Source organism: Blennius ocellaris (assembly GCF_963422515.1).
Source record: "Blennius ocellaris genome assembly, chromosome: 14".
Taxonomy (NCBI): domain Eukaryota; kingdom Metazoa; phylum Chordata; class Actinopteri; order Blenniiformes; family Blenniidae; genus Blennius; species Blennius ocellaris.
The window spans coordinates 3,451,771-3,740,128 of record NC_137663.1 but is presented as its reverse complement, the minus strand read 5'-3'; the positions used below and the strand labels follow the sequence as shown (position 1 = coordinate 3,740,128).

At 45.2% G+C, this 288,358-nt stretch overlaps 1 protein-coding gene across 1 annotated transcript; it reads right to left on the bottom strand.

The window, feature by feature from the left end:
- Positions 1–56,607: 56,607 nt before the first annotated feature.
- Positions 56,608–275,808, bottom strand: LOC308139131 (protein turtle homolog B-like; the record flags this gene model as incomplete). The annotated part of the gene is made up of 22 exons (XM_080508476.1): positions 56,608–56,790; positions 59,015–59,155; positions 62,541–62,682; positions 64,346–64,513; positions 85,780–87,405; positions 100,655–100,700; positions 108,395–108,559; positions 119,718–119,802; positions 120,745–120,971; positions 131,513–131,688; positions 133,001–133,124; positions 136,009–136,159; positions 137,925–138,041; positions 138,117–138,257; positions 138,500–138,642; positions 143,018–143,163; positions 150,496–150,637; positions 162,061–162,178; positions 174,728–174,879; positions 199,498–199,644; positions 222,515–222,706; positions 275,748–275,808. The coding sequence occupies 22 exons, from the start codon at positions 275,806–275,808 to the stop codon at positions 56,608–56,610; spliced, it is 4,593 nt and encodes a 1,530-aa protein (XP_080364602.1).
- Between the last annotated feature and the right edge of the window lie 12,550 nt (positions 275,809–288,358).

The window sequence follows — 288,358 nt, the reverse complement described above, 5'->3', positions numbered from 1 at the left end:
TTGAATGTGTTGAACGTGTAAACGTATTGGATGTGTGAACGTGTTGAACGTGAAGAACCTGGTCAACATATGAACGTGTGAACATGTTGAATGTGTTGAACGTGTAAATGTATTGAATGTGGGAACGTGTTGAACGTGTTGAACGTGATGAACCTGGTCACTTTATGAACGTGTGAACATGTTGAATGTGTTGAACGTGTAAACGTATTGAATGTGGGAACGTGTTGAACGTGTTGAACGTGATGAACCTGGTCAACATATGAACGTGTGAACATGTTGAACGTGTTGAACGTGATGAACCTGGTCAACATATGAACGTGTGAACATGTTGAATGTGTTGAACGTGTAAACGTATTGAATGTGTGAACGTGTTGAACGTGATGAACCTGGTCAACATATGAACGTGTGAACATGTTGAACGTGTTGAACGTGATGAACCTGGTCAACATATGAACGTGTGAACATGTTGAATGTGTGAATGTGATGAACCTGGTCAACATATGAACGTGTGAACATGTTGAATGTGTTGAACGTGTAAACGTATTGAATGTGTGAACGTGTTGAACGTGATGAACCTAGTCACCATATGAACGTGTGAACATGTTGAATGTGTTGAACGTGTAAACGTATTGAATGTGGGAACGTGTTGAACGTGTTGAACGTGATGAACCTGGTCAACATATGAACGTGTGAACATGTTGAACGTGTTGAACGTGATAAACCTGGTCAACATATGAACGTGTGAACATGTTGAATGTGTGAATATGATGAACCTGGTCAACATATGAACGTGTGAACATGTTGAATGTGTTGAACGTGTAAACGTATTGAATGTGTGAACGTGTTGAACGTGATTAACCTGGTCACCATATGAACGTGTGAACATGTTGAATGTGTTGAACGTGTAAACGTATTGAATGTGGGAACGTGTTGAACGTGATGAACCTGGTCACCATATCAACGTGTGAACATGTTGAATGTGTTGAACGTGTAAACGTATTGAATGTGTGAACGTGTTGAACGTGATGAACCTGGTCAACATATGAACGTGTGAACATGTTGAATGTGTTGAACGTGTAAACGTATTGAATGTGGGAACGTGTTGAACGTGTTGAACGTGATGAACCTGGTCAACATATGAACTTGTGAACATGTTGAATGTGTGAATGTGATGAACCTGGTCCACATATGAACGTGTGAACATGTTGAATGTGTTGAACGTGTAAACGTATTGAATGTGTGAACGTGTTGAACGTGTTGAACGTGATGAACCTGGTCAACATATGAACGTGTGAACATGTTGAATGTGTGAATGTGATGAACCTGGTCCACATATGAACGTGTGAACATGTTGAATGTGTTGAACGTGTAAACGTATTGAATGTGTGAACGTGTTGAACGTGTTGAACGTGATGAACCTGGTCAACATATGAACGTGTGAACATGTTGAATGTGTTGAACGTGATGAACCTGGTCAACATATGAACGTGTGAACATGTTGAACGTGTTGAACGTGATGAACCTGGTCAACATATGAACGTGTGAACATGTTGAATGTGTGAATGTGATGAACCTGGTCAACATATGAACGTGTGAACATGTTGAATGTGTTGAACGTGTAAACGTATTGAATGTGTGAACGTGTTGAACGTGATGAACCTGGTCACCATATGAACGTGTGAATATGTTGAATGTGTTGAACGTGTAAACGTATTGAATGTGGGAATGTGTTGAACGTGTTGAACGTGATGAACCTGGTCAACATATGAACGTTTGAACATGTTGAATGTGTTGAACGTGTAAACGTATTGAATGTGGGAACGTGTTGAACGTGTTGAACGTGATGAACCTGGTAAACATATGAACGTGTGAACATGTTGAACGTGTTGAACGTGTAAACGTATTGAATGTGGGAACGTGTTGAACGTGTTGAACGTGATGAACCTGGTCACTTTATGAACGTGTGAACATGTTGAATGTGTTGAACGTGTAAACGTATTGAATGTGTGAACGTGTTGAACGTGATGAACCTGGTCAACATATGAACGTGTGAACATGTTGAACGTGTTGAACGTGATGAACCTGGTCAACATATGAACGTGTGAACATGTTGAATGTGTGAATGTGATGAACCTGGTCAACATATGAACGTGTGAACATGTTGAATGTGTTGAACGTGTAAACGTATTGAATGTGTGAACGTGTTGAACGTGATGAACCTAGTCACCATATGAACGTGTGAACATGTTGAATGTGTTGAACGTGTAAACGTATTGAATGTGGGAACGTGTTGAACGTGTTGAACGTGATGAACCTGGTCAACATATGAACGTGTGAACATGTTGAACGTGTTGAACGTGATGAACCTGGTCAACATATGAACGTGTGAACATGTTGAATGTGTGAATATGATGAACCTGGTCAACATATGAACGTGTGAACATGTTGAATGTGTTGAACGTGTAAACGTATTGAATGTGTAAACGTGTTGAACGTGATTAACCTGGTCACCATATGAACGTGTGAACATGTTGAATGTGTTGAACGTGTAAACGTATTGAATGTGGGAACGTGTTGAACGTGTTGAACGTGATGAACCTGGTCAACATATGAACGTGTGAACGTGTTGAACGTGATGAACCTGGTCAACATATGAACGTGTGAACATGTTGAATGTGTGAATGTGATGAACCTGGTCAACATATGAACGTGTGAACATGTTGAATGTGTTGAACGTGTAAACGTATTGAATGTGTGAACGTGTTGAACGTGATGAACCTGGTCACCATATCAACGTGTGAACATGTTGAATGTGTTGAACGTGTAAACGTATTGAATGTGTGAACGTGTTGAACGTGATGAACCTGGTCAACATATGAACGTGTGAACATGTTGAATGTGTTGAACGTGTAAACGTATTGAATGTGGGAACGTGTTGAACGTGTTGAACGTGATGAACCTGGTCAACATATGAACTTGTGAACATGTTGAATGTGTGAATGTGATGAACCTGGTCCACATATGAACGTGTGAACATGTTGAATGTGTTGAACATGTAAACGTATTGAATGTGTGAACGTGTTGAACGTGTTGAACGTGATGAACCTGGTCAACATATGAACGTGTGAACATGTTGAATGTGTGAATGTGATGAACCTGGTCCACATATGAACGTGTGAACATGTTGAATGTGTTGAACGTGTAAACGTATTGAATGTGTGAACGTGTTGAACGTGTTGAACGTGATGAACCTGGTCAACATATGAACGTGTGAACATGTTGAACGTGTTGAACGTGATGAACCTGGTCAACATATGAACGTGTGAACATGTTGAATGTGTGAATGTGATGAACCTGGTCAACATATGAACGTGTGAACATGTTGAATGTGTTGAACGTGTAAACGTATTGAATGTGTGAACGTGTTGAACGTGATTAACCAGGTCACCATATGAACGTGTGAACATGTTGAATGTGTTGAACGTGTAAACGTATTGAATGTGGGAACGTGTTGAACGTGTTGAACGTGATGAACCTGGTCAACATATGAACGTGTGAACATGTTGAACGTGTTGAACGTGATGAACCTGGTCAACATATGAACGTGTGAACATGTTGAATGTGTGAATGTGATGAACCTGGTCAACATATGAACGTGTGAACATGTTGAATGTGTTGAACGTGTAAACGTATTGAATGTGTGAACGTGTTGAACGTGATGAACCTGGTCAACATATGAACGTGTGAACATGTTGAATGTGTTGAACGTGTAAACGTATTGAATGTGGGAACGTGTTGAACGTGTTGAACGTGATGAACCTGGTCAACATATGAACGTGTGAACATGTTGAATGTGTTGAACGTGATGAACCTGGTCAACATATGAACGTGTGAACATGTTGAATGTGTTGAACGTGTAAACGTATTGAATGTGGGAACGTGTTGAACGTGTTGAACGTGTTGAACGTGATGAACCTGGTCACTTTATGAACGTGTGAACATGTTGAATGTGTTGAACGTGTAAACGTATTGAATGTGGGAACGTGTTGAACGTGATGAACCTGGTCAACATATGAACGTGTGAACATGTTGAACGTGTTGAACGTGATGAACCTGGTCAACATATGAACGTGTGAACATGTTGAATGTGTGAATGTGATGAACCTGGTCAACATATGAACGTGTGAACATGTTGAATGTGTTGAACGTGTAAACGTATTGAATGTGTGAACGTGTTGAACGTGATGAACCTGGTCAACATATGAACGTGTGAACATGTTGAATGTGTTGAACGTGTAAACGTATTGAATGTGGGAACGTGTTGAACGTGTTGAACGTGATGAACCTGGTCACTTTATGAATGTGTGAACATGTTGAATGTGTTGAACGTGTAAACGTATTGAATGTGGGAACGTGTTGAACGTGTTGAACGTGATGAACCTGGTCAACATATGAACGTGTGAACATGTTGAACGTGTTGAACGTGATGAACCTGGTCAACATATGAACGTGTGAACATGTTGAATGTGTTGAACGTGTAAATGTATTGAATGTGTGAACGTGTTGAACGTGATGAACCTGGTCAACATATGAACATGTGAACATGTTGAATGTGTTGAACGTGTAAACGTATTGAATGTGGGAACGTGTTGAACGTGTTGAACGTGATGAACCTGGTCAACATATGAACGTGTGAACATGTTGAACGTGTTGAACGTGATGAACCTGGTCAACATATGAACGTGTGAACATGTTGAATGTGTGAATGTGATGAACCTGGTCAACATATGAACGTGTGAACATGTTGAATGTGTTGAACGTGTAAATGTATTGAATGTGTGAACGTGTTGAACGTGATGAACCTGGTCACCATATGAACGTGTGAACATGTTGAATGTGTTGAACGTGTAAACGTATTGAATGTGGGAACGTGTTGAACGTGTTGAACGTGATGAACCTGGTCAACATATGAACGTGTGAACATGTTGAACGTGTTGAACGTGATGAACCTGGTCAACATATGAACGTGTGAACATGTTGAATGTGTGAATATGATGAACCTGGTCAACATATGAACGTGTGAACATGTTGAATGTGTTGAACGTGTAAACGTATTGAATGTGTGAACGTGTTGAACGTGATTAACCTGGTCACCATATGAACGTGTGAACATGTTGAATGTGTTGAACGTGTAAACGTATTGAATGTGGGAACGTGTTGAACGTGATGAACCTGGTCAACATATGAACGTGTGAACATGTTGAATGTGTGAATGTGATGAACCTGGTCAACATATGAACGTGTGAACATGTTGAATGTGTTGAACGTGTAAACGTATTGAATGTGTGAACGTGTTGAACGTGATGAACCTGGTCACCATATCAACGTGTGAACATGTTGAATGTGTTGAACGTGTAAACGTATTGAATGTGTGAACGTGTTGAACGTGATGAACCTGGTCAACATATGAACGTGTGAACATGTTGAATGTGTTGAACGTGTAAACGTATTGAATGTGGGAACGTGTTGAACGTGTTGAACGTGATGAACCTGGTCAACATATGAACTTGTGAACATGTTGAATGTGTGAATGTGATGAACCTGGTCCACATATGAACGTGTGAACATGTTGAATGTGTTGAACATGTAAACGTATTGAATGTGTGAACGTGTTGAACGTGTTGAACGTGATGAACCTGGTCAACATATGAACGTGTGAACATGTTGAATGTGTGAATGTGATGAACCTGGTCCACATATGAACGTGTGAACATGTTGAATGTGTTGAACGTGTAAACGTATTGAATGTGTGAACGTGTTGAACGTGTTGAACGTGATGAACCTGGTCAACATATGAACGTGTGAACATGTTGAACGTGTTGAACGTGATGAACCTGGTCAACATATGAACGTGTGAACATGTTGAATGTGTGAATGTGATGAACCTGGTCAACATATGAACGTGTGAACATGTTGAATGTGTTGAACGTGTAAACGTATTGAATGTGTGAACGTGTTGAACGTGATTAACCAGGTCACCATATGAACGTGTGAACATGTTGAATGTGTTGAACGTGTAAACGTATTGAATGTGGGAACGTGTTGAACGTGTTGAACGTGATGAACCTGGTCAACATATGAACGTGTGAACATGTTGAACGTGTTGAACGTGATGAACCTGGTCAACATATGAACGTGTGAACATGTTGAATGTGTGAATGTGATGAACCTGGTCAACATATGAACGTGTGAACATGTTGAATGTGTTGAATGTGTAAACGTATTGAATGTGTGAACGTGTTGAACGTGATGAACCTGGTCAACATATGAACGTGTGAACATGTTGAATGTGTTGAACGTGTAAACGTATTGAATGTGGGAACGTGTTGAACGTGTTGAACGTGATGAACCTGGTCAACATATGAACGTGTGAACATGTTGAATGTGTTGAACGTGATGAACCTGGTCAACATATGAACGTGTGAACATGTTGAATGTGTTGAACGTGTAAACATATTGAATGTGGGAACGTGTTGAACGTGTTGAACGTGTTGAACGTGATGAACCTGGTCACTTTATGAACGTGTGAACATGTTGAATGTGTTGAACGTGTAAACGTATTGAATGTGGGAACGTGTTGAACGTGATGAACCTGGTCAACATATGAACGTGTGAACATGTTGAATGTGTGAATGTGATGAACCTGGTCAACATATGAACGTGTGAACATGTTGAATGTGTTGAACGTGTAAACGTATTGAATGTGTGAACGTGTTGAACGTGATGAACCTGGTCAACATATGAACGTGTGAACATGTTGAATGTGTTGAACGTGTAAACGTGTTGAATGTGGGAACGTGTTGAACGTGTTGAACGTGATGAACCTGGTCACTTTATGAACGTGTGAACATGTTGAATGTGTTGAACGTGTAAACGTATTGAATGTGGGAACGTGTTGAACGTGTTGAACGTGATGAACCTGGTCAACATATGAACGTGTGAACATGTTGAACGTGTTGAACGTGATGAACCTGGTCAACATATGAACGTGTGAACATGTTGAATGTGTTGAACGTGTAAATGTATTGAATGTGTGAACGTGTTGAACGTGATGAACCTGGTCAACATATGAACGTGTGAACATGTTGAATGTGTTGAACGTGTAAACGTATTGAATGTGGGAACGTGTTGAACGTGTTGAACGTGATGAACCTGGTCAACATATGAACGTGTGAACATGTTGAACGTGTTGAACGTGATGAACCTGGTCAACATATGAACGTGTGAACATGTTGAATGTGTGAATGTGATGAACCTGGTCAACATATGAACGTGTGAACATGTTGAATGTGTTGAACGTGTAAATGTATTGAATGTGTGAACGTGTTGAACGTGATGAACCTGGTCACCATATGAACGTGTGAACATGTTGAATGTGTTGAACGTGTAAACGTATTGAATGTGGGAACGTGTTGAATGTGTTGAACGTGATGAACCTGGTCAACATATGAACGTGTGAACATGTTGAATGTGTTGAACGTGTAAACATATTGAATGTGGGAACGTGTTGAACGTGTTGAACGTGTTGAACGTGATGAACCTGGTCACTTTATGAACGTGTGAACATGTTGAATGTGTTGAACGTGTAAACGTATTGAATGTGGGAACGTGTTGAACGTGATGAACCTGGTCAACATATGAACGTGTGAACATGTTGAACGTGTTGAACGTGATGAACCTGGTCAACATATGAACGTGTGAACATGTTGAATGTGTGAATGTGATGAACCTGGTCAACATATGAACGTGTGAACATGTTGAATGTGTTGAACGTGTAAACGTATTGAATGTGTGAACGTGTTGAACGTGATGAACCTGGTCAACATATGAACGTGTGAACATGTTGAATGTGTTGAACGTGTAAACGTATTGAATGTGGGAACGTGTTGAACGTGTTGAACGTGATGAACCTGGTCACTTTATGAACGTGTGAACATGTTGAATGTGTTGAACGTGTAAACGTATTGAATGTGGGAACGTGTTGAACGTGTTGAACGTGATGAACCTGGTCAACATATGAACGTGTGAACATGTTGAACGTGTTGAACGTGATGAACCTGGTCAACATATGAACGTGTGAACATGTTGAATGTGTTGAACGTGTAAAGGTATTGAATGTGTGAACGTGTTGAACGTGATGAACCTGGTCAACATATGAACGTGTGAACATGTTGAATGTGTTGAACGTGTAAACGTATTGAATGTGGGAACGTGTTGAACGTGTTGAACGTGATGAACCTGGTCAACATATGAACGTGTGAACATGTTGAACGTGTTGAACGTGATGAACCTGGTCAACATATGAACGTGTGAACATGTTGAATGTGTGAATGTGATGAACCTGGTCAACATATGAACGTGTGAACATGTTGAATGTGTTGAACGTGTAAATGTATTGAATGTGTGAACGTGTTGAACGTGATGAACCTGGTCACCATATGAACGTGTGGACATGTTGAATGTGTTGAACGTGTAAACGTATTGAATGTGGGAACGTGTTGAACGTGTTGAACGTGATGAACCTGGTCAACATATGAACGTGTGAACATGTTGAACGTGTTGAACGTGATGAACCTGGTCAACATATGAACGTGTGAACATGTTGAATGTGTGAATATGATGAACCTGGTCAACATATGAACGTGTGAACATGTTGAATGTGTTGAACGTGTAAACGTATTGAATGTGTGAACGTGTTGAACGTGATTAACCTGGTCACCATATGAACGTGTGAACATGTTGAATGTGTTGAACGTGTAAACGTATTGAATGTGGGAACGTGTTGAATGTGTTGAACGTGATGAACCTGGTCAACATATGAACGTGTGAACATGTTGAACGTGTTGAACGTGTAAACGTATTGAATGTGGGAACGTGTTGAACGTGTTGAACGTGATGAACCTGGTCAACATATGAACGTGTGAACATGTTGAACGTGTTGAACGTGTTGAACGTGATGAACCTGGTCAACATATGAACGTGTGAACATGTTGAATGTGTGAATGTGATGAACCTGGTCAACATGTGAACGTGTGAACATGTTGAATGTGTTGAACGTGTAAACGTATTGAATGTGTGAACGTGTTGAACGTGATGAACCTGGTCACCATATCAACGTGTGAACATGTTGAATGTGTTGAACGTGATGAACCTGGTCAACATATGAACGTGTGAACATGTTGAATGTGTTGAACGTGTAAACGTATTGAATGTGGGAACGTGTTGAACGTGTTGAACGTGATGAACCTGGTCAACATATGAACTTGTGAACATGTTGAATGTGTGAATGTGATGAACCTGGTCCACATATGAACGTGTGAACATGTTGAATGTGTGAATGTGATGAACCTGGTCCACATATGAACGTGTGAACATGTTGAATGTGTTGAACGTGTAAACGTATTGAATGTGTGAACGTGTTGAACGTGTTGAACGTGATGAACCTGGTCAACATATGAACGTGTGAACATGTTGAACGTGTTGAACGTGATGAACCTGGTCAACATATGAACGTGTGAACATGTTGAATGTGTGAATGTGATGAACCTGGTCAACATATGAACGTGTGAACATGTTGAATGTGTTGAACGTGTAAACGTATTGAATTTGTGAACGTGTTGAACGTGATTAACCAGGTCACCATATGAACGTGTGAACATGTTGAATGTGTGAATGTGATGAACCTGGTCAACATATGAACGTGTGAACATGTTGAATGTGTTGAACGTGTAAACGTATTGAATGTGTGAACGTGTTGAACGTGATTAACCTGGTCACCATATGAACGTGTGAACATGTTGAATGTGTTGAACGTGTAAACGTATTGAATGTGGGAACGTGTTGAACGTGTTGAACGTGATGAACCTGGTCAACATATGAACGTGTGAACATGTTGAACGTGTTGAACGTGATGAACCTGGTCAACATATGAACGTGTGAACATGTTGAATGTGTTGAACGTGTAAACGTATTGAATGTGGGAACGTGTTGAACGTGTTGAACGTGATGAACCTGGTCAACATATGAACGTGTGAACATGTTGAACGTGTTGAACGTGATGAACCTGGTCAACATATGAACGTGTGAACATGTTGAATGTGTGAATGTGATGAACCTGGTCAACATATGAACGTGTGAACATGTTGAATGTGTTGAACGTGTAAACGTATTGAATGTGTGAACGTGTTGAACGTGATTAACCTGGTCACCATATGAACGTGTGAACATGTTGAATGTGTTGAACGTGTAAACGTATTGAATGTGGGAACGTGTTGAACGTGTTGAACGTGATGAACCTGGTCAACATATGAACGTGTGAACATGTTGAACGTGTTGAACGTGATGAACCTGGTCAACATATGAACGTGTGAACATGTTGAATGTGTGAATGTGATGAACCTGGTCAACATATGAACGTGTGAACATGTTGAATGTGTTGAACGTGTAAACGTATTGAATGTGTGAACGTGTTGAACGTGATGAACCTGGTCAACATATGAACGTGTGAACATGTTGAATGTGTTGAACGTGTAAACGTATTGAATGTGGGAACGTGTTGAACGTGTTGAACGTGATGAACCTGGTCAACATATGAACTTGTGAACATGTTGAATGTGTGAATGTGATGAACCTGGTCCACATATGAACGTGTGAACATGTTGAATGTGTTGAACGTGTAAACGTATTGAATGTGGGAACGTGTTGAACGTGTTGAACGTGATGAACCTGGTCAACATATGAACTTGTGAACATGTTGAATGTGTGAATGTGATGAACCTGGTCCACATATGAACGTGTGAACATGTTGAATGTGTTGAACGTGTAAACGTATTGAATGTGTGAACGTGTTGAACGTGTTGAACGTGATGAACCTGGTCAACATATGAACGTGTGAACATGTTGAATGTGTGAATGTGATGAACCTGGTCCACATATGAACGTGTGAACATGTTGAATGTGTTGAATGTGTAAACGTATTGAATGTGTGAACGTGTTGAACGTGTTGAACGTGATGAACCTGGTCAACATATGAACGTGTGAACATGTTGAACGTGTTGAACGTGATGAACCTGGTCAACATATGAACGTGTGAACATGTTGAATGTGTGAATGTGATGAACCTGGTCAACATATGAACGTGTGAACATGTTGAATGTGTTGAACGTGTAAACGTATTGAATGTGTGAACATGTTGAACGTGATGAACCTGGTCACCATATGAACGTGTGAACATGTTGAATGTGTTGAACGTGTAAACGTATTGAATGTGGGAACGTGTTGAACGTGATGAACCTGGTCACCATATGAACGTGTGAACATGTTGAATGTGTTGAACGTGTAAACGTATTGAATGTGTGAACGTGTTGAACGTGTTGAACGTGATGAACCTGGTCAGCATATGAACGTGTGAACATGTTGAATGTGTTGAACGTGTAAACGTATTGAATGTGTGAACGTGTTGAACGTGTTGAACGTGATGAACCTGGTCAACATATGAACGTGTGAACATGTTGAATGTGTTGAACGTGTAAACGTATTGAATGTGTGAACATGTTGAATGTGTTGAACGTGATGAACCTGGTCAACATATGAACGTGTGAACATGTTGAATGTGTTGAACGTGTAAACGTGTTGAACGTGTTGAACGTGATGAACCTGGTCAACATATGAACTTGTGAACATGTTGAATGTGTGAATGTGATGAACCTGGTCCACATATGAACGTGTGAACATGTTGAATGTGTTGAACGTGTAAACGTATTGAATGTGTGAACGTGTTGAACGTGTTGAACGTGATGAACCTGGTCAACATATGAACGTGTGAACATGTTGAATGTGTGAATGTGATGAACCTGGTCCACATATGAACGTGTGAACATGTTGAATGTGATGAACGTGTAAACGTATTGAATGTGTGAACGTGTTGAACGTGTTGAACGTGATGAACCTGGTCACTTTATGAACGTGTGAACATGTTGAATGTGTTAAACGTGTAAACGTATTGAATGTGGGAACGTGTTGAACGTGATGAACCTGGTCAACATATGAACGTGTGAACATGTTGAACGTGTTGAACGTGATGAACCTGGTCAACATATGAACGTGTGAACATGTTGAATGTGTGAATGTGATGAACCTGGTCAACATATGAACGTGTGAACATGTTGAATGTGTTGAACGTGTAAACGTATTGAATGTGTGAACGTGTTGAACGTGATGAACCTGGTCAACATATGAACGTGTGAACATGTTGAATGTGTTGAACGTGTAAACGTATTGAATGTGGGAACGTGTTGAACGTGTTGAACGTGATGAACCTGGTCACTTTATGAACGTGTGAACATGTTGAATGTGTTGAACGTGTAAACGTATTGAATGTGGGAACGTGTTGAACGTGTTGAACGTGATGAACCTGGTCAACATATGAACGTGTGAACATGTTGAACGTGTTGAATGTGATGAACCTGGTCAACATATGAACGTGTGAACATGTTGAATGTGTTGAACGTGTAAATGTATTGAATGTGTGAACGTGTTGAACGTGATGAACCTGGTCAACATATGAACGTGTGAACATGTTGAATGTGTTGAACGTGTAAACGTATTGAATGTGGGAACGTGTTGAACGTGTTGAACGTGATGAACCTGGTCAACATATGAACGTGTGAACATGTTGAACGTGTTGAACGTGATGAACCTGGTCAACATATGAACGTGTGAACATGTTGAATGTGTGAATGTGATGAACCTGGTCAACATATGAACGTGTGAACATGTTGAATGTGTTGAACGTGTAAATGTATTGAATGTGTGAACGTGTTGAACGTGATGAACCTGGTCACCATATGAACGTGTGAACATGTTGAATGTGTTGAACGTGTAAACGTATTGAATGTGGGAACGTGTTGAACGTGTTGAACGTGATGAACCTGGTCAACATATGAACGTGTGAACATGTTGAACGTGTTGAACGTGATGAACCTGGTCAACATATGAACGTGTGAACATGTTGAATGTGTGAATATGATGAACCTGGTCAACATATGAACGTGTGAACATGTTGAATGTGTAAACGTATTGAATGTGTGAACGTGTTGAACGTGATTAACCTGGTCACCATATGAACGTGTGAACATGTTGAATGTGTTGAACGTGTAAACGTATTGAATGTGGGAACGTGTTGAATGTGTTGAACGTGATGAACCTGGTCAACATATGAACGTGTGAACATGTTGAACGTGTTGAACGTGATGAACCTGGTCAACATATATACGTGTGAACATGTTGAATGTGTGAATGTGATGAACCTGGTCAACATGTGAACGTGTGAACATGTTGAATGTGTTGAACGTGTAAACGTATTGAATGTGTGAACGTGTTGAACGTGATGAACCTGGTCACCATATCAACGTGTGAACATGTTGAATGTGTTGAACGTGATGAACCTGGTCAACATATGAACGTGTGAACATGTTGAATGTGTTGAACGTGTAAACGTATTGAATGTGGGAACGTGTTGAACGTGTTGAACGTGATGAACCTGGTCAACATATGAACTTGTGAACATGTTGAATGTGTGAATGTGATGAACCTGGTCCACATATGAACGTGTGAACATGTTGAATGTGTTGAACGTGTAAACGTATTGAATGTGTGAACGTGTTGAACGTGATTAACCAGGTCACCATATGAACGTGTGAACATGTTGAATGTGTTGAACGTGTAAACGAATTGAATGTGGGAACGTGTTGAACGTGTCTAACGTGATGAACCTGGTCAACATATGAACGTGTGAACATGTTGAACGTGTTGAACGTGATGAACCTGGTCAACATATGAACGTGTGAACATGTTGAATGTGTGAATGTGATGAACCTGGTCAACATATGAACGTGTGAACATGTTGAATGTGTTGAACGTGTAAACGTATTGAATGTGGGAACGTGTTGAACGTGTTGAACGTGATGAACCTGGTCAACATATGAACGTGTGAACATGTTGAACGTGTTGAACGTGATGAACCTGGTCAACATATGAACGTGTGAACATGTTGAATGTGTGAATGTGATGAACCTGGTCAACATATGAACGTGTGAACATGTTGAATGTGTTGAACGTGTAAACGTATTGAATGTGTGAACGTGTTGAACGTGATGAACCTGGTCAACATATGAACGTGTGAACATGTTGAATGTGTTGAACGTGTAAACGTATTGAATGTGGGAACGTGTTGAACGTGTTGAACGTGATGAACCTGGTCAACATATGAACTTGTGAACATGTTGAATGTGTGAATGTGATGAACCTGGTCCACATATGAACGTGTGAACATGTTGAATGTGTTGAACGTGTAAACGTATTGAATGTGGGAACGTGTTGAACGTGTTGAACGTGATGAACCTGGTCAACATATGAACTTGTGAACATGTTGAATGTGTGAATGTGATGAACCTGGTCCACATATGAACGTGTGAACATGTTGAATGTGTTGAACGTGTAAACGTATTGAATGTGTGAACGTGTTGAACGTGTTGAACGTAATGAACCTGGTCAACATATGAACGTGTGAACATGTTGAATGTGTGAATGTGATGAACCTGGTCCACATATGAACGTGTGAACATGTTGAATGTGTTGAATGTGTAAACGTATTGAATGTGTGAACGTGTTGAACGTGTTGAACGTGATGAACCTGGTCAACATATGAACGTGTGAACATGTTGAACGTGTTGAACGTGATGAACCTGGTCAACATATGAACGTGTGAACATGTTGAATGTGTGAATGTGATGAACCTGGTCAACATATGAACGTGTGAACATGTTGAATGTGTTGAACGTGTAAACGTATTGAATGTGGGAACGTGTTGAACGTGATGAACCTGGTCAACATATGAACGTGTGAACATGTTGAATGTGTTGAACGTGATGAACCTGGTCAACATATGAACGTGTGAACATGTTGAATGCGTTGAACGTGTAAACGTATTGAATGTGTGAACGTGTTGAACGTGATGAACCTGGTCACCATATGAACGTGTGAACATGTTGAATGTGTTGAACGTGTAAACGTATTGAATGTGTGAACGTGTTGAACGTGTTGAACGTGATGAACCTGGTCAACATATGAACGTGTGAACATGTTGAATGTGTTGAACGTGTAAACGTATTGAATGTGTGAACATGTTGAATGTGTTGAACGTGTAAACGTATTGAATGTGTGAACGTGTTGAACGTGATGAACCTGGTCAGCATATGAACGTGTGAACATGTTGAATGTGTTGAACGTGTAAACGTATTGAATGTGTGAACGTGTTGAACGTGTTGAACGTGATGAACCTGGTCAACATATGAACGTGTGAACATGTTGAATGTGTTGAACGTGTAAACGTATTGAATGTGTGAACATGTTGAATGTGTTGAACGTGATGAATCTGGTCAACATATGAACGTGTGAACATGTTGAATGTGTTGAACGTGTAAACGTATTGAATGTGGGAACGTGTTGAACGTGTTGAACGTGATGAACCTGGTCAACATATGAACTTGTGAACATGTTGAATGTGTGAATGTGATGAACCTGGTCCACATATGAACGTGTGAACATGTTGAATGTGTTGAACGTGATGAACCTGGTCAACATATGAACGTGTGAACATGTTGAATGCGTTGAACGTGTAAACGTATTGAATGTGTGAACGTGTTGAACGTGATGAACCTGGTCACCATATGAACGTGTGAACATGTTGAATGTGTTGAACGTGTAAACGTATTGAATGTGTGAACGTGTTGAACGTGTTGAACGTGATGAACCTGGTCAGCATATGAACGTGTGAACATGTTGAATGTGTTGAACGTGTAAACGTACTGAATGTGTGAACGTGTTGAACGTGTTGAACGTGATGAACCTGGTCAACATATGAACGTGTGAACATGTTGAATGTGTTGAACGTGTAAACGTATTGAATGTGTGAACGTGTTGAATGTGTTGAACGTGATGAATCTGGTCAACATATGAACGTGTGAACATGTTGAATGTGTTGAACGTGTAAACGTATTGAATGTGGGAACGTGTTGAACGTGTTGAACGTGATGAACCTGGTCAACATATGAACTTGTGAACATGTTGAATGTGTGAATGTGATGAACCTGGTCCACATATGAACGTGTGAACATGTTGAATGTGTTGAACGTGTAAACGTATTGAATGTGTGAACGTGTTGAACGTGTTGAACGTGATGAACCTGGTCAACATATGAACGTGTGAACATGTTGAATGTGTGAATGTGATGAACCTGGTCCACATATGAACGTGTGAACATGTTGAATGTGTTGAACGTGTAAACGTATTGAATGTGTGAACGTGTTGAACGTGTTGAACGTGATGAACCTGGTCAACATATGAACGTGTGAACATGTTGAATGTGTGAATGTGATGAACCTGGTCAACATATGAACGTGTGAACATGTTGAATGTGTTGAACGTGTAAACGTATTGAATGTGTGAACGTGTTGAACGTGATGAACCTGGTCAACATATGAACGTGTGAACATGTTGAATGTGTTGAACGTGTAAACGTATTGAATGTGGGAACGTGTTGAACGTGTTGAACGTGATGAACCTGGTCAACATATGAACGTGTGAACATGTTGAATGTGTTGAACGTGATGAACCTGGTCAACATATGAACGTGTGAACATGTTGAATGTGTTGAACGTGTAAACGTAATGAATGTGGGAACGTGTTGAACGTGTTGAACGTGATGAACCTGGTCACTTTATGAACGTGTGAACATGTTGAATGTGTTGAACGTGTAAACGTATTGAATGTGGGAACGTGTTGAACGTGATGAACCTGGTCAACATATGAACGTGTGAACATGTTGAACGTGTTGAACGTGATGAACCTGGTCACTTTATGAACGTGTGAACATGTTGAATGTGTTGAACGTGTAAACGTATTTAATGTGGGAACGTGTTGAACGTGATGAACCTGGTCAACATATGAACGTGTGAACATGTTGAACGTGTTGAACGTGATGAACCTGGTCAACATATGAACGTGTGAACATGTTGAATGTGTGAATGTGATGAACCTGGTCAACATATGAACGTGTGAACATGTTGAATGTGTTGAACGTGTAAATGTATTGAATGTGTGAACGTGTTGAACGTGATGAACCTGGTCACCATATGAACGTGTGAACATGTTGAATGTGTTGAACGTGTAAACGTATTGAATGTGGGAACGTGTTGAACGTGTTGAACGTGATGAACCTGGTCAACATATGAACGTGTGAACATGTTGAACGTGTTGAACGTGATGAACCTGGTCAACATATGAACGTGTGAACATGTTGAATGTGTGAATATGATGAACCTGGTCAACATATGAACGTGTGAACATGTTGAATGTGTTGAACGTGTAAACGTATTGAATGTGTGAACGTGTTGAACGTGATTAACCTGGTCACCATATGAACGTGTGAACATGTTGAATGTGTTGAACGTGTAAACGTATTGAATGTGGGAACGTGTTGAATGTGTTGAACGTGATGAACCTGGTCAACATATGAACGTGTGAACATGTTGAACGTGTTGAACGTGTAAACGTATTGAATGTGGGAACGTGTTGAACGTGTTGAACGTGATGAACCTGGTCAACATATGAACGTGTGAACATGTTGAATGTGTGAATGTGATGAACCTGGTCAACATGTGAACGTGTGAACATGTTGAATGTGTTGAACGTGTAAACGTATTGAATGTGTGAACGTGTTGAACGTGATGAACCTGGTCAACATATGAACGTGTGAACATGTTAAATGTGTGAATGTGATGAACCTGTTCAACATATGAACGTGTGAACATGTTGAATGTGTTGAACGTGTAAACGTATTGAATGTGTGAACGTGTTGAACGTGATGAACCTGGTCAACATATGAACGTGTGAACATGTTGAATGTGTTGAACGTGTAAACGTATTGAATGTGGGAACGTGTTGAACGTGTTGAACGTGATGAACCTGGTCAACATATGAACGTGTGAACATGTTGAATGTGTTGAACGTGATGAACCTGGTCAACATATGAACGTGTGAACATGTTGAATGTGTTGAACGTGTAAACGTAATGAATGTGGGAACGTGTTGAACGTGTTGAACGTGATGAACCTGGTCACTTTATGAACGTGTGAACATGTTGAATGTGTTGAACGTGTAAACGTATTGAATGTGGGAACGTGTTGAACGTGATGAACCTGGTCAACATATGAACGTGTGAACATGTTGAACGTGTTGAACGTGATGAACCTGGTCACTTTATGAACGTGTGAACATGTTGAATGTGTTGAACGTGTAAACGTATTGAATGTGGGAACGTGTTGAACGTGATGAACCTGGTCAACATATGAACGTGTGAACATGTTGAACGTGTTGAACGTGATGAACCTGGTCAACATATGAACGTGTGAACATGTTGAATGTGTGAATGTGATGAACCTGGTCAACATATGAACGTGTGAACATGTTGAATGTGTTGAACGTGTAAATGTATTGAATGTGTGAACGTGTTGAACGTGATGAACCTGGTCACCATATGAACGTGTGAACATGTTGAATGTGTTGAACGTGTAAACGTATTGAATGTGGGAACGTGTTGAACGTGTTGAACGTGATGAACCTGGTCAACATATGAACGTGTGAACATGTTGAACGTGTTGAACGTGATGAACCTGGTCAACATATGAACGTGTGAACATGTTGAATGTGTGAATATGATGAACCTGGTCAACATATGAACGTGTGAACATGTTGAATGTGTTGAACGTGTAAACGTATTGAATGTGTGAACGTGTTGAACGTGATTAACCTGGTCACCATATGAACGTGTGAACATGTTGAATGTGTTGAACGTGTAAACGTATTGAATGTGGGAACGTGTTGAATGTGTTGAACGTGATGAACCTGGTCAACATATGAACGTGTGAACATGTTGAACGTGTTGAACGTGTATACGTATTGAATGTGGGAACGTGTTGAACGTGTTGAACGTGATGAACCTGGTCAACATATGAACGTGTGAACATGTTGAATGTGTGAATGTGATGAACCTGGTCAACATGTGAACGTGTGAACATGTTGAATGTGTTGAACGTGTAAACGTATTGAATGTGTGAACGTGTTGAACGTGATGAACCTGGTCAACATATGAACGTGTGAACATGTTGAATGTGTGAATGTGATGAACCTGTTCAACATATGAACGTGTGAACATGTTGAATGTGTTGAACGTGTAAACGTATTGAATGTGTGAACGTGTTGAACGTGATGAACCTGGTCAACATATGAACGTGTGAACATGTTGAATGTGTTGAACGTGTAAACGTATTGAATGTGGGAACGTGTTGAACGTGTTGAACGTGATGAACCTGGTCAACATATGAACGTGTGAACATGTTGAATGTGTTGAACGTGATGAACCTGGTCAACATATGAACGTGTGAACATGTTGAATGTGTTGAACGTGTAAACGTAATGAATGTGGGAACGTGTTGAACGTGTTGAACGTGATGAACCTGGTCACTTTATGAACGTGTGAACATGTTGAATGTGTTGAACGTGTAAACGTATTGAATGTGGGAACGTGTTGAACGTGATGAACCTGGTCAACATATGAACGTGTGAACATGTTGAACGTGTTGAACGTGATGAACCTGGTCACTTTATGAACGTGTGAACATGTTGAATGTGTTGAACGTGTAAACGTATTGAATGTGGGAACGTGTTGAACGTGATGAACCTGGTCAACATATGACCGTGTGAACATGTTGAACGTGTTGAACGTGATGAACCTGGTCAACATATGAACGTGTGAACATGTTGAATGTGTGAATGTGATGAACCTGGTCAACATATGAACGTGTGAACATGTTGAATGTGTTGAACGTGTAAATGTATTGAATGTGTGAACGTGTTGAACGTGATGAACCTGGTCACCATATGAACGTGTGAACATGTTGAATGTGTTGAACGTGTAAACGTATTGAATGTGGGAACGTGTTGAACGTGTTGAACGTGATGAACCTGGTCAACATATGAACGTGTGAACATGTTGAACGTGTTGAACGTGATGAACCTGGTCAACATATGAATGTGTGAACATGTTGAATGTGTGAATATGATGAACCTGGTCAACATATGAACGTGTGAACATGTTGAACGTGTAAACGTATTGAATGTGTGAACGTGTTGAACGTGATTAACCTGGTCACCATATGAACGTGTGAACATGTTGAATGTGTTGAACGTGTAAACGTATTGAATGTGGGAACGTGTTGAATGTGTTGAACGTGATGAACCTGGTCAACATATGAACGTGTGAACATGTTGAACGTGTTGAACGTGTAAACGTATTGAATGTGGGAACGTGTTGAACGTGTTGAACGTGATGAACCTGGTCAACATATGAATGTGTGAACGTGTTGAACGTGATGAACCTGGTCAACATATGAACGTGTGAACATGTTGAACGTGTTGAACGTGATGAACCTGGTCAACATATGAACGTGTGAACATGTTGAATGTGTGAATGTGATGAACCTGGTCAACATGTGAACGTGTGAACATGTTGAATGTGTTGAACGTGTAAACGTATTGAATGTGTGAACGTGTTGAACGTGTTGAACGTGATGAACCTGGTCACCATATCAACGTGTGAACATGTTGAATGTGTTGAACGTGATGAACCTGGTCAACATATGAACTTGTGAACATGTTGAACGTGTTGAACGTGATGAACCTGGTCAACATATGAACTTGTGAACATGTTGAATGTGTGAATGTGATGAACCTGGTCCACATATGAACGTGTGAACATGTTGAATGTGTTGAACGTGTAAACGTATTGAATGTGTGAACGTGTTGAACGTGTTGAACGTGATGAACCTGGTCAACATATGAACGTGTGAACATGTTGAATGTGTGAATGTGATGAACCTGGTCCACATATGAACGTGTGAACATGTTGAATGTGTTGAACGTGTAAACGTATTGAATGTGTGAACGTGTTGAACGTGTTGAACGTGATGAACCTGATCAACATATGAACGTGTGAACATGTTGAACGTGTTGAACGTGATGAACCTGGTCTACATATGAACGTGTGAACATGTTGAATGTGTGAATGTGATGAACCTGGTCAACATATGAACGTGTGAACATGTTGAATGTGTTGAACGTGTAAACGTATTGAATGTGTGAACGTGTTGAACGTGATTAACCAGGTCACCATATGAACGTGTGAACATGTTGAATGTGTTGAACGTGTAAACGTATTGAATGTGGGAACGTGTTGAACGTGTTGAACGTGATGAACCTGGTCAACATATGAACGTGTGAACATGTTGAACGCGTTGAACGCGTTGAACGTGATGAACCTGGTCAACATATGAACGTGTGAACATGTTGAATGTGTGAATGTGATGAACCTGGTCAACATATGAACGTGTGAACATGTTGAATGTGTTGAACGTGTAAACGTATTGAATGTGTGAACGTGTTGAACGTGATTAACCTGGTCACCATATGAACGTGTGAACATGTTGAATGTGTTGAACGTGTAAACGTATTGAATGTGGGAACGTGTTGAACGTGTTGAACGTGATGAACCTGGTCAACATATGAACGTGTGAACATGTTGAACGTGTTGAACGTGATGAACCTGGTCAACATATGAACGTGTGAACATGTTGAATGTGTAAATGTGATGAACCTGGTCAACATATGAACGTGTGAACATGTTGAATGTGTTGAACGTGTAAACGTATTGAATGTGTGAACGTGTTGAACGTGATGAACCTGGTCAACATATGAACGTGTGAACATGTTGAATGTGTTGAACGTGTAAACGTATTGAATGTGGGAATGTGTTGAACGTGTTGAACGTGATGAACCTGGTCAACATATGAACTTGTGAACATGTTGAATGTGTGAATGTGATGAACCTGGTCCACATATGAACGTGTGAACATGTTGAATGTGTTGAACGTGTAAACGTATTGAATGTGGGAACGTGTTGAACGTGATGAACCTGGTCAACATATGAACTTGTGAACATGTTGAATGTGTGAATGTGATGAACCTGGTCCACATATGAACGTGTGAACATGTTGAATGTGTTGAACGTGTAAACGTATTGAATGTGGGAACGTGTTGAACGTGTTGAACGTGATGAACCTGGTCAACATATGAACTTGTGAACATGTTGAATGTGTTAATGTGATGAACCTGGTCCACATATGAACGTGTGAACATGTTGACTGTGTTGAACGTGTAAACGTATTGAATGTGTGAACGTGTTGAACGTGTTGAACGTGTTGAACGTGATGAACCTGGTCAACATATGAACGTGTGAACATGTTGAATGTGTGAATGTGATGAACCTGGTCACCATATGAACGTGTGAACATGTTGAATGTGTTGAACGTGTAAACGTATTGAATGTGGGAACGTGTTGAACGTGTTGAACGTGATGAACCTGGTCAACATATGAACGTGTGAACATGTTGAACGTGTTGAACGTGATGAACCTGGTCAACATATGAACGTGTGAACATGTTGAATGTGTGAATGTGATGAACCTGGTCAACATATGAATGTGTGAACATGTTGAATGTGTTGAACGTGTAAACGTATTGAATGTGTGAACGTGTTGAACGTGATGAACCTGGTCAACATATGAACGTGTGAACATGTTGAATGTGTTGAACGTGTAAACGTATTGAATGTGGGAACGTGTTGAACGTGTTGAACGTGATTAACCTGGTCAACATATGAACTTGTGAACATGTTGAATGTGTGAATGTGATGAACCTGGTCCACATATGAACGTGTGAACATGTTGAATGTGTTGAACGTGTAAACGTATTGAATGTGGGAACGTGTTGAACGTGTTGAACGTGATGAACCTGGTCAACATATGAACTTGTGAACATGTTGAATGTGTGAATGTGATGAACCTGGTCCACATATGAACGTGTGAACATGTTGAATGTGTTGAACGTGTAAACGTATTGAATGTGGGAACGTGTTGAACGTGTTGAACGTGATGAACCTGGTCAACATATGAACGTGTGAACATGTTGAATGTGTGAATATGATGAACCTGGTCAACATATGAACGTGTGAACATGTTGAACGTGTAAACGTATTGAATGTGTGAACGTGTTGAACGTGATTAACCTGGTCACCATATGAACGTGTGAACATGTTGAATGTGTTGAACGTGTAAACGTATTGAATGTGGGAACGTGTTGAATGTGTTGAACGTGATGAACCTGGTCAACATATGAACGTGTAAACATGTTGAACGTGTTGAACGTGTAAACGTATTGAATGTGGGAACGTGTTGAACGTGTTGAACGTGATGAACCTGGTCAACATATGAACGTGTGAACATGTTGAACGTGTTGAACGTGATGAACCTGGTCAACATATGAACGTGTGAACATGTTGAATGTGTGAATGTGATGAACCTGGTCAACATGTGAACGTGTGAACATGTTGAATGTGTTGAACGTGTAAACGTATTGAATGTGTGAACGTGTTGAACGTGTTGAACGTGATGAACCTGGTCACCATATCAACGTGTGAACATGTTGAATGTGTTGAACGTGATGAACCTGGTCAACATATGAACGTGTGAACATGTTGAATGTGTTGAACGTGTAAACGTATTGAATGTGGGAACGTGTTGAACGTGTTGAACGTGATGAACCTGGTCAACATATGAACTTGTGAACATGTTGAATGTGTGAATGTGATGAACCTGGTCCACATATGAACGTGTGAACATGTTGAATGTGTTGAACGTGTAAACGTATTGAATGTGTGAACGTGTTGAACGTGTTGAACGTGATGAACCTGGTCAACATATGAACGTGTGAACATGTTGAATGTGTGAATGTGATGAACCTGGTCCACATATGAACGTGTGAACATGTTGAATGTGTTGAACGTGTAAACGTATTGAATGTGTGAACGTGTTGAACGTGTTGAACGTGATGAACCTGGTCAACATATGAACGTGTGAACATGTTGAACGTGTTGAACGTGATGAACCTGGTCAACATATGAACGTGTGAACATGTTGAATGTGTGAATGTGATGAACCTGGTCAACATATGAACGTGTGAACATGTTGAATGTGTTGAACGTGTAAACGTATTGAATGTGTGAACGTGTTGAACGTGATTAACCAGGTCACCATATGAACGTGTGAACATGTTGAATGTGTTGAACGTGTAAACGTATTGAATGTGGGAACGTGTTGAACGTGTTGAACGTGATGAACCTGGTCAACATATGAACGTGTGAACATGTTGAACGCGTTGAACGCGTTGAACGTGATGAACCTGGTCAACATATGAACGTGTGAACATGTTGAATGTGTGAATGTGATGAACCTGGTCAACATATGAACGTGTGAACATGTTGAATGTGTTGAACGTGTAAACGTATTGAATGTGTGAACGTGTTGAACGTGATTAACCTGGTCACCATATGAACGTGTGAACATGTTGAATGTGTTGAACGTGTAAACGTATTGAATGTGGGAACGTGTTGAACGTGTTGAACGTGATGAACCTGGTCAACATATGAACGTGTGAACATGTTGAACGTGTTGAACGTGATGAACCTGGTCAACATATGAACGTGTGAACATGTTGAATGTGTGAATGTGATGAACCTGGTCAACATATGAACGTGTGAACATGTTGAATGTGTTGAACGTGTAAACGTATTGAATGTGTGAACGTGTTGAACGTGATGAACCTGGTCAACATATGAACGTGTGAACATGTTGAATGTGTTGAACGTGTAAACGTATTGAATGTGGGAACGTGTTGAACGTGTTGAACGTGATGAACCTGGTCAACATATGAACTTGTGAACATGTTGAATGTGTGAATGTGATGAACCTGGTCCACATATGAACGTGTGAACATGTTGAATGTGTTGAACGTGTAAACGTATTGAATGTGGGAACGTGTTGAACGTGATGAACCTGGTCAACATATGAACTTGTGAACATGTTGAATGTGTGAATGTGATGAACCTGGTCCACATATGAACGTGTGAACATGTTGAATGTGTTGAACGTGTAAACGTATTGAATGTGGGAACGTGTTGAACGTGTTGAACGTGATGAACCTGGTCAACATATGAACTTGTGAACATGTTGAATGTGTTAATGTGATGAACCTGGTCCACATATGAACGTGTGAACATGTTGACTGTGTTGAACGTGTAAACGTATTGAATGTGTGAACGTGTTGAACGTGTTGAACGTGTTGAACGTGATGAACCTGGTCAACATATGAACGTGTGAACATGTTGAATGTGTGAATGTGATGAACCTGGTCACCATATGAACGTGTGAACATGTTGAATGTGTTGAACGTGTAAACGTATTGAATGTGGGAACGTGTTGAACGTGTTGAACGTGATGAACCTGGTCAACATATGAACGTGTGAACATGTTGAACGTGTTGAACGTGATGAACCTGGTCAACATATGAACGTGTGAACATGTTGAATGTGTGAATGTGATGAACCTGGTCAACATATGAATGTGTGAACATGTTGAATGTGTTGAACGTGTAAACGTATTGAATGTGTGAACGTGTTGAACGTGATGAACCTGGTCAACATATGAACGTGTGAACATGTTGAATGTGTTGAACGTGTAAACGTATTGAATGTGGGAACGTGTTGAACGTGTTGAACGTGATTAACCTGGTCAACATATGAACTTGTGAACATGTTGAATGTGTGAATGTGATGAACCTGGTCCACATATGAACGTGTGAACATGTTGAATGTGTTGAACGTGTAAACGTATTGAATGTGGGAACGTGTTGAACGTGTTGAACGTGATGAACCTGGTCAACATATGAACTTGTGAACATGTTGAATGTGTGAATGTGATGAACCTGGTCCACATATGAACGTGTGAACATGTTGAATGTGTTGAACGTGTAAACGTATTGAATGTGGGAACGTGTTGAACGTGTTGAACGTGATGAACCTGGTCAACATATGAACGTGTGAACATGTTGAATGTGTGAATGTGATGAACCTGGTCCACATATGAACGTGTGAACATGTTGAATGTGTTGAATGTGTAAACGTATTGAATGTGTGAACGTGTTGAACGTGTTGAACGTGATGAACCTGGTCAACATATGAACGTGTGAACATGTTGAACGTGTTGAACGTGATGAACCTGGTCAACATATGAACGTGTGAACATGTTGAATGTGTGAATGTGATGAACCTGGTCAACATATGAACGTGTGAACATGTTGAATGTGTTGAACGTGTAAACGTATTGAATGTGTGAACATGTTGAACGTGATGAACCTGGTCACCATATGAACGTGTGAACATGTTGAATGTGTTGAACGTGTAAACGTATTGAATGTGGGAACGTGTTGAACGTGATGAACCTGGTCAACATATGAACGTGTGAACATGTTGAATGTGTTGAACGTGATGAACCTGGTCAACATATGAACGTGTGAACATGTTGAATGCGTTGAACGTGTAAACGTATTGAATGTGTGAACGTGTTGAACGTGATGAACCTGGTCACCATATGAACGTGTGAACATGTTGAATGTGTTGAACGTGTAAACGTATTGAATGTGTGAACGTGTTGAACGTGTTGAACGTGATGAACCTGGTCAGCATATGAACGTGTGAACATGTTGAATGTGTTGAACGTGTAAACGTATTGAATGTGTGAACGTGTTGAACGTGTTGAACGTGATGAACCTGGTCAGCATATGAACGTGTGAACATGTTGAATGTGTTGAACGTGTAAACGTATTGAATGTGTGAACGTGTTGAACGTGTTGAACGTGATGAACCTGGTCAACATATGAACGTGTGAACATGTTGAATGTGTTGAACGTGTAAACGTATTGAATGTGTGAACATGTTGAATGTGTTGAACGTGATGAACCTGGTCAACATATGAACGTGTGAACATGTTGAATGTGTTGAACGTGTAAACGTATTGAATGTGGGAACGTGTTGAACGTGTTGAACGTGATGAACCTGGTCAACATATGAACTTGTGAACATGTTGAATGTGTGAATGTGATGAACCTGGTCCACATATGAACGTGTGAACATGTTGAATGTGTTGAACGTGTAAACGTATTGAATGTGTGAACGTGTTGAACGTGTTGAACGTGATGAACCTGGTCAACATATGAACGTGTGAACATGTTGAATGTGTTGAACGTGTAAACGTATTGAATGTGGGAACGTGTTGAACGTGTTGAACGTGATGAACCTGGTCACTTTATGAACGTGTGAACATGTTGAATGTGTTGAACGTGTAAACGTATTGAATGTGGGAACGTGTTGAACGTGATGAACCTGGTCAACATATGAACGTGTGAACATGTTGAACGTGTTGAACGTGATGAACCTGGTCAACATATGAACGTGTGAACATGTTGAATGTGTGAATGTGATGAACCTGGTCAACATATGAACGTGTGAACATGTTGAATGTGTTGAACGTGTAAACGTATTGAATGTGTGAACGTGTTGAACGTGATGAACCTGGTCAACATATGAACGTGTGAACATGTTGAATGTGTTGAACGTGTAAACGTATTGAATGTGGGAACGTGTTGAACGTGTTGAACGTGATGAACCTGGTCACTTTATAAACGTGTGAACATGTTGAATGTGTTGAACGTGTAAACGTATTGAATGTGGGAACGTGTTGAACGTGTTGAACGTGATGAACCTGGTCAACATATGAACGTGTGAACATGTTGAACGTGTTGAACGTGATGAACCTGGTCAACATATGAACGTGTGAACATGTTGAATGTGTTGAACGTGTAAATGTATTGAATGTGTGAACGTGTTGAACGTGATGAACCTGGTCAACATATGAACGTTTGAACATGTTGAATGTGTTGAACGTGTAAACGTATTGAATGTGGGAACGTGTTGAACGTGTTGAACGTGATGAACCTGGTCAACATATGAACGTGTGAACATGTTGAACGTGTTGAACGTGATGAACCTGGTCAACATATGAACGTGTGAACATGTTGAATGTGTGAATGTGATGAACCTGGTCAACATATGAACGTGTGAACATGTTGAATGTGTTGAACGTGTAAATGTATTGAATGTGTGAACGTGTTGAACGTGATGAACCTGGTCACCATATGAACGTGTGAACATGTTGAATGTGTTGAACGTGTAAACGTATTGAATGTGGGAACGTGTTGAACGTGTTGAACGTGATGAACCTGGTCAACATATGAACGTGTGAACATGTTGAACGTGTTGAACGTGATGAACCTGGTCAACATATGAACGTGTGAACATGTTGAATGTGTGAATATGATGAACCTGGTCAACATATGAACGTGTGAACATGTTGAATGTGTTGAACGTGTAAACGTATTGAATGTGTGAACGTGTTGAACGTGATTAACCTGGTCACCATATGAACGTGTGAACATGTTGAATGTGTTGAACGTGTAAACGTATTGAATGTGGGAACGTGTTGAATGTGTTGAACGTGATAAACCTGGTCAACATATGAACGTGTGAACATGTTGAACGTGTTGAACGTGTAAACGTATTGAATGTGGGAACGTGTTGAACGTGTTGAACGTGATGAACCTGGTCAACATATGAACGTGTGAACATGTTGAATGTGTTGAACGTGTAAACGTATTGAATGTGGGAACGTGTTGAACGTGTTGAACGTGATGAACCTGGTCAACATATGAACGTGTGAACATGTTGAATGTGTGAATGTGATGAACCTGGTCCACATATGAACGTGTGAACATGTTGAATGTGTTGAATGTGTAAACGTATTGAATGTGTGAACGTGTTGAACGTGTTGAACGTGATGAACCTGGTCAACATATGAACGTGTGAACATGTTGAACGTGTTGAACGTGATGAACCTGGTCAACATATGAACGTGTGAACATGTTGAATGTGTGAATGTGATGAACCTGGTCAACATATGAACGTGTGAACATGTTGAATGTGTTGAACGTGTAAACGTATTGAATGTGTGAACATGTTGAACGTGATGAACCTGGTCACCATATGAACGTGTGAACATGTTGAATGTGTTGAACGTGTAAACGTATTGAATGTGGGAACGTGTTGAACGTGATGAACCTGGTCAACATATGAACGTGTGAACATGTTGAATGTGTTGAACGTGATGAACCTGGTCAACATATGAACGTGTGAACATGTTGAATGCGTTGAACGTGTAAACGTATTGAATGTGTGAACGTGTTGAACGTGATGAACCTGGTCACCATATGAACGTGTGAACATGTTGAATGTGTTGAACGTGTAAACGTATTGAATGTGTGAACGTGTTGAACGTGTTGAACGTGATGAACCTGGTCAGCATATGAACGTGTGAACATGTTGAATGTGTTGAACGTGTAAACGTATTGAATGTGTGAACGTGTTGAACGTGTTGAACGTGATGAACCTGGTCAACATATGAACGTGTGAACATGTTGAATGTGTTGAACGTGTAAACGTATTGAATGTGTGAACATGTTGAATGTGTTGAACGTGATGAACCTGGTCAACATATGAACGTGTGAACATGTTGAATGTGTTGAACGTGTAAACGTATTGAATGTGGGAACGTGTTGAACGTGTTGAACGTGATGAACCTGGTCAACATATGAACTTGTGAACATGTTGAATGTGTGAATGTGATGAACCTGGTCCACATATGAACGTGTGAACATGTTGAATGTGTTGAACGTGTAAACGTATTGAATGTGTGAACGTGTTGAACGTGTTGAACGTGATGAACCTGGTCAACATATGAACGTGTGAACATGTTGAATGTGTTGAACGTGTAAACGTATTGAATGTGGGAACGTGTTGAACGTGTTGAACGTGATGAACCTGGTCACTTTATGAACGTGTGAACATGTTGAATGTGTTGAACGTGTAAACGTATTGAATGTGGGAACGTGTTGAACGTGATGAACCTGGTCAACATATGAACGTGTGAACATGTTGAACGTGTTGAACGTGATGAACCTGGTCAACATATGAACGTGTGAACATGTTGAATGTGTGAATGTGATGAACCTGGTCAACATATGAACGTGTGAACATGTTGAATGTGTTGAACGTGTAAACGTATTGAATGTGTGAACGTGTTGAACGTGATGAACCTGGTCAACATATGAACGTGTGAACATGTTGAATGTGTTGAACGTGTAAACGTATTGAATGTGGGAACGTGTTGAACGTGTTGAACGTGATGAACCTGGTCACTTTATAAACGTGTGAACATGTTGAATGTGTTGAACGTGTAAACGTATTGAATGTGGGAACGTGTTGAACGTGTTGAACGTGATGAACCTGGTCAACATATGAACGTGTGAACATGTTGAACGTGTTGAACGTGATGAACCTGGTCAACATATGAACGTGTGAACATGTTGAATGTGTTGAACGTGTAAATGTATTGAATGTGTGAACGTGTTGAACGTGATGAACCTGGTCAACATATGAACGTTTGAACATGTTGAATGTGTTGAACGTGTAAACGTATTGAATGTGGGAACGTGTTGAACGTGTTGAACGTGATGAACCTGGTCAACATATGAACGTGTGAACATGTTGAACGTGTTGAACGTGATGAACCTGGTCAACATATGAACGTGTGAACATGTTGAATGTGTGAATGTGATGAACCTGGTCAACATATGAACGTGTGAACATGTTGAATGTGTTGAACGTGTAAATGTATTGAATGTGTGAACGTGTTGAACGTGATGAACCTGGTCACCATATGAACGTGTGAACATGTTGAATGTGTTGAACGTGTAAACGTATTGAATGTGGGAACGTGTTGAACGTGTTGAACGTGATGAACCTGGTCAACATATGAACGTGTGAACATGTTGAACGTGTTGAACGTGATGAACCTGGTCAACATATGAACGTGTGAACATGTTGAATGTGTGAATATGATGAACCTGGTCAACATATGAACGTGTGAACATGTTGAATGTGTTGAACGTGTAAACGTATTGAATGTGTGAACGTGTTGAACGTGATTAACCTGGTCACCATATGAACGTGTGAACATGTTGAATGTGTTGAACGTGTAAACGTATTGAATGTGGGAACGTGTTGAATGTGTTGAACGTGATAAACCTGGTCAACATATGAACGTGTGAACATGTTGAACGTGTTGAACGTGTAAACGTATTGAATGTGGGAACGTGTTGAACGTGTTGAACGTGATGAACCTGGTCAACATATGAACGTGTGAACATGTTGAACGTGTTGAACGTGATGAACCTGGTCAACATATGAACGTGTGAACATGTTGAATGTGTGAATGTGATGAACCTGGTCAACATGTGAACGTGTGAACATGTTGAATGTGTTGAACGTGTAAACGTATTGAATGTGGGAACGTGTTGAACGTGTTGAACGTGATGAACCTGGTCAACATATGAACGTGTGAACGTGTTGAACGTGATGAACCTGGTCAACATATGAACGTGTGAACATGTTGAACGTGTTGAACGTGATGAACCTGGTCAACATATGAACGTGTGAACATGTTGAATGTGTGAATGTGATGAACCTGGTCAACATGTGAACGTGTGAACATGTTGAATGTGTTGAACGTGTAAACGTATTGAATGTGGGAACGTGTTGAACGTGTTGAACGTGATGAACCTGGTCAACATATGAACGTGTGAACATGTTGAACGTGATGAACGTGATGAACCTGGTCACCATATCAACGTGTGAACATGTTGAATGTGTTGAACGTGATGAACCTGGTCAACATATGAACGTGTTAACATGTTGAATGTGTTGAACGTGTAAACGTATTGAATGTGGGAACGTGTTGAACGTGTTGAACGTGATGAACCTGGTCAACATATGAACTTGTGAACATGTTGAATGTGTGAATGTGATGAACCTGGTCCACATATGAACGTGTGAACATGTTGAATGTGTTGAACGTGTAAACGTATTGAATGTGTGAACGTGTTGAACGTGTTGAACGTGATGAACCTGGTCAACATATGAACGTGTGAACATGTTGAATGTGTGAATGTGATGAACCTGGTCCACATATGAACGTGTGAACATGTTGAATGTGTTGAACGTGTAAACGTATTGAATGTGTGAACGTGTTGAACGTGTTGAACGTGATGAACCTGGTCAACATATGAACGTGTGAACATGTTGAACGTGTTGAACGTGATGAACCTGGTCAACATATGAACGTGTGAACATGTTGAATGTGTGAATGTGATGAACCTGGTCAACATATGAACGTGTGAACATGTTGAATGTGTTGAACGTGTAAACGTATTGAATGTGTGAACGTGTTGAACGTGATGAACCTGGTCAACATATGAACGTGTGAACATGTTGAATGTGTTGAACGTGTAAACGTATTGAATGTGGGAACGTGTTGAACGTGTTGAACGTGATGAACCTGGTCACTTTATGAACGTGTGAACATGTTGAATGTGTTGAACGTGTAAACGTATTGAATGTGGGAACGTGTTGAACGTGTTGAACGTGATGAACCTGGTCAACATATGAACGTGTGAACATGTTGAACGTGTTGAACGTGATGAACCTGGTCAACATATGAACGTGTGAACATGTTGAATGTGTGAATATGATGAACCTGGTCAACATATGAACGTGTGAACATGTTGAATGTGTTGAACGTGTAAACGTATTGAATGTGTGAACGTGTTGAACGTGATGAACCTGGTCACCATATGAACGTGTGAACATGTTGAATGTGTTGAACGTGTAAACGTATTGAATGTGGGAACGTGTTGAACGTGTTGAACGTGATGAACCTGGTCAACATATGAACGTGTGAACATGTTGAACGTGTTGAACGTGATGAACCTGGTCAACATATGAACGTGTGAACATGTTGAATGTGTGAATGTGATGAACCTGGTCAACATATGAACGTGTGAACATGTTGAATGTGTTGAACGTGTAAACGTATTGAATGTGTGAACGTGTTGAACGTGATGAACCTGGTCACCATATGAACGTGTGAACATGTTGAATGTGTTGAACGTGTAAACGTATTGAATGTGTGAACGTGTTGAACGTGTTGAACGTGATGAACCTGGTCAACATATGAATGTGTGAACATGTTGAACGTGTTGAACGTGATGAACCTGGTCAACATATGAACGTGTGAACATGTTGAATGTGTTGAACGTGTAAACGTATTGAATGTGTGAACGTGTTGAACGTGTTGAACGTGATGAACCTGGTCAACATATGAACTTGTGAACATGTTGAATGTGTGAATGTGATGAACCTGGTCCACATATGAACGTGTGAACATGTTGAATGTGTTGAACGTGTAAACGTATTGAATGTGTGAACGTGTTGAACGTGTTGAACGTGATGAACCTGGTCAACATATGAACGTGTGAACATGTTGAATGTGTGAACGTGTTGAACGTGATGAACCTGGTCACCATATGAACGTGTGAACATGTTGAATGTGTTGAACGTGTAAACGTATTGAATGTGTGAACGTGTTGAACGTGTTGAACGTGATGAACCTGGTCAACATATGAACTTGTGAACATGTTGAATGTGTGAATGTGATGAACCTGGTCCACATATGAACGTGTGAACATGTTGAATGTGTTGAACGTGTAAACGTATTGAATGTGGGAACGTGTTGAACGTGTTGAACGTGATGAACCTGGTCAACATATGAACGTGTGAACATGTTGAACGTGTTGAACGTGATGAACCTGGTCAACATATGAACGTGTGAACATGTTGAATGTGTGAATGTGATGAACCTGGTCAACATGTGAACGTGTGAACATGTTGAATGTGTTGAACGTGTAAATGTATTGAATGTGTGAACGTGTTGAACGTGATGAACCTGGTCACCATATGAACGTGTGAACATGTTGAATGTGTTGAACGTGTAAACGTATTGAATGTGGGAACGTGTTGAACGTGTTGAACGTGATGAACCTGGTCAACATATGAACGTGTGAACATGTTGAACGTGTTGAACGTGATGAACCTGGTCAACATATGAACGTGTGAACATGTTGAATGTGTGAATATGATGAACCTGGTCAACATATGAACGTGTGAACATGTTGAATGTGTTGAACGTGTAAACGTATTGAATGTGTGAACGTGTTGAACGTGATTAACCTGGTCACCATATGAACGTGTGAACATGTTGAATGTGTTGAACGTGTAAACGTATTGAATGTGGGAACGTGTTGAATGTGTTGAACGTGATAAACCTGGTCAACATATGAACGTGTGAACATGTTGAACGTGTTGAATGTGTAAACGTATTGAATGTGGGAACGTGTTGAACGTGTTGAACGTGATGAACCTGGTCAACATATGAACGTGTGAACGTGTTGAACGTGATGAACCTGGTCAACATATGAACGTGTGAACATGTTGAACGTGTTGAACGTGATGAACCTGGTCAACATATGAACGTGTGAACATGTTGAATGTGTGAATGTGATGAACCTGGTCAACATGTGAACGTGTGAACATGTTGAATGTGTTGAACGTGTAAACGTATTGAATGTGTGAACGTGTTGAACGTGATGAACCTGGTCACCATATCAACGTGTGAACATGTTGAATGTGTTGAACGTGATGAACCTGGTCAACATATGAACGTGTGAACATGTTGAATGTGTTGAACGTGTAAACGTATTGAATGTGGGAACGTGTTGAACGTGTTGAACGTGATGAACCTGGTCAACATATGAACTTGTGAACATGTTGAATGTGTGAATGTGATGAACCTGGTCCACATATGAACGTGTGAACATGTTGAATGTGTTGAACGTGTAAACGTATTGAATGTGTGAACGTGTTGAACGTGTTGAACGTGATGAACCTGGTCAACATATGAACGTGTGAACATGTTGAATGTGTGAATGTGATGAACCTGGTCCACATATGAACGTGTGAACATGTTGAATGTGTTGAACGTGTAAACGTATTGAATGTGTGAACGTGTTGAACGTGTTGAACGTGATGAACCTGGTCAACATATGAACGTGTGAACATGTTGAACGTGTTGAACGTGATGAACCTGGTCAACATATGAACGTGTGAACATGTTGAATGTGTGAATGTGATGAACCTGGTCAACATATGAACGTGTGAACATGTTGAATGTGTTGAACGTGTAAACGTATTGAATGTGTGAACGTGTTGAACGTGATTAACCTGGTCACCATATGAACGTGTGAACATGTTGAATGTGTTGAACGTGTAAACGTATTGAATGTGGGAACGTGTTGAACGTGTTGAACGTGATGAACCTGGTCAACATATGAACGTGTGAACATGTTGAACGTGTTGAACGTGATGAACCTGGTCAACATATGAACGTGTGAACATGTTGAATGTGTGAATGTGATGAACCTGGTCAACATATGAACGTGTGAACATGTTGAATGTGTTGAACGTGTAAACGTATTGAATGTGTGAACGTGTTGAACGTGATGAACCTGGTCAACATATGAACGTGTGAACATGTTGAATGTGTTGAACGTGTAAACGTATTGAATGTGGGAACGTGTTGAACGTGTTGAACGTGATGAACCTGGTCAACATATGAACTTGTGAACATGTTGAATGTGTGAATGTGATGAACCTGGTCCACATATGAACGTGTGAACATGTTGAATGTGTTGAACGTGTAAACGTATTGAATGTGGGAACGTGTTGAACGTGTTGAACGTGATGAACCTGGTCAACATATGAACTTGTGAACATGTTGAATGTGTGAATGTGATGAACCTGGTCCACATATGAACGTGTGAACATGTTGAATGTGTTGAACGTGTAAACGTATTGAATGTGGGAACGTGTTGAACGTGTTGAACGTGATGAACCTGGTCAACATATGAACTTGTGAACATTTTGAATGTGTGAATGTGATGAACCTGGTCCACATATGAACGTGTGAACATGTTGACTGTGTTGAACGTGTAAACGTATTGAATGTGTGAACGTGTTGAACGTGTTGAACGTGATGAACCTGGTCAACATATGAACGTGTGAACATGTTGAATGTGTGAATGTGATGAACCTGGTCACCATATGAACGTGTGAACATGTTGAATGTGTTGAATGTGTAAACGTATTGAATGTGGGAACGTGTTGAACGTGTTGAACGTGATGAACCTAGTCAACATATGAACGTGTGAACATGTTGAACGTGTTGAACGTGATGAACCTGGTCAACATATGAACGTGTGAACATGTTGAATGTGTGAATGTGATGAACCTGGTCAACATATGAACGTGTGAACATGTTAAATGTGTTGAACGTGTAAACGTATTGAATGTGTGAACGTGTTGAACGTGATGAACCTGGTCCACATATGAACGTGTGAACATGTTGAATGTGTTGAACGTGTAAACGTATTGAATGTGGGAACGTGTTGAACGTGTTGAACGTGATGAACCTGGTCAACATATGAACTTGTGAACATGTTGAATGTGTGAATGTGATGAACCTGGTCCACATATGAACGTGTGAACATGTTGAATGTGTTGAACGTGTAAACGTATTGAATGTGTGAACGTGTTGAACGTGTTGAACGTGATGAACCTGGTCAACATATGAACGTGTGAACATGTTGAATGTGTGAATGTGATGAACCTGGTCAACATATGAACGTGTGAACATGTTGAATGTGTTGAACGTGTAAACGTATTGAATGTGGGAACGTGTTGAACGTGATGAACCTGGTCAACATATGAATGTGTGAACATGTTGAATGTGTTGAACGTGATGAACCTGGTCAACATATGAACGTGTGAACATGTTGAATGCGTTGAACGTGTAAACGTATTGAATGTGTGAACGTGTTGAACGTGATGAACCTGGTCACCATATGAACGTGTGAACATGTTGAATGTGTTGAACGTGTAAACGTATTGAATGTGTGAACGTGTTGAACGTGTTGAACGTGATGAACCTGGTCAGCATATGAACGTGTGAACATGTTGAATGTGTTGAACGTGTAAACGTATTGAATGTGTGAACATGTTGAATGTGTTGAACGTGATGAACCTGGTCAACATATGAACGTGTGAACATGTTGAATGTGTTGAACGTGTAAACGTATTGAATGTGGGAACGTGTTGAACGTGTTGAACGTGATGAACCTGGTCAACATATGAACGTGTGAACATGTTGAATGTGTTGAACGTGATGAACCTGGTCAACATATGAACGTGTGAACATGTTGAACGTGTTGAACGTGATGAACCTGGTCAACATATGAACGTGTGAACATGTTGAATGTGTTGAACGTGTAAACGTATTGAATGTGTGAACGTGTTGAACGTGTTGAACGTGATGAACCTGGTCAACATATGAACGTGTGAACATGTTGAATGTGTTGAACGTGTAAACGTATTGAATGTGGGAACGTGTTGAACGTGTTGAACGTGATGAACCTGGTCACTTTATGAACGTGTGAACATGTTGAATGTGTTGAACGTGTAAACGTATTGAATGTGGGAACGTGTTGAACGTGTTGAACGTGATGAACCTGGTCAACATATGAACGTGTGAACATGTTGAACGTGTTGAACGTGATGAACCTGGTCAACATATGAACGTGTGAACATGTTGAATGTGTGAATATGATGAACCTGGTCAACATATGAACGTGTGAACATGTTGAATGTGTTGAACGTGTAAACGTATTGAATGTGTGAACGTGTTGAACGTGATGAACCTGGTCACCATATGAACGTGTGAACATGTTGAATGTGTTGAACGTGTAAACGTATTGAATGTGGGAACGTGTTGAACGTGTTGAACGTGATGAACCTGGTCAACATATGAACGTGTGAACATGTTGAACGTGTTGAACGTGATGAACCTGGTCAACATATGAACGTGTGAACATGTTGAATGTGTGAATGTGATGAACCTGGTCAACATATGAACGTGTGAACATGTTGAATGTGTTGAACGTGTAAACGTATTGAATGTGTGAACGTGTTGAACGTGATGAACCTGGTCACCATATGAACGTGTGAACATGTTGAATGTGTTGAACGTGTAAACGTATTGAATGTGTGAACGTGTTGAACGTGTTGAACGTGATGAACCTGGTCAACATATGAATGTGTGAACATGTTGAACGTGTTGAACGTGATGAACCTGGTCAACATATGAACGTGTGAACATGTTGAATGTGTGAATGTGTTGAACGTGTGAACATGTTGAATGTGTTGAACGTGTGAACATATTGAATGCGTGAATGTGTTGAACGTGTGAACAAGATTAACCTGGTCAATGTGTGAACGTGTGAACATGTTGAATGTGTGAACGTCGTGTTGAACGTGTGAACGTGTCGAACCCGGTCAACGTGTTGAACGTGTGAACGTGTTGAACGTGTTGAACGTGTTTAAATGTGATGAACGTGTAAACTGGTTGAACATGTGAACGTGGTGAACGTTTTGAACATGTCAAACGTGTGAACATGTTGAATGTGTTGAACGTGTAAACGTATTGAATGTGTGAACGTGTTGAACGTGATGAACCTGGTCACCATATGAACGTGTGAACATGTTGAATGTGTTGAACGTGTAAACGTATTGAATGTGTGAACGTGTTGAACGTGATGAACCTGGTTACCATATGAACGTGTGAACATGTTGAATGTGTTTAACGTGTAAACGTATTGAATGTGTGAACGTGTTGAACGTGTTGAACGTGATGAACCTGGTCAACATATGAACGTGTGAACATGTTGAATGTGTTGAACGTGTAAACGTATTGAATGTGTGAACGTGTTGAACGTGTTGAACGTGATGAACCTGGTCAACATATGAACGTGTGAACATGTTGAATGTGTTGAACGTGATGAACCTGGTCAACATATGAACGTGTGAACATGTTGAACGTGTTGAACGTGATGAACCTGGTCAACATATGAACGTGTGAACATGTTGAATGTGTGAATGTGATGAACCTGGTCAACATATGAACGTGTGAACATGTTGAATGTGTTGAACGTGTAAACGTATTGAATGTGTGAACGTGTTGAACGTGATGAACCTGGTCACCATATGAACGTGTGAACATGTTGAATGTGTTGAACGTGTAAACGTATTGAATGTGGGAACGTGTTGAACGTGTTGAACGTGATGAACCTGGTCAACATATGAACGTGTGAACATGTTGAACGTGTTGAACGTGATGAACCTGGTCGACATATGAACGTGTGAACATGTTGAATGTGTGAATGTGATGAACCTGGTCAACATATGAACGTGTGAACATGTTGAATGTGTTGAACGTGTAAACGTATTGAATGTGTGAACGTGTTGAACGTGATGAACCTGGTCACCATATGAACGTGTGAACATGTTGAATGTGTTGAACGTGTAAACGTATTGAATGTGGGAACGTGTTGAACGTGTTGAACGTGATGAACCTGGTCAACATATGAACGTGTGAACATGTTGAACGTGTTGAACGTGATGAACCTGGTCAACATATGAACGTGTGAACATGTTGAACGTGTTGAACGTGTAAACGTATAGAATGTGGGAACGTGTTGAACGTGTTGAACGTGTTGAACGTGATGAACCTGGTAAACATATAAACGTGTGAACATGTTGAACGTGTTGAACGTGTAAACGTATTGAATGTGGGAACGTGTTGAACGTGTTGAACGTGATGAACCTGGTCAACATATGAACGTGTGAACATGTTGAACGTGTTGAACGTGATGAACCTGGTCAACATATGAACGTGTGAACATGTTGAATGTGTGAATGTGATGAACCTGGTCAACATATGAACGTGTGAACATGGTGAATGTGTTGAACGTGTAAACGTATTGAATGTGTGAACGTGTTGAACGTGATGAACCTGGTCACCATATGAACGTGTGAACATGTTGAATGTGTTGAACGTGTAAACGTATTGAATGTGTGAACGTGTTGAACGTGTTGAACGTGATGAACCTGGTCAACATATGAACGTGTGAACATGTTGAATGTGTTGAACGTGTAAACGTATTGAATGTGTGAACGTGTTGAACGTGATGAACGTGATGAACCTGGTCAACATATGAACGTGTGAACATGTTGAATGTGTTGAACGTGATGAACCTGGTCAACATATGAACGTGTGAACATGTTGAATGTGTTGAACGTGATGAACCTGGTCAACATATGAACGTGTGAACATGTTGAACGTGTTGAACGTGATGAACCTGGTCAACATATGAATGTGTGAACATGTTGAATGTGTGAATGTGATGAACCTGGTCAACATATGAACGTGTGAACATGTTGAATGTGTTGAACATGTAAACGTATTGAATGTGGGAACGTGTTGAACGTGTTGAACGTGATGAACCTGGTCACTTTATGAACGTGTGAACATGTTGAATGTGGTGAACGTGTAAACGTATTGAATGTGGGAACGTGATGAACGTGATGAACGTGATGAACCTGGTAAACATATGAACGTGTGAACATGTTGAACGTGTTGAACGTGATGAACCTGGTCAACATATGAACTTGTGAACATGTTGAATGTGTTGAACGTGTAAACGTATTGAATGTGGGAACGTGTTGAACGTGTTGAACGTGATGAACCTGGTCACTTTATGAACGTGTGAACATGTTGAATGTGGTGAACGTGATGAACCTGGTAAACATATGAACGTGTGAACATGTTGAATGTGTTGAACGTGATGAACCTGGTCAACATATGAACGTGTGAACATGTTGAATGTGTTGAACGTGTAAACGTATTGAATGTGGGAACGTGTTGAACGTGTTGAACGTGATGAACCTGGTCACTTTATGAACGTGTGAACATGTTGAATGTGGTGAACGTGTAAACGTATTGAATGTGGGAACGTGATGAACGTGATGAACGTGATGAACCTGGTAAACATATGAACGTGTGAACATGTTGAACGTGATGAACGTGATGAACCTGGTCACCATATGAACGTGTGAACATGTTGAATGTGTTGAACGTGATGAACCTGGTCACCATATGAACGTGTGAACATGTTGAATGTGTTGAACGTGTAAACGTATTGAATGTGGGAACGTGTTGAACGTGTTGAACGTGATGAACCTGGTCACCATATGAACGTGTGAACATGTTGAATGTGTTGAACGTGATGAACCTGGTCAACATATGAACGTGTGAACATGTTGAATGTGTTGAACGTGTAAACGTATTGAATGTGTGAACGTGTTGAACGTGATGAACCTGGTCAACATATGAACGTGTGAACATGTTGAATGTGTTGAACGTGATGAACCTGGTCAACATATGAACGTGTGAACATGTTGAACGTGTTGAACGTGATGAACCTGGTCAACATATGAACGTGTGAACATGTTGAATGTGTTGAACGTGTAAACGTATTGAATGTGTGAACGTGTTGAACGTGATGAACCTGGTCACCATATGAACGTGTGAACATGTTGAATGTGTTGAACGTGTAAACGTATTGAATGTGTGAACGTGTTGAACGTGTTGAACGTGATGAACCTGGTCAACATATGAACGTGTGAACATGTTGAATGTGTTGAACGTGTAAACGTATTGAATGTGTGAACGTGTTGAACGTGATGAACCTGGTCAACATATGAACGTGTGAACATGTTGAACGTGTTGAACGTGATGAACCTGGTCACCATATGAACGTGTGAACATGTTGAACGTGTTGAACGTGATGAACCTGGTCAACATATGAACGTGTGAACATGTTGAACGTGTTGAACGTGATGAACCTGGTCAACATATGAACGTGTGAACATGTTGAATGTGTTGAACGTGTAAACGTATTGAATGTGTGAACGTGTTGAACGTGTTGAACGTGATGAACCTGGTCAACATATGAACGTGTGAACATGTTGAATGTGTTGAACGTGATGAACCTGGTCAACATATGAACGTGTGAACATGTTGAATGTGTTGAACGTGTAAACGTGTTGAATGTGTGAACGTGTTGAACGTGATGAACCTGGTCACCATATGAACGTGTGAACATGTTGAATGTGTTGAACGTGTAAACGTATTGAATGTGTGAACGTGTTGAACGTGATGAACCTGGTCACCATATGAACGTGTGAACATGTTGAATGTGTTGAACGTGTAAACGTATTGAATGTGGGAACGTGTTGAACGTGTTGAACGTGATGAACCTGGTCAACATATGAACGTGTGAACATGTTGAACGTGTTGAACGTGATGAACCTGGTCAACATATGAACGTGTGAACATGTTGAATGTGTTGAACGTGTAAACGTATTGAATGTGGGAATGTGTTGAACGTGTTGAACGTGATGAACCTGGTCAACATATGAACGTGTGAACATGTTGAATGTGTGAATGTGATGAACCTGGTCAACATATGAACGTGTGAACATGCTGAATGTGTTGAACGTGTAAACGTATTGAATGTGTTAACGCGTTGAACGTGATGAACCTGGTCAACATATGAACGTGTGAACATGTTGAATGTGTTGAACGTGATGAACCTGGTCAACATATGAACGTGTGAACATGTTGAACGTGTTGAACGTGATGAACCTGGTCAACATATGAACGTGTGAACATGTTGAATGTGTTGAACGTGTAAACGTATTGAATGTGTGAACGTGTTGAACGTGATGAACCTGGTCACCATATGAACGTGTGAACATGTTGAATGTGTTGAACGTGTAAACGTATTGAATGTGGGAATGTGTAGAACGTGTTGAACGTGATGAACCTGGTCAACATATGAACGTGTGAACATGTTGAACGTGTTGAACGTGATGAACCTGGTCAACATATGAACGTGTGAACATGTTGAATGTGTGAATATGATGAACCTGGTCAACATATGAACGTGTGAACATGTTGAATGTGTTGAACGTGTAAACGTATTGAATGTGGGAACGTGTTGAACGTGTTGAACGTGATGAACCTGGTCACCATATGAACGTGTGAAAATGTTGAACGTGTTGAATGCGATGAACCTGGTCAACATATGAACGTGTGAACATGTTGAATGTGTGAATGTGATGAACCTGGTCAACATATGAACGTGTGAACATGTTGAATGTGTTGAACGTGTAAACGTATTGAATGTGGGAACGTGTTGAACGTGTTGAACGTGATGAACCTGGTCACCATATGAACGTGTGAAAATGTTGAACGTGTTGAATGCGATGAACCTGGTCAACATATGAACGTGTGAACATGTTGAATGTGTGAATGTGATGAACCTGGTCACCATATGAACGTGTGAACATGTTGAATGTGTTGAACGTGTAAACGTATTGAATGTGTGAACGTGTTGAACGTGTTGAACGTGATGAACCTGGTCAACATATGAACGTGTGAACATGTTGAATGTGTTGAATGTGTTGGACATGTTGGACATGTTGAATGTGTTGAACGTGTTTGACGTGTTTAACGTGTGATCGTGTTGAACTTGTGAACATGTTGAATGTGTTGAACGTGATGAACCTGGTCAACATATGAACGTGTGAACATGTTGAATGTGTTGAACGTGTAAACGTATTGAATGTGTGAACGTGTTGAACGTGTTGAACGTGATGAACCTGGTAAACATATGAACGTGTGAACATGTTGAACGTGTTGAACGTGATGAACCTGGTCAACATATGAACGTGTGAACATGTTGAATGTGTTGAACGTGTAAACGTATTGAATGTGGGAACGTGTTGAACGTGTTGAACGTGATGAACCTGGTCACCATATGAACGTGTGAAAATGTTGAACGTGTTGAATGCGATGAACCTGGTCAACATATGAACGTGTGAACATGTTGAATGTGTGAATGTGATGAACCTGGTCACCATATGAACGTGTGAACATGTTGAATGTGTTGAACGTGTAAACGTATTGAATGTGTGAACGTGTTGAACGTGTTGAACGTGATGAACCTGGTCAACATATGAACGTGTGAACATGTTGAATGTGTTGAATGTGTTGGACATGTTGGACATGTTGAATGTGTTGAACGTGTTTGACGTGTTTAACGTGTGATCGTGTTGAACTTGTGAACATGTTGAATGTGTTGAACGTGATGAACCTGGTCAACATATGAACGTGTGAACATGTTGAATGTGTTGAACGTGTAAACGTATTGAATGTGTGAACGTGTTGAACGTGTTGAACGTGATGAACCTGGTAAACATATGAACGTGTGAACATGTTGAACGTGTTGAACGTGATGAACCTGGTCAACATATGAACGTGTGAACATGTTGAATGTGTGAATGTGATGAACCTGGTCAACATATGAACGTGTGAGCATGTTGAATGTGTTGAACGTGTAAACGTATTGAATGTGTGAACGTGTTGAACGTGATGAACCTGGTCACCATATGAACGTGTGAACATGTTGAATGTGTTGAACGTGTAAACGTATTGAATGTGGGAACGTGTTGAACGTGTTGAACGTGATGAACCTGGTCAACATATGAACGTGTGAACATGTTGAACGTGTTGAACGTGATGAACCTGGTCAACATATGAACGTGTGAACATGTTGAATGTGTGAATGTGATGAACCTGGTCAACATATGAACGTGTGAACATGTTGAATGTGTTGAACGTGTAAACGTATTGAATGTGTGAACGTGTTGAACGTGATGAACCTGGTCAACATATGAACGTGTGAACATGTTGAATGTGTTGAACGTGATGAACCTGGTCAACATATGAACGTGTGAACATGTTGAACGTGTTGAACGTGATGAACCTGGTCAACATATGAACGTGTGAACATGTTGAATGTGTTGAACGTGTAAACGTATTGAATGTGTGAACGTGTTGAACGTGATGAACCTGGTCAACATATGAACGTGTGAACATGTTGAATGTGTTGAACGTGATGAACCTGGTCAACATATGAACGTGTGAACATGTTGAATGTGTTGAACGTGTAAACGTATTGAATGTGGGAATGTGTTGAACGTGTTGAACGTGATGAACCTGGTCAACATATGAACGTGTGAACATGTTGAACGTGTTGAATGTGATGAACCTGGTCAACATATGAACGTGTGAACATGTTGAATGTGTTGAACGTGTAAACGTATTGAATGTGTGAACGTGTTGAACGTGTTGAACGTGATGAACCTGGTCAACATATGAACGTGTGAACATGTTGAATGTGTTGAACGTGATGAACCTGGTCAACATATGAACGTGTGAACATGTTGAACGTGTTGAACGTGATGAACCTGGTCAACATATGAACGTGTGAACATGTTGAATGTGTTGAACGTGTAAACGTGTTGAATGTGTGAACGTGTTGAACGTGATGAACCTGGTCACCATATGAACGTGTGAACATGTTGAATGTGTTGAACGTGTAAACGTATTGAATGTGTGAACGTGTTGAACGTGATGAACCTGGTCACCATATGAACGTGTGAACATGTTGAATGTGTTGAACGTGTAAACGTATTGAATGTGGGAACGTGTTGAACGTGTTGAACGTGATGAACCTGGTCAACATATGAACGTGTGAACATGTTGAACGTGTTGAACGTGATGAACCTGGTCAACATATGAACGTGTGAACATGTTGAATGTGTGAATGTGATGAACCTGGTCAACATATGAACGTGTGAACATGTTGAATGTGTTGAACGTGTAAACGTATTGAATGTGTGAACGTGTTGAACGTGATGAACCTGGTCAACATATGAACGTGTGAACATGTTGAATGTGTTGAACGTGATGAACCTGGTCAACATATGAACGTGTGAACATGTTGAACGTGTTGAACGTGATGAACCTGGTCAACATATGAACGTGTGAACATGTTGAATGTGTTGAACGTGCAAACGTATTGAATGTGTGAACGTGTTGAACGTGATGAACCTGGTCACCATATGAACGTGTGAACATGTTGAATGTGTTGAACGTGTAAACGTATTGAATGTGGGAATGTGTTGAACGTGTTGAACGTGATGAACCTGGTCAACATATGAACGTGTGAACATGTTGAACGTGTTGAACGTGATGAACCTGGTCAACATATGAACGTGTGAACATGTTGAATGTGTTGAACGTGTAAACGTATTGAATGTGGGAACGTGTTGAACGTGTTGAACGTGATGAACCTGGTCACCATATGAACGTGTGAACATGTTGAACGTGTTGAATGCGATGAACCTGGTCAACATATGAACGTGTGAACATGTTGAATGTGTGAATGTGATGAACCTGGTCACCATATGAACGTGTGAACATGTTGAATGTGTTGAACGTGTAAACGTATTGAATGTGTGAACGTGTTGAACGTGTTGAACGTGTTGAACGTGTTGAACGTGATGAACCTGGTCACCATATGAACGTGTGAACATGTTGAATGTGTTGAACGTGTAAACGTATTGAATGTGTGAACGTGTTGAACGTGTTGAACGTGATGAACCTGGTCAACATATGAACGTGTGAACATGTTGAATGTGTTGAATGTGTTGGACATGTTGGACATGTTGAATGAGTTGAACGTGTTTGACGTGTTTAACGTGTGATCGTGTTGAACTTGTGAACATGTTGAATGTGTTAATGGTTGAACATGTGAACATGTTGATCGTGTTCAACCTGTTTAACATGTGAACATGTTGAAAGTGTCAAACGTGTGAACATGTGAACATGTGAAAAACATTACAACCAGTCTTCAAATCAACACATTTAATTTACTTGCTTTTTCCAAATGTCAGTCCCATCGGGGTCTGCGTCAAGAAACCAGCAGGAACCTGGTGGCCCCCAGACACAGGACGACCCCCGGTAACAGAATGACCCCTTCAGTAGGAGGACAATCCCTGGTGGCAGGGTGATCCCTAGCGGCAGGACAACCCCCAGTGGTAGGAAAACCCGCCAGCAACAGGATGACCCCCAGCGGCAGGACGACCCCCAATGGCAGGACGACCCCCAGCGGCAGGACGACCCCCAATGGCAGGACGACCCCCAATGGCAGGACGACCCCCAGCGGCAGGACGACCCCCAATGGCAGGACGACCCCCAATGGCAGGATGACCCCCAATGGCAGGACGACCCCCAATGGCAGGACGACCCCCAGTGGTAGGAAAACCCGCCAGCAACAGGATGACCCCCAGCGGCAGGACGACCCCCAATGGCAGGACGACCCCCAATGGCAGGATGACCCCCAATGGCAGGACGACCCCCAATGGCAGGATGACCCCCAATGGCAGGACGACCCCCAATGGCAGGACGACCCCCAATGGCAGGATGACCCCCAATGGCAGGACGACCCCCAATGGCAGGACGACCCCCAATGGCAGGATGACCCCCAATGGCAGGACGACTCCCAATGGCAGGACGACCCCCAATGGCAGGACGACCCCCAATGGCAGGATGACCCCCAATGGCAGGATGACCCCCAATGGCAGGACGACCCCCAGCGGCCTCCGGCGGGAGGACGATCCCCAATGGCAGGGCGACCCCCAGTGGCAGGACAATCCCTGGCAGCTCCCAGCGGGAGGACGATCCCCAATGGCAGGGCGACCCCCAGTGTCCCCGGAGAACCATGGTGGCAGGACGATCCCCGCTGGGAAGACGACACCCGGTGGCAGGAGGACCCCGGGTGGCACGACCACTTCCGGTGGCAGTACGAATCCCGCCGGGAGGATGACACCCAGTTGCCGTGGACGGCAAGATGGCTCCTTACTGACAGTACACTGCAGTACACAGTACATTACAGTACAGTACAGAAGCTACATTTCTTCTGAAGTAAGGAAAAAACGTAGAAAATAAAAGCATCACATGTTTTTTCTTTAATAGCACCAGTTGTATGAATGGACAGTTAATGTGACGTTATATAGCTTTTTGGCAAAGTACAGCACTGAACTGAAGCTTTTATTTTGTCAATAAAAGTAAAAGAAGTGAGTGCAGTAGCTACAAAAGAAAGAAGCCAGAAGCAGCCCACACACCTTTCCACAGGTACATCTGCTATTCACACCGAATGTACATTTACTATCAAAACTAGTTTGCTGCAGGTTCTCTGAGATTCTGTGTGACAGACGGCGAGGACATACAGTACAGTTTGGTGCACCATTACTTTTTGTATTTTGCACACAAATCAAACACATGTTTCTGTTCTTCTGCATTGCTACAGTAGAAAGCAACATAGCTATAAAAATAATAGAATATAGACTTATACATTCTGGAAAACAAGTTACTGTCCCCAAATATAGATACCATTTTGGTTTTATGTGTGTGTGTGTATATATATATATAAAATATTAAATTCTTTAACTAAATTCTATCATTAGAAGATTTCCATCACTTTTGGAAGTATAGATGCAGGTCTGTATAATGGATGTTCGAAGTAGAACCTCCTCTACACGACTCAGATCTCACTCAGTATTTCACTGATGTACATCAGATTTTCTTGAAAAAACATTTACATGGTGACTTTTTAAATGATTATTTAAAGGGGACCTGTTATGCCTGTTTCCAGGCTTCACGAGAAGATTTCATACAGACATGCTTCTTATGCCACTTTCATTAAACCATCCAGCCTCTCTTCACACATTCACTTCCAGGTGCTTGTAATTTGACTCCAGCCTCATCATATAATGGCGTTGGTGATGAGCTGACATCAGCTGGCACTGGCAGCAGTGTGAAGCTGAAGGCTGTGATCAACAGCAGGAAGCCGTGGTGGGAGCAGAGCAGAGGCAGAAGAGGTCCCCTCTATTCTGGACCCTTGAATGGTTGAGAAGCAGCTTCAGCTCTGCAGGCTGCTCCTCCTGGAGAGACCTTATCATGCCCACTGAACTTCGCCTCCTCTTTTCCGCTCATGGAGTATTTTACTCTCATGTTAGTGTTGCTTTTCCTTACAAATGCCAGGATGGTATTGTGTGTACTTCAATTCAAAAACCTCAGTGATACCTTGAATTTCTACTGTCACAACAAGAGTGTGAATCATCAGACTCAAACTTGCTTTACTTCCAAACGATGTGGAGTCTGATGTGTTAGCACCAGAGATTCTCAACTCCAGGAAAAGGTTGATGTGTTGTACATACATGCTTCAGCTGGATGTATACAGTACTGAGATGTTCCTTGAAAAAGTCTCTTTAAGGTTCAAAAAACCTCACTTTGACTGATCAGCACCAATGGAGCCTGCTGCTCTGCCAGCCTGCCACGTGTGGACCAATAAAATCACTTCACCAAACGTCAACACAGAAACAACCGCATGAAAACATCTAAATATGGAATTTAACACTTCAAAAACAAAGGAACATTTACCTTCTATTTTGTTCTATTTTAAATTTCCTTTGTAATTTTTGGAGCTGAATTTGATGAAATATTTCAGAAATAGAATTCTCAAGCCTGAACTGAATAATTCATAAGCGTAAAACCAAACCTACAAATATACTGAGTGAATGTAAGAAAATATTAACTTTATGTTTAATCAACTGTTCTTCTTTTCTTCATTTATTCATCCAAGTGCTGAGTTTCTGCACCAGTTTCCAAAATGAAAAAGCAAATCTCAACTAGACATGCAAATCTACATGTAAGTGTGGTTGCCACGCTGCTTCCCTGCAGGAAACCCCCTGAAAGACAATGAATACTTCCTTCAATCAGAAGTGCTGGATGGTTCTGACTAGACTTAAAGAAATATAGAACAGTTTAAACTATTGAAAAAGATGGAAAAACAGCCACATTTGTGAATGTCATTTTTGCCATAAATGTAATTTTGAGTCCTCCAGAGGGTTAGCATTAGCATTAGCATTAACACCAACAATCAGCAACATATTCCAGTAAACCGATCACCTCCAAACTAAAATGATCTATTCACAGGCTTTTATTGTGTTTCAAACTGAGAGGAAGAAGGTAAGGAGCTGCTGAGCTTTTAACTTTAATGGTCTGCTGCAATCCAAGAGACTCCCAGCTTCCTGTTTTCTTCCCCAGGAGTGAAACAAGCAGCGCCGTCGCACTGTGACTTTTTAAATGTGGGTTGGTTTGTAAACTTTTGATCCCTTGCTGCTCTTAAGGGAGACTTTCATGGGAATTACTCAGGTTTTATTGAAAAACACACCTTGTCTTTTTGATAGTGTGAAACTGGATGAAACTGCATAAATGTGCAATAAGCGTAAATGGAATTAAGATTTAGAGTCAAGTGAACTCCACACCCTGGTTGTATTGATCTGGGTCATTGGCCAGTAATGACACCTGTGGTGAGTAAAATGACGAGCTTCCACTCTCACGTTCGGGGAGAATTAACAATGTGCAACAAACACAAGACATTTCTCATAAAAGGGTCAGTGGGGGCTTTTAAAGGCTTTATATCTGCATATATTGCTGGTTTGTCCAATTGTGGGCAGTTAAAATCCTATTTTTGTCAGTACTTGTCAGGTATTTGATGTTTTTCTGCCATACTTGGTCAAAAGGTTTAATGTCACCTAAGATAAAAGTAAACCATTTCTCTAACTACATACTTATATTTGAACAGTCAGGAAATTATAATCAATAGTAATTATTATGGTAAAAAGATTTTCTACATTGGTTGTTATTTGATACATTGCAAACATGATGATATGATGACATGCTGATTTCATTAGAATTTCCTTTATTAAACTCTTATATTAAAGCAGATTATCTTTGTGCTTTAAAGATGTGAATGCTGCAGTGACTCCGCCTCTGAGACTCAGGCTGGAACCTACAGTTAGAGAAGGTGTGGCTCATGTCCTATTGAAAGAAATGGTATTCATTTACGCACTAGCGTTTGCCGCTCCGCCCGATGATCTCTGAGTTTCTTTCCAGAGAGACGGAGGTGCTCTAACAGCCTCCATCATTATTACAAAGACCAGCTCAGTGTTTCATTTCAAAGCTGTCAACATCCTCTTCTGTCCACACAAACAACAGCAAAACCAGGTTGGGAGTGGAAATGGAAGAAACCTGGAGGAAAGGTGGCGTCAGTTTGACGGCACAGCTTCATTAAATAATTTCTTCCTTTCAATTCATCATACTCTTGGAGTTTCACTCTCACCAAATATTAGGCTAAGTCTGTAAAATCACCCTTATGGACATACACCAGAAGAGAGAAGTGATTGTGGATTGGGTGGCAGTCGACGACAGGGGCCTCGACGACCCGATCCCCAGACACAGAATCTGGCTTTTGGGACATGGAATGTGACCTCGCTGGGGGGGAAGGAGCCCGAGCTTGTGAGGGAGGCTGAGAGATACCGTCTAGATATAGTCGGGCTCACCTCCACTCACAGCTTGGACTCTGGAACCCAGCTCCTCCACAGGGGCTGGATACTCCACTTCTCTGGAGTTGCCCGCGGTGTAAGGCGGCGGGCTGGAGTGGGCTTGCTTATTGCCCCACAGCTCAGCCGCCATGTGTTGGAGTTCACCCCGGTGAGCGAGAGGGTTGCGTCCCTACGCCTACAAGTAGGAGACAGGTCTCTGACTGTTGTCTCGGCCTATGCACCGAACAGCAGCTCAGAGTACCCAACCTTCTTGGAGTCCCTGGGAGGGGTGCTGGATAGTGCCCCAACTGGGGACTCCATTGTTCTCCTGGGGGACTTCAACGCCCACGTGGGCAATGACAGCGACACTTGGAAGGGGGTGATTGGGAGGAAGGCCTCCCCGATCTGAACTGAGTGGTGTTCTGTTATTGGACTTCTGTGCCAGTCACAGTTTGTCCATAACGAACACCATGTTGGAGCACAGGGGGGTCCATAAGTGCACGTGGCACCAGGACACCCTAGGCCGGAGGTCAATGATAGACTTTGTGGTCGAGCCATCTCATCTCCGGCTGTGTCTTTGACACTCGGGTAAAGAGAGGGGCAGAGCTGTCAACTGATCATCACCTGGTGGTGAGTTGGATGCGCTGGACCGGGAGGAGGCCAGATAGACTCGGCAGGCCCAAACGTGTTATGAGGGTCTGCTGGGAACGCCTGGTGAGCCCTCTGTCCGGGCAGTTTTCAACTCCCACCTCCAGGAGAGCTTCTCACAGATCCCGAGGGAGGTTGGAGACATTGAGTCCGAGTGGACCATGTTCTCCACTTCCATTGTCGAAGCTGCTGCTCGGAGCTGTGGCCGCAGGGTCTCTGGCGCCTGTCGTGGCGGCAACCCCTGAACACGGTGGTGGAAACTGGAAGTAAGGGATGCCGTCAAGCTGAAGAAGGAGTCCTACCGGGCGTTGTTAGCTCATAGGACTCCCGAGGCAATCGACAGGTACCGGCAGGCCAAGTGAGCCTCAGCCCGGGCTGTGGTGGAGGCAAAAACTCTGGTCTGGGAGGAGTTTGGGGAGGCCATAGAGGAAGACTTTCGGTCGGCCTCGAGGAAATTCTGGCAAACCGTCCGGCGCCTCAGGCGGGGGAAGCAGTTCTCCACCAACACTGTTTACAGTGGAAGTGGGGAGCTGTTGACCTCAACTGGGGATATCGTCGAGCGGTGGAAGGAATACTTCAAGGACCTCCTCAACCCCACCATCATGTCTTCCATTGAGGAAGCAGAGGCTGGGTTCTCAGAGGTGGACTCGTCCATTTCCCAAGCTGAAGTCACCGAGGTTGTTGCAAAGCTCCTCGGTGGCAAGGCACCGGGAGTGGATGAGATTCGCCCAGAGTTCCTTAAGTCTCTGGATGTGCAGGGACTGTCGTGGCTGACTCGTCTCTGCAACATCACGTGGCGGGCGGGGACAGTACCTCTGGACTGGCAGACTGGGGTGGTGATCCCTCTCTTCAAGAAGGGGGATCGGAGGGTGTGTTCCAACTACAGAGGGATCACACTCCTCAGCCTCCCCAGGAAAGTCTATTCCAGGGTACTTGAGAAGAGGATCCGGCCGTTAGTCGAACCTCGGATCCAAGAGGAACAATGCAGTTTTCGTCCTGGTGGTGGAACACTGGACCAGCTCTATACCCTCCACCAGGTGCTCGAGGGCTCATGGGAGTTCACCCAATCAGTCCACATGTATTTTGTGGATCTGGAGAAGGCGTTCGACCACGTCCCCCGAGATGTCCTGTGGGGGGTGCTCCGGGAGTATGGAGTCCGGGGCCCTTTGTTAAGGGCTGTACGGTCCGGAGTATGCCCGGAGCAGGAGTTTGATTCGCAAGGCACAGCCAGGGGCCGGAGGGGGTCCAGTTTGGGGACCACAGGATCTCATCTCTGCTATTTGCAGATGATGTGGTTCTGATGGCCCCATCAAGCCTGGATCTCCAGCGTGCACTGACACGGTTTGCAGCCGAGTGAGAAGCAGCTGGGATGAGGATCAGCACCTCTAAATCCGAGGCCATGGTTCTCCACCAGAAAAAGGTGGCTTTCCCCCTTCAGGTCAGTGCAGTGCCCTTGTCACAGGTGGAGGAGTTCAAGTATCTCTGGGTCTTGTTCATGAGTGGGGGAAAGATGGAGCGTGAGATCGACAGGCGGATCGGTGCGGCGTCTGCAGTTATGCGGACGTTGTATCGGTCCGTCGTGGTGAAGAAGGAGCTGAGCCAAAAAGCGAAGCTCTCGATTTACCGGTCGATCTTCGTTCCTACCCTCACCTATGGTCATGAACTATGGGTCATGACTGAAAGAACGAGATCCCGGATACAAGCGGCTGAAATCAACTTCCTCCGTAGGGTGGCTGGGCGCACCCTTAGAGATAGGGGGAGGAGCTCAGTCACCCTTAGAGATAGGGTGAGGCGCTCAGTCACCCTTAGAGATAGGGTGAGGAGCTCAGTCACCCTTAGAGATAGGGTGAGGAGCTCAGTCACTCTTAGAGATAGGGTGAGGCGCTCAGTCACCCTTAGAGATAGGGGGAGGAGCTCAGTCACCCTTAGAGATAGGGGAGGAGCTCAGTCACCCTTAGAGATAGGGTGAGGAGCTCAGTCACCCTTAGAGATAGGGTGAGGAGCTCAGCCACCCTTAGAGATAGGGTGAGGCGCTCAGTCACCCTTAGAGATAGGGGGAGGAGCTCAGTCACCCTTAGAGATAGGGGAGGAGCTCAGTCACCCTTAGAGATAGGGTGAGGCGCTCAGTCACCCTTAGAGATAGGGTGAGGAGCTCAGCCACCCTTAGAGATAGGGTGAGGAGTTCAGTCACCCTTAGAGATAGGGTGAGGAGCTCAGTCACCCTTAGGGATAGGGTGAGGAGCTCAGTCACCAGGGAGGAGCTCGGAGTAGAGCCGCTGCTCCTCCATATTGAGAGGAGCCAGCTGAGGTGGCTTGGGCATCTGTTTTGGATGGCCCGTGGACGCGAGGGAAGTCTGGGCAACTCTGCTCGGACTGTTGTATCCGCGACCCGGACCCGGATAAATGGCAGAAAATGGATGGATGGATGTAAAATCACTCACTGATAGGTCACAATAAGGTTTTTCTCCACAATAAAAGCATTATTCAGGACTCTAACAAGGATCCACAAAGTAAAGCGGTTGCTTTCTGAGACACACAATATGTTATAATATTCCAGTCATAGGTATCAAGCTCACCCGCTTGTATGCAATACCACAGAAGGTGCAGTATGACATGATACTCACTTGCCTCAGACCCCTGGCTGGGAGGATTATGAACCAGAGGTACTCCTCACACTGGATTCCACTCCAAGACAAGATCTGCCATTTATTTCTTTGATTTCAAGATTTCAGAAAATTAAACTGAAACTTACCAATCCAAACTTTTGCTTTGACGCTTCTGAGGAGCTAACTGAATGTTAGAGCTTCAGCTGAGGCAGTTTGAAGAAGACTGTGTGACTTTCCTGAAGTGATGAACACACATCACTGCTCAAACACACCTGGCTCAGGTGGCCTGAGGAATCTTAGCACCTGAACGGGAAGTCTAACAAAATACAATCCTAACATATGACCTGTTTCTGTTGTTATGGCACTTTCTCATCCACTCCAGCTTGGACCGGTGGAGGAGAATTAGTTGGACCACTGGAGGAGGAGTGAGTTTTATCACTGGAGGAGGAGCGAGTTGGACCGGTGGAAGAGGAGTAGACGGGGAGCGAGTTGAACTGGTGGAGAAGGTGCAAGTTGGACCAGTGGAGGAGGAGGAGTGCTTGAGGAGGAGAGTTTGACATAAGTGAAGCAGGCCACTGTCCAGAAGTCTTTTCAGACCAAATAAAACTGGGTTCATTTTGGTTTAAAAAGACTCCTGCATGTACCATTGCACCATTCCTTCCCCTCCACTGCTCCTTCTATCAGGATGTTGACCCACTCAGGCTGGAAACTTGAACTTCTAATGACATGAAAAAAAACATTCAAGTGCAGCCTAACGCTGGCAGACAATCCAGACAGGAAGCTTCAAAATAAAAGCTTCCCCGCTCTTAAAACAATTTTCTTTGATATGTATGATTATAACATTCTCAGAGTAGAAGGTCTGGGCCTAAATGCTGACATTTCCCACCCTCACCACCTGGGGCTCTGGACCTAAATGCTGACACTTCTTACCCTCACCACCAGGGGCTCTGGGCCTAAATGCTGAGACTTCTTACCCTCACTACCAAGGGCTCTGGGCCTAAATGCTGACACTTTTCACCCTCACCACCACGGCCCTGGATCTAAACGCTGATACTCCTCACCCTCACCACCAGGGGCTCTGGGCCGAGAGACTAAGTTAAATTTTCTCATCGTGAGCAGCAGCATCCAGCTCCTGCTGAAGCTCCACCTCCTGTTCCTGAGAGGAGGAGCTCCTGGTGAAGCTACTCCTCCTGTTATGTTACTGAGAGGATCGTCTTCACCTCGTCTGAACACCAGGGGGTAGTGGAGCGACACATTTCAAACAACGAGTGAGCAAAGTGCATGTAAACAACGGGGAGGGGGGTGTCTACAACCGATGAAATATTTAAATATTGGGAGCAAGTCTAGAGTGGTGATCATCATGACCAATCAACAGACGGCTGCGTTGTAGGTCCACCTTATAAGACCCTTCCTCAGTGCGAGGTACCTCGACGGAGGGGAACTGGAAAATCGTAGCCGGTGGTCATGGTTTTTTCTTTACATCCACAACTTTTTCAGTGGGACCACACAAAAACCCGCCCAGTCTGGTGACGTCCTGGCACAGAAAGGTGGAACCAGTACCACAGCTGTGGTACTGGTACCGGGTTGAGAAGCAGTGGAGTACCACAGGGTGTGGTACTGGTACTGGGTTGAGGCTCAGGATCCAAATGAAAAAACAAAGCAAATGTTCCAATGAAAAGCAGCGACCAGTGTTTGTGTGAAACCAGGAGGCAGGAACTACATCATGGGCAGTTCTCCAGAAGAAAAGCTCCAGAAGCAGGACTACAGTCTGGGATCAGGTTCTGGTCTGCTACGAGATCACCATCAAGAACCCCTGGAAGAACCTCTGGCTGTTTCAGGAGAAAGTTCTGGGTTTGGACTGATGCTAGTAGAAGGGCTGGTTCTCCCTGGTTCCTTGCTGCACTGCACAGCCTCACAGGATGGTTGCGCTGTCCAGGTCCATGTGGTCCATGCTGGCCAGAATGGCCTTGTGGTCCTCGGGCAGCGGGCGACGGTACAGCAGGGGGAAGAAGCGAGTGTAGGGGTCGTAGAGGACGGGCCGCTTCCTCTTCCTGCGGAGGTAGAGAGCTTCCTGGGGCTGGACTACCTGAGAAGTCTGAGAGGTGGAGACACCTGGAGGGAAGATGGAAAAGTGCAGGTGGATCATGTCCTGCATGTTTACATGTTTCCTGCTTCCACTGCCTGAACCTCATGATGATGTCATCACTGAGCGCCAGACAACCGCCAATCAGCTCGCTGGCAGCAGACAGGATGAAGCAGGAGACAGATAAAACTCCAGTCCAGGATGAATTCAGGACAAGTCCAGGATGAGCCCAAGACCATCCCAGGACCATCCCAGGACCAGTCCAGGACCAGTCCAGCACCATTCGAGGACCAGTCCAGGACCAATTCAGGACAATCCCAGGACATTCCCAGGATAATCCCAGGACCAGTCCAGGGCCAGCCCAGGACCATTCCAGGACCATCCAAGGAACAGCCCAGGACAAGCCAAGGACTTTCCCAGGATAATCCCTGGATCACTTGAGAACCAGTTTGGGAGCAGTCCAGCACCATCACATGACCATTATAGGACCATCCCAGGTCCAGCCCAGTAGCATCCCAGGACCAGCCCAGGACCAGCCCAGGACCATCCTAGAACCATCTGAGGACCAGTGCAGGATCAGCCCAGCAACAGTCCAGAACCAGCCCAGGATGAATCCAGGACAAGTGCAGGACCAGCCCAAGATGCTTCCAGGACCAGTCCAGGATGAATCCAGGAATTTATGGAACTACTCATCCTGTCATAGTCATGAATTAATATTTGAACATAAAAAACTCACACAAGAGAAACTCAGCCTCAAAACAACTGGATGGAAAATCTAGAAGAGCAGTGAGGAAGTTCATCCCGACATGTTTCTGCTGTAATAAAGTAAAACTGTGTGATCACAGTGCCGTGCTGTCCACTGATGAATTAAAATCATATTATCTCATGAAGTCAGTATTAACAAGTCAGGAATGTTCTAGTTTTGGCTGCAGCTGCAGTGTTGCATTTAGCTGCTGGATGTGTTTGAATTCTCTATAATCTCAGAGATTAACTGCTCCTTCAGTAATCTGTAAACTGCTCTGCAGGATTTCTCCCTGTGTGATAGGTCAGATGCCGCAAACTCCGCCCCTTTCATGTGGACATGCACACATAGGTCTGGGTTGGACTCGTGAGTTGATAACTTGCTTTGTAGTAACGCTGATCAGGATCACATCTGGATCAGTTAAACCAGGAAACTGATCCTGGATCTGTTGATCAGGCTTCGTAGTCTAGGCCTCAGGTTTATAGCCTAGAGTTTTTTTGTTTTGATTGTGTTTCTTAAGGAGCCATGTATAATCTGCGTCTTCCTACATTATTCTAGTGGGGATGCTATTATTTTATGTTCATTCATTATTTATTGGAGCTTTGCAATGTCATTGAGGTACAATGTGACTTTTCTGTTTATACACTGGAATTATTTAATTTAATTTAAATATTTGCACCAAGTTGCACTTTTATTATTATGTCAAACATTTGAATGGTGCAGCTAGTCTGTTGTGTTAAAAAATGTTGTTAAAAGCCGTGTGAGCTTTAAGTGTTACTAAAGCCACAGCAGTTACATAACATATTTTCCTTCTTTCTTTAAGGAGCAGAATAGTTGTTCAGTGAACGTGATGTTTTTAGACATCAGTATCAAGCAAATTACAACCATGTATTATTAATAACTTTTAGAGTGACAAAAAGAGTCGGCTCTGTATCGGCCGATCCTCAAGCCTGCAGTACCGGTATCAGATGTGAAGAAGTGGTATTGAGCCATCCCTAAATATAATATATTAAAAGGTAAAAATATCCAGTGTAGACAGAAAAAAATAACAATACTTAATCAATGTAATAATCAGCATGTGAATCAGGGGATTTCAATCAGATGCTTGGTGAAGACAGGACCTGGAGTCCTTCATCCACACCTCACCGAAGCCAGTGGAACACAAAAGAATGTGTACTCTACCCGGACCAGAGTCACTGGGACCACTCTTTGGAGGCCGGAACGGGGTGGTGTTCACCCGTCAATACCTGGTGACTAGGTAGCCCATGTGTCCCGGTCAGGCACAGCCCAAACAAGAGACTTGGGGGAGGCTACGGGGGTCTGCAACAGAAACTGGAACATCACCTCTCTTGGAGGTAGGAGCCGGAGTTGGTCCGGGAGTTTGAGAGGTACTGGTGAGATATAGTCTCAAACTCCCGGATCAGCATTGCCTCTCGAACCAGACCCCTCCATAAGGGATGGACTCGCGATTCTCTGGCGCCTCTGGCGATTCACGTGGGGGGTGGGGATTCTGGCAGCCATCTGGTTGGAGTTTGTCGCGGAGGCCAGAGGGTCCGGAGAGGAAAACTCTGACTGCTGTTTGTGCTTCTGCACCAAATAGGAGTCCAGAGTATCGGGCCTTCCTTGATAGAGTGGCTGAGGTCCGAGAAAGGGAACCACCAACTGACTCCAGAGTCCTAATGAGCAACTTCAACACTCACTTTGCAATGACTAGGTGATCTGGAGGGGTGTGACTGGGAGGAACGGTCTGATCTGAACCCCAGAGGTTATGGGACTTTTGTGCTCATCATGGATCCAGGCCAAAGATCAGGATCAATACGTGGACTTAGCACCAGAGCTCCTCAGGTCTAAGGTCCATGACCAACCTTGTTGTCTTGTCACCTGACCTGAGATCATATGTTCTTGACACTGTGGTGAAGGAAGGAGCAACTGATCCTCCCTTAACCAGAGCAACTGAGCAATTGATCACCTGGTGGTGAGTTGATCGACTGATCACCGTCTGGTAGAGGAGAGGAGAGAAGAGAAGAGAAGAGAAGAGAAGAGAAGAGAAGAGAAGAGAAGAGAAGAGAAGAGAAGAGAAGAGAAGAGAAGAGAAGAGAAGAGAAGAGAAGAGAAGAGAAGAGAAGAGAAGAGAGGAGAGGAGAGGAGAGGAGAGGAGAGGAGAGGAGAGGAGAGGAGAGGATAATTGACCTCACACCTGTTTTATTTCTGGGTTTGGAGTTGTTGTTGTTCTTCATCATCTTCTCTCCATTCCATCTCAGTGCTTTGATCCTCTCAGACCCTGGACAGATTTGTTTCCTGGTGAAGAGGAGAGAAGCAGAGCAAAAACTCATGGTTCATCAACTAGAGGAGAGGAGGAATAACCCAGAAAACTGGAGGAGCAACTAGGGGACTGGAGGAGCAACCCAGAACCCAGAACTGAGAACCCACCTCCCTCAGTCCCCACAACATCCTCTGGATTTACTCAGCGCTGGGTTCTCTTCTCTCTTGGCAGTTTCTAACTGAATTAGAACTCGACACTAGTAGAAAATGTGAACCTTGAGATATTAGTTTTGCTCAATTGAAGTGAAAAATCTTCAACTCTTGAAGGCCTCAGTCCAGGTCCTGGGCAGTGAGGAAAGTTCTCAAGAGACATTCAAGGGACTTGCACTGCTGCAAGTTTTAGAGGAAGATTCTGCAACAATACTGTATTTTTCAAAATTTCTAATTGATGCATCAGCAGATTGAGGTGTTTGTTCCTCTCTGAAAATAACAGATGTTTCATTGGAGCATTGCTGAGGCTAGTGTCCACCCACCCCCCTCCATTCAGAGGTATACAAACAGTTGGGACATTAGAGAGCAGCCAGCGTTGCACCATGGCTGCAGAGAGAAACTGGAGGTGGTTAGTTGAACAACAAAGCATCATCAGTACATTGATACTGTCTACAATGGGCTTCACCATGCTGACAGGGGGAGGGGGTGGCAGGAGGAGGAATGGCTTTTCAGGAACAGTCACATCATGACAAATAAGCCAAAGAAAAGCGAAGTACCAGGACAACAAATGTAACAAGAATTTATCCATCAAAAAAGTTTGTTTTTTTTTCCAAATGGAAGAGCAATATTTAGCATGCATGGCAGTTTGCACATGGAACACGACTTTAAAGGGGAATACATATAAAAACACTGGCTTCCCACCACCTCCACTGATTAAAGGTTTGTTCCTGACTGAATCTAGGTGTGCAGCAGGACAAGTCAGAATGGTTCTGCAGTCCAGAGTGCAGGTGCATTATGGGGGATTCAGGCCATGTGTCCACCAGGAATCTAACCGCAGCACTTTATCCTGAGGAGACACTGATGGGAATGGCTGCTGCATTTTTTAAGGTGCTGAAGTAAGATAAGATAAGATAAGATAAGATAAGATAAGATAAGATAAGATAAGATAAGATAAGATAAGATAAGATAAGATAAGATAAGATAAGATAAGATAAGATAAGATAAGATAAGATAAGATCAGATCAGATCAGATCAGATCAGATCAGATCAGATCAGATCAGATATGATAAGATAAGCCTTTATTAATCTCACAAAGGAGAAATGTACTTGTTACATTCTGCTCTTGAGGACTCATGAGTAGGAAAGACAAGAAATGTGCAAAGTTAGATAAGAATAGAAGTATCTTATATACAATGACAGTCAAGAACTCTACGGGCCAAACGTATTTACAGGAGAAAGTAATAATAAGTAAAAATAAAATAAAATAGGACTAAATAAAAATAAGATAAAAATCACAAACTATAATAAAGTATAATAAGTTGTAAGGGGAGCAAAGTATACAGTAAGATGAAATACAAGGAAATTAAACTATGATGGGGGGGAGGGGCAAAGTGTAGAAAAAAGTACAATAAACATGTTATAGTAAAAAATAATACCAGTGTTGGCAGTGCAGGTTCAGTCCTAGTACAAGTGGTCAATTAAGTGACGTAGATAAGTAAGGAGGCCTTTAGCACAGCTATCAGCACTTGCCAGAGACATGCGTTCTATTTCATCCCTGCTGACTGCCAGAGGCGGTGCTTAAAGCACTGAATGTTCCCTTCGTGCATGTGCAGTTCGAGTATGCATTACAATGATGTCACCTGTGACCCCTGGATGACCCAAGAAAGGCAATAAGTTCCGGTGTCACCCAAGGTTCGTTCAGTTTAACTCGTAAGACGGTGATAGCAGTGTGCTTCCCGCAACCCTTTTTCTGTTTGTTTATGGCACCTTAGTGACCCGTAAACCCACTGTGGAGCGAGGGCCCGTTTAGCCTGGTGTTAGCGCCGCACTGCTCAACACTTACATGCATGTTTGTTGTTACACTCTGCTTGGTGAGACGTGTGTCGGTCCTCTTCCCCATTATTCATGATGGTGTTGCTATCTATATTTATTTCTCTTGACTGAAGGTTTAATGGTAGCCTTTGCTACAAAGGTAATGTTTGCGTCTCCTCTCTCACTTTACGGCGTTACTTATCAACGCTAACACTTGTGTTATTAATACACCTCTGCTTGGTCAGGCGGCTTAAGCGACCCCTTCCCCCTGCTTATTGGTGCTTCCATTTATATATTTTCTAGTTAACTGGATGTTTAACTGCAGACTTTGCTGGTGAAGGTAGCGTTTGCGTCCCCTCCCCCCCGCTTATGGTGGTGCGGCTTTCACAGAGCCATATATATAGAGCTCTCAGCTGACTGTTTTGCTGTGTTAGAGGTGTGTTTCCTCTTCCCTCAGCTTGCACGGTTTGCCTATTAACCGGGAAAGATAAATAGCCTTGTGTACTGACCACCGTAGATAGGGCTTACCTGGCAACCCGTGCATGAATTACAGTTACATGCCTCGAGCACTGAGGGTGTCTAGATTGCAGCAGTTAGCTCTTGTTGTAGAGCATGTCCCCTCCCTCCCCCCCAGACAGCTGCCCTCTTTCCAACCAAAGCGCTCGAGACGCCATCGCATGTCTGGCACTGGGACTGACCTCCCCAGGAAGAAGGCAAAAGCTGAGCGGCAGCTTGCCTCGGAAGTGGACTGCTTGCATGCAGAACTGGCGAGGATGAGGTCCCCCCTGCAAGAGTGGCATCCCGCCATGGCCACAGCCGTGACGGGGCCACCGACCCCACCTTTGCCGGTGCTTATCAGGGAGGATGATGTTATCTCTCTGGCAGGTTCGGCCTCACACTTCCGGGAGGATGAAGGTGATCGGTCCTCCATGGTTTTCTCAACCGTCTTTTCGGTCCCCACATCAGTGGACTACTTGAGGGAGCTAAATGCTTGTTGGAGGGATGCGAGTGCTCTTTCCCGGCTTTCGTCAGATGGCCGAACTCTGTCAGCCATGCACAATGCTGCGAGGGCCGGCTTGGAGCAGATGCCCAGTGTTGAGCTGGCCATAGCATCCCTCATTGTGTCACCAGAGGAAACTCTTCGACCATCTGTAAGGTGCCCTCGACCTCAATGTCAAGTAACTGACGACCTCCTTGTTAGGTCCTATAACCCTATGCACGGGCTGGATGTATTGGAAACTCCTTGGCTCACGATATGTTCGCCCTCTCAACTTCCTTGCCAGAGAGCGTGTTGACGCTTCTGCCATTAGCTTCAGTGACGCAGTGTTACAATCTTTTGCGGTCATGTCCCGAGAACTTGGGCGGATGATGTCTTTCCTGGTTCAGGCAGGCCGCCAGGTGTGGCTGGCACAGTCCCCCTTGACAGAGGAGGACTCTTCGGTGTGTTCCGGTGGAGCCGGGGGAGCTCTTTGGCTGTGCCGCGGTTGATGCATTGGAGAGAAACATCAGAGCGTGTGAAACAAGACAGCAGCTATCAAGCCTGAATAGGAGTGTGCCTCCTTCAAATAGACCTAGGGCCCCCTCCACTATTCCTCGTGTCCACCCTCCATCACAGGTTCACCACAGTAGGGGTGAAAGTAGCAACTTTCAGACCAACTGTGGACTTTTGCACCCCAGCTCCATTGCCATCCAGGCAAACCCAAGCTGAGGGTCCCCTCTGCCGTCCCTCTAGGGCCCCAAGGGGCCGGAGGGCCAGAGAATGAGGCCTTTGGGCGCTGGCCCCCTGCCTCCAGTCGGGTCAAAGCCACAGTCATCAGCGGCCCGGCAAAAGCCTGAAAAGGGCGGATACAGGCCAATACTGGACTGGAGGGGACTCAATCTCTATCTATAGTATTACCATTTCACATGCTAACAACAGTGGATGTCTTATGAACAGTAACCCGGGGTGAATGGTTCACAGCCATCGATCTAAAAGACACTTACTTTCATGTCCCTATTGCACCTCACCACAGGCGATTTATTCGCTTTGCCTACAGAGGCAGACACTGGCAGTTTCAAGGGCTTTACTTTGGGCTGTCCCTCTCCCCACGGGTCTTCACTCGTTTTGTGAAAGCTGCTCTTGCCCCCCTGCAGTCACGGGGCATGAAGGTGTTGCCATACCTTGACGATTGGCTAATCTGTGCACCATCACAAGCTCAAGTGGTCCAGGATACATCCAATCTCCTTGCCCATGTGGCCCAGTTGGGCATCAGTGTCAATTTCGAAAAGTCGTACCTCAAACCCTCTCAGAGGACGAACTTTATTGGGATGACCTTGGATACCATGACCACGAGGGCACAGCCAACCTCTCACCGGGTATGGGACATTCTTTGTCTCCTCACACACTTCCAGGTGAACAGGATATTGCCATATGTCACTTTCCTACAACTTTAGGGCAACCTGACATACGTGACAGCTGTGGTCCCGCTACGTCTGCTGTCATTGTGCCCCCTGCAGAGGTGGCTGAACGGCTTCCATCTGGATGCAAAGTGGCACCAGTACCGGAAGCTCAGGGTGTCACGCCAGTGCCTCGTTAGCCTGGCCCCTTGAAGAGACAGGGATTTGAGAGGCGCCTCGTTGGGCCAGGCCGCCACGAGACTGCCACTACTGATGCCAGCCTCTCCAGGTGGTGGGATGTCGGGCAGCACAGGACCGTTCAGGGTTGGTGGTCTGCGTGGGAGACACAGTTCCAGCACATCAATGTGCTGGAACTGCAAGCAGTGCAACTTGCTCTCGAGCACTTTTTGCCATACCTGAGGGGAAAACACATACTTGTGCGGTCAGACAATGAGTTAACGGTATTCCACATAAACCACCAAGGGGACACCAGGTCTGCCTGACTCTTGCAAGTCTCCCATTGCCTTCTAAGGTGGGTTGCCCCCCGTCTGGCCAGTCTGCGGACCATGTATCAACCGGGGGATCTGAACCAGCTTGCCAACTTTCTCTCCCGTCAAAATCCTTCACCAGGGGAGTGGCGCCTCCACCCAGAGGTGGTGCCCATTATTTGGAGTCTTTTCGGCAGAGCAGGGGTCAATTGCTTTGCTTTGAAGGAATCAACCCTCTGCCCCCTTTGGTTTTCCCTGAGAGAAACCACCAGTCCACTGGGCCAAGATGCGCTGGTGTACCCTTGACCAGAGGGCCTCCTTTAGGTCTTTCCACCACTACCTCTGATTCGACAGACACTTCGGAGAGTTCTCCAGGAGGGCCACATGTTGTTGCTAGTGGCCCCCTTCTGGCCAACTTGGACATGGTTCCCTTGCTGTGGAAACTCTGTTTCACCGATCCGCGTTGTCTCCCCATCAGGAAAGATCTGTTGTCCCAGCAGGGGGGTCAGGTTTGGCATCCCAGGTGGAAGTTGCTTGTAGAATGGTGCGAAGGACATGGGGAGGACCCGGTGATTTGCTCTGTACCCAAGGTTCTGGAGTTTCTCCTGCAGTCTCTCCTCGATAAGGGTCGTATTCCATCCACCTTAAAAGTCTATGTGGCTGCAATATCGGGCCAACATGCGAGAATCGACAATGGCACAGTGGGGGGCCACAACCTTGTGGCTTTGTTTCTCAAAGGGGCTCTGAGACTTCAGTCCCCAAGAACTCCACGAGCCCCTACATGGGACCTGCACTTAGTGCTGAATAGCTTGTGTCATCCTCCCCTTGAGCCCCTGGCAAGGGCAGAGCCACAGTGGGTGTCACGAAAAACTGCATTTTTACTCGCCATCGTCTCGGCAAAACACGTCGGTGAGTTGCATGCATTGTCGGTCAGCCCGTCGTGTCTGAAGTGGTACCCAGATGGTACAGGTATCACATTATGGCCGAACACTGCTTTTATTCCTAAGATGCTGTCCAGTTAAAATTTTTTATCAGCCTATAAGGCTTGCACGATATGATCCCCCGTCAGGAGAAAATGGGACCAGATCAAAGCTCTTGTGCCCGGTCAGGGCCCTGAAATTTTATATTGAAAGCACTGCAGCCACACGCACGTCTGCACAGCTTTTTGTGTGTTATGGGTGTCCCAACAAAGGCTCTGCTCTGTCCAAGCAGCACTTATCTAACTGGATTATAGATACTATTCACCATTCGTATTGGGTGTCAAGCCGCCCTACACCAACAGGTGTGCATTGTCATTCTACCAGGAGTGTGTCTATGTCTTGGGGTGCCCTTAAGGGAGTGCCCCTGGAGCAAATATGTGCTGCTGCCTCATAGATGATGCCATGCCCATTTTCCAGGTTCTACAATGTGGATGTTGCTACTCCTCATCCACTGGGTGTGGTCCTTGAATCTTTGGAGGCTTCACAGTAAGGTTGGTGGCTGGGATTCCTCGTGACTACGCTGGTATGAGTCATTCAGTGCTTTAAGCACCGCCTCTGGCGGTCAGCAGGGATGAAATAGAATGAACATTACGAATGTAACTGCGGTTCTATGAATCCCGAGTGACCGCCAGAGCATCGTGTCACTCAGAATCCTTGTGTTCCCGTGAGAAGATTCTGTAGGAAACGAACCTCGGCGTATGTGCAAAGGGAACATTCAGTGCTTTAAGCACAGCCTCTGGCGTTCATTCAGGATTCATAGAACCATAGTTACATTTGTAACGTTCGTTTCAGAAAAAGCGTTTCTGCTATTTAAACAGAAGACAAGCTGTGAGGGACCCCCCCCCCCCCCCCCCCCCCCCCCCAGTGGACACACAGGGTAAGGTCACATCACAGTGCTAACCTTTAAGTATTCCCTTGCATTCAAAACATTTTCAATTGTGTCAGATGATAGGAGCTTCTGTGGAAGAATCATGTCAGAGGATTGAGGAGCTTCGAGAGTATATCCTCATATATCTATGAAGAATATAGATACTATGTTTTCTCAATATGTTGAGAAAATGAAGAAATGTGGCCGTGGGGACGAGAGAAAGAAGTTTCTTTTTTTTTTGTAATCTGGCAGCTTCTCTAGCGAAAAACTCTCCACTCTAAGACTTTCCAATACACGCCAATGTTAAACTCGAAAAACGGGGGAAAACTTTATGACATTTGAAGGCTCACAGTTTAAAATTGGTGAAAGTTTGAAAAAAACCCATGAACATATATGAATAGAGGACAAGTGCGGCAACTTATTAAGACTAAAATGGACTCTAACTGGAAATATGGCAACATGATATGGCGTGGAAAATGGGGGTTAATGGGGAAGAGTTAACGCTTTGTCATGCAGGGTGGGACCACCTGTCAACAGGTAACAAGAACACCTGTCCAGTGAAAACGCACTGTCAACAGGTAACAGGAACACCTGGCCAGTGAAAACGCACTGTCAACAGGTAACAGGAACACCTGGCCAGTGAAAACGCACTGTCAACAGGTAACAGGAACACCTGGCCAGTGAAAACGCACTGTCAACAGGTAACAAGAACACCTGGCCAGTGAAAACGCACTGTCAACAGGTAACAAGAACACCTGGCCAGTGAAACTAGCTGTCAACAGGTAACAAGAACACCTGGCCAGTGAAACTAGCTGTCAGCAGGTAACAAGAACACCTGGCCAGTGAAACTAGCTGTCAACAGGTAACAAGAACACCTGGCCAGTGAAACTAGCTGTCCACAGGTAACAAGAACACCTGGCCAGTGAAACTAGCTGTCAACAGGTAACAAGAACACCTGGCCAGTGAAACTAGCTGTCAACAGGTAACAAGAACACCTGGCCAGTGAAACTAGCTGTCAACAGGTAACAAGAACACCTGGCCAGTGAAACTAGCTGTCAACAGGTAGCAGGAACACCTGGCCAGTGAAAACACACTGTCAACAGGTAACAGGAACACCTGGCCAGTGAAACTCGCTGTCAACAGGTAACAGGGAACACCTGGCCAGTGAAACTAGCTGTCAACAGGTAACAAGAACACCTGGCCAGTGAAACTAGCTGTCAACAGGTAACAAGAACACCTGGCCAGTGAAACTAGCTGTCAACAGGTAACAAGAACACCTGGCCAGTGAAACTAGCTGTCAACAGGTAGCAGGAACACCTGGCCAGTGAAAACACACTGTCAACAGGTGACAGGAACACCTGGCCAGTGAAACTAGCTGTCAAGAGGTAACAGGAACACCTGGCCAGTGAAACTCGCTGTCAACAGGTAACAGGGAACACCTGGCCAGTGAAACTAGCTGTCAACAGGTAACAGGAACACCTGGCCAGTGAAACTAGCTGTCAAAAGGTAATAGGAACACTTGGCCAGTGAAACCAGCTGTCAACAGGTAACAAGAACACCTGGTCAGTGAAACTAGCTGTCAACAGGTAGCAGGAACACCTGGCCAGTGAAACTAGCTGTCAACAGGTAACAAGAACACCTGGCCAGTGAAACTAGCTGTCACCAGGTAACAGGGAACACCTGGCCAGTGAAACTAGCTGTCAACAGGTAACAGGAACACCTGGCCAGTGAAAACACACTGCCAACAGGTAACAGGAACACCTGGCCAGTGAAACTAGCTGTCAACAGGTAACATGAACACCTGGCCAGTGAAACTCGCTGTCAACAGGTAACAGGGAACACCTGGCCAGTGAAACTAGCTGTCAACAGGTAACAGGAACACCTGGCCAGTGAAACTAGCTGTCAAAAGGTAATAGGAACACCTGGCCAGTGAAACTAGCTGTCAAAAGGTAATAGGAACACCTGGCCAGTGAAACTAGCTGTCAACAGGTAACAGGAACACCTGGTCAATGAAACCAGGTGTCAACAGGTAACAAGAACACCTGGCCAGTGAAACTAGCTGTCAACAGGTAGCAGGAACACCTGGCCAGTGAAACTAGCTGTCAACAGGTAACAAGAACACCTGGCCAGTGAAACTAGCTGTCACCAGGTAACAGGGAACACCTGGCCAGTGAAACTAGCTGTCAACAGGTAACAGGAACACCTGGCCAGTGAAACTAGCTGTCAAAAGGTAATAGGAACACCTGGCCAGTGAAACTAGCTGTCAAAAGGTAATAGGAACACCTGGCCAGTGAAACTAGCTGTCAACAGGTAACAGGAACACCTGGTCAATGAAACCAGGTGTCAACAGGTAACAAGAACACCTGGCCAGTGAAACTAGCTGTCAACAGGTAGCAGGAACACCTGGCCAGTGAAACTAGCTGTCAACAGGTAACAAGAACACCTGGCCAGTGAAACTAGCTGTCACCAGGTAACAGGGAACACCTGGCCAGTGAAACTAGCTGTCAACAGGTAACAGGAACACCTGGCCAGTGAAAACACACTGTCAACAGGTAACAGGAACACCTGGCCAGTGAAACTCGCTGTCAACAGGTAACAGGAACACCTGGCCAGTGAAACTATCTGTCACCAGGTAACAGGGAACACCTGGCCAGTGAAACTAGCTGTCACCAGGTAACAGGAACACCTGGCCAGTGAAACTAGCTGTCAAAGGGTAACAGGAACACCTGGCCAGTGAAACTAGCTGTCACCAGGTGACAGGAACACCTGGCCAGTGAAACCAGCTGTCAACAGGTAACAGGAACACCTGGCCAGTGAAACCAGCTGTCAACAGGTAACAAGAACACCTGGCCAGTGAAACTAGCTGTCAAAGGGTAATAGGAACCAGTGAAACTAGCTGTCAACAGGTCAACAGGAACACCTGGCCAGTGAAAATAGCTGTCAACAGGTAACAAGAACGCCTGGCCAGTGAAACTAGCTGTCAACAGGTAACAAGAACACCTGGCCAGTGAAACTAGCTGTCACCAGGTAACAGGGAACACCTGGCCAGTGAAACTAGCTGTCAACAGGTAACAGGAACACCTGGCCAGTGAAAACACACTGTCAACAGGTAACAGGAACACCTGGCCAGTGAAACTAGCTGTCAACAGGTAACAGGGAACACCTGGCCAGTGAAACTAGCTGTCAAAAGGTAATAGGAACACCTGGCCAGTGAAACTAGCTGTCAAAAGGTAATAGGAACACCTGGCCAGTGAAACCAGCTGTCAACAGGTAAGAAGAACACCTGGCCAGTGAAACTAGCTGTCAACAGGTAGCAGGAACACCTGTCCAGTGAAACTAGCTGTCAACAGGTAACAAGAACACCTGGCCAGTGAAACTAGCTGTCACCAGGTAACAGGGAGCACCTGGCCAGTGAAACTAGCTGTCAACAGGTAACAGGAACACCTGGCCAGTGAAAACACACTGTCAACAGGTAACAGGAACACCTGGCCAGTGAAACTAGCTGTCAACAGGTAACAGGAACACCTGGCCAGTGAAACTCGCTGTCAACAGGTAACAGGAACACCTGGCCAGTGAAACTAGCTGTCACCAGGTAACAGGAACACCTGGCCAGTGAAACTAGCTGTCACCAGGTAACAGGGAACACCTGGCCAGTGAAACTAGCTGTCACCAGGTAACAGGAACACCTGGCCAGTGAAACTAGCTGTCAAAGGGTAACAGGAACACCTGGCCAGTGAAACTAGCTGTCACCAGGTAACAGGAACACCTGGCCAGTGAAACCAGCTGTCAACAGGTAACAAGAACACCTGGTCAGTGAAACTAGCTGTCAACAGGTAGCAGGAACACCTGGCCAGTGAAACTAGCTGTCAACAGGTAACAAGAACACCTGGCCAGTGAAACTAGCTGTCACCAGGTAACAGGAACACCTGGCCAGTGAAACTAGCTGTCAACAGGTAACAGGAACACCTGGCCAGTGAAAACACACTGTCAACAGGTAACAGGAACACCTGGCCAGTGAAACTAGCTGTCAACAGGTAACAGGAACACCTGGCCAGTGAAACTCGCTGTCAACAGGTAACAGGGAACACCTGGCCAGTGAAACTAGCTGTCAACAGGTAACAGGAACACCTGGCCAGTGAAACTAGCCGTCAAAAGGTAATAGGAACACCTGGCCAGTGAAACTAGCTGTCAAAAGGTAATAGGAACACCTGGCCAGTGAAACTAGCTGTCAAAAAGTAATAGGAACACCTGGCCAGTGAAACTAGCTGTCAAAAGGTAATAGGAACACCTGGCCAGTGAAACTAGCTGTCAACAGGTAACAGGAACACCTGGTCAGTGAAACCAGGTGTCAACAGGTAACAAGAACACCTGGCCAGTGAAACTAGCTGTCAACAGGTAGCAGGAACACCTGGCCAGTGAAACTAGCTGTCAACAGGTAACAAGAACACCTGGCCAGTGAAACTAGCTGTCACCAGGTAACAGGGAACACCTGGCCAGTGAAACTAGCTGTCAACAGGTAACAGGAACACCTGGCCAGTGAAAACACACTGTCAACAGGTAACAGGAACACCTGGCCAGTGAAACTAGCTGTCAACAGGTAACAGGAACACCTGGCCAGTGAAACTCGCTGTCAACAGGTAACAGGAACACCTGGCCAGTGAAACTAGCTGTCACCAGGTAACAGGGAACACCTGGCCAGTGAAACTAGCTGTCACCAGGTAACAGCAACACCTGGCCAGTGAAACTAGCTGTCAAAGGGTAACAGGAACACCTGGCCAGTGAAACTAGCTGTCACCAGGTGACAGGAACACCTGGCCAGTGAAACCAGCTGTCAACAGGTAACAAGAACACCTGGCCAGTGAAACTAGCTGTCACCAGGTAACAGGAACACCTGGCCAGTGAAACCAGCTGTCAACAGGTAACAAGAACACCTGGCCAGTGAAACCAGCTGTCAACAGGTAACAAGAACACCTGGCCAGTGAAACTAGCTGTCAAAGGGTAATAGGAACCAGTGAAACTAGCTGTCAACAGGTCAACAGGAACACCTGGCCAGTGAAACTAGCTGTCAACAGGTAACAAGAACGCCTGGCCAGTGAAACTAGCTGTCAACAGGTAACAGGAAAACCTGGCCAGTGAAACCAGCTGTCAACAGGTATCAGGAAAACCTGGCCAGTGAAACCAGCTGTCAACAGGTAACAGGAACACCTGGCCAGTGAAACTAGCTGTCAACAGGTAACAAGAACACCTGGCCAGTGAAACTAGCTGTCACCAGGTAACAGGGAACACCTGGCCAGTGAAACTAGCTGTCAACAGGTAACAGGAACACCTGGCCAGTGAAACTCGCTGTCAACAGATAACAGGGAACACCTGGCCAGTGAAACTAGCTGTCAAAAGGTAATAGGAACACCTGGCCAGTGAAACTAGCTGTCAACAGGTAAGAAGAACACCTGGCCAGTGAAACTAGCTGTCAACAGGTAGCAGGAACACCTGGCCAGTGAAACTAGCTGTCAACAGGTAACAAGAACACCTGGCCAGTGAAACTAGCTGTCACCAGGTAACAGGGAACACCTGGCCAGTGAAACTAGCTGTCAACAGGTAACAGGAACACCTGGCCAGTGAAAACACACTGTCAACAGGTAACAGGAACACCTGGCCAGTGAAACTATCTGTCAACAGGTAACAGGAACACCTGGCCAGTGAAACTCGCTGTCAACAGGTAACAGGAACACCTGGCCAGTGAAACTAGCTGTCACCAGGTAACAGGAACACCTGGCCAGTGAAACTAGCTGTCACCAGGTAACAGGGAACACCTGGCCAGTGAAACTAGCTGTCACCAGGTAACAGGAACACCTGGCCAGTGAAACTAGCTGTCAAAGGGTAACAGGAACACCTGGCCAGTGAAACTAGCTGTCACCAGGTAACAGGAACACCTGGCCAGTGAAACCAGCTGTCAACAGGTAACAAGAACACCTGGCCAGTGAAACTAGCTGTCACCAGGTAACAGGAACACCTGGCCAGTGAAACCAGCTGTCAACAGGTAACAAGAACACCTGGCCAGTGAAACTAGCTGTCAAAGGGTAATAGGAACCAGTGAAACTAGCTGTCAACAGGTAACAAGAACGCCTGGCCAGTGAAACTAGCTGTCAAAGGGTAATAGGAACACCTGGCCAGTGAAACCAGCTGTCAACAGGTAACAAGAACACCTGGCCAGTGAAACTAGCTGTCAAAGGGTAACAGGAACACCTGGCCAGTGAAACCAGCTGTCAAAAGGTAATAGGAACACCTGGCCAGTGAAACTAGCTGTCAACAGGTAACAAGAGCACCTGGCCAGTGAAACTAGCTGTCAACAGGTAACAGGAACACCTGGCCAGTGAAACTAGCTGTCAACAGGTAACAGGAACACCTGGCCAGTGAAACTAGCTGTCAACAGGTAACAAGAACACCTGGCCAGTGAAACTAGCTGTCAACAAGTAACAGGAACACCTGGCCAGTGAAACTAGCTGTCAACAGGTAACAAGAGCACCTGGCCAGTGAAACTAGCTGTCAACAGGTAACAGGAACACATGGCCAGTGAAACTAGCTGTCAACAGGTAACAGGAACTCCTGGCCAGTGAAACTAGCTGTCACCAGGTAACAGGGAACACCTGGCCAGTGAAACTAGCTGTCAACAGGTAACAAGAGCACCTGGCCAGTGAAACTAGCTGTCAACAGGTAACAGGAACACATGGCCAGTGAAACTAGCTGTCAACAGGTAACAGGAACTCCTGGCCAGTGAAACTAGCTGTCACCAGGTAACAGGGAACACCTGGCCAGTGAAAATAGCTGTCAACAGGTAACAGGAACACCTGGCCAGTGAAACTAGCTGTCAACAGGTAACAAGAACGCCTGGCCAGTGAAACAAGCTGTCAACAGGTAACAAGAACACCTGGCCAGTGAAACTAGCTGTCAACAGGTAACAAGAACACCTAGCCAGTGAAACTAGCTGTCAACAGGTAACAGGAACACCTGGCCAGTGAAACTAGCTGTCACCATGTAACAGGAACACCTGGTCAGTGAAACTAGCTGTCACCAGGTAACAGGAACACCTGGTCAGTGAAACTAGCTGTCAACAGGTAACAGGAACACCTGGCCAGTGAAACTAGCTGTCAAACGGTAACAGGAACACCTGGCCAGTGAAACTAGCTGTCAACAGGTAACAAGAACACCTGGCCAGTGAAAACGCACTGTCAACAGGTAACAGGAACACCTGGCCAGTGAAAACGCACTGTCAACAGGTAACAAGAACACCTGGCCAGTGAAACTAGCTGTCAACAGGTAACAGGAACACCTGGCCAGTGAAAACGCACTGTCAACAGGAAACAAGAACACCTGGCCAGTGAAACTAGCCAGGTGAAAAATAATTCCCAGACAGTTTTCACTTTAATCAAAGTAACGTTCACAGCTGCCGCTGTGACTTTTCATTGGTTTTCACAAAGTGTTTCTATCTGCAGGATCATTCAGGCTGTTGACGGAGGATGAATCTTGAGTTTCTTCCAGAGAGCAGATCAAGGTGAGTGAAACAAACGGTAGCAGCACCTTAACCTATTTAAGGTGCTGTTCTGGTGAGGACAGGTAACTTGGTTTGGAACATGTTCGGGTCCCCTGTCCTGCCATGATTACCTGGAGGTGTTATAATCTCAACTTTGCCCTAGCTCCACCTAGTGGGCGAACATAAATTCTGCACAGATCGCCAGTAAACAGAGGAGCACACACAGACAACAAAATTAAACAATAATCCTATATTAAACATACATTGGCTCCTACACAAACTGTGCTGTTAGTGATTCTATTCTCTTGAGCTGAATACATGTACTATCTTTGCTCCTTGGCTTCAGCGCTTCATGATGATCCGAATAAGTTGAGGATCCGTTCAGACAGAAGGAACCTCTGGAGGAGCTGGTCAGCATCACCCACCCTCAAGCAGCAGCTCAACCTGAGGAAGCTGCCTTTCAGTGGCCAGCAGGTAAGAAAACACTGCGTCAGGCAGTGGGACAGACTTTACAATACAAAAGCTGGGTTTGTTGATGGGTTGGCTAAACTATCAATATGCATCATGTCACTGGTTTTTAGAACATCGACATTCTGATGGCTGAAGGATCAACCAGGCTGGGGTCAGAGGTCATCATGACCAGAGGGAGATGACATCCTGATGGCTGAAGGATCAACCAGGCTGGGGTCAGAGGTCATTATGAAAAATATGCTGAATTTTGCTTGTATTTAAAATGAAGAACGATGACAGTCTGTCATGGGTAAATGTTGAAGGTCTGTCATGGGTAAAGGTTGGAAGTTTGTCATGGGAAAATGTTGAAGGTCTGACATGGGTAAATGTTGAAGGTGTGTCAGGTAAATGTTGAAGGTCCATCCATCCATCCATTGGCTACCGCTTTATCCGGGGCCGGGTCGCGGAGGCAGCAGTCTGAGCAGAGTTGCCCAGACTTACCTCACCCCAGACTCTTCCTCCAGCTCCTCCGGTGGCACCCCAAGGTGTTCCCAGGCCATAGAGAGACATAGTCCCTCCAGCGTGTCCTGGGTCTGCCCCGAGGCCTCCTACCGGAGGGACATGCCCGGAACACCTCCCTGGGGAGGCGTCCGGGGGGCATCCGAAATAGATGCCCGAGCCACCTCAGCTGTGTCTCAATGTTGAAGGTGTGTCAGGTAAATGTTGAAGGTGTGTCAGGTAAATGTTGAAGGTGTGTCATGGGTAAATGTTGAAGGTGTGTCATGGGTAAATGTTGAAGGTGTGTCAGGTAAATGTTGAAGGTGTGTCATGGGTAAATCTTGAAGGTTTTGCTTAATGCACCTCACATTGACACTGAACCCATACAATCGTGCACACAGACAAAGGCTGCATGCATGACAGTAGTAGCCTCACATGGTTTCAACCTCCCATCAGACACTATGACCCCCCCCCCCCCACCCCCGGTGCAAACCTGTTGGAAACACTGGAAAATGGTCTGCTGGCGAAACTGCACAGTGGTGTCTTGATGTGTTGTGGTTGTTGATCAGCTGTCATGTTGGTGTGGATTAAGTACTGATGCATAATAGTGGCCTTACATTGGATTCGGATTGTGTATTACTGTAGGACATAATGTGCGGCTGCAGCATTGGCTGTATTGGCATAGGCAACAATACTTTTTTGGAGCGGGGGGTTGTATTTTGTTACTGCTGGCCCTGACTGAAACACCACCGCACGCTACTGTATACAAGATAACCAGCCAAAATGTGCACAACTTCACCAGCAGTGATGTACAATAACACTGCAGAGAATGAAAGTAGCCCTGGGGAGATTCTTCATTTCTTCATCTATTGCTTTTATTCCATCTTCATATCACCTGACAATCACTGTTCTTTATGTAATGATGTTTATTTTTCCATTGAAAGTTGATGATTTAGTTTCCTCAGTACTCTTTGTGGGTATTGCTAAGCAGCCTGCAGGATAGATGAGCCAAGATATACTTCAATGTTTGTCAGCAGTGTTCCTTCAAACAGTGTCATGTCTCTTTGGAAACAGTTATTCAACTTTGTTTTGGCAGTTAAAAGGTTTTATGAACATTATTTCTTTCACTCGTGTTTAGAAATCCAGATTCTGGGGTATTTTTTTCATTTTTGACAGTGATGTTATCCAGCGAAAGGTGAGAACAGTCATATATTATCGTGTATCAATCTTCCTTTATGAAATCCTGATCGAGTGTAAGACTAATAATTTGGAATAAACCTACTTTTAACCTTGCTGCCAATACAGATGTATTTTCTAGTCTATATTTAGGAATGTAATAGGTCTTTGTTTGCTCAATAATCATTTTACTTTTCATTATTTAGGTGTTATATTAATTCTGCCTTGTTTCATTCATACATATTCATATACAATAGCAACATTTTAATTTCTTTTCAGAAATGTTTGTAGATTTTTGCAGTAATTCCTTGTGAGCCTGGAGATCAGCCAAAAGCTGTTTTTGATTATATATTGAATTCTTCCATTTTATTTCAAACATTTCTAATGTTTTCTTCATTTACAGAATCATATCCTTTATCTCATTGAAAATTGATTCAGCATTTTGTTTAGAATAAGAGGATACATACAGGTATCTAAAGGAATTCAAGATCTCTTTGACTATACCTTTTGGTTCTATGCGTTCTCCATTTATCATGAGGGTGTGAAATAAAAAAAAAATGTTGTCTGTGTTTTTATATCTTAGTGGAACGTGATCTTTTTTCTCTTTCTTCAATCCACTAGTCTCTGGACCTTATAAATGCTCTCTGAGCTTTATTCAGATAAAATCTACCGGGATGTACCTTCTAGTGAACCTGTGCTTCCTAGAACTGAAAAGGAAGGCATGACACAACTGAAGCCATTAACGAGATTTTGCCATTTATATATGGCGATGACCATGTACAAGTATGTCGGTGCCACGACGACACCATATTTGATACCGCAATGGTGGGGTTTTATTTTTGAGAGTAGTAGGGTGCTGACCAGATGCAATTATGTCCGCAACCACATACAAGTATTTCAGCACCCACCAAACGCGGTTTTGATACCGCACTGGCAGGGTTTCAATTCTGGAGCAGTACAGTCATGCTGTGGATCATGTACTACCGCCTCCCACAGACAGTGGTGCTGTGGAGGAGATTCCAAACAAAATGGCAACAATCGCTGGAAGTGGCCATGTTGTCGGCCATCTTGGCTTCTCCACTGGCAGCCTCTCAAATTGTGAGTCGTCTGGTAGCAGAGCGCCCTCAGCAGCCTTATGCAGCTCCCTGGCAGACCTCAGCCTGCCGTCATACAATTATATTATATATTATATTGTTCTAGTTTGATTGGAGTGCAGAGTGCAATGTGCAACAGCAGAGTGCAATGACGCCACAAGTGGTATCGGCAGAGTGAGGAGCTCTGACGGCTACGTAAGTAACAGCTGCACCTGGTTTTAGCACCTGGTTCGGACTGATGGATCTTCAGACTGATGGAGGTTTACTGATGAAGTTCACTGATTGAGGTTTAGACTGATGGAGGTTTAGACTGATGGAGGTTCACTGATGGAGGTTTACACTGATGGATCTTCAAACTGATGGAGGTTTACTGATGGATGTTCACTGATGGAGGTTTAGACTGATGGATTTTCAGACTGATGATTTACAAAAGAGGTTCACTGATGGAGGTTTCGACTGATGGAGGTTCAGACTGATGGAGGTTTACTGATGGATGTTTACTGATGGAGGTGTCGACTGATGGAGGTTTCGACTGATGGAGGTTTACTGATGGATTTTTAGATTGATGGATGTTTACTGATGGAGGTTCAGACTGATGGATGCTTAGACTGATGGAGGTTCACTGATGGAGGTTTACACTGATGGATCTTCAAACTGATGATTTACAAAAGAGGTTCACTGATGGAGGTTTCGACTGATGGAGGTTCAGACTGATGGAGGTTTACTGATGGATATTTACTGATGGATGTTTACTGATGGAGGTGTCGACTGATGGAGGTTTCGACTGATGGAGGTTTACTGATGGATTTTTAGATTGATGGATGTTTACTGATGGAGGTTCAGACTGATGGAGGTTCAGACTGATGGATGCTTAGACTGATGGAGGTTCACTGATGGAGGTTTACACTGATGGATCTTCAAACTGATGGAGGTTTACTGATGGATGTTCACTGATGGAGGTTTAGACTGATGGATTTTCAGACTGATGGTTTACAAAAGAGGTTCACTGATGGAGGTTTCGACTGATGGATGTTTACTGATGGAGGTGTCGACTGATGGAGGTTTCGACTGATGGAGGTTTACTGATGGATTTTTAGATTGATGGATGTTTACTGATGGAGGTTCAGACTGATGGATGCTTAGACTGATGGAGGTTCAGATTGAGTGTGGTTCAGACTGATGGATGTTCACTGATGGAGGTTTATACTGATTGAGGTTTACTGATGGTGGTTTACTGATGGAGATTCAGACTGATGAAGGCTTACTGATGGAGGTTTAGACCAATGGAGGTTTACTGATGGAAGTTTTGGCTGATGGAGGTTCAGGCTGATGGAGGTTCACTGATGGAGGTTTACTGATGGGGATTTACTGATGGAGGTTACGACTGACGGAGGTTTAGACTGATGGGGGTTTACTGATCGAGGTTACGACTGATGGAGGTTCAGAGTGATGGAGGTTTACTGATGGCTGTTTACTAATGGAGGTTTAGACTGATGGAGGTTTAGACTGATGGGGGTTAACTGATCGAGGTTACGACTGGTGGAGGTTCAGAGTGATGGCTGTTTAGTGATGGAGGTTTAGACTGATGGGGTCAGACTGATGGCGGTTAAGACTGATGGAGGTTCAGACTGATGGAGGTTTACTGATAGATATTTACTGATGGATGTTTACTGATGGAGGTTCAGACTGATGGAGGCTTAGACTGATGGAGGTTCAGACTGAGTGCGGTTCAGACTGATGGAGGTTCACTGATGGAGGTTTATACTGATTGAGGTTTACTGATGGTGGTTTAGACTGATGGATGTTTACTGATGGAGATTCAGACTGATGGAGGCTTACTGATGGAGGTTTACTGATGGAAGTTTTGGCTGATGGAGGTTCAGGCTGATGGAGGTTCACTGATGGAGGTTTACTGATGGAGATTTACTGATGGAGGTTTAGACTGATGGAGGTTTAGACTGATGGGGGTCTACTGATGGAGGTTACAACTGATGGAGGTTCAGAGTGATGGCTGTTTACTGATGGAGGTTTATTGATGCAGGTTTTGACTGATGGTGGTTTAGACTGATGGAGATTTACTGATGGCTGTTTACTGATGGTGGTTTAGACTGATGGAGGTTTACTGATGGCTGTTTACTGATGGAGGTTTAGACTGATGGGGGTTTACTGATGGAGGTTCAGAGTGATGGCTGTTTACTGATGGAGGTTTACTGATGCAGGTTTCGACTGATGGTGGTTTAGACTGATGGAGGTTTAGACTGATGGAGGTTCACTGATGGAGGTTTACACTGATGGATCTTCAAACTGATGGAGGTTTACTGATGGATGTTCACTGATGGAGGTTTAGACTGATGGATTTTCAGACTGATGGTTTACAAAAGAGGTTCACTGATGGAGGTTTCGACTGATGGAGGTTCAGACTGATGGAGGTTTACTGATGGATATTTACTGATGGATGTTTACTGATGGAGGTGTCGACTGATGGAGGTTTACTGATGGATTTTTAGATTGATGGATGTTTACTGATGGAGGTTCAGACTGATGGAGGTTCAGACTGATGGATGCTTAGACTGATGGAGGTTCACTGATGGAGGTTTACACTGATGGATCTTCAAACTGATGGAGGTTTGCTGATGGATGTTCACTGATGGAGGTTTAGACTGATGGATTTTCAGACTGATGGTTTACAAAAGAGGGTCACTGATGGAGGTTTCGACTGATGGAGGTTCAGACTGATGGAGGTTTACTGATGGATATTTACTGATGGATGTTTACTGATGGAGGTGTCGACTGATGGAGGTTTCGACTGATGGAGGTTTATTGATGGATTTTTAGATTGATGGATGTTTACTGATGGAGGTTCAGACTGATGGAGGTTCAGACTGAGTGTGGTTCAGACTGATGGATGTTCACTGATGGTGGTTTATACTGATTGAGGTTTACTGATGGTGGTTTACTGATGGAGATTCAGACTGATGGAGGCTTACTGATGGATGTTTAGACCAATGGAGGTTTACTGATGGAAGTTTTGGCTGATGGAGGTTCAGGCTGATGGAGGTTCATTGATGGAGGTTTACTGATGGGGATTTACTGATGGAGGTTACGACTGACGGAGGTTTAGACTGATGGGGGTTTACTGATCGAGCTTACGACTGATGGAGGTTCAGAGTGATGGAGGTTTACTGATGGTTGTTTACTGATGGAGGTTTAGACTGATCGAGGTTACGACTGATGGAGGTTCAGAGTGATGGCTGTTTAGTGATGGAGGTTTAGACTGATGGGGTCAGACTGATGTCGGTTAAGACTGATGGAGGTTCAGACTGATGGAGGTTTACTGATAGATATTTACTGATGGAGGTTTAGACTGATGGAGGTTTAGACTGATGTCGGTTAAGACTGATGGAGGTTCAGACTGATGGAGGTTTACTGATAGATATTTACTGATGGAGGTTTAGACTGATGGAGGTTTAGACTGATGGGGGTCTACTGATGGAGGTTTACTGATGGAAGTTTTGGCTGATGGAGGTTCAGGCTGATGGAGGTTCACTGATGGAGGTTTACTGATGGAGATTTACTGATGGAGGCTTAGACTGATGGAGGTTTAGACTGATGGGGGTCTACTGATGGAGGTTACAACTGATGGAGGTTCAAAGTGATGGCTGTTTACTGATGGAGGTCTACTGATGCAGGTTTTGACTGATGGTGGTTTAGACTGATGGAGGTTTACTGATGGCTGTTTACTGATGGAGGTTTAGACTGATGGGGGTTTACTGATGGAGGTTCAGAGTGATGGCTGTTTACTGATGGAGGTTTACTGATGCAGGTTTTGACTGATGGTGGTTTAGACTGATGGAGGTTTACTGATGGCTGTTTACTGATGGAGGTTTAGACTGATGGGGGTTTACTGATGGAGGTTCAGAGTGATGGCTGTTTACTGATGGAGGTTTACTGATGCAGGTTTCGACTGATGGTGGTTTAGACTGATGGAGGTTTAGACTGATGGAGGTTTAGACTGATGGAGGTTCACTGATGGAGGTTTACACTGATGGATCTTCAAGCTGATGGAGGTTTACTGATGGATGTTCACTGATGAAGGTTTAGACTGATGGATTTTCAGACTGATGGTTTACAAAAGAGGTTCACTGATGGAGGTTTTGACTGATGGAGGTTCAGACTGATGGAGGTTTACTGATGGATGTTTACTGATGGAGGTGTCGACTGATGGAGGTTTCGACTGATGGAGGTTTACTGATGGATTTTTAGATTGATGTATGTTTACTGATGGAGGTTCAGACTGATGGAGGTTCAGACTGATGGATGCTTAGACTGATGGAGGTTCACTGATGGAGGTTTACACTGATGGATCTTTAAACTGATGGAGGTTTACTGATGGATGTTCACTGATGGAGGTTTAGACTGATGGATTTTCAGACTGATGGATGCTTAGACTGATGGAGGTTCACTGATGGAGGTTTACTGATGGATTTTTAGATTGATGTATGTTTACTGATGGAGGTTCAGACTGATGGAGGTTCAGACTGATGGATGCTTAGACTGATGGAGGTTCACTGATGGAGGTTTACACTGATGGATCTTTAAACTGATGGAGGTTTACTGATGGATGTTCACTGATGGAGGTTTAGACTGATGGATTTTCAGACTGATGGTTTACAAAAGAGGTTCACTGATGGAGGTTTCGACTGATGGAGGTTCAGACTGATGGAGGTTTACTGATGGATATTTACTGATGGATGTTTACTGATGGAGGTGTCGACTGATGGAGGTTTCGACTGATGGAGGTTTACTGATGGATTTTTAGATTGATGGATGTTTACTGATGGAGGTTCAGACTGATGGAGGTTCAGACTGATGGATGCTTAGACTGATGGAGGTTCAGATTGAGTGTGGTTCAGACTGATGGATGTTCACTGATGGAGGTTTATACTGATTGAGGTTTACTGATGGTGGTTTACTGATGGAGATTCAGACTGATGGAGGCTTACTCATGGAGGTTTAGACCAATGGAGGTTTACTGATGGAAGATTTGGCTGATGGAGGTTCAGGCTGATGGAGGTTCACTGATGGAGGTTTACTGATGGGGATTTACTGATGGAGGTTACGACTGACGGAGGTTTAGACTGATGGGGGTTTACTGATCGAGGTTACGACTGATGGAGGTTCAGAGTGATGGAGGTTTACTGATGGCTGTTTACTAATGGAGGTTTAGACTGATGGAGGTTTAGACTGATGGGGGTTAACTGATCGAGGCTACGACTGATGGAGGTTCAGAGTGATGGCTGTTTAGTGATGGAGGTTTAGACTGATGGGGTCAGACTGATGGCGGTTAAGACTGATGGAGGTTCAGACTGATGGAGGTTTACTGATAGATATTTACTGATGGATGTTTACTGATGGAGGTGTCGACTGATGGCGGTTTCAACTGATGGATTTTTAGATTGATGGATGTTTACTGATGGAGGTTCAGACTGATGGAGGCTTAGACTGATGGAGGTTCAGACTGAGTGCGGTTCAGACTGATGGAGGTTCACTGATGGAGGTTTATACTGATTGAGGTGTACTGATGTTGGTTTAGACTGATGGAGGTTTACTGATGGAGATTCAGACTGATGGAGGCTTACTGATGGAGGTTTACTGATGGAAGTTTTGGCTGATGGAGGTTCACTGATGGAGGTTTACTGATGGAGATTTACTGATGGAGGTTTAGACTGATGGAGGTTCAGAGTGATGGCTGTTTACTGTTGGAGGTTTACTGATGCAGGTTTTGACTGATGGTGGTTTAGACTGATGGAGGTTTACTGATGGCTGTTTACTGATGGAGGTTTAGACTGATGGGGGTTTACTGATGGAGGTTCAGAGTGATGGCTGTTTACTGATGGAGGTTTACTGATGCAGGTTTCGACTGATGGTGGTTTAGACTGATGGAGGTTTAGACTGATGGGGGTTTACTGATGGAGGTTTTGACTGATGGAGGTTCAGAGTGATGGCTGTTTACTGATGGAGGTTTACTGATGCAGGTTTCGACTGATGGTGGTTTCGACTGATGGAAGGTTAGACTGATGGAGGTTTACTGATGCAGGTTTCGACTGATGGTGGTTTCGACTGATGGTGGTTTCGACTGATGGAAGGTTAGACTGATAGAGGTTTACTGATGAATTTGTAGATTGATGGATGTTTACTGATGGAGGTTCAGACTGATGAAGGCTCAGACTGATGGAAGTTTACTGATGGACTTTCAGATTGATGGAGGTTTACTGATGAATGTTGAGACTGATGGAGGCTTAGCCTGATAGTGTTTAAACTGATTAAAGCGTAGACTGATGGATGTTTAGACTGTCGGAGGTTCCAACTGATGGAGGCTTACCCATGGAGGTTTTCTGATGGAGGTTCACTGGTGGAGGTTTAGACTGATGGAGGTTTAGACTGATTGAGGTTCAGACTAATGAGGTTTAGTGATGGAGGTTCAGACTGATGGTGGTTTACTGATGGAGGTTCACACTGATGGAGGTTTAGGCTGAAGGAGCACCTTGACTGATGGAGGTTCAGACTGACGGAGGTTCAGACTGATGGAGGTTTAGACTGATGGAGGTTCAGACTGATGGAGCACCTTTACTGCTCTGAGTATTGTGAGTACTGTGAAGCTGAAGTACTCTGTGAAGACAACCCAGCTGTCAGCTGTTGAAAGCAGGATGAAGTTGAATCCTTTGAGGCGCTGATCTGCTCACGAAGCAGTGAACTGATGAGCCGCTCCATTTAAATGATTTCTTATCTCCTCTCTAAGCAGTTTTCGAAGTAGTCAGCACTTCACAAAGTGGACCTGACTATTGCAAAATCTTACAAAACATTTTCAACCACAGGTTAGGAAAATGGGGCACTGTTGTCAGAAGCTCTTTTAGACGTTTCTTGTACATCAGCAGTCAGTTCAATTGGGATAAGTGTTGAAAAGACTCAGTTGCGGTATAATTGCCTTAATTGTGTGAAGGCATGTAGAACATGAATCAATGCTCTTCTGTTCAGAGAGTCAAAAGTTGCATGTTATTGTGGTCAGTTAGAACCTGTTGGTGACACATCCCTGACCAAGGCGTTTAGCTAACAGGTGGCCTGTACATAATTTTATTATATTCTATTACATATGATGTGATATGATATGATATATGAAATTAAATATATTGAATTAAGCCTGCAGAACTTAAAATGCATCACCACTTTTAAAAAAGCAAGAAGAAAAGAAGGATCTGAAAGGAACTACACGTGTTGACTGAAGGAAGGAACAAATCAAAGACTGAAAGTCTTGTATTCCCCTTTAAAGGACGAGGTGATAAAAAAAAACTCCCACCTGCTACCCCCCCCCCCCCCCCCCCCCCCTGCTTTCAGACATGGATCCAACCCTTACCTATTGCGGTGTAGAGGACTTGGTCACAACAACGCTGCCCAGATAGCTGAGATCAATCAAAAACAAAGCAGGTAAGACTCCAGGAGCCATCATGAAACACCACACTGCCCCTAAGTCATTATGATGGAGACATTGCAGCACAAGACAAGCGGACAGGCCCTGTGACACAATTTGACCATCAACCTTTCCTGGGTAGTCTAACCTGGTTGGGACCTGGTGGCATTTGGGGGGATTGGGGACACAAGGGTTAGAGAAAGGGAAGGGGTAAAGAATAGGAAACAATCTGAGTGGTTGGAAGGAAAGGGAGAACTGGTCATGCAGCCAGGTTACTAAGGCTGAGGATGGGCCGCAGGGCCTGCCAGGATGGATTCTTCTTAAAGCATCCTTCTGTATGATGAAGGTATCTTCAGAGGCTTCGAGTTAGACATAACGATGGACTCACTTGGATGAATATTATGGGATTCCTCCCACTCCTGTTAGGTGAAAGCAGGGTAAGGCATGATACAGATAGAAAAAAATAGGGATTTTGTGGTGAAGTCTGCAGTTTCCCGGGATTTGGGAGCTTTTGCCAAATAAACTGCGCTCAGTACTGGCCATAGGAAGGATGTACAGCAGCCCATAAAGATATGTTATCTGTGAAACAAATGTATTTTTGAATCAATCCAATGTGTAATTTGAGTTGTTCGTTTTGACTGAAAATGGCTATGTCATTTCTGAAAAGGATTTGGGGACAGTGCTTCACAGATTCATTGGGTGGATTCACCTAATCAATGTTTGACATGAAAAGCAGCCTTGACCAGATTGAATTTAAACTGAAAACATGTAAAACTCAGCAAATGAATCATAACAAGCAGAACATTTTCATTAAACCTAAAAGTTTTTTTTTTTTTTTTTACTGTTCTTAAAATATAGTTAATCACTTCAAAAAGGCAGCAACTAAATTATACAACTATGGTTGCCAAAGAGACGCTACATGATGGCAAAACATGATGGATAGACAACACTTCAGTAAACAAAATGTCGGTGCAATTCCACACATCAAAGCATTATGGGTTGGGGCAGATGACTGCGAATGGTTTCCTGGCCTACATGCCTGATGAACCTACCCTGAAGCTGACAACTGGGGTGGAGAGGGCTCAGATGGAAGAATCCCCTTCTCAGTCCTCCTCATAGATGACATCTGCCCAAACCTGTTACTGCTTTCCATGGGGGGTGACGGGGACTGAGAGGCTGGGTAGCTGGTTGCAGAGCTGACAAAGGCCATGTGGGAATGGTAGTTGGGCCTTGCTCTCCTGCTTCCCTGCCCCGGAGCAGGGTAGGAGGAGGGGGAGGATCTCATTGAGAAGCTTGCTGTAGAAGGAGGGAGGAGGGTGATCTCTGGGGGTATGGTAGGTTGGACAAAGCTAGCACGTGGCCGGGGACATACTCCAAACTCAGGGGAGCCCTCGTGGGAGCTCAGTGGACTTTGGGTTAGGGGTGAAAGTCGAGACGGTTGGAGAACCACCTGATGCAAGCCAGGATCCATCCTACGAGTTTGTCTAGGACTGAAACGCGGGGCAGTTTCAAACCATCGAGTGTCCAAGCTACTGTAGGTGCTCGGAATAATGTGGGCCATCGGATCGGTATAGGGCAAAACTGGCACACCCATGCTGTGGACTGTGTGTCTTAGCTGCCCTAAATGTGCCTCTTGCATAGCGAGATGCTTGGTTGGTGAGCCATGAGGCCTAGCCTTGCTGGGAGACTTGCTTGACTGGCTCTTTGGGGCCTCCAGTGGCAGGGCAGCTGGGTAGGTGGGCATTGGAAGGGGAGAAGGCTGGGAAGCACTGAGGGGAAGAACACGAGGTGGTGGTGGATAGGGGGAGTCATGGTGGAGATGCAGAGAGTGATGTGGAGGGAAAATGAATTGGGGCCCCTCCAGACTTGCAAAAGTGAAATCCAGTCCCTGCCAAATTTCTGGAGAATGAGAGGAAGAAGCAATGGTCAGAGGAAGAGGAAAACCAGAGATCGCATATTGTGGAAAGTCACCCTCTCCCATTTCTTCAGGAATCATAGGGTGACCGAAAGGGCCTTCAGCCAGGTATGGAGGGGAGGACATCACAGAGCTGAGTGGGCTGGTATCAGGCATGTAAAAATGGGGTGGGGGATCGTGATCTCCAGGGTATCCCAGATAGCCGTAGAAAGACCTGTCATGGAGAGAGCCTCGGATCTGCCCTGTGGCCTGGAGCGGACTGCTCTCTATGATGGTCATACCTTCGAAGGGCCTGTGGAAACGCGGGGTGTAGGCTGGAGGTTGCAGGTAAGATTCCTGACTGGAGATTGGGAAAATCTGGTGAGGCCGAAGCGGGGGCATTACTGGTGGCAAAAGCCTGGGATCATCATTCTCTTCATCTGACTGTCGGAATTCGGGATAGAGGTCTGATTCTTCCACAAAGGGAAAGCCTTCAATTCGTCGGGGCTTGACCGACATTTCTCTGTCAGTGGGATCTATGACAAAGCGTCCATCTGGACCTCGACTGATGAGTTCAATTGGTGTTGCTTCGGCTTCATGTTTGGAGATGGTATACTTCTTGGTGGTTTTTGCTCTTTTGGACTTCTTGTATAAAGACAATTCCTCTTTCCTTCCTGGACTTATCGGAGGTTTCTTTCCACGCTGGTCATGACTGTCTTCAGATGTTTCTGAAGGGGAAGCCTTGGAGTCGACACTCTCTGGGCTCGCCTTGCCTGAAGAGGACCTATCAAACAGAACATGAAGGAATTCAGTGTTGGAGTTTACTGACAGACAGTTGAACTTTGTGAGAAGTAAAATTAACATGAGCTGTACTTCCAAACACTTTATTCAGTCATTAGCAGACAAGGTCAGTTACATGAACAATGAGATGTGTTCAAACTGGTTTGAAGCTCCATGTTGTTTCACTGGCTGGAGACCCATCAAGTACCATTACCAAAACAACTGAAGACATGCTTCTAAACACCAGTTCATGTCAACAGTGACTTTTTAAATGACTTTGCTGGTTTCTTCAGCCTTCTCTCGTCTCTCTCACTCAACATAATCCTGCTGGGTGATTTCAATATCCACATAGAAAATACCAGCCTGCCTCTCACCAAAGACTTCACTTTCTGGCAGGAAAGACGTCACCTTCTGTCAAGATATCTTTGGATTGGCAACATGCCTCCATTCCTACACACTGTAAAGGAAGAAATTTGGACTTAATCTGTTGCTCTGGCAGTTACAGCTGATGAACTCCCCATAACCGACCACATTATCCTCTCCTTTACCCTTAAACTATTTCCATCCCACTGCCACCATGTTGTGCCAACACCCTGACTCCGTGAGTCTTTTACATTTTTCCCACGGCAAAACCCTGCCCTAAAATTTTCTTCCCTCGATTGATAGACAAACCCACCAGTTGATTTCGTCAGGTGGAATCCTGCATGCACTATGCATACTAGGGGTAATTTCTCTCTCCCTCTGCTTAGCATATGGGTGTGGGGACTTACGGATCACTTTATCACATTTATCACTCTGCACAGAGATACATTTACTTATCGCAACAGCATTTTATAGTGAGCAGCATACATATGTCTTCTAGAAATCCCAACATTTGTAAAGTGTGGATGAAAACAAATGCTGATCTGTAGTGTGCATTACTGCCACGTGTTTACATTTCAGTTTAAATTTAAATTAACCAGGAGGACAATCAAAAAACAAATTTTCTCATCTAAATGTCACCGATTGAAATGCATTGAATTCTCACATCCAGTTCTTGCTCTGGATGCTGTCCAGGGTGCTGAACCGGGTGACAGTCACAGTACTCAGAGCAGAGCGTTGTTGTGGATTGTTTGCATATCACACAAGCCACTGCTCACATTCACATCTGGTGGTGGGGTTGGGGGGCTGTCTGTAAGTACTATGAAATAGAATCCCAGCGGTGCCACTGCAACCCACCATCTCCTGTGTCAGTGTCCCTAACCCTATCGAGGCGACTAATACCACGTCGTGCTCATGAGCTGCCACTTGAAGCTGCTCTTGCAGCATCAGAACCTTGAGTCACTGCGGTGGATTGGGTGACATCTGGAGGCAGCAGCAGCTGGGGCTTCTGGAGAACCTCGGAAAGTTGTCTTATATATACACTCCTGCTCCCCAATGTCGGGTGGAAAAAGTCACTTTGATCACAAAGTGAGCAAGGACGCTCTACGTGAGCAGCAGCTGTATGTAAGTATGGCCTCCATAGCAATCGCACGGAGATCATACATTGTAAGCACGTACAACTCGCTTACCATGTGTGCAATGTATGATACACGCAACCGCTCATGGCCAGGCTTTGCATGCGGGCCACGTACTTACACCTTGTGCAACCATGTGAGTGATGTGCATTGACATACTTCCTCCCTGCTCTTGCCACAGCAGTGGGTTGTGACCGAGACTTTCGCCCAAAGCCTTGTCACTTCCTGTCTGGGTTATTGTAATTTTCTCATTAGGAGCAGAGCTTTCAGCATTCTGTCTCCTTGAGTTTCCTTGAGTGTTGAGAAAGGTGTCTTGAAATAAAATGTATTATTATTATTATTAAGGACTGAACCCAAAAGGGCCCAAAAGCCTTATTTATTTGCACTTAGATGCACTGAGAGCTATTGAGTGTGCAGGGTTGCACCTTGCTTCCCCTCTGAGACTCTCCTTGTGAACAGACTCTCATTGACGTCCTCATTCGCTTGAGAGAAGCTCAACGTTCAAGAAGCAATGGTCACTGATCTCATTATTTCTCCTGTTTTACAAGAAACCTTATTTGTTTACAGGTACTCTGCCTGAGACCTGTTACAGAAGCGCTATCTCCTCTGAGGGCGAACATTGTATCGGCTTCAAAACACTATTAAATGACAGAGGAGAGTCTCCGGCTCAATGATTCTGTTCAACCTTTTGAGTCGTCGAATGGTTTCATTTTTTTAGCTGTCAAGGTTCCGAATGCCGAATTCTTCCTCCTTCCTCCGCCTCCCACCTCCTCTCATTCAAATACATAGGAAAACCAAAATGTCTCCTCATAAACAGTGTTGGGATTTATGCTCACGCAGGCGCATAGGCGGCTATCTGCCGGCATATTTGAACACCAGCTGACCTCCTGCAGTGAGCAGCATTTCATTTCCATTCAGTTTCCTGTCTTGGCTTACCTGGTTTAAGCATTCCACACAACATCTCACTAACATTTGTTACAGAGTGTGCAGGGAGGCCTGCCGCCATTATGTATCGTTTGTTGGTTTTCGCCACGCGCCATATTTCAACACGCGCCATATTTCTAAACATTCATCTGTTAAAACAACATATTACCGGTAACAAAACACACTTACACACATGGCCGTTTTTGCAGTTTAATGTTTCATCAAACTTACAAACACATGGATATTTCTGTAGACTCGCCAGCTTCACTTCAACACTTCCTTCTTTCTGGGGCGAAACCGAGGGACTGTTCCACTATGCAGTTATTGGAGGGGTTCACATGCTCTGGGCGATGCATACCATTTTAGCGGGGTTGTTTTACTGGTTTTGGGGAAAATGTATTTTATTAGGTGTAAAAGAGATTTTATTTACTAAAAAGGATTTCGGGTGTTTATGCATTTTGTGTTTGTTCTTTTCAGTTGTTATTTTTCATTTAGAATGTTGTTATTTAGTTAATTGATTGATTGATTTTTGGAACTGGGCTCATCTGTGGGAGGGGCTGCAGGCATATAAACCCAGTAGAATGCTCCAGAGCTTGAGTTGTGGTTTGGCCGTCTTGGTGAAAGGTATAGTGGCTGTGTAGAAGTTTTGTGCAGGATCTAGTTGATTTAGCCTGGCAAACTTGAAGACAGTTTATTTTTGCATTTTTCATAGTTTTGTTTTTCCGTGTTTTGTTCTTTATTTTGGGACTTCATTTGGGACACTGTAAATATTTGCACCGTTTTTAAGAAAAAGTTTGAAAATCAGAAAAATAAAAAGAGCGCTATTTTGGGGAAAAAGGTTCATCCCTCTGTCCACTCCGCGCCGACCATTCTTGCAACAATAACAATCTTAAATAAAAGGGAAGGTGTGAGATTCAAGAACTTTCTGTTACAAACCAGTGAATTATCAACAATAAATGCATAATTACCAGGAAGCACTCGGAGCAAGCGGTCTCACTGGGGCAGAATCATTACTGTAATGCCGGAGTTTAACTGGATGTTGAGACATGCAGTTAAACTCCGGTGACCAAACGGATGTATCACAGCAGCACAAGTTAGCAGTTTGGGTGTCACCTGTAACTATGTGGAGAGCTTATCTCGATCAGTTACCATGAGTGGCAGGAGAGATGCGAGGGGCCCGCGTACGCAGATAGGTTAATGAAAGAGAGAGAAAGTGGAGGAAAAGAGGAGGAAAATTCTGGCAAGGCTTTGTTCCAAGACTCAGTTCTCCACACAGATATACAGTGGACCAGAAGCTCAACTGGAACTCCTTTTCTGAGGTGGAAAACCAGAGTACCAAACTTACAATGGTGCGCATGAACACGTGCGTACACAAAAGATGCTTATCAGCGGCACATGAAACACAATTGCAGGTTAGCTTCGCGCCTGGTTCCCAGGATCCAAAATAAATGAAAAGGGAGAAGAGAAAAAGGGCAGTCCAAAAGGTGTGTTCTGCTGCTCGCCAGCAAGCTGAACCTTGGTTTGGTTCTGTGGTCCACTTTGTGCTCTCTTGGTTTTCCCGGTGAGGCATAGACATATTTCGCTCGGAGGTCGGGGTGAGAAGCAGGGGGCAGTTTGACCAAGTTTGAATTTCGGACACCTGTCCGGGTTGGGTTCGACCAATGAGTGGTTGGAAGCGAGGAGCCCTGCATTCGCTTCACAGCTTCTATTGGTTTCCAATCTGGGGTTTGTGGCCCTCAGGGTCGCTGTCCTCCCCCCATGCTGTTTTATTACCTTTCCATTTTTTCTGCATGAAATTAATCATGAATGACGGGCCCAACAACAGCCATGACAGAACACCCCAGACAGGTGGCGATTTTGGCTAAACCGTGACTCTGATCAACAAAATAAACAGATCAGAAGTGTGACAAGAACCTGCCGAACCAGACGATGTGTTACGCCTGAAAGCTGGTGCGGGGAGTGTCTGGAACCCAAAAGCAGACCAGGAGGCAGAACAGGTGCCATTGGCAGTGATTTGATTGAAAACCAAGACCTGCGAGACGAAGGAACAGAGACTCTGGGATGCAGAGTACGCAGGCAGGAGGACTGCAGCAGGGAGGTGCGCTGCACCCCGAGGAGGAGTGCTGACGGTGCACGGGGAGCGCAGCCGGGAGGACTCTTGAAGAGGGAAGCCGGGGAGTACATTCGCAGACAGGTTACACAATCTTCTGGCATCGGACCCGCCTCACTGCAGGGCTTTAGAGCTGGGAGCAATCAATTAGCTGATCACCTTCAAGAGTATCAGTGAGGATCCGGTGCTGGAGTGAGGTGTGTGAATCCTCACACGATGTAACACATGTGGGGAAAATTCCATAAAACATGACCTTTTGGATGGGACACTTCTTCCATTCAAGATACTCAGAAAGGACGAGGGGGGCGGCTACTGTTATATGTATAGATGTTGCCTTTGAACTTCAAACATTAGTACTTTACTATAATGGCCTCACTCTATGCTTCAACATGGGATGATGACACATTTATATCCAAATTATTTTCATCTATACCTAATTGAATTAATCATCAGGTGATCATTGGCAGGGACATTACATTTGTCCAACACATAAACCTTGACAGATCATCAAGGAAACAAAGTTCTCTTTCGAAATCTGCCAGGGTTTTACAGTTTCATACCTTCCATCTAATTAAGTATTTTCTTTCTCCGCAAATGCCCACCGCTCGCACGCTTGTATTGATTTTTTTCTATTTGATGACAAACTGTTGCACAATGTTATCTCCATTGAATACCATAGTATTGTAATTTCAAATTATGCACCAACCTCTGTTGATAAGTTTTCTAACTGCAAACTTCCCTTCAAAAACTAGAAATTTAACTCTCATCTGCTCTCAGAAGCTGGCTTTAAATCCTTCCTTGCTTCTCAAAATTAAATTCTTCTTTGAGATTAACAACACACCGGGTATCGGGTCGGATACACTCTGGGAAACCTTATAAGCTTATCTCTGTGGTCAAATTATTTTCTTTGTTTCCCATTTGAAGAAATCATAACAAACTATACTGACAAAAAAATTACATTTCAACTCAGATGCAAAAGTTAGACTCTCATTTTGCAAAAAACCCAACAACAGCTTTATACAAGGATCGGCTTCTCCAATCACAATATGACTTCTTATCTTCCAGTCAAGAGGAACAGTAACTGCTTCACATTTGTTTGAGCAGGGAGACAAAGCAGGTAAAACACTTGCATATCAAGCTCACGCAAGTAACACATCCAGATGAATTCCCAGTATAACGTTTTCTACGGGAGAAATCAAAACTGATGCTCTGGAGATCTGCAATGTTTTCTCTGAATTCTACTCAAATCTCTATTCCTCCGAGTCCTCTCCACAGGACTGGGATAGCCTTAAACCCCTAGATCATCTCACAATGCCCCAGTTGTGAGCGTTGCGAGCTGGGAGGTTTTGTGTGAACAACAGTAGTGAGCGTGCGGCTAGCTGGAGGGCTTATGGAAGACTCGAGTTCAATTGTCTGTCTTGTTTGTGTGATTTATGTCCGATCTGCTCAGCGCATCACTCAGCACTGTGGTGGGCTGATGCAGGATCGATGAGTTTTATACCCGTTCTCCGATAGGAGATCACTTTCTGTGAGCCTGTTGGTCTTGTAATTTTTTTGAGTGACGAGTTATGGGTGATCAGAAAGTCTTGAGGTCGTTTTCACTGCCGGCGTGCAGCAACAAAGTCTGTTATGAGAACAGCCCAAGCTGGTGCCAGGACTGTGGAGGATTTATGTGAGGACTCCACAGGAGGAGAAATGGGGATGCATACCATTCTCCATTAACACTGCCAATAATTCTTCACCAACGCACTAAAATTCACTATTGTGTGAAACTTTATTATTTAAAAATACTCTGGGAATTGTTGAGACGTGCAGCGTGTCTTGCTTTGTGTTGTTTTGTGTGTTGTTGCATGTAACCCCCGTTTTTACTAACATTTTGTGAATTGTCTGTCAACATGGGTAACACACAGTCAAATCAGTCCACAACAGAGGTTGATAAAGGTCAAAATATAAAGAGTGGAAATGCGAAAATTTCAAACAAGGCTACAAATAGACGCACACACGTTGAATGCAGAGGCAACTGACACACAAACTGAGCATGCAGACCCACAGGAGGTTTTGGAGAAAAAGTACAGCCGATCCACGCCAGCAGGGCTGATTGGCAGAACTAAAGAAGGGCATCATGTGGTTCCGTTCACAGTGTTGATTAATTTGAGAACTGGAGGTTATTGGCCCATGGAAGGGTCATTTCTGGATTGTTTATTGGATTTGGAAGAGAGTTTCTCAGCCATCTGGTGATTTATCCGCTTGGAATGTGAACTACATGTCTGAGTGTGTAACAGTTTGGAAACAAGTTGCTGGAAACATGAAATCAAATGAAAAACAATTTGACTGGGCTACTCCTGATCTGAAAAAAAATGACAGGAGGAGTCCACAAAATGTAATAACAAACACATACCGATTCTGGAATCTGTGCTTCAAACACGATCTTTGGAAATGACAAAAATCATGACCAAACACCCTGATTGTGCTAAAAAAAAGACTTAAAGCTATACTCTTTGGATGGTTGAAGCGTCAACCTACAAATTTACAAACGACTGAACACATGCAACAAACTTTGGGATTTGACAGCGCAGCCGCCGAGCTGACACATCCATTTGCGGAATCTCCGGAGTGTTCACTATTTTCAAACAAGCAGGCATTGCAGTGTCCGAAATTGAGCGCGGGACAGACGCAGATGGAGGAGAGAGAGAACCAGGAAGCACACCCAGGATTGCACAATACCATGAAAGTCCTTGTTTATGGGCTGACCTGCTAAACAAACTAACATGCTAAGGTGTGGTTTGTGGACAAGCTAACATGCTAAAGTGTAGTTGGTGGACTAGCCAAAATGCTATCATATACTATATAAACTAGCTAACATGCTAATGTGTTGTTTATGAGCTAGCTAACATGCTATTGTGTGCAACATAAACAAGCTAACATGCTAATGTAGGGTTTGTGGACTAGCTAACATGCCAACTTGTCAAAGCCAGAAATTCCTTCCAAAAAAAACCCCCTTGTTGATCAAACATTAAAATTTTGGCTTCAAACTGGATATTAAGTGTTTATCTAGGCTAGGGGTGAGCTGGCTCTCAACACAAAAGCCCCCATTTTTTTCAAAATGAAAGTCCTCGTTTATTAAAATTGACACGAAAACCTTAAAAAATTGATATTCGGCGATTAGCTAGATTACAGGTTAGTTGGCTTCCAAAATAAAAATCCCATCATTTTTCAAAATAAAAAACCTTTTTTGTTCAAGCCTTCACAAATTTATTTTTGATCAATATTTCAATGGACCAGAGGCCATGAATGGGCGTGAGTCCAGACCACGAGGTCCAGATCAAAGCTGCTTGCAGCTTTAATTTATTATTATTATTATTAATTGTGCCTGCCTCTTTAAGAGGCATCGCACAATTATTACAATACCAGGAACACCCCGTTTATTATTTGTGCCTGCCTTTTTAAGAGGCATTGCATTACAATACCAGGAACACCCCGTTTATTATTTGTGCCTGCCTTTTTAAGAGGCATTGCACAAATATTACTGTCCCAGGAAAAAGCCTTATTTTTTTATTATCTGTGCCTGCCTCTTTAAGAGGCATCACACAAATATTACTATCCCAGGAAAACCCGGTTTATTATCTGTGCCTGCCTCTTTACGAGGCATCGCACAAATATTACTATCCCAGGAAAACCCGGTTTATTATCTGTACCTGCCTCTTTACGAGGCATCGCACAAATATTACTATCCCAGGAAAAAGCTTTTTTTTCATTTGTGCCTGCCTCTTTAAGAGGCATCGCACAAATATTATTTCCCAGGAAAGCCACGTTTTTTTGTTATTTATGCCTGCCTCTTTAAGAGGCCTCGCACAAATACTACTATCCCAGGAAACGCCGTTTCTTTTTATTATTCTTCTTGTGCCGCTTTTTCGGCGACTAACTAATCCGGCACCATTTGGAGTACGTACAGAAAAAGCATATCGTTACATGCGCAAACAGTTTCCGAACAAAACGTAAAAAACGGCGAATAATTTCCCATCCGCTTTGAGTGGGAACCGAGAAACCCCCCCCCTCCCAAAAAATCACACTTTTTCCACGCCACATCATGTCGCCAAATTTTCAGCTAGAGACTCCATTTAGTCTTCAAAAGTTGCCCCAATTGCCCCCAGCTCACAGCCGCCTCCTCCCACCCCCTCGGTGACGTAGCCAGCAGCTCACGCTCGCTTGGTAGTAATGTACTTACAGATCTTGGCCCTCGTTAGTCTTTTATTGTGGGAACAGCAGCAGGTTTCAAGATGAGCTTCTGAGTAAGTCCAGTTTCAAAGTACCGTAGTTCTGGAAGCTTCTTTGGTGAAGAGTCGCTCACAAACAAACATTGTTTGTGGAAAAGAACAACAAGTCCAGTCACATTGGCCGCTGTGCTTCTTCTTCCACAAGACAAATAGTGAGGATCCATACTGGTACCTGAAAACACATTTTCTCCAAGTGGACATGGTGGTGAAAACACATTTTCTCCAGTGGACATGATGGTGAAAACACATTTTCTCCAGTGGACATGATGGTGAAAACACATTTTCTCCAGTGGACATGAAGGTGAAAACACATTTTCTCCAAGTGGACATGATGGTGAAAACACATTTTCTCCAAGTGGACATGATGGTGAAAACACATTTTCTCCAAGTGGACATGATGGTGAAAACATATTTTCTCCAAGTGGACATGATGGTGAAAACACATTTTCTCCAAGTGGACATGATGGTGAAAACACATTTTCTCCAAGTGGACATGATGGTGAAAACACATTTTCTCCAAGTGGACATGATGGTGAAAACACATTTTCTCCAGTGGACATGATGGTGAAAACACATTTTCTCCAAGTGGACATGATGGTGAAAACACATTTTCTCCAAGTGGACATGATGGTGAAAACACATTTTCTCCAGTGGACATGATGGTGAAAACACATTTTCTCCAAGTGGACATGATGGTGAAAACACATTTTCTCCAAGTGGACATGATGGTGAAAACACATTTTCTCCAAGTGGACATGATGGTGAAAACACATTTTCTCCAAGTGGACATGATGGTGAAAACATATTTTCTCCAAGTGGACATGATGGTGAAAACACATTTTCTCCAAGTGGACATGATGGTGAAAACACATTTTCTCCAAGTGGACATGATGGTGAAAACACATTTTCTCCAAGTGGACATGATGGTGAAAACACATTTTCTCCAGTGGACATGATGGTGAAAACACATTTTCTCCAAGTGGACATGATGGTGAAAACACATTTTCTCCAAGTGGACATGATGGTGAAAACATATTTTCTCCAGTGGACATGATGGTGAAAACACATTTTCTCCAAGTGGACATGATGGTGAAAACATATTTTCTCCAGTGGACATGATGGTGAAAACACATTTTCTCCAAGTGGACATGATGGTGAAAACACATTTTCTCCAAGTGGACATGAAGGTGAAAACACATTTTCTCCAAGTGGACATGATGGTGAAAACACATTTTCTCCAAGTGGACATGATGGTGAAAACACATTTTCTCCAAGTGGACATGATGGTGAAAACATATTTTCTCCAGTGGACATGATGGTGAAAACACATTTTCTCCAAGTGGACATGATGGTGAAAACATATTTTCTCCAGTGGACATGATGGTGAAAACACATTTCCTCCAGTGGACATGAAGGTGAAAACACATTTTCTCCAAGTGGACATGATGGTGAAAACACATTTTCTCCAGTGGACATGATGGTGAAAACACATTTTCTCCAAGTGGACATGATGGTGAAAACACATTTTCTCCAAGTGGACATGATGGTGAAAACACATTTTCTCCAAGTGGACATGATGGTGAAAACATATTTTCTCCAGTGGACATGATGGTGAAAACACATTTTCTCCAAGTGGACATGATGGTGAAAACATATTTTCTCCAGTGGACATGATGGTGAAAACACATTTTCTCCAAGTGGACATGATGGTGAAAACACATTTTCTCCAAGTGGACATGATGGTGAAAACACATTTTCTCCAGTGGACATGATGGTGAAAACACATTTTCTCCAAGTGGACATGATGGTGAAAACACATTTTCTCCAAGTGGACATGATGGTGAAAACACATTTTCTCCAAGTGGACATGATGGTGAAAACACATTTTCTCCAGTGGACATGATGGTGAAAACACATTTTCTCCAGTGGACATGATGGTGAAAACACATTTTCTCCAAGTGGACATGATGGTGAAAACACATTTTCTCCAGTGGACATGATGGTGAAAACACATTTTCTCCAGTGGACATGAAGGTGAAAACACATTTTCTCCAGTGGACATGAAGGTGAAAACACATTTTCTCCAGTGGACATGAAGGTGAAAACACATTTTCTCCAAGTGGACATGATGGTGAAAACATATTTTCTCCAGTGGACATGATGGTGAAAACACATTTTCTCCAAGTGGACATGATGGTGAAAACACATTTTCTCCAGTGGACATGAAGGTGAAAACACATTTTCTCCAGTGGACATGAAGGTGAAAACACATTTTCTCCAAGTGGACATGATGGTGAAAACATATTTTCTCCAGTGGACATGATGGTGAAAACACATTTTCTCCAAGTGGACATGAAGGTGAAAACAGCAGCGTTCAATGTGAAGCAGCAGAGACTGAGAGAGCACAGAGAAGAGGCTCCTTGGCACATTCGTGGGCGGGTCTTGTTTTGGTTTCTCCTCATGTCAATCTTCCTGGAGGCGGGGCTTCTCCAGCTCTGTGCTGAGTCAGCAAGGTGGTGCCCCGTCATCAACTTGAATCAACGTGTTGAGTTCTCCACCAGTTAGAACAGAGAAAGATCTCTGTGAACTCAAGCTTGAGGGAATCAATGAAAAAACCCCTTTGGGGATGTATATGAACCCCAAATAGCACTTTTATCATGTTTAAAGCACAGAAAAGTCGATTTAGTATAATATGGGACCTTTAACATGGGTGTGTATTGGAAAGTTTAGAGCAGGGAGTGTTTCGCTAGAGTGAGAGAAGCTGCCTGATTACAAGAAAAAATAAGTCTTTTTCTCGTCGCCACGGCCACATTTCTTCGTCTTTCTCAACATATTATACATCAAACTGTAGCTACAGACCTTGTGCTTCTCACAAGGGGACACTTTTGTCTCAGACAGACACGGTTCTCCCTTCACGGGACTTAATTGACAGCAAACGCAGGATTTTCTCCCATCCGCTCCAATGTATTTTCAGGAGCCATTTTCCCCCTCACACCCAAAAGTTGAGACATTTGTCTCAAGTCCTCATGCAGAGACGGAACATCGTGAGGACACGAGAATACTTTTGACCCCGCCCCGGGCTCACAAGTACAGTAGGGGGCCTCGCTCAGCATAACATATGCATCAACAATCCAACACAAAGAGATATAATGTGCTGACAACAACAGAGGCTGCTTATAAGCCACATGGACTTAAGTTACTGCTGCTGATGGTTCACCAGAGAACAGTTTCAGTCACTTCCATTACTGAGGGGAAGGATTTCAGCCTGCTATCTGGACATATCTTCATATCGGTTGCTCACACTGTGATCTACTTGACATACACTTTTTCAAAGATTTTCAGGCAACTTGATCATGTTATATCAAGAAGAACAATGATAGCAACTGGACTTGACTATGGAACATTTAAACTCTCAGCAGGAAGTGAACAAAAAAGAGGAGAGTTCTTCAAGTACTATAACATAGTTGAGATGTCTTGGGATTCTTGTCACCAGCTGCAATCTGAATGCTCAGTTTAAGAACGTTTTACCCTATTAAAGGAGGACAAAAATGCAAAGCTCACACCTTCTGTGTGGCTTCAACTCCAGACACCAGTTACATTGCAGGATGAACAGCCTCCATATAAAGTCAACATCTTCTGAAAGTCCCAATGAATCATGCTAAGGATTACAAAAGCTAATAAGACAGTAACATTTTCACCTATTGTCACGGTATCCCCTTAATGTCCTTTTAATAATGTCAGACCCTCTGATGTCCTTATTGCCTAAACGTTACTGTTCAAACACATGCTTTTAGACACACAGTCATTATTTCATCTGTGCAGAGCAATTATTTCTGTTCCAAGTGGAATATCTTTATATGAAGAAGTTAACTTTTTTCCCCTCAAATTGCAATGACTACTGATTCCAACAGTGTCCATCGAGCAGACTGTGCATCTAGCCAATACTGATCCAGTAGAACCTGTGAGGAGCAACCCGGTAAGAGTAACACCCTGTACTGGGCGACACTGAGCACCGACAGACTGAATAAGCACTCATATAGTTTGCCTTCCTCCTGCTTCGTTGTGCAGTAGGAGATCAAGGTTATGTCATTGAAAAATAAGAAAAACTACATTCAGACATTTTCTAGTAAATATCATCAATGTCCGTCAAATGTCTCCATAATAACCATCTGATCTTTAGAAACAACAGGATTTTATGATTTTATATGTAAATGCACTAAATATAATGTTGGTGGATTTAACTAAACTACAGTAACAAAGTTTTAAAATGTGGATTTAGAATTTTGGGGGTGAGTTCAATGATAAAATTGGTGTTTTGAAATGAGCAACAGGTTGAGTTCCTGCAGCTCTATCTGCAGGTCAGTGTTGTTGATTCACTTCCTGTCGATGGTGAGATGCTCAGGGAACTTCTTGTGGGGCTGTTCTGCTGTGTCATGACCTCGTACTTACGGAATCTCCATGCTTTTTCTGCAGTGGGTTATGGAAAGAGGAGGGTCTGGGAACAAAACAGAAAAAGACAGAAAACACACCATTACTGCCATTAAACATGCAGAGGAGGAGCACAAATACAGGCAAGGTCTATACAGGGAGAGCCAAGGGCTTTTTCAAATCAGTGACTCCTCTTATTTCCAAAAATAATAATAAATAATAATACATTTAACTGGGAGGCACCTTTCAGGTCAACCAAGGTCACCTTTCAGAGAATAAAAGCATAAAAACATCAAGACATCAAAAAACCACTAGAATGGTAAACAACAAAACATAAAATAAGTGAAGTACACAGTTAAAGTGCATGTGTGTATGATGTGATGGTGCCTGACTGTCTGATGTTTGGCTTTGTCAGGGTGCTGATTTCCAGACAAAGCCAAAATATTTCCAATGCAGTAAAAAGGTATTTCCTGATATTCATGATAAGCAGCTCTGACCAACAATTCCAGAAACGCTTTCTAAAAAGTAAAAGATAAGCGTCGCTGCTGCTGCAGAACCAGTACCCATATTTACGAAGCATCCTGAGGCTAAGAGTAGCTCTTGGTGACATCACTCTTAAGAAAAATCTTAGAATTCCTTGAAATTTAAGACTTTTCTTAGAATTTTTCCTTACTAAGATAAAAGTAATTCACAAAGCATCCTTAGCCCTAAAAGTGATCCTAAGGTGGAAAATCACTAGAAGTAGTGAGGAGTACTTTAAGAAGCCTAAGAGTTCCTTAAACAGACAAGATGATGGAAATAGAAAGAGAAAGGAAAGATGTTATCCATCTGTTTAATCAGTGGCACCGAGCAATTTTTGCAAAGGTGTGAAAAAGATATATTTTAATTAAAGGGGTGTTTGTTTTTATCTCTGTCTGGTGCACCATTTCTGTATGACCCCCACCCTCCCCCATACTCCCCCACCCCCATGCTCATGAAGAACAGGCTTCTTTGTGCACATGACAACAACAAAACCCTGCTGAAGACGCTGAGATGAAGGTGATCAAAATACTGTGACACCTGTCTACAGGTGAGCTGCAGCAGTGTAGCGGTGATGACTGGGTCTGTCCCAACCCTCCGTCAGCAGAGTGTCAGTCTGACCCTTGTGGTTCTTTTGCAGCCCCACATTGGTGGTAAATCACAGGAAGTGGTATATACCTGTATAAAGCTGTGTTCAAATTATATACATTTTTCTGAGTTTCATTAAATAGACATAAAATAAGTGTCATGATTACACATGTTTAATACAGCCCAAGGGCGTTCTTCATCAGGGAGGATAGCTTCCTCATCCTCCCGTAACAGTACCATCCGGGTGGGGGGGGGTAATAAAAACTGAAATAATAAGCGTTGAGTCTTCCCTCCAGGTGATCCTCCAAGCAGAGTAGAGTTCGAGAATGGAGACACACGGACTTGGATAGAGCAGTGGTGGAGCTGGACAGTGCAGAGCTGGGAAAGAGCTGGAGCTGAACAGAGCAGAGCTGGACAGAGTAGAGCTGGACAGAGCAGAGCTGGAGCTGAACAGAGCAGAGCTGGAGCTGGATGGTGCAGAGCAGGGAAAGAGGTGGAGCTGGACGTAGCAGAGCTGGAGCTGAACAGAGCAGAGCTGGAGCTGAACAGAGCAGAGCTGGAGCTGGATGGTGCAGAGCAGGGAAAGAGGTGGAGCTGGACGTAGCAAAGCTGGAGCTGAACGGAGCAGAGCTGGACGTAGCAGAGCTGGAGCTGAACGGAGCAGAGCTGGAGCTTAACAGAGCAGAGCTGGACGAAGCAGAGCTTGAGCTGGACGGTGCAGAGCTGGGGCAGAGCTGGGACAGAGCTGGAGCTGAACGGAGCATAACTGGAGCTGGCTGGAGCTGGCTGGAGCAGAGCTGGAGCTGGACGTGCAGAGCTGGGACAGAGCTGGAGCAGGACAGAGCAGAGCTGAGACGGAGCTGGAGCTGGACGAAGCAGAGCTGGAGCTGGACAGCGCTGAGCTGGGACAGAGCTAGAGCAGGACGGAGTGGAGCTGGAGCTGGACGCTGCAGAGCTGGAGGTTAGTATAAGGTCAGAAAAGGAAATAGTACAAACTATTTTTGTTCAATTTGGACAATGTGGGGGTCTGCGTGACGTCACCATCTCATAATAAACTTGTTTTATCTTTAAAACCTCAGAATCACGTAATTAAATAATTCCTGGGGAAATTCTTTAGCAACACAGCAAGGAGTTCAGCTTGGAGTAGGACGTAGCTTCACGGAGCTGCGGAGGAGCTGCTGTTCATTGTTTTGATGTTGGTACCATTCCCCTTGGCAAACTGGCATTTTAAAACGGTGACGTCTGGTGGCCGAGCGCCTCAGTCAGAGTGCCTTTCAACAGCTTTGCAAACATCCATGTTGATATGTTGCGGTGTTTTGAGCGTAAAATATGTCCAAACAGCGACATGTTGTCATGAAAAGTTAGATAGCCGCAATTCTAACTTCCCAAGCATCCTCGCTGGCTACAAACTGTAGAATGGATTTCCTGACTCATTACTCCGTGTCTCATTGAGACCCATCTCCATTCAGGAAATACATTCCACATTTTGCAGAGCAGCAGAAATCCGGACATGAGTAAGGTTTTAAGACGATATTAACCGGACCAAGGGCATTTTTATCGGTAATGTCCAATGTGTCTGACGTATTTCACAATCACCGTGTTATGGAACGTACATGGACATGAGCCTGAGTGGAGCATGACCACAATCATGTGCACTCCGTGTGCACTCGCGTACTTGCGACACTTGTGGACATTGGTAGCATGGAGAGGCCTTTGCCCTCCTATGAGGCTGCAGAGGAGCAGGACATGACAGTTCCTGTCTGCAGCCATGGTGCTGCTGCTCCAGCAGACCACTCCATAAAAGATGGCTGATGCTTCCATAGAGGAGTGCTCCCTGCTCTACGGAGGAGCTGAGTCTTCTCAGGTAAATCTTGTAGAGAGCATGTGTGTTGTCAGTCCAGTCCAGTTTATTGTTCAGGTGAATACCCAGGTACTTATAAGAGTCCATTGGGGGGGTGTCTCTGCCTGCGAAAGTCCACCAGCAGCTCTTTGGTTTTACCCCCGTTGAGCTGGATGCAGTTTCTTTGGCACCAGTCCACAAAGTCCAGGTAAAGTTCTCTGTCCTCCACCTCGTTCCCGTCAGTGATGAGGCAGACAATGGCAGAGTCAGATAACTTTGTGCCGGTAGGTGTGAGAGTGGGGATGTAGCCGACAGTGGGGAGGACAGAGAGTGGTGTGCAGGGGGGTAAGATGGGGGTGGGGGCAGACGATGGTGGTGGTTGCAACAGGATGGAATGGGTCAGGGGGGGTAGATGGCTGTTCAAATCTGTTAAAGAAAGTGCTCAGGTCTTTCACCTACTCCTGATCCTTAACCAGTTCAGTGCTGGAGTCCTTATAACCTGAGATTGTTTTCAGATTCTTCCAGACTGTGATGGGCAAGAGCTGCTGTAATATGTGGCCACTTGGGTGGCACAACAATGATTTTATATACCGTATTTTCCACACTATAAGGCACCAGATTATAAGGTGCACCTCCATTGATTGACATAATTTACAACTTCATTCATATATAAGGCACAATGCATTATAAGGCACATGCAATAGCCCAGTGGTCAGCAACCTTTATAGCTCAAAGCCATTAGGTTACATTTTCCACTGATTCTAACACCCAGAGAGGTGCACACACTTTATTTTGATAGTCCTTCCTGCAGCCTATGCCAGGAGGACACTACACACAAAACCTTCTTCACTGCTGGTTGACAACTTACAACTACCGGTAATAAACTAAACTACATGAACTAAGCAACAAAAACACAACACAACACAATTATTACCGACACCACAAACCAAATAGAACCCCCAATAATTGCATTTAAAACACCACAAACAGCTGCAATGAATTATGGGAGTTTCTATCGGCTGCACTGAGGAGCTCAGGATGAATTTGTCGCTGCAAGGCATGATGTCCCATCATGCCTTGCAGCGACAAATTAATGTTTTGTGTTGTTGGAGGTTATTGTGGGTTGTTGTTGGGCTTGGTGTTGTGTTGATTGTGTTTATGTGTTTTTGTTCCCCAGTTTAGGGAGTCATTATTCCATCTAGTTTATTTTGGTTTGTTAGAATGTTGGTGTGCAACCATGAGTGATGAATGTGTTGTTGAATGAATATAAAATTTATTTAAAAGGGACAATGTACAGTTAAAACATAAATGTTGCCATTTGATGCACTATACCAGATTGTAGCTTTAAGCTAATTTGCATCTGTAGTCCCTTGGTTTGCATCTGTAGTCCCTTGGGTGTCGTCCGCTCTGAAGATCCGGTTGTGAAGTTAGAGTTGTCAAAATAAAAGCTTCTAGTTGTTCAGCTGTCAAATAGCAGTCTCAAGTAGAGCAATTCTTCCATATATAAGGCGCACCGGGTTATAAGGTGCACTGGCAGCTTGTGAGAAAATTTGAGGTATTTAGGTGCCTTATAGGGCGGAAAATACGGTATATAAAATTCCCCTCTCGCCCTCGGCGGGCGGTCACCTGTTTTTCTATTCCAAGCTCGGGTCCTCTACCAGAGGCCTGGGAGCTTGAGGGTCCTGCGCAGTATCTTTGCTGTTCCAAGTACTGCACTTTTCTGGACTGAGATGTCCGAGGTTGTTCCAGGGATCTGCTGTAGCCACTCCTCCAGTTTGGGGGTTACTGCCCCGAGTGCTCCAATTACCACGGGCACTACTGTCGCCTTCACAGCACCTTCACAATGGCTGGATAGCTCAGGTGGCAAGGCAACGGGCTGGTACACTGGAGACTCGGGTTCAATTCCCACTTGGGGCACTGAGCAATGAACAGTGTGGGTCCTTGGGCAAGACCCTTCCCACTACTGCCTACCTCATACCATGATGAGTGAAAATGACAGCAATGAGATGCCGGCTCAGATGTCGCCCAGCCAAACAAGGTCTTCTTCAGGTGCTGCGGAACCAGAGCACCTTGATGAGAAATGGGCTACTAGAACAAAGCACAGATGGATGAGATATATATATATATATATTTGTACTTATTTACTGGCTAGATTCTTTGAGTCTGACGGAGGAGGTCTCAACACCTGTGAAGTTACCAGTTATTTTAAATAAATACTCATTTTCAAATCTAATTATTGTCCTTTTGTTACTTTCATGACATGATGCAAAATATAAAGACACCATGAGGCCACAGACATTCCAGCCTCATTACATGGTTCTATTGTTCTATGGTTCCTAAGTTCTATGGTTCTTTGGTTTTATGGTTCTATGTTTTTACAGATTCTTATGAAGGTGAATCAGAAAAAAACTCTTTCTTTGTTGGTTTCTATCATTTACCTTCCTGCTCATCGCATCGAGCACAAGTTACATTACTAATTACATGAAAGGCAACAGAAATGATTCTCTGCACTTTGCACCAGATTTTAATGAAAGTATTTCATTAAAGGTATTTTTTTATATTAACCTATTTTTTTCATATTCCAGCACACAATATAAAACATTTGTGCATATACAGTACTCCTTCATTCCAATAGAAGTGAGGTGGGGGGTCTAGGGTGAGGTGGGGTTCTAGGGTGAGGTGGAGGTCCAGGATGAAGGGGGGCGGGCAGCAGGTCGTGTCTGGGAGTTGGAGAGCTGGGCCAGTCTGGCTCCGGTCCCAGGGAGGTAGGCGGGGCCTTGGCGGACCAGCGCACAACCAGTCCGCTCCCACACTGACAGCAGTGACAGAGTGGACTGCAGCAACCAGCCCCAGGATGGGGAGGCGCCTGGCAATTACAGCCAGTGGGCGGAGGCAGTCAAGTTCAAGAGGGCGGAGTCCAGCAAGAGTGCGGACTCTCTAAAGCACACGTGTCGAACTCCGGTCCTGGAGGGCCACAGCCCTGCATGATTTGGATGTGTCCCTGCTTCCACACAGCTGATTGCAATGAGCAGCTCGTTATCTGGCTTTGTGCTGAACGTGGTGATGAAGCATCAGAACATTCAGTGGGAGACAGGGAAAACCTGCAGGGCTTCGGCCCTCGAGGATCTGAGTTTGACACCCCTGCTCTAAAGGAAGCAAGGACCCTCCTTTCCTTTGCTTATTGAGAATTCAGACAGTCCTTATCATGGCCGCCACACAAACACAAGTCACTAGATAAGGAGATAGAGGGGACTTTTCGGACGAACCCCATGTTTATCAAACTGTGACCACTTAACCTTCATGTCCTGACTTTCCAAATAAAAGCCCCAAACTACTTTAAAATAAAAGTCCTTGTTTATCAAAAATTACAATTTTTACTTCAAACTGGACATGAAGTGTTTAGCGAGGCGAGGGGTGAGCTGATTTTCAAAATATAAGCCACCAATTTTTGAAGTAAGTAAGTAAGTTAGATTACTAAGTAAGATTATTAAATTATATTAAAAATCTTAGAAATTGATTTTATGTTGTGAGCTGGCATTCAAAATCAAAGCCACAAACTACTTCAAAATGAATGCCTTTGTTTATTACAAATTAATCAAAAAAATAATATTTAGAGATTGGCTAGATTAGAGTTGAGTTGGTTTTCAAAATAAAAGACCCCCACATTTTCAGAATAACTGTCTGTTTTTGTTAAAACCTTCAAAATGTATATTCTATCAATATTTAAAGGGGCCAGGGGCCATGATTTGGTCAACCCCGAGTCCAGAATGTAAGGTCCTGATCACCTGATCAAGGCTGCTTGTTCTTGTTCTTGACTTGTTCCCAGTCTGTTTGCTTCCATGACGGTTGATCCGGAATAATAAGCTTAATAATATTGCTCACGCTGAAACAACTGCACAAACACAACTCCTCCTGTTGTCACAGCGATGAATTGATGTTCCAACAGGAAACACACTCACACGGAGGAAACTCCTCCTCCAAACCAGTGGATGTAAAATGTAAAGTAAAATAATTGCCGTTAAGAAGCTCTGCCTGGAACCTTTCTGCTGGAATAAAGTGAAAGTGAGTCCCTTTCTATTGTCCCATCAATTAATTTGCTCTGTTTTAATTCTTCATAGTCTCAGAGAATAACTAATCCTCTATGGTAAAGTCAGCTGCTCTGCAGGGTTGGATCAGGATCGTGTCAGGGTTAGTTAATCCAGGTAACAGAGATATCCTGATATGTTAATCCAGGTACCACACATTTCCTGGTATGTTAATCCAGGTAACAGCGATATCCTGGTATGTTAATCCAGGTACCAGACATATCCTGGTATGTTAATCCAGGTAACAGAGATATCCTGGTATGTTAATCCAGGTACCACACATTTCCTGGTATGTTAATCCAGGTACCAGACATATCCTGGTATGTTAATCCAGGTAACAGAGATATCCTGGTATGTTACTCCAGGTAACAGAGATATCCTGGTATGTTACTCCAGGTAACAGCGATATCCTGGTATGTTAATCCAGGTACCAGACATATCCTGGTATGTTACTCCAGGTTACAGATATCCTGGTATATTAATCTAGGTAACAGATATATCCTGTATGTTAATCCAGGAAAGGAGAACAACGTGAACCCATCATTTCTGAAAACCTGAAGGTTGAAATAACAGTTAATGCTGTGGGAGGTCAGCCTGCAGCCTGGGTGGTCACATGTTTAGTCACTTCAGGTTGAAGTGATTAAAGTTGCTCAGTGTCATTGACATGATTAAAGTTGCTCAGTGTCACTGACGTGTTCACATAGTCACACAGCATCAGCAGCTTCTCACCTCGTTTCCTCTTCAGTTTCCTCCGGCGCTGCTTGTTGACCAAGCAGGCTGCCATGGTGCTGAACAGGACGGCCGCCGCCAGGAAGCAGATGGTGGCCACCATGCCGGCCACCACTGGGCGTGCCAGGCCACGCTCCTCCACCAACTCCGGGGGAGGGAAAAAGTCTGCCAGGCCAAAGTCAGAGGAAGAGGGAGAGTGGAGGAAAAGGGAGAAAAGGTGCAGGGTTAGTGCCCAACCCATTAAGGACTTATTTTGCACTAACAAGACACCAGTCCTTGTGTGACATATCCTGCAGAGGGCGCTGCAATTCCTGTCATGTCATACCCCAGCAGAGTGAAGTGGTGAATCTGAAGAGCCAGTGGAGTATTTACTGAACTCAATGGTTTCCCTCAGGCTCTGTTTGCACGACGTTTCACATGACAGCACCTAACCCTTAGGCAGCGCACACACGAGCAAGACTATAGTTAGGCTGCCGGGAGGGCGCTGTCGCTTGTTTTTGTAATGAAATCACACAGGCATGTGTGATGAGAAACAATACGCTATAAATGTGAAGAAAACAGAGAGAAGCAACCTTCTAGTGACTGATGAGGAACCAGATGTTATCAGGAAGAGTCTCGACTATAAACTACTGACATGGAGGATAAAACTAGAATACGACCACCAGTCAAACCAGTATGGGTCAGCCAGGTTAGTTTACTGGAGCATGAGCAGAAGAAGTATTTACCATAGAGAGAGGTGAGTAGTGCAGTACACACTTTGCCTCCAGCAGTCTCTGCAGGACAGAATCACAAAAGAATATTTCCAACTCGGGAGCCAGGATAAAACTTCACGATACAGCGGATCAGAACACCAGTGTAAATCGACCCCTAAAAGTGAAACAAGTTTTTCAGAGACACTCACATTTGCTCTGTGAGTAAACGAGGCATTAACTTTGCAACCGTTTATGAACTACGAAGTAAGTAAATCAGTTTCCCATCTCCCACTATGCTGATGGGTTAGCAAGGTAAAAGTAGGACCCACAAGCTGAACTATCACCGTGCTAAACACTAGAAATGCTCACACTCACTGAACGCAGCAGTAATGTTACAGTTACAGTTACAGTGCCCCAGAGGAACATGATGCTCACTCAGGCAGCTGCACGCTGACAGACTAGATAAGACCCCAGCAAATTAGGAAAACGCATCGCCACCGTGCAAAACCCGCTGTGGGCTGCATTGATTTATTGCAGCTTGTTTAACTGAAGATGTTGAGGAGGACACAGAGCTCCTGATTGAAGTTCCACCTTCAGGGAGAAACTAAAATGTGAACACTTTGTGAGGGACACATTGGTCACCTTGTCTTCCCTGGATGAGAAAAGATGATGAAGCCAGTGGGTAGTTCAAAAATGAGGTATGTTTATTTGGAATGTTGATGTGGTATATGAATACTAAGGCTGTTATAAGGTTGACCCAGCAGAGAGCAAACTTGCCTAATTTTACCTACTGAAAGCTATGTTCAGAGCTGGAAACACAGAAGAAGCCGTACTTAAGAAATGTGCTTGTCCCATGTTCACCAAGATAAGTAAAGATGGAACTTCATTTTGAGATGTTGTGCAAAGTTATTTTGGCCATGATACAATAGTTCCAAAAGTTCAAGAAAACATTCCTCTCCAGCCTCAGAGCAAGCTGGGAGACACTCAGTCCTCTCTCAGGTCCTCTGACACAGGAGGGCCAGGACAGGCTGGGCTGAACCAAAAGGCCAAAGGGTGTTTGAAGCACCCCAAATCAACAATCACCAAATGTTACACTGCTAAATGGACGCAACCCTTAACCAACTCCCCACCATATACAGATACACCAACCTACAATCAGCGCACTACACAAAGTGGACTGAGCCCCCTGCTGTCAGGCAGATGAAACATCTCCAACAGCTGCGCAATGCAGAGGAACAGGAGTAGTGGTACTTCACTACAGATCCACGATGTTATTAAAGGAGTCATATCACACAACCTCTCAACACTTTCACATGGTTCCTGTTGGTCCACAAACAATGTATTCAGGGCGTTTTGCCCCAAATCCAGCTTGTCCTTGATTTTCAGCCAGTTGAAAATTTGATAATTCGAGCTGTCACCAGGTGAAGATAACAGAGCACACATGGGGCAGGTGCTTGTGGGCGGGGCAAAGGGAGGGTCTAGCTGGATTGGGGTTGGCTAAAAACTTTGGTGAGATACACAGAGTTTGCTTTCTGTCCCTCACACACTTTAGAAACAATAAATAAGCCAGAGAACGAGAAGACAGAATTTCTTCGCTTCTGGAGGGACATCCCAGGTATGGGCACGATTATTACTGTAGGAAAACCATGAGAAAGTGAATTTTGCATGATATTCAATTCAACTTCATTTATGTAATACCAAATACAACACAGTCATCCCTAGGTGTTTTTAACAGAGAAAAGAGAAAAACCCAACAGATCCACATGAGCAAGCAGGTTTATTTGTGACTGTGGAAAGAAAAAACTCCCTCTAACAGGAAGAAACCTTTGCAGAAACCAGAGTCAGAGGTAGTGGCATTCTGCTGACCGGTTGGGGTGAAAGGATAGAGGAGAGGAGAGGACAGGGAAGACAGATAGATAGATCAGGTGGGGAGATACAAACCTTGATTCAAGTAATCGGCAACAAACAGACCCTGGTTCAGGTAGAGAGAGAGGTAGAGAGAGAGGCGGGGATGGATTGTTTTAAAGCAGCCCTAACTGTAACTTTAGTGAATAGAAAAGTTTTATGTCTAGCCTTAAAAGTAGAGACTGTGTCAGCCTCCTGAACTGAAAATGGGATTAGGTGTCAGGGATTAGGCTGGGGATCTCCCTTTAAGAGTAAAAGACTCTAAAAGACTTGATTGAACTCAGCCTGCCTCAAGAGTCCTGCACTTGGGTCCTGTCCGTTTCCTGTGACATTAGGTTCGACAAGACGGCAGCTTGAGAGCTGAAGGCTCTGCCTCCCATTCTACTTTTAGAAAACCTAGGAACCTCCAGTAAGCCAGCATGCTGAGAATCAAGTGTTCTTCTGGGGAGATACAGAACAAACAGTTATTCAAAGTCCTAGTGAAATGTAAAACACTACTTTGCAAAAAACGATAGTTGGGGTTCAACTTCTTCTTCCGGCTCTTCTTCTTCCGGCTCTCAGCGAAGGCGGACGCTTTTTTTTCTCCTCTCCTCTCCCACTTGCCCTCCCCGCTTGCAGCTTCGTCCTGTACTGTACTGTCCTGTGTCTGATCTATCAAGAGAATATCTTCAGACCCGCATCCGAACCTAACCGGAACCATGGAATTGATCAGCTGGTCTCTCAATGCGATCGACCAAATTTTTACGACACGAAGATTGGACAAAGGAGAGCCCGCATGTCCCGATGGGACGTTTGCAGCATGATACATGCTGGATTCCTGGGGTTCCTGGAGGCAACTGTGTTTGGCCATTCTTTCCATGGAGGATGTGGAGGACCTCTACATATTGGGATTCATGATAGCAGGTATGCTGCTGATTGGAGCTGGCAGCTTTCTGATCTGTCGAAAAGTTGAGAAGACGCGGGCCGCCGCATTGGGAAGGCTGCCTATCGTCACTGAAGGACTGGGCCGAGCTTTGAACACTCAGACTCAGATGTTAAACGAACTCAAGCGCGTGCAGGCCACGAGTCTTGAACGTTTACGTGAAATTGGATCGATCTTGGAGGATATTTGAGCTCGGAGGGAAGCTAATCATCATTATTCTGCCACAATTGGAGCAGCAGTGTGAGACCAGAGACACTCAAGGTCGACGGATAAAGCTGATGCGCCTGAACGAAAACAAAGATAATCAAGATTTGGCTCCCAGACACACAGCTGCCAAAGCTGTGTTTTGTCTTCATATCTCCTGGATGCGCGTGTGAATCAAGGCTCTGCCCCCACCCCCTCACCCCTTACTACCCCTCCTCCCACCCTCCCTCCCCGGACATTCTTGCCTCTGGAAGCCAGGACATTCACCGCTTTCGCTGTGCCCCTACCCCCAACCACCAGCAGAGGCCACTGGAGAGGGCGGCTGCGTGCCTGGTGAAGGCATCGCGCCTGAAAAAACCTTCTCCTAGTGGCGGACTGCAGAACTTCCCTTCATGTATCCCAAATGCTGTCTGGAGAAATGTTGTAACCTGTCTGTGTTGATGCTAAACGTGCCCGAGGTGGGTTTTTTCCCCAATTACAGACTGTGCTCCTCAGAACACAGTCTTTAATCTGCCTTTTTCCCTCCTCTCCTCACCTCATGTGTCCTTCTTTCCCCAAAACTTTCTATGTGAATGCAATTTCGTTGTACCTGTACCTGTACCTGTACAATGACAATAAAGTAACAATCAATCAATCAACTTGTAAGGTTCCTCCGACTCTGCCCCACCACTGTTGTTGCATAACAAAGTTATTTGAATTTTGAATCTCCAGCCGATGAAGTCGGGGGAATCCTTCTTCGTGAGCGTGACGTCAAGAGTTGTGCAGATCTTGATCTGTTGTGTTTACATTGGCTTGCGTTGTTTCCCTCTTAAATATCCAATTTTTAACAGTGTTTTGAAGTTATAGTTGGCGTTTTATGAGCCTTGATGAAAGATTGAGCCTGGAAGAGACCCGAGAGAGGAGAAAAGGAACACAGGCGGCGGGAGCGGCTAGCGGGAGCCGCTAGCTTGGGCGGTTAGTAGATGATCAAGTAATACCTGGACTCATCTTCAGTGATTCCGTGCAGTCGGAAAAGCGCTTCGACATGATCCCCGAAGCCAGGTCGTTCTGCCAAATGTCAGGACGCCTCAAAGCCTCAAAGGTGAAAACTGCTGAGGCGAGGAGACGAGGACGAATGGAGGACGAAGCATCTTCTGCTTCCTCCAACATGTTCCAGACGGGGTCACCGATGGCAGAACCACCTTCTGTGTCTTCTTCATCAATCACTGGGCTTGAAATGATGATGAAATATCGTTAAATTCAGCCTCTTCGTCCTCAAAACTCTGATCCTCCATAATGTAAACACAACTTGGGCGTGTGCACAACTTGTGACGTCACTCTATTATTGTCAGAAGCTCCGCCCAGCAGTGAAAATAGAACTGTTTATCGGCTATTTTCTCGCAGATTGCCGTGTTTTAACATTTTACCCTTGGGCCAGTTAGCATAAAAATGTCCCTAGAAGCGACAGCCAGAGTGTTTTGGAGGTCGAATTTTCATTTCACTAGGACATTAAGATATGATGGAGCCTGGTTGTTTAGAGCTTTACAAGTTAGAAGACAGATTTTAAATTCTATTCTTGATTTAACAGGGAGCCAATGAAGAGAGGTTAGTATTGGAGTGGTCCTTATGTGGTCCTCTTATGCTGGTCCTTGTCAGGACTCTCACTGCAGGTTTTTGAATTAATTGAAGAATTTTTAACCAGTTATTTGGACACCCTGATAATAGGGAGTTACAACAGTCTACTCTCGAAGTAATAAATGCATGGATTAGTTTTTCTGCATCACTCTGAGTCAGCATGTTTCTAATTTTGGAAATATTACGTCGGTGGAAAAAGGCAGTCCTGCAAAATTGTTTAATGTGAGTTAAAAGATAAATCCTGTTCAAAAATAACTCCCAGGTTCCTTACACTGGTACTGGAGGTCAAAGTGATAATATAATAATTTCAGTTTTATCGGAGTTCGGGAGCAGGACATTATGGCTCATCCAATCCTTTATATCTTTAAGACAAGCTTCTAGTTTAGAAAGTTGGTTATTGTTGTTAGGTTCCATAGATAAATTGATTTGTGTGTCATCTGCATAACAATGGAAGTGAATGGAGAGTGTTTTTTTTTTTTTTATATAATATTCCCTACAGGAAGCATGTATAAAGTAAAAAGTATAGGACCTAAGACAGAACCCTGTGGAACTCCGTGTTTAACCTCAGTCTGGACTGAGGAGTTATTGTGAACATGGAATTATACAGGTTCCATTGTGAAATGGAACCTGTCTGATAAATATGATCGGAACCAGTTTAGTGCTCTACCTTTAAGCCCGGTAATGTGTAATAGGATGTTATGATCAATAGTATCAAAAGCAGCACTGAGATCTAACAGGACCAGAACAGAGATCAGTCCTTTGTCTGAAGCCATGAGAAGATCATTAGTAACTTTGACTAGAGTGTCTCTGTGCTATGATGAGCTCTAAAGCCTGACTGGAAAGACTCAAATAAGTAATTTTTGATTAAATGATCACAAAACTGACTTGCGACCACTTTTTCTAAGACTTTAGAATTAAAGGGATGGTTGGATATTGGCCTGTAACTTCCTAAGACACCTGGGTCAAGGGTGTGTTTTTTAAGAAGAGGTTTAACAGCAACCTTAAAGGCTTGTGGTACATAACCTGTCATTAGAGATAAGTTGATCTGATCTAGTATTGATGTACTAATCACAGGGAAAAATCTTTACACAGTTTAGTGGGTACTGGGTCAAGTAAGCAAGTTGTTGGTTTAGGTGAAGCCACAACTGAGTATAACTCAAGGACTTCTATAGAGTGGAAGCTTGATAACTGGAAATCAAGCTCTGCTACCAAATCTGAAGATGTGGTTGATCAATCTGTGACTGCACTGGGGAGTGAGTCTTTAATTTTAACCCTAATAGTTAGAATTTTGTCATTAAAGATATTTACAAAGTCATTACTGCTCATAGTTGAAGGGATATGAGGTTCGACAGAGCTGTGACTTTTTGTTAGTCTGGCTATAGTATTGAAGAGAAATCTAGGATTGTTCTGGTTTTCTTATATTAAGGAGGAATAGATGGCATTTCAGGTTTTATGAAGGGATTTTTTTAAAGACTAACAAACTATCTATCCAGGTTCTTCGAAATACTTCTAACTGAGTTAAGTACCATTTCTTCTCCAATTTTCATGACGATTTCTTTAGAGTTCTCAGATTATCATTATACCATGGAGCTATCCTCCTCTGACTTGTTGCTTTTATCTTCAAGGGTGCAATAGAATCAAGTGTGGGGCGAAGTAAGGCTGCTGTTCCCTCTACAACCAAGTCAACCTGAGTAGGGCTGATGGTGTGGCAGCTGTTTACTGCTGGTCCATCTACAACCACTCAACCTGAGTAGGGCTGAAGGTGTGGCAGCTGTTTACTGCTGTTCCATCTACAACCAAGTCAACCTGAGTAGGGCTGATGGTGTGGCAGCTGTTTGCTGCTGGTCCATCTACAACCAAGTCAACCTGAGTAGGGCTGAAGGTGTGGCAGCTGTTTGCTGCTGGTAAACATGGTATTGAAGTCAGTATTGGTGGAGAACTTCCCTGAATTAGTTACAGCATTATCTGATAAATATCTCTTTCAGATATCTCTTTCTCTTATTTCAGTTTATTTTCAGGGGCTATAAAGCCAGTTAAATTAATGTAAATTTGAATGATATAAGGATGTGATCTGACAACAAACGGTTGTGGGGAGAAACCGTTAATTGATCAATGTCACTACCATAAGTGAGGACAAGATCAAGTGTGTGATTAAGCGAATGAGCAGGTTTGAATGAACTTCTGTGAAAATCCACTTGTGTCCAGTAATGAGCTAAATGCCATGTTAAGGCTGTCATTGTCAACATCTACATGAATATTAAAGTGTCCCACTATGATGACTTTATCTGAGCTCAGTACTAAAGTAGAGAGAAAGTCTGATAATTCAGACAGAAATTCAGAGTTTGGTCCAGCAGGACGGTACACTATGACAAGTAGAACTGTCTGCTGGGTTTTCCAGTCAGAATGCATCAGATTTAGAGTGAGATAAGAAGACAAGAGTTATAAATAGATGCTCCTCCTCCTCCTCGTCCAGTTTCTCGAGGAATATGGTGATTAACATGAGTGGTAGGAGTTGCTTCATTAAGGCTGAAATATTAATCTGTTTTTAACCAGGTTTCAGTGAGGGTCAATAAACCAAATTTGTGATCCATTATTAAATCACTTACAAGTAAAGATTTAGATGATAGTGAATGCATATTTTACAGTTCACATTTGATTGTTGTGGCATTTTGTTTACCGATAAGAACAGTTTTGATTTTTATCAGATTCCTATGTTTAACTCCTCTCCTGTAGGATTCATCTCGTCTTTGGTAAAATGGTGGTGGAACAAAAACAGTCTCCACATGAAAAATTTGGATGCTAGAGGGTGAGGAGACGGCAGGAAGAGACTTTAGTTTTGAGAACACAGATGGTGAGGATGTAATTGACAGAGGACAACAGTAGGGGTGCCGGTGCTGCCAACAGCAGCCTGAGGAGTCCACGAGGAAAGACACTGGGGGTGTGTCCGTGGGATGTAAACAGTCAGTCTCGAGAGGACGAGTGTACTTTATGTAGGATATTAGCAGCTAATATTTCGCTCCCGAATATACTGGGATAAAGTCCGTAAGGACGGAAGAAAGAGGGACGGTTCCAGAATAAGTTGTTTTAACTTATCAATGAAATCTACATTGTGGCTTCTGCAGGCGGAAGTAAGAAACATGTTCAGGCTTCAAATTATGCTGAAGCGAGCTGCACCTCGGCCAAGTGTGGGAATGGGACCGGAGATAAAGAGAGACTTTCCACAGTTAGTTAAAAAGCTCATTAAAGTCCTTCTTCATCACTTCGGATTGCCGACAGGCCGTATCATTACTACCTACATGGACTACAACTCGGTGGACGGACGGTGGAAGTGCTTGTAAAAGCTCCGGAATCTTACTGAGGATTATGGGAGCAGTTGCTGCAGGAAGACAATGTGTGATCGCGTTGAAGAAGTGGATGTTTCAGGTGAAGGAATCTCGTATTATTAATGTTGTTGGAGAGAAAAGCGGACGAGAAGCAGGTGGTGGATGAAGATGAGGAGATGACCAGGTAGGCTGGCTCTGTGAAGTGATGCCGGCGAACAGGAGTGGAGCGGTGTCTCGACATGGCTTCCTGCAGGAGTCTGCGACGAGAAGCGGTGGTCTTCTGACGGGAAGAGAGTCGCTGGTCTGGCTGTCCAGGGGAGGGGGAAGCCGCTCAAGTGCTGTAGCCCTCCGACGATGAAGAAGATGCGGCTTTTGGGGCGGAGGAGGATGGCGATCCAGGTGGGAAGCTCCAGGAGGAGGGAGACCCAGGTGGGAAGCTGCAGGAGGAGGGAGACCCAGGTGGGAAGCTCCAGGAGGAGGGAGACCCAGGTGGGAAGCTCCAGGAGGAGGGAGACCCAGGTGGGAAGCTCCAGGAGGAGGGAGACCCAGGTGGGAAGGTGCAGGAGGAGGGAGACCCAGGTGGGAAGCTCCAGGAGGAGGGAGACCCAGGTGGGAAGCTCCAGGAGGAGGGAGACCCAGGTGGGAAGGTGCAGGAGGAGGGAGACCCAGGTGGGAAGGTGCAGGAGGAGGGAGACCCAGGTGGGAAGCTCCAGGAGGAGGGAGACCCAGGTGGGAAGGTGCAGGAGGAGGGAGGTCCAGGTGGGAAGCTGCAGGAGGAGGGAGGTCCAGGTGGGAAGCTGCAGGAGGAGGGAGACCCAGGTGGGACCCAGGTGGGAAGCTGCAGGAGGAGGGAGACCCAGGTGGGAAGCTGCAGGAGGAGGGAGACCCAGGTGGGAAGCTGCAGGAGGAGGGAGGTCCAGGTGGGAAGGTGCGGGGGCTGCAGTCGCAGCAGCAGCAGCAGCAGCAGCAGCTGGGTGAGGTGGGATGTCACCAACCAGTGAAGCATAAAAGTTAGACAGGCTGAGTCCAGGATATGAGGCTGCTGCACCGCAGCATCCCTTTCAACCACGGATTACCACCTCCGACCATGGTGGCTGATTGCTGGGATTCGAGCAGGAGGAAGAACAGTGAGGACAGATGGCAAGAGCCCACGCAACTGTGTCCTGAAGGTCCTGGATAGTGGCGTTGAACAAGGCAAGCTGTTTGGACTGGTCTGCGGCTACCGCTATGAAGCTACAACATGGCGTCCTTCTTCTCCAGTTCCCTGGAGAGCCGTCGAATATCCTCTTTAAGGTCAGTGATCATGTTATTAGCCTTTTGGAGTAGAATGTAATCCCCTGACTGCATGATTTATTTGGATGGTGCCTTACACGCCAAAAAAAAAAAAAGACCCCCTCATGTACCTTGACGATTTCAATTGTGTTATGTGACAAAATGCATGGAGGTGGAGTATGACTTTGTCACATGCATGTGGATAGGGTATCAGAGGTGCATTATGAACAGATAATCAATAATTCATTAAATACCCTCACTGAGCACTTCATCAAACACTGTGCAACATTATGCACAGCAATATAGTCGCCTTACCATGAATTCTACTTCAACAGCAAATTCTAAGTTACAGCACAAGTGAATATAATTATATAACCTTTGATTGTCTCATCACGTTTGGGTTAATGGACTGCTATTGCAGGCTTGTCCGTCATTTACAAAAAAATGCCTTATGAGAAATGGAGGCGTCACATGTCTGTTTGGTAAGTGTAGTTTTTGACATAGGTGCTGAATCATATTCACTGTTGTGTTGAAACTTTACAAAAAAAAATATATATATATATAATAATAATAATAATAATAGCAGTGGGAGAGTTGAGCAGGAAACTGATCCAGAGAGGGGAGAGGAGAGGACCACCTTCTTCACTACTTACTCCTCTCAACTCCGCTTTTAGATCTGGTTTAGAGTTCAGAGAATGCTTGAGATGCCCAAAGGAAGCACACATTCCCAGAAAGTCCCTGAAGAGACTCTGGTCTGGATTAAACAGGGAAATGTGAATGCTAACAGGTTGTGTCAGATTTACCAGCATGCACAGGGAAGAGTCTTATAAAGAGAGGAGCTGAGGACTTTGATGATGCAGTACCTCAGCTATGCCAGCAGGTGTCACCAGTGCATGTCAAAACCCCAATCATTTCCTGGGAAAATATTCTCCATAAATACCCGCCAACAGCCTAAGGATGTGAGCACTGTAGGGGGAGTCACATTCCGAGGGTTTGAACTTCAGCCTGCAAATAGTGTTTTGGCTGGAGGAGCTCAGTGCGATCAGACGAAGCAAATTGAGCCAGGACGCCATGCTCTTCCTCACAGGGAGCAGGCTGAGCCAGGACGCCATGCTCTTCCTCACAGGGAGCAGGCTGAGCCAGGACGCCATGCTCTTCCTCACAGGGAGCAGGCTGAGCCAGGACGCCATGCTCTTCCTCACAGGGAGCAGGCTGAGCCAGGACGCCATGCTCTTCCTCATGCTCACAGGGAGCAGGTTAAGCCAGGAAGAGTCAAGAGGTGAGAGAGGTGAGAGAGATGAGAGAGGTGAGAGGGGAGCAGTGGTGCAGCTGGAGATGATGGGTTTGATTCCCAGCACTGGGGGGAGGGGTTCTGCACCTGAGAGGCTCACCTGTGCTGGACACTCCCACGACGTTACTTGGCTCGCTGATCATGTCATCCATGACGGCTGTGACGCGGAATTCGTACCAAGCTTCCTAGAAAGAGAAAGAGAATCCCAGGATGAAGGAGTGCAGTCTGGATCAAACTACGCTGTAATTCTTCTGGACAAAAGAGATGAAGAACTCTGATCCAAACCAAAAATTGTTTTTAATATGTACAAATCAAATTTTGGCTGCCGTTTAAGGATCACAGACCACCTTGTAGGTTGTACAGGTCACATCCTTCCTCTACACACATTCTACCACCATGATCACTGCGAAGATTCCCACGTCTCTTTCATTCTGTTGAGCCACGGCATTGTACTCTCCATCTTGGCACAGAAGATGAAACGAAATTTCACGGTGAGTGAAATGGAGGTGCTTATGGGGGAGGTGAAGCCACCACTCCTGCCACCGCCCTCACACTGCCCCCGGCGATGCCCTCGCACCCCCCCCCCCCACCTCAGCCCTTGCCCCAGCCCCGTCCCTGAACCCACACTTACCCCAGACCCCACCCCCACCCTCAACCGATCCCTCTCCGCAGCCCCCGCCCCATCCTCACGCCAGTCCTCGACGTTGTCCCCACCCTCACCCTAGCTCTCGCCCCAACCCCCACCCTTGCCCGAGAGCCAGCCCCAAACCCTCTCCCCAGACCCCGCTCCATCACCACCCTTGCCCCAGCCGTCATCCCCACCCTCGCCCCAGTCATAGTTCCAGCATCCATCCCCACCTCTGCCCCCGCCACCGAGCCTTGCCCCTGTCCCCACCCTCGCCTTTGTCCACGTGCTCACCCCAGCCCTCGCTGCAGCCTCCATTCTCACCTCTGCCCCTGCCACTGGGCCTTGCCACAGTTCCCACCTTTGTACCCACCCTGAGCCCAGCCCAAGCTCCAGCCTTACCTCTGCACCCACCACTGGGCCTTGCCCCCCATCCCTGCCCCAGCACTTGTCCCCTTCACTGTTCCAGGTCCTGTTCACAGTCCTCAGTAAACCGTCTCACCTGGATGAGGTCCCGGGCCAGCAGCTCCGTCTCCCCAGCAGGAACGCAGGTATCCAGGACCTCCCAACGCTCTGCCAGGCGGAATTCCATGATGTAATGCTGGATTGGTGCCGTGTGATTGGCAGGCGGGATCCAGGTGAGCAGGACGCCCTGTGCCGTGCGATTGGCTGTGAGGCACCGTGGTGGGGTAAGCAGCACCGGTGGTTCAGGGGAACTTAGAGGAATTACTGCAAGACAGCATGAGGGTGAGGAAAGCCTGTGTTAGGAAGCAACCCACATGTAGATACATCTGGACCAGGCTGAGTGACGGAGCTGCTGGCAGCACATCAACACTCTTCTTCTTTGGTCACATGACTTGCTGCAGCCGGTTGACACATGTCCTTGTTTAAGTCATTATGTAAATAGAATGTCCATATCATGTTCATGTCCTTTTGGACCTTCAGTTTGTTCACTGACAACTTTACAACATTGGTCAACCAATGGTAGTCACGCCTCTCCTCACCACGCTTCATCATGCCATTCCTCGCCACACCTCTCCTCACTAATGTTCTGCTACACTTCACCTCGCCTCACCTCACCAACACCATGCCACACCTCACCTCTCCTCACCAACGCATTGCCACGACTCGTTTCGCCAACTCCTCACCATGTTTTAGCATGCCACACCTCTTTTATGGCCCTGGCTGTATGTTTCAGTTCTGTTTTGTGTACTCCTGTGTTTTTGTTTTGGTTCATATCTCTGTGTGTGAGTCCTGTTTGTTTCACAGCAGCTCTACTAGCCCCTCCCTTCATCTGCCAGGAGCCAAAAAGTGCAGTCTTTGCCTTCCTTTGGAGATGTGGAGGAAAAGGGACTCGGCCTGACAGCAGCTGTGTTGCGTTTGTGTTTGATTTGTGAGAGCTCTGTCTCAGAACTGGTGGTGTTGTTGTGGTGTTATTGTGGTGATTATTGTCACATTGTATATAGAGGGATGGGTAGTAACAGATTACATGTAATGGCATTACGTAATTAGGATACAAAAAATGTAATTGTAATCTGTTACAGTATATAAACAAAATGTGTAATTTCGTTACAGGTATATTGGATAAAAACTGGGATTACTGAGCAGGAATACAATAGAAAATCAGATGGAATAAACAGAAATGCAGCTGTCACATGCGCCGTCCGTGGGCATTGCGACACTTCCTGACGCTTTCAGGCTGGCCGGCACTGACGCGTTGCCATGGATACTGCAGAGAAGAGAAGTCGGAGAAGTCTCTTAACCAGTCTCTTTACAATGCTAGTGACGCCTCCCAGCAGTGAAAATGCTGTGAACGTCCAGGGACATGATGTCTCACCTGAAGAAACATCTGGTAGATAAAACCTGCTCACTTTACTGAAACACACCTGGACTCTGTCAACTAGTTTTATTAGCTCATAACCTGTCAGTAACCTGTCAATACCAACTAGTTGTATTAGTTCAAAACCTGCCAGTAACCTGCAGATACAAGTACTGGTGCCGATGGTAAGAAGTCATTATCAATACATTTAGATATGTCATACTTTGGCTATTAATTGGGGCGACATGCGCCATAGCATTTTTCTTTTTTCTTTAAAAAAAAAAAATGTGCTCGTTGGCTGAGTAACAGCTGTTTAGTTATCATCAATCAGTGATTCATGCTGCCAGATACAGCCTCTCAAATATTCGTATTTTGTCAGGAAAAAAACAACAACATTAAAACCATTGAGGAATCGGGAAGAGAGAGAGAGAGAGAGATGCGGGGAGGGGGTGCGTTGAAGCAGCCCTAACTGTAAGCTTTAGTGAATAGAAAAGTTTTGAGTCTGGCCTTAAAAGAAGAGACTGTTTCAGCTCCCCTCACTGAAACTGGGATCTGGTTCCACAAGACGGGAAGATGGTTGAACAGAACACTGACCGCCTCTGCATCGCGGTTGAAGAGAAACCACAGACGCGATGCAAAGACAGACCTGGCGCACTGACGCTATGCTGCAAACAGAAAGCCCCGACGCGATGCAAAGTCCCAAGCCCCGGTCTCCCCCTGCCTCACATCCGCTCTTTCATGACCAACATGAAAGTTGAGTAGCAAAGAAAAGAAAAGGAGCAAAAAAAACCACCAGTGCAAAGCAACAACAGAGGATTCATCCAGCCGACATATTAAAATAGAGGGCGTGTAGTAAATCACTGACCAATCAGCTCCTCAAACTCAGACCCGTTCCATGCTCCCGGGTACCCCGACAGAGGGGTAGCAGAAAAGCCACCGCCTTTGGAGCGGTTGTTTCCGGAAAATCACAAATTCCTGCGGTGGAAACGCGAGCCGTAACGGACTATACCGGTCCATTCCAGCACTTTTTATGCAGTGGAAACGGGTCTATACAGTGAATGTTGCTCTCTTCCCAGTATTCCTCAGGAATTCTTCAGATCCCCTCTATTTCGGTTTGTATTAGGGATGAGCGAGTCCACCACTATCTGTATCTGCTCAACCATCTAAATGATATGTACCCATATCCGTACTCGGAGTGGGCGGGGTATATACCGGAAGTGGGCGTGGTTCGATTGATACTGGATACATTATTTTAAGTCTGAAATTGATATGGATTGATCAGAAGTTGCTTTATTTATTGTTTATTTGAAAAGTATTTACAGAACAGCCTCAGAATTGATTGAGATTCAATGTTTTTGAAATATATATATATATACATACACATTTGTTTTTGTTTTTATTAAAAAAATACAACGCGAGTCATTCCTAGGGGTTTTTAACAGAGAAAATAGAAAAACCCAACATATCCACAAGAGCAAGCAGGTTTATTTGTGACTGTGGAAAGAAAAAACTCCCTCTAACAGGGAGAAACCTTTGTAGAAACCAGAGTCAGAGGTGGAGGCATTCTGCTGACTGGTTGGGGTGAGAGGATAGAGGAGAGGAGAGGAGAGGAAAGGAGAGGGAAGGCAGAGAGATATACTGGATGGGGAGATGCATACAATACCCTTGTCAGTGTTACATATATATATATTTTTTTTTTTTTTTTTTTTAACCGTAATCACACTGATCCAAACATTTTCCAACTGTTATGAGATTAAACCAGCCTGAGCAGTACTATCTAGACCAGCGGTACTCAATAGGCGGCCTCCGGGCCGCATCCGGCCCGCCAGCCACCTATTTGTGGCCCCCGAACTGTTATTCCTTCAGTACGTGTTTTGGTTGGGTCAACACGTGTATATCGGGACTTGTCTCCATGCCAACGATACATACACAGCCTTCTACTGGGTGGCGCTGCGAGCGCATTTTTAAGTTTCACTTTCGTTTTTGAAGGCGTCCTCATATTGCCACTTTGCCAGAGAAGGAGCCACAGAGGAAAAAACAAAAAAAAGATTGCATGAAAATGGCGTGTTCCAAGTTCTCTGCCAAAAGAAAGGTGGACAGTGAAAATCGCCAATTCAAAGAAGAATGGACTGAAAAATGTGCATTCATTCTCCCTCCAACCAGCACAAGACCCATGTGCTTAATATGCCAGGAGATTATCGCTGTGATGAAGATTTCCAATTTGAAACGGCATTATGAGGCAAAGCACACACATTTTGAAGAAACATATCCTCAAAATTCAGAGGTAAGAACAACAAAAATAAATGCGCTAAAATCATCATATCAAGCTGCAAGCAGGATTCTTGTCACATCTATGACACAACAACAAAAAGCAACAGAAGCCTCACTTAGAGTGGCTTGGATTTTGGGCAAACACAAGAAGCCATTCTCAGATGCAGAAATATTAAGAGAATGCATGACTGAAGTGATGGACACAATGTTTGAAGGCAAACAAAAAGAAGAAATTAAAGCTAAAATTAAGCAAGTCCCCCTCTCAGATTCCACAGCAAGCAGACGTACTGAAGTACTGGCAGGTGATCTAGTTAAGCAGCTGTGTGATGGAATCAAAAATGCAGAGTGCATTTCCCTAGCTGTGGATGAATCCACTGATACCACTGATAATGCACAGCTGATGGTCTTCGTGAGATATTATGATGAGTCAAGAAGGGAGTTTGTTGAAGATGTGTTGGGCATGGTAAACCTCTGTGGACAGACAAGAGGTGAAGACATTTACAAGGCAATACTGCAAATGCTGAATGAAAACGAAATTGATGTGAAGAAAGTTGTGTCAGTTGCTACTGATGGAGCTCCATCTATGATGGGCAGAGAGAAAGGACTGGTTCACCTGATATCTTATCACTGCATAATTCACCAGTCCGTCCTTTGTGCAAGTCTTGGGGAAATCTACTCTGAAATCATGGTGACAATGATGAAACTCATAAGCTTCTTGAGAGCATCATCTGCACTGCAGCATCGTTTGCTGCGCTCGTTCCTGACAGAGGTCAATGCTGCCTTTGATGATTTGCTCCTGCACAACAACGTCAGATGGCTGAGCAAAGGCAAGGTCCTGGAGCGTTTTTGGGCCATCAGGAATGAACTACAAGTGTTTATGGCAGAGCAAAAGAGTGCTAAAGCAAAACTGTTCACAGACTTCCTGCAAAGTCCAGAAAAGATGGAAGCTGTGGCATTTTTGACTGACATAACATCTCACCTGAAGAACCTAAATCTGAAGCTCCAAGGGAAGAACAACACAGTGTGTGACCTGATCGCAGCAGTGCGGGCTTTCCAAAGGAAACTGGAAGTCTTCAAGAGTGACCTAGTGCATGGTCAGGCTCCTTCTTATATTAGAGACCTGATCCAGCCTTACGCCCCAGCCAGGGCTCTGAGGTCTGTGGATCAAAACCTCTTGATGGTTCCGCGCACTCTGTTCAAGACCAGAGGAGACAGGTCCTTCCAGGCTGTTGCTCCTAAACTTTGGAACGATCTCCCACTCTCTCTGCGTTCTCTGGAGTCTGTTGATTCCTTTAAGGGTCAACTAAAGACCTATTTATTTCTTCGGGCTTTCGCTTAGTCCTTTTAGGGATGTTATGTATATCAATGTGTTGTCTTGGCCTTTTAAATCTGTATTTGCATTTTATTCCTGTTTTATTTTATCTTTTATTTTTTACTAAAAATGTAAAGCGCTTTGTGACCTCGGTCTGAGAAAGGCGCTCTATAAATAAAGTTTTACTTACTTACTTACTTACTTACCTACAGGTAGGCTGTTTAACATTTTCTACCACACACATTATCTGGGTTTTACTTCTTTTCTTTTTTTTAAACTTCATGCCCTTTTTTTAATTGATTGTACCTTTTTCATTTTTACCTATAGGAGGAATTGCTTCATTTCCCCAAACTGTTGGAACAGACCAAAGACAAAGCAGCTCATCAGCAACATGTTCAATTTGTGGAGAAGCTGATTGAAAACTTCGAGACACGCTTTGATGACTTCATATTGGGAAAACAAGTCCTTCTTTGCATTGACAATCCATTTTTGGTCAGAAATCTGAGAGAGTTCACTTCAGAAGCACAACAAATCTTTCCATGGGCCACAGCTGCTTCACTGCAAAGTGAGCTAATTGACCTGGAGGAAAACATTGCACTGAAAGACTCAGTGTGACGTTATCACCTTCTGGACGAAGATGGTAACTGCAGCTAGTTTCCCTTTGCTGCAGAAGATGGCACTTCACATTCTGACGATGTTCGCATCAACCTACTGCTGCGAATGTGCGTTCTCAACAATGAATGTGGTGAAGAACCAGTACCACAGTGCACTTACCAATGAACCTGGCCATCACACCATTTGAGCCAAAGTTCCAAAAACTGGCAAAAGACACAAGATGCCATTTCTCCCATTAAGCAGTGTTTCATACTGACAGGAAGGATGTAAAATAGTTTTTCGTTACACTTTGACTCCTTTTTTTTGGTCCCATGACAGGTGTCATTTCTTGTTTTATTCAAATATTTATTTTAATTTAGTCAAAATGGAAATTATATTTTATTTAACTGCAGTTGTTATTGTTTTGAATAAAAAGGACATCTTTTGAATATTTCAGTACAGTACCGACCTCAATAAATGGGCCTTTGAGTCACTGAAAAATATCTTTGTGGCCCTTGAAGATTTGTATTTGAGTACCCCTGATCTAGACAGTAACATGATTTTCTAGCAAGAGTATAAATTAGCAGGTAGGTAAAAAAAACAAACAACAAAAAGCAAAACAACAACAACGATTACAATAGCAAAAACGAAACGACACAAAACAAAGAACACAGTCTATCCCTGCTCTTTTTGTGCAGTGGAAATGGGGCTTTTATGACAGTAGTGTTAAGAACCGGTATCCCTTGCCTGTTTGGCTCTGCCGTCTCTCCCTTCCATGGAGCTGCGATCTTCACTAAATTGGGACTCTCCAGTGCTCCTGCCATCTTTCAATCCCTTTTGAATGATGTACTAAGAGACATGATCCATCACTTCGTGTTTATCTGGCCGACATCCTGATATACTCATGTAATCCAGAGAACATCCTGCACGTTCACCAGGTCTTAGAATGCCTTTTAGAAGAACTGCCTGTATGTAAATGTGGAGAAAATTGAGTTCCGTCAGTCTACGGTATCCTTCCTGGGCTACATCATCTCTGAAGAGGAGAACAGGATGGATCCAAGGAAGCTCACAGTGGTCCAGGACTGGCCACTTCAGGAGACTCGGAAGCAACTCCAGCGATTCCTGAGATTTTCCGATTTCTACGGCTGTTTTATCCAGGACTACAGTAAAATGGTGGCCCCCCCTCACCACACTCACCTGTACCTCTCGTCCGTTTGTCTGGAACTCTGAAGCCTCCCACGCCTTCCAGAGTCTCCACCGATTCACCTCTGCGCCGATCGTGATCCAACCCGGCCCTCGTCTCCACTTCGTAGTGTCGGCGGAAGCCTCGGATTCTGGAGTGGGAACAGTCCCTTCTCGGCGCTCGGCCTCCGACCGCAAACTTCACCTCTTCATCTTCTTTTTGCATCGTCTCTCTCCAACAGAGCACCATTACAACATTGGGAACTGAGAACAGCTGGCAGTCAAGTTAGACTGCAGTCGGTGCCATGAGGTGAAATACTCTCATCTTTAATACAGCCAGGAATGAAGAAAGAAAACTAGGATAGAGAGGGCAAACACTGAGCTGGCCACTGTGTGTGCGTGTGTGTGTGTGTGTGTGTGTGTGTGTGTGTGTGTGTGTGTGTGTGTGTGTGTGTGTGTGTGTGTGTGTGTGTGTGTGTGTGTGTGTGTGTGTGTGTGTGTGTGTGTGTGTGTGTGTGTGTGTGTTGGCAAGCCAGCTGGTGATGTGCTCCTCTACTGAACCTGCAGTCAGTGTCACTCCTCGTGATCATTTGTTGATTCACTCTTCACTCCTGCCAGCCTGAAACCTGCTCTGTTCACTGCTACACAGCCTCGCCTGCCAGGAAGTCACCAACTCCTGAACAAACCATTCTCTGTCAATGGACTCAGCTCTGTGGAACCTTCAGGAGATCAATGGACTCAGTAACCGAGTGCTCGAGGGTTCATGGGAGTTTTCCCAACCAGTCCACATGTGTTTTGTGGATCTGGAGAAGGCATCCGACTGCGTCCACCGAGGCTGGGTTAATCTCATAACAGTTGGAAAATATTTGGATCAGTGTGATTACTGTAAAAAATAAATAATAAGAATAAAAAAAAAATATATATATATATGTATATCACTAACAAATGTATTGTATGTATCTTCCCACGCAGTCTATCTCTCTGCCTTTCCTCTCCTCTCCTCTCCTCTATCCTTTCACCCCAACCAGTCAGCAGAATGCCTCCACCTCTGAGTTTGGTTTCTACAAAGGTTTCTCCCTGTTAGAGGGAGTTTTTCCTTTCCACAGTCACAAATAAACCTGCTTGCTCGTGTGGAAATGTTGGGCTTTTCTATTTTCTCTGTTAAAAGCACCAAGGAATGACCGTGTTGTATTTTAAAATGTTTTTTTAATAAAAAAAAAAAAGAGAGAGGAGTTCAAGTATCTTGGGGTGTTGTTCATGAGTGAGGGAAAATGGAGTGTGGGATCGACAGGCGGATTGGTGCACTGTCCACAGTTATGCGGTCGTTGTATCGGTCCGTCGTGGTGAAGAAGGAGCTGAGCCAAAGGACGAAGCTCTCGATTTACTGGTTGATCTTCATTCCTACCCTCACCTATGGTCATGAACTATGGGTCATGACCGAAAGAACCAGATCCCGGATACAAGCGGATGAAATGAGCTTCCTCCGTAGGGTGGCTGGGCGTACCCTTAGAGATAGGGTGAGGAGCTCAGTCACCCTTAGAGATAGGGTGAGGAGCTCAGTCACCCTTAGAGATAGGGTGAGGAGCTCAGTCACCCTTAGAGATAGGGGGAGGAGCTCAGTCACCCTTAGAGCGAGGGTGAGGAGCTCAGTCACCCTTAGAGCTAGGGTGAAGAGCTCAGTCACCCTTAGAGATAGGGGGAGGAGCTCAGTCACCCTTAGAGATAGGGGAGGAGCTCAGTCACCCTTAGAGATAGGGTGAGGAGCTCAGTCACCCTTAGAGCTAGGGTGAGGAGCTCAGTCACCCTTAGAGATAGGGGAGGAGCTCAGTCACCCTTAGAGATAGGGTGAGGAGCTCAGTCACCCTTAGAGATAGGGTGAGGAGCTCAGTCACCCTTAGAGATAGGGTGAGGAGCTCAGTCACCCTTAGAGATAGGGTGAGGAGCTCAGTCACCCTTAGAGATAGGGGAGGAGCTCAGTCACCCTTAGAGATAGGGTGAGGAGCTCAGTCACCCTTAGAGATAGGGTGAGGAGCTCAGTCACCCTTAGAGCTAGGGTGAGGAGCTCAGTCACCCTTAGAGATAGGGGAGGAGCTCAGTCACCCTTAGAGCTAGGGTGAGGAGCTCAGTCACCCTCAGAGATAGGGGAGGAGCTCCTCACCCTTAGAGATAGGGTGAGGAGCTCAGTCACCCTTAGAGATAGACAACACATCCTCCACATCCAGAGGAGCCAGCTGAGGAGGCTCAGGCACCTGTTTCGGATGCCCCCCGCGGACGCCTCCCTAGGGAGGTGTTCCAGGCATGTCCCTCCAGTAGGAGGCCTCGGGGCAATTCTAGGACACACTGGAGGGACTATGTCTCTCAGCTGGTCTGTGAACACCTTGGGGTGCCACCGTAAGAGCTGGAAGACTTGTCTGGGGCGAGGGAAGTCTGGGCTCCCTCCTTAGACTTCTGCCCCCGCGACCCGGACCCGGATAAGCGGCGGACAATGGATGGATGGATGGATGGATGGATGGATGGATGGATGGATGGATGGGACTCAGACCAGCAATTTCCATATACTTCTTAAACTCATTTGTTGCTGCAGTGTTTTCCAGATCTAGGTTGAAATCGCCACACAGAATGAATGATTTGTTGACATCCTCATACATTTCAATGATCCTATCTGTAAAAAAGTAAGGTGGTTTATATAATCAATTAATATATTTTTGCCCATGTCATTTATGATTTCTCTAGTAAGCACTTCCATCAAGTTAGGTACATTTACGGTTTTCTGTTCAACAACTTTACATACTAGAGTTATATCAAGATACCCCTCCTTTTTCTACTTCAATTTATATAAAACATGTTGTAGTCTTTGGTGTGTACTAATTAGTAGTTAGTGAGTTTCGTTAGCCAAGTTTCTGTTATTACAATCGCTTTAAAAGCTTGTTTAAAGTCACTGAAAAACTAATTTTTCCAAGTTTACATTTCAATCTTTGACCATTAAAGTGTATGATGGATAATGCTTTGTCAGATACTTTGTCTGTCTATTATTAAATTGCTGTACTGTAAAATAATTACATTCAATAGGCATTAATATGTCATGTGCAAAATCAGTTTCCATATCAGAGATTTTATCAGTTTGTGTCATCATATGTGGCCATAATTCAGTGTGTAAGTTGGTAAAGAATGTATCCATGCTTTTCCTCCTTTAGTCTATGCTTTGGGTTCTTCCCATCATTGTCCAGTCCAATTCTTTCATGTCTCTAATCATCCTCACGTCTCCATTTGTTTCTAATCCATACATTTCCATTCCGTGTCCATGTCCCAGTCATCCTCCTCTGCTTTCTCAGCAGCCTTGCTTCCCTCGCTATGCTTCCATTCTTTTTTGTGAGATGTTGGTTTAGAAATGCATTTGTGCCTTTCAGATTTTTGGCTTACATTGGAACATCTCTCCTCGTGTTCCTGCTATTGAATCGTATAAAAATAGCACTTTGTTTTCTCCGACTTTCTTGGTACGGTGTGGCAAACATATGTATTCCTTGCAAATGTTAATGTTTTCACTGTTTAGAAAATCCACCACCTGTTTTTCCAGCAACTGCAGGTCCTCTCTCGGAGCCCTCTGATGTCTCCATGCCAGCTGTCACTCTGGCATAGCTCCAATGTCGGGTCTCGAGCCCCATAAAAATCAGTGTATTGCTCAAAATCATCAACTTCCTGCTCCAGGAGTGAGATCCTTTTATCCTTTTCATTCATCATGGTTTTCAGAGTCGCTACTTCATCCACAACTTTGAGCAGGCATTCCTGTTGTGATGTCAATTTCGCCAGCTGTCCAGACATAGAGTTCAATGATCGCTTAATCTCCTCAAGATGGTCATTTCTTGTTGGCATGTTCTTGATTTAAATATCCACTTTTCCATCACTTTGATCACTTTGGTCACTTTTGTGATTGCTCCGTTTGTGCTAACAAGTGCTAATTAGTGTTAGCCTGGGTAAGCCTTTCCTTCACCCACGTCAGCCAGCTCCAAGGTGTCGTCAAACCACTTCTCCTCCTCCCTCTCCCTTGATGTGTTCACAGCCCTCACCGAGTGTGTTCAGTGACCAAGCCCTCACCTGGTGTCTTCACAGTGACGAGTTGGCTGAAGGGGCCGGAACCCAGCTTGTTCTGGGCCAGGATGCTGAACTGGTAGGTTGTCTCTGGCTCCAGGCCCGGTACCACCATCCAGACCTGGCCTCCCTGCGCCGGCATGGACTTCCAGTCATGTGGCCCTAAACGTTCCCTCTTCGTCCTGTGGTGGGGGCAGGAGAGCAACCATGAGACACAACAGGTGTTGACCCTGCTGCATCATCAGAACAGTTTCTTGCTGGTTCAACATCAACTCTTGCTGCATTCACACACACACACGCATACGCATACGCACACGCACACGCACACGCACACGCACATGCACACGCACTTGCACTCGCACACGCACACGCACAAGCACACATACAAGCATTAGATCAGCCCTGCATTTGCATTTGATCCGCCCTGCTTTAGCATTGGATCAGCCCCGCTTTGTCATTACATCAGCCCTCCATTAGCATTAGACCAGCTCTCCATTAGCATTAGATTATCCCAGCTTTAGCATTAGATCATCCCTCCATTAGCATTAGATCAGCCCTCCATTAGCATTATATAAGCCTTGCTTTAACATTAAATAAGCCCTGTTTTAGCATTAGATCAGCTCTGCTTTAGCATTAGATCAGTCCTGCATGAGGATTAGATGAGCCCTCCATGAGCATTACATCAGTCTTCTATTAGCATTACATCAGCCCTGCATTAGCATTGCATCAGCCCTCCATTAGCATTAGATCAGCCCTGTATTATCATTAGACCAGCTCTCCATTAGCATTAGACCAGCTCTCCATGAGCATTAGATAAGCCTTGATTTAGCATTAGATAAGACCTGCTTTAGCATTACATCAGCCTTGCTTTATTTAAATATCCGCCCCCAATTAGCATTAGATCAGCCGGCAGGAGGTGGGACTCTAGGGGGCATGACTGACTAGAGTCCCACCTCCTGCAGCCTGATCACTTGTGTGTGTGTTTCTTCCGGCCATCCTAAAAACTTGAACAAGACCCTCAAGAAGAAAAAGAAGAAAAGAAAAGAACAGCAGCAGAGCAGCAGTAGAGTAGCAGTAGAGAAGCAGCGGAGCAATAGCAGTAGAGCAGTAGTAAAGCGGCAGCAGAGCAGCGGCAGGGCAGCGGCAGGGCAGCGGCAGAGCAGCGGCAGGGCAGCAGCATAGGTGACAGGTTCTCTTCAGTTCAGGTCCAAGATGATTTTATACTTTCATTATGTGTGTCTTGCAATGTGAAAACTAACTTGACTTCATTTGACTTGACTTTATTTGACTCGACTTTATTTTACTTGACTTGACCTGACTTTACTTTATTTGACTTGACTTGACTTTGCTTTACTTTACTTGACTTTACTTGAGTTTACATGACTTTACCTGACTTACAATGTGTGTGTAGGGACGCAGCAGTGAACTGTACCCAGCAGGAGTGCTGAGTGGCAGAAGGAATGCAGCAGGAAGCAAAGCATGCTTGGAACTCACACATGGCCGTACCAGACGGAGAATGTCTGCGGGAAGCCTCCGTCATAGCCGGGCTGCCAGGACACGTTAGCCCAGGTGGAGGACGCTGCCACGCCCACTCCAGAGGGGGGGTGGGGGCTTGTGCCTGTGGGGGGAGGCAGCAGGTGAACCAGGGGCTGCTGGAGAGTCTCAGTGGGAGTCAAGGGAATCAAGTTTCCAAACATCAGACTCTGAAAACTCTCAGTACAAAGTAAAGTACTTTTACAAAGAAATGTCTGTGTTTGTATTTGGACTTTTACGACACAACTGGAGAAAATAACTGTGTGACTATTGTTGGTTAAAATGAGTAAAATGATTCAGGGTTAGTCTGTGGCAGAAAATGGGGTGTGTGGCCAGAAGGCAGGGGCGTGGCCGGAAGGCGGGGGCGTGGTAGATCTGTGAGGCCGGTCACCTGATGAAGACCACGTTTACGTTTACGTTTTGTTCGAAAATCGTTTGCGATATCCCTTATCTGAATAATAGCACATCATTCCCGATAAATCCACATGTAATGATATGCTTTTTGTGTACGTAATGCAAACGGTGCTGGACCAGTTAGTCGCCGAAAAAGCCGCAGAAGAAGAATAATAAAACGAAACGGCATTTCCTGGGATAGTTGTATTTGTGCGATGTCTCTTAAAGAGGCAGGCACAAACAAAGTCTTTTTTAAAACGCGGCTTTCCTGGGATAATAATATTTGTGTGACGCCTCTTAAAGAGGCAGGCACAAATAATAAACGGCGTTTCCTGGGATAGTAATATTTGTGCGAGGCCTCTTCTTCTTCCAGCTCTCAGTGAAGGCGGACGCCCTCTCCGCTTGCTGCTCCCGTCCTGTACTGTCTTGTGTCTGATCTATCAAGAGCCTCTCTTGACACCCCCATCCGAATTTAACCGGAACCATGGAATTGATCAGCTGGTCTCTCAATGCGATCAACCAAATTTTTACGACACGAAGATTGGACAAAGGAGAGCCCGCATGTCCCGATGGGACGTTTGCAGCCGGATACATGCTGGATCCCTGGGGTTCCTGGAGGTCCCTGTGTTTGGCTATTCTTTCTATGGAGGATGTGGAGGACCTCTACATGTTGGGATTAATGATAGCAGGTATGCTGCTGATTGGAGCTGGTGGGTTTCTGATCTATCGTAAAGTTGAGAAGACACGGGCAGCAGCATTGGGAAGGCTGCCTATCGTCACTGAAGGACTGTGCCGAGCTTTGAATGCTCAGACTCATGTGATAAATGAACTCAAGATTATGACTCTTGAACGTTTACGCGGAATTGGATCGATCTTGGAGGATATTCGAACTCGGTTGGGAAGCTAAAATCTTGCCACAATTGGAGCAGCATTGGAGACCAGAGACACTCAAGGTCGACAGATAAAGCTGAATCGCCTGAACGAAAACAAACCTAGTCTACATCTCGGACTCCCAGACACCCAGTCGCCAAGGCTGTGTTTTGTCTTCAACTCTCCTGGATGTGAGTGTGGAATGAAGGCTCAGCCCCCACCCCCCCCCCCCATCGCCTTCCTCCCCTCCTCCCACCCTCTCTCCCCGGACATTTTGGCCCACTGGAATTTCACCAGCACCTTTCACCGCCTTTGCTGTGCACCTTACCCCAACCACCAGCAGAGGCCGCTGGAAGAGGGATGGCTGCGTGCCCGAGGGCCTGTGCGCCTGAAACACCTTCTCCTAGCGGCGGGCTGCATATCCCAAGTGCTGTCTCGAGAAATATGTTGTAACCTGTCTGTATTGATGCTAAATGTGCCTGAGGTGGATTTTTTCCCCAATTACAGACTGTGCTCCTCAGAGCACAGTCTGTAATCTGACTTTTTTTCCCTCCTCTCCTCACCTCATGTTGTCCTTTTTCCCCAAAAACTTTCTATGCAATTTCGTTGTACCTGTTACAATGACAATAAAGCTTCTGATTCTGATTCTGATTCTGATTAAAGAGGCAGGTACAAATAATTAAACAGTGTTTCCTGGGATAGTAATATTTGTGTGAGGCCTCTTAAAGAGGCAGGCACAAATAAAAAACGGCCCTTTCCTGGGTTAGTAATATCTGTGCAATGCCTCTTAAAGAGGCAGGCACAAATAGCAAGGAATTGAAGTGGAAAGTAAGAACTGTGACACCTTCGTTATATATCTATGGTCCACTTGTTGTACAATGTTTTTTTTCTTAAAACTGGTGCGTGCAGGACTTGGCTTCTGCAAATGCAGCCACAATATCTTCCATTTACCTCTGAATGTCTCTATGGAAACCATTGTTGGAACAACAACAAGACTTATGACATACTGTTTACACAGTAAAGCTGGACTATTTCTTAAATAAAGCTGTTACAATTGGTGTAAAGTAAGAATAAATATGTGCTCTAAGTTTGTCATACCACAGAAGTGTGTTGTTAACCACACTGTCAAACTTGCACACTCTCAGTTACTAACATCCCGTTTTTTCTTTTCATCTTCTTCTTCTTTTACTTTTCTTTTCGTTTCATGTGCCCTCGGAGATTTGTCCACTTAATTTTTTTCAGTGTGTTGATGCAGGGGCCCCATTAGGGAGGTTCTTAACATGTCATTGACATGTGTCCAGGTGTTTCAAGTTGTGTAGCTGATATCGTTCGTCTGTCGGGGGCCCCCTGCTGTAAACTAGCGAGTGACAACTCTGAAAGGGCCCCGTGCGAGGGATTTCCGATGCGCTGTTGTTGCAGCGTCTAAAGCAGTTACATTATTTTGTCACTTGAAATTGATCAATGTCAGCCGTTCCTCGGGGCCCCCTTTAGCTCGGGGCCCTAGGCAATTGCCTGTGTTGCTACCCTGTTGTGAAGCCTCTGGACTAAAGTCTTCTGTTAATATCAGTGACATGAACAGAGAAATAACTGAAAAAAGTAACATATAGTCTAGAAAATAGTGTGTGTGTGTGTGTGTGTGTGTGTGTGTGTGTGTGTGTGTGTGTGTGTGCGTGGGTCTGGGTGTGTGTGTGTGTGTGTGTGTGTACCTATGACTTTGATGTGCGTACTGGCAGTGATGCTGGTAGCCAGGTTGGTGGCGACACACTCCCAGTCCCCCTGGTCGTCCTTGGTGAGCGAATGGAGGCGTAAGCTGCCCTGCGGCAGGATGCTGTGCTTGTTTCTGCTGGGCTTCCCCACCTGCTCAGAGCGGCAGCACACAGCGCCTCACTGTGGTCAATCAGCACACAGCGCCTCACTGTGGCCAATCAGCACACAGCGCCTCACTGTGGCCAATCAGCACACAGTGCCTCACTGTGGCCAATCAGCACACAGCGCCTCACTGTGGCCAATCAGCACACAGCGCCTCACTGTGGCCAATCAGCACACAGCGCCTTATGGAGGTCACATCAGAACTGCAAAAGAACTGCTCTCTGCACTCTAGAACTGCTCTCTCCACACTAGACGAACTGCTCTCTCCACACTAGATGAGCTGCTCTCTCCACACTAGACGAACTGCTTTCTCCACACTAGACGAACTGCTCTCTCCACACTAGATGAGCTGCTCTCTCCACACTAGTACTTCTCTCTCCCCACAATATAAGTTCATTGGCTGCTCTGTCCACACACTAGAAGATGTTTCCTGCTCTCTCCACACACTAGAAGATGGTAATCTGTTCTCTCCGCACACTAGAAGATGGTCGGCTGTTCTCTCCACACACTGGAAGATGATTGGCTGTTTTCTCCAAACTCTAGTTCAGTGTTTTTCAACCTTTTTGAGCCGAGGCACACTTTTTTGTTTAGAAAAATCTCGAGGCACACCAACACCCAAAAATGTTGAAATTTGAAACTCTGTAGCCTATATTAAAAATATAAAGTCATTCTCATCAATGTTTTGTCAACAGGAATCAAATAAATACAGAAAAAAGTATTTCCCAATTTCTTTTTTTTTTTTTCACTCCCTCAGTGTGAAACCTGGACCTGATGGATGAACACAGAGCTGATATCCTGGTAACATTCTTCCTTTTCAAAAACTCCTCCATCACTGTCACTGACACAGTACTTTGATACAAGATGGGAGCAGGAGGTGGAGATTAACCACACTGACTCTGTTAAGTTTCATTTACCGGCAACGTTCTGTGCTGCCCTCTAGTGGTGAAGAGTATTGTAGCATTACGGAGTTGGTCGCTGCAGGGCATGATGGGAGTTCAGGTTATGTGTTGCCGGAGGTTATTGAGGGTTATTGTCGGGGTTGTTGTGTGTGTTGATTTGTGCTTGTGTTGTGTTTTTGTTCCTCGGTTCAGATTGTTCATTATTTCTAGTTTGGTTTGGTTTGTTGGATGTTGGTGAGCAACCATGAGTGAGAAATGTGTTGTGTGGAGTGTCATCCTGTTATGAAGCTCCGGTTGCATATGATCATGTCAAAATAAAAGCCTCTGGTGATCAGCTGGCAGAAAAGAATCTCGACTCAGAGCAAGCCTTCTGTGGCGCTCGCCACAGTATTTATACATGATTATTCTGCACACTGCTCTGACAGCGGCTGTGAGAGCAAATGTTTTTTTAGAAAGAATGCGAAATTGGATAATTTCCCACGGCACACCTGACCATACATCGCGGAACACTAGTGTGCCGCAGCACAGTGGTTGAAAAACACTGCTCGAGAAGATGGTCTGCTGCTCTCTCCAAACTCTAGAAGATGATCTGCTGCTCTCTCCACACACTAGAAGATGGTTGGCTGTTCTCTCAAAACTCTAGAAGATGGTTGGCTGTTCTCTCAAAACTCTAGAAGATGGTTGGCTGTTCTCTCCACACACTAGGAGATGGTTGGCTGTTCTCTCCACACACTAGAAGACCTTTGGCATCTCTTACCACACACTGACTGAATATGATCGTATCACTGCACATCTTCAGAATTCTGAGCCAAGGCTGGACAAGTCTACATTCTGGGTCTGGAGGACGTTTGTACCTTCCTCCATGTGATGTTGGGGAAGGGGTCTCCCTCCGCCTCACAGGGGATGACCAGCTCTCTCCCGGCCTCCTGTCTGTACTCCCCACCAGGAACCACTGAGAATTTGGGTGGGTCCTGCCCAGGTCATAATGTTGGTCAAATGTTCTGCATGCACTCATTGCAGTTGTTGAGCTTGTGGGACAAAGTTACCTTTAGCACCAGGGGAGCAGGAGGGGACCATCCCATGGATCCCAGGGCATTGTAAGGCATGCAGGTGTAGGTGCCGAGAGAGTCTTCCGTCACCTCGGCAACACGGATGCTCCCATCATCCAATTGGCTCCAACCAGGGTACTTTAGATAGAAAGGTCATGGACAGCAACAACATATTCAGCCTTCTGTTCAACCTGGAGCATTTACCAATCAAATCAAAAGAGAAGGAGACTTGCTGCCAATATGGCAGTTTTTTCAGGTCTATGGAAAAGAACCCTGTGAAGCACACGAGGCGAGCAGTGGATTGTACAGAAACAAGGCATTTCCTCCACTCAGTCTGGGTGGAGGAACAAAATCTATAGGTCCGCTTTTCTCCAGCTCACCTTATCTATCCGCAGGGGAAGGCCATCTTTCTTCCACTTAACAAGAGATACAGGAGGGTTGGCATCTACAGAGCAGCGGATGAAGCCGGGCAGGCCGATGGCCACATAGATAACAGATGGCATGTTTACCACCCGGGCAGGATCTGGGGGGGAAAGACATGGTGAAGTGGTGAAAGTGAGCGCCTCAAGATTAGTAGTGCTTTGAGGGAAATCAACATTTAATGTGTTGATGGTCTCAGAGCACCTTCTCAGTTCGTTTAAAAATAATAAAGGTATGTTTACACTATGTTCACGGCAGCCCCGTTTCAGGCCACCATGGCCAACGCAGGGGGACGGGATGGGCAAACGTAACCAGTCTGTCACGGATGCCTGTGACGACACTTGTCAAGACTGGAACCAAATTGGCCCAAAATCCCATGGCCCACTCCATTTGGGGCAAACAGGGCTGCCGGGGACAAAGTCTAAACCTACCTTCAACAAGAAGTGACTCTACAGCAAACCAATATCAGTATGTTTCTATAACCAAAACAACCTTATTGAAAATCCAATCGTCCTCAGGGTTGTCAGAGTTACCTCTTCATGTGGAAAATCAATTACAATGGTATTGGCAAAACATCACTATCTGCCTATCAAAAAAATAATCATTGTCATGAAACGCTGATGGCCGCATGCCAATGTAGCATCACTGTTGTGTGAGCCTAAAACGCTTTAGCATGGATCATGTAGCATCACTGTTGTGTGCGCCTGAAACGCTTTAGCATGTAGCATCACTGATACGCAAGCCTGAAAATCTTTAGCATGGACTTTCAGCATTTCAGGCTCATACTATTGTATGAGCCTGAAACGCTATAGAATGTAGCATCACTGTTGTGTGAGCCTGAACGTCTTTAGCATGTAGCATCACTGGTGTGTGCGCCTGAAACTCTTCAGCATATAGCATGTAGCATCACTGGTATGTGTGCCTGAGATGCTTTAGTATGTAGCAGCACTGTTGTGTGAGCCTGAAAACCTTTAGCATGTAGCATCACTGTTGTGTGAGCCTGAAAGTCTTTAGCATGTAGCATCACTATTGTGTGAGCCTGAAAATCTTTAGCATGTAGCATCACTGATATGTACGCCTGAAACTCTTCAGCATATAGCATGTAGCATCGCTGGTGTGTGTGCCTTAAACTCTTCAGCATGTAGCATGTAGCATCACTGTTATGTGAGCCTGAAAGTCTTTAGCATGTAGCATCACTATTGTATGAGCCTAAAATGCATTAGCATGTAGCATCACTGTTGTGTGAGCCTGAAACTCTTTAGCATGGAGAATGTAGCATCACGGTTGTGTGAGCCTAAAACTCTTTAGCATGTGGCATTACTGTTGTGTGAGCCTAAAACTCTTTAGCATGGAGCATTACTGTTGTGTGAGCCTAAAACTCTTTAGCATGTGGCATTACTGTTGTGTGCGCCTGAAAGCCTTAAGCATGTGGCAACACTGTTATGTGAGCATGAAACTGTTTAGCATGTATTATCGCTGGTGTGTGCACCTGAAACTCTTCAGCATATAGCATGTAGCATCACTGGTGTGTGCGCCTGAAACGCTTTAGCATGTAGCATCATTGTTTTGTGAGCCTGAAAGTCTTTAGCGTGTAGCATCACTATTGTATGAGCCTGTAACGCTTCAGCATGTAGCATCACTATTGTATGAGCCTGAAATGCTTTAGCATGTAGCATCACTATTGTGTGAGCCTGAAACGCTTTAGCATGTAGCATCACTGGTGTGTGCGCCTGAAACTCTTTAGCAGGTAGGATGTGGCATCACTGTTGTGTGAGCCTGAAAGCCTTTAGCATGTAGCATCACTGTTGTATGAGCCTAAAACTCTTAAGCATATAGCATCACTGTTGTATGAGCCTAAAACTCTTTAGCATGGAGCATTACTGTTGTGTGAGCCTAAAACTCTTAAGCATGGAGCATTACTGTTGTGTGAGCCTAAAACTCTTTAGCATGTAGCATCACTGTTGCATGAGCCTAAAACTCTTAAGCATATAGCATCACTGTTGTGTGAGCCTAAAACTCTTTAGCATGGAGCATTACTGTTGTGTGAGCCTAAAACTCTTAAGCATGGAGCATTACTGTTGTGTGAGCCTAAAACTCTTTAGCATGGAGCATTACTGTTGTGTGAGCCTAAAACTCTTTAGCATGGAGCATTACTGTTGTGTAAGCCTAAAACTCTTAAGCATGTAGCATCACTGTTGTGTGAGCCTAAAACTCTTTAGCATGGAGCATTACTGTTGTGTGAGCCTAAAACTCTTTAGCATGGAGCATTACTGTTGTGTGAGCCTAAAACTCTTTAGCATGGAGCATTACTGTTGTGTGAGCCTAAAACTCTTTAGCATGGAGCATGTGGCATACTTCTGTGTGAGCCTGAAAGCCTTTAGCATGTGGCATCACTGTTGTGTGAGCCTAAAACTCTTTAGCATGGAGCATTACTGTTGTGTGAGCCTAAAACTCTTAAGCATGTAGCATCACTGTTGTGTGAGCCTAAAACTCTTTAGCATGGAGCATCACTGTTGTGTGAGCCTAAAACTCTTTAGCATGGAGCATTACTGTTGTGTGAGCCTAAAACTCTTTAGCAAGGAGCATCACTGTTGTATGAGCCTAAAACTCTTTAGCATGTGGCATTACTGTTGTGTGAGCCTAAAACTCTTAAGCATGTAGCATCACTGTTGTGTGAGCCTAAAACTCTTAAGCATGTAGCATCACTGTTGTGTGAGCCTAAAACTCTTTAGCATGTAGCATCACTGTTGTGTGAGCCTAAAACTCTTTAGCATGGAGCATTACTGTTATGTGAGCCTAAAACTCTTTAGCATGTAGCATCACTGTTGTGTGAGCCTAAAACTCTTAAGCATGTAGCATCACTGTTGTGTGAGCCTAAAACTCTTTAGCATGTAGCATCACTGTTGTGTGAGCCTAAAACTCTTAAGCATGTAGCATCACTGTTGTGTGAGCCTAAAACTCTTTAGCATGTAGCATCACTGTTGTGTAAGCCTAAAACTCTTTAGCATGGAGCATTACTGTTGTGTGAGCCTAAAACTCTTTAGCATGTAGCATCACTGTTGTGTGAGCCTAAAACTCTTTAGCATGTAGCATCACTGTTGTGTGAGCCTAAAACTCTTAAGCATGTAGCATCACTGTTGTGTGAGCCTAAAACTCTTTAGCATGTAGCATCACTGTTGTGTGAGCCTAAAACTCTTAAGCATGTAGCATCACTGTTGTGTGAGCCTAAAACTCTTTAGCATGGAGCATTACTGTTGTGTGAGCCTAAAACTCTTTAGCATGGAGCATTACTGTTGTGTGAGCCTAAAACTCTTTAGCATGGAGCATTACTGTTGTGTGAGCCTAAAACTCTTTAGCATGGAGCATTACTGTTGTGTGAGCCTAAAACTCTTTAGCATGGAGCATTACTGTTGTATGAGCCTAAAACTCTTTAGCATGTAGCATCACTGTTGTGTGAGCCTAAAACTCTTTAGCATGTAGCATCACTGTTGTGTGAGCCTAAAACTCTTAAGCATGTAGCATCACTGTTGTGTGAGCCTAAAACTCTTTAGCATGGAGCATTACTGTTGTGTGAGCCTAAAACTCTTTAGCATGTAGCATTACTGTTGTGTGAGCCTAAAACTCTTTAGCATGGAGCATTACTGTTGTGTGAGCCTAAAACTCTTTAGCATGGAGCATCACCGTTGTGTGAGCCTAAAACTCTTTAGCATGGAGCATTACTGTTGTGTGAGCCTAAAACTCTTTAGCATGGAGCATCACCGTTGTGTGAGCCTAAAACTGTTTAGCATGGAGCATTACTGTTGTATCTGTTGTGTGAGCCAAAAACTATTTAGCGTGGTGAATGTAGTATCACTGGTGTGTGAGCCTGAAACTCCTTAGCATGTAGGTTGGACATGCGTCAATGAAGGCTTAAAATCTGGTTGACAATATTGATATTTGGATCAACTCCCCAAGAGACAGTTTTTGTGGCAGGGACCCACAGCATCACATGGCTCTGCACTCTGTAGGTACAGTGGACTTGGTGGGAGCCTGTTTGTCTCCAGTTCTCCAGTCCAGCTTGGGTTGACCAGGCCCATGTGCTCCAGACCACAGAGCTCTGAAGATCTCTCTAACTCGAAACACTCAAATATCCAATGTTTTTGTACTTCTGGAATATGCCTTATTGTGTTTACAGCATCAGACAGTGCTACCCAGAGTCCATTGCAGGGACACTGGAGCCCCTCCTACTTTACCCGGACAGGTTTCTAGTCCATGATAGGACAAACACAGAGATGTTTTCAGACTGTTGGAGGACACTGCAGTACTCTGAGAAAGACTTCACACAGGGATTTGAAGCCAGACAATCTTGCTGTGAGGTGAGAACACTAACCACTGCGGCACTGCACCGCTCCGTTACCAGTTATTACAAAGTGAAAGAGTCTGACATTGCTTTGGTCTCTTTGGAAGTGTGTGATGTGGTGAGCCAGGTGCAAACTCACATTGCACCGTCAGGTAGGCAGAGGCAGTGGGGGGTTGGCCCAGGCTATTGCTGGGCGCACAGGTGTATTTCCCAGTATCCTCTGGTTTGACTTGGGCGATGATGAGGGATCCGTCAATAAGAATACTGACACGACGCTTTAAGTCACTGCAGACACCAAAAGAAAGGAAACAACACAGTCATATAAGCTTGTGGCAGACAAAGTGTAGCAGCAGTCTTTTCTGGGAATATTTGTCCTGCAGAGTATTTGTGGACAGAACTATGTGTGACGTAAGACCTTGATGAAGAGCACAATGCATTTATAATATTAAATGTATTTTTATATAGCTGATGCCACAGTGTGGATCTGACGTTGGGCCCACGGCTTGATTTTTGATGCTGACTGCAGAGGACATGGATTATTAGTTGCTACTCGTTTCGCCCCTATAGAGCATTAAAAAAATAGCCAGCGTGAAGATGAAGAACATCACAGTACGAACACGGTTTCAGGCTGAAGCTTCGGGTGTCATGTCCTGCTGCTCTACAGCCTCACAGGAGTATCATTGAGTGTTTCCCTCTCCTCTGCTGTGTCATTCCGGTGGAGGTGTACCGAAATGGTAATTATCTGAATCTGGAGCAGCTGCAGTGACAAGGTGGAGGTTGTTTCCTAATGAGAAGCTCTGGTATTTAACTGGGCGTCTAACGCCACCAGATCAGTTGTCAGTTTCAGAAGTCCTGATAAATGCTCCTGACCAAACTTCTGGGGCCTCATTGGTAAAGGTTGCTGAAGCACTAAAGGTCCTGAAAGATGTGTACACCACTTCCCACACAGTTTGCAATTTAAAATAATTAACTCTGTGGGAGAATGTTGGGACCAGTTGCGACAACTTAGAATATTGAGCAGCACACTTTGGAGATGAGGAACCTGGTGGGGCTGATGGTGAGATGGAAAATTGATCCAGATTCATCTCATACATTTAATATCTTCACAAATCAGACTTATTGAGCCATGTGATCATAAACAGCCAAGCTGCAGTGGAGTAGATATTTCAGTAGTGGAACGTTACTGCTGAATCAGCAGAAACCATGTTCATATATCAAACTTTCATCTTCAAGTGATCCAGAGGATAGAACTGATTGATTATCAATGATACAGATGATAGAATTGATTATCAATGATACAGTGCATAGAACTGATTGATTATCAATTGTGACAAAGTGTGTAATAATCAGTGTAATTTCAGAGTAAGTACATAAATAGCGCAGTAACAGCCGTGAGTAAAAGTGCAGTGTCAGGAGCAACATCGACTGTCTGTCTCCAGTCTCTGGGGACAGAGCAACACTGACTGTCTGTCTCCAGTCTCTGAGGACGGAGCAACACTGACTGTCTCCAGTCTCTGGGGACAGAGCAAGACGGACTGTCTGTCTCCAGCCTCTGGGGACGGAGCAACACTGTCTGTCTCCAGTCTCTGGGGACAGAGCAAGACGGACTGTCTGTCTCCAGCCTCTGGGGACGGAGCAACACTGTCTCCAGCCTCTGAGGACGGAGCAACACTGTCTGTCTCCAGTCTCTGGGGACAGAGCAAGACGGACTGTCTGTCTCCAGCCTCTGGGGATGGAGCAACACTGTCTCCAGCCTCTGAGGACGGAGCAACACTGTCTGTCTCCAGTCTCTGGGGATGGAGTGACACTGACCATCTGCAAAAAGAACTGCACTATTGATTTTATATTGCTCATTTTATATTTATACATACGTGATCGAGTTTAGTTTATCTTTACATTCTGCCTGTAAATACTGATAAAAGCCGCTCGCAGTACTGTCATGCACTCTGGACGCAGTGCTGCTAAAGACAAACAACCTCCTCCACCCTCCTCTTCCTCCTCTAGTGATGGAGCATAAAACACAAAGTCCACTGAGCCTTTTCACAGTCACTGCTCAAATATTTAATAAACAGATAAAACTGAACTTTATCAGTCTGCTGTGTCTCCACCAAAATGTCTCCTTCCTCTCTGACACTCTGACTCATGCTGGAGTCACAACCATGATGTCACTCTCCATGATGTCACTCTCCTCCGGAGATTTTCGCCACTCTTCACCAGACTTGTCCATGTCTATAGTCACTGATCTCTCTCAGACTCTCTCACTAAGTCCAGCGGTGACAACGAGCTGCTGATCACTTGTTTTTCTTTTATTAGTGATTCCACTACTGTGACACCAAATAATATAATTACTCCACCTCCTCCATGACTATTTTTCTCTCCATAAAATTCCTTTTCTTCATCTTGTAGGGATTTCTTACCTCATAAGGATCACTATTCATGTTGTGTTTGACTATCGATAATGATTAATATTTATCAAAGATAGTTATTAATTATGTTATTGAAATTTAATCTGATCTGTATCAGAACCTCGGAGCACCACCTGTCTTAACAGGAAATGATAGCCAATTATATCAGTCTCACAAGATATACTAAACAGTTCATCAGGAATTTGAATTAATAGTTAAATTAATTACAATTACCAGAATTAACAGTAAAGCTTGAAGGATTTTGGAGTTCTTAACACAGAAGAGGTCGACATTTCATTCACCTTTGTGCTCATTCATAACACAGCAAGTATGATTGAAAAAATTATATTTATTTACAATGAAAACAAATAAACACAGCTTCTAACTACCTATATACAGCTTGGTGTGTGTGTGTGTGTGTGTGTGTGTGTGTGTGTGTGTGTGTGTGTGTGTGTGTGTGAGATGTGTGATGGAACTACAAAACAAGATGGCGGATCACAAGAAACTACATTCCAATGGAGGTAATCAGAGAGCAGGAAGTCTGTTCTGGGTCTCCACCATGTGCTGGAGAACAATGGAACATGGAAGCTCGTCTTTAGCGTCTGCTTCCTGTGTGTTTCTGCTAAAAGACCATTTCTAGAATGACTTGATGTGAATGAGACTTGTTTTGTAAAACGTCAGGAGTCGTCAGATGGTGTTCAGTTACTGTGTGATGTTGTCTTTGATGTGATATGTGTAGGATTGTGAGTTAACAGGTTAGTAAGGCAAAGATTAGCATGCAGACCCTGTGTCTGTGGCAGAGCTAACGTCCCAGATAGCAAAAGGCATTGATTTGACATTGGATTTTGGTCAGATTGGTTATTTTTGGTTGAGGTTGAAAAAGCTATGTAAACAACAGTATACTATTTCTCGTATAGTGGAATAAAGTATACTTTATTCCTCGTGTACTGGATCACGTATTCTACTACACGAGATTCATATCTGTTAAATGTATGTTGTTGATGATCATGATAATGATAATAATAATAATGCTAACACAAAAGGTTTTTCATACAACACTTATCAAACGAGCAATTTCAAAGTGCTTGGCAGACGTATGAAAAAGGACCGAATACACACACACACACACACACACACACACACACACACACACACACACACACACACACACACACACACACACACACACACACACACACACACACACACACACACACACACAGTCCCATATGTACTATAACTACAATTAACGCAATTTCTTCTGCCACAATGAATTTCCAAGCCTACTGCGGATGTTGACTTCTGTAATTAAATTCACGTTGTGCTTCGCAGGCGGCTGGAAACTGTTTGGAGATTGCAGCTTTATGTCATCACCCCGCGATGTTCATTATCGCGAGAACGCACGTGATCTCGTCATGCGTGCTTTGCATTGTAGGTAGAATCAGGGGTGATCGCTGCGGGAGGGGTCTAATTGCTGCGAAGGAGTTGCACGCGGTCACAGCATCATTTCATAAGGTAAGTCTGGATATTTCAGTGTCGTAATAATTAATGTCTTGAGTCACCGTGTAACATTAAGGTTAAATACCTGTCGTGAGTGTATTTGCTTGCAAAGTTTTATTGCCTGGTTTCATTAAAAAAAAAGTGGGAGCGATGTGCTGTTAGCTCGTTAGCTAAACTCGCCCTCTTAACGTAAATCGTAGAAACTCAAACGTTATCTGCTGTATTTGGGTAGTAGTTTGGGTTTCATTTTAGGAGTCACCAGGGAGGAGCTCGGAGTAGAGCCGCTGCTCCTCCACATCCAGAGGAACCAGCTGAGGTGGCTCGGGCATCTGTTTCGGATGGACGCCTCCCCAGGAAGGTGTTCCGGGCATGTCTCTCCGGTAGGAGGCCTCGGGGCAGACCCAGGACACCCTGGAGGGACTATGTCTCTCGGCTGGCCTGGGAACACCTTGGGGTGCCACCAGAAGAGCTGGAGGCGAGGGCGAGGGGCGAGGGAAGTCTGGGCAACTCTGCTCAGACTGCTGCCTCCGCGACCCGGCCCCGGATAAGCGGCAGACAATGGATGGATGGATGGAACTTGTCCATGTGACCGGACTTCAGCGTCCTGAAGTCCAGAGGCTTTCCTCTCAGCTGCCTCAGGTTGGGAGTCCCAGTGAAGAAAAGAGAAGAAAAGGAAATTGGAAAGAAACAGTAATCCACTGCTTTTCTACTCGTCAGCTGCAGAAGTCAGCCTCAGGTTGGGAGTCCCGGTGAGCTGCACGGCTGGATGGGAACGAAGTTGGGTTGCAGCGAGAGAAGGGGAGAAACATCTGCAGCAACGAGTCCCGTTGAAGAGGAAAAAAAAAAGAAAAAGTAACTCCATGGATGTTCTGCTCGTCCAGCGAGGTTAGAAAGGTTAGAAGCCTGGTCCGTGTGCGTTACCACACCGCTCACTGCATCCCCCATGCGCAGCTCTGCGTCTGGCCTGAATGCAAAACTGTCTTGGAGAGGGTTTGTTCTTTTGCGTGGCGGCTTTCCCTACCTGTGTGTTCTTGCACCCGGTTGTGCTCGAGATGACCTCAGCCAGTCAGAGTGGGGTTCACCTCAGAGCTTCTGGGGTGGGTGCTCCGGTTGGTGATGCAGGCCTTGGATCCCCCTCGCACTGGGAAGCAGTGCTGCAACTTGGGGAGAGTGTAGCCGGGGGCCCCTGGTGGGGGTCACGTGACCAATGGCGATTTTTACAGTTTCCATGTCTCCATGGTTCACTCCAACCCCATTCTTCCTGAGAATAAATGAACTATGGCTGCAAAGGGCCCAACGGTTGTAAAAAAAAAAAAAAGAAGCAATGAAAGTTGTGATGTTTTGCGTTTTAAAATGAAAAGAAAATTGGAAAAACATTTTTTACCCATGTTTTTCCTTTTTTATTCCTTCCTGTCTTATGTGATCTCGACTGCACAGCTTTACATGGTTTCCATCAACAATAGACTTGCTGCATAAGCCTCGTTTAGATTGCACAGCATGTGTCAGTACAGTATGGTCCAGTCCGGTCTGCTACAGGACGGTATGATATGGTCTGACACACTCCGGTCATTATGGTCTGGTTTGCTTTGTTTTGCTTTGCTTTGTGAAAATGTGATTGGTTAAAAAAACAGATGCAAATAGATTGAGTGGAGAAGGGATGTTTAATGAACTTGTGCTTCCTCCTACTCCTGTTCAAATACATATTAATCTAGAAATGCAACTTCAATGTATTTTGTTTGTACTTATTTTCAAAATATAAGAATGAATGGATGAATGACTGAATGAATGGATGAATACTGGTAACAGATTCAATCTGTGATGAGAGGGACATTGTGGGTCATTTAGGATGGCAAATACCAATATGGGAATAGCACAAAGTAAAGTTGATTTGTTCTGAAGCCCTTGAACTCACATTTGGTACGGTGGTTGAGTGGAAAAATTGCTCCATGAAATTAATCACAGATTGATTTTTTGATTTGATGCAAAAAGTGCTTCCTCTGCTCATGTATTTATGTATTATTTCTAATGTTGGATGTGTAAAGCTCCTCAGCTACGTCATGAAGTGTCACAAAGTGTCACAAGGTGTCATGAGGTGTAAAGAGCCATCACGAGTAACACGTTATTCTCATATGACCATTTTTCAGTAATCTAATGCGTTACTATTTCCAAACCAGTAATCAGTTTAAAGTTACTTCTCCAAGTCACTGTGCATTACTGGTGTAACAGTTTCTTGTAAAGCCGCTTTATTATTAAACAAAACAGGCCGCTGCTTCTTTTTCCTCCAAACTGACACACAAACACACTGCATGTCGGTTCCTGTACCTGGAGAGTGGCGTACAGCCAGAGTCAGAAAGCACGGACGCAATGCAAAGACAGACACCGGTGCTCTTCGAAGCGTCTCTCCAGAGTCCCGGTCTCCCACTGCCTCACGTCTGCACTTTTGGGACCAACATGAAAGTTGTGCAGCAAAGAAAATAAAAAAAATAAATTCCAGTGCAAAGCTAAATATGTTACCAATAGAGGAGTCATACAGCCAACATATTCAAATGTTGAGGGTGGGTCTTTAATCACTGACCAATCAACAGACGGCTCCTCAAACTCAGACTTGTTCTGTTGTCCTGAGTCCCCCAATGGAAGGACGACGGAAAAGCCTCAACCATTGGAGCTGTTGTTTCTGGAAAATCCACAATTCTCGTGGTGGAAACCGGAACCTTAAAGGACGATACCAGTCTATTCTTGCTCTTTTTGTGCGGTGGAAACCTGATCCTTAAAGGACAATACCTGTCCATTCCTACTCTTTTTGTGCAGTGGAAACCTGATCCTTAAAGGACAATACCTGTCCATTCCTACTCTTTTTGTGCAGTGGAAACCTGATCCTTAAAGGACAATACCTGTCCATTCCTACTCTTTTTGTGCAGTGGAAACCTGAGGACAATACCTGTCCATTCCTGCTCTTTTTGTTCAGTGGAAACCTGGGGACAATACCTGTCCATTCCTGCTCTTTTTGTTCAGTGGAAACCTGGGGACAATACCTGTCCATTCCTGCTCTTTTTGTTCAGTGGAAACCTGAGGACAATACCTGTCCATTCCTGCTCTTTTTGTTCAGTGGAAACCTGAGGACAATACCTGTCCATTCCTGCTCTTTTTGTTCAGTGGAAACCTGAGGACAATACCTGTCCATTCCTGCTCTTTTTGTGCAGTGGAAACCTGAGGACAATACATGTCCCTTCCTGCTCTTTTTGTGCAGTGGAAACCTGAGGACAATACCTGTCCATTCCTGCTCTTTTTGTGCAGTGGAAACCTGAGGACAATACCTGTCCATTCCTACTCTTTTTGTGCAGTGGAAACCTGATCCTTAAAGGACAATACCTGTCCATTCCTACTCTTTTTGTGCAGTGGAAACCTGAGGACAATACCTGTCCATTCCTACTCTTTTTGTGCAGTGGAAACCTGAGGACAATACCTGTCCATTCCTACTCTTTTTGTGCAGTGGAAACCTGAGGACAATACCTGTCCATTCCTACTCTTTTTGTGCAGTGGAAACCTGAGGACAATACCTGTCCATTCCTACTCTTTTTGTTCAGTGGAAACCTGAGGACAATACCTGTCCATTCCTGCTCTTTTTGTGAGGTGGAAACGGGTCACAAAGGGTCACAAAGCTTCACTACCTGGAACATCATATAGACAATCAAGGAGGCAGCCATGATATTACTTCTTGAAGAAGATGTTGTCGTCCTCCCAGAACCAGCTGTAGGTGAGGTTGCGGGGGTAGGCCTCCGCCTGGCAGCTGAAGAAGGCATCTTGGGAGATGTTGACCGTCATGTTCTCTGGAGGCGACACGATGAATGGAGGGCCTGGTGGGGGAGGGAAAACTACGTCTGAACTCAGGCACTGGTCTTTGTCACACACATCACAGATTGGACCCAACATTCAATTCAACTTTATTCACACAGTGGCCAGTACAACAGTCATTTCAAGGCCGCAGTAGACAGGATATGGTAAGTGGACTTCACTTGCATAGCTGTGTGAGCAGCCCCAAAGCTATACTCATCACATCCACACACCATTGGAGGCTGTAGCCATGCAAGGAGCTGTCACTCTAATGGGAGCAGTTTGGCGTTCAATGATTTGCCCAAGGGTCACACTTCAGTATGTAAGCAGGAATAGATTCAAACCTGCAACCTTCCAATTGGGAGATGATTGCACTACCAACCGGATACAAGCAGCTGAAATGAGCTTCCTCCGTAGGGTGGCTGGGCGTACCCTTAGAGGTAGGGTGAGGAGCTCAGTCACCAGTGAGGAGCTCGGAGTAGAGCCGCTGCTCCTCCACATCGAGAGGAGCCAGCTGAGGTGGCTCGGGCATCTATTTCGGATGCCCCCCGGACGCCTCCCGAGGGAGGTGTTCCGGGCATGTCCCTCCGGTAGGAGGCCTCGGGGCAGACCCAGGACACGCTGGAGGGACTATGTCTCTCTATGGCCTGGGAACGCCTTGGGGTGCCACCGGAGGAGCTGGAGGAAGTGTCTGGGGCGAGGGAAGTCTGGGCAACTCTGCTCAGACTGCTGCCTCCGCCTCCCGGCCCCGGATAAAGCGGTAGACAATGGATGGATGGAATGGATGCACTACCAACCGAGCTATACTGCTCCACTTGCAGAACCAGACTCAGAGGAGGAGGAACCTGTAGAACCAGACCCAAAGGAGCAGAAACCTGCAGAACCAGACTCAGAGGAGGAGAACCTGCAGGTTATAACCTGCAGCACTAGACTAAGAGGAGGAACTTGCAGAACCATAGTCAGAGGAGCAGAAACCTGCAGAACCAGACTCAGAGGAGGAGAACCTGCAGAATCAGACTCAGAGGAGGAACGTACAGAGCCAGCCTCAGAGGAGGAGAACCAGCAGAACCAGCCTCAGAGGAAGAAAACCTGCAGAACCAGCCTCAGAGGAAGAGAACCTGCAGAACCAAACTCAGAGGAGGAACCTGCAGAACCAGACTCAGGAGGAGAACCTGCAGAACGAACCTCAGACAAGTATAACCTGCAACACCAGACTCAGAAGAGCAGAAACCTGCAGAATCAGACTCAAATGAGGACAAACCTGCAGAACCAGACTCAGAGCTGGCAGCTTTCTGCTGTTCTGCTTAAGTATTGGTAGAAAGAGGAGAGAAGAGGATGAACAGAGACACGGATCCTGTATAAAGTTATTTATTCATTCACTTTTATTATTTTGATTGAAGATATTAATCCAATATTAGATGTCTGCTGATGTTTTGCCTATATAATATGATTTGTCGAAGTTAGTTTCTCTTTAAAACCTTATAATTCGAAATTCTTGATTTGTAGTCCGAATGTGTTGTAACTTATATCAAGACTATCAGAATCACAAAGAAACTGTTATTTTATTGTTTTGCATGTACAGTAGAACCTGTGAGGAGTGGACCCGGTAAGAGGAGAAACACTGTACAGAACAACACAACGTGATGACGGGACGCAGGCAGAACGAGGACAACGGACAGGTTTTCCTGGACTATTTCAAGCTGAGCGACACTAAAATGGCCAAAACACTGGGGCTGGACTGGATTACTGGAATATTCAGACTATGGGTGATACATGATTGCGTTCATACTAAACTCTGGTTCACTTCCATAACACTTTGTAACGTAATAACAATCCCGAAAATCCCCGCAGAGGGGCTGAGCTTCGTGCACAGGGTGGATGACGAACTTGATGTCATGAGTACTTAAGTTTGATTTTCCCTTCACAGCAGACGGCCATGGGCCAAAACTGACTCAACAGTGCACCAATCACTGTTCACGCTTAGATTACTTTCTGGTAAGTAAATCAGTGATTAAAGACATCTCGGACGCACAGATTCACCCCGTTACTATCACCGCTTTAACATGAGTAAAGCTACTGGTTGTTAGCGTGCTGAGCACTTTAACATGAATAAAGCTTATGGCTGTTAAGATAAGTGTGTTGAGCCCTTTTACACTAATAAAGCTAATGGCTGTTAGTGCTCAGCCCTTTAACATGAATAAAGCCACTAGCTGTTAGTGTGCTGAGCACTTTCGCATGAATAAAGCTTATGGCTGTTCACACTCACCACTTTAATATGAATAAAGCTAATGGCTGTTTGCTTGTTGAGCCCTTTAACATGAATAAGGCTTATGGCTGTTCACGCTCACCACTTTAATATGAATAAAGCTAATGGCTGTTAGCTTATTGAGCCCTTTAGCACGAATAAAGCTAATGGCTGTTAGCTTGTTTGAGCCCTTTAACATGAATAAGGCTAATGGCTGTTAGCGTGCTGAGCCCTTTAACATGAATAAAGCTTTTGGCTGTTCACGCTCTCCGCTTTAACATGAATAAAGCTACTGGCTGTTAGCGTTGTAGGGATTTCTTACCTCATAAGGAGCACTAGGAACCATTTATGTTGTGTTTGGCTATCGATAATTATGAATAATTGTCGAAGATAGTTATTAATTATATTATTGAAAATTTAATCTGATCTGTATCAGATACCTCGGAGCTCCACCTGTCAGTTCTATCAGTCTCATAAGATATACTAAACAGTTAATCAGGAATTTTAATTCATAGTTAATTAATTACAATTACCAGAATAAAGAGTAAAGCTTGAAGGATTTTGGAGTTCTTGACACAGAAGATGTCGACATTTCATTCACCTCTGTGCACATTAATAACGCAGCAAGTATGATTTCAGAAATTACATTTATTTACAATGAAAACAAACACAGATTCTAACTACCTATTCACCTTATTCCGCCCCGCCCACTTTTACTTCTATCCCACACTTCCGTTTGAAATGCACTTCCGGTTCCAGCGAAATCGCATTCGTTTCAACGGAGAACTACTGGGAAGACTTGCATCTAAAATATCATATAAGGAAGGTTATTTTGCGTCAAATGTGCTATGATCATGTACACCAACGAGTAAACGATGCATTGCTTGTGTTGATAGTTTGAAAACGACTTTGAGGTGTTTCTAGAGCCCGTTTGCCGGTCAGATGGCCTCCCTTCCTCTTCACTGAGGAGAGCAAAGAGCAACAATCTGGAGGATTCTTCAGTGTGGAAACACAATATTCCATATAGAGCTGACTTTATTACAGACTACAGTCTAAATCAGAGTGTGTCCAGTGCTAAATGCTGTCATTATAGTGCCGCAGCGTGGAGTTCGCAGTGTTTACAAGACGACAGGCTAACGTTGCTAACTAGTTAGCTTCCCGCCGGTCCAGCGATTCTTAAGCTGCGTCTTGCTTAGGAAATTAAGGCATCTGTTAAACAAACCCAGGGACTAAAAAGTACCCAAAACATGCTTTGTAAAGATATGCAGCATGTCCATATCGGGAAATATTTAGCTGCTGCAGGAACAGAAGTAACCTAAAGCTATTTGCTATTAGCAGACACAACAAAATCAATATGAAATAGCAGATTAATACAAAAAGGCCAATCGAGTAGCAGGGTTAAGGTTAGATTTGAATTAATGCTCACTACCATCACCTTAGGCCCAGACATTTGACGATGATAATGTAGTCTAGTCTATTCTAAAACTGAGAACAGTAAAGCATGAATGTAAAAACTAAAGTACAGCTACTTTATCTCTTATTATACTTTCTGTTGCACCAATAGTCTGTTATATTGTATTTCCATTTGTAAAACTCTGTTTTTCTGACTCTGCTAATGACTTGTCTTTCACTGTGTGTCACAGAAACATGGAGAGAACGACATGGGAAGAGACCACACATGCACTGAGGAGCTCGGGAGGAATTTTAATGTACAAATAAACAAAGCCTACACTGGCCTACTTCTCCTCCATGATGTCGTACCACAGCAATATAATCTTGCTGACTTGTGACTGTGCTTTAAATTGGAAACAATTAAACAGACTGGTATCGTAACTCAAGTAGCGCGGAGCTAAACCGGAAGTGTGATTACGCGCATGGCGCCGCCCACGCAAACGTCCGGAATAAGGTCAATATACAGCTTGGTGTGTGTGTGTGTGTGTGTGTGTGTGTGTGTGTGTATGTGTGTGTGTGTGTGTGTGTGTGTGTGTGTGTGTGTGTGTGTGTGTGTGTGTGTGTGTGTGTGGAGAGATAGAGAAAGAGAGAGAGAGGTGGAGGAAGTGTGTGTGTGTGAGACGTGTGATGGAACTACAAAACAAGATGGCGGATCACAAGAAACTACATTCAAATGGAGGTTATCAGAGAGCAGGAAGTCTGTCCTGGGTCTCCACCATGTGCTGGAGAACAATGGAACATGGAAGCTAGTCATTAGCATCTGCTTCCTGTGTGTCTCTAATAAAGGACCATTTCTAGAATGAGTTTATGTGAATGAGACTTGCTCTGTAAAACGTCACATTCAGCCCTTTAACATGAATAAAGCTACTGTCTGTGAGCATGCTCAAATCCTGTGCAGTAGAGTGAAGAGGCCTGTTTGGTCAACCAGGTCAGATGCCTTGGCCAGGTCAATGAAGGCGATGAACAAGGGACGTCTCTGCTCACGGCACTACTGTACTCCAAAGGCTTTTCCCACAACACTGAGGAGGGATATTCCACAATAGTTGATACAGTCGCTACGGTCCCCTTTGTTTTAGTAGAGTGTGATGATCTTGGCATCATGCATGTCTTGAAGCACTGCCGCTTCTTCCCAGCACTTCAGCAGGAGTTAGTGGAGAGCGGTCCTTTCATGCTTTGAAAACTTCCAGCAAGATGCTGTCATTACCTGGTGCTTTTCCTTGCCGAGTTCCTCGATGGTGGGTGGGGCATTAAGCTCCTCCATGGTGGGCAGTGGAGTGGTGTTCTCTATGGAGGTGGCGGAGACTACATTTTCCCGGGAGCACAGTTCATAGTAGTGGTCTGCCCATCTCTCCATCTGTTTGCCGCGGTCTGTGATCACACTTCCCAGGGTCGATTTAAGAGAAGCGATTTGGTGACTTAGGCCAAATGCCTTCTTCATGCCCTGGTACATGCCATGGATGTTACCACAGTCAGCAGAGGTCAGAATATCCTGGTACAGTTTCAGCCAGTAGTCATTGCCAGAGCTGCAGGTGATTTGTGGGGCTTTGTTGTGGGACTGGTTGAATATGGTTAGTGTCGTCTCCATTGGCTGTCTCTTGTGTTCAAGGAGCACGGCTCACTTGCCTCCAGGACACTGTGGTGTGGCTTGGTGGGGAAGAATATGGTTATGACACAAAGGCCATGGTAAGCATTCTCATTCAGCTTGCCTATTCCAAAGTGACCAATGGAGTGGGGCCAGGAGATGTAGTCGCACCAACCCAGGCGTTAAAGTCCCAAAGCAAGAACATGCGTTCATTTGCCGGGATCTATCTGACCTTGGCCTGTGTATAACACATCCTTAGCCTCAGCTGTAGAGCAGAGTGTTGGGACATCGACACGGAGGATGTTTGTAGGTCCAGAAGATGTCATAAGGCGGAGGCAGAGGATTTGTACTGTGCCTTGGAAAGGAGGTTCAGAGGATGACAGGAGGGTGTTGTGTACTGCGAAACCAACGCCATAGAGTCTGGGCTCATCTGGTTCCAATCGTTGCTCAAAGAACATGTAGTCCTCTGTGAGGCTGGAGGAGAAGTGTGTCTCTTTCAGGGCAGCTATGACGAGTTGACCCTTGACAGCTCATGGTCAAAGATGGCTGTTTCCCTGGCATTGTCAACTTTCTGGAGGTCGTCAGAAAGGCCAGCAGTCTTCTGTATTGACAGGTTGAATTTAACAGGAGCCACCTGATCTAAAATTTTAATACAGTGAGTATTAAAACAGTGCATGAAATTGTTCACATCGAGGCAGTCCGTGAACACAAGAGGGTCAAACATAGCAGAAAAAGAGTCTGCTGTATTTGGTGAAATAATACACTTCTGAGACCTAACTTCTGCAGGCTTAGGCTCGGGACTGAAGCTCAGGTCAAATAAAACGAGGCAATGATCACTTAAAAGGACATCATTTACAGACAGATTTGAGATGTCTAGGCCAAGTGTAAAAACTAAATCTAAAATGTTTCCTTTTTGATGTGTGGGCTTGGAAACATGCTGCTCAAAATTAAAAGTTTCCAACAGTGATAAAAGTTCCATTGCGGAGCAAGACGAGCTGTCATCAATATGAAGGTTAAAATCTCCAAGAATCAAAACAGATTCCAAATTTATTATGGAGGATAAAAAGTCACTAAAATCCTTTAAAGACACAGCGGCAGGGCCAGGGGCCTCATTTATAAACGTTGCGTACGCACAAAAGAATGCGTACGCCACTCTCTACGCAAACCGTGGGATTTATAAAAAGAGAACTTGACGGGAAAATGTGCGGTCCACCACACCAACTCTGACCCAGGCGTACGCACATTACTGGGGGAAGGAGAAACTGTGCCACTGATGGCAGAAGAAAGAAACGGGAGAAACTGTGTGAAACTGATCGTGTAAAATAAATAGTTATATGACCTCTCATATATGGACAGTTTATTTGCAAGAAATGGATAGTAAAAAATTGTATTTCTACAATGAATAAACAAACATACTCCCCGGAGTGCACACGGGAAACATATGATTAAGACAGTAGTAAGACAACAGTAGGGCAAATGATGTTTACACTGATATGAATGCAGTGTAACATCCTATATCATATAGCCCATATAGCAGTGTTGGGCGCAGACTGGAGGCTGTACGTGATGGGTGGCTTCTAGGTACGGAGAATTCATGTGGAAATCCTGAGACTTGCAATGTTGTAGTAGTGTTTAACCCGTTCACGACCTTGCAGGCGACAGTGGAGAACCCTAACCCTCAAGCGGTGGCTGCTCACCCCTTTTCCTAACGCGCAGAGGAGAGGACCTAGAATCTATAGTATTGTGGATCGCACCATCGGGCTCCTGAAGGGCAGGTGGCGGTGTCCCCCTCCACCTCCGTCACCACTCCACTCAGGAGGGATTCCCCGATGACCCCCGCCAGTGTTTCCTCCAGCGGGGTGAGCTCCGGAGGGCCCGTTCCCCCGCCCGGGGCACAGACGCTCTGCCTGTGTGACGCCAGGCGCTGTTTGCGTCTACTTTGATGTCTGACCACTTTTTTTTCACCTCAGCAACACTCCGAACTTCTGAGGCCACGGCATTGACACCATCCGCCACATGCTGCCACTCTAGAGCCTTTTTGGCATTGGTGACCCCAACACTGTGTCCACCAAATAATATCACCTTCCTCTTCTCCACCTCCCCGACCAGAACTTCCACCTCACACTGGGTGAAATTGCATTTCTTGGCTTTTCTTTCTGCTTTCGGCATGCTGTCAGTCGTGAATCCATATTCATGAGAGGCGTTTCTCTGAATATTTATAGGCAAATATGGGCGTGGTCTGACCCGCACACAGGTGCGCCACATTTAGAGTGGATTGTGATTTATAAAGGGAAATCGGCGTAGGACGTGCGTGCGCACTGTTTTATAAATCAGGATATTTTTGTGCGTAAGCACTTTCTGTGTTTCGTGCGTACGCCAATTTTGACGTCAATCCTACGCACAGTTTTATAAATGAGGCCCCAGGAGGGCGGTAGATCAACACACAGTAAAATGGGTTGGAAGAGCCCACCTTGACCATCTGGCACTCAAACGAAGTGAAATCCTGGGTCTGTGACGTTTTGCACGAGGAATTGTCCTTGTAGACAACAGCCAGGCCTCCTCCACGACGAGAGGGGCGGGGCTTCCCCACAGCAGAGCAGCCAGGGGGACAGAGTTCCTTGAGATGAATGAACTCATCCTCTTTCTGCCATGTCTCCGATAGACACATTACATCCATGTCTTCTCTTATAAAAAGATCGTTCAATGAGAAAGATTTCTTTGCAATAGACCGTGCATTCAAAAGGCCGAAACGCAATGATGATGACGTCACGGAAGCAGTGTCTGCGGAGGGCAGCGTGATTGGATGAAGGGACGTCCAGTGGTCACGTGGGCTCCAGCTGGACCATGCGGGGAAAGGCGGTGTAAACACGGAAGCGCGTGGACGCGATGGGTAGCACTGACCACTGCTCCAGCGCTGAGAAGGCTCCAGGACACCCGCTGCAGTCCGCGCGGGCAGCGGCGTGGGCGCGCCGTCACACAGGAGCGGAATCCGGTGTAAGCACCGCGCGCGTTCTCCGTGGCCGAGGAAGGCAGAGCCCCGGCGGGCAGCAGCGCGTCTTCGCCGGACCTGGGCTCCGGAACGCGAGCCTCTTTTCCTCGATTTCCTGCGGAATTTCCGAGGTGCCCGACAAAGCAGCAAGTGCTCAGGTGAGTCGGGGGCGATGGTGAAGGGAGGAGGAAACGCTTGTTCGTACCCGTCCCGTGTACCAAACAGGTCCTCCATAGACTCTTTAATACTGAACAGAGAGTCCCGATCATAAATCCGCAAGGCAGAGGCACATCCATTTGAAAAGCGGGTTGATATGATCAAATATGTTGTGGAAATGACCATTAAAAATCTGTCGAGCAGGAGGCGAGCTGAGGCACTGCCAGTCACAGGCGCCATCTTGGTTCCGTCTCCCACAGGCCTGTGTGTATAAAATTTCAGAGCCCTAGCTCAAAAACCTAGGCCTCCAGAGCCCAAAATGTGTTTTTAAGCACTTCGTGACCCTGTGCCCTACTTAATATGCAAATTAGGTCAAGGTCACCATAGTATCCCTTCCCCCTCTGAGATGTATCCACATGGGAAGTTTGGTCACTGTGGGCCCAGGGGTTGCCGAGATATAGGTAGAAACGTTCGAACGGACGGACGTACGGACGTACGGACATACGTACGGAGACTGTTTCAAGATCCCCCTTCGGGGCCTATCGGCCACGGCGGGGCTAATAAACACATTGAGGAACAGCAACAGAAGGTAGTGAACTGTTTGAGGAGCACCAGCAGGAGGTAGTGAACTCATTAAGCAGCAGAGATAGTGAACACGTTGATGAGTAACAGCAGGAGATATTGAACTGTTTGAGGAGAAGCAGCAAGAGGTAGTGAACACATTGAGGAGCAGCAGGATGTATTGAAAACGTTGAGGAGCAGCAGGAGGTAGTGAACACATTGAGGAGCAGCAGGAGGTATTGAACATGTTAAGGAGAGGCAGGAGGTAGTGAATACATTGAGGAGCAGAAGCAAAAGGTTGTATACATGTTGAGGAGCAGCCGCAGGAGGTAGTGAACACAATGAGGAGTAGCAGCAGGAGGTATTGGACATGCTGAGGAGCAGCAGGTGGGAGTGAGGAGCAGCAGGAAGTAGTGAACACGTTTAGGAGCAGCTGCAGGAGGTAGTGAACACGTTTAGGAGCAGGAGGTGGTGAACACATTGAGGAGCAGCAGCAGAAGGTAGTATACACATTGAGGAGCAGCACGAGATATTTAACACCTTGAGGAGGAGCACGGGGTAGTGAACACATTGAGGAGCAAGAGGTATTGTACACCTTGAGAAGCAGCAGGAGGTCTTGAACACATTGAGGAGCAGCAGGAGGGAGTGAACACATTGAGGAGCAGCAGGAGGTATTAGACACATTGAGAAGCAGCAGGAGGTAGTGGACACATTGAGGAGCAGCAGCAGAAGGTAGTATACACGTTGAGGAGGAGCACGCGTTACAGAAGACATTGAGTAGCAGCAGAGGGTAGTGAATACATTGAGGAGCAGCAGCAGGAGGTATTGGACACGTTGAGAGGCAGCAGGAGGTAGTGAACACGTTGAGGAGCAGCAGGAGGTAGTGAACACGTTGAACCTCCGCAGGAGGTAGTGAACACGTTGAGGATCAGGAGGAGGTGGTGAACACATTGAGGAGCAGCAGAAGAAGGTACAATATGCATTGAGGAGCAGCACGAGATATTTAACACCTTGAGGAGCAGCAGCAGGAGGTCGTTTACACGTTGAGGAGCAGTACGTGTTAGTGAAGACATTAAGTAGCAGCAGAGGGTAGTGAATACACTGAGGAGCAGCAGCAGGAGGTATTGAACACATTGAGAAGCAGCAGGAGGTATTGAACACATTGAGAAGCAGCAGGAGGTATTGAGCACGCTGAGGAGCAGCAGGAGGTATTGAGCATGTTGAGGAGCAGCAGGAGGTATTGAGCATGTTGAGGAGCAGCAGGAGGTCGTGAACACGTTGAGCATTCGCCGGACGTAGTGAACACATTGAGCATCCACAGGAAGTAGTGAACACGTTGAGGATCAGGAGGAGGTGGTGAACACATTGAGCATCCACAGGAAGTAGTGAACACGTTGAGGATCAGGAGGAGGTGGTGAACACATTGAGGAGCAGCAGGAAGTAGTGAATACATTGAGGAGCAGCAGCAGAAGGTACAATACACACTGAGGAGCAGCACGAGAAATATAACACCTTTAGGAGCAGCAGGAGGTATTGAACACGTTGAGAAGCAGCAGGAGTTAATGAACACCTTGAGGGGCAGATGGGGGTAGTGAACACATTGTGGAGCAGCAGCAGGAGGTAATTGATACGTTGAGAAGCAGCAGGAGGGAGTGAACACTGAGGATCAACAGGAGTCAGTGAACACATTGAGGATCAGCAGGAGGTAGTGAACACGTTGAGGATCAGCAGCAGAAGGTCGTGAGCACATTGAGGAGTAGCAGGAGGTAGTGAACACGTTGAGGAGCAGCAGGAGGTAGTGAACACCTTGAGGAGCAGCAGGAGGTAGTGATCACGTTCTGGAGCAGCAGGAGATATTGAACACCTTGAGCAGCAGCACGGAGTCGTGAACAAATTGTTGGATCAGCAGGAGGTAGTTAAAACGTTGAGGAGCAGCAGGAGGTAACCGACACATCGAAGAGTAACAGCAGGAGATATTGAACATGTTGAGGAGTAACAGCAGGAGATACTGAACCTGTTGAGGAGCAACTGGCGGTAGTGAACACATTGAGGAGCAGCAGCAGGAGATAGTGAATGCTTTGAGGAGCAGCAGCAGGAGGTAGTATACACATTGAGGACAGCAGGGGATATTGAACACATTGAGGAGCAGCAGCAGGAGGTATTGAACACCTTGAGGAGCAAGAGGGGGTAGTGAACCCATTGAGGAGCCGCAGGATGTAGTGAAATCGTTGAGGATCAGCAGCATGAGGTAGTGAACATGTTGAAGAGCAGCAGGGGGTAGTTATCACGCTGAGGAGCAGCAGCATATATTGAATTCGATGAGGAGCACTAGCAGGAGGTAGTGAACACGTTGAGGATCAGCAGGAGGGAGTGAACACGTTGAGGAGCAGCAGGAGAGAGTGAACACGTTGAGGAGCAGCAGGAGAGAGTGAACACATTGAGGAGCAGCAGGGAGACTCACCTTGAACCAACAGTCTGGTGGTGTGGACAGCTTCACCCTGGGGGCTGACAGCTCGACACGTGTAGGACCCTCTGTCCTCCCGGGTGATTGAGTGCACTGTCACACTCCCATCAGACACCTGGACGGACACACACACACACACACACACACACACACACACACACACACACACACACACACACACACACACACACACACACACACACACACACAATAAATGTGTGTATTTTGAAGAGATCAAACATTTTATAGAATATGCTAATGGATAACCAGTTTGACTTTGAAGTGTTCATCAGCTTTAACTTCATTTGAAATTTTTTCTCTTCTTTACTCCAGAGTGCCAGAGACTATGATCAGATAATTTTAGTTATCATTGAATTAGTACAGCAGTTAGAAATTTGTGAAAGTGATGAGTTTTATTCATCGATAAAGATATTTCAGTTGACACCAAAAGAAATTATCGCTTAAACAACCAATAAAATCATATTTAAATACTCTCAGTTCTCTATAAACACTCCCAGTCCTGTATAAACAGTCTCACTTCTCTATAAAAACTCTCAGTTCAACAAAAGAAGGATAGGATGAACCGCAGACTGAACTTTGATATACATAAGTCAATACTGTAAGGAAGAGGTACAACTTGATGGAGCCCGGGAGTGGACAAAGAGAGAGGAAAAATAAAAAACAAATATATATATGTATAAATATGTGTGTGTGTGTATATATATATATATATATATATATATATATATATATATGGCTCGGTTGGTAGAGCGGCTGTCTCGCAATCGGAAGGTTGCAGGTTGAAATCCCATCTGCGCCTGCCCACATGCCGAAGTGTCCTTGGGCAAGACACTGAACCCTGAAACCCCAAACTGCCCGAGTGAATGCAGTGTGACAGTGAATCATTGGTGCTGGTCCAAGGGGCCAATGGCGCAAACTGGCAGCCTCGCTTCCGTCAGTCTGCCCCAGGGCAGCTGTGGTTACGTACGTAGTTTACTACCATCAAGTATGGAATGGATCAATAATGCAATGTAAAGTGTCCTTAAGTGCCGAGAAAAGCGCTATACAAAACCAATGCATTATTATATATAGTAACTTAAGTTTTGTGAGTAAATAAACACCCCCTCCATTTTCTATTTTTTTTGCATTATTGTTGATGTGTTTTGTTTTTGGGATCAGATCCATCCCAACCAGTAGATGGCGTTTGAAGCGCACTGTGGACAATAGAGGGACAACATGCATGTGCAGCTTCAGAAATATACCCGAAATAATGAAATAATTGTTATAGTCATAACTGTGGAGGCCACAGCTACTTTAGTCCTGATGCTGCGCCTGTGTGTGTGTGTGTGTGTGTGTGTGTGTGTGTGTGTGTGTGTGTGTGTGTGTGTGTGTGTGTGTGTGTGTGTGTGTGTGTGTGTGTGTGTGTGTGTGTGTGTGTGTGTGTGTGTGTTTGTTTGGATTGGCTACGTCATACCGATAGGACAGCATTGCTGGGCATTGAGGATGTTTCCTTAAATATATTTTACATATTTTACAAAACATATTTTGTTTTTCTCTGACAGTCTAAAACGAAAGTTACAAATGTAACTACAGTTCTATGAATGCCGAATGACTGCCAGAGGCAGTGTTTAAAGCACTGACTGTTCCCTTCGCGCATGTGCAGTTCGAGAATGCATACCAACGATGTCACCTGTGACCCAAGAAAGGCAATAAGATAAGATAAGATAAGATAAGATAAGATAAGCCTTTATTGATATCACAAAGGAGAAATTAAATAAGTTCCGGTGTCCCCCAAGGTTCGTTTCCTACAGAATCTTCTTGTGGAACACAAGGATTCCAAGTGACATGATGCTCTGGCAGTCATTTGGGATTCATAGAACAGTAGTTACATTCGTAACTTTCGTTCTATTTCATCCCTGCTGACCGCCAGAGGCAGTGCTTAAAGCACTGAATGACTCATACCAGAGTAGTCACGAGGAATCCCAGCCACGAACCTTACTGAGAAGCCTCCGAAGATTGAGGGACCACACCCAGTGGATGAGGAGTAGCAACATCCACATTGTAGAACCTGGCAAATGTGCAGGGCATCATCCATGAGGCAGCAGCACATGTTTGCCCCATGGGCATTCCCTTAAAGGCAGCCCAAGACGTGGAGACACTCCGGGTAGAATGACAATGCACATCCGATGGTATAGGGCAGCCTGACACCTGAATGGTGAATAGTATCTATAATCCAGTTAGATAAGTGCTGCTTGGACAGAGCAGAGCCTTTGTTGGGACACCCATAACTCACAAAAAGCTGTGCAGATGTGCGTGTGGCTGCAGTGCTGTCTACATAAAATTTCAGGGCCCTGACCGGGCACAAGGGTTTCGATCTGGTCCCATCTTCTCCTGATGGGGGATCACACTGTGCAAGCCGTATAGGCTGATTGCAATTTGAACCGGACAGCACCTTAGGGATACCAGCAGCGTTCGGCCACAATGTGACACCCGTACCACCGGGGTGCCACTTCAGATACAACGGGCTGACCGACAATGCATGCAACTCGCCGACATGTTTTGCCAAGACGATGGCGAGTAAAAACACAGTCTTCGTGCCCCCCAGTGTGGCTCCGCCCTGGTCAGAGGCACAAAGGGAGGCTGGCATAAGCTATTCAGCACCAAGTGTAGGTCCCATGAAGGGGCTTGTGGCGCCCTTGGGAGGTGAAGTCTCAGAGCCCCCTTGAGAAACAAAGCCACAAGGCTGTGGCCCCCCACTGTGTCATTGTCGACCTTAGCATGTCGGTCCGATATTGCAGCCACATAGACTTTCAAGGTGGACGGAGTCCGACCCTTATCGAGGAGAGACAGCAGGAGAAACTCCAGAACCTTTGGTACAGAGCAAATCACCGGGTCCTCCCCATGGCCTTCGCACCATTCCACAAGCAACTTCCACCTGTTGGCATACTGGAGCCGAGTGCACTGCGCTCTGGCATTCAGGATGGTATGCCTGACAGGTTCCACACATTTGCTCAGTAGGGAGTCGCGCCTTTCAGTGGCTAAACACATAAGCGAAGGCGTGGGGATTGGGATGCCAAACCTGACCCCCCTGCTGGGACAACAGATCCTTCCTGTTGGGGAGACAGCATGGATCGGTGAAATAGAGTCTCCGCAGCAAGGGGAACCATGTCCGAGCTGGCCAGAAGGGGGCTACCAGCAACAACATGTGGCCCTCCTGGAGAACTCTCTGAAATGTCTGTCGAATCAGAGGTAGCAGTGGAAAGGCGTAAAGCAGGCCCTCTGGTGCGCCAGCGCATCTTGGCCCAGAGGACTGGTGGTTTTTCTCAGGGAAAACCAAAGGGGGCAGTGGGTTGATTCCCTCGAGGCAAACAGATTGACCCCTGCTCTGTTGAAAAGACTCCAAATCATGCGCACCACCTCTGGTGGAGGCTGTCGACTGGAGAGGGAATTGGCAAGCTGGTTCAGATCCCCCGGTAGATACATTGCCCATAGACTGACCAGACAGGGGGCGGCCCACCTGAGAAGGCAATGGGAGACTTGCAAGTCGGGCAGACTTGATCCTGCCTTGGTGGTTTATGTGGGAGACTGGTGAGGTGTTGTCTGACAGCAAAAGTATGTGTTTTCCCCTCAGGAATGGCAGAAATGCTGGCCCTCTAGCCCCTTGGGGCCCTAGAGGGATGGTGGAGGGGACCCTCAGCTTGGGTTTGCCTGGATGGCCGAGCTGGAGTGCGAAAGTCCCCGGTCGGACTCCGTGAAAGTCGCTGGGGACCATAACCCCTACTGGAGTGAACGTGTTGTGGAGGGCAGACATGAGGGACAGTGGAAGGGTCCCGAGGTCTAACTGAAGGAGGCACAATCCTATTCGGCTAGATAGCTGCTGTCTCGTTCCAAGCGCTTTAATGGTCCTATCCAACGCATCAACCACGGCAGAGCCAAAGAGCTCCCCTGGTTCCACCTTGATGCTTCTGTCAAGGGGGACTGTGTGAACCAGGAAAGACATCACCCGTCCAAGTTCCCGAGACATGAGCGCAAAAGATTGTAACGCTGCGTCACAGAAGCTCATGGCAGAAGTGCCGACACAGCCCTCCTACAAGGAAGCCGAGAGGGTGAACATAAGGTGAGCCAAAGAGTTGCCAATACATCTAGCCCCTGCACCAGCATTATAGGACCTCACAAGGAGGTTGTTAGTTACTCGACATTGAGGTCGAGGGCACCTCATAGATGGTCGAAGAGTTTCCTCCGGCGACACAATGAGGGACGCCATGGCTGGCTCAACATTGGGCATCTGTTCCAAGCCGGCTTCCACAGCATTGTGCATGGCTATCCAACAAAAGCCAGGAGAGAGCAATCGTGTTCCTCCAGCAAGCATGCAGCTCCCTCAGGTAGTCCACTGATGTGGGGACCGAAAAGGCGGTTGAGAGGCGACCACGCCAGAAGAAGACAGTCTTGGAAGCTGACTGAGCTTGCAGGGGAATTTCCAACTGCAGGCGCTCCAAGGCCATACACAGAAAATCCTGCATCAAGCTATCCACCATCTCACTGAACAAGGCCAAGAGCCGAGGATGGGTATCCCGGCTCCGGAACTGTGGAGGACCGATCACCATCATCCTCCTGGAAGTGAGAGGTTGAAGCTGCCAGAGGGAGAGCATCATCCTCCCTGCTAAGCACCGGCAAAGGTGGGGTCGGTGGCCCCGTCACGGCTGTGGCCATGGCGGGGTGCCGCTCTTGCAGGAGGGACCTCATCCCCTCCAGTTCTGCATGCAAGCAGTCCACTTCCGAGGCAAGCTGCCGCTCAGCTTTTGCCTTCTTCCTGGGGAGGTCAGTCACAGTGCCAGACATGCAACGGCGTCTCGAGCGCCTAGGTTAGAAAGACGGCAGCTGTCCGGGGGGGAGGGAGGGGACATGCTCTACAACAGGAGCCACCTGCTCCAATCCAGGCACCCTCAGTGCTCGAGGCATGTAGCTGCAATTCATACACGGATCGTCAGATAAGCCGTCTCTAAGGTGGTCTGGACCGAGGCACCCTGGACAGAGGCCATGGCCATCACCGGCCTCAAGGAGGGCACCACAGGTAGCACAACAGTGTGAGCCCTCCATGATGAAAAGGCTAATTAGCTCACGTGTACACCACAGGCTACAGGTAGGAAGCGCATCCACCCCCCCCCCCCCCCCCGCACAGCAGACGCCCGTCGCACAGCACCAGCGGCTTGTGCTTCACACGAGGCTATTTAGCTTCCCTGATTAATATTCAAACCGTGCAAACTGAGGGAAGAGGAAACACACCTCTAACACAGCAAAACAGTCAGGTGAGAGCTTTATATATATGGCTCTGTGAAAGCCGCAACGCCGTAAGCTGGGGGAGGGGCCGCAAACGCTACCTTCACCAGCAAAGTCTGCAGTAAACATCCTGTTAACCAGAAAATATATAAACAGAAGCACAAATAAGCAGGGGGAAGGGGGCGCGCACGCTGCTTGACCAAGGAGGTGTATTAATAATACAAGTGATCGCGTGAATAAGTAAACAACAAACACGCGTGTTAGTGTCGAGCAGCGTGGCACTAACACCAGGCTAAACGGGCCCTCACTCCACAGCGGGTTAACGGGTCACTACGGTGCCATAAACAAACAGAAAAAGGGTTGCGGGAAGCACACTGCCGTCACAGTCTTACGAGTCAAACTGAGGTAAAGTGACCCACGGGAGAAGAGAGCGCATGATGAGGGTGAGATGTTCTCCTTAACATTCTCCAGGTGAGTCATGAGGGTGAGATGTTCTACTTTCCATCCTCCAGGTGAATAATGATGAGGGTGAAATGATCTCCGTGACAGGTGAGTCATGACGAGGGTGAGATGTTCTCCTTTACGTCCTCCAGGTGAGTCATGAGGGTAAGTTGATCTCCGTTACGTCCTCCAGGTGAGTCATGAGGGTGAGATGTTCTCCTTTACGTCCTCCAGGTGAGTCATGAGGGTGAGATGTTCTCCTTTACATCCTCCAGGTGAGTCATGAGGGTGAGATGTTCTCCTTTACATTCTCCAGGTGAGTCATGAGGGGGGGTTTTGTTCTCCTTTACATCCTCCAGGTGAGTGTGAGATGTTCTCCATTATGTCGTCCAGGTGAGTCATGAGGGTGAGATGATCTCCTTTACGTCCTCAAGGGGAGTCATGATGATGGTGAGAAGTTCTCCTTTACAAGTGAGTCATAATGAGGGTGAGATGTTCTCCTTTACGTCCTCCAGGTGAATAATGATGAGGGTGAGATGATCTCCATTACAGGTGAGTCATTATGATGGTGAGATGTTCTACTTTACATCCTCCAGGTGAATAATGATGAGGCTAAGATGTTCTCCGTTACAGGTGAGTCACTAGGATGGCGAGATGATCTCCTTTACGTTCTCCAGATGAGTCATGAGGGTGACATGTTCTCTGTTACGTTCTCTAGGTGACTCATGAGGGGGAGATGTTCTCCCTTACATCCTCCAGGTGAGCCATGATGGTGAGATTATCTCCTTTACATCCTCCAGGTGAGGCATGAGGGTGAGATGTTCTCCTTTATGTCCTCCTGGTGAGTGTGGGGGTGAGATGATCTCCGTTACGTCCTCAAGGTGAGTCATGATGATGGTGAGATGTTCTCCTTTACATGTGAGTCATGATGTGAGATGTTCTCCTTTACAGGTGAGTCATGATGATGGTGACATGATCTCCTTTACGTCCTCCAGGTGAGTCATAGTGAGGGTGAGATGTTCTACTTTACATCCTCCAGGTGAATAATGATGAATGTGAAATGATCTCCATTACAGGTGAGTCATGACGAGGGTGAGATGATCACCTTTACGTCCTCCAGGTGAGTCATGAGGGTGACATATTCTCCGTTACGTTCTCCAGGTGAGTCATGAGGGGGAGATGTTCTCCCTTACATCCTCCAGGTGAGTCATGATGGTAAGATTATCTCCTTTATATCCTCCAGGTGAGGCATGAGGGTGAAATGTTCTCCTTTATGTCCTCCAGGTGAGTGTGGGGGTGAGATGTTCACCGTTACGTCCTCCAGGTGAGTCATGATGAGGGTGACATGATCTCCTTTACATTTTCCAGGTGAGTGTGGGGGTGAGATGTTCTCCGTTACGTCCCCCATGTGTGTCACGAGGGTGAGATGTTCTCCGTTATGTCCTCCAGGTGAGTCATGAGGGTAAGGTGATCTCCTTTTCAGGTGAGTCATGATGAAGGTGAGATGATCTCCTTTACGTCTTCCAGGGGAGTCATGAGGGTGTTGGGATCTCACAACACCACAGAAAGTTTGTTCATTTCTAAGGAAAGACAATTTTCATTTCTCATGTTACACAGTCATAACATATGAATTTGGACCCAGGAATGTGATTGACCATCACACCCAGTTGGGGGGACCTTTTGCCACAGCAGACCCATGCAAATCCTACCCCGCTTTCTGCTCAAAAGACACTTCCCCCATGCACTCAGCCAGTCACTGATTGTTTGAAGCTCTCAGGATTTGACACCTTCAAATCCACAAACTTTCAACAAAAAGCCTACAAAAGCAGTCTTGCAGAGTCTCTTGCCCCGAGTCTTCTCACTGTGAACACCCGGGAGGAGCTGCATTCCAGCAGCTCAGCTCACCCAGCATTAGCATACAGCTAACACCAGAGGCCTGCAACCAGGGGTCTTCACTCCTCAACTCCTTTGCTGACCCCACCACGAGGGTCAGACCTTCTTCTGACCCAGAGACCAGCGCCCAGAGTCTGATCTCCCATCAACCAAGGAAAACAAACCAGTTTCTCCAGGACCTCCAGAACTTCTTTGTGTTTTCCTCAACCAGCAGGATAACCATCACAGACCAGAGAGACCAGCTCCTCAGTCTGGACAAAAGGAACAACCAGGAGCTGCAAAGAAGGACTCCTGAAACATCAACTTCATCTTCTTCTCCTCAGCCTGCAGAACCAGCAACCACAGTTAGCAGGAGGTGCTAACTACAGGAGAAGACACCAGCTTCCCTCCAGCAGGACAACAACTGAACTCCTTCAAGGAAGTGCTAACAACAACTGGGCTTTACCTGAGATTAGTTAAACCTGATGCTATGATAGAACTGTTTAACTTTATGAAGATGTGTTGATTCTGTTACAGTGATTGAGTTCTATAGATAATGATATTAGGAGCAGCTATCAACTTGTAAACCAACGTTAGCTCTGCCACAGACACAGGGTCTGCATGCTAATCTTTGCTTTACTAACTAGTTAACTCACAATCCTACACATATCACATCAAAGACAACATCACACAGTAACTGAACACCATCTGACGACTCCTGACGTTTTACAAAACAAGTCTCATTCACATCAAGTCATTCTAGAAATGGTCCTTTAGCAGAGACAAACAGGAAGCAGATGCTAAAGACTAGCTTCGGTATGACGTAGCCAATCCAAACAACACACACACACACACACACACACACACACACACACACACACACACACACACACACACACACACACATACACAGAAGTCCAAAATACTTAAAACTTTATTGTTCATGATTGTTAATGATTGTCTGGTAATTGTAATTAATTGAACTAATAATTAAAATCCCTGATTAACTGTTTAGTATATCTTATGAGACTGATAGAACTGAATTGGCTATCATGTCTTGTTAAGACAGGTGGAGCTCCGAGGTATCTGTTATAGATCAGAATAAGTTACAATAACATAATTAATAACTATCTTTGATGATTATTAATCATTATCGACAGCCAAACAACAAAACTGGTTCCTTATGAGGTAAGAAATCCCTACAAGGGTGACATTGTCTCCTTTACATCTTCCAGGTGAGCCATGAAAGTGAAATGATCTCCTTCACGTCCTCCAAGTGAGTGTGGGGGTGTGATGTTCACCGTTATGCACTCCAGGTGAGTCATGAATGTAAGATGATCTCTGTTACGTCCTCCAGGTGAGTCACGAGGGTGAGATGTTCTCCTTTACGTCCTCCAGGTGAGTCATGAGGGGGAGATGATCTCCTTTATGTTCTCCAGGTGAGTCATGAGGGTGAGGCAATCTCCTTTACATTTTCCAGGTGAGTGTGGGGGTGAGATGTTCTCCATTACATCCCCCATGTGTGTCATGAGGGTGAGATGTTCTCCGTTATGTCCTCCAGGTGTGTCATGAGGGTGAGATGTTCTCCGTTATGTCCTCCAGGTGTGTCATGAGGGTGAGATGTTCTCCTTTACATCCTCCAGGTGAGTCATGAGGGTGAGATGTTCTCCTTTACGTTCTCCAGGTGAGTCATGAGGGGGGGTTTTGTTCTCCTTTACATCCTCCAGGTGAGTGTGAGATGTTCTCCATTATGTCGTCCAGGTGAGTCATGAGGGTGAGATGATCTCCTTTACGTCCTCAAGGGGAGTCATGATGATGGTGAGAAGTTCTCCTTTACAAGTGAGTCATAATGAGGGTGAGATGTTCTCCTTTACGTCCTCCAGGTGAATAATGATGAGGGTGAGATGATCTCCATTACAGGTGAGTCATTATGATGGTGAGATGTTCTACTTTACATCCTCCAGGTGAATAATGATGAGGCTAAGATGTTCTCCGTTACAGGTGAGTCACTAGGATGGCGAGATGATCTCCTTTACGTTCTCCAGATGAGTCATGAGGGTGACATGTTCTCTGTTACGTTCTCTAGGTGAGTCATGAGGGGGAGATGTTCTCCCTTTCATCCTCCAGGTGAGCCATGATGGTGAGATTATCTCCTTTACATCCTCCAGGTGAGGCATGAGGGTGAGATGTTCTCCTTTATGTCCTCCTGGTGAGTGTGGGGGTGAGATGATCTCCGTTACGTCCTCAAGGTGAGTCATGATGATGGTGAGATGTTCTCCTTTACATGTGAGTCATGATGTGAGATGTTCTCCTTTACAGGTGAGTCATGATGATGGTGACATGATCTCCTTTACGTCCTCCAGGTGAGTCATAGTGAGGGTGAGATGTTCTACTTTACATCCTCCAGGTGAATAATGATGAATGTGAAATGATCTCCATTACAGGTGAGTCATGACGAGGGTGAGATGATCACCTTTACGTCCTCCAGGTGAGTCATGAGGGTGACATATTCTCCGTTACGTTCTCCAGGTGAGTCATGAGGGGGAGATGTTCTCCCTTACATCCTCCAGGTGAGTCATGATGGTAAGATTATCTCCTTTACATCCTCCAGGTGAGGCATGAGGGTGAAATGTTCTCCTTTATGTCCTCCAGGTGAGTGTGGGGGTGAGATGTTCACCGTTACGTCCTCCAGGTGAGTCATGATGAGGGTGACATGATCTCCTTTACATTTTCCAGGTGAGTGTGGGGGTGAGATGTTCTCCGTTACGTCCCCCATGTGTGTCACGAGGGTGAGATGTTCTCCGTTATGTCCTCCAGGTGAGTCATGAGGGTAAGGTGATCTCCTTTTCAGGTGAGTCATGATGAAGGTGAGATGATCTCCTTTACGTCTTCCAGGGGAGTCATGAGGGTGTTGGGATCTCACAAGACCACAGAAAGTTTGTTCATTTCTAAGGAAAGACAATTTTCATTTCTCATGTTACACAGTCATAACATATGAATTTGGACCCAGGAATGTGATTGACCATCACACCCAGTTGGGGGGACCTTTTGCCACAGCAGACCCATGCAAATCCTACCCCGCTTTCTGCTCAAAAGACACTTCCCCCATGCACTCAGCCAGTCACTGATTGTTTGAAGCTCTCAGGATTTGACACCTTCAAATCCACAAACTTTCAACAAAAAGCCTACAAAAGCAGTCTTGCAGAGTCTCTTGCCCCGAGTCTTCTCACTGTGAACACCCGGGAGGAGCTGCATTCCAGCAGCTCAGCTCACCCAGCATTAGCATACAGCTAACACCAGAGGCCTGCAACCAGGGGTCTTCACTCCTCAACTCCTTTGCTGACCCCACCACGAGGGTCAGACCTTCTTCTGACCCAGAGACCAGCGCCCAGAGTCTGATCTCCCATCAACCAAGGAAAACAAACCAGTTTCTCCAGGACCTCCAGAACTTCTTTGTGTTTTCCTCAACCAGCAGGATAACCATCACAGACCAGAGAGACCAGCTCCTCAGTCTGGACAAAAGGAACAACCAGGAGCTGCAAAGAAGGACTCCTGAAACATCAACTTCATCTTCTTCTCCTCAGCCTGCAGAACCAGCAACCACAGTTAGCAGGAGGTGCTAACTACAGGAGAAGACACCAGCTTCCCTCCAGCAGGACAACAACTGAACTCCTTCAAGGAAGTGCTAACAACAACTGGGCTTTACCTGAGATTAGTTAAACCTGATGCTATGATAGAACTGTTTAACTTTATGAAGATATGTTGATTCTATTACAGTGATTGAGTTCTATAGATAATGATATTAGGAGCAGCTATCAACTTGTAAACCAACATTAGCTCTGCCACAGACACAGGGTCTGCATGCTAATCTTTGCTTTACTAACTAGTTAACTCACAATCCTACACATATCACATCAAAGACAACATCACACAGTAACTGAACACCATCTGACGACTCCTGACGTTTTACAAAACAAGTCTCATTCACATCAAGTCATTCTAGAAATGGTCCTTTAGCAGAGACAAACAGGAAGCAGATGCTAAAGACTAGCTTCGGTATGACGTAGCCAATCCAAACAAACACACACACACACACACACACACACACACACACACACACACACACACACACACACACACACACACACACACACACACACACACACACACACACACACACACACACACACACATACACAGAAGTCCAAAATACTTAAAACTTTATTGTTCATGATTGTTAATGATTGTCTGGTAATTGTAATTAATTGAACTAATAATTAAAATCCCTGATTAACTGTTTAGTATATCTTATGAGACTGATAGAACTGAATTGGCTATCATGTCTTGTTAAGACAGGTGGAGCTCCGAGGTATCTGATATAGATCAGAATAAGTTACAATAACATAATTAATAACTATCTTTGATGATTATTAATCATTATCGACAGCCAAACAACAAAACTGGTTCCTTATGAGGTAAGAAATCCCTACAAGGGTGACATTGTCTCCTTTACATCTTCCAGGTGAGCCATGAAAGTGAAATGATCTCCTTCACGTCCTCCAAGTGAGTGTGGGGGTGTGATGTTCACCGTTATGCACTCCAGGTGAGTCATGAATGTAAGATGATCTCTGTTACGTCCTCCAGGTGAGTCACGAGGGTGAGATGTTCTCCTTTACGTCCTCCAGGTGAGTCATGAGGGGGAGATGATCTCCTTTATGTTCTCCAGGTGAGTCATGAGGGTGAGGCAATCTCCTTTACATTTTCCAGGTGAGTGTGGGGGTGAGATGTTCTCCATTACATCCCCCATGTGTGTCATGAGGGTGAGATGTTCTCCGTTATGTCCTCCAGGTGTGTCATGAGGGTGAGATGTTCTCCGTTATGTCCTCCAGGTGTGTCATGAGGGTGAGATGTTCTCCGTTACGTCCTCCAGGTGAGTCATGGGGGTGATTTGTTCTCTGGTACGTCCTCCTGGAGAGTTATGAGGGTGAGATGATCTACTTTAAGTCCTCCAGGTGAGTGTGGGGTTGAAACATTGTGAGTCAGTGACAAAGACCTGAGGAGACGACCTACACACCTTGTACTTGCCACTGCTGACCACCAGGCCGCCCTCTCGCAGCCAGCTCACAGAGGGTTTGGGGTGTCCGAAGGCCGTGCAGGTTAACGTCAGGCTCCCCCCCTCCTTGGCCTCCACGTACTGCGGTGGGGTGTCTGAGAATGTGGGGGGGGCTGGTGTGGAGACAAAAATTAAACTTGGTTTAAAATAACCGTCAGAAGAATTTACAGATCAGGGAAATACAAGTCTTTGTATCAGTTCAACGCTAAACATGTAGCCACCAGCCAATACTACACGTAGAATAGAATATAATTTTATTTAAATAGCACCTCTCACAGACGTGAATCACAAGGTTCTGCTTCACAGCACTACAAACAGGAAAAGATAAAACAAAGATAAGATCATTAAATATATAGAAGTAAGAAAAACAAACATAGGAAAAGTAAAATTGAGCAGCAACAGGTCATAGGCCTGTCTGCATCACCTGTAGCCGCGTGCTATTGCTAAACATGTAGCTACTTTCTAATACTAAACATGTAGCCACGTGCTAATGCTAAACATGTAGCTACTGCTGATACGAAACATGTAGCCACCTGCTAATACTAAACATGTAGCCACCAGCTAATGCTAAATCTGTAGCTACCTACTAATGCCAAGACTATTGCTTCTGTTAGATTGAACCCACACACACAACTGTCTACAGTAAAAAATCAATAAGTAAACCCGATTTTGTAGTGAACATAAATGAAAGTTTCCACCAAGGCATTTGTCTACCAGAACCAACGAAAAAGCAGTCAATGAGGAATGTTTTTCTACTTTGACTGGCTGTAACCTTAGGCCTGCAAAATCTACCCAAAGTCATCATGGTACCCCAGTAATTCTTATCTTCATGCATTTATGCTCTGGATGTCAACATATTGGACCAAGTACAGCAAAACAGCTATTATTTTCACTTTCCATCAAAGAAAAGTTTTATGGACACATTAAGGCTGCGTCCCAATTCCACCCCTTAGCCCTTCATCTAACCCCTACCCCTTTGAAATGCGCATTCATGAGAGTCTAAGGGGTGTCCCATTTCACTATGGCGGAGGGGTGAGGGGAAGGGCTATTCAGCCCTCGAAACGAAGCGTTTACAGATGCACACTTTAAACAGAGGGGTAGGAGGAGTTTCAAACTCCCACGCAACTCACCAACATGGCGCTGAAGGACTTACATAAATGTAAGCCTGTTTTTCACATATATACGCTTCTAATTAGTTATATAAACCTGTTGTGTTTTATACTAGTAAGAACGGCAGTAGCGCTGCCGTCTGCCGTATGTAGCTTCCGTGTGTATTTGTTTCGTAGAGACCGTGTTTATAACTTTTATTATTACACTGTATTCTTCCAATATGGGTGTTTTGAAAACAGGGACCCCCGACCAAACAAGGAAGCTCATCCGCTTTCGAATGGTGAAAGAGGACATATTTCTAAAGACCAAATACAGCACAAAAACTCAATGGGAGTAAGTAGTTTTGTATGTTACACCTTATATAAATATATGTATGGTTATTAATCACTTGTATAATTTGTCTAGGAAGTTTCTGTTGGAGAATGGACTGACAGGAAAAGTGACTGCACAGCAGGCATCCAAAAAGTGGGAGAACTTTAAAAAAAATACAAGGTAAGCTGTACGGGTATACATAATTTATATACTGTATATATTATATTATATATATTTCTAATTCATTTTAATATATATATAACAATCATGGAAAGCGTCACTGGTTCCATTGGCTCCTCCACCATGTTTTTCAGGGGAGACGGAGATGCTACGGCAGTTTGTTTCCAGTGTGAACTGCATTTCGAGCTCCGGTCAGCTGCCTTCCCGACAGAATGAGCCAAGGTGGCCTTCATCATCTCCCACCCGGGTGGACAAGCAGCGAAGTGGGTGGCGGCCGAGTGGACTAACTGGGCAGCTACATGCACCACCACAGCCGCCTTCCTCAAGGCACTCCCGGATCTGTTTCAGCGATCGCTCACAGGATCATGACTATGCAACAGGGATCCTCGTCAGTGGCTGATTACGCCATCTCCTTCCGCACCGTTGCTGCTGACAGCAGCTGGAACCCTGAGGCGTTGTATGATGCCTTTCTGTTTGGACTGTCTCCTAGTTTGAAGACTCTTTTGCTCTCCCGTGAGCTACCCGACAGTCTGGATGAGCTGGTGGCAATGGTGATTCGAACGGAGCGGCGTTCAGCTGACTGGGGGTGTGCGACTCAGGACTCAAGGAGAAAAGATCTGCAAGCTCCGGCGTCAGTTCACAGACACAACTGTCCGATACAAGGCAAGTCTTCAAATGCAGTGCCTAGGTCACTGTACTCAATCTCAGATCTTACAGACTCCCAGCGCCCTGTGTTCTCTGTTACTCTCTCGACTCTTGGTGTCTCCCTACAGGTGGAAGTACTGGTGGACTCCGGGGCTGACGCAAACCTCATGCACTCGCAGCTGGCTGAGAGACTCCAATTGAAGACATTCCCCCTCGACTCGCCCATTGAGGCTCACGCCCTGGATGGACGCCTCTTGTCCCGGATTACTCGGACCTCTCAGCCAGTACAGGTTAGCTTTCCCGATGATCATTCAGAGTCCACCAGCTTCCACCTATTTAAGTCCCCCCAATTCCCTGTGGTCCTGGGCCTCCCCTGGCTTCAACAGCACAATCCCAGTATTGATTGGGTAACGGGATGTGTGAGGAGCTGGGGGCCCCAGTGCAAAGATAACTGTCTGTCCTCTAAGAACTCCACCCAGCTCATCACTGTTTACCCGGCAACCAGCTCGGTCACGCCCTCCCCGGACCTCGAGAAGATCCCGGCCTGCTACCATGATCTCTTGGAGGTGTTTTCTAAGAGCCGGGCTACCTCTCTGCCTCCACACAGGCCCAATGACTGCGCCATCGACCTACAGCCTGGCGCCCCAATTCCTCGGTGCCGTCTTTACTCTCTGTCAAAGCCGGAGCAGCAGGCGATGGACGACTACATCAAGGCCTCCCTGGAAGCAGGTATTATAAGACCACTTCCCTCTGCCACTGGAGCTGGATTTTTCTTTGTTTCGAAGAAGGACGGGTCTTTGAGATCGTGTATCGACTATCGAGCCCTCAATGCCATAACTGCTAGGAACCGCTATCCTCTGCCACTTATGACAACTGCGTTTGAGCTCCTCAAAGAATCCAGCTGTTTTTTCCAAACTGGACCTAAGAAATGCTTTCCATTTGGTTCGCATTCGTGAGGGCGATGAATGGAAGACAGCCTTCAATACCTCCTCTGGCCACCATGAGTATCTGGTTATGCCCTTTGGACTATGTAATGCGCCTGCCACCTTTCAGGCCTTAATCAATGACGTCCTTAGGGACTTCCTCAACTGCTTTGTTTTTGTGTACCTGGATGATATTCTTGTGTTTTCCCCAGATCAGGAGACTCACATCCAGAATATGAGACTGGTCCTCTCTCGCCTCCTGGAACACAATCTATTTGTTAAAAATGTTAGTTTCACATTCCCTCAACATCATTCCTCGGTCTGATCATTTCCCCAGGACACATCCGGATGGACCCTGCCAAGGTCAGTGCTGTCGCCTCATGGCCCACTCCAGAAAACCGCAAACAACTACAGCGCCTCCTTGGCTTCACCAATTTTTACAGGAAGTTTGTAAAAGACTTCAGTATGGTTGCAGCCCCATTGCACAGACTCACCTCCACTGTTTGTTCCTTCACATGGACCCCTGAGGCTGACAAGGCATTCATGAACCTCCAGACAGCCTCCTGCTCGGCCCCCATTCTCGCTCAACTGGACCCACGAGAGGCAGTTTGTGGTGGAGGTCGATGCCTCAGATCTAGAAGTGGAGGCAGTCCGGTCCCAGAGGTCAGTTTCGGATGGATGTCTTCACCCGTGTGCATTTTTTTCTCGTCGCCTTTCAGATGCCGAGAGGAATTACTGTGTGGGAGACAGGGAGCTGCTGGCCATCAAGTTGGCCCTCGAGGAATGGCGGCATTGGCTTGTGGGCTCTACCCAACCCTTCATCGTGTGGACAGACCACAAAAACCTCGAGTATGTGAGGACAGCAAAGAGGTTAAATGCGCGGCAAGCCCGCTGGGTAAGCAACAAAAATATCTAAAAAGCGTCCCTTTGCATCACAGATGGCCATCATATTTATTGAATAGAATCTCTTGCAATTCAAATAGTCAATGTAATGCTGTTGTGGGGGCTTTATGCGAATATGGGAGCCATCGATTGCACCGGCAACACAGCTAAATATAGGACTTCCTGAGTCTTGCAAATCCCTGTCCTATTTCATCTAGTTCCTCTGGTTTAGGGAAGCTGATAGCACGTGCTAAATTTCTGCAAATGTAATTCGCAACCTTGTGCACCACCCTGTGAACTGTTGCTTTGGGGATATTGAAGACACATGCAACAACGCAGTAGGACAATCCATGAGCCAACCAGTATGTATATATCAGGACTTCCAGTTGGTATCCCCAGCCATGGTCCTGGTCTCTTAGCAGCAGTCCCTGCAGATTATTCATAGCCCTTCGAGATAGACAAAACTCTTGTTTCAGTTCCCGCTCTACATTCAACCAGAGTCTCAAAATGGGAACGTAAGGGTTGAGCTGGCAATATATTGCAGGTTGCCCTCTCTGCAAAAACAAAAATCACAATAAACAAAATTCCCTTTAAGGTTTAACAAATAAAGGCATAGACAATCCTCCCCCAAATAACACCGGTATCTTTGAGAGCCCTGTGTCTTTGTGTGTATAATTAGTGTGTTTGTGTGTGATGTATGTAACACATTGTAATGTTTGCCTCTGTTGTATTGTTTATATTCTAATAGTATAAGGCATATACAGCTGCTTCTGTCTTGTGCATCTCTTTTGGTTTGAGTACTACCAAGGACACCCTTGAAAACAAGATGGTTCATGTCAAGGAGTAATCGTTTCAATAAATACATAAATCTAAAAAGCAACACACACCCCCGTTAACATTACAGGAAACATACAATGCACACCCAACCCCCTCACAACTGTAATGTTACGAAAATAATCTACTTGTTTTTATATTATTTAGATAACACATACAACACATTATAACAAGATAAACTGATGTAAAACGTATTGTAAATTACAGTGAGTAGATAGATAGATAGATAGATAGATAAATACTTTAATGATCTCCAAGAGAAATTCACAGTTCCAGCAGCAGCAATATGGAAAGGCGGGGGCATTTAAAAAAAAAAAAGCAATAGGTAAAGTAGAAGAATATACCTTCAGTATAAACAATAATTAAGCAAATAATTAAGCAATAAACAATAATTAAGATAAGTAGTGTGTGTGTGTGTCTGTGTCTGTGTGTGTGTGTGTGTGTGTGTGTGTGTGTCTGTGTCTGTGTGTGTGTGTGTGTGTGTGTGTGTGTGTGTGTGTGTGTGTGTGTGTGTGTCTGTGTCTGTGTCTGTGTGTGTGTGTGTGTGTGTGTGTGTGTGTGTGTGTGTGTGTGTGTGTGTGTGTGTGTGTCTGTGTCTGTGTGTGTGTGTGTGTGTGTGTGTGTGTCTCAAGGTGCGTGGTGTGTGTGTAGTAAGTCCAGGGCTTTGTGTCCGCTAAGGCCTCCCCCGAGAGGTGTTGAAGAGTCTGATGGCGTGGGGGAGGAAGGATCTCCTCAGTCTGTCAGTGGAACAGGACTGTGACAGCAGTCTGTCACTGAAGCTGCTCCTCTGCCTGGAGATGGTGTTGTGGAGTGGATGCTGTGGATTGTCTATTATGGACAGGAGTCTGTTCAGTGTCCGTCGCTCTGCCAGATGTCAGGCTGTCCAGCTCTGAGCCAACCACAGAGCCCGCCTTCCTCCCCAGTTTGTCCAGGCGTGCGGCATCCTTCTTCTTGAGGCTGCCCCCCCCCCCAGCATCCTTCTTCTTGAGGCTGCCCCCCCAGCATCCTTCTTCTTGAGGCTGCCCCCCCGGCATCCTTCTTCTTGAGGCTGCCCCCCCCCCCCCCCAGAATCCTTCTTCTTGAGGCTGCCCCCCCCCAGAATCCTTCTTCTTGAGGCTGCCCCCCCAGCATCCTTCTTCTTGAGGCTGCCCCCCCAGCATCCTTCTTCTTGAGGCTGCCCCCCCCCCCAGCATCCTTCTTCTTGAGGCTGCCCCCCCAGCACACCACTGCGTACAGGAGGACGCTCACTACCACAGACTGGTAGAAGATCTGTAGCAGCTTCTTGCAGACATTGAAGGACGCCAGCCTTCTGAGGAAGTACAGACGGCTTTGTCCTTTCCTGTACAGAGTGTCTGTGTTGGCGGTCCAGTCCAGTTTGTCGTCCAGCAGCACTCCCAGGTATTTGTAGGTGTGAACCACCTCCACCCAGTCCCCCTTAATCCCAACAGGCTCCGGGTGCGGCCTGGTTCTCCTAAAGTCCACCACCATCTCCTTGGTCTTGGTGGTGTTGAGGAGCAGGTGGTTGGAGTCGCACCATGTGATGAAGTCCTGGATCAGCTCTCTGTACTCATCCTCCTGTCCACCCTTGATACAACCCACTATGGCCGTGTCGTCCGCCAACTTCTGCACATGGCAGAGGTCAGAGTTATATTGGAAGTCCGTGGTGTACAGGGTGAACAGGACCGGAGAGAGTACAGTTCCCTGTGGTGCTCCAGTGTTGCTGATCACAGTGTCGGACCTGCAGTCCCCCAGTCGAACGTACTGAGGTCTGCCAGTCAGGTAGTCTGTAATCCACGTCACTCCCATCTCTGTCAGTTTGTCCCTGAGGAGCAGAGGCTGGATGGTGTTGAATGCGCTGGAGAAGTCCAAAAATGCAATCCTCACAGCAACACTGCCACTGTCCAGATGGGCGAGAGATCGGTTGAGCAGGAAGATGATGGCATCCTCCACACCCACCTTTTCCCGGTAGGCAAACTGCAGGGGGTCGAGAGCGTGGTGGGTCTGTGGCCTTAGGTGATGGAGCAGCAGCCGTTCCATGGTCTTCATCACGTGGGACGTCAGGGCGACCGGCCTGAAGTCGTTCAGCTCACCAGGATGTGGTTTCTTTGGGACTGGAATGATGCAGGATGTTTTCCACAGCTGGGGAACCCTCCCCAGTCCCAAGCTCAGGTTGAAGATGCGCTGTAGTGGGTGTCCCAGCTCCTGCGCACAGGCCTTCAGTAGTCTCGGGGATACTCCATCTGGACCTGCAGCTTTACCGGGGCGCAGCCTCCTCAGTTCTCCGCATACCTGAGCTGTGGTGATGGTGAGTGGTGCGAAGGGAGAAGGGAGGGTGTCTTCCTCTGTACTGGTGGCGGCTTGTGGGGGTGGGTGGGTGGGGGTTGCTGTGCTTGGAGGTGTGAATGGGCTGGAGTGGTCAAACCTGTTGAAGAACTGGTTCAGCTTGTTTGCCCTTCCCCACCCCCCTCCGGGGGGGCCCTTCTCTTTGTGTTGCAGCCGGTGATGGTCTTCATCCCCCCCACACCTCCCTCATGCTGTTGTTCTGCATCCTTTGTTCTATTTTCCTTCTGTCTTGCTCCTTCGCTTCCCTGAGCTGGACCCTGAGTTCCTTCTGTATCCGCTTGAGCTCCTGTGTGTCACCATCTTTGAAAGCCTTCTTCTTCTGGTTCAGAAGGCCTTTGGTGTCACTGGTTATCCAGGGCTTGTTGTTTGCAAAGCAGCGTACAGATCTTACTGGGACAACAACGTCCATACAGAAATTTATATAGTCTGTAGTGCAGTTGACCATCTCCTCCATGTTCTCATTGTGAGACCCCTGCAGTGCATCCCAGTCTGTGGTCTCAAAGCAGTCTTGTAGAGCCTGCTCAGCTTCAGGAGTCCACTTCCTGAAAGAGCGCGTGGTCGTTGGTAGTCTCCTCACTCTTGGTGTGTAGTGGGGTTTGAGCAGAACCAGATTGTGATCGGATTTTCCCAGTGCGGGCAGGGGGGTGGCGCTGTATGCATCCTTGATGTTTGCATACATCAGATCAATAGTCTTATTTCCCCTGGTTTTGCAGTCCACATACTGGTAGAAAGCAGTCAGTGTTTTGTCCAGAGTGACATGATTGAAGTCCCCAGAGATTAGCACAAGAGCCTCAGGATGCTGTGTTTGTAGTTTAGCTACAGCGCTGTGGATGACGTCACACGCAGCTACCCCGTCGGCACGCGGGGGAATGTAAACAATGAAAACAATGGCGTGGCTGAATCCCCGAGGCATGTAGTATGGACGTAGACTTACAGCCAGAAGTTCAATGTCCCTGCTGCAGATGGATAACTTGGTGTTCACATGCCCAGGATTACACCATCGTTTGTTCACATACATTGCGAGTCCTCCTCCTTTGCGCTTGCCACAGGCTCTCGTGTCTCTGTCCGCTCTCACTGTGCTGAAGTCCGGTAGCTCCACGTTAGCATCCGGGATGCTATCTGTTAGCCACGTCTCGGTGAGACACAGTTCTTTGTCAGCGTAGCCAGTTCGTCGGTCTTATTCGGTAGTGAGTTCACGTTTCCCATGATGATCGACGGTACCGGAGGCTTGAATCTCCACTTGTTTGCTCGCCGCTTAGCGCCGGCTCTGCAGCCTCGATATGGCTTCCTTACGTCGACAGGTAAACACGGAACATCACCTGTGCGGGACTGCGCTCTCAGAGCGTGTAGAAAGTTCCTCGGATAGATGAGTCTTGGTGTGGAAGAATCCATATCCATAGGATATAATAATACGTTTCCTTAGAAACCGTAAATTGAGTCTAAGGGGGAAAAAGGCGAAGAAAAGTGCGAGAATGCACGGAGCTGCTGGAGAGGCTGCCACTCGCGTCGGCGCCGGAAGTTGACAGTGATTAGTTATTCAGTGTGGAAAAATGCGGCTACCTTCTACGTCAGACATACCGCAAAATCCTCATCCCCTTTCCCATTTCCAAAGTAATCAACCCCATGGCTGTTCGTCTCCAACTCCCCAGGAACATCCAGATCCATCCCTCTTTCCACATTTCCCACGTCAAACCTCATCCAAGAGTTTTATGATGCCCACCCGGACCTGCCTGTGCGTCATCACCGCCAATCGCCGAAGTAATCCATGTCTCCGTCTATTTCTTCGCCTTGACTCCTACAACACGTTGAATTTGGGACAGCATTACGATGCTCCTGCTGGAAAATAAACAAACTGATATAACAGCGCCATATTATGATGTCAAAACTGTGAGACGGAGCGAGAGGGGCGGGGGTGAGCAGAGGGAGAGGGGTGTCCCAAATCTAAGGTCTGAAACTGCCTTTGCCCTCGTTTTGGAGGCGGAGGGCTAAGGGGTAGGCGTAGGGATAAAAATAGAATTGGGATTGGCCCTAAACCTTTGAAATGAGGCTCAGATGTAGTTTGATGTAGGAACATAAACTATCTCTTCGATTGCATTTATGAAGTTTTAATTAATTGTGCCTGCCTCTGTAAGAGGCGTCGCACAATTATTACAATCCTGGGAAAGCGCCGTTTTTTAAAATTATTTTTATTCTTCCCACAAAGTTTGCCGGCCTACTAGTCCCACACCGTTTGGAGGACGTACACAGTGATATATCAAAACGTGCGCAATTATCGGGAATCCTGTGCATCCATTTACATTATCGATATCGCAAACGGTTTCCGAACAACACGTAAAAAACGGCAAAGAATTTCGCATCCGCTTTACATGGGAGCTGAGAAAAAACAGAAAAAAAAATCACACTTTTTCCACACCACATCACGTCGCCAAATTTTCAGCCAGAGACTCCAACTTACTTGTAAAACGTTGCCGCACTTGTCTTCTATTCACATATGTCCTCGGATTTTTCACAAGTTTGACCAATTTTAAACTGTGAGCCTTCAAATGTCATCGATTTTTCCCTCCTTTTTCCAGTTTTGTATGGGTGTGTATGTGGAAAAGCTAGAGGGTGAGATGTCAGTTAGAGGGAGAGAAACTGCCGTTTTACAGAAAAAAAAAAGTTTTTATCTCATCGCCACGGCCACATTTCTTTGTCTTTCTCAACATATTATACATAAAAATGTAGCTACAGGCCTTGTGCTTCTCACGAGGGGACACTTTTGACTCAGAGAGACACGGTTCTCCCTCCAGTGGACTTAATTGACAGGGAGCGCAGGATTCTGCCTCATCCGCACCAATGCATTTTGACGAGTCATTTTCTCCCCAAATCCCCAAAGTTCAGCCATTTGTTTCAAGTCCTCACGGGGAGACGGAACCTCGTGAGGACACGAAAACCACACCGTACGTCCTTCAACTTCTCCCGACGCCCACGGTGAAGGAATTTTTCACCCAAGTGTCACGGTTCTCCAACTATAAGCAGTTGTTCGGGACCTGCGTTTGTGCTTAAACCCCTTCTTCCCTCAGATAAGGTCTCATTGTCTCTGCCACCTGCAGCAGCCTGTCAATCAGGAGCCGGCTCCATGACATCACACAAGCTGCTCCAAATCTGCCTGGCAACACACACGGCTCCTCTGATTGGCTGGACCAGTAACATGATGGCTGACCACACAGTGCTCACACACACACAGTAGCTTAGGCGCCATACTTTTCAATGCATTTTAATGCTGATGGCAATGACTCAGCATCAACACTTGTTAGCATGCCAATTAGCATGCTACAAAGTTTGTTCAATTGAGCTGAAATTTGGAGGGTGGCCTCATGGGGGTGCTGCGATCACGGCGCACTAGCTAGTTAGCCGCCGCGCTAAGCTAATTGTCTCAGCATCTCAGAATGTGACGTAACTCCAGATTCCAGGTCAGCCACACCTGGGACGTATCCTCTGCACTTTTCAGGCAAATCGCAGGTGTTAGCATCGCATGCTAACAAGTTTGTTCAAATGAGCTCAAATTTGGAGGGTGGACTCGTGCTGGCGCTGCAATCGAGAATCACTAGCTAATGACATGGTTTCCACGTACTTAAATCGCTGGTGTTAGCATCGCATGCTAACAAGTTTGTTTAAATGAGCTGAAATTTGGAGGGTGGCCTCGTGGTGGCGCTGCGATCGAGAATTACTAGCTGACCACATGGTTTCCACGCACTTAAATCGCTGTTAGCTGCTAGCATCATATGCTAACAAGTTTGTTCAAATGAGCTGAAATTTGGAGGGTGGCCTCGTGGTGGCGCTGCGATCGAGAATCACTAGCTAATGACATGGTTTCCACATACTTAAATTGCAGGAATTAGCATCGCATGCTAACAGCTTTGTTCAAATGAGCTGAAATTTATAGTGTAGACTCGTGCTGGCGCTGCAATCGAGAATCACTAGCTAATGACATGGTTTCCACGTATTTTTCACACTGCCGCGGCCTCGCTCGGCAGCAGGGGGCGGCAGGTGGCAGGCACAATAAAATTGGGGTCAGACATTTCTCTAAACCCCCTCCAGCTCCAGGCTGACTGCATGATGACCCCGTACTCTTTCAACAGGCACAGGGACACACACACACACGCACATTCGCACGCACGCATGCACACACACACACACACATACACAGATATCATTGACAGCCAGTCAATACAGATTGTATTGGCTCATAACTCCTGCTTTTCAGATGCTCAGTCTAATCATCTCAGGACTGAAGCTGATCTGCTTACACATGTAATCCTGGAGGCTAACATGTCGTCCAATCATCTGCAGCATCAGGCCCCTCTATATTGCTAATTCTACCACTCAGCCCCGGCGCCAGGCAGCCTGCAGAGACCAGCACAATCCTCACAGCTACAACCTCAACTTTAACAACACACTTTAGTGAACATGAGAACAAAACTGACTTTATGTCCACAAAACACTGAGTCAGATCAGATTCTTTAAAAATGGCCACTGTGCTTCAACATTTCATTCCTCATGTGGATCCCCTCATCATGATGAAGAGCCAGCCACACTAACATTCTCCCATTGTTTTTCAGTTAGACCTTAACCCATCTATTCAATCCAAGACCAGAAGCAGAAAGGAATCCAGGAGCTTACAACCAGCATCAGCACCAGAACCAGGACTGTGACCAGAATGGCAGTGAGTAAAGAGTAAAGAGTGGGAGGAGTTTTGGATCCATTCAGAGTTGATAACACACCAGAGGTAGGTCACCGGTCAGGAGCAGAGCTGAGAACCTCCTCCACATCTGCTGAGTTTCTCTCTTGCCATGTGATCAGCTGCTATTTCCAGAACACTCCTCGGTGGTGCGTTCAAGGACACATGGACTCTCAGTAACTGCAGCTCAGTAGTGCTGGCCACTGAAATCCCGAAGCCATATGCAAACATGCAGCACATCTTATGTACTATATGAGGCAACGTCTGGAAAATAAAGCATGAAGGCAGGTTTCAATTGTCACTGTCTGGACTGCTGCATCTCTTATTGCTGAAATGCACACAAACAGGCTATACAGAACATCAATCATAACACTGAATAATGTTTCAGTGACTCATTATCTCAAATACTGACGAAACAATTCCAGTTCTGACCAAAAAGTCACTGAAAATCTATTCTAGTTTTGGAACCAATAGTGACATTGGAAGTCAGATGTGTTCGTTACATATTCTTATGGTTGACAACAATACAAAATAATGCATTCAAATGAGATCTTTGGGAAAGTACTTGTAAATCAGTCTGTTCGACTGTCTTCTGTTCCTGAATGAAACAGGATCAGCGAGGACAGATGATTCTAAAGTCTGATAAACACATCCTTGATATTCACACCATTAAATAGTTGAAAATAAAGGTTTTAACTGAACGTAATCTGGATTCTATTTGACACATAACCATCTAAGACAGCCAGGATCAGTTGAAGTGTCACAATCTGTCTGTTAAGTCCAACTGCCTGTATGATTATTGATTTGTCATTAAAATAATGAGGAAGTAGATCATGACAAGCAAGAGGAGACAGCATGTGAAACTTGATATCTGAGTTATGACCATTTGTTGTTTTGGTCACAAGGTATTTGTTGAACTTTATATGTCTCCATGGAGAAACTCACCACTTTGAAATCCTTTCATTATGGAAATACAACTATATACCTGAATAAATGTTTTATCAGCACTGTCAGTGGTCTTTTTCAGTCGTCTCATTGGTGCAGTGGTTAGAGCTCTCACTTTACAGCGAGAAGGTTGTGGGTTCAAATACAGCAGGAAGAGTTTACTTGTGTGTGTGTATGGGTTCCTCTGGGTTCTCGGATTTCCTTCCACATTCCAAAAATCATGCTTATTATAGGTAGTGCGAAACATAACCTATCTCCTGCAATAGACCAATGACCTGTCCTCACTCTTCTTCAATGTATGTTCATTGATGTCCAGACAAGATGGAAATGCAATGTCCAAGAAAGACATATCAGAACCTTCCTGGCTTCTCCAAGGATGTCTTCTGGATGTCTCAAGACAACGTCTTTTAGAGATGACTCTTTGCTCAGTGGGAAGTATCAACATTAACTAGTATTCAGAGCATTAACCAGTGTTAGAAGCATTAACCAGTATTAGGAGCATTGACCAGTGTTACGGGCCCCAAGCTGGGGCTAACATAACAGTGAATGTTGCAATCTGAAAATAGGCAACAAAGGGAAGAGAAGTATTTAACAAGTATTTAACAGTGCTCAACAGAGTGATTTTGCCACCAACTCTTCATTACATGACTTACAATAAAACACCTCTTTTCTCTTAACCTCCACATATCACTTATTTATGACAATCACTATTTTATAGTGTTACAACAGGATTACTCAACTACTTCCCATTACTACTTTTAGTTGTTTTTAAACCGGGCTTACACTCAATTAACACTGTATATAATTGTAATCAAAAACATTCACAAACTAGATACAACAAAGAGGACAGCAAGAGGAAACTCGACATGAAAGATACATTAATATGCTCATTTAGGCACACCGGCAAACTGTCTGTGCTTGTAGCACTTAGCTTGACGCACTTGCGGTTAACACTTAGCTTCACCACCGGGCGAGAAACAAAGAAAACAGTCATGATCATATTTCACCCGATGCATTGTACTGACTGACGAATTACATGTAAAGACCTTACAATTGCTATTTTGGTTTTATTTCACCGTGTACTGACCTGAACAAAGGGAAGAGAAATGAACATCCAGGAGCTGCCGTTGACGACTGATTGCACTTGCAGAGACACAGGAGGGCGCACCACAAACCCAACCCGGCGCAACACATCACACCCAAGGTTCCACCTCACTTCAAGTTCCTTAAGAACACTTCTAAATTCAGGAAAACACCATACGAGATATATACAAATCTGAATAAATGTAAACAAAAATGAAAATGTAATTTTTACCTCCAATTGAAACTAAAAACAATGTGGTCATATATTTTTAGGTGCGCCACACGCTCGCCAACATAAAAGGTGGCTCCCAACACATAAAAGACAAATTTAGCTTTCACACCATAATAACCTGGTTGTTACCACAGTAGCATTACTCAAGTCTTTTCAGTACACAAAACTAGTCATTGCACAAGACCCGGTTACTGGATAAGGTGCAGTTTGATAATGCAGTTTGATAATGCGTATAAGGATTTAGGTTTTTTATATATTCCCCATATCGGCAGACCTTGTAATCCACCTAAGCCCCGTTTCCACCGCACAAATAGTGCGGGGACAGATAGGTATAGTCCGTTACGGTTTGTGTTTAAACCGCAAGAATTTGTGATTTTCTGGAAACAACCGCTCCAAAATGCGGTCGCTATGGAACGAGTCTGAGTTTGAGGAGCCGTCTGCTGATTGGTCCGTGATTTACTACACGCCCTCAATATGTTAATGTGTGGGCTGAATCCTCTGCTGTCAGTGTGGTCATTTGTGCACTGGTTGTTTTTTTTCCCTTTTCTTTTCTTTACTGCTCAACTTTCGTGTTGGTCGTGAAAGAGCGGACTTGAGGCAGGGGGAGACCGGGGGGAGGGACTTTGCATCACGTCGGAGCTTTCTGTTTGCAGCATTGCGTCAGCGCGCCACCGTGCGCCGGGGGAAGGGGGGGGCGCCGTGCCGGATCTGTGGTTTCTGTTCAAACGTGATGCAGAGGTGGTCAGCATTCTGTCCAACCATGGTCAGCGCCGCTGCATCGCCGCTGCATCGCCGCTGCATCGCCGCGCCTGTACAGGGACGGACCGCGGACGCGATGCAAAGAGACGCTCGGAGCAGCCTCCGTGTTCCGGCGTGGAGCTGCAGGAGTGCGATCAGCGCCAGTGTGGCTGCTCCTGCATTTGAGCAGAAAGCTAAAGGCTCCCATGTCCCGGAGCAGTGCACCAGAGTGGCTCTGTGCCGCGGCCAGCCAGGGCGTGCTCCGGTGCGGGGCAAGTCGCTGGAGCGTTCGCTCTCTCGGGACCAACACGGAAGTTGCAGCTGCATCTCTGTGGCTGCTAAAATAAAAGTTAACTAAACAACAAGTGCAAAGTGGAGGATGTAAACAACAACAGAGGATTCATAAGAGCCAGATCTGCCACCAGGCTAAGATGACTGTTGTAGGGATTTCTTACCTCATAAGGATCACTATTTATGTTGTGGTTGGCTATCGATAATGATTAATAATTATCAAAGATAGTTATTAATAATGTTGTTGAAATTTAATCTGATCTGTATCAGAACCTCGGCGCTCCACCTGTCTTAACAGGAAATGATAGCCAATTATATCAGTCTCACAAGATATACTAAACAGTTAATCAGGAATTTGAATTAATAGTTAAATTAATTACAATTACCAGAATTAATAGTAAAGACTAAAGGATTTCGGAGTTCTTGACATTTCATTCGACTTTGTACATTAATAACACAGCAAGTATGATTCCAACAATGTAGTTTTATTTACAATGAAAACAAATAAAACACAGATTCTAACTACCTATATACAGCTTGGTGTGTGTAGTTGTGTGTAGGTGTGTGCATGGAGAGAGAGAGAGAGAGTTGGAGGGAGTGTGTGTGTGTGAGACGTGTGATGGAACTACAAAACAAGATGGCGGATCACAAGAAACTACATTCAAATGGAGGTTATCAGAGAGCAGGAAGTCTGTCCTGGGTCTCCACCATGTGCTGGAGAACAATGGAACATGGAAGCTAGTCTTTAGCGTCTGCTTCCTGTGTGTCTCTGCTAAAGGACCATTTCTAGAATAACTTGATGTGAATGCGACTTGTTTTGTAAAACGTCAGGAGTCATCAGATGGTGTTCAGTTACTGTGTGATGTTGTCTTTGATGTGATATGTGTAGGATTGTGAGTTAACTAGTTAGTAAAGCAGATTAGCATGCAGACCCTGTGTCTGTGGCAGAGCTAACGTTGGTTTACAGGTTGATAACTGCTCCTAATATCATTATCTATAGAACTCAATCACTGTAACAGAATCAACACATCTTCATAAAGTTAAACAGTTCTATCATAGCATCAGGTTTAACTAATCTCAGGTAAAGCCCAGTTGTTGTTCCCACTTCCTTGAAGGAGTTCGGTTGTTGTCCTGCTGGAGGGAAGCTGGTGTCTTCTCCTGTAGTTAGCACCTCCTGCTAACTGTGGTTGCTGGTTCTGCAGGTTGAGGAGAAGAAGATGAAGTTGATGTTTCAGGAGTCCTTCTTTGCAGCTCCTGGTTGTTCCTTTTGTTCAGACTGAGGAGCTGGTCGCTCAGGTCTGTGATGGTTTTCCTGCTGGTTGAGGAAAACACAAAGAAGTTCTGTGAGGCGTCGTTTCCCTGGTCCGTCCTGGAGAAACTGGTTGGTTTTCCTGGTTGATGGGAGATCAGACTCTGGGTGCTGGTCTCTGGATCAGGGGAAGGTCTGACCCTCATGGTCGGGTCAGCAGAGGAGTGGAGGAGTGAAGGCCCTGGTTGAAGGCCTCAGGTGATAGCTGTATGCTAACGCTGGGTGAGCTCCAGCAACCCACCAACTCGGGGAAGACTCACTGCAAGACTTCTTTTGCAGGCTTTTGTTGAAAGTTTGTGGATTCGAAGGTGTCGGATCCTGAGATTCAACCAATCAGTGACTAGCTGGGGAGGATCTGCTGTGGCAAAAGGTCTCCCCACTGGGTGTGATGGTGAATCACATTCCTGCGCCCAAATTCATATGTCATGACTGTGTATCATGAAAAATGGAAATTGTGTTTTCCTAGAAATGAACAAAATTTCTGTGGTCTTGTGAGACCCCAACACATGTGTAGCTGGTTTCTTCTGTTAGATACAGGGGCGCGTTCTAGTTACATAGGCCTCAATGTCATTGTTACAAATTCCCTGCGAAGTGTATTATGTGTTCTGTTGAAATAGGGTTTTTTTCGTCAGGCATTGTTTTTGGACAGCCCAGTCAGGTTATGGGGTCCTCGTGTTAGGTCTGGGTGTACAGAGTTTTTCTGATAATAATAAGAGGGTAGTGAACCCCTCATTCCATGTTGAATGCGTTTGTGAAGAAGTAAGTCATTAATAGTTCATCAAGCATGCCTACAAGTGTTTATATGCAGTTTATATGTTCGAAGGTGCGTATTTGGTAACAGCCCTGTGTCATTTAGCGCAGATGTAAATTAAGCTAATGCTAATCGGCTAGCTCTGTCTGCATGAGTGTGACATTATAGAGGGTTCAATTCCAGTTTATGGAACATTATTACCACAGGTTACTGATTTGTATATTCTTTGTGTTACAGAAAACCATTCTGCATTACTCTTCATTCGTTTATTCATCGATCATTCTGCATTTATTCGTCATTTATTTATTCATTATTCGTCGGAAATCCACGTGCTGTACTGCCAACTGACTCTATAAAAGAGGATAAAGTCAACACTCGGTGTCCGTTTCTACTCTCTGACTGGAGTAGTCATCGTGGATAAAGTGGTCCCAGCATCATCATCAGTCCCAAATGCATAATCGGCAATAAATGGCCAGTAGAAGCGGTCCCGGGCCAGGTTGATAACTCGTTCGGCCCCGAGGTGACCCATGTCATCATGGAGGTGTTGCAGCACAAGGGACCTATACTCAGCAGGTAGGACTAGCTGTTTTCTGCCCCCAGCCTCTCTGTACAGTAAGTCACTTTCAATATTTAGTTTTCCCCACTCATGCATAAGTCTTTTCAACAACCCGCCTGCATTTTGCCTGTCTCTCTCAGTGTTGTTTTTGTCACTTTTAATGTGAGAAGTTCTTTTATGGTCGCATCTTGCCTTTGTGCTCTCACTACCTCTTTGTGGCTAATGGTAGGTAGGGGTGATCTGTTTGTTTCACTCTCTTGAGCTAGATTTAAGGCAGCTACTTAGGCAACATCACCTTTCTTGGCTGCTTCACTCCCTTCACATATTGCACCAACAATATCTCTGCTAAGCTCCTCTGTGCACTCCCCTACATAACTGTCAATTTGGCAAGCAAATCTTGGAAGTATTCTTTCAACTCTTTGTATAATGGCTTAGGGATTGCTGTGTATGTACGCGGTACTGGAATGTCATCCTTCAGATTAATAGTCACATGCAAACTTGGAATGTCACCATTGTCACCATCCTCTTGGGCAAAAGCACCCAATTCCTCAAATAACATTTGCTTTACATCACACTGTTGATCTGGTGTTAGGTGGCTAATGTCCACGGGGAGTGCCAACCAGCTGTGTTTGGTGGCTCCTGGTCTTGACTGGATTTGGGCACAGAGCCAACCGTGTGAATAGAGACAGGTGTTGTTTCACAAGCTTCTTTGGGAATGTCTCAACTATCTTGGCGATGGGCTCAATAGAACCCACAATTGTTGAGCTGGCCAGAGTCACACTTTGTGTCAAGTAGCTTGAAACAGGTATTTTGACAAATGGCCTGTTCCAACATTAAGGTGTTCAAGGTGGACATTATTTAGTACATGACCAAACAAAACGAGCGACTGAGTAGAGTTAATACTCTCTGAGACCCTGCACTTAATGTGGGCTACTTGACTGGGATAGACAGTTACACCTTTAAAACCCACTTTTACCATAGCTGACTCATCTACAGGCTGTTTCTGAGTCTGGATAAAGCTTACTAAGGCACTAGCATCAGTAATGTCCGTCCCCATAGCTCCACCAATCAGCTCAATAAGTTTGTTTTTCCCTCCATTGTCCTTAATGAACTCATAAATCACATTAAAGCCTACAATGGGTCTTTCCATCTTGAGGTGGCTCACAAGGAAAGGTACACGTATAGATAGTGTCAGAGTTTGTGAACTGAATTGCACGGCAGACAAGAAGCTCAGTTCAAATGTGTTTTAATCTCAAAAACCACAGCAGAAGCAAAGTCAGGCAGTCCAAGATCAAAACCAGTGCAGGTAATGGAGGAGGAAATCCAGGAGGCAAAGTTGGGCAGGCAGAAGGTCGAAAACACACAAAGGCAACACGAGGAAAAAGGCAGGTACGAATGGTGTAAGAAACTCAGACGAACTGGCAACTGGAGCTACAAGAGAGGGAACTAAATACACACTAATGACGATAACAAACAGCTGTGATCAGGAGGAGGAAGCAGGAGAGCACAGGGGCGGAGCTAAGGGGAACACAGGAGGGGAGGAATGAAAGCAGGATCATGACAGATAGGTCTGGGTTATTGTTACCTTCAAGGTTAACAACGACCTCTACCCACCCATCATAAGGCGCCGAATCACCTGTTACTGCCTTCACATTAAGATCATCATCCATCAGTTCACTCTAAGGCCTAATCTGTTGCCCAGGTAAGTACTTATTTAACCAAACGTAGTCTCACAGGCTTACCCCCGCCCCCGTGTCTAGTGCTGCTGTTACCAGGTAACCTGCCATCATGCATTTGAGAAGAGATTGGTGGCCGACTAACGGAGCTACTAAACCACGTGGCGTATCTTTGTGAAAACTCTCTTGTGAACTGGCATTTTCGGTTTCTTGGCCAGATGTTTCTTTGAACTTTTTCTTTGAGCGGGACTGTCGAGATTTGTCGATCAGGGGTGGTCCTTCTGCCCTGACCGTCCCCAGTTTCCTGATGGCTGGTTCTCTTCAGGCACACGACAGCACGATGTCCTTCCTCTCCGCAGACAAAGCAGTGGTTATAGTTGGGATTGGTTTGAGAAGCACATTTTTGACAGCTCTTTCTCTCTCGTTGTGGCCTCCTGTCCATCTGAGGTTTTGGGTCTCTCTGTTCAGGAGCCGGGACAAGAGCTATTATTGCCTATTTTTAAGTTTCAGTCAATGTTAATATGATTTAAAAACAGTGTGTTTATAAACCACATCACAACATTCTGACCTTTTTTAGATTGAGAGAGCCCCCTAGTGGTGATACATATAGTACTTTAAAGCAGCTCATGAATAGAGAGCCCCCTAGTGGTGATAAATATAGTACTTTTAAACAGCTTGTGAATAGAGAGTGCCCTAGTGGTGAAATTTATGCTACTTTTAAACAGCAAGTGAATAGAGAGCAATTATTAAGACTTTGTATAAACATACTAGTAAACAAATAAAAGAAGAGGCTTCATTGTTGTGGGGTCCTTTTTCCAACAACAACAAAATTCTCCAAAATGAAGGCGCAGTCAATCAGATGCTTTTTTTTACCATTTATTTTCACCGGCCTCCCAAGTGCAGATATTTGCAGTGCAAAGACAACGGACAAGCTGGGAGGAACGGACAAAAAATGAGGGGGGGGAGAAAACTACAATAAATCTAATAGTTTCTGGACCTCTCTCTTCAAGTGTTACCTCCCCTGTAACTGACCAGCAAAAAGCTTCCTCCAAGCCAACATGGCTCCCTTTTATTCCCTTAGCCCCTCCCCTGGGCATAACTGAGGTCATTGATCAATCAGTGACAAAATATACTTCTTTCCCATGATTTCCTGAGTCATTTCATATTCATCATCATGAACTCAGGTCTCTACATGTAATCAAACTGTGAACAGATGATTATTAACACTACAGACAAAATAACAGAGAATACCACGGAACAGCTGATGCACGGATGCACTATTTAACACCGGGCGTGCATCTGCATCGGTTTGGCCCGTCAGACATTTGTGAGAGCAGCGGAGGGGTGAGCGGTGGTGTGTGTGTGTGTGTGTGTGTGTGTGTGTGTGTGTGTGTGTGTATTTGGGGGAAATGTTCAAAAAGACCGACAAACAACTTTGGTCTCCAGTGGCAGTAGCAGCGAAAAAGGATGCGTGCGTCACCACCTGCCTCCCACACTGACGCAGCAGCGTGCACGTGCACGTGCACACAATGCCGTCCGGGTCCGAAGCTCAACCACAGCGCTTCAGTGTCTGCTGTGTCACAAGTCTCATTATTATATATACTTATACTCATTATAGGCTTGTTGCTGGTTTACTGGAAATGACATTTGAACCTTGAACACTAAAGCAAAATATCAAAAGCAAATTGAGCAGCTAAAGAGACTGAATCAGACACCTCTCCCATGCACCACAGCGAGGCACTAGCTTGCACAGCTAATATGCTAGAAGAATGCGGAGCAAGCGTTGCAGCCAACTTCAGCATTCGCTGTAGACAACTGCAGACAACCATAACAGAACATTCATTGGAATCTCAGGCAAAGCTGCAACACCAACCAGTTCAAGCACTGGCAAATAGCAATGCTAAGCTACTAGCAGGGTTAGGTAGTAACAGATTACATGTAACGGTGTTACGTAATTAGGATACAAAAACAATGTAACTAATCTGTTACATTACAAAAAAAAATGTGTAATCCCATTATAGGTATATTCGATAAAAACTGTGATGGCTGAGCAGGATTACAATAAACAGCTGGGAAAGCTGGTTTCTTATTGGTCAGTCTGAGCATCAAGACGAGAGCCTGCTGAGTCTCAGCACGGGTCATTTCCACTGTAAAATGACTTTGATCATCTTATTTGTCAGGATTTAGCATCAAATGCCGTCACTCATCTGATTGAGATGCTAAATATCCCTGAGGCACTTTGCATTGACCATTTAAAGTGGGCTTGCCAAGGGCGGGGCCTAAACTATCAACCTTCCAGGTGGACTGGGATCTACAGTCTAAAAGAAAAGTGCATGCAGATGTGTGTACACATGGTTTTATTGATCCATAAAAAAAAGAAACATTTAGTAGGAATCTCAGGAATGTTTTATAAATGAGGCTCCAGAGCAGGACAAAGCTGTGCCTCAGTCAACATGAATGTCTATCAGCAGCATTCCATTCCCAGTGCCAACCAGGCTGGCAGATGAAGCGCACGGTAAAATCATTGACATGGAGAGCGCTGGATTGCAGGGGGCTATAAATAGCAGCAGAGCAGCAGTCTGATACTCGGCACTAATGTCTGTGTGATTCCTCACAATATGAGCTCATGTGGATGTGGAATCTCCGTCAGTCCAGCAAACGGCACTGCATTACGTAATGTAGACTGCTTCCAGCACTGTGCGCTTCTCCTTATTGACAGGAGGGTGGCGCTACATGAAGAGTTTTATCAAAGGCATCAGGTGAATCTGTTGGAATAACTGTACATAAGTTACCACATTTATGCTTAATTCACATTCATGCCAAATCATTCGAAGCGTTTCTTTGCTGTTTAATCTTGTGTTTTGAATACTTGCAGGAACACGCTGACCGAAACTGATAAACAGGAAACCGTATCTTCCTGAAGCTGCCATCTCGGTAGTGACCCACGTGAACAGGATGTTCCAAGACTGTGCTTGTTTCTTTACACTGCCATGTGTGCACTTTTCCACTATGAGATTCATATCCTGTAAACCCTCCCATTTGTAATTCTCAATAAAAAGGGGAACACGGCAGAAGTTTTCCAGAGCGGGTTGGAGATTGTAACTGGAACACTCTCTGTCCGTACTCCTCGCGAGTAAAAAGAAACTTACCCATGTTGTCTTGTTCTTTCTTGCAGATTTAATAAATGTCTGTAGCCTAAACCTGACAGAATCCAAGACAAAGACAACTTTGACTTTACATAAAGGTTCTGGGGCCTCATCTATAAAACATTCCTAACATTCTTAATAGAAATGTTTGTGCATCCAAAAGCTGAAAATGGCATGCAGCAAAAAAATGTTGATCAATAAAAAACACATCTGCACACACTTTCCTTCAATAGATCACAGTCCACCTGAAAGGTTGACAGTTCAGGCTCCACCCTCCACACGCCCACTTTCTACCTTAAGTGGTCAATGCAAAGTGCCTTGTGTATATTTTTACATCTCAATCAGCTGATCGCCAGCATTTGACACTAAATCCTGGAAGAAAAGATGAAGAAAATAAATTTTACAGAGAGAAAAATAGTCATGGAAGAGGTGGTCATGGGATGATATTGTTTGGTGTCACAGTAGTGGAATCTCTCATAAAAGAAAAATATGTGATCAGCAGTTCGTCATCACCGCTGGAAATAGTGAGAGAGTCTGAGAGAGATCAGTGACTGTAGAAGTGGAGGAGAAGAGGGTCTCAAACCTCCGGCCCGCAGGATATTTTGCAGCCCCCACCTTGATATGAAAATATAAAATTAGTGCGGCCCGCGAGGAGAGAGGACCTCTGACATAAACATGTGACGCTACCCTGAGCACAAAAGGAAATGTTTATTGCTGCTGATGTGTAACAATGCTGTGAAAAGCATCAATCAACAGTGGCTTCAGACACTGGAGATGTTGCTCGCTTTAATTGTGCAGCACGGCATGTCAAACAAGCACTCCTACAGTTCAGCTCAGCTTAAGGCCTGCTGTACACAGCAGAAGCTTTTATTTTGACACTGAAAATCAGGAAGACCATGTCAGGACACTACACACAAATCCTCTTCACTCCTGGTTGCCCACTCACAACTAATAAACTAAACTTGATGAACTAACTACCTACATGAACTAAGCAACAGAAACAACACAATTATTACCAACACTACAAACCTAATATAAACCCCAATAATGACATCTAAAAAACGACTAAGAGAAACTCCCATAATGCATTGCAGCAATCACAGAGCTAATGATTCACAATCTGAATCAATTCTCCAATATGTGCTGCTCAAGGTTCTCAGTTTGCATGTCAGTACGCACAGTTTATTTCTTTCAATCACAAACTTTGCGTAGTGAACACATCTTTCAGGACCTTTTGTGTGTAAGCAATCTTTATAAATGAGGCCCCTGAGTTTTAGGCTTCACCGTCTGAGTCATATCTTCACTTCAATGAAGCATGAGCAAGAAGAAAAAATCCACCTCTACAGCTTCTCCGTCAACAAGACGGTTCCCTGCAGACTCCATTTGGTCGTCTCAACAGATAGAATCATTCTGTGAGATTACAGCAAGTCCAGCACTGTTACTCCTTCAGGACTCCTTCATCTGTAAACTACAGCATCTGATAGATTTAAAGAAACAGAGTTGTTATTTCTGAGAACTGTGGCAGAATTGCTCACGTATGAGCAATGTGCCAGAAACTCAAAGGTGAATTATGATTATTATTTATGCTTGCATCTGAAAATACAGGGTTGTGTGTATGTGTGTGTGTGTGTGTGTGTGTGTGTGTGTGTGTGTGTGTGTGTGTGTGTAAGGGGTCAGTATGAGACAGTGAGTTGCGTGTTTTCAGAGAGGGATTTTGTCTAAGATGTAGGACCTCGCTTACTTACCCCCCCCACTTACCCCAGTATTCTTTGCTTTTTCCTGCTTTCTTGACCCCCCCCCCCCCACAAACACACACACACACACACACACACACACACACACACACACACACACACACACACACACACACACACACACACACACACACACACACACACACACACACACACACACACACACACACACACTTAACCCACTACTTTTGTTTTATCCTGCTCTCTGACTGTTCTGTCAGGGCTTCTTAAAGCTGACAGGCCAGACATGTTTGGGCCAGCAGGGGGAGCAGTGAGGCCAGATCCTGGAGCTACTGCTTACCATTGACGGTCAGATGAACCCAGCTGCCATTGTGGAAGGAGTCGTACTGCTGCTCCAGCATTAGCACCTTGCACTCGTACCAGCCCTGGTCGTCTGAGCGCACGTTCTCGATCCGCAGCGACGACTTGCCATACAGACTGGCCCGGCCTGCAAACACACACACACACACACACACACACACACACACACACACACACACACACACACACACACACACACACACACACACACACACACACACACACACACACACACACACACACACACACAATCAATCATTCAATCAATCAATTGTATTTATATAGCACTTTTTTATACCATCATTGTAATACAAAGTGCTTAACATGATTTAAAAACAGTACAAAGACACAATAGATCATGAAAAAACAAATGAACACACGCTCACACACTGAAACTAAAAGTGAGTATAGGGTCATATTTGGGAGCCGTCCATATGGGGGGCGGCACAGCCTCTAACCACAGGGGACGCTGCCCCACAGTTCCCCCGAGCCCAGGCACTGCCCCACAGATCCCCCCAAGCCAGGGCACTGCCCCGCACATCCCCCCGGCCCAGGGCGCTGCCCCACAGATCCCCCCAAGCCAGGGCACTGCCCCGCACATCCCCCCGACCCAGGGCGCTGCCCCACAGATCCCCCCAGGGCAGGCACTGGTAGGGGACCCGCCTGGTGGCCAGGGCAGTGAAACCCACGGGAACCCCCCATCTGAGGGGAACCCAGCTACCACCAGTATAGCGACTACTGAGAGAAACCACTGAGATAAAAGTTAAGAACCTAATAAAAGTAGATAAATAGATAATGTAGATAAAAGTAGATAAGTAAATAGATAATACACAGATCTGCATATATACATATAGAAATAAATATAAGTCAGTTAAAAGCCTGATTGAAAGGGTGAGTTGTTAACGATTTTTTAAAAACCTCCACGGTCTCTGCAGCCCTGAGGCTCCCCGGCAGGCTGTTCCACAAACCAGTAGGAGCTACGTCAGACCGCCGTGCGACAAAATTAAGCCGGAGGACCTCAAGGCCCGTGAGGGTCGATACAGTAAAGGCAGGCCAGAAAAATAGGAGGGATGCAGTGATTTTAAAACAGCTATAATGTGAGCCCACCCTTTGGTCCTTGTCAGTACTCATGTAGCAGAGTTTTGCAGTAGTTGGAGAGTTGATAAAATTTTGGGGGGGAGACCAGTGAGCAGGACGTTGCAGAAGTCTAACCGATGGGAGATAAAAGCATGAACACCTCCATACTTGCCTGAGAGAGAAATAGGCGGAGTCTGGCTATGTTCTTCAGGTGACACAAACAGCTGTGTGTCATCAAGAGCCACCGCCACATACAGCTGTGTGTCATCAGGAGACACCGCCACATACAGCTGTGTCATCAAGAGACCACGGCAAATTTTCCTCTTAAAAAATGCAAATTTTATTCAAATATTTCCCCCGAAACTGTGGATTCAGAGGATTAAATATACAGAAACTATTTGGATAAAAGCCGCCCTCTCTCACTCTGATCACATCGAAATCGAAATGGCGGCGCGCAGGAGCGCAGCGGCTTCTCGAGCTCCCGGTAAAAAGCCTCTTTTTACGACCTCTGAGACCACTTTTAGCAGTAACTCTGTGCTTAACAGACGAGTAATGTACAGCCCCACCGAACTGGTGGCCATCAGGGACATTTCGGATGGCATGATTCCATCAAGACTGAAATCGGCGCTCGGCAGACGGCGGCTCCTGAGAACAACGGAGTGGCGCAGCAGAGCCGGAGGAGCAGCCGGCAGGAGGAAGCGATGCACCCGACAACAAAAGAGAGGGAAGCGGGCAGGCGCGGGGGTCCAGCTAAAGGCTAGGAAGCCGCCGATCTCATCTCTCTTTTTGGCCAATGTCCGCTCACTGGACAACAAAATGGACTTGCTGCGACTGAGGATGAGTGGTTCGGAGGAGATGAGGAACTGTGCTGTTCTTTGTCTCACGGAAACCTGGCTGAATAACAACATGCCGGACTCAGCCTTCCAGATCGACGGGCTGCGATTCTTCCGAGCGGACCGCGCCCACCGGTCCGGGAAAACAAGGGGAGGAGGACTGTGTGCGTACGTGAACGAAGGTTGGTGCACCAACTGCTGTCTGGAAAAAACCCACTGCTCTGAGGCGATAGAATTAATGACTGTAAAATGCCGGCCGTTCTATCTGCCGCGGGAGTTTACGGCGGTGTTCGTCACCATTGTTTACATCCCTCCGGATGCTAATGCTAACGAAGCGCTAAGGGAGCTACACGACACCATTAGCTCACTACGGACGAGGCACCCGGAGGTGTTTTACGTGGTTGCGGGGGACTTTAACCACGTGAAACTGACAGACACTCTGCCCAGGTTTTACCAGCACGTCACCATCCCCACAAGGGGAAACAATACCCTGGACTGTGTGTACACCAACATCCGCGGAGCATACAGATCTCTTCCCCGCCCCCACCTCGGACTCTCTGACCACATCACCATCATGCTGGCGCCAGCATACCGCCCCCTGCTGAGACGGAGCCGGCCAACAAAGAGGACAGTCACTGTGTGGCCCAGAGAATCAGCCGCTGTGCTCCAGGACTGTTTCCAATGCACAGACTGGCAGGTCTTCAGGGAGGCAGCCACATACGAGGGAGAGGTGGACCTGGAGGAATACACCTCCTCGGTCCTCGGCTTCATCTCCAAGTGTGCTGATGACGTCTCCACCACCAAGACAATCACCTGCTACCCGAACCAGAAACCCTGGCTGAACGCTGAGGTGAAAACCTTACTGAAGGCTAGGGATGCTGCATTCAGGGCAGGAGAGGCACCAGCACTCAGAGAGGCAAGGAAAGAGCTGAATGCAGGCATCGCGAGGGCCAAAGCCACATACTCCCAAAAGATTGAGGGTCACTTCACCACCAACGACCCACGACGCATGTGGAAGGGCATCAAGTGCATCACAGACTACAACACCAGGAATGCACAATGCCCAAGTGACCCCTCCCTGCCAGACACACTCAACAATTTCTACGCCCGCTTCGAAGACCCGGACACCCCCCCCAGTACTAGACTCACACCACCGCCTGGTGATGCACCCCTCACTGTGACCACAGCAGATGTGAGGAAGACCCTACAGGGAATTAACCCCCGCAAAGCTGCTGGCCCGGATAACATCCCGGGGTGGGTACTGAAGGACTGTGCACACCAGCTGTCCGAGGTGCTGGCAGACATCTTCAACACCTCACTCTCACTGTCATCTGTCCCCACCTGCCTAAAGACTGCCACAATTGTCCCCGTCCCCAAATGCTCCACAGTGACAGGCCTAAACGACTACCGGCCGATCGCCCTAACCCCGGTAGTTATGAAGTGCTTCGAGAGGCTGGTCATGACTCAGATCAAGGACTCCATAGACGTCACTGTGGACCCCCACCAATACGCATATAGGAAAAACCGCTCCACTGATGACGCCATCTCATCGGTGGTCCACACAACCCTCACCCATCTGGAGAGCAAAAACTCCTACGTCCGTCTGCTCTTCCTGGACTTCTCCTCAGCCTTCAACACCATCATCCCACAGACCCTGGTGCAGAAGCTCCACTCCCTGGGACTGAGCCCCACACTGGGGAACTGGATCCTGGACTTCCTGACCAACAGACCACAAACTGTCAGGATCAACAACACCGTCTCCTCCCCCATCATCCTCAGCACCGGCTCACCTCAGGGCTGTGTGCTGAGCCCCCTCCTGTTCACTCTGCTGACATATGACTGCACGGCAATACACCCCAGCTGTCATATAGTGAAGTTTGCGGACGACACAGCAGTAGTGGGACGCATCACAAACAACGATGAGTCCAAATACAGAGAGGAGGTGGAACACCTGATGCAGTGGTGCAGTGGAAACAACCTCTGCATCAATGGGGAAAAGACCAAGGAGATGGTGGTGGACTTCAGGAGGGTCAGGTGCCCCCCCCCCCCGCTCCCCTGCACATCGGAGGAGCAGCTGTGGAAGTGGTTTCCAGCTACAAGTACCTGGGGGTACACTTGTCCAAGGACCTCACCTGGAGCGCCAACACTTCCCATCTGGTCAAGAAGGCCCACCAATGTCTCTACTTCCTCAGGAAGCTGCGGAAAGCAGGTCTGGGAAGCTCCGTCCTGAGGAGCTTCTACCACTGTGCGGTGGAGAGCGTCCTCTGCAGCTGCATCACTGTGTGGCATGGCGGATGCACCGCTGCTGAGAGGAAGGCTCTGCAGAGGGTGGTAAAGGCCGCTCAGAGGACTCCCCACCACCTCAGACCTCTACACAGCACGATGCAGGGGGAGGGCTCTCCGCATCATGAAGGACTCCACCCACCCAGCACATGGACTGTTTCAGCCCCTCCCCTCAGGAAAGCGGCTGAGGAGCATTCGGAGCAAAACCACCAGGCTCAGGAACAGCTTCTTCCTTGAAGCTGTGAGACTAGTGAACTCGAGCCATGTTCCGTAGACTCCCTCATCTTCCTGCACTACAAACACTTTACACTTTACATTCACCACCACTTCCTCACTTTATCCCTTGTATATATTTTTACGCTCCTGTATATATTTTTACGCTCCTGTTATAAATATTTTTATTACTTGGCTTACCGGGACCTGAGTCCAAATTTCGTATCATTTTCTGATATGACAATAAAGAATCCTTGAATCCTTGAATCCTTGAATCACCAACTGAAGATGATCAGAACACTGCTACATAATTCGAAAACAGGATTGTGAAATAACATCTGGATTAGTCCATCAGTGTTGCATCATTCACGCCGAAGATTGCGCATACCATGAAAGTCCTTGTTTATGTGCTACATAAACAAGCTACCATGTGTTAGCATGTGTGTTAGTGTGTGTGCTTTGTGGATGAGCTAACATACCAATATGTGTATTAAGGACTAGCTAACATGCAGTGTGTGGACTTGCTAACACGCTAATGTGCACTGTGACATTAATAAGCTAAAAGGCTAATGTATGCTTTGTGGACTAGCTAACATGCTAATGTGCACTGTGACATAATGCTAATGCTTTCAATGCTTTATAATGCTAATGCTAAGCGAGTTATATCAGCAGATTAGCATATGAGATAAGACCAGATTCCAGATTAGGAATATCTGGGGTACATCCGAAATGTCCCTGCTAACTCCTTATCAATCAAGGTTCAAGGTTCAAGGTGTTTTATTGTCATATCACCAGTAAAAGCCAGGTTTCACAGAGAATGAAATTCTTATGTTGCCGTCTACCCTGGAGCCGACATACATAAATAAGTAAGTATATACACAAAAATAGAATAAAAATAAAAATATAAAAATAAAATAAAGTAACAGAGCAGTGCAAAAATATTAGTGAGAAAGTGAGATGTGCAAATGTAAACATGTCAGAAGCTGTTCAAAAGTCTGATGGCAACGGGGAAGAAAGAGTTTTTCAGTCCATTCGTTTTGCTTTTCAAGCTTCTGTACCTCCGGCCTGAGGGCAGAAGGTGAACAGTCTGTGTTGTGGGTGGGGGGTCTTTTAGTACGGAGGCAGCTGTACTGTGGACCCTGTGCTGGTAGATGCTCTGCAGAGAGGGCAGTGGTGTTCTGGTGATCTTCTCGGCTGTCTTAACCACTCTCTGCAGGCGACTGCAGTCCGCCACAGTAGTGTTGATTAGATTTAGATTAGAAGCTTTTATTGTCATTTTACAATAAAATTGCACAACGAAATTACGGTGTAGCTAAAAACACACAGTAGACATACAATAAACACAGCAGCCATTCTCACATTCAGCATTGCATTCATCTCAGCAGACACACCATGTATACAGAATAACCTAAACATTCACACACACATTCAGCTCTCACACAGTCCCGCTCACACACACCCAAGGACATAGTGCAGTAATGTAAAAAGTTAAAAGAAACGACCGATAATAAGTTATGTAAAATACCAATTTAGCTGCCTGAGGTACCTTGGCTAATAAGTATGTGCGGCTGAGCACAAGGTACCTGTTATTGCACAGAGTAATATGGAGTATGATGTATTGTGTTGCCGTACCAGGTGTGATGTAGCTGGTTAAGGTGTTTCAACCACACAGCTGTAGAAGTTCCTGAGTATCCTGGGAGACATGCCCAATGTCTTCAGCCTCCTCAGGAAGTACAGCCATTGTTGGGCCCTCTTGACGAACCTGTGTGGTGTTGAGTGTCCAGGTGAGGTCCTCCTGTGTGGTGTTGAGTGTCCAGGTGAGGTCCTCCTGTGTGGTGTTGAGTGTCCAGGTGAGGTCGTCCTGTGTGGTGTTGAGTGTCCAGGTGAGGTCCTCCTGTGTGGTGTTGAGTGTCCAGGTGAGGTCGTCCTGTGTGGTGTTGAGTGTCCAGGTGAGGTCCTCCTGTGTGGTGTTGAGTGTCCAGGTGAGGTCCTCCTGTGTGGTGTTGAGTGTCCAGGTGAGGTCCTCCTGTGTGGTGTTGAGTGTCCAGGTGAGGTCCTCCTGTGTGGTGTTGAGTGTCCAGGTGAGGTCCTCCTGTGTGGTGTTGAGTGTCCAGGTGAGGTCCTCCTGTGTGGTGTTGAGTGTCCAGGTGAGGTCCTCCTGTGTGGTGTTGAGTGTCCAGGTGAGGTCCTCCTGTGTGGTGTTGAGTGTCCAGGTGAGGTCCTCCTGTGTGGTGTTGAGTGTCCAGGTGAGGTCGTCCTGTGTGGTGTTGAGTGTCCAGGTGAGGTCCTCCTGTGTGGTGTTGAGTGTCCAGGTGAGGTCGTCCTGTGTGGTGTTGAGTGTCCAGGTGAGGTCCTCCTGTGTGGTGTTGAGTGTCCAGGTGAGGTCCTCCTGTGTGGTGTTGAGTGTCCAGGTGAGGTCCTCCTGTGTGGTGTTGAGTGTCCAGGTGAGGTCCTCCTGTGTGGTGTTGAGTGTCCAGGTGAGGTCCTCCTGTGTGGTGTTGAGTGTCCAGGTGAGGTCCTCCTGTGTGGTGTTGAGTGTCCAGGTGAGGTCCTCCTGTGTGGTGTTGAGTGTCCAGGTGAGGTCCTCTGATGTGGACACCCTGCTCACCCTCTCCACCTCGAGCTCCCGGAGAGACAGTGGACGGTGAGGTCTCCTCTCCTTCCTCCTGTCCACTATCATCTCCTTTGTCTTGTCAGTGTTAAGGGAGAGGTTGTTGTCCTCACACCAGCCACCTCCCTCCTGTAAGCCGCTTCCTCCTCCCCTGTGATGCTCCGATCACAGCGGTGTCATCTGCCAACTTCAGGATGATGTTGTCCTTGTGGGAGGCGACACAGTCATGTGTGAACAAGGTGTAGAGGACGGGGCTGAGGACACGTCCCTGAGGGGGGCAGTGTTGGTGATGATGTGGCGGGGTTCTCATCCAGTCCAAATAATACTACTAATAATAACCACCACGAGCCATAGGGCAAGTCGACATTGCATTTATTTTCTTTGAAATTATTGCTGGGGCTCAGTATTTACAGTGGCCAAAACAAAAGTAGATATTTACAGCAAGCGACAAAAAAAGATATTTACAGAGTGAAAAAACCAAACCAAACGAAACCTGATCTCAGCTCTTCCTTCAGCTGACGGCTCTCAGGAGTTTCCTGTGGCCTGTTGCTACCACTAGCACCTGCAGGGACAGACTCTCCCTAATACAGTTTCTCACCCGGCTTTTAAAGGGTAAACCCCTCCCCCGAGCATGGGATGACTTCTCCTAGCCAATCAAATCAATGACAATAAATATTCACCTCCTTTTTGTTAGGTAAATTTGTACTTTATGTTTATTATTAGTACTTGATATAATGGGAATTAACATTTTGTAAGTTATCGTTGTTTCATGCATGTCTATTATAACCACTGTTCACTGGTTCACACCTGCAAGGGCACGAGTCTTTGTATTATTGAAACTGTACCACTCTGAGACTCTTCAAGGTCTCTGGCCTCTGGGCCGGGGGACGTCTTATCTGAGACTCCTGCTTCAACTGTGTGAACCATATAGAAGTGGAACCACACACACACACACACACACACACACATACACACACAGGCCTGGAAACCAGTGTTAACCTGCTTTGTCTGTGTATGAAAATGTAACCGCCTACTTTAACTTTGAATAAAACTGGGCAGAGAAATGAAGATGGGGGCAGATCGGTGAACTTCAGCTCCTGAGGTGAATTCATTTCTCTGTCCTTGTACAAGCTGACTTATTGTTTTGACTCTTTATTGCTCTCCATACTGGGGTTGTCTCTCTTTTCATTCTTGCAGGTTTTTTACCTAACACTTTTTTAAACGGATCCTCAATTTTTCTTCTAAAGTAAACAAAAACATTTTCCACAGCAAAACAGCAAATAATTGCATTCAAAAAGAAAAATAAATAATTATTCCAAAGTACCTTGTGATCACATGACCATACCTCCGTGCTGGTAAGCTACATAGTCAATGGAGTTAGCTCCGCCCCGTCTTAGCTCTCCACTGCAGTGAGGCGTCATGTCACGGTAAGCGTTCTGTGTGTGTGTATGGATGTGTGAATGTTTGTGCAGGTAAACCACATCAGTCAGGTGTGCACCCCTGTCTGGCTATGCTAACAGTTGGGTAAGAGGGCGATGAGCTAATTGAATGACCTGATGTGAAGTACGGAGGGGAGTGAGGAAGTGAGTGTGACGTGTATGTTTGGGAGTTGCCTGCGCGCCGCAGGGTGTGACAGTGTGCCGCTGCCATGTTACTGACGGCGTTGCTCCGTCACACGCTGGCTGAAGTCCTGTTTCCAATCCTGACAGACTGGGGCCTGCCAGTCAGGAGGTCTAGGAGCCAGTCAGGAAGTCTAGGAGCCAGTCAGGAAGTCTAGGAGCCAGTCACAGAGGGAGGGTTGCAGTCCCAGTGTGTGTAGTTTGTGGGGGATGACGTGTTAAAGGCTGAGCTGTGGTCCACACAGAGGATCCTGATGTAGGAGTCTGTGTTCTCCAGGTGAGAGAGGGAATAGTGGAGTGCAGCAGTGATGGGACCATCTGAGGTGGACCTGTTTGGCCCATATGCACATTGCAGGGGTCAAGTGTCTCTGGTAGGCTGCTCTGAATGTGGGCCTTCACCACCCTCTACAAGCATTTTGCCATGATTGGAGTGAGTGCTACTGGCCTGTAGTCATTCAGACAGGTGGGGGGGCTTGTCTTGGGGAGGGGACGATGGTTGTGGTTTTGAAGCAGGTGGGCACAACGCTCTGGCTGAGGGACAGGGTGAATATGGAGGTGAGGACATCAGCCAGCTCATCTGCACATGCTCTGAGCGCCCTCCCCGGGATGTGGTCTGGTCCTGGGGCCTTCCGGGGGTCAATCCTCCTCAGAGCTCTTTGTGACTGTCGGGGGAGGGGAGAGGGTCTGGGTGTGTGTGGGCCTCCTTTCTGTGTTGGGGGTGGAGATCTGGAAGCGGGTGTAGAACGTGTTGAGATCATCGGTAGGCTGTCTGTGGGGTTGATGATGCTGGTGGAGGCTCTGTAGTCAGTGATGTGCCCTGGGTCCGCAGCAGTGTAGAAGCTGTTCAGCTTTTCTCTGTACTGCCTCTTAGCTGCTTTGATGGCTCTCCTCAGTCCGTACTTTGCAGCTTTGTACTCCTCCTCATTTCTAGATCTGAAGGCGAGGGAGCGAGTGCGCAGCATGTGTCGTACTTGACCGGTGATCCAGGGCTTCTGGTTGGGGAACTTCCTGACTCGTGAGGTGGGCACGATGTTGTCAACACAGGTGCTGATGTACCCAGTCACATGTTCAGCATAGTCCTGTATGTTAACAGAAGAGTCCTCCAGAGTGGCTGCAGCTTTGAACACCTCCCAGTCTGTCAGAGCAACACAGTCCTGCAGGGTGCTCTCAGATTCTGGGGTCCAGAGTTTGACCTGTTTGGTGACAGGGTTTGTCTGTTTCAGTTTCTGTCTGTATGCCGGGTACATGAAGAGGGATATGTGGTCAGAGTGGCCGAAGTGGGGGCGGGGAGCAGCCTTGTATGCACCACGTATGTTGCTGTAGACATGGTCCAGTGTGTTTTTATTCCGGGTGGGAATGTCCACATGTTGGTAGTATTTGGGGAGTACAGTCCGTAGTTTGCACTGGTTGAAGTCGCCGGCGACAATGAAAACAGCATCAGGGTGAGCGGTCTCTAGCGCGCTGATGACGTCATGGAGCTGGCCGAGCGCTGCCGCTGATTGGCTCTCGGTGAATGTAAACAGCGGCCAGAAACACAGCAGTAAATTCCCTTGGTAGATAGTAGGGACGGCACTTCAGCAGTAGAAACTCCATGTCTGGCAATCAGTGTGTCTGGACAGTCTGTACATCTCCACACCACGATTTGTTTACAAACACATACACCCCTCCCCCTCTCCCCTTACCGGAGGCTGCGGTCCGGTCTCCTCGGTGTATGGAGTGAGTTTGTAGCTGGATTGCGCATTCCGGTACTTTGCTTGAAAGCCAAGTCTCGGTGAAAATTAGAGCACAGCACTCTCTAACTTCCCGCTGTGTTGTTATCCTGGCTCGTAGCTTGTCCAGTTTGCTTTCCAGTGCCCGCATGTTGGCTAGTAGGAGGCTAGGTGGCGGTGGTCTGCTAGCACGCGATTTTAGCTTAGCATGTAGCCCTCCCCTCTTGCCTCGCTTGCGTCGCCGTCTCCGGAGCGTTCTCCTGGGGTCACCTAGCACACTCGGGCTCGGTGCTTCGGGGCCTTCCTGGGGGTGGTGGTGGGGGCTGCTGCGGTGGGGGCTGCTGCGGCGGACAATGTGTTGTAGTTCTGGTGGTATGGGTCCAGTAGATCCCGCGTGTTTGTGAGAGCTACCAAAGTCCAAAAGTGTCTGTCTGTTGTATGTTAGCAGTGCACAGCATCTGTGTACTGCAGAAAGAGCGGAAAACACTATATACACTATATACAAGTCAATAAAAAGTCGGCGTAGAGCGGAGCGAGCAAACACGTCTGCCACGGGGGGCGCCATCTTGGTCTCGACTTAACTTTAACCTACCTTCCTTAAACCAGTGGATGACATCATGGGGTTAAGGAAAAGTGTTGGGAGGCTTACTAAAGGACTTACGGGAAGGTGTTAGGAGATTTCCTAAAGGACTTAATGAAAGGTGTTAGGAGGCTTCCTAAAGGAGCTAAGGAAAGGCGTTAGGCGTTGTCCTCAAGGAGTTAAGGAAAGGTATTAGGAGGCGTCCTAAAGGAGTTAAGAAAAGGTGTTAGGAGGTTTCCTAAAGGAGTTAGTGAAAGGCGATCATGTCAGTGAGGCAGTCGGACTGCACATTCACTTCGTGATGCCGAAATAATGTCGCAACTTAGTGACGTCTGCTGTGGCGGGGAAAGAACTGCAAGTTTCCGAAAATGGACAATAAAAAGCACATTTGGATTTTTGATGAGTTAAAGTTGTTCCAGCAGATTATTGCTTTGGTCACTTGCATGATCTGCTCCCATTAGTGATCCTGAGTTTCCCTGAACACTCCGATGAACCGGCCCTTTAAATGTTGTCGCCGCAAGGAGTTGTGGGGCAGCATGAGCTGGTCCTTCCTATGTTCAAGGAGGCTCTAAAGGAAGCATCAATGTTTCTTCCGCTAAACGAGGCTCTAAAGGAAGCATCAGTGTTTCCTAGGCTAAAGGAAGCTCAAAAAGAGCATCAGTGTTTCCTAGGCTAAAGGAGACGCTAAAGGAAGCATTGTGGCGGGACGAAGGATGAGTCAGAGCTGAAGGTAGGAACACGTCTTTATTCAGCAACCGCCAAAACTCGACTGAACAGTACGGCAACAGTCCAGGCGCGGGAGCGCTAAAACCACACCCCTTTTTCCATCATCCAGCTGGGTGAGAGGCCTGAGTTCTAACAACCGCCACACAGCCCCCCCCCGAACACCCAGAAGGCAAATCTGGAAAACCAGTCAGTACCTCACTGGAGGCTTTAACGGTCGGCCACAACAGCTGCGTTGTCCCTCATGCGAAACCACAGGCGAAACTCGGCGAAACTCTCCTCCATGAGGAGGAGAAAACACTGGTGGTCTTGAAGGAGGGGGACCACGACGGGGAACTTGGGCCGGACACATGACCTCATCAGCCATCATATGAGCGGGCTTCAGCCTGTCTAACGAAATGCACTCCCTACGCCTATATCCAGCACAAAAACCTTAGGACCCCTGTCCAGGACCCTGAAGGGGCCATCATACGGGGGTTGTAAGGGCGAGCAGTGAGCGTCATGTTGCACGAACACAAAACGGGCTGAATTGAGCTCCAACGGAACAAACGACCGTGGAAAACAGTGGTGAATGGGGCCCGGAGCCAAAAAACTACTGGAGGAAAATGGACCGACGTCTGACCGGGGTCGCGGCGCAGAACTCACAGGCAAAAATTCGAGACAGACAATCAGTGACACAATCCGCCTTACCAGCCACATGCCGAATATCGGTCGTAAACACGGAGATGGATGCCAAATGGCGCTGCTGGCGAGCAGACCACGGCTCCGTCACCTTAGACATCGCAAAGGTCAACGGTTTGTGATCCACATAAACTGTGAATGAACGACCCTCCAAAAGGAAACGGAAATGACGAGTTGCAAGATATGACGCCAACAACTCGCGGTCAAAAACGCTATACTTGCGTTCGCTATCTCGTATCTTGCGGCTGAAAAATGCAAGAGGCTTCCAAACTCCAGCCACCTGCTGTTCCACCACAGCCCCCACCGCTATATCAGACACGTCAGTCGTTAAAGAGATGGGTGCTGAAGGTGCTGGATGGGCTAAAAGAGCTGAATCAGCAAGAGCAGTCCTTCCCACCCAGGAGGAGGAAGTAGTGGTGGCCTCGGTCCATGCTAATCTCTGCTGGTGCCGGCATGTCTGGAGAGATGCTCGGTTTGCACACCCCCGCTCGGTGGCAATAAACAGCTGTCAGATCTCCACAGGACACCTGCGCCCAGGTAGCAATCTGGACAGAAGGTGTGGCTCTCCTCCCGTGGCCGGCCCCTTCAAGTGGAGTCATGTAAGTTGGAACTTTGCTACAGTGGCTTGCAAAAGTATTCATACCCCTTGAACTTTTCCACATTTTGTCACATTACACGCCACAAACATCAATATATTTTATTGGAATTTTATGTGAAAGACCAACACAAAGTGTCACACAATTGTGAAGTACAAAGAAAATTACACATGACTTAAAAAAAATTTCACAAATAAAAAGTGAAAAGTGCAGCGTGCAAAAGTATTCATCCCCCTGAGTCAAAACTTTGTGGAACCACCTTTTGCTGCAATTCCAGCTGCAAGTCTTTTGGGGTGTGTCTCTACCAGCTTTGCACATCTAGACACTGAGATTTTTGCCCATTCTTCTTTCAAAACAGCTCAAGCTCTATCAAATTAGATGGAGAGTGTTTGTGAACGGCGGTTTTCAGATCTGGCCACAGATTCTCAATGGGGTTTAGGTCGGGACTTTGACTGGGCCATGCTAACACATGAATATGTTTTGTTTTAAACCATTCTATTGTAGCCCTGGTGTTATGTGTAGGATGGTTGTCCTGCTGGAAGGTGACCCTCCAGTCTCAAGTCTTTATGTTTAGGATGGTGGTCCTGCTGGAAGGTGAACCTCCAGTCTCAAGTCTTTATGTTTAGGATGGTTGTCCTGCTGGAAGGTGAACCTCCAGTCTCAAGTCTTTATGTTTAGGATCATTGTCCTGCTGGAAGGTGAACCTCCGCCCCAGTCTCAAGTCTTTATGTTTAGGATGGTTGTCCTGCTGGAAGGTGACCCTCCAGTCTCAAGTCTTTATGTTTAGGATGGTTGTCCTGCTGGGTGGTGAATCTCCAGTCTCAAGTCTTTATGTTTAGGATGGTTGTCCTGCTGGAAGGTGACCCTCCAGTCTCAAGTCTTTATGTTTAGGATCGTTGTCCTGCTGGAAGGTGAACCTCCAGTCTCAAGTCTTTATGTTTAGGATGGTGGTCCTGCTGGAAGGTGAACCTCCAGTCTCAAGTCTTTATGTTTAGGATGGTTGTCCTGCTGGAAGGTGAACCTCCAGTCTCAAGTCTTTATGTTTAGGATGGTGGTCCTGCTGGAAGGTGAACCTCCAGTCTCAAGTCTTTATGTTTAGGATGGTGGTCCTGCTGGAAGGTGAACCTCCAGTCTCAAGTCTTTATGTTTAGGATGGTTGTCCTGCTGGAAGGTGAACCTCCAGTCTCAAGTCTTTATGTTTAGGATCATTGTCCTGCTGGAAGGTGACCCTCCAGTCTCAAGTCTTTATGTTTAGGATGGTTGTCCTGCTGGAAGGTGACCCTCCAGTCTCAAGTCTTTATGTTTAGGATGGTTGTCCTGCTGGATGGTGAATCTCCAGTCTCAAGTCTTTATGTTTAGGATGGTTGTCCTGCTGGAAGGTGACCCTCCAGTCTCAAGTCTTTATGTTTAGGATCGTTGTCCTGCTGGAAGGTGAACCTCCAGTCTCAAGTCTTTATGTTTAGGATGGTGGTCCTGCTGGAAGGTGAACCTCCAGTCTCAAGTCTTTATGTTTAGGATGGTTGTCCTGCTGGAAGGTGAACCTCCAGTCTCAAGTCTTTATGTTTAGGATGGTGGTCCTGCTGGAAGGTGAACCTCCAGTCTCAAGTCTTTATGTTTAGGATGGTGGTCCTGCTGGAAGGTGAACCTCCAGTCTCAAGTCTTTATGTTTAGGATGGTTGTCCTGCTGGAAGGTGAACCTCCAGTCTCAAGTCTTTATGTTTAGGATCATTGTCCTGCTGGAAGGTGACCCTCCAGTCTCAAGTCTTTATGTTTAGGATGGTTGTCCTGCTGGAAGGTGACCCTCCAGTCTCAAGTCTTTATGTTTAGGATGGTTGTCCTGCTGGATGGTGAATCTCCAGTCTCAAGTCTTTATGTTTAGGATGGTTGTCCTGCTGGAAGGTGACCCTCCAGTCTCAAGTCTTTATGTTTAGGATCGTTGTCCTGCTGGAAGGTGAACCTCCAGTCTCAAGTCTTTATGTTTAGGATGGTTGTCCTGCTGGAAGGTGACCCTCCAGTCTCAAGTCTTTATGTTTAGGATCGTTGTCCTGCTGGAAGGTGAACCTCCAGTCTCAAGTCTTTATGTTTAGGATGGTTGTCCTGCTGGAAGGTGACCCTCCAGTCTCAAGTCTTTATGTTTAGGATGGTGGTCCTGCTGGAAGGTGACCCTCCAGTCTCAAGTCTTTATGTTTAGGATGGTTGTCCTGCTGGAAGGTGAACCTCCAGTCTCAAGTCTTTATGTTTAGGATGGTTGTCCTGCTGGAAGGTGACCCTCCTGCTCAAGTCTTTATGTTTAGGATGGTTGTCCTGCTGGAAGGTGAACCTCCAGTCTCAAGTCTTTATGTTTAGGATGGTTGTCCTGCTGGAAGGTGACCCTCCAGTCTCAAGTCTTTATGTTTAGGATGGTGGTCCTGCTGGATGGTGAACCTCCAGTCTCAAGTCTTTATGTTTAGGATGGTTGTCCTGCTGGATGGTGAACCTCCACTCTCAAGTCTTTATGTTTAGGATCGTTGTCCTGCTGGAAGGTGACCCTCCTGCTCAAGTCTTTATGTTTAGGATGGTTGTCCTGCTGGAAGGTGAACCTCCAGTCTCAAGTCTTTATGTTTAGGATGGTTGTCCTGCTGGAAGGTGACCCTCCAGTCTCAAGTCTTTATGTTTAGGATGGTGGTCCTGCTGGATGGTGAACCTCCAGTCTCAAGTCTTTATGTTTAGGATGGTTGTCCTGCTGGATGGTGAACCTCCACTCTCAAGTCTTTATGTTTAGGATCGTTGTCCTGCTGGAAGGTGAACCTCCAGTCTCAAGTCTTTATGTTTAGGATGGTTGTCCTGCTGGAAGGTGAACCTCCAGTCTCAAGTCTTTATGTTTAGGATAGTTGTCCTGCTGGAAGGTGACCCTCCAGTCTCAAGTCTTTATGTTTAGGATCGTTGTCCTGCTGGAAGGTGACCCTCCAGTCTCAAGTCTTTATGTTTAGGATGGTGGTCCTGCTGGAAGGTGAACCTCCAGTCTCAAGTCTTTATGTTTAGGATGGTTGTCCTGCTGGAAGGTGAACCTCCAGTCTCAAGTCTTTATGTTTAGGATCGTTGTCCTGCTGGATGGTGAACCTCCAGTCTCATGTCTTTATGTTTAGGATCGTTGTCCTGCTGGAAGGTGAACCTCCGCCCCAGTCTCAAGTCTTTATGTTTAGGATGGTGGTCCTGCTGGAAGGTGAACCTCCAGTCTCAAGTCTTTATGTTTAGGATGGTTGTCCTGCTGGAAGGTGAACCTCCAGTCTCAAGTCTTTATGTTTAGGATCGTTGTCCTGCTGGAAGGTGAACCTCCGCCCCAGTCTCAAGTCTTTATGTTTAGGATGGTTGTCCTGCTGGAAGGTGAACCTCCAGTCTCAAGTCTTTATGTTTAGGATCGTTGTCCTGCTGGAAGGTGAACCTCCGCCCCAGTCTCAAGTCTTTTTGTTTAGGATGGTGGTCCTGCTGGAAGGTGAACCTCCAGTCTCAAGTCTTTATGTTTAGGATGGTTGTCCTGCTGGAAGGTGAACCTCCAGTCTCAAGTCTTTATGTTTAGGATCGTTGTCCTGCTGGAAGGTGAACCTCCGCCCCAGTCTCAAGTCTTTATGTTTAGGATGGTTGTCCTGCTGGAAGGTGAACCTCCAGTCTCAAGTCTTTATGTTTAGGATGGTGGTCCTGCTGGAAGGTGACCCTCCAGTCTCAAGTCTTTAAGTTTAGGATGGTGGTCCTACTGGAAGGTGACCCTCCAGTCTCAAGTCTTTATGTTTAGGATGGTTGTCCTGCTGGAAGGTGACCCTCCAGTCTCAAGTCTTTATGTTTAGGATGGTTGTCCTGCTGGAAGGTGACCCTCCAGTCTCAAGTCTTTATGTTTAGGATGGTTGTCCTGCTGGATGGTGAATCTCCAGTCTCAAGTCTTTATGTTTAGGATGGTTGTCCTGCTGGAAGGTGACCCTCCAGTCTCAAGTCTTTATGTTTAGGATCGTTGTCCTGCTGGAAGGTGAACCTCCAGTCTCAAGTCTTTATGTTTAGGATGGTGGTCCTGCTGGAAGGTGAACCTCCAGTCTCAAGTCTTTATGTTTAGGATGGTTGTCCTGCTGGAAGGTGAACCTCCAGTCTCAAGTCTTTATGTTTAGGATGGTGGTCCTGCTGGAAGGTGAACCTCCAGTCTCAAGTCTTTATGTTTAGGATGGTGGTCCTGCTGGAAGGTGAACCTCCAGTCTCAAGTCTTTATGTTTAGGATGGTTGTCCTGCTGGAAGGTGAACCTCCAGTCTCAAGTCTTTATGTTTAGGATCATTGTCCTGCTGGAAGGTGACCCTCCAGTCTCAAGTCTTTATGTTTAGGATGGTTGTCCTGCTGGAAGGTGACCCTCCAGTCTCAAGTCTTTATGTTTAGGATGGTTGTCCTGCTGGATGGTGAATCTCCAGTCTCAAGTCTTTATGTTTAGGATGGTTGTCCTGCTGGAAGGTGACCCTCCAGTCTCAAGTCTTTATGTTTAGGATCGTTGTCCTGCTGGAAGGTGAACCTCCAGTCTCAAGTCTTTATGTTTAGGATGGTTGTCCTGCTGGAAGGTGACCCTCCAGTCTCAAGTCTTTATGTTTAGGATCGTTGTCCTGCTGGAAGGTGAACCTCCAGTCTCAAGTCTTTATGTTTAGGATGGTTGTCCTGCTGGAAGGTGACCCTCCAGTCTCAAGTCTTTATGTTTAGGATGGTGGTCCTGCTGGAAGGTGACCCTCCAGTCTCAAGTCTTTATGTTTAGGATGGTTGTCCTGCTGGAAGGTGAACCTCCAGTCTCAAGTCTTTATGTTTAGGATGGTTGTCCTGCTGGAAGGTGACCCTCCTGCTCAAGTCTTTATGTTTAGGATGGTTGTCCTGCTGGAAGGTGAACCTCCAGTCTCAAGTCTTTATGTTTAGGATGGTTGTCCTGCTGGAAGGTGACCCTCCAGTCTCAAGTCTTTATGTTTAGGATGGTGGTCCTGCTGGATGGTGAACCTCCAGTCTCAAGTCTTTATGTTTAGGATGGTTGTCCTGCTGGATGGTGAACCTCCACTCTCAAGTCTTTATGTTTAGGATCGTTGTCCTGCTGGAAGGTGAACCTCCAGTCTCAAGTCTTTATGTTTAGGATGGTTGTCCTGCTGGAAGGTGAACCTCCAGTCTCAAGTCTTTATGTTTAGGATAGTTGTCCTGCTGGAAGGTGACCCTCCAGTCTCAAGTCTTTATGTTTAGGATCGTTGTCCTGCTGGAAGGTGACCCTCCAGTCTCAAGTCTTTATGTTTAGGATGGTGGTCCTGCTGGAAGGTGAACCTCCAGTCTCAAGTCTTTATGTTTAGGATGGTTGTCCTGCTGGAAGGTGAACTTCCAGTCTCAAGTCTTTATGTTTAGGATCGTTGTCCTGCTGGAAGGTGAACCTCCGCCCCAGTCTCAAGTCTTTATGTTTAGGATGGTTGTCCTGCTGGAAGGTGAACCTCCAGTCTCAAGTCTTTATGTTTAGGATCGTTGTCCTGCTGGATGGTGAACCTCCAGTCTCATGTCTTTATGTTTAGGATCGTTGTCCTGCTGGAAGGTGAACCTCCGCCCCAGTCTCAAGTCTTTATGTTTAGGATGGTGGTCCTGCTGGAAGGTGAACCTCCAGTCTCAAGTCTTTATGTTTAGGATGGTTGTCCTGCTGGAAGGTGAACCTCCAGTCTCAAGTCTTTATGTTTAGGATCGTTGTCCTGCTGGAAGGTGAACCTCCGCCCCAGTCTCAAGTCTTTATGTTTAGGATGGTTGTCCTGCTGGAAGGTGAACCTCCAGTCTCAAGTCTTTATGTTTAGGATCGTTGTCCTGCTGGAAGGTGAACCTCCGCCCCAGTCTCAAGTCTTTTTGTTTAGGATGGTGGTCCTGCTGGAAGGTGAACCTCCAGTCTCAAGTCTTTATGTTTAGGATGGTTGTCCTGCTGGAAGGTGAACCTCCAGTCTCAAGTCTTTATGTTTAGGATCGTTGTCCTGCTGGAAGGTGAACCTCCGCCCCAGTCTCAAGTCTTTATGTTTAGGATGGTTGTCCTGCTGGAAGGTGAACCTCCAGTCTCAAGTCTTTATGTTTAGGATGGTGGTCCTGCTGGAAGGTGACCCTCCAGTCTCAAGTCTTTAAGTTTAGGATGGTGGTCCTACTGGAAGGTGACCCTCCAGTCTCAAGTCTTTATGTTTAGGATGGTTGTCCTGCTGGAAGGTGAACCTCCAGTCTCAAGTCTTTATGTTTAGGATGGTTGTCCTGCTGGAAGGTGAACCTCCAGTCTCAAGTCTTTATGTTTAGGATGGTTGTCCTGCTGGAAGGTGACCCTCCAGTCTCAAGTCTTTATGTTTAGGATGGTTGTCCTGCTGGAAGGTGAACCTCCAGTCTCAAGTCTTTATGTTTAGGAGGGTTGTCCTGCTGGAAGGTGAACCTCCAGTCTCAAGTCTTTATGTTTAGGATGGTTGTCCTGCTGGAAGGTGAACGTCCAGTCTCAAGTCTTTATGTTTAGGATGGTTGTCCTGCTGGAAGGTGAACCTCCAGTCTCAAGTCTTTATGTTTAGGATCATTGTCCTGCTGGAAGGTGAACCTCCAGTCCCAAGTCTTTATGTTTAGGATGGTTGTCCTGCTGGAAGGTGACCCTCCAGTCTCAAGTCTTTATGTTTAGGATGGTGGTCCTGCTGGAAGGTGACCCTCCAGTCTCAAGTCTTTATGTTTAGGATGGTTGTCCTGCTGGAAGGTGACCCTCCAGTGTCATGTCTTTATGTTTAGGATGGTGGTCCTGCTGGAAGGTGAACCTCCAGTTTCAAGTCTTTATGTTTAGGATGGTTGTCCTGCTGGAAGGTGACCCTCCAGTCTCAAGTCTTTATGTTTAGGATGGTGGTCCTGCTGGAAGGTGACCCTCCAGTCTCAAGTCTTTATGTTTAGGATGGTGGTCCTGCTGGAAGGTGAACCTCCAGTTTCAAGTCTTTATGTTTAGGATGGTGGTCCTGCTGGAAGGTGAACCTCCAGTCTCAAGTCTTTATGTTTAGGATGGTTGTCCTGCTGGAAGGTGAACTTCCAGTCTCAAGTCTTTATGTTTAGGATGGTTGTCCTGCTGGAAGGTGACCCTCCAGTCTCAAGTCTTTATGTTTAGGATGGTTGTCCTGCTGGAAGGTGAACCTCCAGTCTCAAGTCTTTATGTTTAGGATCGTTGTCCTACTGGAAGGTGAACCTCCGCCCCAGTCTCAAGTCTTTTGCAGACTCCAAGAGGTTTTCTTTCAAGATTGCCCTGTATTTGGCTCCATCCATCTTCCCATGAACTCTGACCCACTTCCCTGTCCCTGCTGAAGAGCAGCACCCAGAGCATGATGGTTCCACCACCATGTTTCACAGTGGGGACGGTGTGTTCAGGGTGATCTGCAGGGTTCGGTTTCCGCCACACATAACGTTTTGCATTGAGGCCAAAACGTTCAATGTTGGCCTCATCTGACCAGAGCACCTTCTTCCACATGTTTGTTGTGTCCCCCACATGGTTTGTGACAAACTGCAAACGGGACTTCTTATGGTTTCTTTGAACAATGGCTTTCTTCTTGCCACTCTTCCATAAAGGCCAGATGTGTGGAGTGCAGCCCAATAGTTGTCCTGTGGACAGATTCCCCCACCTGAGCTGTGGATCTCTGCAGTTGGTCCAGAGTCACCATGGGCCTCTTGGCTGCATCTCTGGTCACTGCTCTCCTTGTTCGGCCTGGAACTTTAGCTGGACGGCCGTGTCTTGGTAGGTTTGCAGTTGTGCCATACTCTTTCCATTTCCGGATGATGGATTGAACAGTGCTCCGTGAGATGTTCAAAGCTTGGGAAATCTTTTTATAGCCTAACGCTGCTTTAAACTTCTCCACAACTTTATCTCTGACCTGTCTGGCATGTTCCTTGGACTTCATGGTGATGTTTGCTCCCCAATATTCTCTTAACAAACCTCTGAGGCGTCACAGAACAGCTGTATTGGTACTGAGATTACATTACACACAGGTGGACTCTATTTAGTCATTAGGTCAACATTCAATCAATCAGCAGTCATCAGGCAACTTCTTTTGTTTTGTTTTTAATTAAAAAAAAGACATTTTTAAATACATTACAGTCATTCCAATGTGCTTTCATAGAGAAAATAGAAAAGCCCAACAAATCCACATGAGCAAGCAGGTGTGTTTGTGACTGTGGAAAGGAAAAACTCCCCCAACAGGGAGAAACCTTTGTAGAAACCAGACTCAGAGGTGGAGGAATTCTGCTGACTGGTTGGGGTGAAAGGATAGAGGAGAGGAGAGGATAGAGGAGAGGAGAGGAGAGGAGTGGAGAGGAAAGACAGAGAGTTAGACTGGGTGAGGAGAAACATACAATACCCTTGTTTGTGCTACATACATTTTTCTTCCTTTTTTCATTATAATACAATAATCACAGTGATCCAAATATTTTCCAACTGCCATGAGATGAAACCAGCCTGAGCAACAACAGAGCAAAAACCAAAATAATCACAACAATGATAGCAAAGACAAAAACAAAACGACATAAAACAAAAACAAACAAACAAACAAACAAAACAACAACAACATGATTTTGATAATTGACAGAACAATAGCAGAAAATAAGAAAAATGTGTGTGGTTTGTCCTCTGGATGTGAATGGAACTGTTGTGGGGGGGCCGCAGCACCACCCCGGGGAGCTGAGGCCACCTGGGCCGGACGCCGCCTCTCCGGCACCCAGCGACCCACCGGATCCAGGAAGGCCCCGACAAACCCCCCCGGAGAGCCACGCCCCAACCCGGAAGGCACCAGACGGAGCGCGCAGAGAGGACCCCCCAGGCCAGAGGGGCCACACAGGAGAAGGATAAAGGGTGCAGAGAGGACCCCCCCCAGGCCAGAGGAGCCCACAGGAGAAGGATAAAGGGCGCAAGGCCCCAGGCCCCGACCCGAGCCGCCAAGCCGGGACTGGCCAGTGCAGCGCCCCCAGGCCACGCGGGCCGGGAGCCCCCCCCACGATCCCGGCAGCGGAGCCCGCCGCACCACCCCCCCAACCCCGGCAGGACACAGAGGGCCCCAGCCGCCGAGCCCCAGACCATCTCCCCCCCACACCAGGAAGAGCGAAGGCCCAGCCGGGCCCGGCTGGAGGACAGCCACCCTCCAACCCCCAGGAGCCCCAATGCCCCCCCCCCCCCCACCCCATCACCTAATCCCAACCCACATACATACCCACACCAAAGCATACGCAAACACACACAGACACACATATATACAGACATACGTACATACAATTATTTGGTTGGGAGGGGGGTGCCCCCCACTCCCCAGGCCCCCACCTGGCCCCCACCAGGCCACTGCAGGATCTCATTCTCCACCAATCCGACCATGAATAGGGAGGGAGAACCACTAGCCAGCCCCCCCGGAGGTGCCACGCCCGAGCTAGCGTGCCCCCCGTACTCCAGCCGCACTCACCCCGGAACATGGTGAGTGCCCCCAATGCAATGTATGTGTCTAGGGTGCAGTTTAAAATAGAGGGGTAGCGGGGGCCCGGGCGTTCTACCGCTGCCCAGCTAATCAGGCAACTTCTGAAGGCAATTGGTTGCACTCAGAGAAAAGTGGGCTGAATACTTTTGCACGCTGCACTTTTCAGTGTTTTATTTGTGAAAAAAATGTAAAGTCATGTATAATTTTCTTTGTACTTCACAATTGTGTGACACTTTGTGTTGGTCTTTCACATAAAATTCCAATAAAATATATTTATGTTTGTGGTGTGTAATGTGACAAAATGTGTAAACGTTCAAGGGGTATGAATACTTTTGCAAGCCACTGTATATCGGACCCTACAAATTCGAAAGAATAATCAATCCATCCGTAGTCAAGCTCAAGTTGCCCCAATCACTTCGGATACACCCTACGTTTCATGTTTAGTGATGCAAACTACAGTGTTTTCAATGATTCTTGTGCACCCGTGCACATGTAGATTGTCTTAGATGAACAGGAAATGATGCAGTGTCCAGGGTTTACACGGTCTGAAGCTGAACAAAATCTGAAGTTCAGCACACACCAAGCCACTGCATGAGCCCCCCAGTCTTACCAGCGTATTCTGGGTCCACGTGTGGAGGGTAGAAGCGAAAGTTGATGAAGAAGGGGATGGACATTCCATACTTGAACCATTCCACCACGTAGGGCTGGCCGTTCAAGGGCTGAGACACGTGGCATCCCAGGATGATGCTCTCTCCCGCTCCAGCCGTCACAAACTGGGGCTCCTCCCACAGTCCATGGGCACCTTCAGGGAACAAGACAAGCCACAGTTAAGCCTGGTTCACACAGCAGAAATATAAAATTGTCGGCAGATTTCCCAAACCGAAGAGACCACACAGGGCAATAAATAATCACAGGTTTTGGTTGTACAGGGTGTGGTGTGCAGCCACTCGGCAACATCAACACACCACACACGAACCGATTTCACTCGCGAACACCCCCAGATCAGACAGGAAATCTCACAAAACCTCGCAAGATCAAACGTGATTCCAGAGTCAACAAACCTGGCGGACGAAGAGGATGCAATCGCGATCGTTTGTGGTCTGTTTTTTTTCTCCGAAAAAACAAGTTTTAAAAAGAAGAGGCCTTGGTTCGTCATTTTCGTCACATCACCTTAATTGGCTACGCGTCACAGTCAACAGGCTCATTGCATCTTCCCCTCGGGGGAAACCACACACGGTGAGAACTCGAGCCAAAACAATCCAACATGTTGAATATTCCTGATCTCAGATGGGAGCAGTCCCGACATCCTTCTGAGCAGACCAGAGCAGTCTTAACACACCACACACGGCAGGAATATCTGATAAGATTATCTTATGATGATCTGAGCGTCCTTAAGATTGTTGGAAAGGGGAGAATCAGGGCCAAAATCGGCCTAATTATTGTGCCGTGTGAACCAGGCTTCAGTTCACTTCATACATCTGCAGAAACTCCACCTTCAGGGAACAAGACAAGCCAATGAGCTCAAACATACAGACACATATCCAGTAATGTAGGCATTTCTTAATGTCTTCTCATTTCCACATCAGAAGGAGGACTTTATAAATCACATGTTCACCAACACAGAAGTAGATTAAAACTGACACAAGAATGCTGTTGTGGAAATGAACCAAATATTACTATTGACCAGCACAATTTACCAAGTGACACAGGCTGTATTATTCACATGTAATTATTTCACCCTCACAGCATGAGCAAGATTCCTCTCATTCCTCCTCCTCCACACAAACTGAGAATCACTGATGACATCTGACTGTAGAATACATTGAAACAAGTTGCACTGCAAAAAGCACAACCACATCATGGACTGGAATGAGGGAAGGGTCCTCACATCGAAGGAGAACAAGCTCAAAAGGTGGATAAAGGAGGCCATTGAGATCAGGAAACAGGAGACCATCAACCGAGACACGAAGGTCTACATCCTCTCACACACCGGGGACCACAACTAAAAAGAACTAGATGCCAATTGGTGCCACCTATGACGAGCCTACAGCACCACCATCTTGGCGAGGTGCTGTGCTTGTGCTAAACATATAGATTCCATGTTAGAAAATCTACTAAAACAGCCGTAGCTCGCTTGCTAGTCCACTTAACAACACAAGTAATACCTAATTTTAAACAAGATTTGAAAACAGTGCAAAGATAAAATAGATAATTAAAAGCAAATGAACACACACGCACACATGCAGGCACAGAATCAGAATGGTCTTTATTGCCATTGTAACAGGTACAACGAAATTGCATAGAAAGTTTTGGGGAAAGAAGGACAACATGAGGTGAGAAGAGGAGGAAAAAAAGAAAAAGCCCATCAGGTGCGCAGCCATAGCTCCCCCCACAGCCTCTGCTTGGAGTTGGCGGGGGGGGGGGGGGGGGGTTGCAGCAAAGATGGTGAAAGGTACTGTTTGCTTGTCTCTGCAGTTAGTCCAGTTCTGTTGTTGTGAGAAGTCCTGAACAGAGCAAGCTTCCAGTAGGCCAGGTATGAGGGGTTTATCAGGGAAGAAGGGGAGGGGGGGGCAGAGCTTTCATTCCACGCTCACATCCAGGAGAGTTGGATGGCACCACCAGCGGGGAACCCAGCCACTACCAGTGTCGACACCCTTAAAGGAACCACTGGAGATAAAAAAAACTTGGTTACGAACCTAATAATAGTAGAAAATTAGATAATGGCTAAAGTAGATAAATAAATCGATAATATACATATATGCATCTGTACATAAATATATATAAACATACAAATATATAAAAATCAGTTAAAAGCCTGATTAAAAAGTTGAGTTTTTAACCTTTTTCCAAAAACCTCAATGCACTCTGCAGCCCTGAGGTTCCCCGGTAGCCTGTTCAACAAAAGGAAAAGCTCTATCCCGTGGAAGCCTTGTAGAAACATTATTGAGAGGGAGGGAAATTCTTCCATGGGATAGAACTTTCCCTCAGCTTTAAAATGAGGTATTACTTGTGTTACTACGTGGACAAACAAGCGAGCTATGGGGATGTTTTTGTGGATTTTCCAGCCTGGGATCTATATGTTTAGCACAAGAGGTCGACTTCTCCAAAATTGTGGTACTGTCAGCACGTTGTGTCAACAGGCGCTGATAGGCCGTGCAGTATCTAGTGTTGGATGGAGGAGAGCATGGCCGGACACTGCGTCACGTGGCCAGCCTGACAGAATCTGACTAAGAACTAGTCTCCCTCCACCAGGAGACACAACAGAAAAGAACTAGTCTCCCTCCACCAGGAGACACAACAGATAAGAACTAGTCTCCCTCCACCAGGAGACACAACAGATAAGAACTAGTCTCCCTCCACCAGGAGACACAACAGATAAGAACTAGTCTTCGTCCCCCAGGAGACACAACAGATAAGAACTAGTCTCCCTCCACCAGGAGACACAACAGATAAGAACTAGTCTTCGTCCACCAGGAGACACAACAGATAAGAACTAGTCTCCCTCCACCAGGAGACACAACAGATAAGAACTAGTCTCCCTCCACCAGGAGACACAACAGATAAGAACTAGTCTTCGTCCACCAGGAGACACAACAGATAAGAACTAGTCTCCCTCCACCAGGAGACACAACAGATAAGAACTAGTCTCCCTCCACCAGGAGACACAACAGATAAGAACTAGTCTTCGTCCCCCAGGAGACACAACAGATAAGAACTAGTCTCCCTCCCCCAGGAGACACAACAGGTAAGAACTAGTCTCCCTCCCCCAGGAGACACAACAGATAAGAACTAGTCTCCCTCCCCCAGGAGACACAACAGATAAGAACTAGTCTCCCTCCCCCAGGAGACACAACAGATAAGAACTAGTCTCCCTCCACCAGGAGACACAACAGATAAGAACTAGTCTCCCTCCGCCAGGAGACACAACAGATAAGAACTAGTCTCCCTCCACCAGGAGACACAACAGATAAGAACTAGTCTCCCTCCGCCAGGAGACACAACAGATAAGAACTAGTCTCCCTCCACCAGGAGACACAACAGATAAGAACTAGTCTCCCTCCACCAGGAGACACAACAGATAAGAACTAGTCTCCCTCCGCCAGGAGACACAACAGATAAGAACTAGTCTCCCTCCACCAGGAGACACAACAGATAAGAACTAGTCCCCCTCCACCAGGAGACACAACAGATAAGAACTAGTCTCCCTCCGCCAGGAGACACAACAGATAAGAACTAGTCTCCCTCCGCCAGGAGACACAACAGATAAGAACTAGTCTCCCTCCGCCAGGAGACACAACAGATAAGAACTAGTCTCCCTCCGCCAGGAGACACAACAGATAAGAACTAGTCTCCCTCCACCAGGAGACACAACAGATAAGAACTAGTCTCCCTCCACCAGGAGACACAACAGATAAGAACTAGTCTCCCTCCACCAGGAGACACAACAGATAAGAACTAGTCTCCCTCCGCCAGGAGACACAACAGATAAGAACTAGTCTCCCTCCGCCAGGAGACACAACAGATAAGAACTAGTCTCCGTCCGCCAGGAGACACAACAGATAAGAACTAGTCTCCCTCCACCAGGAGACACAACAGATAAGAACTAGTCTCCCTCCACCAGGAGACACAACAGATAAGAACTAGTCTCCCTCCACCAGGAGACACAACAGATAAGAACTAGTCTCCGTCCCCCAGGAGACACAACAGATAAGAACTAGTCTCCCTCCACCAGGAGACACAACAGATAAGAACTAGTCTCCCTCCACCAGGAGACACAACAGATAAGAACTAGTCTCCCTCCACCAGGAGACACAACAGATAAGAACTAGTCTCCCTCCGCCAGGAGACACAACAGATAAGAACTAGTCTCCCTCCGCCAGGAGACACAACAGATAAGAACTAGTCTCCCTCCGCCAGGAGACACAACAGATAAGAACTAGTCTCCCTCCGCCAGGAGACACAACAGATAAGAACTAGTCTCCCTCCGCCAGGAGACACAACAGATAAGAACTAGTCTCCCTCCACCAGGAGACACAACAGATAAGAACTAGTCTCCCTCCGCCAGGAGACACAACAGATAAGAACTAGTCTCCCTCCACCAGGAGACACAACAGATAAGAACTAGTCTCCCTCCGCCAGGAGACACAACAGATAAGAACTAGTCTACCTCCGCCAGGAGACACAACAGATAAGAACTAGTCTTCGTCCGCCAGGAGACACAACAGATAAGAACTAGTCTTCGTCCACCAGGAGACACAACAGATAAGAACTAGTCTCCCTCCACCAGGAGACACAACAGATAAGAACTAGTCTTCATCCGCCAGGAGACACAACAGATAAGAACTAGTCTTCGTCCGCCAGGAGACACAACAGATAAGAACTAGTCTTCGTCCACCAGGAGACACAACAGATAAGAACTAGTCTCCCTCCACCAGGAGACACAACAGATAAGAACTAGTCTCCCTCCGCCAGGAGACACAACAGATAAGAACTAGTCTCCCTCCACCAGGAGACACAACAGATAAGAACTAGTCTCCCTCCACCAGGAGACACAACAGATAAGAACTAGTCTCCCTCCGCCAGGAGACACAACAGATAAGAACTAGTCTCCCTCCGCCAGGAGACACAACAGATAAGAAGTAGTCTTCGTCCGCCAGGAGACACAACAGATAAGAACTAGTCTTCGTCCACCAGGAGACACAACAGATAAGAACTAGTCTCCCTCCACCAGGAGACACAACAGATAAGAACTAGTCTCCCTCCACCAGGAGACACAACAGATAAGAACTAGTCTCCCTCCACCAGGAGACACAACAGATAAGAACTAGTCTCCCTCCACCAGGAGACACAACAGATAAGAACTAGTCTCCCTCCGCCAGGAGACACAACAGATAAGAAGTAGTCTCCCTCCGCCAGGAGACACAACAGATAAGAACTAGTCTCCCTCCGCCAGGAGACACAACAGATAAGAACTAGTCTCCCTCCGCCAGGAGACACAACAGATAAGAACTAGTCTCCCTCCGCCAGGAGACACAACAGATAAGAACTAGTCTCCCTCCACCAGGAGACACAACAGATAAGAACTAGTCTCCCTCCGCCAGGAGACACAACAGATAAGAACTAGTCTCCCTCCACCAGGAGACACAACAGATAAGAACTAGTCTCCCTCCGCCAGGAGACACAACAGATAAGAACTAGTCTCCCTCCGCCAGGAGACACAACAGATAAGAACTAGTCTTCGTCCGCCAGGAGACACAACAGATAAGAACTAGTCTTCGTCCACCAGGAGACACAACAGATAAGAACTAGTCTCCCTCCACCAGGAGACACAACAGATAAGAACTAGTCTTCATCCGCCAGGAGACACAACAGATAAGAACTAGTCTTCGTCCGCCAGGAGACACAACAGATAAGAACTAGTCTTCGTCCACCAGGAGACACAACAGATAAGAACTAGTCTCCCTCCACCAGGAGACACAACAGATAAGAACTAGTCTCCCTCCGCCAGGAGACACAACAGATAAGAACTAGTCTCCCTCCACCAGGAGACACAACAGATAAGAACTAGTCTCCCTCCACCAGGAGACACAACAGATAAGAACTAGTCTCCCTCCGCCAGGAGACACAACAGATAAGAACTAGTCTCCCTCCGCCAGGAGACACAACAGATAAGAAGTAGTCTTCGTCCGCCAGGAGACACAACAGATAAGAACTAGTCTCCGTCCACCAGGAGACACAACAGATAAGAACTAGTCTCCCTCCACCAGGAGACACAACAGATAAGAACTAGTCTCCCTCCACCAGGAGACACAACAGATAAGAACTAGTCTCCCTCCACCAGGAGACACAACAGATAAGAACTAGTCTCCCTCCACCAGGAGACACAACAGATAAGAACTAGTCTCCCTCCACCAGGAGACACAACAGATAAGAACTAGTCTTCGTCCACCAGGAGACACAACAGATAAGAACTAGGGTCTATTGAAGAGTTACTATTTAGCTTTACTATCGTGGCATTACGATTGTAGAATTACGATTGTACAGTTACTATTGTAGAGTCCCTATTGTAGCGTTACTAATGAAGCATTACTATTGTAGCATTACTATTGTAAAGTTAAAATTGGTGTAAGTAAAAACATAAAAGACTCTCTCTCTCTCTCTCTCGCTCTCTCTCTCTCTCTCACACACACACACACACACACACAGGTGGTGCTATGTGTTGATTGGCTGCTGGTGACATCATTGCAAATCGTGCAATAATGAAAAAAAAAAGATATGACTTCAATCTTCACTGTGTGTTGGTGAGAGACCAGAGCCCTCACAAGGGCTTAGCTCATTTACAATCAAAGACTCCAGGGAGGACACCATGGCAAGGTAACACCACACACACACACACACACACACGCGCACGTACACGCGCACGTACACGCACATGCACACGCACACACACACACACACACACACACACGGGGGAGTGGTCTGTCACTGTTGCCAGGAGGACTGTAACACTTGGTTAGAGGTAAATCATGCAGCTCTGAATCTGCCACTGTGAAGAAAAACGATGTGTGCTGCAATATTCCATAACGTTTGATGTGAAAAGAGAGAGGAAGTGAAAGCTCAAGTTTCTACCTCCAGGCTACAGTAACATCCCCTCATCATACTGTGACATAAAAGGGCTGAGGAGAAATATCCATCAACTGTTAATAACTAAATATAGAACAATAACTTGTAGTATAAAGTACTGCTGAATGTGTTCCAGAGCAGCTGAGCACGTCTCTCTCCTCAGATCTACATCATATGATTTTGTTCAGAAACAACCTGAAACAAGTCCGGCAGTGTTGGAGTTTGTCCATATGTTGTGTTGAACAATGTGACGCAGGACTACTAAGTTCACAGATCTTTTGAATGTTTTCAGCAAGTGGCTCTTTTCTATGGTCCGCTGGCTGGTCATGAATCTTCTAGCAGGACGACCTTATAGGTTGAACAGAACAGTAACTTTGGGATCAGGGTAGAGTCGAGCCATTTGCTCTAAAAAAAAAAAAAAAAAAAGAGCATTTTTTTAAAGCCTAATGTGAGTTTCAATTCGATTTTACATTTTTTTTTTCTCAACGCACTTAACTTGACTGCATACATCAAAAGGGTAACCTTATTGCAGTGATTGTCCTTTAGAGTGAAAATGTAACTAAACAATCCCAAAATAAATTAAAGCTGCAAGCAGCTTTGGTCAGGACCTCGACTCTGGCCCAATCATGGCCTCTGGCCCCTTTAAATATTGATCAAATATACATTTTGAGGATTTTAACAAAAAAGTTTTAATTTGAAAAATATGGGATCAAAAGTGGGCAGGACCCAGCTAATTAGCCAATTATGAAACATTATAAAGCATTGAAAGCATTAGCATTATGTCAGTGCACATGAACTCATCCACACACTGCATATTAGATTGTCCTTAAACCACATATTAGCATGTTAGCTCATCCTCAAAGCACACATTAGCATGGTAGCTTGTTTATGTAGTGTATGATAGCAGGTCAGCCCAAAAACAAGGACTTTCCTGGTATTGCGCAATATACTGGGTATTGCTCAATCATGGGCGTGAATGATGCAACACTGATGAGGTGGCGGGATTCGGCGTTGGGAACTTTGCTGGCTAATAAAAACGAAACTGATCTAGTCCAAAAAAAGGTGTTCTAGATTATTGATCAGGAGAGCCTCCTCTGTAATTTTATTGCGTTTTGATACGATATTTGCCCTCATAGGAGATAGCGTTTGCGTGATGGACTGTTTGTGCAGTGGAAATGGGGCTTTTGATCTCTGTTCGCTCCAAAACAGCCCAGACTCCAGGTTGCACCCCTATAGGCACAAGGCCCAGAAAGCTTTACGGGTCTTTTTTCAACACTATTAAATCATTGAAATATCAGTTTGTGCATGTCCAGGTCCAATTTCCTTTACTTTCAATATTCTGAGCTCAAACTCTCCAGGCCTGCTCGTAATTGGACATCAGCCTCACCATTGTGCCAGCTGTGTCTGGAGCAGCTAAGCATGGTCACTACAGACTGAAGCCTGAGTTTACCCCACTGGGAACACAAAGGAAAATCCAGCAACATCTGGGAACTTTCTCTTTTATCATATTTAATTCTGAAAAGAAGTCTTGAAAACAATCTACCGTATTTTCCACCCTATAAGGCACCTAAATACCTCAAAGTTTCTCAAAAGCTGCCAGTGCGCCTTATAACCCGGTGCACCTTATATATGGAAGAATTGCGCTACTTGAGACTGCTATTTGACGGCTGAACAACCAGAAGCTTTTATTTTGACAACTCTAACTTCTCAACCGGATCTTCAGAGCGGACGACACTCCACACAACACCTTCATCACTCATGGTTGCACACCAACATTCTAACAAACCAAAATAAACTAGATGAAATAATTACTCCCTAAACTGGGGAACAAAAACACATAAACACAATCAACACAACACCAAGCCCAACAACAACCCACAATAACCTCCAACAACACACAACATGAATTCCCATCATGCCTTGCATCCTGAGCTCCTCAGTGCAGCCGATAGCTGCAATGAATTATGGGAGTTTCTGTTTGTGGTGTTTTAAATGCAATTATTGGGGGTTCTATTTGGTTTGTGGTGTCGGTAATAATTGTGTTGTGTTGTGTTTTTGTTGCTTAGTTCATGTAGTTTAGTTTATTACCGGTAGTTGTAAGTTGTCAACCAGCAGTGAAGAAGGTTTTGTGTGTAGTGTCCTCCTGGCATAGGCTGCAGGTAGGACTATCAAAATAAAGTGTGTGCACCTCTCTGGGTGTTAGAATCAGTGGAAAATGTAACCTAATGGCTTTGAGCTGTAAAGGTTGCTGACCACTGGTCTATTGCATGCGCCTTATAATGTGGTGCGCCTTATATATGAACAAAGTTGTAAATTATGTCAATCAATGTAGGTGTGCCTTATAATCTGGTGCCTTATAGTGTGGAAAATACGGTAATTTGTTGTGGGAGATGAAGGAATATAGAAGTTAAACATTTGTTTTCTGTGAGACAACTGAACATATTGTATTCAGTGGTCTTTCTACACAGCTGGGATTCCTCCCACTGCTCAAGTTGGGAAAAACAAAGCTATAAATCCTGTTCAGGGACTTTCCTAGTTGGTTGGAGATGTCTCCTAAGCGCTCCACTCTGCAAAACCATGGTCAAGGTAACGTTGGAACAGATAAGAGGTCAGAGGTCACTTTGTCCCACAGAACGTCAAGCTCTGAGAAGAACCAGTTTGAAGCAGTTTTGGAGACAAAGGAATATCAACGTCACCATAGCAACACATACATCACCAGGAACTGGCCAATGTGAGGTTGAGGTGTCGTATGCAAATGTATAAATATGAACCCCGCGTTGCAGCAGAGCCCTCCTTCATTGTAAACCTGGCCTGTGTACTTGGGTCTGCAAGGAAGAACGGTCCGAGCTCGTATAATGTAATCTCTGAAATATGGAATTTTGGAGCATTATGTAATCTGATATGCATTTTTGTAATCTCTTGTTTGTGTGATTATTAAATACATTATTGAAGAAATTAACTCTCTTTCTGCCTCTCCTGGATCAAACGAACACGCAGGAATTCAGGGGAACACAGGTACGAATTCCAACAGAAAACAATTATTTCACATAAAGTCTATTTTCTGACTGTATTTTCAGTCAACCATGAGTTTGAGGAAAAGCTTCAGGATATCAGTTGAATGTGTAATAATGCTGTATATTCCAAATATAATACAATGTATATACAACTATTCTCTCCCTTCTTTACCAAACACACTGGCACCATGTCTGGTTATTTTATTTATCTATTTCTGTTCCCTGTAAAAAACTTATTTGACTTTGTTAGTTTTGGTCATTTTTATAGTTTTTTCTGGCTGTTTGCTTCTTTTTGCCTTTGCAACAGTAGCAGAGTGGTTAGTGCTCTCGTCTCACAGCCAGAAGGTCGTGGGTTCAAATATGGTTTCCTCCCACATTCCCCACATGCACTGGGGGTCCCTGAGCAACACCCCTAGTTCTCCTCCAGAGCGCTGCTCTGTGTGGCTGCTACTGATGAGTCAATTTGGATGAATTTCTCCTCTGAGATTAATACAGTGCTATAAAATAAATAAAAAAAGACCTCTGACCCTGAGCCAGCAGATATGTATGAGTCAGGGATATATCTTTATTTTTTTCCCCCACTGGTCGAGCGGACTCGTGAGCCATGGGTTGCCATGGCACTAGTCCTGCACCCAGTCAAATATATACTGTTAAACAAAAAACGTTTCATGTTATATTAAAATTCCCATCACAGAAATAACAATAGATTTTTTTTTAAATGCTACATTTTGTGTTGCAGGTACATCATCTCAGAGTTTTCTTCCCTTATGGCGCATGGCAAAAAACTAGAAAACGCCTCAGGATGTAGTCACCCCCTGTCTGCCTCATCACCTGCCTGCTGCTGGGGGTTACATTTGCTTTTGCACTTTTGCTTAGGCAATGGCTTTTGCACACCATGCAACAACAGCTTGAACTTCTCCAGTTGTTCTGATTTTTATATGTAATAGAGAATACTGGAGAATTAATGACTAGTTTTAGACCAAACATTTATTGCATTATCATACATTCAAGGTTGAGAAGGTCACTTGAAAACTGTAATCTGTTACAAGAACAAGTTATTTGTCAAAAAATGTAATCAGTAACTTACTCTAAGTATTAAAATGAAAAAGTAACATACCCAAGTACTTTTAATTACTTTTGGATCTATTCCAAAACACTCTTTCCGAGCCTCACCAGTGCTCTCTCTCTCTCTCTCTCTCCCTCTCCCTCTCTCTCCCCCCCCCTCTCTCTCTCTCTCTCTCTCTCTCCCCCTCTCCCTCCCTCCCTCCCTCATTGGCTTTAATGTTGTTTTTTTCCACACTAAATATGAATGTTTGACGAGCGGCTGTATCTGGCAGCATGAATCACTGATTGATAATAACTGAACAACCCGCTACTCAGTCAACGAGCAGACTTTAAAAAAAAAAAGTTATGGTGTGTGTCGCCCCAATTAATACCTAAAACATGAGATCCTCTAAACGTATTGAGAATGGCTTCCTACCCTCAGCACCAGTACTGGTATTGGCAGGTTACTGACAGGTTATGGGCTAATAAAACTAGTTTACAGAGTCCAGGTGTGTATTTTTTTGTATCCTAATTACATAACACCATTACATGTAATCTTTTACGACCCAACCCTGCATACATTAAATGATATTATTCAGTGACCAGAGTACACCAATAAAAAGACACAAAACTGATGCATGACAGTCCAGTAATGTAGAACACAAACTGACACAATGTGCATCCAGTTTGTTGTCACTAAAATATTTTGAAAGCAAGTATAGAAGCACAATTCATGAACGTTCTTATTTCAGGTGTCTGATCGAGGGACAGCTACAGGAACTTGCTCACCTACATTGCAATAGGGAAGCATCGACCCACGTTTTTTCACCTCCGATTCCATCCCAATACCCAAATTTGGATGTCAGCTGATACTGATACTATTCTGATACTAGAGCTCTGTTTGCTTTAATATTATTATTATCATTATAGTTGATTATATAATGAATTTTATGATGAACTTGTCTCTACATCCCTGTCCACAGACCAGCTCAGCTTGTTTCCCTGGACGCCAGAGAAACCAGCCCGCAGCCGGGAAATCAACGGACTTTCCCCGGCTGCCGAAGCACGTTCACCGTCGTCAAACTGAGTAAGGCTTAGAGTCTGGGCAGGCAATGAGAATAACGTGACTTTAATATTGCTGTGTGTTTTATTATTGTGTTTGAAGTCAGGGACCTGATCCCTGTTTCAACCAATCTGTGTCTGCGCGTTGGATTTACATCCACGCGAACCTCTCTCTCTCTCTCTCTCTCTTTCTCTATCTCTATCTCTCTCTCTCTCTCAGCTGCTCCGGGTGTCTAGATCCTGCACATTCTCATATCTGGACTTGTGGACAAACTGCACAGTTACACACACGGCGGACTGTGCAGTTGGACAAACCCTGTCCACTGCTTCTTCTTCTCCTTCTCTTTCTCTTCTCCTCTCCTCACTAAACGATCGCGCAAACTCGGCAACAGCTGTCCTCCATGCGCTTGTGTGACCGTGTGTAGTTCACTGTCCCTGGGAATTATCGGCCACGAGACCCCAGGCGCGCTCCAAGCAGGCTCACGAGCCGTGCACGAGCACAGTGACGTCACGCCGTCCAGAAAGAGTGCGCCAAGCGCCTCTGGTGGCCGCGTGGGTGATTGCAATCTCTTGAAAGGCCACCTGGTGGACAAGTCGAGTCATTGCATTCTCCCTCCGTGCGCAGCCGCGCCCCTAGTGGTCGTTACGGTTACTGCATCGAACCAGACGCCTGCCGCCACCTGGTGTCCGTTCGAGGTCATTGCACCCACACACACTGACCCTCCAAGGTCCGCCGCCACCTGGTGGACACTCGTGGTCATTGCACCCACTCAGGCTTCCACACACACACACACACACACACACCCTCTTTCTTTGTACATAGTGTTTTCTGTTTAATAGATTAGATCTCCGTGTTTGATGTTAATTACTTAATTGTGTTGTTTTAATAAATAATTTCTGAATTATTTTTTAATAATTACCTTTTTGTTAATAAACGCATTTTAACTGAATGATCGATTCTTGGTAATCATTGTGTATTTATTGTTGACAATTCACTGGTTTGTAACAGTCTGTGCTCGAATCTCACACCTTCCTTGTTATTTAATATTGTTATATTTACGCAGAAATATTAACTGACTTAAATAACCTTTTGACAAACAAGACTGATATTTGGTATTAGCTATTTCCAGCTTAGCTGGTGGTGCCCCGATTCAGTTATTATTTGATAAATAATCAATTTATTCAAATTAATAGTTTTTCATTAATAAATTATTTTTGATAATTTATTAACTTTTGAGTAATTACTCAATTACTCTAGGAGTTGCTGATGAGTAACTAACCGTTTACTTCATTAGTAATTCCAATTTTTCACAAATTACTTTCAGTAATCAATTACTTTCAGTAATCCATTACTTACAGTAATTATTAATGCTAATTACCAACCATAAATCCCAACAATGCATTGCAGCGATCACAGAGCTGATCGCTGCAATGAGACAGAGAAGTGAGACAGCTATCACACTGATCCAAATATTTTCCAACTGTTGTGAGATTAAACCAGCCTGAGCAGCTCTATCTAGATCAGGGGTGGGCGATCCTGGTCCTGGAGGGCCGCAGCCCTGCAAGTTTTAGATGCCTCCTCACATCAATAGAGCAATTAGTGGCTCCTTGTCAAGGTTTCTGCAGAGCCTCATCATGATAACAGGTGTGTTTGAGCAGGGAAACATCTAAAACCTGCAGGGCTGCGGCCCTCCAGGACCAGGATTGCCCACTCCTGATCTAGACAGTAACATGATTTTCTAGATTAAACCAGCCTGAACAGCTTTATCTCAACAGTAACATGATAAAAAACAAGAAACATCAGCAGCAAATCTGATTGATGAAGAGTGGAAATGTGTGTGTCCACTGAGTGTGGTTGGAACTGTTGTGGGGGGGTGGAATGTAGCGCCAGCCCAGGGCCGAAGGTCATCGGGCCCGGACACCACCACCCCAGCACCCGGCGGCCCCCCTGACCCAGGGGGGCCCTGGCAAACCATCCCGGAGAGCCACGCCCCAACCCAGAAGGCACCAGATGGAGAGTGCAGAGAAGACCCCCCCCCCCCCCCCCCCCCAGGCAAAGGGGCCTACAAGAGAAGGATAAAGGGCACAGAGCCCCAGGCCCCAACCCAAGCTGTCAAGCCGGAACCGGCCGGAGCAGAGCCCCCAGGCTGCGCGGGCAGGGAGCCCCCCCAATCCCGGCAGCAAAGCCCTCCGCACCCCTGGGGGCTTTCCCCTCCCAGACTAGGAAGAGCGAAGGCCCAGCTGGATGACAGCCACCCTCCCACCCCTAGGAGCCCCAGATCCCACGCACCCACCTCCTGATCTCGATGGGTATATACACACACACACACACACACACACACACACACACACACGGTTTCATCAATGCTCAGTGCAGAGAAACAGACATTATTTCAGATTAATCATACTTTTGCAATATTTATGGTATAACTGTCAATATCGATGATGTATATTGCCCTACTAAAGAGCTTCAGTCCAAAACTATAAGTATTCCAAAGAGACACTTTGAAAGTCTTTGTTTTAGCTGGTTTATATGTCAAAACTCATATTCTTTACACTTGACTGATGTACTTTTCAGTCCATGGAGCAAACATGAATGAATCCACAGTTAAAAAGGCATTTTGCTCTTTCCTGCAGTGACTGGTCATTTGAGATTCATCCCCATCTGTCAGAAAAATCTCAGAAGGTTAATCCGAGGTCAAACTCTGGGGCGAGCCAGTAAAGACAGCGACTCACTGTGGATGCCTTACAGGGAACTGTCGGCTTCTGGATGGAGGAAAACTGGTGACATGTTTAAATATATCACCAGATAATCACACTACTCAGTCCTCATAGTTTCAAAAAGCTTGTTCTCCAAAATCTGCTGCTGGGAATTACAAATACCCTCCTTGCAGTGGTAATCACACATGGCAGAGCTGGAATGAGCACAGAGAGGAGAAACAGCATCAAGATGTTCTTTAAACCCAAAAGCAGAGAAGAGCTTCTATTCCCAGGAGTGAGATCGAAGACAATGCTACCATGTGAGACCAACCTCAGTCATCACTGTGGGGAGAGCTGCTGGCTCGAAAGTGGGCTGCAGTTCAAAATGATGGAGGCAGGAAATGAAGGAAAGCGGTGTTTGTCAGCTGGAGCTGCATCGACGCTGAGACAATTAAACACGAATGCCGCAGCACCGGGCGGGAGGCTTGACCTCGTTCTGGCTCTGCGCTCTCATGCCAGCTTCCAAAAGAAGATCCTTTCAGGCTGCAGCAGCATCTTATCCTTCCTGCTGCAGCCAGAGGAGCGACGCCGCAGGAGCATCAGACTGCTGCAGCCCAAGGAGCAATGCAGCAGTCTGTCAAAACCAGAACCAATCTGACTTGTACAATTCACCTCACCACCCCGTTTCACCCTGTTTGGAGGTTCTCCTCTGAGGGTCACCATGGTAACAACATCATGGTCCCAGCTGACGTCTTGGACAGGACCCAGTTGATCTCTTGGACTGGTCTCAGCTGATCTCTTGGACAGGTCCCAGTTGACCTCTTGGACTGGTCTCAGCTGATCTCTTGGACAGGTCCCAGTTGAGCTAATTGACCTCTTGGACAGGTCCCAGTTGATCTAATTGACTTCTTGGACAGGTCCCAGTTGATCTCTTGGACAGGTCCCAGTTGATCTAATTGACTTCTTGGACAGGTCCCAGTTGATCTAATTGACTTCTTGGACAGGTCCCAGTTGATCTCTTGGACAGGTCCCAGTTGATCTAATTGACTTCTTGGACAGGTCCCAGTTGATCTCTTGGACAGGTCCCAGTTGAGCTAATTGACCTATTGGACAGGTCCAAGTTGATCTAATTGACTTCTTGGACAGGTCCCAGTTGATCTAATTGACTTCTTGGACAGGTCCAAGTTGATCTCTTGGACTGGTCTCAGCTGATCTCTTGGACAGGTCCCAGTTGACCTCTTGGACTGGTCTCAGCTGATCTCTTGGACAGGTCCCAGTTGAGCTAATTGGTCTCTTGGACAGGTCCCAGTTGACCTCTTGGACAGGTCCCAGTTGAGCTAATTGACCTCTCGGACAGGTCCCAGTTGATCTAACTGACTTCTTGGACAGGTCCCAGTTGATCTCTTGGACAGGTCCCAGTTGATCTAATTGACTTCTTGGACAGGTCCAAGCTGACCTCTTGGACAGGTCCCAGTTGAGCTAATTGACCTCTTGGACAGGTCCCAGTTGATCTCTTGGACAGGTCCCAGTTGATCTCTTGGACAGGTCCCAGTTGATCTCTTGGACAGGTCCCAGTTGATCTCTTGGACAGGTTGCAGCTGGGAGGGATTTTCAAAGACAAACTGACTTCTGGCTATGGAATTAACCTGGATGACTCAGAAAACAAACTGCAAAGTCTATTGGACAACCATCGACGTCATGGAGCTCAACATCACAGTGTGCAGGAATACACAGAGTTCAAAGTAATAAGACTGAAATTGTGCAGGAATACACAGTTAGGAACGGTCGATATGGGAAAAAATGTATCACGATTTTTTGTAATAAAATCACAATCTCAATTTTATCACAATTCTGTTTTACATTGATTTTTTTTTTTTGGTTTAATTTGCAAGTTTCTGATCAGAGCAGCCAAACCATTTCCCAATGTAAAACAGTCCCAACCGAAAAAAAGACCATTTAAACCAAAGAAACTTTCTAAAAATATTTAAATTTATATGATTTGTGCAATTTTGCCAATATGTGCAAATAACATAAACATACTAAAAGGTAAATAACACTGATAAAGTCACTCTTGCAACACAAAAACTAAACTGTGCCTGGATTTTGAGGTCGCTTTCATATGAACAGTGAAACATGAACATGAGCTTATAGAACGGAGTCAAATAAAAATGCAAACTTAAATAACTGAGGTTAATTTTTTATCCCAGTACCAATCCAGAAACACACCAACTGTAGAAAGTCCTACGAATTCTTCTGCCAGTTTTTATTGAAATACTACCATGTAGCTCAAAGGAACATACAAGACATTTCTTCAACTAGGTGGCAGTGTAACCCATAGAAATAAAGTATATAAACTCTAGATGGCAGTCAATGCTCCTGGCCGGGGTTGCCGTGGCAATGGGTTACTGACTTCCTGTAGGGGCAGACAGCCAGCAGAGGGCAGTCTTACGATGAAAGAAAGACATCGTGTAGTGGCAGACAGCCAGCAGGGGGCAGTCTTACAATGACAGAGTATAAAACTAAACTGAATCCAATATTCTTTCATACCCACTTTTCCTGAATCCCAGGAATGAGTCACAGGGTTAAGGAAAGTTGTTAGGACACTTCCTGAAGGAGTCTTTCCAACCATCTGGCTCGGTATGAGCGAGCACACCATTATCTGTTGCGGAGTTGTAGTTTTGTCCAAAATAATAACCACCACAATCGATATGGCAAGTCGACTTTGTATTTATTTCCCCCAAAACAGGGCTCAGTGTTTACTGTGGAAAAAATATATATTTACAGTGGAAAAAATATACAATTACAACCAGAGAGAGGAAAAAAAACCTGATCGCAGCTCGCCTTTCAGCTGATCGGTTCCAGCAAATTTCCTTTACCAGGCCTGTTGTTTCCACTACCACCTCCAGGGACAGACTCCTCTTCCATAGCCTCTTCCATGGGTTTAATGGGAAACCCCTCCGAAGGGTGTGGTTTAACTTAAACAAACCAATCATCAAAAATCTAAATAAATATTCGCCTCCCTTTTAAAAAGGATACTCAATTTCTCTATGCAAATAAACAAAAGCATTTTCCAAAGCAAAACATAAAATAATCCCACTCAGAAACAAAAAAATACATAATTAATCAAAGTCACTGTCACAGATGCGACCATGCAGGTGGAGGGGAGGATGTTCTCCGGTTCCCCCTCAGACCTTTCAATGGTGGTCTGCCGGGACAGAGCGTCAGGCTTAGTGTTCCGCGAACCTGGCCGGTAGGTAAGGGTGAAGTTGAACCTCCCCAAAAACAGTGCCCAGCGTGTCTGTCGGGAGTTTAGTCGCTTGGCCGTCTGCAAATACGCCAAATTCTTGTGGTCGGTCCAGACCACGAATGGTTGGGAAGCACCCTCCAGCCAGTGCCTCCACTCCTCCAAAGCCAGTACCACTGCCAACAACTCCCGGTTACCGACATCGTAGTTCCGCTCAGCTGGAGTAAGGCGTCGAGAAAAGAAGACGCAGGGGTGCATCTTTGAGTCCTCGGCACGCTGCGATAACACCGCTCCAACACCAGTGTCCGAGGCGACAACCTCCACGATGAACTGCTTGGTGGGGTCAGGGAGGCACAGCACCAGGGCCTGAGTGAACAGCTGCCTGAGGGTAGTGAATGCCTGTTCAGCTGCCGGTGTCCACTGAAACGAGGTTGAGGTAGATGTGAGTTGAGTGAGTGGGGTAGCGACCTTACTGTAGTTCCGGATGAACCGTCGGTAGAAGTTAGCAAACCCAAGAAACCGCTGCAGCTGTTTGCGGGTAGTTGGTCTGGGCCAGTCCACCACGGCTTGGACCTTGGCTGGATCCGCCTTCACCTGTCCCAGTTCGACGATGTACCCTAGGAAGCTCACAGAGGTCGCATGGAAGACACACCGCCTTCACAAACAGTCGGTTCTCCAGGAGACGCTGGAGCACTGCACGGACATGGAGAACATGCTCCTCCTGGCTGCAAGAGAAAAGATCAGGATGTTATCCAGATACACAAATATAAGCTGGTTCAACATGTCCCGCAACACGTCGTTGACCAGGTGCTGGAATACTGCCGGGGCATTTGTGAGTCCAAAAGGCATCACGAGATACTCAAAATGCCCGAGGGGAGTCTTAAACGCCGTCTTCCATTCATCACCCTCGCGGATCCGAATGAGGTGATACGCATTCCAGAGGTCGAGCTTGGAGAACACAGTGGCGTCATGGAGAGGCTGGAAGGCAGAGTCCATTAGAGGCAGGGGGTATTTATTCTTAACCGTAATATTGTTAAGTCCCCTATAGTCAATGCACGGCCGTAACGTACCGTCCTTCTTTGCTACAAAAAAGAACCCGGCTCCCACGGGAGCTAATGAGGGACGGATCAGGCCAGCAGCGAGGGACTCGTGGATGTACTTCTCCATGGCTTCTCTCTCAGGACGGGACACATTATACAGGCGACTGGAGGGAAGGGGCGCCCCCGGGAGAAGCTCAATGGCGCAATCATATGGTCGGTGAGGGGGAAGGGAGGTAGCTCGCTGCCTACTGAATACCTCCCTTAGTTGGTGATACTCAGGAGGAACCGAACCCAGGTCGATCTGCTCCTGGTCCGCGGAGGGAGGTGTCAGGGGGCTTCCTGGAGCCGACTGGAGACAGTGAGTGTGGCAGTAGGTTCCCCAGCTGGAAATGGTGCACAGGTTCCAGTCGATGTGTGGATTGTGTCTCAGAAGCCAGGGGAGACCCAGGATCATCGGGACGTGAGGCGATGACAGTACCAGGAACCTAATCTCCTCACTGTGGTTCCCGGAGACCAGCAGACGAAGGGGAACGGTGCGATGGGTGATGTGAGCCAACCTCCTGCCGTCCAGAGCACTCACAGTCCAGGGGTTTGGAAGAGGCTCCAACGTTAGGCCGACCTTCACCGCGAACTCCTGGTCCAAAAATTTGTCCGGAAGTCCACAGCATACTCGTCGACCGACCGCAATCGCTGGGACAGAGACATCAGACGTCGGGCTGCCTCCTTGCCCTGGAGAGGGTGATCAAACACCTGCCTCATCTCCGCCATCAAACGGGTGCCCGATCCACATATGGGTGACCCGTGCTCCCACAGTGCAGTCACCCACTTGGCCGCCTTACCGGACAGTAACCCAATTATATAAGCAACCCGAGAGTCATTAGTGGAGTAGGTGGCTGGCTGCAGGCGAAACACAAGCTCACACTGGAGGAGAAAACGGCCACAACCTCCCAGTTCTCCAGAATACCGTTCCGGAGTGGGAATCTGGGGCTCCCTAGCGGCGGTCGGCGGTACTGTCGCGGGCGGGGGAGGAGTTACGGCTGCGCCAGCCGCAGCGTCACGAGGCGGTTGTTGATCGGCGATGAGTCCGTCCAGGCGGCTGGTGAGGCGCGACATCTGGGCGGTCAGTTCAGTTAGTGACGTCCCAATCTCCCGGAGGAATACCTGGTGTTGAGACAGGAGGTTTCCGTGTGAGGATATGGCGCGCTGGAGGACTTCCGGGTCGGCTGAATCCATGGTGGCAAGATCGTTCTGTCAGGATTGGTGGAGTGCAGGATTCAAACGCCAACTTGGTCGGGATGTAAAATTGGAAATTAAGTTTATTCAAGTCTCTCCAACGGAGCGGTAATCCGGAGCGAGGGGTCGTAGGAGCAGAGGCGGCGTCACAGAGACGGGATCTTCCGAGCAGAACGGAGCGACGCACACCGGGACTGCAGGAGGGAACAAACGGAGGTCAGAAAACTTGGAAGCTTCCAAACACGAAGCGATCAGACTCATAACAAAGGTACGAGGGGCAGAGTCAAGGTACCGCAGAGTACACGTAACGATCTTGCGATGAGAGCCTGGGATCCCGGTGCTTAAATACTGGCTTCCCTCATTCGCTTCAGGTGTGCGTCCAACTCCGTCTGCTCCGCCTACACTCACACACGCCCACATACACACACAAAAACCAAAACACAGCCGGAGACATCTGCGGACTGTGACAGTCACTCTTGGTCACATGATCTGTACCCTACGCTCATGTGCTTATAATCATGGAGTTTACTCCGCCCGTCACGGCTGTCTACTGCTCTGAAGTGTCATGTCATGGCAAGAGTTCTGTGTGTGTGGATGTGTAAATGTTTGTGCCCTAGAAACACAGTAGTCAGGTGTACACCCCTGGCCGACTACGCTAACAGTGGGGGAAGAGGGAGATTAACTAATTGCATGACGTGATGTGAAATACGGAGGGGAACGATGGAGTGTGGCTGACGAGTATGTTTGTGTGCAGTGTTGGGATCTCAACAGGACCACAGAAAGTTTGTTCATTGTTTTGGTTAGAGACAACATTCATTTGTCATGAGACACAGTCATGACATGAATTCTGACCCAGGAATGTGATTGACCATCACACCCAGTGGGGGTGGAGGGCCTTCTGCAGGACCTTTCTCCCCCCCCTTTCTGCTCACAAGACTCTTCCCCCATGCAATCAGCCAGTCACTGATTGGTTGAAGCTCTCAGGCTTTGACACCTCTGAATTCACAGATGGACAAAAGGCTTTCAGCCAGCCTCCATCTCTCGCTCTTGCAAGACTGGACCCTGAGTAGGTGAGTTGCTAGAGGAGCAACTCACCCAGCATTAGCACACAGCTAACACCAGACGCTCTTGCAACCAGAGGCCTCCACTCCTCAACTCATCTGCTGACCTGGCCACGAGGGAAAACCATCACAGACCTGAGCGACCAGCTCCTCAGTCTGGACAAAGGAACAACCAGGAGCTGCAAAGAAGGACTCCTGAAACATCAACTTCATCTTCCTCTCCTCAGTCGGCAGAACCAGCAAACCACAGTTAGCAGGAGGTGCTAACTACAGGAGAAGACACCAGCTTCCCTCCAGCAGGACAACAACTGAACTCCTTCAAGGAAGTGGTAACAACAACTGGGCTTTACCTGGGATTAGTTAAACCTGATGCTTTGATAGAACTGTTTAACTTTCATGAAGATGTGTTGATTCTGTTACAGTGATCGCATTCTGGTGATAATGATATTAGGCACTATTATCAACTTGTAAACCAACGTTAGCTCTGCCACAGACACAGGGTCTGCATGCTAATCTTTGCTTTACTAACTTGTTAACTCACAACCCTACACACATCATGTCAAAGACAACATCACACCGTAACCGAACACCATCTGATGACTCCTGACGTTTTACAAAACAAGTCTCATTCACATTAACTCATTCTAGAAATGGTCCTTTAGCAGAGACACACAGGAAGCAGATGCTACGGCTAGCTTCTATTGTTCCATTGCTATCAGCACATGGCCGAGACACAGGACAGACCTCCTGTTCTCTGACAACCTCCATTTGGAATGTAGTTTCTTGTGATCCGCCATCTTGTTTTGTAGTTCCATCACACGTCTCACACACACACTCCCTCCAACTCTCTCTCTCTCTCTCTCTTTCCTCACCACACACACATATGCACCTACACACACCCAGCTGTATATAGGTAGTTAGAATCTGTGTTTTATTTGTTTTCATTTTAACTAAATATAATGTTTGGAATCATAATTACTGTTTTATTAATGATCACAAAGGTGAATGAAATGTCGACCTCTTCTGTGTCAAGAACTCCAAAATCCTTCAATCTTTACTGTTAATTCTGGTAATTGTAATTAATTTAACTATTAATTCAAATTCCTGATTAACTGTTTAGTGTATCTTATGAGACTGATAGAACTGAATTGGCTATCATTTCCTGTTTAGACAGGTGGAGCTCCGAGGTTCTGATACAGATCAGAGTAAATTTCAATAACATTATTAATAACTATCTTTGATAATTATTAATCATTATTGATAGCCAACCAAAACATAAATAGTGATCCATATGAGGTAGTAAATCCCTACAGCAACCTGCGCAATGCAGGGTGTGTGTGTGTGAGCGCATGCATGAGTGTGTGTGTGAATGTGTATCGCTGACATGTTACTGACGGCATTACTCCATCACATTATACTCTTCCTCCGGGAGGTTGGCGATGTGCGGCAACCTGGACAAGTAGTCTGCCACCACATTGGCCTTTCTTGATCGATGCCTGATGTTGAATTTGAAAGGCTGTAGGGACAGATACCAGCGTGTGAGTCGACTGTTATGGTCCTTCATTGTGTGGATCCAGGTGAGGGCTCGGTGATCAGTTTCCAGGTCAAATTCTCGCCCAAGCAAATAGTGCCTCAGGCTCTCCAATGCCCACTTAATAGCCAGGCCCTCTTTCTCCACAGCAGAATACCTGGACTCACGGGGCTGAAGCTTGCGGCTCAGGTACATGATTGGCTGTTCTTCCCCAGGATGTCCTTGGGCCAACACCGCTCCCAGTCCGACCTCTGATGCGTCCACCTGCACAACAAATGTTTTTTTTTTTTATCAAAATCTGGGCTCATGAGCACAGGATAAACAGAGAGGGGCTTTAAGGGCCCTGAAGCCTCTCTCACAGTCGTTGGTCCAGGTGACGGGATTCCTCTGCTCCTTACACAGAGCGGTGAGTGGGGTAGTGATGCTCGCAAAGTGAGGCACAAACCTCCGATACCACCCAGCCAAGCCTCAGAAAGAGCGGATCTCTTTCTTGGTGCGTGGTCCTTTTGGCCTCACTGGAACTCACGACTACCGGCTTGTGAGTCATACTAGGTTTTCTGGTTTCTCTGGGCCTTTAAGTTGACCTCTGCCTCCTCCCGGTACCTCACCAATCGCTCCCGCATCTCCAACACGAACTGCACTTCACCTCGGTCCATCTGCCTGGTGGACGGAGCCTCCCAACCTTTCTGCAGCAGATCCAACAACCCTTGAACTTTCAAGCCATACAGAAGTTCAAATGGGGAGAATCCGGTTGAAGCCTGCGGTACCTCCCTCTTGTCAGGGATTCCGACTCTGGAAACCAGGTAGCATAATCACACACTCACAGGATGTTCTGGTGTCTCACACTGCTTCTCACCAGAGGACATGCAATCCTGCGGAATGGGGTTTAGATGACAGGAAGAGTCCTCCGGCCAGGCCCGGCTGGGCCTCCTCTCTTCCTGCTCTGGGGGGGGGGATTTATCCTTCTCTTGTGGGCCCCTCTTGCCTGGGGGGTGTCCTCTCTTCACTCTCCATCTGGTGCCTTCCAGGTTGGGGCGTGGCTCTCCGGGGTGGCTTGTCGTGGCCTCACCGGGTCCGGGGGGGCTGCTAGGTGCCGGAGTGGCGGCGTCTGGCCCTGGTAGCCTCGGGCTCCGAGGTGGTACTGCGGCCCCCCCACAACAGGTCCAACCACACCCAGTGGACAAACCACACACACACACACACGTACACACACGCAGACACACTTCCACTCATCGATGAGATTTGCTACTGATTTTTCTTGTTTTCTGCTTTTGTTCTTTCAATTATCAAAATCATGTTTTTGTTCTGTTTTGTGTCATTTCGCTTTTACTTTTGTTGTTTTGCTTTTTGTTTTTTGCCAACCTACTAATTTCTACTCTTGCTAGAAAATCATGTTACTGTCTTGATAGAGCTGCTCAGGCTGGTTTAATCTCATAACAGTTGGGAAATATTTGGATCAGTGTGATAACTGTAAATAATATATGTAGCGGGTATTGTACATTGTCCCCCTCCCCCCACTCTCTCTCCTCTCATTCTCTCTCTTTCCCCACCTGGTCATGTACGGCAGCCATGCCAACTTCTAATAAAGCAGCAACATGGGGAGGCTCTTATTCTCTTCCTGTTTCAAGAACAAAAACTGTTCTGACATTAGAAGGCTCTCAATCACATCATATTGTCTACCTATACTGCTGAACAGAACAAGGGCAAAAAAAAAGACAGGAAGAGGTTGCAAGAAATGTCACACTTACGGGTTTTTTGGGGGATGTAGCACAATATTGTTGGATGTCGGTGTACAGGGAAGGCCAACGAAAGCGTGTACTGATGCACAGGTATGTCTTGTGATGCCTTTGGTGTCCAGACCATGGTATTGTTGGGACCATTATGTCCTCAAATGGATCACTATTTATGTTTGGTTGGCTATCGATAATGATTAATAATTATCAAAGATAGTTATTAATAATGTTGAAATTAAATCTGATCTGTATCAGATACCTCGGAGCACCACCTGTCGTAACAGGAAATGATAGCCAATTCAGTTATATCAGTCTCATAAGATATACTAAACAGTTAATCAGGAATTTGAATTAATAGTTAAATTAATTACAATTACCAGAATTAACAGTAAAGCTTGAAGGATTTTGGAGTTCTTAACACAGAAGAGGTCGACATTTCATTCACCTTTGTGCTCATTAATAAAACAGCAAGTATGATTCCAAAAATATATTTATTAACAATGAAAACAAATAAAACACAGATTCTAACTACCTATATACAGCTGGGTGTGTGTAGGTGCATGTGTGTGTGTGGAGAGAGAAAGAGAGAGAGAGAGTTGGAGGGAGTGTGTGTCTGTGACGTGTGATGGAACTACAAAACAAGATGGCGGATCACAAGAACCTACATTCCAAATGGAGGTTGTCAGAGAACAGGAGGTCTGTCCTTTACAGCTCGGCCATGTGCTGATAGCAAAAGAACAATAGAAGCTAGCCACAGCATCTGCTTCTGTGTGTCTCTGCTAAAGGACCATTTCTAGAATGAGTTGATGTGAATGAGACTTGTCTTGTAAAACGTCAGGAGTCGTCAGATGGTGTTCAGTTACTGTGTGATGTTGTCTTTGATGTGATATGTGTAGGATTGCGAGTTAACGAGTTAGTAAAGCAGATTAGCATGCAGACCCTGTGTCTGTGGCAGCGCTAACAGTGGTTTACAAGTTGATAACTGCTCCTAATATCATTATCAACAGAACGCGATCACTGTAACAGAATCAACACATCTTCATGAAAGTTAAACAGTTCTATGCATAGCATCAAGTTTAACTAATCTCAAGTAATGCCCAGTTGTTACCACTTCCTTGGAAGAGTTCAGTTGTCGTGCTGGAGGGAAGCTGGTGCCTTCTCCTGTAGTTAGCACCTCCTGCTAACTGTGGTTGCTGGTTCTGCAGGCTGAGAAGAAGAAGGTGGAGTTGGTGTTTCAGGAGCTGTCCTTCTTTGCAGCGCCTGGCTGTCCCTTTGTTCAGACTGAGGAGCTGATCGCTCAGGCCTGTGATGGCTTTCCTGCTTGTTCAGGAAAAACACAAAGAAGTTCTGTGAGGGTCCCTGGTCCCGTCCTGGAGGAACCGGTTAGTTTCCCTGGAGATCAGACTCTGGGTGCTGGTCTCTGGATCAGGGGAAGGTCTGACCCTCGTGGTCGGGTCAGCAGATGAGTTAAGGAATGGAGGCCTCTGGTTGCCGGCCTCTCGTGTTAGCTGTGTGCTAACACTGGATGAGCTGCTCTGCAGCAACCCACCTCCTTGGAGTTTGCTTTTGCAAGAGTGTCTCGAGAAAGAAGCCTGGCTTCGCAGGCTCTTTGTTCCACGTGTGGATTCAGAGGTGTCAAAGCCTGAGAGCTTTAACCAATCAGTGACTGGCTGAATGCATGGGGGAAGAGTCTTGTGAGCAGAAAGGGGGGAGGAAGGTCCTGGAGAATGTCCCCCCTTCCCCACTCTAGGTGTGAAAGGCCATCACATTCCTGGGTCAGAATTCATGTCATGACTGCGTCTCATGACAAATGAATATTGTCTCTCCCCAGAAATGAACAAACTTTCTGTGGTCCTGCAGATCCCAACAGTATCGTGGGTGCAAGGTGCATGATAAGTGCTCTATAGCTAGCAGGTAATACCAGACGTTTCTGGTCATTACACACAGCATACAGCACATCATTGTCCACAATAAACATTTCCTTCCCCACAGTTTTCCTTTGCTTCCCCAACAACCTTGTCAAACAAATGTTTAAATGTACAATCTTCCCTCTGTAGCAAAGAAATGTCAGACACTTTCCACAAAGCATCTGACTGTACAGTGTCTGGATCCAACAGTCTCAGCTGTTTCTCAAAGCGGTGCTGGCGATGGGACTTTCTTGGGCCCTTTGTTCCACCGTCGTTCTTGTTAGGGGGAGTTTTTTCTTTCCACGGTCACAAATAAACCTGCTTGCTCACGTGGATCCATTGGGTTTTTCCCTTTTCTCTGTTAAAAGCACAGAGGAATGACTGTTGTATTTGGTGTTACGGCTGGGAGCATAATGTTCTGAAACCCAGAAGCAGACCAGGAGGCAGAGCAGGCACAATTGGCAATGATTTATTTATATTGCAAAACCTGGGAGATGAGGATTGGAGACTCTGGGGTGCAGAGTGCACGGGAGAAAGGACTGCAGCAGGGAGGCACGCTGCACCGGGAGAAGGTGCGCCGAGCATGCACGGAGCGAGGAGCTGAAAAGTGCACGAGGACCGCAGCCGGGAGGCGCGCTGCACTGGGAGGAGGTATGCTGAGGATGCACGGAGTGAGAAGCCATGAAGCGCACGAGGACCGCAGCAGGGAGTGCTGCACTGCAAGGAGGGGTGGCCAAGGACGCTCGAAGCGAGAAGCCGTGGAGCACATTCAGGAAGCAGGTCACTCAGTTCAGAAACGCAATCTTCTAGCACCAGATCCGCCTCTCTGCAGGGCTTAAGAGGTGGGAGCAATCAATTAGTAAATTACCTGCATGAGGGTCAGTGAGGAAGGATCCGGTGCTGGAGCGAGGTGTGGATCCTCACACATGCTATACCAATAAAGTTTAATTGAATTTGTATCCATATCTGTACTCGGGGTGGACATGGCCTATACCGGAAATGGGTGTAGTTCAAGTGAAACTGGGTGAAAGTTCAAGTGTAACTATATACTAAGTACGACTCCTGTCTATATAATATATAGAGTATATAAAGCTTCATTTGTAATACAGGGGTCCCTCACTATAATGCGGTTCAGCTTTCGCGGCCTCGCTGTTTCGCAGATTTTTTTGTGTGCAATTTTGCATGCTTTATTTTTTTAAGGTGTATAAACATGCACAGCGTTCTGCATGCTGATTGGCTAAGGGAGAACCTGCACATTGTATTCTGTGTCCTGATTGGCTAAGGGACTGTAGACCCTTAGCCAATCAATGTCCGTACCGTGTTTAGTGTAAGTGAATGCATTCGGCTTGCATATACATATACATATTGCAAATACATCAATGTCTGATCGATAGCAGTGAGACTCTGAAGTGCTGCATGTTTGCAAGTTTTGTTCCTGACAAACCCACAATGTGGACAAAACGTTCTGTATCGACAAAGGAACCTGCGGTCGCAGCCACACAGCAGAGGAATGTTTATGTTTTAAAATCTACTAAGGTTTGAACTTTGGGAGTGTTTAAACAAGAGAGAAATGTGAGGAGATGTTAATTCCTGTGTATAAAGTGTGTGGTGAGGGGTTTTACAGCCTTAAAACATACATAATACTTGTAAAAAAAAAAAAGTTAACTATTATACTATCCTGTATAGACACACAGGAAGCAGACACTAAAGACTAGCTTCCATGTTCCATTGTTCTCCAGCACATGGTGGAGACCCAGGACAGACCTCCTGCTCTCTGATAACCTCCATCTGAATGTAGTTTCTTGTGATCCGCCATCTTGTTTTGTAGTTCCATCACACGTCTCACACACACACTCCCTCCACCTCTCTCTCTCTCTTTCTCTCTCCACACACACACACACACACACACACACACACACACACACACACACACACACACACACACACACACACACACACACACACACACACACACACACACACACACACACACACACACACACACACACACACACACACACACACACACCAAGCTGTATATAGGGAGTTAGAATCTGTGTTTTTGTTTTCATTGTAAATAAATAGAATTTTTGGAATCATACTTGCTGTTTTATTAATGAGCACAAAGGTGAATGAAACTATGATCTGAATGCTTTTATTCACTCTAACATTTGCAATATTACTCTTTAAGTTGTTTTCTTTTAAACAAAAAAAAATGAATGAATGTATTTTTATTGAAGAGCTTAGAGGTAATAAATGGTCTGAGTGTGAAGTCCTGTAATGTAGGAGAAATCAAAGCACCAGAAGATGCTGCAGATCCTCACTGGAAGCAGAGTTCACCTGGTGGAGATCCAATAATATGTCTCTATTTTGACATGGCAACTATTCTCTGCCCACATCAGGTCCAGAGTATTCTCCAGCTGCTCTTAACATGTCGTCTTTCATCACCATCTCTTCGAAAAGCTCCTTGCCTTGTGCTCCTCAGTGCTTCTTCACACAGCCATTCTCTCCATCTGCTCCCATGTCCAGTATTCCTGGGAATTCAAGGGCTTTGATCTGAAGCTTTGCCTGGTTCCTCAGGGACACAGCGGCACTTTGACCTTCCAGTGGGAAGATGAAGAGCAGCTGGTGTCAGCATCGACCTGCTGAAGTTGTTAGAGGACACCTTGGGATGAGTGGCGTGGAGACCGGCTGGGCTGCACATGATGTGATTATACACAATATGCACTCTTCTCACCACAGTCGTCACACATGCTATTGTTCTGGTCGTCACTGCCATCAACAAAAGACTCACGATAAAATAACTAATTCTGACACACAAGGTGAAATAATGACTGGCTAAATAAAGCATTAACATCATGAGCATGAAACGGGTTTCATCAACATGTGATGTGCAAACTAAATTACAGCTCAAGTTGATGTAAATGTGTATGTGGATTGGACAGTGGGTCTGTGGTTTGGACAGTGGGTCTGTGGTTTGGGCAGTGGGTCTGTGGATTGGACAGTGGGTCTGTGGTTTGGACAGTGGGTCTGTGGTTTGGACAGTGGGTCTGAGGTTTGGACAGTGGGTCTGTGGTTTGGGCAGTGGGTCTGTGGTTTGGACAGTGGGTCTGAGGTTTGGACAGTGGGTCTGAGGTTTGGACAGTGGGTCTGTGGTTTGGACAGTGGGTCTGTGGTTTGGACAGTGGGTCTGAGGTTTGGACAGTGGGTCTGAGGTTTGGACAGTGGGTCTGTGGTTTGGACAGTGGGTCTGTGGTTTGGACAGTGGGTCTGTGGTTTGGGCAGTGGGTCTGTGGTTTGGGCAGTGGGTCTGTGGTTTGGGCAGTGGGTCTGTGGTTTGGACAGTGGGTCTGTGGTTTGGACGGTGGGTCTGTGGTTTGGACGGTGGGTCTGTGGTTTGGGCAGTGGGTCTGTGGTTTGGACAGTGGGTCTGTGGTTTGGACGGTGGGTCTGTGGTTTGGACGGTGGGTCTGTGGTTTGGACAGTGGGTCTGTGGTTTGGACAGTGGGTCTGTGGTTTGGGCAGTGGGTCTGAGGTTTGGACAGTGGGTCTGAGGTTTGGACAGTGGGTCTGAGGTTTGGACAGTGGGTCTGTGGTTTGGACAGTGGGTCTGTGGTTTGGGCAGTGGGTCTGAGGTTTGGGCAGTGGGTCTGAGGTTTGGACAGTGGGTCTGAGGTTTGGACAGTGGGTCTGAGGTTTGGACAGTGGGTCTGTGGTTTGGACAGTGGGTCTGAGGTTTGGACAGTGGGTCTGAGGTTTGGGCAGTGGGTCTGAGGTTTGGGCAGTGGGTCTGAGGTTTGGACAGTGGGTCTGTGGTTTGGGCAGTGGGTCTGAGGTTTGGACAGTGGGTCTGTGGTTTGGACAGTGGGTCTGTGGTTTGGACAGTGGGTCTGAGGTTTGGGCAGTGGGTCTGAGGTTTGGACAGTGGGTCTGAGGTTTGGACAGTAGGTCTGTGGTTTGGACAGTGGGTCTGTGGTTTGGACAGTGGGTCTGAGGTTTGGACAGTGGGTCTGAGGTTTGGACAGTGGGTCTGAGGTTTGGGCAGTGGGTCTGTGGTTTGGACAGTGGGTCTGAGGTTTGGACAGTGGGTCTGTGGTTTGGACAGTGGGTCTGTGGATCATGCAGTGATTGCACTCACCATCACTTGTAGATTAAATCCGTCCTGCTGTAAAATGCTGCACAAAACCTTTGTTAGTCTGAGTTGGCTCATCCATTTCTGGTGTTGGTCTTCCTCTACTCACAATTTCCATTTCTTCTGCAAACAGGCACCTTGTAAAAAGCCGCCAAAGTAGGTCTGCTGTCGTATCATGTTAAATTAGCCACCACCACTCCAGAATAGCCAATAATAACAGTGCGTCATCACCACCAGCCCATGGGCCAATCAGTCAAGCTAATTTCAATGACGACACCAAGACCAGCGTTCAAAACTTTGCTGGCCCTAAGGTGGTAACACATCAATAACACATCAAAATCTGATTGGCTGATAATACTGTCACTCAACATGTTAAGATAGGCTGCAGTTATTTACTGCACACTAGTGATGAGAAACCCGACTCCTTGAACGGACTCATTGGTTTTTGAGTCGTTCATCCAAGTGAATCGGTTGTCTGAGTCATTTGAGTCATTTGATTCAGTTGCGCATGCGCACTATTTCCACCCACTCCAGGACCTGGAGGCTCAGCTGAACTGTGACATGAACCAGGGGGAGAATCATGTATTCATAGTAAAATGATGAAACACTTCTGAGGAAAATAAATAATAAGTACACGTTAGTTTTTAGTGATCCTGGTCTCCTTATTCTAGATTATGTGTGTTGTTTCTGAGGTTTAGTTGACTCAGAAAATAAATTAAATTAATGATTAAACTGATTAAATACCAGGCATCAAAAATGGCAGATATACAGTATATATTAATATACACATATGATTTTATAGTACATTTTTTACTCCAACATTCTGATATTCTTTTTCACTACTATAAATAAATAATGTGATGTTCATAAGGCAGAACTAATTATAGGGGACAATATTAAATGTAACACAATACACACTACACTCATATTTTAACATTATTTATTGTGTATTTATTCATGTATTTATCTCTACAACAAGCTTTGTGAAACAATGTGTGGGTTTCTTCCTGCCGTCACTCAGAAACATTCTGAGCGGAGCGCCACTGTGAGGGAGGGGCGGAGCCTCACCGCTCACAAGGTGAATGGCACAGCGTAGTGCTGCTGACCAATTCAGTGGAGGTGAACGATGCTTTCAAGTTGCGAGGTGACTCGGGCATGTGAGCTGAACCACTGAAACAAGGTGAGTCTAGCATTCATGCTGAATTCCACCTACGAGCTGACTCAAGCATGCTGAAAGCCCCATGTGATCTTAAGGAGCCGGTAGCTGCTGTGCTTAGCAGGAAGCATTAGCGGCACGGCTTCGAGCTGCTTTTAGCAGCTATTAGCAGTAGGGTTACAGCTGCTTTTTCCACAGGGCGACGACAGTGAGTATTGTGATATATTTATGCAGTTGGAGTTAGACTAACAGCAGCACAATAGTGACGTTTGTTTTCCTCTCTGCAGCTGGATGGCTATAGCAAGAATGACTCAGTGAACAAGTTAATGAACATGATAACTCGTGAGACACCGTTCAGTAAAGTGGCTCGTGAGTTTTGAAACAATTCATTCAAATTCCATCATCACTACTGCACACACTCCTGGGTGTGTGGAGCAGCATGGCTCCATGTGATTGTCCAAATGGGATGCCATGGATAGCATCAGAAGCAATATCTGGTGCCTGTTGATGTCATGACGTCCATCAATGTGACATGATGTGCAGCCCTCATCAGGACCAGCGTGTGAACCTTCTCCAGCACATTCTCCGATGCTTCTTTTGGACGTGGCCTCAGCCTCGGGGTTGGATGTGTAGCTTCGGATCGGGAGCTGAATTTAGAGCGTATGGTGAGCTATCTTATGGATCAATCCCATGAATTTTTAATGGGTCTGGAAAAGCCGGCAGAGAAGAAGCTGACTGAGCTGTATTGGAGGGCTGGGCTGTAAAGTGAGCCGGCGAAGGAGCGCTGGATGGGGGGGTTAATGGAGTATTCAAGTTGAGCACAGCAGTTGGAGTTTAGCAGTAAATTGCACCTATAAACCTTCAAATGAAAAGGGGCTGCTATCCAGAGTTGGATATGAATAGAAACATATTAACTTCACATTCTTCATGCTGCCGTTCAGGAGATGGGTGGGCACCATCCGCTCACCCACTTCACTGCTGCCTCTGTGTACACCAGGAAAGGAAGCTCTGGACAAGATGTCTGAGATCTGTGAGCAGATCAGGACAACTGTCAGACTGAGGAAGACCTCACCAGCAACATGCCACAGCGATCTGGCAACAGACACAAACTTGAGGCACCACACGCTAGCATCGTGTAGAAACAATGTCAGGATCATTTCAAAGCCGTTAAGCAACGTTAATTGACACAACTGGCAAGAAAACCCCAGCAGCTCTGCCCGGAAAGCCTCGGTCGGGACAAGATCTTTGGATTTTGAAAGATGGATTCAGGGATAAACGTCTCTGAGGCTTATTTGAATTTGGTCCCAGCTTCCAGGAGCAGGGACAGTGACCTTCACAGTCTGCTCCATCACATCGATTAGAATAATGCTTCACTCATTGAAATCACTCATTGAAATCTGTCCATCAATATGTCAATATGCATATATACAATATACAATGTGCAATATACAATATGCAATATGCATGGGGCTGCAGTGGCAGCCCCATGCATATTGCATATTGCACCTAACTAACCCTCCCTCCTTTCTGCTCAAAGGAGACTGACTTCCCCCCATGCACTCAGCCAGTCACCGATTGGTGGAGGCTCCCAGGATTTGACACCTTCGAATCCCCCAACCTTCATCAAAAGCATCTGCAGAGATTTTTTCAAAAAGCTTTTGCTCCTGTTCTTTGACAGAGGTGGCTTGCTGGAAGCAGCTCACCCAGCATTAGCATACAGCTAACACCAGAGGCCTGCAACCAGGGCCTTCACTCCTCAACTCCTCTGCTGACCCACCACGAGGGTCAGACCTTCCCCTGATCCAGAGACCAGCACCCAGAGTCTGATCTCCCATCAACCAAGGAAAACCAACCAGTTCCTCCAGGACGGACCAGGGAAACGACGCCTCACAGAACTTCTTTGTGTTTTCCTCAACCAGCAGGAAAACCATCACAGACCTGAGCGACCAGCTCCTCAGTCTGGACAAAAGGAACAACCAGGAGCTGCAAAGAAGGACTCCTGAAACATCAACTTCACCTTCTTCTCCTCAGCCTGCAGAACCAGCAACCACAGTTAGCAGGAGGTGCTAACTACAGGAGAAGACACCAGCTTCCCTCCAGCAGGACAACAACTGAACGCCTTCTTCAAAGACACCAAGGAAGTGGGAACAACAACTGGGAAAATACCTGAGATTAGTTAAACCTATGATAGAACTGTTTCACTGAAGATGTGTTGATTCTATTACAGTGATGGAATTCTATTGATACTGATATTAGATTCTATTACAGTGAAAAAGAAAAAAAAAAATTTGGCCTTGTAAATATGACCCCCACTTCGTAATTAAATTCTACACAAGTTTCCCGTTTCCCAGTTTTTAATTAGAAAAACAGATTTTTCAGATGTGATACTGGCGTCACTAAGTATTTAAATAATTGTAAGTATTTAAATGTGCTATGTTGACTGACAGACTTGTGTCACGGAGCTTCTCAGTCATTGTGGTGCATGTTATCGGTCCCCGTGCCGTAGCCCTCAGCAGTTGGTCCGCTAAGGGATGCTTTTTTTTTTTTTTACATTTGTGCCGCGTGGCCTGTCTGTCTAGTTGTGCACCGTCACCACCTGTGGGAAATGGATATTTGGCGACTGTGGTATTTCCAAAAGCAATGTATAGGATTCGTCGACTGAGGTAAATATTAAGAGCACACCAATTAATGACATGGTAATTTATCGTTTCTATCATGGGATGGCAGATTCTTTCCAGTAAGAATGTCTTTGACGATATATTGCGAATGACGATATATCACACATTCTTACCGGAAACATTTTCCCCATAAAAAAATGTTCCTTGCCTCACGGGCCATATCTACACCGTGGTTATCAACCGCTGAGATTATCATGGTAATTAATACATAAACGTCACCATTGGGAATTTTACCATGTTTTACCGTGACACCAGTAACCGTGATATCCCTATTTACTATCTCTATAGATGAAATCTCAAACTACATTTTCACTTTTATTCCTTGACAGTGAGGCGAACCTTGGTCAAATATTTAGCTCGTTTCTAGGTAAGCTAGCAAAACATATTTGATGCATATTCCTCATAATATATGAGTGTGTTTAACATGTTAAATGGCCACTATCAAAACTCAGCCCTCCACTGCTTCCAGCTTCAAGCATCTTCACTAACTGTAGACTACCAGGTAGACCTGCAGATTACCAGTGTTTCAGCGAAAGACAGTGATTCGACTCCGGTAAAGTTTATTTGGTTTCATGTTTATAAAATTTCCGTGTGTGATTTGTATTTCTACTTTGATTTGTCCTTCAGCAACAAATCTGCAGTTGGTTGAAACGGTGCCCTCTCCAGAAACAGCTTTACTACAAGCAAAAGATTTGGCTATACAGGTAAGAAAGCAAAATATCTACTGGACTGAGAAACCATATAGGTGGTTAAAATTGTAATGTATGCAAACATGGAACAACCTAATGTTCAGTTTACTTGTGATACATGAACTAACTAATTTATTTATTTTCTAGGTACAAAAAAAAATAGATGGCTGTGCAAAACATGTAGATTTCAAGCTGACAAAAGGACAGGACTGTTAAAACACTACAGACTAAGACATGGCAGTAGTTAGCCATGGCCAGACAGTTCCTTGCCTCTATACTAATTGTCCTTGTTCATTCAAGACGTCCAATGCCCTCCAGGCCCATTTATCCAGGCAGCACCCAAAGACATTGACCTCAATCGAGGTTCTGTCTTTTGTATGTGTCCTGTGTAGATTGAGTTGTTTTGATTCAGAGAAGAAATAGTTTGAACATCTTGGAAGCCATTTGAGGAGATTTGATGTCGTTGCATGCATATTCAAAAACTGCAGTTTCAGTACAAACATATATTCCACCTTTGCTACACATAGACATAGCAAACATTCTCCACATGGCCTTCAAGACTTTCAAACTGAAGTCTTGACAAAATACTCAGATCCAGTTATTGCTCAACATGAGCCATTCATTGTCACTGATGGAGAGGCTTCGGTAGCTTTGATTGAGGAAAGAGAGGATTCTGCTTGCTGCTCCCGTCCTGTACTGTCTCTTGTCAGATCTAACAAGAGCCTCTCTTCACTCCCCATCCGAATTTAACCGGAACCATGGAATTGATCAGCTGGTCTCTCAATGCGATCAACCAAATTTTTACGACACGAAGATTGGACAAAGGAGAGCCCGCATGTCCCGATGGGACGTTTGCAGCCGGATACATGCTGGATCCCTGGGGTTCCTGGAGGTCCCTGTGTTTGGCCATTCTTTCCATGGAGGATGTGGAGGACCTCTACATATTGGGATTCATGATAGCAGGTATGCTGCTGATTGGGGCTGGCGGCTTTCTGATCTGTCGAAAAGTTGAGAAGACACGGGCAGCTGCATTGGGAAGGCTGCCTATCGTCACTGAAGGACTGTGCCGAGCTTTGAACGCTCAGACTCATGTGATAAACCAACTCAAGAGTACGCAAGTCACAACTCTTGAACGTTTATGCGAAATTGGAACCATCTTGGAGAAGTTTAAAAACTCAGCTGGAAATGCTAAAAAAAAAATTTGGACCACAATTTTGGAAGAGCATGAAGACCAGAGACACTCAAGGTCGAAAGATAAAGCTAAACATTAAGTTTATCATAGGAATTTAATGTTAAATAATATAATTTTTTTGTGTAAATGTTACTTCAATATAGCCTGTAAAAAATGGGGAAAACAATTTTTTAAAATACTTTGAAAAACCATTTGTTAGACGGTGAGATTTTCAGTTTTATTCAATCTGAGTCAATAGTACAGCTTACTGAAAATAGCTCATTAAAGTTCAATGAAAATATTGATAATTGCCAGTAAAGGTTACCCGATTTATCCTTGTAGAAATAACTTGTATTTAAAAGTTTACTTGAAAATCAACTTTGTAGAATTTACTCAGGATTTCTGTGTGGAAAAACTTAGAGGTTTTTTAAGTAAATAGCACTCCAGTTTTTTTTTTTTTCAGTGTATAGTTATTGAGTTGTATTGACAATGCTATTAGGAGCACTTATTAACCCTCTGGGGCCTGAAGCATTTTGTGCTGTTTTTCACTACAATTGATTTTTCCTTTATATCTCAGATATAAAATTCTTAAACCTTGCCTTTTTTGGTGTCATTTTGTTCAGGACAACCTCATAAATGCATTTCTGAAGTATTTTCATCACTTTGGCATACTGTATTAAAACAGTGGATCTAAAAACACCATAAAATTACAAATTTGGGTGGTAAAAACATAGATTTATTGACTATAAAATCCACACACATGGTTAACGAATCATTTTGTTTACTTGTAAAGTAAATCTAAACTATAATTAACTAAAATGTATCAAAACAGGACTGAAAAAACAATTATATACAGATATTTACAGTGAAATAGAAGCACTGCCTCAGGCGTTTTTGTAAAACTATTTGCAAAAGCTCACACATATAATGTCAGGTGAAGACAAATGATTTGTGCCACTCAAAAAAACAGATTGTGTCCAACACAACACAGAGGGGCACATCACACATGGCATTTCCATGAAGTGTTTTTCCTTTTCTTGTGTTCCTGCAGGCAATTTTTACATTTTAGCCTTTGGCTGTTGTGGTGGAGCTGGAATGATGGGGACAGGGGTGGGGGACACGTCTCCTGGTCTGGGGGACACCTGTCTCCCCTCTAACAAAAACAAGCTGAGGTGTTCAATATTGCCATCAGAATCACTCTCAAACTCAGTGTCACTCGATGCTCTTCTCCTTCAAAAAAAAAAAAAAAAGTCGGAGCGCCTGATTGACGTTCATAAGGCGTCATTGTTTTGATAGAAAAAAAAAAAAAAGAGTTCACTTGAAACTAAAAAACACTCTAATCTCACTCACTACACACTCACTACACACTCACTACACACTCACTACACACTCACTACATGGTCAAATCATGATAATAGTCGCTTTTTCTCTGATATAAATCTCACCTCACTCTCGCTGTTTCCATCTCTCTGTTTACTTTTTCACGGGTGAACTAAACAAAATGACGCCTCCCACTATGGAAACTTTTGATTGGACATGGGCTCTTCTTCTCAACCAATGAGTGAAAGGTATACTGGCACATTACAAGTGTTGTTTTTTTTTTGCTGCTCAGTTACTTTCACTTTCACTCCTGACCGGTCTTCTGCACCTGACGCACTAAAATGTCGCGGAAAAACACGGACACAGTTTTCCTCATATCTCCACTTTTATTTGGGCGATCAACATCATTTAAAAACAAGCTTGTAGTTTTATATCTGCACTTTCGACACGGATTGAAACACTGGACCAGATGACGCTGTGCTGTGACGCTACTGCCTTTTCAAACGGTCATGTGATTTTGACGCTGCAGAGCGTCAATCGGCCCCAGAGGGTTAACCTGTAAACCAACGTTAGCTCTGCCACAGACACAGGGTCTGCATGCTAATCTTTGCTTTACTAGCTAGTTAACTCACAATCCTACACATATCACATCAAAGACAACATCACACAGTAACTGAACACCAGCTGACGACTCCTGACGTTTTACAAAACAAGTCTCATTCACATCAACTCATTCTAGAAATGGTCCTTTAGCAGAGACACACAGGAAGCAGATGCTAAAGACTAGCTTCCATGCTCTCTCTCTACCATAAGTCCAATTATGTCAAGGTCCTCCACGTCCTCCATGGAAAGGATGGACAGACACATGTTGGGGGCCACTCAACCTCATGGAAGGGGGAGGGGGGACCACGTTTTGAGAACAAAGAGATCACATGGTCAGAATGGGAAAAGTTCGCCATTGATCCCGGATCTCCCCCCGGATCACCCCCCCTCCAAGGTGCAATACTAGAGGCCAACGGCAGGGGGAGCCTGAGAGCACCAGCTGGAATGTCCAGGGCGGGCCCTCCGTCAGGATTGGTCCACATGCCGGCTGGAAACCCGACACCAGCCAAAAGGTATAAAAAAAACCCGCGGGGGTGATTTCTTTCTCTCCAATGTTGAAACCTGCGTAAAGACGGACGCCTCGTGTGCCCGCTGACCGGGCCCCGGAGTTCCACACCCGGCCGGACGAGCCGAGAACCACCGTGGAATGACTTTTGTGTTTCCTTTTTCCTTTTTTTCTTTTCTTCACCGGATCTGAGTGTGCAGTGGCAGCGCACCGTCCTCCCGCATGCAGACCTGAAGCCGCTTCTTCTTCCCCTCCTCAAAAGAAGCGCTTGATCCTCCTGGGATCATCCTGTGGACTTTTCCTTGTCCACAGACCAGTTTTAGCTTGTTTTCCCTGGGACGCCAGAGAAACAAGCTCCAGCCGGGAAATCAACGGACTTTCCCCGGCTGCCGCAGCACGTTCACCCTCGTCAAACTGAGTAAGGCTTAGAGTCTGGGCAGGCAATGAGAATAACGTGACTGTAATATTGCTGTGTGCTTATTATTGTGTTGAAGTCAGGGACGCCGATCCCTGTTTCCAACCAATCTGTGTCTGCGCGTCGGATTTACATCCACGCGAACCTCTGCACTGTGCAGCTCTTCCCCTCTGTCTGCCCCTCTGTGCCTGGAGTCCAATATTGTCACATTCTCAAATTTGGACTCGGAGTGCACAACGCTAGACAGTGTGTAGAGCTGGACAAATCCTGTCCACTGCCCTTCTCCCTCCCTCCTTTTCTTTTCTCCTCTCCACTAAACAATCGCGTAAAAGCAGCCACAGCTGTTCCCCATGCGCTCTGTGACCGTGTGTAGTTCACTGTCCCTGGGAAAACTCGGCCACGAGCCCCCAGGCACGCTCCGAGCAGGCTCAAGAGCCGTGCACGAGCACAGTGACGTCACGCCGTCCAGAAAGAGTGCGCCGAGCGCCTCTGGTGGCCGCGTTGGTGATTGCAATCTCTTGAGAGGCCGCCACTCGGTGGACAAGTCGAGTCATTGCATTCTCCCTCCGTGCGCCGCCGCGCCCCTAGTGGTCGTTACGGTTACTACCTCGAACTAGACGCCTGCCGCCACCTGGTGTCTGTTCGAGGTCATTACACCCACACACACTGACCCTCCAACGCCTGCCGCCACCTGGTGGACGTTCGTGGTCATTACATCCCCACCCAGGCTTCCACTCACTCTCACACACACACACACACACACACACACACACACACACACACACACACACACACACACACACACACACACACACACACACACACACACACACACACACACACACACACACACACACACACACACACACACACACACCCTCGTTCTTTGTACATAGTGTTTGCTGTTTAATAGATTAGATCTTCGTGTTTGATTGTTTATTACTTAATCGTGTTGATTTAATAAATGATTTATGAATTATTGTTGAATAAATACTTTTTGTTAATAAATGCTTTTTAACTGAATTGATCGATTCTTGGTGATCATTGTGTATTTATTGTTGCCAATTCACTGGTTTGTAACAGTCTGTGCTCGAATCTCACACCTTCCTTGTTATTTAAGATTGTTATATTTACACAGAAATATTAACTTGACTTAAATAACCTTTTGACAAATGAGACTGAAATTTGGTATTAGCTATTTCCAGCTTAGCTGGTGGTGCCCCGATTCAATTATTATTTGATAAATAATCAATTTATTAAAATTAATAATTTTTCATTAATAAATTATTTTTGATAATTTATTAACTTTTGAGTAATTACTCAATTACTCTAGGAGTTGCTGATGAGTAACTAACCGTTTACTTCATTAGTAATTCCAATTTTTCCTAAATTACTTTCAGTAATCTATTACTTTCAGTAATCCATTACTTTCAGTAATTATTTATGCTAATTACCAACCATAAATCCCAACACACACAAGCCTCTACCTGTTCTTCTTGTTGAAATAATTTGGTCGATTGCGTTGAAAGAAGAGCTGATTAATTCCATAATTTCAGTTTGTATACAGGTGTATAGAGAGACGCTCCAGACAAGGAGCAGCAAACAGGGCAGATAAAGGAGAGGGAGAGAAAAAGCGTCCTCCTTCATTGAGAGCAGGGAAGAATTAATTTTGTTTCTTTTTGTTGTCATTTGTTTGTTGATTGTTTATTTATTCATGTAAGATTTTCTGTTGTTATTGTCAAAATGATATATGCTCGTGTGAAAGAAATATTAATGTATCGTCACGGTGAAAGGTTGCAGGGCCCCAGGAAGAATAGCTTCTCTCTATGCCGAAGCTAATGAGGACCTATAATAAACAAACAAATATGGCCGACTGCAGAGCAGCAGTATGCTGATGAGGTGGTGGTGTACAGGAGAACAGGATAAGAGACACACGACTGCTGTCACTGTACAGTGTTTCCTGGAGCAAAGTGACGTCAATATACACTACTCCTTCATAAATGGCTGTTGGAATAATTGTACATAAGCTATCACATTTATGCTTAATCCACATTTATGCCAAATCATTTGAAGCGTTTCAGTCGCCGTGCAAGAAGCACGGTGCCCTTGCCGTTTAATCTTGTATTTTTAATACTTGCAGGAACACGCTGACCGAGACTGATAAACAGGAGACCAACGTCCTGTCGAAACTGCCACACAGCAATGTCTCGTGCATACTGAATGTTCCAACTTGTACTTGTTTCTTTACACTGCCATGTGTGCTCTTTTCCACAATGAGATTCATATCCTGTAAACCCTCCCATTTGTAATTCTCAATAAAAAGGGGAACACGGCAGAAGTTTTCCAGAGCGGGTTGGAGATTGTAAGTGGAACACTCTCTGTCCGTACTCCTCGCGAGTAAAAAGAAACTTACCCATGTTGTCTTGTTCTTTCTTGCAGATTTAATAAATGTCTGTAGCCTAAACCTGACATTTAACTTGGTCCTTCGAGCCGGATGCCAACAACGCCTGGTGGTTCCAGCAGACGCAGTCGTCGCCAGCAAGCCCACGGCCGGGGCGGGCCTCACTAGGTGAGACCAGGCACCTTTTCCAGGAACTGGCGCTACTTCGTGTGCTGGGACCCACAGGTTAACGGCATCCAACGGCGAGAGGAAAAAGACTCCGAAGGGTGAGCATTGTTTTGGGTTAAAAAAAAAAAAAGAAGGTTATGACAGCACACAAAAATGGGAAGCTGTTGCAAAAAACTAATGAGAATAATGAAGTTGGTGACGCAAAATGTATGAGTAAAAGTCACCCAAGCTTGACTCAATATCTAAAACAGTAAAACAAAAAAAAACAAAAAACGGAAAGGAGAATAAGAATTCAACAACTGCATGCCCGGAGGCCCCCCACCACATCTTATTGTCCTATCTTCACCACTTGGCTAGCATCCCCCCCCCCCCCCCCCCCCCACCCCCCACATGTGCAGACTTAGAATTAATTTATAAAGTACTGCATAAATTGGCTCCTGATCCTCTGACAGAGTTCATCAGCCAAAGAAACAGCCTTGAACGTGTCACTGGAGGCTCTGTCAGAGGTGACTGTGACACTCCTCTGCGCAGCAGCACTTTCAGTGACCTGGTCAGTAAGGAGCACGAGTGCATGGAACTCAGCACCTGAGGAGGTTAAACTGGTTACAACATACAAGACCTTCACAAAAAATTGAAAATGTGGCTTATCAACACATACAGTTGCCAACACTAAAAGATAAACTTGTTTTTATGTTCAGATCAAATGATATGTACATATCACTGTACTCTCTCTCTCTCTCCGTCATTAACCCCTCGTGCGTGCGCGCGTGCCCACGCGTATCCCGCCGCTGCGTATGTTAACTGATCGGGATAAGCTCTCCACGTAGCCACATTTCGCATCTGACCCGCTAACTTGTGCCGCCGTGATACATCCGTATCGCCACCGGAGTTTGACTGTATGTCTCAACATCCAGTTAAACTCTGGATTTACAGTAATGATTCGGCCTCGGTGAGACTGCTTGCTCCGAGCGTCCCTCATGCATGCACACAACGGCCATCTTGTTTATCTGGTCGCAGAGCAACCGCTGCATCCCCAGAAAGAGCGAGTCAACCACCTCTAGTGGCTGCGTGGGTCCATCTGGGTCAGTATTCCTGAAAACACGTGATATTCATGTAGGTGGTTGCATGACCATCTTCAATTTGCTTGAGCAAATTTGTGGTGGAAGATAGTAACAAAATCACATTGCACACAAAATTTCAGAGCTTTAGCTCAAATAGTTTTTGAGTATTAGTATTTTAGAAAAATCATAGTTTACCCCTAAAATGGTCAAGAAAATCCTCAGAGGTATTTTTTGAGTTTTTAAATGCATCTGTATCAGCCTACAGACCCCACAGCTGCACCAAACTTGCTCCAGAGAGAGGCCTCATGTTTGTGATGTTATAGCACAACTCCCAGCTTTATATCTTCTCTCAAAACTTAATGACAGCGTGTCAAAAATGCCTAAAATGAAGAAAATCCTACTCGCGAGTAGGGTTTGAGGCCTTAATTTTACTAGAAATGAAACAATTTAAGGTTTAGGAACACTTGGCCCCTATTCTAAACAACCTTGTGCACATATGGGATGAACAGGAACTTTTTGGAGACAATAACTGAGGAGATATTCAATGTGGAATTTTGAACCCCACAAAAACTGATCGATTTTCAAGAAGCCAGAATGAAATGATGCACAGGTTGTAGAGGCCTGTGGCTTTGCATAGGAACTCATCTATCCTTTATCTAAAAGCACACAATCAGCCATCTTCCTTCCATGAGGGGATCATGCTTAGTTTTAGAGCCAAAGTGACCAATTATAGTACATTCGCGATTCTAGTGCTTAGATACATTTAGTATGTAGTACTGTTAATATGTGTGCATTAAGGTGCATTAAAATGATATTTACATTCTTTAATTATAACATTTGTATATCATGTATATTTGAGGAAAAATACAGATACATGTATTAGCAACTTGCTAATTTGTATACATGTGCGCAATCATGTTTTACTATATTACAGGTTCATTGCTGGAGGGCAGCTGGAAGCTATTTTTGACCTCCTACTCAAGGCCTAATTGCCCAACTTGTTGAGAAGCTGGATGTTCTGACTCATCATGAGTTTATTGCCAAGCATCAGAGTGCCCATCTTAGGAAACTCAAGGCTGAACTCACAGAAGGAACAGCTATAGTCATTCTAGACTTTGCTGAGAACTATTCGTTTCTAATTCAAGATGCCATCCAAAGTTTCTATTGGCAAAATACACAAGCCACTGTCCATCCATTTGCAGTATATTACTACCAGGATGGTCAGGTTCAACACCTCAGCTTGTGCTGTATAAGTGACTGTCTACAGCAGCGGTACTCAATAGGCGGCCTCCGGGCCGCATCCGGCCCGCCAGCCACCTATTTGTGGCCCCCGAACTGTTATTCCTTCAGTACGTGTTTTGGTTGGGTCAACATGTGTATATCGGGACTTGTCTCCATGCCAACCATACATACACAGCCTTCTACTGGGTGGCGCTGCGAGCGCATTTTTAAGTTTCACTTTCGTTTTTGAAGGCGTCCTCATATTGCCACTTTGCCAGAGAAGGAGCCACAGAGGAAAAAACAAAAAAAAGATTGCATGAAAATGGCGTGTTCCAAGTTCTCTGCCAAAAGAAAGGTGGACAGTGAAAATCGCCAATTCAAAGAAGAATGGACTGAAACATGTGCATTCATTCTCCCTCCAACCAGCACAAGACCCATGTGCTTAATATGCCAGGAGACTATCGCTGTGATGAAGATTTCCCATTTGAAACGGCATTATGAGGCAAAGCACACAAATTTTGAAGAAACATATCCTCAAAATTCAGAGGTAAGAACAACAAAAATAAATGCGCTAAAATCATCATATCAAGCTGCAAGCAGGATTCTTGTCACATCTATGACACAACAACAAAAAGCAACAGAAGCCTCACTTAGAGTGGCTTGGATTTTGGGCAAACACAAGAAGCCATTCTCAGATGCAGAAATATTAAGAGAATGCATGACTGAAGTGATGGACACAATGTTTGAAGGCAAACAAAAAGAAGAAATTAAAGCTAAAATTAAGCAAGTCCCCCTCTCAGATTCCACAGCAAGCAGACGTACTGAAGTACTGGCAGGTGATCTAGTTGAGCAGCTGTGTGATGGAATCAAAAATGCAGAGTGCATTTCCCTAGCTGTGGATGAATCCACTGATACCACTGATAATGCACAGTTGATGGTCTTCGTGAGATATTATGATGAGTCAAGAAGGGAGTTTGTTGAAGATGTGTTGGGCATGGTAAACCTCTGTGGACAGACAAGAGGTGAAGACATTTACAAGGCAATACTGCAAATGCTGAATGAAAAAGAAATTGATGTGAAGAAAGTTGTGTCAGTTGCTACTGATGGAGCTCCATCTATGATGGGCAGAGAGAAAGGACTGGTTCACCTGATATCTTCTCACTGCATAATTCACCAGTCCGTCCTTTGTGCAAGTCTTGGGGAAATCTACTCTGAAATCATGGTGACAATGATGAAACTCATAAGCTTCTTGAGAGCATCATCTGCACTGCAGCATCGTTTGCTGCGCTCGTTCCTGACAGAGGTCAATGCTGCCTTTGATGATTTGCTCCTGCACAACAACGTCAGACGGCTGAGCAAAGGCAAGGTCCTGGAGCGTTTGGGGCCATCAGGAATGAACTACAAGTGTTTATGGCAGAGCAAAAGAGTGCTAAAGCAAAACTGTTCACAGACTTCCTGCAAAATCCAGAAAAGATGGAAGCTGTGGCATTTTTGACTGACATAACATCTCACCTGAAGAACCTAAATCTGAAGCTCCAAGGGAAGAACAACACAGTGTGTGACCTGATCTCAGCAGTGCGGGCTTTCCAAAGGAAACTGGAAGTCTTCAAGAGTGACCTACAGGTCGGCTGTTTAACATTTTCTACCACACACATTATCTGGGTTTTACTTCTTTTCTTTTTTTTAAACTTCATGCCCTTTTTTTAATTGATTGTACCTTTTTCATTTTTACCTATAGGAGGAATTGCTTCATTTCCCCAAACTGTTGGAACAGACCAAAGACAAAGCAGCTCATCAGCAACATGTTCAATTTGTGGAGAAGCTGATTGAAAACTTCAAGACACGCTTTGATGACTTCATATTGGGAAAACAAGTCCTTCTTTGCATTGACAATCCATTTTTGGTCAGAAATCTGAGAGAGTTCACTTCAGAAGCACAACAAATCTTTCCATGGGCCACAGCTGCTTCACTGCAAAGTGAGCTAATTGACCTGCAGGAAAACATTGCACTGAAAGAGACTCAGTGTGACGTTATCACCTTCTGGACGAAGATGGTAACTGCAGCTAGTTTCCCTCTGCTGCAGAAGATGGCACTTCACATTCTGACGATGTTCGCATCAACCTACTGCTGCGAATGTGCGTTCTCAACAATGAATGTGGTGAAGAACCAGTACCGCAGTGCACTTACCAATGAACCTGGCCATCACACCATTTGAGCCAAAGTTCCAAAAACTGGCAAAAGACACAAGATGCCATTTCTCCCATTAAGCAGTGTTTCATACTGACAGGAAGGATGTAAAATAGTTTTTCGTTACACTTTGACTCCTTTTTTTTGGTCCCATGACAGGTGTCATTTCTTGTTTTATTCAAATATTTATTTTAATTTAGTCAAAATGGAAATTATATTTTATTTAACTGCAGTTGTTATTGTTTTGAATAAAAAGGACATCTTTTGAATATTTCAGTACAGTACCGACCTCAATAAATGGGCCTTTGAGTCACTGAAATATATCTTTGTGGCCCTTGAAGATTTGTATTTGAGTTCCCCTGGTCTACAGCATAACACAGTTGCAGTCTATGCCTTCCAGAAGGCAGTGATCTATAACTACATCAAGGAGAAACTGCCACAGGTTCACAAGATTATCTACTTCAGTGATGGCTCAGCTGCCCAGTATAAGAACCACAAGAATTTCTCTAACATCTGTCACCACAAAGATGACTTTGGTCTGGCAGCTGAGTGGCACTTCTTTGCCACGAGTCATGGTAAGAACACTTCTGATGGCATTGGAGGCACAGTAAAGAGGCTTGCAGCCAGGGCAAGTCTACAAGCGCCAGTTGATGGACAGATTCTGACAGCTCAGCAGTTGTTTGACTGGTGTGAACAGAACATTCACAATATAAAGTTCTTCTTTGTATCACAAGAAGATGTCGATGCTAACCAGCAACCTCTGCAACAGCGATTTGCATCCGGCAGCACAATACCTGGTACTCGTGATAACCACTGTTTCATCCCTTTGTCAAAGCAGGAACTGAAAGTGAGCAGAGTCTCTGGGGATGAGCAGTACTTTGTGGCAAGGCAAGGAAGTCAGGCCGCTGTCCAGCCAAATGACCTGAAAGTGGGCCAGTATGTTGCGTGTGTCTATGATGGCAAATGGTGGGTAGGAATGATTGAAGAAAAGTCTGAAGAACATGAGGATGTGTTTGTCATATTCATGCATCCAAGTGGACCAGCAGCTTCCTTCAGGTGGCCCAGTAAAGAAGACAGATGCTGGGTGCCTCTCCAGCACATCTTGTGTGTAATCCCAGCTCCAATCACAGGCAGGAGATGAAGGCAGTACAAACTGGATGCTAAAATCAAAGCCAAAATTATAAATGCATTCACACAGTTCAAAGACCAGAATACATGAGTTGTTGCTGCTGAGCAACTGAAAACTGGAGGAATATTTTAATGTTCTTTTATGATGGATCAACCTTACTTTTTGTGCAATAATTATGTATGTATGTGTAATCTTCAAATTTGCAAATAGTGACCGAGCCCTTATTTTGCATCCAAAACTAAGCATGATCCCCTCATGGAAGGAAGATGGCTGATTGTGTGCTTTTAGATAAGGATAGATGAGTTCCTATGCAAAGCCACAGTCCTCTACAACCTGTGCATCATTTCATTCTGGCTTCTTGAAAATCGATCACTTTTTGTGGGGTTCAAAATTCCACATTGAATATCTCCTCAGTTATTGTCTCCAAAAAGTTCCTGTTCATCCCATATGTGCACAAGGTTGTTTAGAATAGGGGCCAAGTGTTCCTAAACCTTAAATTGTTTCATTTCTAGTAAAATTAAGGCCTCAAACCCTACTCGCGAGTAGGATTTTCTTCATTTTAGGCATTTTTGACACGCTGTCATTAAGTTTTGAGAGAAGATATAAAGCTGGGAGTTGTGCTATACCATCACAAACATGAGGCCTCTCTCTGGAGCAAGTTTGGTGCAGCTGTGGGGTCTGTAGGCTGATACAGATGCATTTAAAAACTCAAAAAAAACCTCCGAGGATTTTCTTGACCATTTTAGGGGCAAAATATGATTTCTCTAAAATACTAATACTCAAAAACTATTTGAGCTAAAGCTCTGAAATTTTGTGTGCAATGTGATTTTGTTACTATCTTCCACCACAAATTTGCTCAAGCAAATTGAAGATGGTCATGCAACCCCCATCTGTGAGATCACATGGAATGACCCATCTCTCCTTTCGCCCACCTGGTGGTCGCATCGAGTCATTGCGCTCTCCCTCCACACGCTGCCACTCGCCCCAGTGGTCATTACGTCACCGCCCCGAACCAGATGCCTGCCTCCCTCTGGTGTCCATTTGAGCTCAATACACCCACTCACACTGACCCTCCAAGGTCCACCGCCACCTGGTGGACACTCGTGGTCAGGAGGGGGCATGGCTGTCTACACAAACAACTCCTAGTGCTCGGATACGAAGGTGATTCTGAACGCTTGTTCTCCCCCTGCTGAACAAATGGTGGTCAAATGTAGACCATTTTATTTACCACGTGAACTAACAGCAGTCCCTATCACTGCTGTGTATGTCTCTCCAAAGGCAGATGTAAAGGAGGCCAAGGGAGAACTTTTTGACACAATCAGTCAGTTACAGATGGCATATCCTGACACATTTTACATCATTGCAGGGGATTTTAATACAGCCAACCAAAAGACTGTTCTTCCAAACTTTCACACCAGCATGTAACCTGTGCAACAAGAGGGGAAATCATATTGACCATCTCAACACAAACATCACAAGAGCATACACTGCTGCTCCTTTACCTCATATTGGCAGCTCTGACCACTTAACTGTGATCCTAAGGCTGGCCTATAGGCCCCAGGTGAAATGTATTCCACCTACAGGATAGAAGTTAGGTATAAGCATACAGTTAGGGCCATGATCCCTCTCTCCCCGACAACCTCAATACCTTTTTTTCTAGGTTTGAGATCAACTTTAATAAAACAGCTCACACTCAGGGACAGCCCATTCACAACCAGACACTGCATTTAACAGTAGACAGTGTTAAGAGGGTCTTCACTCAAATAAATCCACAAAAGGCTGCTGGACCTGACAACATCCCAGGCTGTGTGCTTAAAGGTTGTGCTGAGCCACTTAAGGACGTTTTTACAGACATGTTTAATATGTCTCTCAGCCAGGCTAATGTTCCCACCTGTCTATAAAGTTCCACCATTATCCCAGTGCCCAAGAAGCCCAATACATCTTCAATAAACGACTATCATCCTGTAGCCCTGACCCCCATAGCCATGAAATGTTTCGAGCGTCTAGTTATGGCGCACATAAGGTCACGCCTCCCAGCAAACTTGGACCAGCTTCAGTTTGCATACAGAGAGAACTGCTCTCCAGAAGACACCCTCTCCAACAGGTTCTGTCACACCTGGAGCACAGGAACACGTATGCCAGGATACTGCTGCTAGACATCCTTCCTCCACAGTCAAGCCCTGTTTCCACCGCTCCAAAGGCGACCGCTTTTCCGCTCCCCTTCCGTAGGGGTACCAGGACCATGGAACGGGTCTGAGGTTGAGGAGCTGGCTGCTGATTGGTCAGTGATTTACGACACGCCCTCAATATGTTAATGTGCCGGCTGAATCCTCTGCTGTCAGTGTGGTCAGCTGTGCTCTGGTTGTTTTTATTTTCATTTTCTTTTCTTTGCTGCTCAACTTTAGTGTTTGTTGTGAAAGAGTGACTTGAGGCAGGGGGAGACCGGGGGGAGGGACTTTGCACCGCGTTGGAGCTTCCTGTTAGCATAGCGCTGGCCGTGGCGTGGATGTGCGTCCGGGACACCGGAGTCTGGAGCTCTCGTCTCCGGCACTGACCGTGCTCCGACAGCTCCTCTTCCCAGAGGCGGTCAGCGTTCTGTTCAGCCGCGGTCAGTGGCGCTATATCGTGAGGACGGACCGCGGCAGCGATGAAGAGGAGCTCGGAGCTCGGAGCCTCCGTGTTCCGACGCTGAGCTGCCGGACCGCGATCAGCGCCGGAGTGGAGAACCTCCTGCGTTTGAGCAGAAAGCTCAGACTCCCGTGTCTGTGCCTCGGCCAACCGGGGGGAACGCTCCGGCCACTTGCCCCGCACCCGAGCTCTCGAGTGCGGGGCAAGTGGCCCCAAGTCGCCGGCAAGTGGCCGGAGCATTCGCTCTCTCACAAACACGGAAGCGGCTGCAGCTCTCCGCTGCAAAAAATAACAGTGCAAAGTGGAGGATGTAAACAACAACAGAGGATTCACAAGATCTACATCTGACGACTTTCTTTTCTGTTGTAACGTCACATTTCTGTGGCGCTCATAAGCCCCGCCCACTTTTTAAGCTCCTCTCTGCAGTGGAAACGCGAGCCAAAATTTCAGTCGAGGTCTCTATTCCGTACCGCTCCGCTCCGTCCCGGCACTAGTGTGCGGTGGAACCGGGGCTTTAGTGGAGAAGCTGTCACTGCTGGGTCTGGAGTGTGCAGGTGGATTCTGGACTTTTTGACAGAGAGGAATCAGACAGTCAGAGTTGGAAACACAACATCTAAAACACCAACAGTGAGCACAGACTCACCTGAAGGGTGTGTTCTGAGCCCACTATTGTTCACACTGCTAACTCGTGACTGTACTGCCACTCACAACAACAATCATGTCATTAAGTTTGCAGATGACCCCACTGTTGTGGGCCTCATCACTGATAACAATGAGTCAGCATACAGGAAAGAGGTGGAGGTGCTCACAGCCTGGTGCACAAAACACAATCTGGCCCTCAACACCACTGAAACAAAGGAGATGATCGTCGACTTTAGAAGGTCTGAAAAACATCATTCTCCACTCACAATTAAGTCAATTCATTGAGGTTGAGAGGGCAGAGAGCACCGAGTTCCTGGGGATACATCTGTTGGACAAACTGACCACCAGAGACAACACCACGGCTATCATTAAAAAGGCACAACAAGGTCTTCATTTCCTCTGTAAGCTGAAGAAGGTGGACCTCCCCATCCCGGCGTTGACCCTGTTCTACAGAGGGACAATGGAGAGTCTGCTGACAGATGGAATGCTGTCCTGGTTCGGCAGCTGCAAAGCTGAAGAGAAGCAGAGTCTCAGTCAGATCATAAGAACTGCAGAGAAGATCATCGGTGTCCCTTCACCACCACTGCAGGACAACTTCACTAAGCGGTGTATGCGCAGGGCAGACTATATCATGAAAGACTGCTCACATCCCTTCCATCAAATGTTTGAGCTGATACCGTTGGGGAAGAGATACTGCAGCATCAAGTCAACAAAAACTCGAATGCTAAACAGCTTCTGTGGACTCTTTTTAATTAGATGGACTCTTCTTAATTAACTTTAAAAAAAATGTATTTTATATTGCACTAAATTGTTGGGTACGTGTGAAACGTAGTTTCGTTATGTTGCATAAAAATGACCAATAAACTATCTATCTTGCATAATTATGGTTTCATCATTTACACTGTGTATCACAACAAAGCAAAACTTTCACGTGTAAATTCAAAAGTTATTATTGCAATATTTCACTAGTCTGCCACCGCTGTGGAAAATAATTCTAGAGGAAACACAGCAAATGCTCTACCTCCAGCTGATCTCAGGTCTGCAACCCTTAACACCAAACCTATTTGACACCAAATACATTGTTTGACACCAAATACAATCTGAGAGCCACACAACAGGTGAATTATCTGAAATATTGAAAAAGAATCTAAACAAAAAGCTCTGCATATAGAAAATCTGCTTTCATTAATGAAGTCTCTCACAAGTGTCTTTGCCTTTTTAAATGTTTTTTCATACATTGTCCCAGGCTAGCCCTTTTACACATCTTGGCTTGTTTACAGCCGCTCTCTCAATGGTGAGAGTAGTTATAGCTTCACTTGCTTTTTTTTATTACTATCTACCTTTGTTTTCCTTTTTCCAGCTGCAGAGCCACATGTGGCTGCAGAGCTCAGTCCCAGTGTCAAGAGGCGACATGAGGGGGAGACCCCCTTACATGACCTGTTCCGCCCCCTTAGTCAAAATGTAGTATTTTATTTATATATATATATATAGTTTTCAGTCTATGATGTGTTCAAGACAACCCAAAACTCGGAAGAAACTCCACTGACTTAGTGGAACCATAATGAACAGTTTTAGAAATTCAAATTCCGAGTTTTCACAGTGATCCTTGAACCCACCACATGATCATGCACCTGACGTAATGTATCAATCTGCCACAACGAGCAGCCAGGCTGTATATTTTCAGTCACCTCTCACATATCACCGATATCACAATAGATATACAAAAAAGGGTTCATGCCTGTTGATAGTAACTGAATGAAAACTAAAAGCAGTACATCATTTTAGCATGTATTTATTCAATGTGAACAGATTGCAACTGGCCATGTGCCTAGAAATAAAAAACTATTTAAAATGTAAATACTGAAAAAGTGTCAATCGAAGGCACAAAAATATAAACTTGCATAAAAAAAATGTTAGGAAAAACTAATTATATAAAAACTACTAAAACTATTAAATTGTATAATTATCTGTATATTCACTTGTGGCAGTGTGTTATTGTGACTTGTGTCTTATCACGCTTCTATGTGGCTTAGATAAAACTATTAAGCTGCACAAGTTTCCTCATACTATGCATCAATCCCCCCCAACGAGAGGAGAAACACCTGCTCCTCGGCCCTGGGGACGGAGAGCTCCCACTAGCGGGCTCTGTCGGTACTGAGGAGGATTTCATGATATCTCCACCGGCGCACCGCAGTGATCACATTCACCGGCTGCTGCAGCCCCGCACAGCACAACCCCATGACATCACCTGTCACTCCCCGCAAAGTGTTCCCAGTGCAGCCGGGAAACCCTGCGGAGCTCCGGGAGAGTGAGGGGCAGAGATCCCGGGTCTGGGCTCTCTGATCCCCATCAGAGAGCCCAGACCCGGGACTCAGACCGGAGCGGCTCGACACTCAACAGTGACTCCGTCCGCAGCTTTATCAAGTTCCAGGACGAACGTGGGACATAATCAGGCTTTCAAAGTTGAAACACACACATGCAGGGAGCGGGGGGGCCGCGGGCGCCCCGGGGGTGGAGGTGGAGGCGGGCGTGACGGTGCGCTCACCTTGAGCCGATCCTCCGGTGCTGAAGACACTTGCTATCAAAGTGGCCACATACCAAATCATAGTACTGTCACCGACCGCAGAATGACCTCATCATTTCTTAGAGCGCCCAGTCGGTGAGCCTCTTATCGGCCGGGACGGGGCTCGGGAGTGGAGCGGGATCCTGGCTGGAAGCTCACTCCTCCATCTCTCTTCCACTCTTCTCGCGCTCCGCTCACGTCCTCACACGGATCACCTGCGCCAATGGGACCGCGGCGGCTGGGGCCGAGCAGCCAGACGCCGGCCCGCCCCCGCCAGGCGCTTATTGGACGGCGTGGAAGGCCCACTGCCCGCTGATTGGCTGCCTGTGCGACCGCTCAGCTGGCTGGAGTGCTGCGTTCACGACATGTCGTCATGCTCGGAGCTTGGCACATCGTCACAATGTTAGTATAGCTTGAACTATAAACTGAAAAACGGTGTCAAGAGAAGCTTCATATCTTATCTAGTAGAGTCTTTGTTCAATATATACCGATTAAATGGGATTTTGATTCTGAAACAAGTGATGCCTCATAGTGAAATTGTTTTGGGTTCACATAAAGAAAAATGGATGGATGACTTACAGCTTCAATTATAAAGACTAAGTGCAGTTTTGTGCAGTGAATCAAAAATATATAGACATAGTTTAGTTTCACCACACCCATTACAGTTCAAATAGGATTCATGAAGATCGTCATCTGAATGTTGCTGTTAGTCCTCTAACATGCAGGTTTTCTTCTTGTATTGTTGGCTTTAGTTTTCTTTTCTAAAGCCAAGTTGCAGACTTGCTGTGAATGAAAATAACTACAATAAATGTATGCTCTATAAAAGATCTTCACTGAGGAAGATCGACTTCAACTATAGATCAAGTATTATCCTCTTCCTAAAATGTTTCCCTTGAAAACTTTAAGAAAGTCTGATACCATTTGGACAGGGTCCTCTTCTCTCTTTGTAGGAGGTCCAAACTGAGGTTCATTCTGAACAATGTCCCCCCACCCCCACCCCCATTGAGGTCCTGGGGGTCCATCCTGAACAAAGATCCACGTAACTTCGCCCGCCGACACGTTAACGAGCTGCGGGACTCATACAGTAGTGAGCAAAATCAAGATCGTAAAACATCATTAAAGAAACTCAAACAATAATTCAATAACAGTATCCAGACTCCCTGACATGGCAGCGTATCTATTGTTTATGTTAGAAACATAGAAGCATGGAGAAAATGGTGCTGAAACCACCCCTGTGGAACTGTCTGTGGTGCTGAAACCACTCCTCAAGAGCTGTCTGTGGTGCTGAAACCACTCCTCAAGAGCTGTCTGTGGTGCTTAAACCACCCATGTGGAACTGTCTGTGGTGCTGAAACCACTCCTGCAGAGTGTATGTGGTGCTGAAACCACTCCTGCAGAGTGTACGTGGTTCTGAAACCACTCCTGCAGAGTGTATGTGGTGCTGAAACCATTCCTGCAGAGTGTACGTGGTTCTGAAACCACTCCTGCAGAGTGTATGTGGTTCTGAAACCATTCCTGCTGAGTGTATGTGGTTCTGAAACCATTCCTGCAGAGTGTATGTGGTGCTGAAACCATTCCTGCAGAGTGTACGTGGTTCTGAAACCATTCCTGCTGAGTGTATGTGGTTCTGAAACCATTCCTGCAGAGTGTACGTGGTTCTGAAACCACTCCTGCAGAGTGTACGTGGTTCTGAAACCATTCCTGCTGAGTGTATGTGGTTCTGAAACCATTCCTGCAGAGTGTATGTGGTTCTGAAACCATTCCTGCAGAGTGTATGTGGTTCTGAAACCACTCCTGCAGAGTGTATGTGGTGCTGAAACCATTCCTGCAGAGTGTATGTGGTGCTGAAACCATTCCTGCAGAGTGTATGTGGTGCTGAAACCATTCCTGCAGAGTGTACGTGGTTCTGAAACCATTCCTGCAGAGTGTATGTGGTGCTGAAACCATTCCTGCAGAGTTTATGTGGTGCATGTATCCACCGCCGCTTGTGGTATCTCATTGAGATAAGCTCTCCACATAGTCACATTTAGCAACCAAACTGCTCATTTGTGCCGCCGTAATACATTCATGTTGACACCCGAATTTGACTGTGTCTCAACATCCAGTTAAACTCCGGCATTACAGTAATGAGTCTTCCCCGGTGACACCGCTTGCTCCAAGCGTCCCCCGCACATGTGCTTGGCGGATGCCTTGTTTATCTTGTCGCTGAGCAACCGCCGTGTCCCCAGAAATAGCGAGTGAAACACCTCCAGTAGCTGCATGGGTCATCGCAATCTTTCCTTCCGCCTACCTGGTGGTCGCATCGAGTCATTGCAGTCTCCCTCCGTGCGTGGCCTCACGCCCCCAGGGGTCATCATGGTCACCGACCTGAACCAGACACCTGCTTCCCTCTGGCATCCGTTCGAGATCACTACACCCACTCACACTGACCCTCTGAGGTCTACCATCACCTGGTGGACACTTATGGTCATTACATTCTCACACACATACACACACACACACACACACACACACACACACACACACACACACACTCACACACACACACACACACACACACACACACACACACACACACACACACACACTCACACAAACACGCTGTGTTCATTGTTCTGCTGTTTAGTAGATTAGATCTACGTCAAATAGTAAATGTATTTACCTCTACGCAGAGGTTGGATAACTGTTTTCACAGCTGCATCATTTTCCAGCAGTTGGGTCCCGCTCCGTCACTTCCCAAGTGTACATGTCGTTTACATGTGTCCTGCATGTTCGGTCGGAACGTAACTTACTGTGGGTCGGCCTCCGTAAACGTAATTTCCTACGTTTTCGGTCTTACACATCACTTCCTGTATGCCGCTTCTGTGAACGTCACTTCCTCTGCGTTAATTTGCGTCATTTCCAGTAATGCTTTCATCTTGCACTATTTCAAGATGGCGGTGACTGGTAAATGAGTATGGCGGCTCCCGCAACATCGTCATCTTGGCTTTCCCCACTGACATCTCTTGGAATTTCCTCCCGTCCGCTCCAATGTATTTTCTTCCTCACACCCAAAGGTTGAGACATTTGTCTCAAGTCCTCACGGGGAGATGGACATGACACACGAGAAGCTCATTATATGTCCTTCAACTTCTTCTGACACTGACGGTGAAGACATTTTTCAACCGAGTGTCAGGGTTCTCCTACTATAAGCAGTTGTTCGGGACCTGTGTATCACCTTTCCCTCCTGGTTCTGACACAGCCTTTGCCACTTGGTGACAGGTGCTGAGCCTGCATCAGGAGCTCCGTCTCCATGCGAACGCACACAAGCTGCACCTCATCAGGCTGCCATCAGAGACTGCAGCACATCATGTGCCTGGCAACACACGACTCCTTTGATAGGCTGAACCAGTAATATGATATCCCACATGGAAAGAACCTATATGAGGATATATGCACATATATGAAACCTATATGCAGCAAATATGCACATATATGACCATATATATGCGGCATATATGCACATATATGCTACATATATCCACATATATGACAATATATATGCTGCATATATGCACATAAATGCTGCATATATCCACATATATGACAATATATATGCTGCATATATGCACATAAATGCTGCATATATCCACATATATGACAATATATATCCTGCATATATGCACATAAATGCTGCATATATGCACATATATGACAATATATGCTGCATATATGCACATATATGACCATATATATGCTGCATATATGCACATAAATGCTGCATATATCCACATATATGACAATATATATGCTGCATATATGCACATAAATGCTGCATATATGCACATATATGACAATATATGCTGCATATATGCACATATATGACAATATATATGCTGCATATATGCACATAAATGCTGCATATATCCACATATATGACAATATATATGCTGCATATATGCACATAAATGCTGCATATATGCACATCTATGACAATATATGCTGCATATATGCACATATATGACCATATATATGCTGCATATATGCACATAAATGCTGCATATATCCACATATATGACAATATATATGCTGCATATATGCACATAAATGCTGCATATATGCACATATATGACAATATATGCTGCATATATGCACATATATGACCATATATATGCTGCATATATGCACATATATGACAATATATATGCTGCATATATGCATATATATGCCACATACCCACATGGAAAGAACCTATATGAGGATATATGCACATATATGAAACCTATATGCAGCATATATGTGCATATATGCTGCATATATGCACATAAATGACAATATATGCAGCAAATATATTGTCATATATGCTGCATATATGACAATATATTTGCTGCATATATATTCGCATATATATGCAGCATATATGCACAGAAAAAACAACACCGATGTTACATCTGACCTCGGGAAATATGACAATTGAACAAGTAGATCATGCAAAATTGTTGGGAGTAATAGTGGATTCTAAACTGTCGTGGACCAGTCAAATTAATAATGTATTGAAGAAAATGGGGAGGAGTATGGGCATGATTAAATATTCTAGAAAATGTATTCCCAAGTGGTTGACCAAGCGAATAGTTCAATCACTTGTACTTTCGTACTTAGACGATGCATCAGTTGTTTGGTCAAACACAAATGAAAAGAACCTACAGAAGTTGCAAATAGCTCAAAATAAAGCGGCAAGAATTATTTTAGGTTGTCCATATAGAACCAATGTGAGGACAATGCATGAAAGTTTGGCGTGGTTAACAGTTAAATGTAGATTAAAGTACTTCCTAACAACATTTACGAGGAATGTAATTGTTACAAAAACACCCCAAATCATATATAATAAATTGTCATTTTTCTCACATAACCATAATTATGAAACACGTCAGGCCATTGACACAAGGTGTGCTTTACCCGGTTGTAAAACTAACCAAATGCAGCGAGCTGTTTGTTACAGAGCCATGGTTGCCTGGAATGCTTTACCTGGATTTTTGTTGTCAGAGAACAACAAAATATGTTTTCAAAAGAAGTTGAAAGTGTTTCTGTTTACACAATAATGAATTCTGATTGTTAATTTAAACTTGTCAGTAGGTGATAGCAAAATGATAATGTTGCTATCATTATGTGATATGTTTTTTGTTTCACATTGAACTTCCACTGTTTGGTTTGTTGTGTGTGTGTGTGTGTGTGTGTGTGTGTGTGTGTTTATGTTGCTTTTTACGTATTAATTTGTAATGAAATTGAAGGAGACCCCAGGCAGAATAGCTCCTGCAATAAGTCAGAAGCTAATGGGGCTCTCAATAAAATGAAATGAAATGAAATGAAACAGAAATGCTGCATATATGCACATATATGACAATATATATGCTGCATATATATATATGTGTATATACATAGCAGCTGCTCCTCTCTTCCTTCTTTTCCCCCCTTCCCCCCCCTTTTTTCCTTTTTCTGCCCCCACCTTAGCAGTCCCTTTTGCCCCATCTCTGGCCGAGGTGGCAAGGCAACGGACTGGTACACGGGAGACCCTGGTTCGATTCCCGCTTGGGGCACTGAGCAATTAACAGCGTCCAGTGTGGGTCCTTGGGCAAGACCCTTCATGTTACTGCATGGAAAGAATCTATATAAACATATAGGTTTTGGATATATGTGGCATATATAATACTAATTTTCAATACAAATTACACGACCATCGACACCACTTTGGCAAGACCCACATGGAAAGAACCTATATAAACATATATGTTTTAATATAGGTTTTGATATAGGTTTTAGATATGTACATATATGTACCTATATGTGCATAAAATATAGGAAAACGGCCAATTTTATATATGCCACATATATCTAAAACCTATATCAAAACCTATATTAAAACATATATGTTTATATAGGTTCTTTCCATGTGGGATTTGACCCCAGACACACACAGACACTGCACACAACACAAATACACTAACACAGACACACACACACACACACACACACACACACACACACACACACGGAAGTAAAACTGTGCCATCAGATTCTGAATTTGAATTTCTAACTCTTTTCTAATTTTTTTACCCTTGAAATCAGACTTTGAATTTTAAAAGCTGTTGAATTTCAAGTACGCATCTTTTTTTGCTTCTGATTTTTTTTTTAACATTTAAAAATATTCAGTGGCTAAAAATTCAATGTGTCTAAAAATTCCGCTGCAAAAAAATTCAACCGCAAAAAAAAAAATTCAGCAGCAAAAAATTCAGCTGTGAAAAAAATTCAGCTGCAAAACAGCCAGAATATCTGTGCCATCAGGACGATGCAATCCATACCTGTCTCGTTCACCCAACATCCAATCAAGGGAAGCTTTGTTGGTCACATGACATGTACAACACTGGGATGGAGTGAGCCACCAGCTTTCAATCAGCCATGGAGGCCAGCGGGAGTGACTGTGAGTATTTGCCATTTATGTATGTACATTCTGCAAGAGACATTACCCCACACATTGTAAATCACCAGAAGTTATCAAACAACATATGTGGCGAACTTTTATTGATGTGTGAAAATGTTTTCAAAGAAAGTACATTTACTGTATGCAATGTTTTACATGCAGAAAATAGTTAAATCGTCTCCTGTTTGTTTATTTTTTAAACATCCATTGAAAACTCTAATCTGCGCAGTGTTTGTTATGGCAAAAACACATTTTGACAAACATAACCAGGTCATTGACGGTGGGGCTAGAAACTCTAGTGTTGGGGTAGGCCACCCGGGCTCCGGAGGCATGTGGCTCTGACGTGAGCTGCCCCCCCACCCCCACCCCACGAAGATCAGTGAAAAGAGTTCTAATCGATTGTGCTGCAAAAAAGTATCGTTTGTGCAGCTTTAGCATCACACATAAACTTTAACGTCATTACGCAACAATAGCAGCGCAAAGAGTGTTGAAGGTTGCCATCCCCTGTACTAGTGGAATCCTTGATTTGCTTTTCTATTACTCATTTTCTGTTTTGCTTGTCTCTCCTAGGAACACTTGCTAGATTATCTTTTACAAAGACTTTGTTCTTGACTGGAACATATTCTTGGACGCATGCCTGTGGACGTGGACTTCTTAGAGTTCACTTGCACCCAAGAATTGTGTTTTTGAATGCTGTGTCCAGCCAAGTAACTGTTTGTCCAGCGATATTAGATGCACTGACAGAGCCACACAGTCCCATACATTTAAAAAAAAGAGGAAAGGACCAACACATTGCAGTTGTGCAGTTTGAGCAAGGACCAACTGGGCGTCAACGGATGGTCGTCTCCCCAGATCACCTTAGCAAACTTCTGGAACTGAACCCGTCTGTCCCATGTAGAGCCAGACTTTTGGGGATGTCCAATCGCACAACATACAGACGCATGGCTGAGTTGAATCTCTCAGTAAAGGCCCTCTACAGCACCGTAACAGATTTAGACCAGTGTGTGAGGGAGATTAAATCCAGGCAGCCTAACTCTGGATATGGAATGATGAAGGGCCTCCTGCAAGCCAGAGGACTGAGGGTGCAGTAGAACCGTGTCAGAGCCTGCAGGCACCGAGTCCACACTACTGCTGCCATACACCCAATGGTCCGTATTGGATGTATGGCTCCACGGACCTACTCAGTTCCAGGACCCCAGTCGTTGATGCACATCCATACAAATCATAAATTGATTCGGTAAATTCTTTAGTAATGTTTTTGGTTAATATTGTTTTAAAAGCATGTAGTTGTTATTAGTATGCACAACGAAACATTTTGATATACTACTTGTTTCATGTTACTTTATGCACCATAAGCTAACCTCCCAAAATGACACGCTCCAACTGTTGAATAGTTTGTCTTACTTGGTATGTTCTGTACAATAAACAAATGAATTGTTTCTCTTTCAGCTACAACATTGTTGTCTTTGGAGGCATTGACGGTTTTTCCCGCAAGGTTAGCACAATCATTTGGACAAAGTGTACCCCTTTCTAGAAATATTAACAACTTGAGTGTTTCATAGAGGTGTAATTTAATTTGTGCTGCAGATAATGTATCTTGGTGCAGCTTCCAACAACCTTGCATCAACCACCCTGGCATTCTTCCAAGAATCTGTTGAGAAGTTTGGTTTTCCTATCAGGTACACAACTATTTAAACGTGCCTGTTTCACAAAAATTATCACAAGTTGCAAATATGTTTACTTACTGGTCTTAGGAAGAATTCAGAACTACCACTACTGATTGCTCAGTCAGAACTATGTATCCAAGAAGTGAGTTGGATTGGGGTCAAAGATAAGCACAGTTCATAGGATGTTTATGGGTCTGTGTCAAGCCTTTATTTATTTATTTCCTGCCTTTTCAGTATGAGACATTATGAATGGGGAAATGGAAAGAACAATTTTAAAAATGGCTTTTTCATCATTCAAAAACTAACTTTCCATGTATATATTTTAAAATGTTTTGTGTCAGAGTACGTGGAGATCAAGGAGTGGAAAACGTGGATGTTGCTCGCTTGATGTTCACAGTCCGGGGCACTGGAAGGGGCAGCTTCCGGGAAGAGTGTTCACAACCAACGGTTCGTTTAGTAGAATACTGATTATTAAAAGTTTCCACCTCACTGATGTCATGCAGTGGTAATGTGTTGGCTTACAACTGTCATCAGGACAAGTATTTGTCATGACCTCCACCTCTGGCTCTGCCTCGTGGCAGCATTTGTTCCCTTCCCCCTCCCTCCTTTCCTTTTTCCCAGGTGGGCGTGTCCTGCATGCTGTGTGAGGTGTGGAGGAGTGCAGTGCTGATTACCTGAGTGCTCTCACCTGCAGCAGGGTGTGGCTTCTCTCAACAATGCACTTCTCTCTCTATAAAGCTGGCATCAGATGAAGACTCGGCGTCAGATCGTAAAACTATGAACAGTTAGTGGTACCCTGCTCTGCCTTGCCTCAGTCTGTGTGGCTCTGTTAATCTGTCTCTCCTCTGCTGCAGTACCGGACCCACCCTGCTGCACCAAGCTCCTGCCTGGGACTCTGTCCTTGGCCCACTCCAACGGCTTCAGCACAACGCCACCTCCCGTGTCCTCCAGCACCAGCCACGCCATTCCACATTGGCCACTTCCTTCCAGGCAGTGTGCTCCTTAAGTCTCCTGCTGGGTCCTTATAGTTTTTGTTTGGGTGGTTCTTCGCTGGAGTAGTGTGTTGGTTTTTCTAGTTTAAAGTACCTGGGTAGTCTTTAGTTCTCATTAGAGTTCTGCTTTCCTTTGTATTCTGGTTATGAGTTCTTTGCCTCATGGCTTAAAGTGTTGTGAGAGTACTTCTGATTGCTGTGTTTCTGTCCGCACCGGGGTCTCTGAGTGGGAATTGTGACAGTATTGTGTGCTTATATTTATGTCATGTGCAAGGTTGACTAGCATGCAGGATCTATGCATAAAACAAATGTAATTCTGAACATAATGGGTTATGTGTAAATACAAAGGTTTACAGGTTTAATGCAAATTTTCCAGGATTGAGTGGCTGTGGAGAGACCTGTGGCGGGAGGGAATGTGTTTTACTGTAGTGAGTGACTGAGTGAGGGAGGGAGGGAAGGAGGGAATGTGTTTTACTGTAACTTTCATCTACTATGATGTTCTCCACTACCTGGAAGAAGAGGGCTTCCTCAGCATTGCCAACGATGCACACCTCTTCTGCTGCCACTTCGTGTTCCTCCCACGCCTGCAGGAGGACCTCCATACTTTTCTCAGTGGTTGGGACAATCACCCACTGGGAGCAGAATGCCACATGAGCCCTACCCAGCTGTGGGAGCTGGCCGCACACATTCTCCAGTTGCAGGACCAGAGAACGCAGAGGTACATGAAGGCCGCCGGCTGAGCCCTTCCTTTTTTTCTGAATCCTAAACATGTCTATTATCCAAATTTGACTGGTAACATTGCATAAACTGGGATGCACTATCAAATTTTAATTCATTTTTTAATGAGACCATCAACGGTCTAAAGAACCGAAGTGATTCTCAAAATTGTGGTTTTCTTTATGGATTAATTTCCAATTGTACTAGAATCATCTTGGTGCATAAATGTTCCTGCCATTGTTTGGTCAATAGCTGGACCCCCTTCAGCCAGCAGGATAATGCAGATGTGATTTAAATGAATGTGGTTCACATGTTTAATTTGAAGCCCACGGCACATCGTATTTCAGTTAAAATTATCTCCATTTGTAGGGCCTGGATATTCCTGACATTGACTGGGAAAACAGTGGACTTCCTTATGATGACCACTCCAGCATGGTTGTTCCACACACAGGATGCCCACTGACTGATGGACAAATGGATACAATAGACAAAAAGAGCTGCAGTTCACCCAAGAGCTGCTCCAGTGCTTTGGCAGTGACATTTACATTGCTGCTGTTCAATTTTGTGAGCAATTCCTTCATGTCTGAAGGAATTAATCAGAGAATCAGTTATGAGTTTTGTATGTTGTAGCTTGAGTGTTGTAACAATGTAACAAAGACTTTCAATTGTGTAATATGGAAATAAAATCAGCGTCCAATTTATAACTTGAATATTTGGAAAATTGCATACGTCAAACTAGAGTAAGAAGGGCAAGGAGTCTCACAGTGCATGGTTCAGAGAATCGGTGGGTTGCTGTTCAACAAATGCAACAATTCAGTCAAGTCTTGGAAGTGGGATCTATGCAGTCAAATTTATTTTAACAATTGACAAACATCTACATTAGTTGCAAGCTGTCTCAGAAATTGAACTATTCCTATTTCTTAAATTTGGATTGTATAAATGAAAAACTTACCCAGACATCCAGAGCTCTCAAACATGTAATTTAGGCTTGGAAACATGAACTTTTCACTTTACCTAAATACAGGCCCAATACAGTAACTCACACAAGACCAAATCCCGTATGGCAAGTGGCAATGCATGCCAGGATGTCGTTTTTAAAAGAATTGTAGTCCGTGTAATGTCCTGGGATGCACAAGGTCTCAGAGCAGACGGAGGCCGAGAGATTTGGATGGTGAGACTTTGTGGCAGAACCTCCCATCCAGTCCAGAATTTGACCAGGTCATTTAATTAATTTGCGGCTGCTATAGAGTAGATTGAAATAGATTATGATTAGTAATCAGAATAAATAGCCCAGTATGACATAAACAGCCGGATTTCTATGGAAAATAGTCAAACCCTTGAAATAAGTGAACAGAATCCGACCTGTTTGAGTTGACCAATGACGTAAAAAGCTATACAACCAGTTTAACTATTTTTATTAAATATGCTTACTTTTTCAAGATCAATTCATGCCATGTTGCTTTTTTGGTCAGTGGTGTATAAGTGAAGTTCACACAGAATATTTCCACAGCATTTTAACAAGTTAACAAAAAACACCTGCAGTGTAGCATTGAAATTAACTTCACGCGGTGCTTGTTCTTAATTCGAACATAGAATCTGGTAATAAACAGAACCATCAGTTAATGTTTGAACAACACTGAGGTGTCCTTGTAAAAGCCTTCACATGCTACCAATGTCCATGAATGTGCAAAGTACGCGGGTGTCCACGGGTGCTATACATTTTTGCCATGCTTCACTCTGAGTTCACTTCCGCGCGTGTTCCATAACGATCCCGAAACTCTCTCCACTGCCCGGCGTTCTCCACCTTTCCTAAAGTAGTTTATGTTTCACTTCAGGAGTTCTGAGCCTCTGGATCTTTATTTTTAATTTGTGATTGTTCAGACGAGATGAACGATCTCGCGTAAGCGTTCAGTGGGCTGTGGCACATGCGCAGTTGCCGCATGGTCACAAAATTATGGGCTGTGCGCGATTGACCGCAGGGGGTTGGAGTGGACACTCACGCATGAGGGTCAATGACGATTATGACATCATGTGTACTCTGTGCACACTCACAGACATTGGTAGCATGACTCCTCATGCCTTAAACCTACCATTGGCTATGAACTGTCGTACATAGCTCGACATGCGGTATTTTGCTTGAATTGAGCAATCGTCATCATCACTGTCATCTTCAGGCCATGTGATCTGCTGAAGAACCTGCATTGAACAAATAGCATGATAATGACTAATCATTTATAGTTCTTTTTTTTTATTAAAAAAAACTTTTAAATACATTACAGTCATTCCAATGTGCTTTAACAGAGAAAATAGAAAAGCCCAACATATCCACATGAGCAAGCTGGTGTGTTTGCAACTGTGGAAAAGAAAAACTCCCCCAACAGGGAGAAACTTTGTAGAAACCAGAGTCAGAGGTGGAGGAATTCTCCGGACCGGTTGGGGTGAAAGGATAGAGGAGAGGAGAGGACAGGAGAGGAAAGACAGAGAGATAGACTGGGGGGGGGGGGGGGGGGGGGATGCATAAACTACCTTTGTTAGTGCTACGTACATTTATTTTTATTTTTACAGCAATCACACTGATCCAAATATTTTCCACCTGCCATGAGATTAAACCAGCCTGAGCAGTACTATCGAGATCAGGGGTCGGCAACCTTCAAGGCTCAAAGAGCCATTTGGTCCCATTTAACACTGAACACTACACCAAACCAGCCACACACATTTTATTTTGACAGTCCCACCGGCAGACCATGCCAGGAGGACACTACA